The sequence below is a fragment of the Geotrypetes seraphini genome, chromosome 18 (genome assembly GCF_902459505.1).
Source record: "Geotrypetes seraphini chromosome 18, aGeoSer1.1, whole genome shotgun sequence".
NCBI classification, from domain to species: domain Eukaryota; kingdom Metazoa; phylum Chordata; class Amphibia; order Gymnophiona; family Dermophiidae; genus Geotrypetes; species Geotrypetes seraphini.
In genome coordinates, this window is record NC_047101.1 from 23,941,896 (window position 1) to 24,169,073 (window position 227,178).

The following is a 227,178-nucleotide window of genomic DNA, read 5'->3' on the forward strand; positions in this document are numbered from 1 at the left end:
TAAACTCATTTGCAATCAACTGAAGGTTAAAAATGTCACTGCATATCTTTTCTTTGTCACAGCGATCAACACCTTTATATATAAATACTGTAAGAAGAATATGTTAATGATATTACATTTTGTAGAAAGTTTAGAAGGAGTTGTTGGTTTCTCAGATTTTGTGCACTCCATTTTCAAAATTTTAATGAAGAATTAAATAGCTTAATATGTTTATCACCTGCTCATTGCAAGTTGTAACAGATGATCAAGTTGAAATAATAATAATAATAATCATTAAAAGTATCGAGCAAATGTATCATTACTAGATTATGGGCTCCTTTTACTAAGGTGTGCTAGCGTTTTTAGCGCGTGCTAACCCCGCGCTACGCGGCTAGAACTGTCACCAGCTCAATGATGGCATTGGCGTCTAGCGTGCACAGCATTGTAGCGTGCGCTATTCTGCGCGTTAAAGCCCTAACGCAGCGTAGTAAAAGGAGCCCTATGTTTAATGACAAACGCAGCCAAAATGCAATTTCTGTGCAACTGGACTTGCAAACATCAAATGATAATAACATGAGCATCCAGATCTCTTAATATTTATGGAGTTCATAAACTTGAAAAAATATATGGTGCCTAGGATTATGCTTTAAAAAAAAAAAATCACCTTTATTCAAGGGAATAGCATTCAAGGATGCATCTCTGATTCTTTTAAAGGAGAGAATCCTTATCAAATAGGATACAAATATGATAAATAGATGTGAACTTTATTATTTTTTTTTTTTAAACCAAGTCACTTTATGCTTCATTAATCGATGCGGTACAAAACGTGGTGTACTTACATTTGAAGAAAAATTTTTAAGCGTTGAGTGGACAGTAACTTCATTTTGCACAAGCTATATTTTAACTTACTGGCATAAGAGTTGCTAGCCACGTGCCAGAGCCTCTGTACATTTTTTGATGTGTGTTTTTCTCTCTGGCATATATTTTTTGTATTCTTTTTTTTACAGAATCCCATCTCCCCCCCCCCCCCCCCTCTCTCTCCTACCCAAGACTTTCAGTCTCCTCAGTATCTTTTTTGAACAAAGCACCCAGGCTCGATTCCTTGAGGCCATCCCTTTCATCCTACCGGGGCATCTCACACCTCAGCCTAAAACCCAGTTCCCCAGCTATTGTTCCTTAGAAGAACAGGAACTGAGCTTGGCCCAAACAAAGGCATCGCTGCTTCCTCCCAAATCATAAAATGCTAAACACAAACCTTTCCTCATTCCTTGTACGTTTGCATTTCTTTATGTTTTTAGAATGAATTATCATTTTCATAAAAACGTCACTTGCATTTCAAGACAAATAATTTCTTCCTTCCTTATTTGCTTCTACCGTTCGTTTCTATTTTCTTCAAATAATATTTTGCTTAGGAACACTGAAAACACATTTTTGTTCATAATTTCTTAACAAACAAACAAAATGCATATTTTCATTGGTTAAAATATAACTCATTTCTTAAAAGTAGTAAGTTGCTGTGTTACAATATTCATTTCCCTGTTGGGTTTGCATTTTATCAGCTCTAAAACTTTTCCTCAGTCAGAAAATTGACACCTGTTGAAATTTTTGTTTTTCAAATAAATTTGCTCTATAATATTTAGCAAAGTATTCATTTTCTGCATATTAATGCCCGCTAATAATTTAAATACTATTCTCAAATATTTTTGAATGAGTTCACTGAACAGAAGGATCTTTGGATAATTTCCATTCAAGAATGAAAACTACAATCTAAAAAAAAAAAAAAAAATTGAGTCCCTTTCCTTCCCCCCCCCCTCACCACGCCCCTTGAAATATAAATGAGTGATTTGCCTCATGACAGGTCTACTCTAGAGGAAAGAAGACAACTGTATATATATATTTTTTTAATGTTATATAATTATTGTTTGGGTTTTCCGTTCTAAGATTTAGCAAGTTTTAACCATAATAAAAAAAATTCAGACTTGCAGTGAAGCATAGGAGGGTCCACTGAAAAGTTCTCTACCCAACCAAGAAGAGAATGATGTGGAGCCATGAAACTTACAAGTTGCTCCACACTTCTCTTGACACTTTTCATTTCAGTGAGGCAAATGCATCTAGTAAATGGGCACAGGTATAGGGAAACCAAGCCATTGTGACATCACCGATGAGGTTGGCTCTTAGGCATTGGTGGAATGAGGCATTATGACATCACAATTCAAGGAGCCGCTGAACAGTTCTCAGCCCAACCAAGAAGAGAATGATGTGGAACCATGAAACTTACAAGTTATCCCACATTTTTCTTAACACTTTTCATAACTTTTAAATTTCATGGCTCCACATCATTCGCTTCTTGGTTGGGCTAAGAACTTTTCAGCGGCTCTTGGTAGAGAGTTAAGGGTGCAACTAATTAATCAATTAGTCAAAAGTGCTAATGTGAAAAGTCAGCAATTCCATTTACCTAAGCATTGTGGTAATTCTCTCATCCATCCATTACAAGTGTATAAGAGCAGCAAATCAACAATGATGAAAAATAAACCTAATCATAAAAAAAATGGAAGAATATGTTACGAGGGTCATTTCATAAATAATGCACATATTTTTTTATTATTTACATGTTTGTTTGTTTTTCAAGTATTTCTTTACAGTCCTTCAATATAGTCTCCCTACTTTGCAATGACCAAGTCCCAACATCTGGGAAGCTTCATTATTCCATCCAAGACACTGTTTCTGTTCAGTTGCCGAATGGCTCGGGTAACAGCGGAAGAAAGCTCTTCCAGAGATGCAAAAGGATGTCCACACATTGGCTGTTTCAACTTTGGAAAAAGGTCAAAGTCTGGTGGACTCATGTCTGGACTGTAGGGAGCATGAGGTAACACCTCCCAGCCGTATTTGCGTAGTTTTTCGATGATGACATTCCCTATGTGCGGACGAGCGTTGTCGTGAAGAATGAGTGGCCCAGCCAAGAGCAACTGAGGTTGGGTTTTGTGCATTTTTCTGCGCATTTTTTGCAAAAAAAAATCACGATAATACACTGCTGTGACATTTCTTCCACATGGAACTTTGTCTGTGATGATGATGCCTTCATGAAACTAAGCAAAAATCATCATTTGCTTGACTTTTGATTGAGCTCGTCGAAATTTTTTTGGTTGTGGGGAAGCTGGAGCTCTCCACTTGTTGGACTGTAATTTCAGCTCTGGCTCAAAGTCTCTGACCCACGTTTCATCAATAGCAACATGAGTCCACCAGACTTTGACCTTTTTCCAAAGTTGAAACAACCTGTGCATGGACATCGTTTTGCATCTCTGGAAGAGCTTTCTTCTAACGTTACTTGAGCCATTCAGCAACTGAACAAAAACAGTATCTTGGGTGGAATAATGAAGCTTCCTGGTGGTTGGGACTCAGTCATTGCAAAGCAGGGAGAATATATTGAAGGATTGTACAGAAATACTTGGAAAAAAAAATAGTGTGCATTATTTATGAAATGACCCTCATATATCCAAACTTAGGGCTTCTTTTACTAAGCTGCGATAGTGGTTTTAGCTCGTGCTTAGTGCGTGCTGAATTGCTGAATGCCCTAGACCAGGGGTGTCAAAGTCCCTCCTCGAGGGCCGCAATCCAGTCGGGTTTTCAGGATTTCCCCAATGAATATGCATGAGATCTATTTGCATGCACTGCTTTCATTGTATGCTAATAGATCTCATCCATATTCATTGGGAAATCCTGAAAACCCGACTGGATTGCGGCCCTCGAGAACCGACTTCGACACTTGTGCCCTAGACCTTAATGCCAGCATTGAGCTGGCATTAGTTTTAACTGCGAAGCGGGTTTAGCGAGCGCTAAAATCCTGCTTGTGCTAAAAATGCTATCGCAGCTTAGTAAAAAGAGCCCTTAAAGTACTGGAAAAGAAAAAATCATCTCTTAAAAGGCGATTTATAATTTCAGTGCAGCAGACGGGATAATGGCGACTTGTTTGCTGCTAGAGCGGCAAAATCTTCAAGTAACTCACCATTTTGAAAAGGTAAAAAAAAGGGTGCGGGGGTATGGATCATAACCAGAGCAGAAGGGAGGCTATAGATCAGGGGTAGGGAACTCCGGTCCTCGAGAGCCGTATTCCAGTCGGGTTTTCAGGATTTCCACAATGAATATGCATTGAAAGCAGTGCATGCAAATAGGTCTCATGCATATTCATTGGGGAAATCCTGAAAACCTGACTGGCATACGGCTCTCGAGGACCGGAGTTCCCTACCCCTGCTATAGATAAACTAAATCAGATACGTTGAAATTCTTTTTAATATTTTGTAAACCGCATAGAACTTCTGGTAACGCGGTTAATAAGTACATTGTTATGTTATGTTGTGTTTGAATAGTACCTATTAAAATTAGTCATCATAAAAAAAAATGGAATGCAGCGTTTAAAAGGTTTCAAGGTTTTTAATTATTTTCCTTTTTGAAAAATAAAATGAATCCTCCCCCACGCATTTTTAGAAGCAGCTGTATGTTCATTTTGGGAGTATTACTGGGCAATACACAGAAGTAGCAAGGAAGCCATTTATGGGCTGCTTTTAGGTGTTATGAGAAATAAACCTCTCCTTAAATCACAAGTGTCAAAGTCGGTTCTCGAGGGCCGCAATCCAGTCGGGTTTTCAGGATTTCCCAATGAATATGGATGAGATCTATTAGCAAACAATGAAAGCAGTGCATGCAAATAGATCTCATGCATATTCATTGGGGAAATCCTGAAAACCCGACTGGATTGCGGCCCTCGAGGAGGGACTTTGACACCCCTGCCCTAAATGTTGCCTTTGAGTGTGGGAAATGGTCTGTAATAGGGGAACGCTTTGAAAAGGCCTCATTTACATTAATTAACCCCTTCGACCTTTAAATGAACTCAGCCGTCCTCCCAGAATGAAATATTTAACCTGCAACTATCACGGTGTCCTCTCTCTCCTTCTGCCAAAGGAGCCTATGCCATTCATGTCGCTCCTTCCATTTTCCTAAAGATCAACCCACACGTTAGCCATAAAATGCATTTACCTTTACACAGCTTACCTGTTCTATCGTATTCTGTGCCAATTCCTGTTTACTGTACCACAACTCGTGCTATAAAATAAGTTTACCAGCTTCTCCGTATCGTGCCTTATATGACTATATGGAATCTGGGTTATTTCCCATTCCAGTTTTACCAGCCTCTCGCAGACTAAATAAGCCATATACCAAAAAACAACGAATACTAAAAAATCTGACTTATTCTCATTTTTTCCAAACTGATTTGCTCTTACATGAAAATTTTCAAAAAATTGAGAGTGATTCAGAATACTGCCGTTCGCCTCATTTTTGGTTTAAAAAAATGGGAGCATATCACTCCTTTTTATTTGAAACTCCATTGGTTGCCGATAGAGTCGAGAATTCTGTTCAAATTTTCTTGTATTTGTTAGAAATCAGTTTCGGGTTTGTTACCAGGTTATCTTGTGTCTCATTTTTCTTTGAGTCACGTCAAAAAGACCACACGTAGAGTGCACTTGTTTTCATATCCCTCCATAAAATCCTGTCATTATAAGACGTTCCTTAAGAGAACCCTCTCATTTCAAGCTGCTAAACTGAATGTATGGCTTGGAAAAAAGATGTTAGAGGTCTCTTCCTATCCTGATTTTAGAAAATTGTTACAGACTCAACTCTTTGATAGGCTGGCATCTTAATGCATTCTGCTTCATTTTTTCAATCAAGTTCCTTATTTTCAACTTGATGTATTTTATCTGTTCTATGTATTACTTCTTTCCCTGCCATGCCGATATTTTCTGCATTATAAATGCTTTCTGGCTTTATCTATTTTAAGTACATTATTCTAATTTGTATTTTATCTGTATCCAATGTATTAGCTCACCTTGTTGTGAACTGCCTAGAACTTTTTCGGTATGGCGGTATATAAGAATAAAATTATTATTTTTTTTTTCAGTTCAAAAAGTTTTTTATTGAAAATTTTTTACAAAACACAAAAATGAAATATTCAGTACAAATTTGTTGCGCAGTGATACAACAGTCAAAAGGTCAGTGGGATAAAGAAATATGGAGAAATGATCAAAAACAGATACACTTATTAAAGTTAAAGCAACATCTGTATGCTATGTAATACGACATTATAGATGTGTACAAATATGCCAGCCAATAACAGAGAGCGCAGTCTGACAGCTATAATATGCAAAGAATCATATAATACTACATGGACATTGTGTATGCAAGAAACTCATAGGGTTGTGCCAAGTGATAGGCCAGTGGAATCAATGAGAGGAGCCCACATCCGTTCAAAACGAATCAGAGATCCAGTTCTTTCAGCGTATATACGTTCAAATTTAACAGTTAAACATACAGTGTTCCACCACGTTTGATAATTCACATTCTCTAACGTTTTCCAATTGGAAAGAATATGTTTAATGGCTATGAGGATTAGTAAGTGCAGCATACAGTCTTGTTCCTTAGTTAGAGATAGATTAAAGCCATTATCACCAATAACAACCAAGTTGAACGATAGGGGAACTAGTGTAGGTAATTTTAACATTGATCTGATGTCCGCCCAAACTGTGCTCCAAAAGGTCTGTAGTAGCGGGCAATCAAATAGCATGTGGCGTAATGTGCCCTGCGGTAAACCACAGGACCAGCAGTTATCTTTCATACCCGGAGTGAATTTGGCTAATCGACTGGGTGTCCAATATGCTCTATGTAGCAAGAATATTGAGGTTTGGAGGAAGGAAGCCGCTTTACAAGCAGTAGAAGTACGAGACCATATGTATTCCCATTGTTGGTCTTCCATCTCCAACTTAAGTTCAGAAGACCACTTGTTTAATAAGTCTATTGGTTGAGTAGTCTTGTGGTGTCTAATGAACTTGTACCAGTTAGACGTCTCTTTTCTCCCAGTCAGTAACAATAATCCAATCGTCAGTATTGAGGGCTTATCTGCTACTAAGGAATGAGATTTGACGTGAGTAGCCAGGGCATGCTTCAATTGTATAAGATGAAAATGTTGAGTGTTCGGCAGGTCAAAATTTGTTTTCAATTGATCATATGATAACCAGGTTTCACCATCAAATAAATGTCGTATCTGGTGTATTCCAATGTTCTGCCATTGTTTCCATTCAATCTGCCGGTTCTGTATAAGTAGTAATTTATTTCTCCAAATCGGAGAGTGTAGGGTATCTAGCCACTTGACATCAAGATATTGCTCCACATGTTTGAAAGCAGTTATTGTCGAGAGTAAGATATGATCACGTACAGACGCTGACGCCGATGGGCACATAAATGGGAGTAGTTGTAGCTGTAGAGGATGATATTTGATTTTTTCAAAGAGTAGCCAGGAGTTGGTGGATGAACTCGGAGTATCAATGAAAAGCCATCAAGAGCTCTGACGAAGTATATAAGCGCAATGATAATCAAACAGATCAGGGAAATTGACTCCGCCCTGCTGTCTTTTCTGTTTTAGTTTATGCAAAGCAAGAGTTCTACACCACTTTTCAAGACCTTTTGTCCCCATACTTGGTCTCTCTATTTGATCTCTTCATCAGCACTGGCAACGTACGGGGCACTTTTACGGAAGCTAGCATAATAGTGCTACCGAAAACTGGCAAAGATCCGTTACTGGTCTCCAATTATCGGCCTCTGGCCCTTATTAATGTTGATGCCAAAATATACGCGAAGATAATTGCCACCAGGTTACAACAGTTGCTACCCAAATTGATAGGTCCTGAGCAGAATGGTTTCATGGTAAATAGGCTCTCAAGTGACAATACTCGCATGTTTGCAAACGTCATACATCATGCCAATACCAATCAATCTCCGCTGCTAGCAGTAGCTTTGGATGCTGAGAAAGCTTTCGACCGAGTGGAATGGGGTTATTTATTCTCTACACTAAAATGGTTTGGTTTCAACGAGTCAGCTATTTCCATGATAAAAGTACTATACTCAGCTCCTAAAACGAATGTTAGAATCAATGGATTTGCTTCCGCTAACTTCACGCCATCGAGAGGTACGAGACAGGGCTGCCCTCTTTCACCACTGGAGCCTTTTCTGCATTCAATCCGCCTCAACAAAAACATACACGGTGTTCGATGTGGTGACCTTGAAGTTAAATTATCAGCCTACGCGGATGACGTCCTCTTGTATGTTACTCCAGACTCTATCCCTGCGTTACTCACCCTCATTAAAGATTATTCGGAGACTTCGGGTTATAAACTCAATACCAGTAAAACGGAAATCATGCCACTGAACTCTTTGGTACAACATCATATGGTTACGCATCATGGCTTTCAATGGTCTGACACTAAACTAAAATATCTAGGCATCCGCTTCGGAAATACCATCGATTCAACAATAGAAAATTGCTTGTCTCATTTATTGCAACTTGCTAAGGATCAAATTGCTAAATGGTCTCCTCTTCATCTGTCATGGTGGGGATGTCTGGACTCGATCAAAATGGTTCTTGCTCCTAAAATTCTATACACCTTGAGCCTGCTTCCGGTTTTACTACTACCATCTCTTTATAAGCGATTAGAAACTATCTTGTCCACATTCTTATGGAACAACAAATCTCCTAGAATAAAATTATTATTATTATTAGAAGGCCCTTTAGGAAAAGAGGTTAATATGATTATTTGAAGAACCTATACTGTTATAAAATACATTATTATACAGTATTATTATTATACAGTAGTATTATTATACAGTATTTGAGGCCGATACTTTAGATTATACATTGGACCATATTAAAATTATTAATTTGATGGCATTTATTGTACAGTTGACTTGACTTACCCAAGTGCCCAAGTTTGCCTGAGGAAGGCCCTTAATCATAGTAAAAACCAGTTCTAAAGGATGTATTTCCAGTAGTTATATATAAACAGTTAAATATAGTACAATGCAATAAAAACTACTGTCTGGTTTCATCTATACCCTCATCACCTCTCGCCTAGACTACTGCAACCTGCTTCTCACTGACTTTCCGCTAAACCATCTCTCTCCCCTTCAAGCTGTTCAGAACTCTGTTGCAGGTCTCATATTCGGTTGATGTCACTATGCCCACATTCCCCTTTTCCTCAACTCACTTCTTTGGTTCCCTATCCGTTTCCACATATAATTCAAACTCCTTTTACTGACCTACAAGTGCCTTCGCTCCGCAGCTCATCTCTATCCACACTCTCCTCCCTCCTCTGGGGCACTCCGCTCATGGGATAAGTCTCTGTACCCTTCTCCTCTACAGCCAACTGACTTCATCTTGTCTGTCTTGCTGCATCATATGCCTGGAACAAACTGCCTGACTCAATATGTTAAGCTCTGTCTCTGGCAGTCTTCAATCCAGACTCAAAGCCCTCTTCTTTGAAGGTGCCTTCAATTCCAAACTCCAACCCACCTGTCTTATCATTCCCTCTGTAGTTCCCCCACCTGAGCACCGATGCACTTTCTTGTCCAGTTTGTCCGTCCTGACTAGATTGTAAGCTCTTTTGAGCAGGGACTCTTTCTTTTGGGTTTTGATGTTCAGCACTGCGTATGTCTAGTAACGCTATAGAAATGATTAGTATATTTGTTTTTATTTATTTATTTAACAAATATATCCCGCTTAAAGCCTAAGCAGAGAGTGGCGAAAAACTGGAACGTTCTTCCGGAGGCTGTTATAGGGGAAAACACCCTCCAGAGATTCAAGATAAAGTTAGACAAGTTCCCGCTGAACCGGAACGTACACAGGTGAGGCTAGACTCAGTTAGGGCACTGGTCTTTGACCTATGGGCCACCGCGTGAATGGACTGCTGGGCACGATGGACCACTGGTCTGAACCGGCAGCGGCAATTCTTATGTTCTTATGTACAAAAATACATACACAAGATACAACCAAATCAATAACAACAAAAAAAAACTCCCATTAGTGCAACCAGAAAACATGTAAGCTAATTCCTTCACTATTGCTCTATTTAGAAAACTGAAGTACACTTGTATGTTCCCATCTGCTTCATTTGTATGTCTTTAATATGACCGATATGTATTGATGCATATTAATGGTCAATGTTGGCCCCATGAACTCTATACAGATGAGAATAAAGTACTGTACTTTGGTCTTTATTTTAGATAAGTGGTGCGTAGAGATAAGAGCTGAGATGTCTTAAGTCAGGAAGTGATAGTCCCTTTCTCTATTTTATAAAAGGCTCTGCTGAATATGGAACCTTTTGTAAAATATGTGTAAGGACATACTAGAGTTCGGATTCTTTCTTCCACATCTTTCCAGGACATCTTGAGCCCTGCAGCAGCTCAGAGGCACTGCGCTTATATTTTACCTCCATCTTCCTCTTTGCTTTGATGGCGAGGCAGTTTTTATGCACACGCTGCTGGCGCTTCCTGATCCCAGCACCCCCCCCCAGCACACTGGGGCAAGCCCAGTCTCCTCCATGCTTATTCTATTTTATTTTTTTAATGTTCATGCTGCAGACTGGGCCACCAGAGGGGAGGGAAGAGAACGAAACGGGCTGGGCTGGAAAAGAACAGACTGGTTCCTTGCTACAATTCACTTCTGACTGTCCCAGAGGCAATGCAGGATCATGTGACTGGTTCAAGGTCACAGAGAATGTCAGCGGGAGACCGAGATTTGAACCTTGTCTTTCCTAGTTCACAGGCTACTTCTCAAATCACTTTTACGAAGCCGCGTTAGCGGATTTATTGCACGTGACCTTTTTATCGCGTGCTAACTCCCGTGCTAGCCGAAAGACTACCGCCTGCTCAAGAGGAGGCGGTAGCGGCGGGCAGTTTAGCGTGTGCTATTACGCACGCTAAACCACGGTACAGGTTCCTATTGTGGCCTGGGGTGCTAAGTGCTCCAATGCTGCTCCAATGCAGCTTAGCAAAAGAGGGGGATGGGGAGGGATGCTACCATTCTACTCAAGGGCAAGTCTTTGGGGCAAACGACTCATCATATCTGGCTTAAGGCATTATATCAAATACCAGATCAGTAAATATGAGTATTACTAGTATATTTCAATAACTAGACAACCAGAATTAACTCCCTTCTGCTCACTGACCAGAGGAGAGCCCAGTGCTACTTATATGACCTTTCTGCCGACTTCATCCTGAAGTTGGAACCATGTTGGATCTTGGGACCTCATAATAATAATAATAATAATAATTTTTATTCTTATATACCGCCAAAGCCGTAGAAGTTCGAGGCGGTTTACAACAAGAAGCGCTGGGCAATCAGCGAAGAGGTTACAATCAAAGTCAGCAATACAATCTTACTTAATGAAGGAATATGAACATTAGGGTGACTGGTTGAGTAAGCAGAGCTGAGTAGATTCTTAGTTAACAAATCGATTGAACAAGCTCGTTTTTACCAGTTTTCTAAAATTGAAGTACGACGATGAGAACGCAAAAACGTTACTAAGCCAATCGTTCCATTTGCCTGCCTGGAAGGCAAGAGTTCTGTCCAAGAATCTTTTGTAGTGGCAGGCTTTCATTGTCGGATAGGAGAACAGATGTATTCTTCGTGTGGGCCTAAGATAACTTGCCAGATTGACGTGGGAAACCAGGTGAGTGGGGGCTAGGCCAAATGATGATTTGTAACACAGACAGGAGAACTTAAACAGGATTCGGGCCTCTAGGGGCAGCCAATGGAGGGGCTTATGTGTTCCCATTTCTTCAGCCTGAAGATCAGCCGAACTGCCGAATTTTGAATGACTCTGAGTCTTAGGATGGTTTTTTTGAAGGATCCCAAGTAAATAATGTTGCAATAATCGAGCAGGCTCAGGATGGAACATTGAACCAGTAAGTGGAAGAATGGAGCATCAAAGTATTTTCTGATGGTTCTGAGTTTCCATAGTACCGAAAAGCATTTTTTAACTAATAAATCTGTGTGGGCATTTAGAGTGAGGTGGCGGTCCAGGGTGACTCCCAGGATTTTAATGGAGTGGTCAGTAGGGAAGTCCTGACCATTCAAGGAGATCAAAGAGTCTCCGATTTTGTCGTTGGGGCTTGTGAGGAAAAATTTTGTTTTGTCGGTGTTGAGCTTCAATTTGAATTCGCTTCACCTACATGCCAAGCCTTCTGATTAGGAAAGGGGTCTGCATCTTCTCCTGCTCTTCCATGCAAGAGTGGGAAACTCCTACCCAACATGGGAGACTTGGGACCAAAGTAGCAGCAGCTTTTTTTTTTTGGGGGGGGGGAGGGAAGAGAGGAGTGTCAGCAAACTAAACAGGCAGGTTGGAGCGTGTCACACCTCAGCCCTGGAGGTGGATCCAGTTACATGGCATTCCACTGCTTAGTTTTTTTCTGTCTTTGTACAGGGATCAACCTCAAACTTCAGGACCTACAGGTAAAGATGACACGGGGACAAATTTATCCCCGTACCCGCAGGAAATCAATTTCCCTGTCCCATCCCCGCAAATTTTGTTGCTGTCCCTGCCCCAATCCTGTAAGCTCTATCTTGTGGAACAGACTCCCGGCAGAGGTGGTGGAAACAGAGACTGTGTCTGAATTCAAGAGGGCCTGGGATAGACACGTGGGATCTCTGAGAGAGAGAAAGAGATAATGGTTACTGCGGATGGGCCTTTATCTGCCATCATTTTTCTATGACTGGTGCTATTTAATCACTCAAGCCTCGAACACTTATGATTTTAAAGTGTTTGAGGCTTCTGCAGATGAGGATGGAGCTTACAGGAATAGGGCAGGGACAGGAAAAGAACTCGCGGGGATGGGACAGGAAAATGAGTTGTTGCGGGGACGGTGAAACATTTGTCACCGTGTCATTCTCTACCTACATGTCCCACTGCTAGTTTTAGGAGATTAACAGGCAGGAAATGTCTGTCGTGAGATTTGAGGGTGGCTCATGGTCATGCTTCAGGCCGGGAAGAAAATAAGCAGTGGGTTACCCAAGCCAGGCTGAGCTGCTGCGATGGGAAGGTGAGAAATATAGAGGGGAAAGATAGAATGGGAGGTCAAGGTCGGGGTCTGGGGTAAAGTGGGAGCTTGCACTTAAAAATTTCTCCCCCTTGGCGTCTCTGGGGTCTTGCATGGCTCAAACTTCAGATTCACACTGGCAGAGGAGCAAATAGGATAACAGAATTACTCTCCGTCTGTTGGCAGAAGAGAGATAGAGAGAGAGTGTGATTTTATACATACCACTCTCTCCTTGGTGTCTACTCTGTTACAAGTCTTAGTATCATCCACCAAAAGGCAAACCTTTCCTTCTAACCCTTCAGCAATGTGACTGACAAACCTATTGAACAGGATCGACCCAAGCACCAAACCCAAAGGCGAGTAGTGGAGTCCCTCAGGGTTCGGTGCTGGGGTAAATACTGTTCAATAGGTTTGTGAGTGACATTGCTGAAGGGTTAGAAGAAAAGTTTTGCCTTTTTATGGATGATGCCAAGATTTGTAACAGGGTAGACACCAAGGAGAGAGTGGTAAACAAGAAAAAGGATCCGCAAAAGTTAGAGGAACGGTCTAATATCTGACAATTAAAATTCAATGCAAAGAAATGCAGAGCAATACATTTGGGGATTAGTAATCGGAAGGAGCCGTAAGTGCTGGGAGGTGAGAGACTGATATGCACAGATAGGGAGAGGGACCTTGGGGTGATAGTGTCCGAAGATCTAAAGGCAAAAAAAACAATGTGACAAGGTGGTGGCTGTTGCCAGAAGGATGCCAGGCTGTATAGAGAGAGGCATAACCAGTAGAAGAAAGAAGGTGTTGATGCTCTTATAAAGGTTGATGGTGAGGCCCACTTGGAGTATTGTGTTTAGCTTTGGAGACCATATCTGGCAAAGGACATAAGAAAATTTGAAGCGGTCCAGAGGAGGGCAACAAAAATGGTAGAAGGTTTGCGCCAAAAGACATAGGAGAGACTGGAAGCCCTGAATATGTATACCCTAGAGCACAGGTGTCAAAGTCCCTCCTTGAGGGCCACAACCAAGTCGGGTTTTCAGGATTTCCCCAATTAATATGTATTGAAAGCAGTGCATGCAAATAGATCTCATGCATATTCATTGGGGAAATCCTGAAAACCCGACTGGATTGAGGCCCTCGAGGAGGGACTTTGACACCCCTGCCCTAGAGGAAAGGAGAGACAGGGGAGATATGATTCAGACGTTCAAATACTTGAAATGTATTAACATAGAACAAAATATTTTCCAGAGAAAGGAAAATGGTAAAACTTGAGGACATAATCTGAGGTTGAGGGGTGGTAGACTCAAGAGCAATGTTAGGAAATTCTTCTGGAATACGCTCCCAAGGGAGGTGGTGGAGAGGAAAACGGTGACAGAGTTCAAAAAAGTGTGGGATGAACACGGAGGATCTCAAATTTAAAAAAAAAATAATGGTATATATTGAATAACTAAGGCCAGTACTGGCAGACTTGCATGGTCTGTGTCCATATATGGCCATTTGGATGAGGATGGGCTGGGGAGGGCTTCAATGGCTGGGATGGTTTAGATGGGCTGGAGTGAGCTTTGACAGTACCTAAGCACAGTACCGGCCAGAACTTTGGGTTCTGGCCCAGATATAGCTAAGAAAAAGGAAAATTTAAATTAGTAATTTAAAAAGGATAAAGTTGGGCAGACTGGAAGGACTTTATTTGCCATTATTTATTATATTACAATAGATAGATAGATATTATACATACATATACAGGAGGGGGTGCTGAAAAGTTCTCAGCCCAACCAAGAAGTGAATGACATGGAAACGGTTCCATCGTTTCTGCAAATTGGCACTTAACAAAATAAGATGACACTCTTTTCAGCTACAATGGCATTATAACGTTTAGAATTTAGGAGGTTGGTTGATTGCGCTCAGAACTTTTCAGCACCCCCTCGTAGTGTGAAGACTTTCAGTTTCTGATAATCAGAGCTGAGATTGTGATGTCATAATGCCTCATTCCACCAATAAGAGCCAACCTCATCAGTGAGGTCACAATGGCTTGATTGTCCTTTACTTGGCTCACTTCTATTACATACGAGGGGGTGCTGAAAAGTTCTTGGTTGGGCTGAGTATTTGCGGTTTCAACAATCGCAGTTTCGATTATTCATGGTTTTTAGCTCACTGGCTCCTCTCCCCCTCCTCCCCCCATTACATCAGCTTGCATAGAGAAATCGCTGATTCCAAGCGTTTACAGAGACAATTGCTGATTCCCAGCACTTTCTTCACCGTGTTTTGCCTCTCCTTCAGGAACAGGATAGGTCTCTCACCATGTTATTCGCGGTTTCACCATATTCACGATGGTTTTTAATAGAAAACAGCGAATACCATATGAAAGAAACAAACTTCTGATAGTCAGCCAACATGGTTTATGCAAAGGGAGATCGTGCCTAACGAACTTATTGCACTTCTTCGAAGGAATTAACAAACGGATGGACAAAGGAGACCCCATAGACATCATATATCTAGATTTCCAAAAAAGCCTTTGACAAGGTGCCCCATGAGCGCCTACTCCGGAAACTGAAGAGCCATGGGGTGGACGGAGACGTACATAGATGGATCAGAAACTGGTTGGCGGGTAGGAAACAGAGGGTAGGAGTGAAGGGCCACTACTCGGACTGGAGGAGGGTCACGAGTGGGGTCCCGCAGGGCTCGGTGCTCGGGCCGCTGCTATTTAATATATTCATAAATGATCTAGAAACAGGGACAAAATGTGAGATAATAAAATTTGTGGACGACACCAAACTATTTAGTGGAGCTCGGACTAAAGAGGACTGCGAAGAATTGCAAAGGGACTTGAACAAACTAGGGGAATGGGCGACGAGATGGCAGATGAAGTTCAAAGTTGAGAAATGTAAAGTATTACATGTGGGAAGCAGAAACCCGAGGTACAACTATACAATGGGAGGGATGTTATTGAATGAGAGTACCCAAGAAAGGGACTTGGGGATAATGGTGGACATGACAATGAAGCCGAAGGCACAGTGCGCAGTGGCCGCTAAGAGAGCGAATAGAATGCTAGATAGAATCAAGAATGGTATTACTACCAGAACGAAAAAAGTTATCCTGCCGTTGTATCGGGCGATGGTGCATCCGCATCTGGAGTACTGCATCCAATATTGGTCGCCGTACCTTAAGAAGGACATGGCGTTACTCGAGAGGGTTCAGAGGAGAGCGACATGTCTGATAAAAGGTTTGGAAAACCTTTCATACGCTGAGAGATTGGGAAAACTGGGACTTTTTTCCCTGGAGAAGAGGAGACTTAGAGAGGATATGATAGAGACTTATAAGATCATGAGGGGCATAGAGAGAGAGAGATAGAAAGAAAGAGAGAAAGGGAGAGAGACAGAAATAGAGAGAGATAGATAGAGAAAGATTGGAGAAACTGGGACTCTTTTCCCTGGAGAAGTGAAGACTTAGAGGGGACATGATAGAGACTTACAAGATCATGAAGGGCATAGAGAGAGTAGAGAGGGACAGATTCTTCAAACTTTCAAAAAATAAAAGAACAAGAGGGCATTCAAAAAAGCTGAAAGGGGACAGATTCAAAACGAATGCTAGGAAGTTCTTCTTTACCCAACGTGTGGTGGACACCTGGAATGCGCTTCCAGAGGACGTAATAGGGCAGAGTACAGTACTGGGGTTCAAGAAAGGATTGGACAATTTCCTGCTGGAAAAGGGGATAGAGGGGTATAGATAGAGGATTGCCGCACAGGTCCTGGACCTGTTGGGCCGCCGCGTGAGCGGACTGCTGGGCACGATGGACCTAAGGTCTGACCCAACGGAGGCATTCCTTATGTTCTTATGAAAAAGTTATTTGCAGTTTTTTTGTATTTGCGGTTCTGTTAATCCCCTATCACAGCGAATACGGAGGGAGAAGTGTAAAGCCTAATATCAATAAGAGTTGGTGTCAGAGCTGGAGTCGAAGGTTTGGTGTACCAACACCACAGCCCTGCGCACAGTGCTACCTGCCCTCAATGCAGAACCTCATGTGCAAGCATCCAACAGGCCTTTCCCTGAGTAGCACTCAACTTCTTTGCAATTTGAATTTGCTTTGCCACAGAATATTTTCTTGGTATGTCTGTGATAGGAGCTCTGCACTCAGCTAGAGGCAACTGGCTCTCTGCATTGGCCCCTTAGGGCCAGTACAGATAAGAGACAGTCCTATCAGCTTGGGAGGTTTTAGGGAGCTCTGCAAGATTGGGGGGGGGGAGAGTAATTGGAACCCCGGAGTCACTTTGTTGTACACAGATTTTCTAAATTTCTGAGGTCATCATTGTGGGAATACTGTAGGCGTAAGGTGTCTAGATTTCTATTTTTTTTAAGGGCAGATAGGAGGAGGAATATGGGAGAGTCCCGAATCCAACACCATTTTGTAAACAAGAAGAAAATGAAACCACATCATGTACAAAACAAATTACAAAGATCTTAAGATAGCACAAAGTTTCAAGTTTTATTACAATTTTTATTCAATCGCAATGCCATAATTCAAAGTGATTTACAAATAAAAGAGGGGGCCCTTCCTGTTTAAAATACATTGAAGGCAAAGACATTACAAACCTACACGTGAGGAGAGTGGGAGGAACTACTAGAAATAGAGAAAAGAAAAACGAAAAAGGTCAAAACCTAAGAAGGGGGAGGGGTAAAATGTCTTTGTTTAAAAAAAAGAAAGAATTGAATTGCCTCGCGCAAGTCAAGTCTCAAAAGCATCCTTACATAACCAACATTTTGGCATTCCACAATGATGTAAGGTCATAACGGGCTTTTGATATTATTGTTGTTCCTGTTACCCGGTTGTACCCTTTCTAATAAAAATGATTACAAAAAATATATATATATTTCCCTACACATTGCTATATGTAGACAGGTTTAAAGAGTCACCCCCGAATTACCTGTTCACAGAGGGATGTTTCTCGAGCTCTGCTGTGGAAAGGATCGCCAGCGATTTGTTTACTCAGAGCGAAAACTCAGACAATAGCACCATAAAGATTTAGCAGATAAACTTTTTTTGGGGGGGTTAATTTTATTGCTGCTTATATAGAGCTAAATAGTAGGAATTCAATCCTGTGTGTTTACTCACGAAAAACAACATGCTCTTTATAAACCTAAGTAAAGACGGTTCACGGAACTGATGAAACCCACAACCTGCCTTGCCTCTCTCTAGGATTAAAGAAAGAGTTGCAACCTTGACAGATCTAAAAAGAGTCTCTCCGCATTCCACCTTATCATTATCATTTTACCCAAAGCAAAGGTTTACTTTCCACCCCCCCCCCCCCCTTAGAAACTCTCTAATTTACACTGGCTGCGGTAGAGGTTTCTACCGCGGGCCGGCAAGGTACATGCTCCAATGCTCATAGAATTCCTTTGTAAAAGGAGCCCTTAGTTTGTCCAGGTTACAAGACGGAAAATTCAAATGTTTGTTGAAATCCAGGATGAATCAGCTTTCAAGTTTATTAGGGACTTTTTATCCCATGTATCAGAAAAAAAAAAAGCTTTCAGTTTAAAACGGTTTTGTAACACATATTCCAGAGCTGGAACAAATCCCTGGATAGTGTACGGAAAATACAGAATTATGACAAATCGCATATATTCTAAACAACAAAATCCAAATAGCACCAAAAGGTTCCACAAAGGAAATGAAGCGGCAAAACAACAAAAAAGTTGCAGAACAAAAGATTGGATGTACCAGGTTGCAGTTTAATAAGCGTTCAAATAACTTAAAAACAATAATCTTAAAAACAATCCACAAAGGGTGATTCACAAGATAGAAACTAACCCCCTCTTTTACAAAGGTGCGCTAAGCTTTTTAGCGCGCGCTAAACACACGCTAAACGCTAACGTGTGCATGTTATCCTTTGGACGTGTTAGCGGTCATAGAAACATAGAAATATAGAACATGATGGCAGAAAAGGGCCACGGCCCATCTAGTCTGCCCACACTAATGGCCCACCCCTAACTACCTCCATGAAGAGATCTCACATGCCAAATAGAAACATAGAACATGACGGCAGAAAAGGGCCACGGCCCATCTAGTCTGCCCACCCTAATGGCCCACCCCCTAACTACCTCCATGAAGAGATCCCACATGCCACTCCCATCTTTTCTTAAAATCTGGCACGCTGCTGGCCTCAATTACCTGTTGTGGAAGATTATTCCAGCAGTCAACCACCCTTTCGGTGAAGAAATATTTTTTGGTGTCGCCATGAAATTTCCCACCCCTGATTTTCAACGGATGCCCTCTTGTTGCCGTGGATCCTTTAAGGAAAAAGAGATCCTCTTCCACCTCGATACGGCCTGTGACATATTTGAACGTCTCGATCATGTCTCCCCTCTCTCTGCGTTCCTCGAGTGAGTACAGCTGCAACTTACCCAGTCGTTCCTCATACGGGAGATCCTTGAGTCCTGAGACCATCCTGGTGGCCATTCACTGAACCGACTCAACTCTCCGCACATCTTTTTGATAATGCGGCCTCCAGAATTGTACACAGTATTCCAGATGGGGTCTCACCATGGACCTGTACAATGGCATTATGACCTCGGGCTTACAGCTGACGAAACTTCTACAGATACAGCCCATGATTTGTCTAGCCCTGGATGAAGCTTTCTCCACTTGATTGGCAGTCTTCATGTCTTCGCTAATGATCACCCCCAAGTCACGTTCTGCTACAGTCCTTGCTAGGATCTCACCATTTAGGGTGTAAGTCCTGCATGGATTTTTGCCGCCAAGGTGCATGACCTTGCATTTTTTGGCATTGAAACTTAGTTGCCAAGTCTTTGACCAATGCTCCAGCAGGAGTAGGTCCTGCGACATACTGTCGGGCATTGAGCTTTTGTTGGGCACTGTGCTTTCATCTGTTGTGCGGTTGCCTACTATGTTGCATAGTTTGGCGTCATCGGCGAATAAGGTAATTTTATCTCGAAGCTCCTCAGCCAAGTCTCTTACAAAGATGTTAAATAGGATCGGGCCCAAGACCGAGCTCTGCGGCACTCCGCTGATCACCTCCGTCGTATCGGAGAGGGTACCGTTTACCACTACCCTCTGAAGTCTACCTCTAAGCCAGTCCCTAACCCATGCGGTTCATTTTTCACCCAGTCCCATCGAACCCATCTTGCTCAATAATCTGCGGTGTGGGACGTTATCAAATGCTTTGCTGAAGTCCAACTACACGACGTCCAGGGACTCCCCTATATCCAACTTTCTTGTTACCCAGTCAAAGAAGCTGATCAGATTTGATTGGCAGGGCCTTCCCTTCGTAAAACCATGTTGATGGGGATCTCATAGATTCTCCTCATTCAGGATCGTATCCAATTGGCATTTGATTAGTGTTTCCATAAGTTTACTCACTATCGATGTGAGACTCACCGGTCTATAATTCTCAGCCTCCGTCCTGCATCCCTTTTTGTGGAGTGGAATGACGTTAGCCATTTTCCAATCCAACGGGACTCTTCCTGTACTTAGGGAAAGATTGAAGAGCGCGGATAACGGTTCCGCCAGGACGTCACTCAACTCCCTGAGCACCCTGGGGTGTAGTTTGTCCGGTCCCATAGCTTTGTTCACCGTGTGCTAAATCTGCGCTAAAACGCTTAACGCGCCTTTGTAAAAGAGGAAAGAGCGGGAGCCTAAGGCCCTCTTTTACAAAGATGCGCTAAGCGTTTTAGCGTGGACTTAGTACGCACTAAATCAACGCATGCGCTAACTGCTAACGCGTCCATAGCATGCATTAGCGTTTAATGAATTTTTAGTGAGTGCTAATATTTATAATATACAATGCTAGGAAATATGACCATGTCTCACCGTTGTTGATAGATGCCCATTGGCTTCCAATTGGCCATCGGATCATTTTTAAAATAATGTTGCTTATATTTAAAACTCTAGCATTCAACGAACCCCAATTTATATCAAGATTGTTAATACCACACAGTACTCAACGCCCACTTCGTTCATCAAAATCTCCTCTCTGTTCCTTCTTTGAAAATTATAGGAATAAGAAGATCGGACATGTTCTCTGTGATGGGTCCTCAATGGTGAAACTCTCTGCCACAATATATTAGAAACGAAAAAGATCTCACATTGTTCAAAAAATCTTTAAAATCTTATCTTTTTAAAGATGCTTTTAATATCTAAACTTTTTAAGAAAGGTTTCAAAATGTGCTATAGTTTAACCACCTCCCTCCCTCTTGTTTTTTCCCTTTTTCTACCAAGATGAAAATTGTAACTTTTTCACTTTCCATCCCGACTCATGTTTGTATTTTATGAAAGAATATTGTCAATATGTTAGTTTCTTTGTATTATACTCTATTTTTAATTTTGTTCATCGCTTAGTAATCCTAATAAGCGTTCATCAAATATATTAATAAACTTGAAACTTGAAAAAGCTTAGCGCACCTTTGTAAATAATGTATAAAATAAAAATGGCCCAACATGGGTCGTGTTTTGGCTAAATAAAAAATGCCTTCCTCAGGGGTCTTATAGGGTCCTTGGCTGTCTTAAATATAAAAACAGAAAAGTCAGAAAAAATCCATTGTAGTCTTGTGAGCTGGGCTGCTTGTTTGTAGCCTCTTAACTACGGTACTTGATTTTTTTGTAACCATTATATTTTTATATTTAAGACAGCCAAGGACCCTATAAGACCCCTGAGGAAGGCATTTTTATTTTGCCGAAACACGGCCATTGTTGGGTCATTTGTATTGTATACATTATTTGGGCTTTATCCTGTGGGTCACTTGTGATTGTATACACTCTTTGTGGATTGTTTTTAAATCATATATACTGACAACAGTGTTGTAGTGAGGTGGGAGGCACCTAGAGTGGTGGCACCCTTCTCTCCACTTCCCGCTCTTTCCAAGTCAACCCTCACAGCCCTCCTCTCCGCCCCCTGCTCTTTCTGCATGCCCAGATCACGCTCGCACTCTCCCTTCCCACCCCTATACCTCTTGAAATCTTCACCAGCGCGAGCAGCTTCTCTAGCTTGCAGTTCACAGTGGCTTTACCTCTGACATCACTTCCTGGCCCCGCAACCCAGAAGTGATTTCAGAGGGAGCCAGTCCGGCACGAGCAGCAGGCTACAGTATTTGCTTGTGCTGGTGAAGATTTTAAAGAGGTACGGGGAGGCAGGGAAGGGAGGGCACAAGCGTAGCATGGGGGGGGGAGCTGCCCCTCCACCCCCTTACTATGCTACTGACTGACAATATCCTGAATCATGTTAATGTTATACTAATGAGGCCATTACAATAAAGCATGACAGCCATTTTAATAAAGAAACTATGGAGCAGAGGCAGGGCCTAGTGGTTAGAGCTGCTGCTCCAGCACCCTGAGGTTATGGGTTCAAGCTCAGTGCTACAGTGCTTCCCCCGCGAATTCACGGTTGGCAGTTCGCGGTCCCAGTCATTCGCGGTATTTTCCGACCACGAATGAGCAGCTGGAGAGGCAGGGGAGGGCAGCCGGAGCACCGGCGAGTGAAGGAAATCACTTGTGGTATGCTCCAACCGCCTCTTCCTGCACTAAAGTCGGGCCTCACCAATCAGGAGCTTTGTCCAGGTTATGAAAAGGTTGGAAAAAAAAAATCACTGACGGACAGGAACGCGTGCATGGATGTGCTCCTGCCCGATGAGAGCAGGCAGCCGGGGGGCAGGGCTGGGGCAGGATTGGGGGTGGGACTGGGATGTAACAGGGCGGGGATGGGTGGAACTGGGCGGACCTGGAGTTGGGTCTAGGGGCCCGGATTTTCCAAATGGAAAACTTGGTAATCCTAATTTTAGTGCAGGTTCCATTTTATGCAATGAAATCTAGTTACTAATAACTGGGGTTAACAGTAAAATATGATGTTGATAACTTCCCCCTTTAAACGTGTCAGTTTACAAAATACTACAGTAATTTATGGCTAATCATATTTTGGGATGCAGCCTGGGATTGGAAAGCTCTAGCAATTTTTTCACCCCTCCCAAATTCTAATAAATCACAATTAAGTTCAAGAAAAGGAAAATCTCTTCACTGATAAAATCCTTGTTCCTATTCCATCATTTCTCATGTTACATTGGGCTCCTTTTGCAAAGCTGCGCTAGCGGTTTTAGCACACGCTTAGCGCACGCTAAGTTGCCCCGCGCGCGAGACGCTAACGCCAGCATTGAGCTGGCATTAGTTCTAGCCGCGCAGCCTGGGTTTAGCGCGTGCTAAAATTATGCGCGCGCTAAAAACGCTATCGCAGCTTTGTAAAAGGAGCCCATTGTGATTTTGTAATCTTACTCCCCACCCCCACCCCCCTTTTAAGAAGCCACATGAGGCTTTTTTTTTATTGCTGACAGCGGCGGGTATTAAGAACATAAGAACATAAGAAGTTGCCTCCGCTGAGGCAGACCAGAGGTCCATCTCGGCCAGCGGTCCGCTCCTGCGGCGGCCCATCAGGCCTATTGCCTGAGCAGTGGTCCCTGACTATCCCTATAACCTACCTCTACTCCTATCCCTATAACCTACCTCTACTCCTATCCCTATAACCTACCTCTACTCCTATCCCTATAACCTACCTCTATTCCTATCCCTATAACCTACCTCTACTCCTATCCCTATAACCTACCTCTATTCCTATCCCTATAACCTACCTCTACTCCTATCCCTATAACCTACCTCTACTCCTATCCCTATAACCTACCTCTACTCCTATCCCTATAACCTACCTCTATTCCTATCCCTATAACCTACCTCTACTCCTATCCCTATAACCTACCTCTACTCCTATCCCTATAACCTACCTCTACTCCTATCTGTACCCCTCAATCCCTTTGTCCTCTAGGAACCTATCCAAACCTTCTTTGAAGCCCTGTAACGTGCTCCTGCCTACCATAGCCTCCGGAAGCGTGTTCCATGTATCCACCACCCTCTGGGTGAAAAAGAACTTTCTGGCATTTGTTTTAAACCTGTCCCCTTTTAATTTCTCCGAGTGCCCCCTTGTACTTGTGGTTCCCCATAATCTGAAAAATCTGTCCCTGTCTACTTTTTCTATGCCCTTCAGGATGTTGAAGGTTTCTATCATGTCTCCTCTAAGTCTCTGCTTCTCCAGGGAGAACAGCCCCAACTTTTTTAGTCTGTCAGTATATGAGAGATTTTCCATACCCTTTATCAGCTTAGTTGCTGTTCTCTGGACTCCCTCAAGTACTGCCATGTCCTTCTTGAGGTACGGCGACCAGTACTTACGAGTGTCGGAGCTACCACCACCGCATTGCATTGGTGATAAAAAAAAAAGGGTAACACAGCTTCGTAAAAGGAGAGGTTAATGCTTTAACTAAATTGCGTTAATTGTTCAATGTGTATTAAGTTGCATTTTTGTATTTTTGCTTGTTTTCTTGGGTTATGCGTTTTGTTTTTTTTTCTAGCCCATTCTGAGCATTGCTGGATGGATGGGCTATATATCCACTTAAATACATAAATAAAAATAAATAACCAATCATAATTTGCAAAGATTTATACAACTTGATAAGATTAATGTAAACTGGAATGCTCTTCCGGAATCTGTTATAGGGGAAAACACCCTCCAGGGTTTCAAGACAAAGTTGGACGGTGTCAGGTCAAAAGCGCACCGGGACAAAGGCGCGCCCAGACAATTGAGCGCAGCGTGCGCCGCTGCGCCGCTCTAAATTACTGTTTTTAGTGCTCCGACGGGGGTGGGGTGGTGTGGGGGGGAAACCCCCCCCACTTTACTTAATAGACATCGCGCCGCGTTGTGGGGGCATTGTGGGGGGTGTGGGGGGTTGTAACCCCCCACATTTTACTGAAAACTTCACTTTTTCCCTGTTTTTAGGGAAAAAGTTCAGTTTACAGTAAAATGTGGAGGGTTACAACCCCCCAAACCACCCATAACGCCGGCGCGATGTCTATTAAGTAAACTGGGGGGGGGCTCCCCAACAAAAACCCCCGTCGGAGCCCCTAAAAACTGTAATTTACAGCGGTGCGGCGGCGCACGCTGCGCTCAATTGTCGGCGCGCGCTTTTGTCTTTCGCGCCGTTGTCTATGAACCAGTTGGACAAGTTCCTGCTAAACTGAAATGTACACTGGACTCATTTAGAGCACTGGTCTTTGACCTGAGGGCCGCCACATGAGCGGGATGGACCACTAGTCTGACCCAGCAGTGGCAATTCTTATGTTCTTATGTTCAATAAAATGTATTTATTTATCTATTCAATTTTCTATACCGTTCTCCCAAGGGAGCTCAGAACGGTTTACGTGAATTTATTCAGGTACTCAAGCATTTTTCCCTAAAATGAATATAGGACTTTTGTAACAATGACCTTACATTGCTAAATTTTTGATAGGCGCATAATATGATAGAGCTATAACAGAACAGCCTCAGCCTTCAGGGAGTCACCTTCCCCAAAGATTCATCTGGTGGCCTTCATTCTTCCAGGACAGGGATGCAGTGCATCTTCCACCTGTCAGAAGGTATGTGATTAACTTGTCCCCAGTGGAGATAGAATGCCAACAGGATCCTCAGAATAAAGGTCAAAAGGTTCATGGGAAGATTTTTGTAACTCGTGATTTTGGTAAATAAAGTCCTTTGGTCAAATCAGTCCTTCATGGTTCTGGATTCAAAGAGGTAAATAACAGCCAAACATTGGGATTTCCCCAAATATCTATTGTCATAAAAGGACATATTTAACTGCTATTTGCCATGCTTTTAGATTCTCAAAAAGTTAATCACAGAGGCCTGGGAGAGAACAGCAAACAAAGTCATCCTATTACCTGAATCCTTTCTGCTTAGGGAAGTTCTGGAGGCTCTGCTGATTTGACCTTTTCAATCCTTCTCTAGAGTCAGGAGTGGTACTGGAGGACTGCAGAATGGTGGATGTGGTTCCTCTACACAAAAGTGAAAGTATGAAAAAAGTAGGGAATTACAGGCCAGTAAGTCTGATTTCTGTAGCAAGCATATTAATGGAAAGGCATTTTAAACAGAGAATGGTGAAGTTTCTAGAATCTGGTGAATTACAGGACCAGAGGCAACATGGATTCACTAGAGGTAGTTCTTGTTAGACAAATCTGATCAATTACTTTGACTGGGTGACCATAGAATTGGATAGAGGGAGTTGTGTAGATACAATGTATTTAGATTTTAGTAAAGCCTTTGACAGTGTTCCACACAGACGTTTAATAAATAAACTGAGTGCCCTTGGAATGAGCCCCAAAGAGACGGGCTGGGTCAGGAACTGGTTGAGTAGAAGATGACAGAGAGTAGCAGTCAATGGAGATCACTTACCAGTGGTGTGCCTCAAGGTTCTGTTCTTGGGCCTGTTCTTGTTAACATTTTTATAAGCAATATTGCTGAAGGGCTGTCAGGTAAGATTTGCCTCTTTGAAGATGATACCAAAATCTGCAAAAAAGTAGACATCCCGGATGGAGTGAATAGCATGAAGAAAGAGCTAGTGAAGCCTGACGAATAGTCTGAAATTTGACAGCAAAAATGTAATGTTATGAAATGCAAGGTCATGCATTTGGGCTGCAAAAACCTAAAGGAACAGTATAGTTTAGGGGATGAAGAACTTATGTGCATGACAGAAGAGCGGGACTTGGGTGTGATCGTATGTGATGATCTTAAGGTGGTCAAACAGGTTGAAAAGGTGATGGCAAAAACTAGAAGAATGCTAGGGTGTATAGGGAGAGATATGGCCAGTAGGAAAAAAGAGTTATTGATGCCCCTGTATAAGACTCTGGTGAGACCTCATTTAGAATATTGTCTGGCGGCTGCACCTTCAAAAAGATATAAAAAGGATGGAATCAGTCCAGAGGAAGGCTACTAAAATGGTGCATGGTCTTTGTCATAAGGCGTATGGGTCAGACTTAAAGATCTCAATCTGTATACTTTGGAGGGGAGATTTGAAGGGTGCAGTTCAATCATCCAAAGCAATAATATATAGTAGAAATATTGTGGTGTGGACCCAACATAGTCCGTGTTTCGTTCACAAAAAACCTTCTTCTGGGGACCTGTTTAAGTGTGTAAGTATAAGCAATATATGTGTGAGAAAAGAGCGGAAATGGATGCAAGGAGAGAGGTTACTCAAGTGTGTAAAATGCTACCACTGAGCATGCCGTGAGTCAAAGGTGCGATGATAATGGATAACACAATAGGTGAAAGGAAAAGCCCAGAATGATATACAGTATGTATATATATATGTGTTTGACCAGTATAGATCCATCGTATAGCGGGTGACACTGTGAGAACATATAGCACTAGCGTTGTGTGATAGCGAGGGTGGTGATGGGGGCCATAAGATGATTTAAAAATTGGAGAAATGATTGCTTCGGTAAAAGTAACAAATGCTATGCTGTACTTCTTTATAAGTAAAAATGACAAAATTTAAAGCTTCAGTACTGTAATGATCTAACAAAAATAGCTGAATCGGCAAAACGGGGAGACAAGACATTTTTTTTAGATATATCAGTGATAGACAAAAGACTCATAGGTGAAGGGGAGGAAAATGCAGAAACTGATAAAGAAAAGGATGAATTGCTTAACAAATATTTCTGTTCTGTGTTCGCAGCTGAAGCACCACAAGCGGAATCGCAGAAGGCAAACATGAATAGAGATGAGGTGCGGTAGACGCTGATCGATTTTCAGAGGGCTGTGCCTGTGAGGAGCAAGCTATGCTGCCGAGAAGTGCGAGCTAAATGTCAAGCCATCCATTCTATTCTTATGGGTGCAGTGGTGCAGTAAAAGGGGACGGGGCTGATCTGTCCCGGGCACCCCTCCTCCTCTCTGCCCCACCTCATCCCATTCCTCCCCTCCACGTGTGCGCCCCTCCTTCCCTTCCCCCAAACCTCTAGTTGAAGTTGTTTGCGGCGGTCAACAACGTGCTCATCACAACCCTATCAGCTGTCCCGCTGATGTCACTTCTGGGTGTTGCGCATAGGAAGTGACATCAGAAGGAGAGCTAATGGGATAGCAAGGAGCATGTTGTTGACTGCCGCGAGCAACAACTTCAACTAGAGGTACAGGAGAAGGGAAGGGGGGCACACGGTAGGGATTGGGGAAGGAGCAGGGGGTGGAGATGAGAGCGTCCCAGGCGCCTCTCACCCTTGCTATGTCACTGTATGGGTGGCTCAACATTTAGCTCACAGCTTTGGGCACCTCCCCGCAACTGTCAGTCCACCTTCTCCATGACTTCCTTGTTCCGGAGCAGAACCTGCAGCTGTGGGAAGGAGCAAGAAGGTCCCACAATAGCTGCATTGAAATGTACTGCTACTGCAGTTGGTTTGGGAAAGCAGGAGCAGCAGTGGAAAGGTAAGGGAGCAGGATACTGGATGGAAGTGGGGTGGAGGGAGAGAGGGAAGGGGCAGGATACTGGATGGAAGTGGGGTGGAGGGAGAGAGGGAAGGGGCAGGATACTGGATGGAAGTGGGGTGGAGGGAGAAAGGGAAGTTGCAGGATACTGGATGGAGGTGGGGTGGAGGGAGAGAAAGAAGGGACAGGATACTGTATGGAAGTGGGGTGGAGGGAGAAAGAGAAGGGGTATGATACTGGATGGAATTGGGGTGGAGGGAGAGAGAGAAGAGGCAGGATACTGGATGGAAGTGGGGTGAATGGAGAGAGAGAAGGGGCAGGATACTGGATGGAAGTGGGGTGGAGAGAGAGGGCAGCGGATGCCAAGAAGAAAAGTACATGAGCTTTGCAAAGCTTTTAGATTTCCTGCAAAAGGTTTAACAAATTGAAATCTACATCTTTACCGCACCCTTAATGCAGACACTTGGTTAAACAGCATCGAATGTAAGAAACTCTGGAGCCGATGCGGAAAGCTAAGGTAAGCCTAGCTGTGGGCGTTTAGAGGTATATATTTTAAAAACTGATGTGAGGTAACAGATTTTGTGCACATGGAACAGTTTCACATCTGTGCCTATCCTTTCTCACATAAATATCGGCTTCACAAAATTATTGTGCGCTAGAAATGTTTGTGAAGCAGAGGAAGCTGATGTGTGCAGAGAGTTACCATATTTTCCTTCAGGAAAATATGGACCCATGGCCACGCCCCCAACCAGCACCTGCGCATGCCCGGACACCACGCAATGACATCACTGCGTTGCGTCCGCGCATGCCCCTTCCCGACACAATTTTGTCGGGAGGCTTTTCAAAACCTGGACAAATTGCCTGGTTTTGAAAAGCCATCTGGACCCCCGGACATGTCTGGGGAAATCCGAACATCTGATAACTCTATGTGTGCAGATACTTCTGTCGTCGTTCCATCATGTGCACAAGAAATTGTGTATACCGCAAAACTTTTATGTACATGCATCTGGCAGGCTCCGCCCAATTTGCACACAAGTTCTATGCACATAAAATTTATGTAGCCTTTGCTTTCTGCATACCACAATATTATGGCCACCGTAAAAGCTGACATTCACACGTGGTCTACCTGTGGCTTTCTGTATTGGACCCTCTAAGAGCCATAAGACCAGTTAGCAGTGAAATGATTAAGTAGATTATTTTTCCAAACAGGACTGATATGAAACCAGTGATCTATGGCTCCAGATGTTGAAACTTTAAGCTAAGAAAGAACATTAATCTTGATTTTAGGCCTCAGCTAGGGCCTCCTGTTCCTGCCTGGTGCTTGAGTATGCATATGCTGTGTTCTTAAGGCTTTGTATTGGACTGGTTTTGCTTTCTTCTATTACAAAACGCAGTGCTTACTCGCATGCCCATTCCTCACTCTGCCCTCAACCCCCCCTTTCTTTTCTCAAAATGCTGTAAATTCTCAAGAGCTGTGACTTTTCTGTTTTCATAGTTAACATAGGTCCGGGCAGTGCTGCTCTCTGCCCAAGTCCAGATGCTCTGTATGTGCTGTGATACAACACCGCCACCTTGTGGTCTCGGATCAGTATCACTGCCCTTGAAAAATTAACCCAAATATAAATAGGACATAGTACTTATACTAAGGAATAAGCTGAGTCAATCCTGCTTCCCCACCCCTGCCACCCCTATTCCCTGCAGGCAAATACAGTCCTGCATTTCATGGAGAACTAAATAGGGAAATCACATCTACAACTCTCTGCATGCAAAGGGGGAAACTAGAGCTGGTTCTGCAAATTATCTGGGATAAATAGCTGTATGCTCAATCTATGTTCAAGAATACTGGATGGAACTGGGGTGGAGAGAGAGAGAGGGGGCAGATGCTGAAAAGAAAAGTACATGAGCTTTGCAAATCTCCTAGTGTGTTGTTGTGTTTTTTTAACTATGGATGTGTTTTTGGAACCTGCTTTGTATAAAGCGGAATATAAATAAAAACCTTAAACCAAGGGAGTGTGTGGCACGGTTCATAGTCATTCGCACGTGAGAAAGCAGCGCGCCAACAATTCGGCGCATGACACCAGCACACCACGTGAAAACTTACTTTTAAAGAGCTCCGAAACAGGGTGTGAGTGGGGAACTCCCCCACACTTTACTTCATACTGTTCGAGTTGCGTTGGGGGGGTTGGGGGAGTTGGAACCCTCCATTATAGAGAAAACTGAACTTTTTCTGATTTTGGGGGGAAAAGTTCTGTCTTCTCTATAATATGGGGAGTTGCACCCAGCACCCCCCCCCAAAGGCAGCGCGAACAGTATGAAGTAAAGTGTGGGGGTGTCCCCATTCACACACCCCGTCGGAGCTCTTTAAAAGTAAGTTTTCCCGCGGTGCACTGGTGTCTTGCGCCAAATTGTCTGCGCTCGATTGTCGGCATGCTGGTGTCTCGCGCGCTTTTGTCCCATCACCATGTGGCACAGGGGTTAGATTGGGCCCCCGCCGACACAGGCAGCAAGATTGGCAATGGCAACTGCAAGCGGTGCTCAGCCCAACGCTTCCCTTGGACGCGAACCGCCCAGGCGGAAACAGGAAGCTGCGTCAGAGGGGAAGCGTTGGGCTGAGCAACGCTTGCAGTTCCCGTACGTTCGGATTCCAAAGCAGCGTTCGGATTCCGGGGCAAAATTTAATTAAAAAAATAGTTCGGATTCCAAGTTGTTCGAGTTCTGGGGCGTTCGTATTCCGAGGTACCACTGTATTTTGTTTGCTTTTTTGGCCGATGCCCCACTCTGGGCAGCAGGTTTCCGTATATTGTCTACAATGACACCCATAACTTTTTCTTGGGTGCTGACCCCCCCATGGTGGACCCTAGTATCTGGTAACTATGATTTGGGTTATTTTTCCCAATGCGCTACACTTTGCATTTGTAAAAAGGGTCCTAAATCTCCTAGTTCTCAGCCGGCTGTTTATACCACCAGGCTGTGGTTCAGGACAAATGTCAGGAAGTTCTGTTTCAGACAAAGAGTGGTGGGCGCTTGAAATGTTCTCCCGGAGGAGGTGGTGGCAGAAAATACTGTGCTGGGTTTCAAACGCATGTTGGATGCACACCTTCTTGCAGATCATATTGAGGGATACGGGAAAACCGGGTCTCCAAAAAGGAGCACCTAAATGGGCCTCCGCGTGTGCGGATCGCCGGACTAGATGGACCTTGGTCTGATCCGGTGAAGGCGTTTCTTATGTTCTTATGTTCTTATGCCACATCTCTACTAAAAATACCACCTCTTCTAGTCTCCTGGCAGCTGGGGATGCTGTGGAGACTGGGGGGTCCTTTTACTAAGGTGCATTAGCCGTCTTAGTGCACGCTAAATATTAGTGCGCACTAAACTCTAACGTGTCCATTATAGTCTATGGCAGTGGTTCCCAACCCTGTCCTGGAGGACCACCAGGCCAATCGGGTTTTCAGGCTAGCTCTAATGAATATGCATGAGAGAGATTTGCATATAATGGAAGTGATAGGCATGCAAATCTGCTCCATGCATATTCATTAGGGCTAGCCTGAAAACCCGATTGGCCTGGTGGTCCTCCAGGACAGGGTTGGGAACCATTGGTCTATGGATTAGCGTTTACCACACGCTAAAATGGATAGTGCGCCTTGGTAAAAGGATCCCTGTGTTAAAGGACCCATCTTATTTAATATTTTCATAAATGACCTAGAAGAAGGAACATCCAGTGAAATCATCAAGTTTGCAGGCGACACAAAGCTATGCCGGGCAATCAGATCGCAGAAGGACAGCGAGGAACTCCAGAGCGACTTGAATCAATTGGAGAAATGGGCAGATAAATGGCAGATAAAGTTTAATGTGGAAAAATGCAAAGTGATGCATTTAGGCAGAAAAAATAACGATCGCAAGTATAGTATGTCAGGTGTAACTCTGGGAAAGACCGAACAGGAAAAGGACCTGGGTGTACTGATAGATAGGACCCTGAAACCGTCGGTGCAATATGCGGCGGCAGCGAAGAAAGCAAATAGAATGCTAGGCATGATAAAGAAGGGAATTACGAGTAGATCAGAGAAAGTTATAATACCGCTCTACAGAGCCATGGTCAGACCGCACCTGGAATACTGCATCCAGCATTGGTCTCCATACCTAAAGAAGGATATAAAACTGCTAGAGAGGGTGCAGAGATGAGCAACGAAGCTAGTGAAAGGAATGGAGAACCTGGACTACGAGGAACGACTTAGGAGACTGGGGTTGTTCTCCCTTGAGAAGAGGAGACTGCGAGGGGATCTGATCGAGACTTTCAAAATACTGAAAGGATTCGACAAAATGGAGCAGGGAAAGCAGTTATTTACAATGTCCGATGTGACACGGACAGGAGGACATAGACTGAAGCTGAGGGGGGGGGACAGGTCCAGGACGAATATCAGGAAGTTCTGTTTCACGCAGCGAGTGGTGGACACCTGGAATGCTCTCCAAGAGGAGGTAATTGCAGAATCCACCGTTCTAGGATTTAAGGGTAAACTAGATGCACATCTCCTTAAGAGTGGCATAGAGTAATACGGGTAAGGGTAAATTAGATGCACATCTCCCTTGAGAAACATGCGGTGATGTGGGGACTAAAACTAGGCCAGGGTACACCTGGTAGGGCCTCTGCGTGTGCGGATCACCGGACTTGATGGACCCAGGGTCTGATCCGGAGATGGCAATTCTTATGATTTTATGTTAATAGCACCTAGTGGAAGGGAAAAGGAATCATTGCTTGAGGGTGACCCCTGGTGGCCATATCAGGGAATATGCCAGCTGAATTGTGGAAGAAGCCCTGGCACGACTTCCGTAAACAGAACAGTTGCTGCAATGAGCTGTCATTTGTTAATGGCAGAGAAATCACAGTGATATCTGTTGTTGCATTTTGTGCTGTTTACGATCTGAAATGACATGAAAAGCAACATAATTTTATTTATTTTCTCTATTCTTTTTCGTTTAAGCTTTTACAAGTCCATGCTAGTGTACAGAATCCTGGTAATCACACAGTGTGATAGCCCCTCCCCCCCCCTTGCGATTCTCTTGGCATGATACAGGAACTGTTTGCCACGGCCTTCTCCTGTGCTCCGCATGAGGTAACTGCTGTTGAACATAGGGAAGCAAAACCCAGGCTGGCATTGCTGCCAGAAAGAATCTGCCTGGCACTAGACTCAGGGGGGCACTGATAAGTCTTTGGCTTTTTCTATTTCACCTGCTTTTAGACTAATAATGCTTTCATCGCATCAAAGTCTATCATCTCGTATGTGTCTGACTTAAATTTCATAACTGCGGCCTAATTTATTTATTTGCAGATCTGAAGTGAAAATGGCACAAAACAGCGGAGATTTCACTGCAAAAGAGTGATGGAGGATTAAAGCGACTGGCCTAAAACCACAAGGAACTGCTGTGGCATTTAAGCCCGAGTCTCTTGAGTTTCCAGACTTGCTTTAGCCATTAGGTTACTCCTCCGCTCACCTAAAGCCATTTGGTATGTAGTAGAAATGTAGAAATGAAATGGAAAAAGAAGAGAGAGACCAAATGAAACAAAATACACTTCTCCCTCCGTATTCGCAGTTTCAGCATTTGCAGTTTCAATTATTCACGGTTTTTAGCTTGCTGGCTCCTCCCCACCCCCCCCACCCCCAATTACATCAGCTTGCATAGAGAAATCGCGGATTCCAAGCGTTTACAGAGAAAATCGCTGATTCCCAGCACTTTCTTCACTGTGTTTTGCCTCTCCCTCAGGAACAGGCCAGGTCTCCCACCATGTTATTCGCGGTTTCATCATATTCACGATGGTTTTTAATAGAAAACAGCGAACAACATATGAAAAAGTTATTCGTGCTTTTTCTGTATTCGCGGGTCTGTTAATCCCCTATCACAACGAATACGGAGAGAGAAGTGTAAAACAAAACATGCATACACTTGGTGACATTATTATACCTTGGTTCCAAAAATGGAGGAAGGGGAGAAGGGCGATATTCTGAATAGCACTTTAGGGGAAATGACTGTTTCTGTATACATTTATTATGTATATAACACTTTCGTGCTTCAAAGAGCAGATTAAAAAAACAAGATTGCCTTCTAAAAATAATTCAGATATATGTAAAAGTTATGCACAGGAATTCATCTCCACAAAACAAATTTGAAATTCAGCCCAAATGTTTTGTTTTTGCAGGAAGAGATAATATGCAAATCAAAAAGCCAGGGAGATTTGGGGAATCGTTCAAGGCTGAACAGTGGACGGTGGAGAATGCATTGGAACCAATGCCCTTAGCTTCATACAGATTGACCAGAGAATTACCCGGTGCCATTTTTTTTGGGGGGGTGAACCTTTTAAAGTAGGGATCCATTGTATTTGCCAATCTAATTTGCTCTTGGAATATGGAGCTTTAACTGTCCCAAAAGATGAAAGCTAAATGTTCCCCCGTCGCAGGCTCCTGAGGTCCAGGGACTGCAAGAAGACATTCCAGGCAGCGCACACACATGGAAATAATTTATCACTGCCGCATCGGCCTTTCCTTCCCCAGCCTCATGCTGGGAAGTTTTATCAAACAATTAATGGGATGACATAGCTGGAATTTTTCAAGGTGCTGGTCTCTTCATTTGGAGAAAGGGAATCGGGGAAAGATCAATGAAAGGGCAGCATCTCTGTTTCTCACGGCAGCACACTTATTAACATTCATGAAGGTGAGGGACTTAGGATCCAGGGAGGCTGGTTTATGGCCTCCCTGGATGATCCTCTGGAGTGACTTAGTGAAGCTGTGACCTTTTAAAGGTCAGCAACAAACTCTATGTATAGCTTCCAGGGTCTCCTTTGCCCTGCTGGAATCTCCTTCATCTTCTGTATCAGTCTAACCTAGCCACTACACCTCCCCCCACCAAAAATAAATTTACTTTGTTGTACTTCAGACAATAGGGGAAAATACTTATCCCTACCCAGCATGTTGTGCACTTGCCCCATGGATTCTATATAGGTTACACAAAGTTAGGGTTACCAGATATGTCCTCTTTTTAGAGGACTGTCTGGGTGCCCGGAAGGACTTTCCAAAACCTGGCAGTTTATCTGGGTTTTGGAAAGCTCCGGTCGCATCTGGAAGGAGTCTGAGTATGCGTGTATGATGTCACACACTTCCTCGCATGCTCGGAGGCCCTCGGACGTGGCCCAGAGGTCAGGAATTAAAAAGAAGAAGCTCGCTGGGGGCAGGGCTGGGGTAGAATGGGGCGTGGCCTTGTGGCTGGGATTTTTGGACGCAAAATCTGGTAACCCTACACAAAGTTGCATGGGTTTATTGACAAGATCCCTGCCAGACCTCCAAATAATGCAGAAAATAACTTTTGCTTTGAACGATGGCTTTTCTTCAAAGGCATCTGCAACGCCATAGCGTTGCGCTATCCACCTAATTCTATGAAAGCGCTTAAAACGGCATGTGCAAATTTAGGTGTGCGCACATAAATTGAATAATGAGCCAATTAACACCATATTGGGATTTTAGCCAGCGATTATGGATGCTGCTTGGAATTAATTAAAACATATTTGCATATTTTTAGGCATGGGATCTGCATGTACATTTTGCATGGGGTTCCAAAAAGGGGATGTGGTCAAGGGAGGATAAGGGGCATTCCTGCAATTTATGTGAGTGGTTATAAAATAAGGGGGAGGATCTGTGCCTAATTTAGGGGTGAGGATTTACACTATGTTTCAGTTGGCTAGTGGCGCCTGTGTAAAAACGTAGGCCCTTGAAATGTAGGCGAGGGTTGCAGCGCCTAAGTCAGTGGCGTAGCGAGGGTCATCGGGCGGTGGTGCCCATCTCTCGCCCTCTTCCCTGCCGCGCGCCCCTTCCCTGTACCTTTTTTACTTTGGCGTGAATGGGCAACATATAGAATCAGGCCCATTCTGTGCACACCCTCCCCCTTATGTACTGGTTCGCCCAGACTTATAAAGACTGCGCAATTGGCGTGATAGAAGATGCGCTTAGTGTGAATCATCCCAGCCCATAACTTTCGGCACTCCAAACAGCAGCGCTTCTCAACCCAGTCCTCTGGGTACACCCAATCAGCTGGGTTTTATAGGAAATCCACAATGAATGTGCACAAGATAGACTTGCAATACCGAGGCGGATGTGAGCCCTTAATCCCACTATCTTATAACTCCTCGAGTCCTGACTCTACCAGACCCGCCCAAAGGTATAAACTATCATTCCCCTCTCTACACGGTATGCGCTATGCAGGCAAACTGGGAAAATCCCTTCTCTTCAGAATCACAGGTCTTTGGAACGACCTTACTACCCCGCTGCGGAACCTGGGCTCCCTCCAATTATTCCGCAAGCAACTGAAAACCTGGCTTTTCACTAAAATGTAATTCTATCCCCCCTTACTCTTCTCTTCTATATATAAGTTCATGGAAACCTTTTTTTTTCCTTCTCTTCCTATATTTTAAGTTCTTATAAACCGTGCCGAGCTCCACAACATCCGTGGAGATGATGCGGTATATAAACTTAAGGTTTAGTTTAGTTTAGTGAGGACGAGCATATGAAAGAAACCGAACTCATGAATGCAGGGCTTAAGTTCTGCGCATTGGTTTGGTTTCCTTATTTGGATTTTCAGCTCAATCAAAATCAACTTCGAGCAGGTCAGGGCTGAGCCTACCATTTAAGGGGCTGTATTTTCTCACACATGGATCCAATTGTCAGCTGCTACTGACTTATTCAAATGAGGGTCCTGTGGCTCCACATTCCTTCACATTCCCCACAGGATATATTTTGCTTCTAGTGAAACTGCAGTAGCATGACTCTCCATTCTCACCTTCCGAAGGATTTTTCCCTAGACCAAAACTTCCTCCAGAATCCATTACATGTGCACCTTAAGTTAGGGTTACAAGACGTCCGGATTTCCCCAGACATGTCGTCCTGTTGAGGACATGTCCGTGGGTCCGGGCGGCTTTTCAAAACCTGGCACTGTGTCCGGATTTTGAAAAGCCTCCTCTTAATCACGTTGAGCAGGAGGCAATCCGCGCATGCGGGGTGGAGGGGGTGGAGCTAGGGCGGGACTGGGGTGGAGATGGGCGGGGCGTGAGGGGCGGGTCTAGGGTATCCAGATTTTACAATCGTAAAGTCTAGCAACCTTACCTTAAGCTTACTGGCCACTGGCTGTGGTGTTTGAGTGATAGCTATGATTTCTTGTCCATCACGGGATCTGTAAGTGCTGCCTCCACAGAATCACCTGTTTCCAGAGAGGAAGGAGATGTATTTCAGACTGAGCCAGGGTCTTCTGCATGGCAGGATACAGACTAGGGCCTGATCATGCTTTGTGTTTTGATCGAATGTCCTTCAAAAGCTGGTGGGTTTCTATGAGAGAGCTTGTTGCTACTCTTTCAGCCTCGGGAGGCTGCTGCTTCAAGTTGCTTGAATAGGAAGCAAAGATGGGGTGAGAAAGAGGGTGAGGAAGATCAGCTCTCTGGAAACTCAGCAGGGACCTTGGGAGAAAGTCTTAGAGAAAGAATATGAATTGCAAATGCAGACAAAGATACCTAGAGTAATGATGGCACAGTTGCGTCCCGTGAGTTTGCTGCTTTGCCAGGAAATCTCACCTCTACGTAAAGAATTGCCATAATAATTACAAATGGATACTGAGGTGTGAAAATTCCTAATCACTCCACTTTCCTGGCAGGTGGGTAGCAGGTGCCTTGGAGGTTCAGAGGTCAGGAGCTTCATTGGGACCGAGAAAGATTTGCAACAAAGAAGATAAACACCATGCATGCTCCTTTCAGAATGTAACATGCTGTCAACTATTAAAAGGAAGTGTGAAAAGTGACAGATGTTAAGAATGAATAAGACAGTCGTGAAATGCAAAGGCTTTGTGAGTGTCTTCAGGGAGAAGGGATGCAGCAGTCATCTCCCACACACCTCCCCCAGTTAGCTCTTATTTAAGAAGAGCGAAAGGCTGCTCTCTCTCATTTTCTCTCTCTCTTCAGATCTCATTCTCTCTCTCTCCAGATCTCATTTTCTCTCGCTCTCTCTTTCTCTCATTTTTTCTCTCTCTCTCCAGATCTCATTCTCTCTCTCTCTCTCTCTCCAGATCTCATTCTCTCTCTCTCTCCAGATCTCATTTTCTCTCGCTCTCTCTTTCTCTCATTTTCTCTTGCTCTGTCTCATTTTCTCTCTCTCCAGATCTCATTTTCTCTAGCTCTCTCTCTCTCATTTTTTCTCTCTCTTGCGCTCTCTCCAGATCTCATTCTCTCTCTCTCTCTCTCTCCAGATCTCATTCTCTCTCTCTCTCCAGATCTCATTTTCTCTCGCTCTCTCTTTCTCTCATTTTCTCTTGCTCTGTCTCATTTTCTCTCTCTCCAGATCTCATTTTCTCTCGCTCTCTCTTTCTCTCATTTTCTCTTGCTCTGTCTCATTTTCTCTCTCTCCAGATCTCATTTTCTCTAGCTCTCTCTCTCTCATTTTTTCTCTCTCTTGCGCTCTCTCCAGATCTCATTCTCTCTCTCTCTCTCTCTCCAGATCTCATTCTCTCTCTCTCTCCAGATCTCATTTTCTCTCGCTCTCTCTTTCTCTCATTTTCTCTTGCTCTGTCTCATTTTCTCTCTCTCCAGATCTCATTTTCTCTAGCTCTCTCTCTCTCATTTTTTCTCTCTCTTGCGCTCTCTCCAGATCTCATTCTCTCTCTCTCTCTCTCCAGATCTCATTTTCTCTCGCTCTCTCCAGATCTCATTTTCTCTCGCTCTCTCTTTCTCTCATTTTTTCTCTCACTCTCCAGATCTCATTCTCTCTCTCTCACTCTCTCCAGATCTCATTCTCTCTCTCCAGATCTCATTTTCTCTCGCTCTCTCTTTCTCTCATTTTCTCTTGCTCTGTCTCATTTTCTCTCTCTCCAGATCTCATTTTCTCTCGCTCTCTCTCTCATTTTTTCTCTCTCTTGCGCTCTCTCCAGATCTCATTCTCTCTCTCTCTCTCTCCAGATCTCATTTTCTCTTGCTCTCTCCAGATCTCATTTTTTTCTTTCTCTCGCTCTCTCTCCAGATCTGTCCTGTGCCCTATAGTAAAGAGGCTCTGTCTTATTTCCATTGTACCTATCCTGATTCTCTCATTTTGCTGAATAAGAGTGTTTCTTGTAGACCAGGGGTGGGCAACCTGCGGTCCACCATTGAATTTTATGTGGACCTTAAGGCCATGGGAAGTATACACAGAAAACATCATCATCCAGAGTTCTGGTGACTTTAATTACAAGAATATTTTTAGTTTAGCATTTTATTGCTATCATTTTAGTTAAATGTCTTTTTTTTTTAATTTATCGGAGATCTGTGCAATTTTGATTCCAACATAAAGTAATATTGCAGCCCACTAGGGATAGGACTGACATTTATGTGTCCCTCTGTTACAGATTGTATGTTGACATGAAATTTTATTTATTTTTTGCTATGAATTTTATGGTGAGCACAGCCTACCCTCATAGGACTTGTTTTTTTCTCATGTGCACCAGGTCATTCTTGCTGTTATTATTGTATATTTAGATTTTTGTAACATTGTCTACTTAGGGTTACCAATGAAGGTTCTGTTTAAGTTGCAGGTTTTACAGAACATGGAAGCCAAAATCTTCCTGCATGAACACTGGGTGAAATGCTACCCTTCCCTCAGATGGCTTTCCAAAGCACACTGACCTACTCTTGGGCTGCACCATTGTGGTCACTTCTGGAGGGGAGTGCCATAGCAAAATGGTTCCGTCCATTATAGACTCACCTCTAGCTTTATTTTCATTTCATGTGTTGAATTCTTATCTACTCATTCTAGAGCAGTGGTTCCCAACCCTGTCCTAGAGGACCACCTGGCCAATCGGGTTTTCAGGTTAGCCCTAATGAATATGCATAAACAGATTTGCATGCCTGTCACATCCATTCTATGCAAATCTCTCTCATGCATATTCATTAGGGCTAGCCTGAAAACCCAATTGGCCTAGTGGTTCTCTCATGCATATTCATTAAGGCTAGCCTTAAAACCCAATTGGCCTGGTGGTCCTCCAGGACAGGATTGGGAACCACTGTTCTAGAGGGCTTATGATAATGCAATCTTTCTTAAGAACATAAGAACTGCCATACTCGGACAGACCGAAGGTACATCATGCCAAGTATCCTGTTTCCAACAGTGGCCAACCCAGGTCCCAAGTACCTGGCAGAAACCCAAATAATAGCAACATTCCAGAGCTCAGATTGTGATGTCATAAAGCCTCATTCCACCATTGCCTAAGAGCCAACCCCATCAGTGGAGGAGTGTGTGGCGCAGTGGTTGGAGCTACAGCCTCAGCACCCTGGGGTTGTGGGTTCAAATCCCGCACTGCTCCTTGTGACCCTGGGCAAGTCACTTAATCCTCCATAGCCCCAGGTACGTTAGATAGATTGTGAGCCCACCGGGACAGAGAGGGAAAATGCTTGAGAACCTGATTGTAAAAACCGCTTAGATAACCTTAGATAGGCGGTATATAAAATCCTAATAAACTTGAAACTTGAACAATGCCTTGATTGTCCTATACCTGGCTCTCATAAGAATAAGGTCCATCAAGCCCAGTATCCTGTTTTCAACAGTGGCCAACCCAGGTCACAAGTACTCATTAAGGGGGGCCATAGATCCCTTAGCATTTGGCTGTTCTGTTCACAAGTCACAGGATCTTTGATTAATATTAACGATCAGTCTGAAGGCATCAATTGCTAAGCAGTAGATGGACCCTAGATTCCAGGAAAAGAAGAAAATTTGAAGCTGGATGGACAGGGAAGGGTGAACCGAGAACACTATTTTTCCTTCCTTCTGCCTCTCTGAGTCTGTTCTTGTTCAGTATTTGGGTTGCTGTTGGTGCTGAGTTAGCAGGGGTTAACCATTCCAGAAATTAATTGAATCCAGATGTGCAGAAATGGCGATGGTGACCGGAAGACATTGTTATTCTTAAACACAGTGAGATTTACTGCAGTCTTACAAAACATTGCTTCCCATGGGTTACAAATTTCTTCTCATCAAAACATAGTCTGGAATTAAAAGCCCGATTCTGGTGAGTGGCCTTTCCTCAGACTGCAGGTAGGACCACGTTTATAGGTAAGTATTCCTTCATTCAGCAGAAATGTCAAGCTCTTGGGACATGACTGGGCTCAATAATAATAATAATAATAATATTAATAAATGTATTCTTTTATACCACCATTACCCAAGAGTTCTAGGCGGTTTACATCATAAGAAACTGAACAATCAGCGAAGTACATACATATTATAGGATAAAACCAGAATTAAAGGTTAAAAAAGTAATTACAATCTTAAAAAGACCTAATTAAGTGATAAATTTATCGAACAAAGCAGACTTTACTAATTTTCAAAAAGAACAGTACGACATGGCTTGATGAAGACATTCACCGAGCCAACGCTGTAGTTTGCCTGCCTGAAAAGCTAAGGTCCTTTCAAAAAAGGTCTTATATCTGACACCATTTGGCCTAGGATAGGTAAATAAGCTAGACTCACTCCTCTCTATCCAGGGTAGATGGGACATGTTCTTGCTCTGATGGCCACCCTCCACAAAGATGATCTAACTCAGGTGGTTGGAGTTCAGTGATGAAGAAGACTCCCTTGCGTAGAGTGGAGCCCAAGGCAGTACAGTGCCTTCCATTCTGTTTAAAGTTCACTTCAGACGAGCACATCTTAATCCTAATTTGATCCTTGATTAAAAATGCCCCCTTGTATTTATCAGAGTGCAGTATGAGGGGGGAGGGGAGGGACTCCATTTAATTCAGTCCCAGGCAAGAGACAGCTGCCAGTTTTGATCTCCATAATTCGAGTACATCATTTAACTTGGTTACTATTTCGCTTCATTTGCCGTGGTGCATATTTTGTTTTAACCTTAATGATAAGCTATTGTTTCTATGTTCTGTTAAAGTTGAAAGTATTTACAAGTCAGGGTATACGAGAGGTTTGGATGACTTTTTCCAGAATGCTTTCCAACTCCTCTTTCTCTCCATCCTTCTCGCCTTCCTTTCCTCTTCCTCTCGTCCTTCCTTCCTGTATACTTCTTCACTCTTCCTTCCATAATTCTCTCTTTCTTGCCTCCTCTTATTGCTCTTGCTTTCACTCCTACATTCATCCTTCATTCCTGTTTTCTGAGATAGTTTAGGTATTCTGCGGTATGCAAAAAGTATGCGCAACACAAGAAATTTCCATGATGGTTTAAAGTAGTGGTCTCAAACTCGTGGCCCGGGGGCCAAATGCGGCCCGCCAGAAACTATATTGAGGCCCTCGGCATGTTTATCATAATCACAAAAGTAAAATAAAACAGTTTCTTGATCTCTTTAGCTATAAATTACAATATTATTATTAAGACTTAGCCAAAAGGAAAGATTTATAAACTATAAAGAGTTTTACCTCATGCAAAATTGTCATTTCTTTAATAAGAGATTAACTGTTTTTTTTCTGAGGCCCTCCAAATACCGACAAATCCAAAATGTGGCCCTGCAAAGGGTTTGAGTTGAAGACCAGTGGCCTATAGGAAGAGGAGATGCAAATGTTAAGAGCCTTAGCCAATAGGGAGAGGAGGAGATAGTGGATGCTCTGGATGAGCCATTTGGCCTTTATCTGCCATCATGTTACTATGTTTCTATAATCGTAAAGTTCTATGACATCACAATGCAGGTGTAAAGAGCCTTAGCCAATAGGGAGAGGAGGAGATAGTGGATGCTCTGGATGAGCCATTTGGCCTTTATCTGCCATCATGTTACTATGTTTCTATAATCGTAAAGTTCTATGACATCACAATGCAGGTGTAAAGAGCCTTAGCCTATAGCAGTGGTCTCAAACTCGTGGCGCGCTAGGTACAATTTTGAGGCCCTCGGTATATTTATAATAATTACAGAAGTAAAATAAAACCGTTTCTTGATCACATGTCTCTTTAGCTATAAATTACAATATTATTATTAAGACTTAGCCAAAAGGAAAGATTTATAAACAATAAAGAGTTTTACCTCGTGCAAAATTGTCATTTCTTTAATAACACATGAACTATTTTTTCTGCGGCCCTCTACGTACCTACAAATCCAAACTGTGGCCCTGCAAAGGGTTTGAGTTTGAGAACATTGGTCCAGAAGGTTTTGCTGAGAGGATTTCTAGTCAATCTTTTACATTGAGGTGCTGGTTTTGTCTTGTTATGGAAGCAGACGGCAGATCGTGTAAGTTTTCAAGCAAGATGGTAAGTAACAAACATGCGACTTGTCCAAACAAAAGTGAAAGTGAAAATAAAAGCATATATCGGCACCTGTTCTTCTGCGCCTAAATAGTTTATAAATCTTTCCTTTTGGCTAAGGCTTACCAGACTTCCGTGAAAACCCGGACATAAGCTCTTTTAGAGGACTATCTGGGCTCCTGGATAGACTTTTCAAAACTCAACATTTATTCGGGTCTTGGAAAGCCCCAATGAGCTCCATCCACATCTGGAGGGCCTCTGAGCATGTGTGGATGATGTCACACACAGCCACGCATGTTCCAGACCCTCCAGACATGGCTGGAGCTCGTCCAGAAGAAGAGGAGGCTTTGTCGGGGTGGGGCTGGAACTTGGTGGGGCTGGAGGTAGAACAAGATGGGGTAAAAAATTTGGTAAATATGAGCTTCTCAAAAATTTCAACTGGAAACAATTTGTTCAAGACTTATATTTAGGTGCAGAAAAACAAGCGCCAATCATGCTGACACTTTTGGTTTTGGATTGAAGAGACAGACAAGAAGCCATGCTTACTGTGAAACTTTTTCTCCAGGAAACCCCCCCCCCCCAACACATGACTCCGCCCAGTTTCATCTCCCAGCCCCACTCTGTTGCGCCCCAGCCCCACTTCGTTCCGCCTCCAGTCCCGCCCCCACAAAGCCTCCTCTCTTATTCCAGACGAGCTCCAGCCACGACCGGAAGGCCTGGGGCGTGTGCGGATGTGCGTAACGTCATCCACACATGCTCAGTGGCCCTCCAGATGCGGCTGGAGCTTGTCGGGGCTTTCCATAACCCGGACAAAGGTTGGGTTTAGAAAGTCCATCCAGGAGTCCGGAAAGTCCTCTAAAAAGAGGACATGTCCGGGTTTTCCTGGACGTCTGGTAACCCTAATCCAGCATATTACCCCCCCCCCCCAACACACACACATTCGCCATGCATAAAATGTGCTTCCTGCTTGTGGTAGAAGCCACTCACATGTGGCTCTACTGTAGTTCTGTTTCACACAGGAAGTTCTATTTCACGCAGCGAGTGGTGGACACCTGGAATGCTCTCCCAGAGGAAGTAATTGCAGACTCCACCGTTCTAGGATTTAAGGGTAAATGAGATGCACATCTCCCTTGAGAAGCATACGGTGATATGGGGGACTAAAACTATGCCAGGGTACACCTGGTGGGGCCTCCGCGTGTGTGGATCACCGGACTTGATGGACCCAGGGTCTGATCCGGAGATGGAAATTCTTATGTTCTCCCTCTTAGTATGCAAAATTTAAGCATATAGGTTATAGATTAAGCATATAGGTTAACCCTTTCAGGACCAAGGGACATATTTGTCCCATAACTTTAAAATCCTATAAATTTTGATTGGGATAGTCTACAGTTCTAAATTTGATATGTACGGATTCCATATGATACTGCCTTTATGTAAACAAACTGGTTCCGACATTCATTCATTAGCGTCGTTGCCAGATTGACGAGAAGATTCACTTGCCACACTGTCCATAAGCCAGAAGTGTGATTTTTTAAATAAAAATAATGATATTTCACAAAAAAAATCAATTTTTTGGCATCTGCAAGCCCTTTTTACCATAAAAATGTCGTCAAAACCACAAAAATTGGCCTACGATCCTTATGGTCCTGAAAGGGTTAAGCATATCGAATGCATATGAGTTAAGCATATACATATAGGTTAAGCATATTCTGTAGGTCAGTGGTTCCCAATCCTGTCCTGGAGGACCCCCAGGCCAGTCGGGTTTTCAGAATAGCCCTAATGAATATGCATGGAGCAGATTTGCATGCCTGGCACCTCCATTATAAGCAGATCTCTCTCATGCATATTCATTAGGGCTAGCCTGAAAACCCGACTGGCCTGGGGGTCCTCCAGGACAGGGTTGGGAACCACAGCCCTAGGTTATCAAATTAAGCATATAAGTTATCGAATGCTGTCTGTTATGCACGTAGGTCAATTGGTAAATTAGGTGCTAATTGGTGCTAACAATCAATAATTGATCATTGCAGTTAATTAGTACTAATTTGCAGTATACATGTAGCCACACTAATAGGCTAATGCAGAGAACCTAACACCAGCACCAATTAGCCTGGACTAGCTTTAGTGTTAACCTATGCAGCATGCTCAGTGGGCTGTAGCGCAGGAAACAACAGCCACGCCAAAGATTAGCGCAAATCGTATTTACATGTAGTCAAACAGTTGGAGTATTGTGTTCAGTTTTGGAGACCGTATCTGGCGAAGGACGTAAGAAGACTTGAGGCGGTCCAGAGGAGGGCGACGAAAATAATAGGAGGCTTGCGCCAGAAGACGTATGAGGAGAGACTGGAAGCCCTGAATATGTATACCCTAGAGCAGTGGTTCCCAACCCTGTCCTGGAGGACCACCAGGCCAATCGGGTTTTCAGGCTAGCCCTAATGAATATGCATGAGAGAGATTTGCATGTCATGGAAGTGAGAGGCATGCAAATCTGCTCCATGCATATTCATTAAGGCTAGCCTGAAAACCCGATTGGCTTGGTGGTCCTCCAGGACAGGGTTGGGAACCACTGCCCTAGAGGAAAGGAGAGACAGGGGAGATAGGATTCAGAAATTCAAATACTTGAAGGGTATTAACGTAGAACAAAATCTTTTCCAGAGAAAGGAAAATGGTAAAACCAGAGGACATAATTTGAGGTTGAGGGGGTGGTAGATTCAGGGGCAATGTTAGGAAATTCTACTTTACGGAGAGGGTGGTGGATGCCTGGAATGCGCTCCCGAGAGAGGTGGTGGAGAGTAAAACTGTGACTGAGTTCAAAGAAGCGTGGGATGAACACAGAAGATTTAGAATCAGAAAATAATATTAAATATTGAACTAGGCCAGTTACTGGGCAGACTTGCACGGTCTGTGTCTGTGTATGGCCGTTTGGTGGAGGATGGGCAGGGGAGGGCTTCAATGGCTGGGAGGGTGTAGATGGGCTGGAGTAAGTCTTAACAGAGATTTCGGCAGTTGGAACCCAAGCACAGTACCGGGTAAAGCTTTGGATTCTTGTCCAGAAATAGCTAAGAAGAAAAAAAAAAAAAAATTTAAATTGAATCAGGTTGGGCAGACTGGATGGACCATTTGGGTCTTTATCTGCTGTCATCTACTATATTACTATGTAGATGCAAATGAGGTCATATGTTATTCCCTTCCAACAGCGCACAAACATACCCTGCCCATACCATTGGAAACCTAAAACTAGCTCAGAGCTGGCACTGGGGTGTTGGAAGAAAGGGTTTCTCATTTTTTCCAGTGTACAATCTACCCGCTTTAATTTATTTCAGAAGCAGAGGGAAGCCTGTGCAAGTCTCTAAGTGCTGGGAGTGGAAAACATATGCATGTGGGTCGGAGTATGCCTAGAAGTGAAAGCACATATTGGTGCCTGTTTTCATAAGAATAGCCTTATGGGTCAGACCAATGGTCCATCTAGCCCAGAAGCCCGTTCTTACGGTGGCCAATCCGGGTCACTAGTACCTGGCCAAAACCCAAGGAGTAGCAACATTCCATAGAAAATCTCAAAGAATAGCAAGATTCTGGAATCCCAAAGAGTAACAAAAGATTCTGGAACCCCAAAGAGTAACAACATTCTATGCTACCGATCCAGGGCAAGCAGTGGCTTCCCCCATGTCTTTCTCAATAACAGACTATGGACTTTCCCTCCAGGAACTTGTCCAAACCTTTCTTAAAACCAGCTACGCTATCCGCTCTTACCACATTCTTTGGCAACGCATTCCAGAGCTTAACTATTCTCTGACTGAAAAAAATATTTCCTCCTATTGGTTTTAAAAGTATTTCCCTATAACTTCATCGAGTGTCCCCTAGTCTTTGTAATTTTTGAGGGAGTGAAAAATCGATCCACTTGTACCATAGAAACATAGAAATCGACGGCAGATAAGGGCCAAGGCCCATCCAGTCTGTCCACCCTAATGACCCTCCCCTGCCTTTACTTTGCGAATAGAACCCACGTGTCGATCCCATTTGGTCTTAAAATCAGGCACGCTGTTGGCCTCAATCACCTGAAGTGGAAGACCATTCCAGCGATCCACCACCCTTTCGGTGAAAAAGAATTTCCTGGTGTCACCGTGCAGTTTCCCGCCTCTGATTTTCCACGGGTGTCCTCTTGTTGCCGTGGGACCCCTGAAAAAGAAGATATCTTCTTCTACCTCGATGCGGCCCGTGAGATACTTGAACGTCTCGATCATGTCTCCCCTCTCCCTGCGCTCCTCGAGCGAATATAGCTGTAATTTATCTAACCGTTCTTCGTACTACTCCACTCAGGATTTTGTAGACTTCAATCATATCTCCCCTCAGCCGTCTCTTTTCCAAGCTGAAGAGCCCTAACCGTTTTAGTCTTTCCTCACACGAAATGAGTTCCATCCCCCATTTAAATATAAGCCTTTCAAGTGAAAAGGAATTTTGAAAAGCTTATTCTGTATTTTAAAGGCATAGAACAGCGGCGCCGACATGTGCTTCACTTCCTGGTTTGCACTGGTATGATCGCAAGAGCTGTGTTTAACCGCAAAACTCTTCTGCGCATGTGTCAGATGTGTTCCTCCCCCTGACTTTCAATCTAAAAGCGCGCAATTAGCTTTGAGCATTGGGTGGCTAAGTTTTGCCACTGTTTTCACAGTATGGACTGGGTGCTGTTCCCTATAGTGTATGAATTCTAAACACGGCCCATTAATTGCTATCCTAGAAACTTAGGGCTCCTTTTACAAAAGCATGCTAGCGGTTTTAGAGCGCGCTTAAAGTGCGCTAAAATGCCCTGGGCGCTAGCCGCTACCGCCTCCTTTTAAGCAGGCGGTAATTTTTGCCTAGCGCATGCTAATCTTGTGTGTGCACTAAAAACGCTAGCGGACCCTAGTAAAAGGAGCCCTTAGTATGCAAAAAAACTATAGTGCGTAAAGTGCAAGAGGTGCAAATGCCCACCCTACCCTTCCTTCCCCCTCCAACGCTTATGGCTGGGTTCCTCTCTTACTTACATTGTATATTTCCTCCCGTTATTCAGCGTTTAACTCTTGTAACCTGTTCAAATGGTAATATCCTGTATCTTACTGTAAACATCCTGTACCGGTCCACTCTGTAATTTACTTTATCTTATGGTAAACCTCCCCGGTACCTGCTCACTTTGTATTAACTTGTATCGTATTGTAATCATCTCCTGTTCCTGCTCACTTTGTAATATCCTCTTCTCACTGTAAACTTCCCCCATTATCTCATGCACATTGTAATTTCCCTGTATATTATTCATTGTAATTCCGACTTATTATGCACACTCTTCCACAAAGCTTATGTATCTCAAATCCCTGGTTCCAATACCTAGCTTATTTCCTGTTCCAAACATATGTATCTTGTTGTAAACATATGTCTCCTGCTGTAAACACTGCACTCTCTCCCGGCACGACCCTCCTTGTAAACCGCTTCGAACTTATGGTATAGCGGTATATAAGAAATAAAATTATTATTATTACATGGGAAGCAGTTGGGTAGATCAGGGGCATGCCTGCTTCACTTTAATTCAAACGTGACATACCACTGATACTGATGGACAGATCACTGAAGTTTGCAACTAAAATCCACAAACATCATCTGGAAAGGAATGCCAAATAATCAGATAGGAAAGATCCATTACATAAATATACTAAGATTTGTGAACCATGCTGGATCAGAACAATCCCGAAAGAGCAATTGGAAAATCCTGAAGAACTGTTCTGCTTGCATGGATTGTGGAAGATTGTTCCAGGTTTTCGAGGTCACAAAATAAAAGGCAGAGTGGCACATTACCTCATAATGAGCTTGTCTGGGGCTTGGCAATGCGAGTGTCCAGAGACCTAAGGGGAACACATAGGAGAATAAGGAAGTGTGAATGCAGATAGGTGCAAAGAGATTCCTACATGGCAGGCCTTATGCATCAGGAATAGAATTATAAATAAAATACGACATTGTTCTGATAGCCGGTGTAATCTTTGAAATGAAGGAGACAAATGATCAAATTTGCAGGCTTGGCTTACAAGCCTTGCCCACCTAGTGCTTCCAGACTAAGATTCTAGAATGCTGTCAATTACACACACGTTCCTGAAAGTTAGCGTGTGAATGCTGACTCATGCTAGCATTATGTGTGTAATTGCTGATTCAGAATTTGTGCTTAGTCGTATCACACCCACCCAGAGTTGGACTGCTTTATTACTGAAAGCATTAACATGACTGGTAGGTCAAATCTCAGCGGTTATCTCAGCGGTTTTTTACAATCAGGTACTCAAGCATTTTCCCTCTCTGTCCCGGTGGGCTCACAATCTATCTAACGTACCTGGGGCTCTGGAGGATTAAGTGATTTGCCCAGGGTCACAAGGAGCAGCGCGGGGTTTGAACCCACAACCCCAGGGTGCTGAGGCTGTAGATCCAACCACTGCGCCACACACTCCTCATTACACTAACACATTATTACACCACTTTCAACTAGTGATACTGCCCATGGGAAGTTGGCACAGGAAACCTAAGATCAAGAAATCATACTTCAATATAAAATAAGCTTTGCTAATGAAGTATATTGAATACTATAATTACTCCTTATGTTTTTGTTGCAACCATCATGCGTTTGACTTTCAATATGGCCTGGTCTTAGGCCAGTGTTCACATCCTTAAGTCTGACTTAATCCTTGTCCATTCTTCACCAGCATAACACCAAAGAGGTCAATCAAAAGCCAAAACAGAAAGCTGGACACTGACACTAACCTGACTGTAAAAGCTGGCAACTGTTTTCCCTCTCATTCCCTGCTCCCCCCCCCACCCCAATTTGGATTCTGCTCAGACAGGTTAACTCAACTCTGGTACTGGATCATCCTTGAGGGGCTAACCTTGGGGATTCCCTCAGGACAGGCCCAAACATTAGGCAAGACTAGGCGATTGCCTAGGGCAGCAGCTTCTAGAGGGCACCAAAGAGCATCTGCAGTCAAAGCAAAACAAATTCTGACAGTCACCCAAATTCAACCATCAGCGAGTTCTTTTACCTATAAGACTAAGTTTAACATTTAAAAGCATAATGCTCAATTATGTGTTTTTACGGAATTATTATATAGTGCAATCGTGAGTGTAGGGTTTATGAAAATCTTGGAGGGGGAGCCAATGGGCTTGGAACCTGAAAAGTGAGGCAAAAGAGGGAGCATGAGACTGAAGGTTTGCCTAGGACACCTACCAGTAAAAGTTTTGCTCCGGCGCTGGATACCACACCCCAATATCCTCCCAGAATTGCTGCCACCCTGTTTGATATTTCAAACAAGGATACCTGAACAAATGGACCTAATATTTCACTCCTAATTTTGGGATCCTTCTACTAAACTGCGGTAAGAATTGGCCTTTGCGCACCCTTATGTGGGGTTTTCCTGTGCTTTTTATCACATCCATAAAAAAAAAAGTCTATTTTCTATTATTTTATTAATGGCTGTGCACAAATGTTACAGTGGGACCCCTAAAGAAGACATTTTGTCGAAACGCTGACCGTGTTGGGTCCTGCGCTACCAGCGGACTAGATTTTATGTGGATTATTTCATGTTTATGTGGATTGTTTTATTGTATATTTGGAACTTTGTTTCTTTTCATTAAAGTCCTTTTCAGGACCATCGTCACTCCACAGTGTTTTCTTGGTTTCTCTTGGATTTTCTTCTCTGTGGAATTCTTGGGGGGGGGGGGGGGTCAACTTTCGTGTTTGTCAGTCTTTTATATACTCTAGCCCTGAAAGCTTCCTATTCTGCTGGACTATTCTCCTGCCTTCCAATTTCTCAACCTCATTTACTAGAGCAACATTCTGAAACTAAGAAGTCTGAGCCCAAGGGAACAAACCTCTGAGGAAAAAACTGCTAAATATGAAGAAATCTATTTTCTTTCTTCAATAAATATATTTCAGAAAAGATAGAAGGATTTCCTGCGTGTGTGTCAATGTGCTGAGGTATAGCTTTCTGGTAGATTTAGCACACATCTGGGTCAGCTTGCTAAAAAAAGACAGAAATGTTACCATTGATAAGAAAATTTGAGACTGGCATTTATATGATGGCTGATCATGACAAAGCAAGAGTTCAGCACAAGTCACCTCTGTTAAGATGCCGCTACAGATATGCTATAGATTACATTATCAAACACAATATATAATGTATGTAATAAAAACAGAGGGGAGGTTTTTATGACTGGTCATGATTTGGCCCAGTTAAGGTAGATATTTGCTCTAAGGCAACCTACATGTAGAGCGCGTCTGAAGTCTTTTCCTTCCCCTTTAACAAGTAGTTGAGTGAAAAAGCTTAACACATCTTAGTAAAATGCGAGGTTCCGCAGAAGTTGGGGGATTGCAAAGATCTGCAACGTGACATAATCAAGCTCGAGGAATGGGCATCGACATGGCAGATGAGGTTCAACGTGGATAAGTGTAAAGTGATGCATGTCGGTAACAAAAATCTCATGCACGAATACAGGATGTCCGGGGCGGTACTTGGACAGACCTCCCAGGAAAGGGACTTGGGAGTTCTGATCGAGAAGTCGATGAAGCTGTCCACACAATGTGCGGCAGCAGCAAAAAGGGCAAACAGAATGCTAGGAATGATAAAGAAGGGGGATCACAAACAGATCAGAGAAGGTTATCATGCCGCTGTACCAGGCCATGGTACGCCCTCCTGGAGTACTGCGTCCAGCACTGGTCGCCGTACATGAAGAAGGACACGGTACTACTCGAAAGGGTCCAGAGAAGAGCGACTAAGATGGTTAAGGGGTTGGAGGAACTGCCGTACAGCAAAAGATTAGAGAAACCGGGCCTCTTCTCCCTCAAACAGAGGAGATTGAGAGGGGACATGATCGAAACATTCAAGGTACTGAAGGGGATAGACTTAGTAGATAAGGGCAGGTTGTTCACCCTCTCCAAAGTAGGGAGAACAAGAAGGCACTCTCTAAAGTTGAAAGGGGATAGATTCCGTTCGAATATAAGGAAGTTCTTCTTCACCCAGAGAGTGATAGAAAACTGGAACGTTCTTCCGGAGTCTGTCGTAGGGGAAACCACCCTTTAGGGATTCAAGACAAAGTTAGACAAGTTCCTGATTGAGAGAGGGGACATGATCGAAACATTCAAGGTACTGAAGTGGATAGATTTAGTAGATAAGGACAGGTTGTTCACCCTTTCCAAGGTAGGGAGAACAAGAGGGCACTCTCTAAAGTTGAAAGGGGATAGATTCCGTTCGAATATAAGGAAGTTCTTCTTCACCCAGAGAGTGATAGAAAACTGGAACGTTCTTCCGGAGTCTGTCGTAGGGGAAACCACCCTTTAGGGATTCAAGACAAAGTTAGACAAGTTCCTGATTGAGAGAGGGGACATGATCGAAACATTCAAGGTACTGAAGTGGATAGATTTAGTAGATAAGGACAGGTTGTTCACCCTTTCCAAGGTAGGGAGAACAAGAGGGCACTCTCTAAAGTTGAAAGGGGATAGATTCCGTTCGAATATAAGGAAGTTCTTCTTCACCCAGAGAGTGATAGAAAACTGGAACGTTCTTCCGGAGTCTGTTGTAGGGGAAACCACCCTTTAGGGATTCAAGACAAAGTTAGACAAGTTCCTGATTGAGAGAGGGGACATGATCGAAACATTCAAGGTACTGAAGTGGATAGATTTAGTAGATAAGGACAGGTTGTTCACCCTTTCCAAGGTAGGGAGAACAAGAGGGCACTCTCTAAAGTTGAAAGGGGATAGATTCCGTTCGAATATAAGGAAGTTCTTCTTCACCCAGAGAGTGATAGAAAACTGGAACGTTCTTCCGGAGTCTGTCGTAGGGGAAACCACCCTTTAGGGATTCAAGACAAAGTTAGACAAGTTCCTGATTGAGAGAGGGGACATGATCGAAACATTCAAGGTACTGAAGTGGATAGATTTAGTAGATAAGGACAGGTTGTTCACCCTTTCCAAGGTAGGGAGAACAAGAGGGCACTCTCTAAAGTTGAAAGGGGATAGATTCCGTTCGAATATAAGGAAGTTCTTCTTCACCCAGAGAGTGATAGAAAACTGGAACGTTCTTCCGGAGTCTGTCGTAGGGGAAACCACCCTTTAGGGATTCAAGACAAAGTTAGACAAGTTCCTGATTGAGAGAGGGGACATGATCGAAACATTCAAGGTACTGAAGTGGATAGATTTAGTAGATAAGGACAGGTTGTTCACCCTTTCCAAGGTAGGGAGAACAAGAGGGCACTCTCTAAAGTTGAAAGGGGATAGATTCCGTTCGAATATAAGGAAGTTCTTCTTCACCCAGAGAGTGATAGAAAACTGGAACGTTCTTCCGGAGTCTGTTGTAGGGGAAACCACCCTTTAGGGATTCAAGACAAAGTTAGACAAGTTCCTGATTGAGAGAGGGGACATGATCGAAACATTCAAGGTACTGAAGTGGATAGATTTAGTAGATAAGGACAGGTTGTTCACCCTTTCCAAGGTAGGGAGAACAAGAGGGCACTCTCTAAAGTTGAAAGGGGATAGATTCCGTTCGAATATAAGGAAGTTCTTCTTCACCCAGAGAGTGATAGAAAACTGGAACGTTCTTCCGGAGTCTGTCGTAGGGGAAACCACCCTTTAGGGATTCAAGACAAAGTTAGACAAGTTCCTGATTGAGAGAGGGGACATGATCGAAACATTCAAGGTACTGAAGTGGATAGATTTAGTAGATAAGGACAGGTTGTTCACCCTTTCCAAGGTAGGGAGAACAAGAGGGCACTCTCTAAAGTTGAAAGGGGATAGATTCCGTTCGAATATAAGGAAGTTCTTCTTCACCCAGAGAGTGATAGAAAACTGGAACGTTCTTCCGGAGTCTGTCGTAGGGGAAACCACCCTTTAGGGATTCAAGACAAAGTTAGACAAGTTCCTGATTGAGAGAGGGGACATGATCGAAACATTCAAGGTACTGAAGTGGATAGATTTAGTAGATAAGGACAGGTTGTTCACCCTTTCCAAGGTAGGGAGAACAAGAGGGCACTCTCTAAAGTTGAAAGGGGATAGATTCCGTTCGAATATAAGGAAGTTCTTCTTCACCCAGAGAGTGATAGAAAACTGGAACGTTCTTCCGGAGTCTGTCGTAGGGGAAACCACCCTTTAGGGATTCAAGACAAAGTTAGACAAGTTCCTGATTGAGAGAGGGGACATGATCGAAACATTCAAGGTACTGAAGTGGATAGATTTAGTAGATAAGGACAGGTTGTTCACCCTTTCCAAGGTAGGGAGAACAAGAGGGCACTCTCTAAAGTTGAAAGGGGATAGATTCCGTTCGAATATAAGGAAGTTCTTCTTCACCCAGAGAGTGATAGAAAACTGGAACGTTCTTCCGGAGTCTGTCGTAGGGGAAACCACCCTTTAGGGATTCAAGACAAAGTTAGACAAGTTCCTGATTGAGAGAGGGGACATGATCGAAACATTCAAGGTACTGAAGTGGATAGATTTAGTAGATAAGGACAGGTTGTTCACCCTTTCCAAGGTAGGGAGAACAAGAGGGCACTCTCTAAAGTTGAAAGGGGATAGATTCCGTTCGAATATAAGGAAGTTCTTCTTCACCCAGAGAGTGATAGAAAACTGGAACGTTCTTCCGGAGTCTGTTGTAGGGGAAACCACCCTTTAGGGATTCAAGACAAAGTTAGACAAGTTCCTGATTGAGAGAGGGGACATGATCGAAACATTCAAGGTACTGAAGTGGATAGATTTAGTAGATAAGGACAGGTTGTTCACCCTTTCCAAGGTAGGGAGAACAAGAGGGCACTCTCTAAAGTTGAAAGGGGATAGATTCCGTTCGAATATAAGGAAGTTCTTCTTCACCCAGAGAGTGATAGAAAACTGGAACGTTCTTCCGGAGTCTGTTGTAGGGGAAACCACCCTTTAGGGATTCAAGACAAAGTTAGACAAGTTCCTGATTGAGAGAGGGGACATGATCGAAACATTCAAGGTACTGAAGTGGATAGATTTAGTAGATAAGGACAGGTTGTTCACCCTTTCCAAGGTAGGGAGAACAAGAGGGCACTCTCTAAAGTTGAAAGGGGATAGATTCCGTTCGAATATAAGGAAGTTCTTCTTCACCCAGAGAGTGATAGAAAACTGGAACGTTCTTCCGGAGTCTGTTGTAGGGGAAACCACCCTTTAGGGATTCAAGACAAAGTTAGACAAGTTCCTGATTGAGAGAGGGGACATGATCGAAACATTCAAGGTACTGAAGTGGATAGATTTAGTAGATAAGGACAGGTTGTTCACCCTTTCCAAGGTAGGGAGAACAAGAGGGCACTCTCTAAAGTTGAAAGGGGATAGATTCCGTTCGAATATAAGGAAGTTCTTCTTCACCCAGAGAGTGATAGAAAACTGGAACGTTCTTCCGGAGTCTGTCGTAGGGGAAACCACCCTTTAGGGATTCAAGACAAAGTTAGACAAGTTCCTGATTGAGAGAGGGGACATGATCGAAACATTCAAGGTACTGAAGTGGATAGATTTAGTAGATAAGGACAGGTTGTTCACCCTTTCCAAGGTAGGGAGAACAAGAGGGCACTCTCTAAAGTTGAAAGGGGATAGATTCCGTTCGAATATAAGGAAGTTCTTCTTCACCCAGAGAGTGATAGAAAACTGGAACGTTCTTCCGGAGTCTGTCGTAGGGGAAACCACCCTTTAGGGATTCAAGACAAAGTTAGACAAGTTCCTGATTGAGAGAGGGGACATGATCGAAACATTCAAGGTACTGAAGTGGATAGATTTAGTAGATAAGGACAGGTTGTTCACCCTTTCCAAGGTAGGGAGAACAAGAGGGCACTCTCTAAAGTTGAAAGGGGATAGATTCCGTTCGAATATAAGGAAGTTCTTCTTCACCCAGAGAGTGATAGAAAACTGGAACGTTCTTCCGGAGTCTGTCGTAGGGGAAACCACCCTTTAGGGATTCAAGACAAAGTTAGACAAGTTCCTGATTGAGAGAGGGGACATGATTGAAACATTCAAGGTACTGAAGTGGATAGATTTAGTAGATAAGGACAGGTTGTTCACCCTTTCCAAGGTAGGGAGAACAAGAGGGCACTCTCTAAAGTTGAAAGGGGATAGATTCCGTTCGAATATAAGGAAGTTCTTCTTCACCCAGAGAGTGATAGAAAACTGGAACATTCTTCCGGAGTCTGTCGTAGGGGAAACCACCCTTTAGGGATTCAAGACAAAGTTAGACAAGTTCCTGATTGAGAGAGGGGACATGATCGAAACATTCAAGGTACTGAAGTGGATAGATTTAGTAGATAAGGACAGGTTGTTCACCCTTTCCAAGGTAGGGAGAACAAGAGGGCACTCTCTAAAGTTGAAAGGGGATAGATTCCGTTCGAATATAAGGAAGTTCTTCTTCACCCAGAGAGTGATAGAAAACTGGAACGTTCTTCCGGAGTCTGTTGTAGGGGAAACCACCCTTTAGGGATTCAAGACAAAGTTAGACAAGTTCCTGATTGAGAGAGGGGACATGATCGAAACATTCAAGGTACTGAAGTGGATAGATTTAGTAGATAAGGACAGGTTGTTCACCCTTTCCAAGGTAGGGAGAACAAGAGGGCACTCTCTAAAGTTGAAAGGGGATAGATTCCGTTCGAATATAAGGAAGTTCTTCTTCACCCAGAGAGTGATAGAAAACTGGAACGTTCTTCCGGAGTCTGTTGTAGGGGAAACCACCCTTTAGGGATTCAAGACAAAGTTAGACAAGTTCCTGATTGAGAGAGGGGACATGATCGAAACATTCAAGGTACTGAAGTGGATAGATTTAGTAGATAAGGACAGGTTGTTCACCCTTTCCAAGGTAGGGAGAACAAGAGGGCACTCTCTAAAGTTGAAAGGGGATAGATTCCGTTCGAATATAAGGAAGTTCTTCTTCACCCAGAGAGTGATAGAAAACTGGAACGTTCTTCCGGAGTCTGTTGTAGGGGGAAACCACCCTTTAGGGATTCAAGACAAAGTTAGACAAGTTCCTGATTGAGAGAGGGGACATGATCGAAACATTCAAGGTACTGAAGTGGATAGATTTAGTAGATAAGGACAGGTTGTTCACCCTTTCCAAGGTAGGGAGAACAAGAGGGCACTCTCTAAAGTTGAAAGGGGATAGATTCCGTTCGAATATAAGGAAGTTCTTCTTCACCCAGAGAGTGATAGAAAACTGGAACGTTCTTCCGGAGTCTGTTGTAGGGGAAACCACCCTTTAGGGATTCAAGACAAAGTTAGACAAGTTCCTGATTGAGAGAGGGGACATGATCGAAACATTCAAGGTACTGAAGTGGATAGATTTAGTAGATAAGGACAGGTTGTTCACCCTTTCCAAGGTAGGGAGAACAAGAGGGCACTCTCTAAAGTTGAAAGGGGATAGATTCCGTTCGAATATAAGGAAGTTCTTCTTCACCCAGAGAGTGATAGAAAACTGGAACGTTCTTCCGGAGTCTGTCGTAGGGGAAACCACCCTTTAGGGATTCAAGACAAAGTTAGACAAGTTCCTGATTGAGAGAGGGGACATGATCGAAACATTCAAGGTACTGAAGTGGATAGATTTAGTAGATAAGGACAGGTTGTTCACCCTTTCCAAGGTAGGGAGAACAAGAGGGCACTCTCTAAAGTTGAAAGGGGATAGATTCCGTTCGAATATAAGGAAGTTCTTCTTCACCCAGAGAGTGATAGAAAACTGGAACGTTCTTCCGGAGTCTGTCGTAGGGGAAACCACCCTTTAGGGATTCAAGACAAAGTTAGACAAGTTCCTGATTGAGAGAGGGGACATGATCGAAACATTCAAGGTACTGAAGTGGATAGATTTAGTAGATAAGGACAGGTTGTTCACCCTTTCCAAGGTAGGGAGAACAAGAGGGCACTCTCTAAAGTTGAAAGGGGATAGATTCCGTTCGAATATAAGGAAGTTCTTCTTCACCCAGAGAGTGATAGAAAACTGGAACGTTCTTCCGGAGTCTGTCGTAGGGGAAACCACCCTTTAGGGATTCAAGACAAAGTTAGACAAGTTCCTGATTGAGAGAGGGGACATGATCGAAACATTCAAGGTACTGAAGTGGATAGATTTAGTAGATAAGGACAGGTTGTTCACCCTTTTCAAGGTAGGGAGAACAAGAGGGCACTCTCTAAAGTTGAAAGGGGATAGATTCCGTTCGAATATAAGGAAGTTCTTCTTCACCCAGAGAGTGATAGAAAACTGGAACGTTCTTCCGGAGTCTGTCGTAGGGGAAACCACCCTTTAGGGATTCAAGACAAAGTTAGACAAGTTCCTGATTGAGAGAGGGGACATGATCGAAACATTCAAGGTACTGAAGTGGATAGATTTAGTAGATAAGGACAGGTTGTTCACCCTTTCCAAGGTAGGGAGAACAAGAGGGCACTCTCTAAAGTTGAAAGGGGATAGATTCCGTTCGAATATAAGGAAGTTCTTCTTCACCCAGAGAGTGATAGAAAACTGGAACGTTCTTCCGGAGTCTGTCGTAGGGGAAACCACCCTTTAGGGATTCAAGACAAAGTTAGACAAGTTCCTGATTGAGAGAGGGGACATGATCGAAACATTCAAGGTACTGAAGTGGATAGATTTAGTAGATAAGGACAGGTTGTTCACCCTTTCCAAGGTAGGGAGAACAAGAGGGCACTCTCTAAAGTTGAAAGGGGATAGATTCCGTTCGAATATAAGGAAGTTCTTCTTCACCCAGAGAGTGATAGAAAACTGGAACGTTCTTCCGGAGTCTGTCGTAGGGGAAACCACCCTTTAGGGATTCAAGACAAAGTTAGACAAGTTCCTGATTGAGAGAGGGGACATGATCGAAACATTCAAGGTACTGAAGTGGATAGATTTAGTAGATAAGGACAGGTTGTTCACCCTTTCCAAGGTAGGGAGAACAAGAGGGCACTCTCTAAAGTTGAAAGGGGATAGATTCCGTTCGAATATAAGGAAGTTCTTCTTCACCCAGAGAGTGATAGAAAACTGGAACGTTCTTCCGGAGTCTGTCGTAGGGGAAACCACCCTTTAGGGATTCAAGACAAAGTTAGACAAGTTCCTGATTGAGAGAGGGGACATGATCGAAACATTCAAGGTACTGAAGTGGATAGATTTAGTAGATAAGGACAGGTTGTTCACCCTTTCCAAGGTAGGGAGAACAAGAGGGCACTCTCTAAAGTTGAAAGGGGATAGATTCCGTTCGAATATAAGGAAGTTCTTCTTCACCCAGAGAGTGATAGAAAACTGGAACGTTCTTCCGGAGTCTGTCGTAGGGGAAACCACCCTTTAGGGATTCAAGACAAAGTTAGACAAGTTCCTGATTGAGAGAGGGGACATGATCGAAACATTCAAGGTACTGAAGTGGATAGATTTAGTACATAAGGACAGGTTGTTCACCCTTTCCAAGGTAGGGAGAACAAGAGGGCACTCTCTAAAGTTGAAAGGGGATAGATTCCGTTCGAATATAAGGAAGTTCTTCTTCACCCAGAGAGTGATAGAAAACTGGAACGTTCTTCCGGAGTCTGTTGTAGGGGAAACCACCCTTTAGGGATTCAAGACAAAGTTAGACAAGTTCCTGATTGAGAGAGGGGACATGATCGAAACATTCAAGGTACTGAAGTGGATAGATTTAGTAGATAAGGACAGGTTGTTCACCCTTTCCAAGGTAGGGAGAACAAGAGGGCACTCTCTAAAGTTGAAAGGGGATAGATTCCGTTCGAATATAAGGAAGTTCTTCTTCACCCAGAGAGTGATAGAAAACTGGAACGTTCTTCCGGAGTCTGTTGTAGGGGAAACCACCCTTTAGGGATTCAAGACAAAGTTAGACAAGTTCCTGATTGAGAGAGGGGACATGATCGAAACATTCAAGGTACTGAAGTGGATAGATTTAGTAGATAAGGACAGGTTGTTCACCCTTTCCAAGGTAGGGAGAACAAGAGGGCACTCTCTAAAGTTGAAAGGGGATAGATTCCGTTCGAATATAAGGAAGTTCTTCTTCACCCAGAGAGTGATAGAAAACTGGAACGTTCTTCCGGAGTCTGTCGTAGGGGAAACCACCCTTTAGGGATTCAAGACAAAGTTAGACAAGTTCCTGATTGAGAGAGGGGACATGATCGAAACATTCAAGGTACTGAAGTGGATAGATTTAGTAGATAAGGACAGGTTGTTCACCCTTTCCAAGGTAGGGAGAACAAGAGGGCACTCTCTAAAGTTGAAAGGGGATAGATTCCGTTCGAATATAAGGAAGTTCTTCTTCACCCAGAGAGTGATAGAAAACTGGAACGTTCTTCCGGAGTCTGTCGTAGGGGAAACCACCCTTTAGGGATTCAAGACAAAGTTAGACAAGTTCCTGATTGAGAGAGGGGACATGATCGAAACATTCAAGGTACTGAAGTGGATAGATTTAGTAGATAAGGACAGGTTGTTCACCCTTTCCAAGGTAGGGAGAACAAGAGGGCACTCTCTAAAGTTGAAAGGGGATAGATTCCGTTCGAATATAAGGAAGTTCTTCTTCACCCAGAGAGTGATAGAAAACTGGAACGTTCTTCCGGAGTCTGTTGTAGGGGAAACCACCCTTTAGGGATTCAAGACAAAGTTAGACAAGTTCCTGATTGAGAGAGGGGACATGATCGAAACATTCAAGGTACTGAAGTGGATAGATTTAGTAGATAAGGACAGGTTGTTCACCCTTTCCAAGGTAGGGAGAACAAGAGGGCACTCTCTAAAGTTGAAAGGGGATAGATTCCGTTCGAATATAAGGAAGTTCTTCTTCACCCAGAGAGTGATAGAAAACTGGAACGTTCTTCCGGAGTCTGTTGTAGGGGAAACCACCCTTTAGGGATTCAAGACAAAGTTAGACAAGTTCCTGATTGAGAGAGGGGACATGATCGAAACATTCAAGGTACTGAAGTGGATAGATTTAGTAGATAAGGACAGGTTGTTCACCCTTTCCAAGGTAGGGAGAACAAGAGGGCACTCTCTAAAGTTGAAAGGGGATAGATTCCGTTCGAATATAAGGAAGTTCTTCTTCACCCAGAGAGTGATAGAAAACTGGAACGTTCTTCCGGAGTCTGTCGTAGGGGAAACCACCCTTTAGGGATTCAAGACAAAGTTAGACAAGTTCCTGATTGAGAGAGGGGACATGATCGAAACATTCAAGGTACTGAAGTGGATAGATTTAGTAGATAAGGACAGGTTGTTCACCCTTTCCAAGGTAGGGAGAACAAGAGGGCACTCTCTAAAGTTGAAAGGGGATAGATTCCGTTCGAATATAAGGAAGTTCTTCTTCACCCAGAGAGTGATAGAAAACTGGAACGTTCTTCCGGAGTCTGTTGTAGGGGAAACCACCCTTTAGGGATTCAAGACAAAGTTAGACAAGTTCCTGATTGAGAGAGGGGACATGATCGAAACATTCAAGGTACTGAAGTGGATAGATTTAGTAGATAAGGACAGGTTGTTCACCCTTTCCAAGGTAGGGAGAACAAGAGGGCACTCTCTAAAGTTGAAAGGGGATAGATTCCGTTCGAATATAAGGAAGTTCTTCTTCACCCAGAGAGTGATAGAAAACTGGAACGTTCTTCCGGAGTCTGTTGTAGGGGAAACCACCCTTTAGGGATTCAAGACAAAGTTAGACAAGTTCCTGATTGAGAGAGGGGACATGATCGAAACATTCAAGGTACTGAAGTGGATAGATTTAGTAGATAAGGACAGGTTGTTCACCCTTTCCAAGGTAGGGAGAACAAGAGGGCACTCTCTAAAGTTGAAAGGGGATAGATTCCGTTCGAATATAAGGAAGTTCTTCTTCACCCAGAGAGTGATAGAAAACTGGAACGTTCTTCCGGAGTCTGTTGTAGGGGAAACCACCCTTTAGGGATTCAAGACAAAGTTAGACAAGTTCCTGATTGAGAGAGGGGACATGATCGAAACATTCAAGGTACTGAAGTGGATAGATTTAGTAGATAAGGACAGGTTGTTCACCCTTTCCAAGGTAGGGAGAACAAGAGGGCACTCTCTAAAGTTGAAAGGGGATAGATTCCGTTCGAATATAAGGAAGTTCTTCTTCACCCAGAGAGTGATAGAAAACTGGAACGTTCTTCCGGAGTCTGTTGTAGGGGAAACCACCCTTTAGGGATTCAAGACAAAGTTAGACAAGTTCCTGATTGAGAGAGGGGACATGATCGAAACATTCAAGGTACTGAAGTGGATAGATTTAGTAGATAAGGACAGGTTGTTCACCCTTTCCAAGGTAGGGAGAACAAGAGGGCACTCTCTAAAGTTGAAAGGGGATAGATTCCGTTCGAATATAAGGAAGTTCTTCTTCACCCAGAGAGTGATAGAAAACTGGAACGTTCTTCCGGAGTCTGTCGTAGGGGAAACCACCCTTTAGGGATTCAAGACAAAGTTAGACAAGTTCCTGATTGAGAGAGGGGACATGATCGAAACATTCAAGGTACTGAAGTGGATAGATTTAGTAGATAAGGACAGGTTGTTCACCCTTTCCAAGGTAGGGAGAACAAGAGGGCACTCTCTAAAGTTGAAAGGGGATAGATTCCGTTCGAATATAAGGAAGTTCTTCTTCACCCAGAGAGTGATAGAAAACTGGAACGTTCTTCCGGAGTCTGTCGTAGGGGAAACCACCCTTTAGGGATTCAAGACAAAGTTAGACAAGTTCCTGATTGAGAGAGGGGACATGATCGAAACATTCAAGGTACTGAAGTGGATAGATTTAGTAGATAAGGACAGGTTGTTCACCCTTTCCAAGGTAGGGAGAACAAGAGGGCACTCTCTAAAGTTGAAAGGGGATAGATTCCGTTCGAATATAAGGAAGTTCTTCTTCACCCAGAGAGTGATAGAAAACTGGAACGTTCTTCCGGAGTCTGTTGTAGGGGAAACCACCCTTTAGGGATTCAAGACAAAGTTAGACAAGTTCCTGATTGAGAGAGGGGACATGATCGAAACATTCAAGGTACTGAAGTGGATAGATTTAGTAGATAAGGACAGGTTGTTCACCCTTTCCAAGGTAGGGAGAACAAGAGGGCACTCTCTAAAGTTGAAAGGGGATAGATTCCGTTCGAATATAAGGAAGTTCTTCTTCACCCAGAGAGTGATAGAAAACTGGAACGTTCTTCCGGAGTCTGTTGTAGGGGAAACCACCCTTTAGGGATTCAAGACAAAGTTAGACAAGTTCCTGATTGAGAGAGGGGACATGATCGAAACATTCAAGGTACTGAAGTGGATAGATTTAGTAGATAAGGACAGGTTGTTCACCCTTTCCAAGGTAGGGAGAACAAGAGGGCACTCTCTAAAGTTGAAAGGGGATAGATTCCGTTCGAATATAAGGAAGTTCTTCTTCACCCAGAGAGTGATAGAAAACTGGAACGTTCTTCCGGAGTCTGTCGTAGGGGAAACCACCCTTTAGGGATTCAAGACAAAGTTAGACAAGTTCCTGATTGAGAGAGGGGACATGATCGAAACATTCAAGGTACTGAAGTGGATAGATTTAGTAGATAAGGACAGGTTGTTCACCCTTTCCAAGGTAGGGAGAACAAGAGGGCACTCTCTAAAGTTGAAAGGGGATAGATTCCGTTCGAATATAAGGAAGTTCTTCTTCACCCAGAGAGTGATAGAAAACTGGAACGTTCTTCCGGAGTCTGTCGTAGGGGAAACCACCCTTTAGGGATTCAAGACAAAGTTAGACAAGTTCCTGATTGAGAGAGGGGACATGATCGAAACATTCAAGGTACTGAAGTGGATAGATTTAGTAGATAAGGACAGGTTGTTCACCCTTTCCAAGGTAGGGAGAACAAGAGGGCACTCTCTAAAGTTGAAAGGGGATAGATTCCGTTCGAATATAAGGAAGTTCTTCTTCACCCAGAGAGTGATAGAAAACTGGAACGTTCTTCCGGAGTCTGTCGTAGGGGAAACCACCCTTTAGGGATTCAAGACAAAGTTAGACAAGTTCCTGATTGAGAGAGGGGACATGATCGAAACATTCAAGGTACTGAAGTGGATAGATTTAGTAGATAAGGACAGGTTGTTCACCCTTTCCAAGGTAGGGAGAACAAGAGGGCACTCTCTAAAGTTGAAAGGGGATAGATTCCGTTCGAATATAAGGAAGTTCTTCTTCACCCAGAGAGTGATAGAAAACTGGAACGTTCTTCCGGAGTCTGTCGTAGGGGAAACCACCCTTTAGGGATTCAAGACAAAGTTAGACAAGTTCCTGATTGAGAGAGGGGACATGATCGAAACATTCAAGGTACTGAAGTGGATAGATTTAGTAGATAAGGACAGGTTGTTCACCCTTTCCAAGGTAGGGAGAACAAGAGGGCACTCTCTAAAGTTGAAAGGGGATAGATTCCGTTCGAATATAAGGAAGTTCTTCTTCACCCAGAGAGTGATAGAAAACTGGAACGTTCTTCCGGAGTCTGTCGTAGGGGAAACCACCCTTTAGGGATTCAAGACAAAGTTAGACAAGTTCCTGATTGAGAGAGGGGACATGATCGAAACATTCAAGGTACTGAAGTGGATAGATTTAGTAGATAAGGACAGGTTGTTCACCCTTTCCAAGGTAGGGAGAACAAGAGGGCACTCTCTAAAGTTGAAAGGGGATAGATTCCGTTCGAATATAAGGAAGTTCTTCTTCACCCAGAGAGTGATAGAAAACTGGAACGTTCTTCCGGAGTCTGTCGTAGGGGAAACCACCCTTTAGGGATTCAAGACAAAGTTAGACAAGTTCCTGCTGAACCAAAGGGCCGCCGCGTGAGCGGACTGCTGGGCATGATGGACCACTGGTCTGGTATTTCTCAGGTTGGGCTGGCATCTTTCAGCTGCTCACTGACCCACCCGAGCAGCAGGAATGAGAAATCTTTGAAATGCCCCAGTTAAACAAACATCTCTATTTTCGAGTGGGGACGATGTTAAAGAGAGCACTAGAGAGTGACATGGGTAGAACGTTTACCCCATCCCTGCAGGCTCCATCTCTGCCCCCACCCCATCCCCATGAGCTCTGTCCCTGTCTCCACAGCCTCTGTCATCCTTTGCACAAGCCTCGAACATTTATGGGATTTTAGATTTAAATCTTTTTATTAACGTACAAAAAGGGTCAATGCTCTGTACAAACAACTGTCTCAGAGATCACAAATAGCACCTTCCATTTTTCTCTGGTTTTTGTACAACCTTCCCAAAGATTCAGTTGACTGTTTTTACATCATCAGGGAAGGTAATCAGATTGACTCTTAGACACAGGTGTAGGCGAGAATCTGAACGGTGTAGTGGATGAACAGGAAAATAAGTGTCTATTAAATATTAGAAATGTTCCCTATGGATCGTCATAAATGTCGTCTTTTTCTTGTCACGACCGGGATAGCCATGCAGATGGTAAGCTGAAATTGGAAGAGCTACGACCGCCTAAATTTTCCTTTCCGGTGGGCAAATTTGTGCTCCAGCTATAGATATGAAAAAATGAAAGCCGATAGTTTGGGGCACAGTAATTTATTTAAGCTGGTTTGGGGGCCGTTGACATCATATATTACCTCACTCTAGTAGGTCTTTGATTATGAGTCAGTTTTGGTTTATTTTTGTATACATCCAGGAAAGGTGGGGGGGGGGGGGGCTATTTCTGGCCTAATTTGACTTTTTAGTATGTCCATCTGGGGTGGGAGGATATTTTTAATCTGAATAGGGTAAGGTTATTGGGATAGTCTATGTTTCTGTGTTTTATTGAATAATCATTGTATGTGGGGGGAGAAAATGTTTGGTTATGCATATTTGTAAGTTGAATGTGCTTTTATTAACTTATTATATGATACGATATATATTTGTGTATTGCACTTTTGAAGTTTAGAAAATCAATAAAGAATTTTTTTTAAAAAGAGAAATGTTCCCTGATGCCAACAACGATGGATGAATCTGTTGCAATAACAGTAAGATGCTTAAGCCGCTGGGCACATTATGGAAGGATGCTGCATATGACAGACAAGACATACTTTGTCCCCATCCCTGTCATTCTCTAGTCTAAAAGGCACTTCACACAAGACAGCTATTTAGTTATCAAAACCCTTAAAAATTATTCCAAGACAATAGGATCATCATTGTAGCTCATTTTACTTTCCGAAACTGTCTTATAGGAAATGTAGTAAAAATGCTCCAAAACAATTCATCTAATCCAGTGGTCTCAAACTCAAACCCCTTTCAGGGCCACATTTTGGATTTGTAGGTACTTGGAGGGCCTCAGAAAAAAAATAGTTAATGTCTTATTAAAGAAATGACAATTTTGCATGAGATAAAACTCCTTATAGTTTATAAATCTTTCTTTTTGGCTGTCTTAATAATATTGTTATTTATAGCTAAAGAGACATATGATCAAGAAACTTTTATTTTACTTTTGTGACTATGATAAACATACTGAGGGCCTCAAAATAGTACCGTGCGGGCTGTGAGTTTGAGACCACTGCTATAGGCTAAGGCTCTTTACACCTGCATGGTGATGTCATAGAACTTTATGATTATAGAAACATTGTAACATGATGGCAGATAAAGGCCAAATGGCTCATCCCGTCTGCCCATCCGCAGCATCCACTATCTCCTCCTCTCCCTATTGGCTAAGGCTCTTTACACTTGCATTGTGATGTCATAGAACTTTATGGTTATAGAAACATTGTAACATGATGGCAGAAAAAGGCCAAATGGCTCATCCAGAGCATCCACTATCTCCTCCTCTCCCTATTGGCTAAGGCTCTTTACACCTGCATTGTGATGTCATAGAACTTTATGATGATAGAAACATTGTAACATGATGGCAGATAAAGGCCAAATGGCCCATCCAGAGCATCCACTATCTCCTCCTCTCCCTATTGGCTAAGGCTCTTTACACCTGCATTGTGATGTCATAGAACTTTATGATTATAGAAACATAGTAACATGATGGCAGATAAAGGCCAAATGGCTCATCCAGAGCATCCACTATCTCCTCCTCTCCCTATTGGCTAAGGCTCTTAACATTTGCATCTCCTCTTCCTATAGGCCACTGGTCTCAAACTCAAACCCTTTGCAGGGCCACATTTTGGATTTGTAGGTACTTGGAGGGCCTCAGAAAAAAATAGTTAATGTCTTATTAAAGAAATGACAATTTTGCATGAGATAAAACTCTTTATAGTTTATAAATCTTTCTTTTTGGCTGTCTTAATAATAATATTGTTATTTATAGCTAAAGAGACTTATGATCAAGAAACTTTTATTTTACTTTTATGACTATAATAAACATACTGAGGGTCTCAAAATAGTACCTGGAGGGCCACGAGTTTGAGCCCACTGATCTAATCTAATGCTTGGCTTTATATACCGAGACTTCAATCCAGGAAAGTTGGACTCGGTTTACAATCCTTAGCTTAATTAGCAGTGATTTCTTTTTCTAACCAAAGCTGCTCTCTTACAGAGAAAAAAAAGAAATGACGGGCTACTGAGGTTTGACTACAAGCCTAGTCCGTTTAGAGAGGTGCGGGGGGGGGGGGGGGGGGCTTCGGTTAATTTGTGGAGTCACTTTAAGACAGGCGGTCTTTAATAAAGCCATGACTCAGCTGCTGGCGTGAGCTCCGGATTTTCTAAACATCCCCTCATATCCTGAGAAAGAAGGAAAAAAAAAAAAAGGGAAAAGGCCAGAATTGAAACCAGATTCGCACATCCACACAGGGTAGAGGAGAGTGGCCCAGAGAAGGGGGGGGGGGGGGCGGCGGCGACTGCAAGCTTCGCCTGAAGCCCCCTTTCCTTAGGAGGCAGCCGAGCGACGAGTGACAACGCTTACTCCGCCCGCAGCAAAAGCGTCTATTCCACGGCTAGCTCGAGAGGAAGTTGGAAACTAACCGTGCAACTTCCCAACTTGCTCCAGCAGGGGCTAAAAAAAACAAAACAACAACCCAGAAAGTAAAAGGAAGAACATTTGGAACTAAAACACGGGCGGAATTTCCACTCCTGGCTTTTTTTTTTTTTTTTGGACGTTGGCTATTTCTCTGCCCTCTTTCCCCCCTCCTTCCAGAATACATCTTTTTGTTTGTTTGTTTTGTTTACTGGGAACAGAAGTAAAGAGATTCAGCGAGACCTAGCTGAAAAAAAACGGAGCGCTTTCCCTCGTCTGGATGCCCGGGTTGATGATGCAGGGAGGAAGGCTGGAGGGGGCTTTGGCAGAGGCAGCACCAGCTCTCCTTTTATAAAAGGGAAAGCGTTTCAGATTGTTAAGCTTGGCTTAAGACATCAAGAAGAACCACACAGGCAGAGGCGAGAGGGGAGGTGAACACAACGATTTCAGGTTTCAGAAGAGTCCAGGTAAGCCAAGTTGCACACGTGTAGAGCGGATCCTTTCTGGCTGCTAATAATGACAAGACTTCTCACCTTTCCCTCACCCTCCTTTAGGGGGCGCGCTGCTGGCTTTCCCCTTCTTTCCTCGCGTTTCTCGGTCAAGCTGAAAATGGTTCTGAGAAAACCAGAAGGGACAGTTTCTGGTAAAAGTTGTGGTGTGATTACCTCGTAGGTTTTGCAGCTCTTTTTCCGTTCTACCCCCCCCCCCCCCCGCTTTTTTCCCCTTCCCTTCTTAATTAATTAGTTCTGGGAGATCTGTAAGGAAAATTTCAAACCCGTGATTCTCTTTACAGGAGCCATGACTTGGTAAAATTGCAAACCCGAATTCGCAGTTGGGTCGTTTTTGAGTGAATCTGACAATTGTTTTCATGTTAATAACAATAAATTTATTCTTTTATACCGCCATAACCATAAGAACAATCGGTGAAATACATTCATACCGTGAAAATAAAATCTTACAATAAAAGCTAAAAATATGATTACAATCTTAAAAATACCCAACTAAGTAATAAATTTGACAAACAGAGAAGACTTGACTAATTTTCGATAAAAACAATAGGACATGGCTTGATGAATACATTCACCAAGCCAGAATTGCAGTTTACCTGCCTGAAACGCTAAGGTCCTATCAAAGAAGGTCTTATGTCAGACACCATTTGGCTTAGGATAGGCCAAGGGTAGGTAATTCCAGTCCTTGAGAGCCAGAGCCAGGTCAGGTTTTCAGGATATACACAATAAATATGCATGAGATAGATTTGCATCTCAAGTAGACAGTGCATGCAAATCCATCTCATACATATTCATGGTGGATATCCTGAAAACCTGACCTGGCTCCGGCTCTTGAGGACCGGAATTGCCTACCCCCTGGGATAGGCAAATAAGTGAGAACTTCTTGTATTCCTTGATGGTCTATATCAGGGGTAGGGAACTCCGGTCCTTGAGAGCCGTATGCCAGTCGGGTTTTCAGGATTTCCCCAATGAATATGCATGAGATCTATTTGCATGCACTGCTTTCAGTGCAGAGTCATTGGGGAAATCCTGAAAACCCGACTGGAATACGGCTCTCGAGGGCCGGAGTTCCCTACCCCTGGTCTATATCAGTGGTTCCCAACCCTCTCCTGGAGGACCACCAGGCCAGTCGGGTTTTCAGGATAGCCCTAATGAATATGCATGAGAGAGATCTACATATAATATGCTCCATGCATATTCATTAGGGCTAGCCTGAAAACCCGACTGGCCTGGTGGTCCTCCAGGACAGGATTGGGAACCACTGATGTATAGAACAAATTGAAATAAAGTATTAAAAAAAAAAAAACAAACCTGGAATAAAAGGAGTGGACTAGAGTTGGAGGCGAGCGATGAGAATGGATAAGCTCCAGACAATCCCAACGTTATTCTCCTTTCTGTGTTATTTCTAAAAACTTATTAGGCCGCATGAATCACATGGCTCCTTGCACGAAGATGTCACTTCAATGGCCCATATGGCAAAAGAGGCACCATAGTAAGCCCTAATTCCTCATCAATGTAGAATTTAGAACAGACAGTGTGTGGCACAGTGGTTAAAGCTACAGGCTCGGCACCCTGGGATTGTGGGTTCAAACCCACGCTGCTCCTTGTGACCCTGGGCAAGTCACTTAATCCCCCCATTGCCCCAGGTACAATAGATAGATTGTGAGCCCACCGGGACAGACAGGGAAAAATGCTTGAGTACCTGAATAAATTAATGTAAACTATCCATATATTATTATAAGAAGAGGCAGGATATCGGACTGAAATGGAGAAAAAGTGATAAAAAGACAAACAGAGAAAAGGACAAATTATCAAAGGATTCACAAAAGTAGAGAGAAGAAATAAGAGGCAGAAAGAGATAGGCGGAAGAGTGTGGTGCAGAGGTTGTGGTAGGAGCAGATAGTGTCGCTGGTTTTAAGAAAGGTCTGGACATGTTCCTGGAGGAAAAGTCCATAGTCTGTTATTGAGAAAGACACGGGGGAAGCCACTGCTTGCCCTGGATTGGAAGCATGGAACGTGGCTACGCTTTGGGATTTCGGAATCTTGCTATTCTTTGAGATTCTGTATGGAATGTTGCTACTCCTTGGGTTCTGGCCAGACTAGGGACCTGGATTGGCCACCGTGAGAACAGGTTACTGGGCTCGATGGACCATTGGTCTGACCCAGTAAGGCTATTCTTATGTTCTTATGCGGTGGTTAAAGTTACAGTCTCAGCACCCTGAGGTTGGGGGTTCAAACCCATGATGCACCTTGTGACCTTGGGCAAGTCACTTAATCCCCCCCCATTGCCCCAGGTACATTAGATAGATTATGAGCCCGCCAGGACAAACAGGGAAAAATGATTGAGTACCTGAATAAATTCATATAAACCATTCTGATTTCCCCTGGGAGAACGGTATAAAAAATTGAATAAAGAAGGAAATAAGACGGAGGCAAGATAACATCAGCTGTCATGCTAGACCCCCATCTCAGCTGTTACAGATACTGCAGCTGACAGATGTTGTCTTACAACCTATTGTAGGACAGTTAACCTTCACACCAGTTGTCGATGCTCTGATCCTGCTGCCCTTGTCTCAACCACATTTCAAGAACGTCTTTCTTTAATCCCTTGTTGCACTGTGACACCCATTCCGCTCGAAAGCTAAAGGGTGGTGTGGAGGGCAGAGGCTGCCGTGGGGTTGACTGAGCAGACAGTAGAAGGCCCAGGTCAGAGTGCGTCAGCAAACGAGGGGCAACTATAAAGGTCAGATGACACACGGAACCTGGCTTCTGCTTGTATTAAGCCACTTCACTGACACAGGCCTGCAAGAACTGGGAGGGCTCCAGGTTCCGGACAAGACATTTCTACCATATTCCCCACTTCTCTTTCATTTTCTAAAAATAGAAGTTCAATATTTTTAAACCGACCCCCTTCTATATCATATAAGAACAGCCTCCCAATGACCATCTAAACCAGGGGTGTCCAATGTTGGTCCTCGAGGGCCGCAATCCAGTCGGGTTTTCAGGATTTCCCCAATGAATATGCATGAGATCTATTAGCATACAATGAAAGCGGTGCATGCAAATAGACCTCATGTATATTCATTGGGGAAATCCTGAAAATCCGACTGGACTGCGGCCCTCGAGGACCGACATTGGACACCCCTGAGCTAAACGAAACCCTGTTATCTCAAGTTTCAAAAGAAACGAAAGACTCTCCTCTTCGACGCAATATACACTTCCCCCTCCCCATTCGCGGGTTCGGCAATCGCGATTTCACATATTTGCGATTTTTGGGGGAGGGGGAATAAAAGAACCCCCCCCCACACACACACAGTTTAGCCTTCCCCTTGGCGTCCTGGCCTTACCTGATGGTCTAGCGGGCTTTCGGGGCAGGAGCGATCTTACTACACTCCTGCCCCGTGTAGATCGCCAATAGAAAATGGCTGTGGGGAGTTCCCGTCGTAGTCTCGAGAGACTACGGGAACTCACTCTCAGATTTCCTCCCCTCCAATGTAAATTGTATTTCGAATATCTCCTCAGTACTTCTCTATAGGGGACTTCTCCCCCCCCTGCTATATCTCCTCACCCATTTCTTCCATCTTTTGCCAATTCTTGAATTGTACATCACCTTGAATTTATTTAGGCCTAGAGCGACTCGCAAATCAGACATTGTATCCTGCTTCCCCAAAGATCTTACAAGAATTCTTTGAGATCTATAAACCGAGAAGAGAGCTTAGAGACATAAATGGGATGAAATTAAGTTTGGAGGGTAGAATGTCGACTATGCATGCTAGGATCGGAGCAACAATGATGTCTGTGGCTGGCGTAGAACTATGGAATGCCTTGCCTGGGATCCTGCACTTTTGTATGGGGAGGATGAATTTTAAGAAAATGCTGAAAACTCAATGCCTTCCTATGCTAAAGTATATTTTAGTTGATAATCGCCTTTTAGAATTTTTTTGACAGTAATGTATGATTTAAAGCTTGCTTGCATTTCTGAATTGATTGAATTTGCGCTCTATCCCTGTTTATAACAGGGACGATTAATGATGTTGTTTAGACATGCCTATGTTATATGTGATAATCGGAGTGAAACAAGATTTTATGCATGTGATATGGAAACCGCATGGTTGTATGCGGTATAGAAATTTTTTAATAAATAAATCGTAGATTAGATGTCCTTCCGTAAATCTTTAAAAGCTTTTCTATTTGCTAAACATTTTGAAAATTAATCTCCTTGCAATTTTAGCATGTCTTTAATAATTATTGTTAACCGTGTCGAGCTTCCTCTGGTTGATGGCCCGGTATATATAAAGCTAAGGTTTAGTTTAGTTTAGTTTTAGTTTAAAGTTTTGGGGGGTTTTTTGGTGTTTTTTTTAAAGTCCTGTACAGAGCAGAAATAGGGTGGGTGACCAAGGCTTTTACTGTTATAAGAAAACCATTTTCACACGCTGTTCAATCCAGTGCCATAGTCACTTTGGGATTTTATGGAGCTGTGAGGACAGGAAAATTTTGGAAAAGTGTCTGTAGAAATACACTTTCCCAATCGCGTAAAAGACATTGAACATTGTGGCAGCACCAATTGATATTAGTTTAGGCATCCTAAGAATTTTTACCCCCCGAGGACAGCATGTACTAAAACATGGTCATGTCGGGTTTTCTTGGCACATGGTGGTATTGGCTTTGCATATTTGTATCACCTGCCTCCATCATTGGAGTCAGATCCACCCAGGCAAATGAAAGGAGAACTGGAGATGATGTCAGCTTTCTTGTGCCCATTGGGCTCGTTTCGGTTATCCGCAGCCTACCATCAACGGTCCCGTTTGCTTTTTTTTTTACATTAAAGTCAATGGACGTAAACTCCATATATTTGCAATTCGGATAAGCACACAATCCGCTTATGCGCACTGATGTCATAGGTCCAACCTCTGTTCTTTCACCTTACGTTCACTCCGGTTAAATGCAATCGCGTTCTGACTCGGAACGGCTAGGCTTCACACGGTAGCTTAAGCGCTGGGACAGCTGGGAAAGTGAGTGCTCCACTTCCACTCAAGCAGTAGGGCATAGCTTTCCTGTACTTTAGGCTCCAGCAGCCCACGCGCCATATTTAAACTGAGCCGGCTTAGCTACAGCCTCTCCCTACCCTACCCCCACTCCACTCTGTTTAAGCACACATGGAGACCTGGTCCGAAGGGCGTGCACTTAAGCGGAGTCAACTGTACTTGCTTATAGACCAGTGTCAAATCTAGCTTTTCTGGGAAATTAATTTAAAATTTGGGGCCAGATTAAGTAAATGGTATCCAATGTTAGGCACTGTTAAGCTAGTACAGGGTTCCTCCGCAAATTTGCGGTTCACGAATCGTGGACTCCCTCATTCATGGTCTGGCTCCGACTGTCTCTTCCTGTAGTAAAGTTGGGCTACACCAATCAGGAGCTGTGTGTCAAAGCAGGTCCTGATTGGTGTAGCCAGACTTCACTGCAGGAAGAGGCGGTCAAAGCAGGTCCTGATTGGTGTAGCCAGACTTTACTGCAGGAAGAGGCGGTCAAAGCAGGTCCTGATTGGTGTAGCCAGACTTCACTGCAGGAAGAGGCGGTCAAAGCAGGTCCTGATTGGTGTAGCCAGACTTCACTGCAGGAAGAGGCGGTCAAAGCAGGTCCTGATTGGTGTAGCCAGACTTTACTGCAGGAAGAGGCGGTCAAAGCAGACTGTGAGTGATTTTCTTCACCCGCCGGCACTCCAGCTGTCCTCTCCTGCCCTTTGACAGGCGAAAAACCGCATTTGTGGCTTTTTTTAAGGAGTGGTCAATGCTCCCAGGGTCCTTGGAATCTCCCAGCTCTCTGTCACTGTCGTCTTATCCAGTACACACACTGAGGGCTCTCCCAGCCCCTCAGTCTTCTTGCTGACACACGCACCAAGGACTCCTAGTTGTTCCGTCGCCCAGTCTTATCCAGCACACAAACACTAAGGGCTCTCCCAGCCCCTCACTCATCTTCTTGCCAATACATGCACTGAGGACTCGTCTGAATCTTTCTTCACCAGGCCCACCTCTGGTTGTCAAGCCTAAGCCCCTCAAATCCAGGCTCTACCAGGTTCCCAGCTACATTTTCAGCTCTTTTCTTCAGTGTATATGTCCCCATGGATCCTTCCACCACCAGACTTCCATTCTCCGCTACACCAGTCCCCTCTGTCAGGACTGGTCAGCCTGGCCACTCTACTCTATTGTACTGGGCCCCATATCAGCTCCAAACAGCAGTGGTCTTGAGGGTTTACTAGGAATTAGGCCAAAGATTGCCCAGTTCCCAAAGCAGTTTCTTGTTTTCTGAGCGTTCTGTGCTGGGAGCTGTTCTTTTCAGCACCACAGTGCACTTAGGGTGAGTGGACAACCCAGCAACACTAGCAGCTCTATGCAGATTAGCTCCACATTACCATGGCTCAAGCTCTCTCCATGAGCTCCACTGCTTGGACTCCCTCTGCTGGCCCTTGACCGGTACTCCACCCTGTCACAGTTGTAGATACCTACTGGTACTTAACTTGAGTTAGGTGCCATTCTACAAACAGTGCCTAATTTTGAACAGTGCCTAACTTTGATTGACATGCAGTAGGTGCCTTTTATAAAATCAGGCCCATAGTGCTGAGGTGGTCGTTACGATTATGCAGGAGCACTATCTGGATGGTGCCGCTGTATATCTGTCTTAGTTGGACTTATCCAGGTAGCAGGGTCGGCTATTTGGTTAAGTTCATTTAAGTCTTCACCTCTTATTCTCTAATGTCCTTTGATTCAATGGGTATTATTTGTGGTGTTTTATGGTAAATAAGGCCCATATTAAAATAAAAAAAATTAGAAATAAATAGTTATTCTACTGGATAAATATATATATAATAAGCAAACATTAAACAAGCAAAGACTCGGCGTGGATAACTAAAGAAGTGAAGAAAACGATAGGGGATAAGAAGAATTCATGCAAGAAATGGAAAAAAGGGCAAAATCGAGGAGAACTGGAAAGAACACAGGAAGTATCAAAAAGAATGTCACTTCGTGGTTAGAAAAGCAAAAAGAGAATATGAAGAGAGGCTAGCCAGGGAAGCCCGAAATTTCAAACCGTTCTTCAGATATGTTAAAGGGAAGCAGCCGGCTAGGGAGGAGGTGGGACCGCTGGATGACGGATATAGGAAGGGAGTGGTTAAGGAAGAGAAAGAAGTGGCGGAAAGACTAAACATGTTCTTTTCATCAGTATTTACAAAAGAAGACACATCCAACATACCGGAACCTGAACAAATCTTCAAAGGTGACCAAGCAGAAAAATTAACATCCATGGAAGTAAGCCTTGAGGACGTACACAGGGCAGATAGAAAAATTAAAAACTGACAAATCGCTGGGCCTGGACAGAATCCACCCTAGAGTATTGAAAGAACTAAAGGAGGAAATAGCGGAACTACTACAGCAGGTTTGTAATCTATCCCTGAAAACAGGTGTGATCCCGGAGGATTGGAAGATAGCCAATGTTACGCCCATCTTGTAAAAAGGGATCGAGAGGTGACCCAGGGAACTACAGACCGGTAAGTCTGACCTCGATTCCGGGGAAAATGGCGGAAGTGCTGATAAAAGATAGCATCGAGGAGCATCTAGAGAGGCATAAACTTATGAAAACAAGCCAACATGGCTTCTGCAAGGGAAGATCGTGCCTGACGAACTTGTTGCACTTCTTCGAAGGAATTAACAAATGGATGAACAAAGGGGACCCCATAGACATTGTATACGTAGACTTCCAAAAAGCCTTTGACAAGGTACCCCATGAACGCCTACTTCGGAAACTAAAGAACCATGGGGTGGAAGGAGTCATACACAGATGGATCAGGAATTGGTTGGCGGGCAGGAAGCAGAGGGTAGGAGTGAAGGGCCACTATTCAGACTGGAGGAAGGTCACGAGTGGTGTTCCGCAGGGATCGGTGCTTGGACCGCTGCTATTCAATGTATTTATAAATGATCTAGAAACGGGGACGAAGAGCGAAGTAATAAAATTCACAGATGACACCAAGCTATTTAATGGGGCTAGGACTAAAGAGGACTGCAAAGATTTACAAAGGAACCGGAACAAACTAGGGGACTGGGCGACGAGATGGCAGATGAAGTTCAATGTAGAGAAATGTAAAGTCTTACACGTAAGAAACAGAAATCCGAGGTACAGCTACACGATGGGAGGACTGTTATTGAGTGAGAGTTCCCAAGAAAGGGACTTGGAGATAATAGTGGACATGACAATGAAGCCGTCGGCACAATGCGCAGCGGCTGCTATGAAAGCAAATAGAATGCTAGGAATAATCAAGAAAGGTATTACAAGCAGAATGAAAGAAGTTATCTTGCCATTGTATCGGGCGATGGTACACCCGCATCTGGAGTACTGCATCCAATATTGGTCGCCGTACCTAAAGAAGGATATGGCGATACTCGAGAGGGTTCAGAAGAGAGCAACACGTTTGATAAAAGGTATGGAAAACCTTTCATACGCTGAAAGATTAGAGAGATTGAGGCTTTTTTTTGCTGGAGAAGCGGAGACTTAGAGGGGATATGATAGAGACTTACAAGATCAAGAAGGGCATAGAGAAAGTGGAGAGGGACAGATTCTTCAAACTTTCGACAACTACAAGAACGAGAGGGCATTCGGAAAAAGTAAAAGGGGACAGATTCAGAACCAATGCTAGGAAGTTCTTCTTCACCCAACGGTGGTGGACACCTGGAATGCACTTCCAGAGGGAGTGATAGGACAGAGTAAGGTATTGGAGTTCAAGAAGGGATTGGACAATTTTCTGAAGGAAAAGGGGATAGAAGGGTATAGATAGAGGGCTACTATACAGGTCCTGGACCTGATGGGCCATCGCGTGAGCGGATTGCTGGGCATGATGGACCTCAGGTCTGAGCCAGCAGAGGCATGGCTTTTGTTCTTATGTTAAACCGGACTGTGGATTGTAGATTAGATGAGTAATTGAATTCAAATTCTCACTGTATTTTATATGTAGGGACAAGCCTCAGATAACGGAGCAAATCTTTCCGTGTTTGGGATTTCTTCAAGAAAGAGAAACCATCTTTTCTTGCACTCCTTTTAACATCACAGGCTTGAAGCCCACCTCCCTACCAAATAAATAATTACCGTATTTTCACTCATATACCGCGCACTAGAGAATGACACGGGGAGCGATCCCCGCAGTGAGCCGCGGCGTGGCTGCGGTTTGACTGCGGGTTATGGAGACTCCATAGCCAAATCGCCGCAGACACGGGGACAAAAGTTTTCACCGCCCGCAAAAACGGTGAAAAGATTTGTCCCCGCAGGCCAATGTACCCCCTTCTAGGAACCGCTATTTACCTGTGTTTCACCGTGTTCGTGACCGGGTGTTTGATGTCTCCGCCATGTTGTCTGTCTCCTCCAACTCTCGATCCAACTTGCACGTTGCCGCATTGACTCCGCCCCCCAATATACTGGCTCCTCATTTGTCAGATCAAAGTAGGGGACCAATCGCTACTGCCGCACATGATATTTAATGGCTTGTAGTGCAGCAGTAGCGATTGTGATTTCGGAGCCGAGCAGAGGATTTGGATTTCGCAGCTTTTTGAAAACCTGAAAACTTCGTCGGTTACAAGCTGAGGTAAGGAAAGGAATGTTTGTGTAAAAAAAAAAACCAGCTCCGTGCTGAGGTCTGGCTGAGCTACTCTTTCCAATAGCATACACATTCTCATGCTGAAATTTTCATTTGCTCTGATGCAGGTGAGATTATTTGCTTTTAGGGTCTCTTTTACTAAGCCACATTAGAGGTTTCTAGTAGGACTGTTTGTGTGAAAAAAAAAAAAAAACCAGCTCCGTGCTGAAGTCTGGCTGGGCTACTCTTGCAGCACTGAGCTGGTTCTTTTTTTTTTTTTAATCAGAGTGCAAAGCCAATAAGATTATTTTATTTCCAACCCCTTTGCATGTAAGACTGTGTAGTTTTATGTCTGTGCATTGCTAGCCCCAGGGGTGGTGGAAGATTAGTGATTGAAAAATTGTATGAAAAATAACTATTTTAAATTTAGTGATCAAAATGTGTCAGTTTTGAGAATTTATATTAATTAATTTTTTCTCTGCGTGTTTTGTTTTTGTATAGTTATTAACTAATATTTAACTAAGTTTTAAAGTTTTAAAGAATGTTTCCTTTATACGTAAATAAAGAAAAGTATATAAAATCGTACCCGTTTGAGGCTTTTATGTATGCAGCGGTGACGGGGCGGTGAATGGGGTTGCAGTGGCGGTGACGGGGCGGTGAATGGGGTGGCAGTGGCGGTGACGGGGCGGTGCAGAGGATGGTGAGACGGGGACGGGGCGGTGACGGTGACCAATTTTTTCACCGTGTCATTCTCTACTGCGCACCCGTGTAAAACGCGCACATGGGTATAGCGCGCGGGAAACTGTAATTTATGTAAATAAATTTTTATATACTGCGCACACCCGTATACCGCGCATGCCGCCCCGACTCTCCCGTCGCTGCCCGACTCTCCTTTAGTTCGCCCCGACTCTCCTCTCCCCCTTGAAGTCCGGTCCCCCCTTGAAGTCCTGTCCCCATCCTGAAAGCCTGATGCCCCCCCCACGTCCAATTCACCCCCCCCCCCGCAGGACCGCTCGCACCCCCACCCCGAAGGACCGCTCGTGCTCGAACACGCACCCGCACTCCCACACTGAAGGACCGCTCGCACCCCCACTCTGACATCAGAGAAAGGGCGGGACCGCCGGAAGAGGAAGCAGCGTAGACGCAGGGCTAAGAGAAGGGGCAGGACCGCCGGCAGAGGAAGCAACAGGACGACGGTAGGCAGCTTCTACATGATGGGGGGGTGGGGAGGCTGTGGGGGTGCAAGCGGTCCTTCGGGGTGGGGGTGCGGGTGCGGGTTCGAGCGCGAGCGGTCCTTCGGGGTGGGGATGCGAGCGGTCCTGCGGGGTGAATCGGACGTCGGGGGGGGGAACTGTGTAAAAAAAAAGGGGATAACGCGCTCACACGTATAACGCGCACGGTTATGCACAGTTTGTAAAAATCGTGTATAACGCGTGCGTTATATGCGTGAAAATACAGTAATTTTGATTGCTAAATTGATTTTATTACTATTATCCTCCCTTTTATTCATTAATTTAATCCATTTTTATCCACTATTTATTTCATTCACAATTTTAAAATTCTAATGTAAAAAATCTTAATATAAAAATGCTTCTTAGTTTTCTAATTTGAAATTCTCTCTACACACATCCATCTGCCAATTTGATACTCGGAACTATCAATAAAAATAGTGCTAAATGCAATACAGTGCCTTACATGTGCTTCTATATTATAAATATTTCAATTCGATTTTAAGTACATTTGATGCTTCAATTCATTTCAATTCATCTAGTTGCAATTCATATGTTCATACGTTCATTCATTCCTTGATTGATTCATTGCAAGTGCTCCTGTGTTTTAAATGCTTCAGCTCCTTAGATACTTCAACATATTGTAATATGATTCGAAGAATTCTTCTAGGGCTCCTTTTTATCAAGGCGCTCTACGGGGATTAGCGCGTCGGACATTTCATCACGCGCTATCCCCCGCGGCAGCCTGAAATCCTAATGCCTCGTCAATGGAGGCGCTAGGTACCAGCGCGGCAGGCGGTTTAACGCACGGTATTCCGCACGTTAAACCACTACCGCGCCTTTGCAAAAGAACCCCATAGAGCACTTAGCTCAAGTTCATTCAGATTCGCTCTTTTTCAAAACCGCAGCCGTTGCTTAAATTTCGTTATAATCTTCCAACGAGGCCTGCGTTTCGCGGGACTGGCTTCAAACCCGCTGCATCGGGGATATGATTTGAGCGATGCTTCTTTTTGTAGCCTCGCATCTCTGTTAGCCATAAATCTTCATTGATGACAAACTCTAATACAGTTCCCCAAAATCTCAGATGTGAATAAAATAAAACAAGGCAGAAATAAAGGAGACTCTGTAACAATGAGCAGGTCTCTCCTGGAATTCTTGATCAAAATTGACATGAAAAAAGGGCTTTGATTTGCAATTAAGTTTTGATTTACAAGTACGGTTTGTGGTTGATTCAGATTTGTCGAATCACATTTTCTGCAAAACAATTCAAGGCGATGAACAATAAAAATTAAATCTTAGGAAGGAACTCAATTTAAATCATAGAGAAGCAAACCGTTCATACAAGAAAACATTCATGCATCTTGGCAATGAACAGCAACCTTCACATTTATGTCCAAAATAGGGTTCGTTATCTGTCACCAAAGGCATCCGTGCAAAAATGAGTTTTGGGACTTTTCTGTCAGTTACTATAATTTTGTTGGCCAACTAAAGAAGGGGAACTTCAGTTCAGTGGATGCATAAGATTCTTAGCTGCAAAACACTGGATCTGCTGAAACTTGTGCCAGCATAATGTACACTAGTTAATGCTCTTCCTTGGATTTAATCTCGGTTCGTTTCCGACTGCTTCAGCTGCATACAAGATCTCCAACCGAAACCGTGCTACTGGGACATAGCAATTGGCACCATTAAATTGCTATATTCATATAGGAATTGCTTTAACTGGCCAGACACACTGTCTTATTTATACAAAAGTATGTTTGCTTGTGGGTTTTTGTGAACTGAAGCCAGAAGAGAGAGGAATAATCTCTCTCTCTTAAGAATATTTTCCTGTGGTTTGTACGAGGCCGCTAGATTTTTCTATAAGAATTTGTTTGTGCAGAAAATAAGGTTTCTTCATTTTCAGAGTAGAAGGATCTTCTTTAGAGGAATACATCAAAACAATTTTTGGTGAATAATATTTCACAATAATGAAATAACCCAGTGTATTTCAACACCAGGCTGAGAGGCATCAAGGCAGAAAAATGTTCCTTGGACTTATTCAGTGGCCAATGCTCTTTTGCTGTAGCCTCTCAGATTTCAGGGATCCAGAATGTAACCTAATTGAATATTGTTAAATTTATTGTAGGGCAGAGAGGTTTTTTTTTTTTAGATGGCATGGTCAATTGGTTGATGTACACTGTGGAAGTCTCACTTCAATCTCTGTGTGGGATTATAATGCACAGAGCTTTGACTGGGAGAGATGTTCTTTGCCTGACAAAACTGCTAACCCCTGCATACCACTGAAATATTTGCAGGCTGGTCATGGGGGAAGGGAACGCTTGGGCAAATAGACAAGAAATAATGGTTTAATCTTTTCAGCAGCAAGCTTAAGTGCCGCAGAAAGTTATGAGTGGTTAGTAGAGGAAAGGATATGACTGCCATCTCTGAGTAAATACTGTAATATCTAGAATGGAAATAAACTCGTTAGAGGACATTGTTTTTTTTTTTAGCAAAAAGAAAAAAAAAAGCTGTTAATGTTTAAATCCTATATACTTTTGAATTAGAGTTATTTAAATATGGAAAGGTTTTTCCCTTGCTTTTCCATAGGGTTTTATAGACTCTCATGCATTTGCAATACTCATGAAATCATTACCTCATGGTAGGTTATGGTAGCTCAGGAAAACACAGCGAAGGTGACCAAGGGTGTTAAAAAACTTTATTGACTCAAAAGGACCCGACATGTACGTGTTTTGGCCAACCGGCCTAAACTTGCATAAACTTTTGGCTAAAGCACAAGTTAATATATCCAAATGAATATAATAGAGAACTACGAACAATCTCAAGCGCTCACAGCTAAAAGCCTGAGCGAAATGTATGAGTGAAATGGAGATCTTCCGTCGTGAAGCTAAGTTGTGAAGCTAAGTACTTCATAGATTCTACTTTCAAAGGGAAAATACTGTTAAATAAATTAATGAAGACCAGTATATAAGCTCAAATAAAGACTCGAAAGAAAAAATTTTAAAAAATATATAAATACTCAAAAAATTGAAAAAGAGAACACACAAGATCAATGATAGCTCACCCTGTGGCTATTAGCTTGAAACATACATCAGGCTTTTAGCTGTGAGCACTTGAGATCGTTCGTAGTTCTCTATTATATTCATTTGGATATATTAACTTGTGCTTTAGCCAAAAGTTTATGCAAGTTTAGTGTGATTCACAAAAAATTTAAAGGTTTATTGGCCAACCGGCCTACATCAGTGGGTCCTTGCTTTGCATGTGTTCCATCAAAACTAAATACTGCCCAATTATGAATGCGTTCAGTCCAAACTTAAGAGTCTGCGTTTGACTCGCCAATAAACCGCACCAAATTATTTAACACTTGTCCAGTTCCTCTGCTGTTTTCCAATAAAACCTTCACACCAGCACAATCAGGTTGGCCGAGGAACGTACGTGTTGGGTCTTTTGGAATCGATAAAGTTCTTAGCACCCCTGGTCATCTTTGCTGTGTTTTCCTGTAAGCTACATAAGAACATAAGAAGCGCCATCTCCGGATCAGACCTTCGGTCCATCTAGTCCGGCGATCCGCACACGCGGAGGCCCTACCAGGTGTACACCTGGCATAATTTTTAGTCACCTATATCCTTTTATGCCTCATAAGAACATAAGACATAAGAAGTTGCCTCCGCTGGGTCAGACCAGAGGTCCATCGCACCCAGCAGTCCGCACCTGCGGCGGCCCAACAGGTCTATGACCTGTCCGGTGTTCCTTGACATAGCCCTATGATCCCCCTTTTTCTTCTATCTATACTCTTCCTAACCTATCTCTACTTTTATCTGTACCCCTCAATCCCCCTATCGTTCAGGAATTTATCCAATCCTTCTTTGAATCCCTGTAGCGTGCTCTGCCCTATCACAACCTCCGGGAGCGCGTTCCATGTGTCCACCACTCTCTGGGTGAAGAAGAACTTCCTGGCATTGGTTCTAAACTTGTCTCCTTTCAGTTTCTCCTTTCAGAGAAGGCGTTTTCTTCTGCTTGTAGGTTATGATAGCTCTCTATCGCATGGTAGCCCAGTCTTAATCAAGTACAGGCCACTAGAAAACTGCAATCCGTAGATGTCTTTTGGCAATCTATCAAGGCAGAGTGGGAAAGCAGTGAAGCCATTTGCAGGACTCGAGAAGCTTTTTAATAGTCTATGCTGGATGATGGTAATGAAACCTGATTGTATTGCAATGGAGAGATTTTTATTAGCCATTCTTCCTTTCTTGCTGAGCAGAGAGGTTGTTTGTATGTTAGGAGGTCTTTCCTATTACAATTGGAGTTCTTTCTAGACTGAATTTTCACTGCAAACCGCTTGGCCCTGTCGTATGATCAAGCAGTAGAACAAATTTTAATAAAACATAGGGCTCCTTTTACTAAGCCGCGTTAGGGCATTAATGCACGGAATAGCGCATGCGCTAAATTGCCATGTGTGCTAGACGCTAATGCCAGCATTGAGCTGGCGTTAGTTCTAGCCGCGTAGCACGGGGTTTAGCGCGTGCGCTAAAAAACGCTAACGCGGCTTAGTAAAAGGAGCCCATAGTGTTGTGTAGCCTAGAATGACAAGAATGGTGACAGAATGACAATGTATGGCAAACATTGTATGGGGGTAGGGTTGATTTTCCTTCGGGAAAATCCGGACCCAGGGCCACACCCACAGGACAGTGCTGCCTCTGTCACGCCCTGTTCTGCCCCCAGCTCCACCCCCAGATGGCATCCACGCATGCGTGGATGCGACACAATGACATCACACGAGCGTGATGTCACCGCATTGCGTCCGCGAACGCCCCTTCCCGACACGATGTTGTTGAGAAGCTTTTCAAAACCCAGACAAAGTGCCGGGTTTTGAAAAACTGTCCGGACCCTCGGACATGTCCAGGGAAATCCGGATGTTTGGTAACCCTATATGAGGGAAAATGGCATGGTCTTTTATTTATGTACTAGTCTTTAAGCCCGTTACATTAACGGGCGCTAGAATAGATGTGTTTGTCTGACTGTGTTTCTTTATCTCTCTCTCCTTGGCCGCTGTCTGTGTCCTTCTGTCTTCCCCTCCCCCCCGAGCAAAGCTGTCTGCCCCCAGCACACACCTCCCCCCAAAGCAGCCCCCTTTCCCTCTCCCTGTCTCTCCATGGCCCTCTTCTGTTTTCCCCCCAGAGCAAAGCTGTTTGCCCCAAGCACACCCCTCCCTCTAAAGCAGCCCCCTTTCCCTCTCCCTGTCTCTCCATGGCCCTCTTCTGTCTTCCCCCCCCAGAGCAAAGCTGTTTGCCCCAAGCACACCCCTCCCCCCAAATCAGCCCCCTTTCCCTCACCCTATCTCTCCATGGCCCCTTCTGTCTTCCCCCCCCAGAGCAAAACTGTCTGTCCCCAGCACACCTCTCCCCCAAATCAGCCCCCTTTCCCTCTCCCTATCTCTCCCTATCTCTCTGTCTCCCCCTGGCCCCCGGTATTGATCCACTTCTTACCTTCCTTCCATCCCGGCATCTTCTGGCCTGCTCCTCTTCAAAGCAGCCTGCGATCGTGGTAGCCAGCTTTAGCGAACCTCGCAGGGCACTCTCCAACTCGGTAGCACGTTCCCTCTGACGCGATCCCGTGCGTCAGAGGGAACGTGCTACCGAAGTTGGAGAGCAGCTTGCGAGGTTCGCTAAAGCCGGCCACCATCGCAGGCTGCTCTTTAGAAGAGCATCAGCGGCAGCAGCGGCGGCGGCGAGTGAGGGCAGAACAGGCTGCTCTGAAGAGGAGGATCGGCAGCAGCAGCGAGTGAGGGCGGGAGGTGTGTTCCCTGCCGAGAACACGGGCAGGGACAGAGCTTGCCTGGCCAAATGGTGAGTGAGGGCGGGAGGAGGGGAGTGGTCAGAATGTTCCCTGCCGCCGGGTTCTAAAATGGAACACGGCCACGGATCACACACCACGGCGGCAGGGAACTCGTAACCCTAAGTGCGCATGTGCGCTTATGGTTTTATTATATAGGATTTATAGAAACATAGAAACATAGAAATTGACGGCAGAAAAGGGCCATAGCCCATCGAGTCTGCCCATACCAATGACCCACTCCCTGATTCTTACTCTCCTAGAGATCCCACATGAATATCCCATTTCCTCTTGAAATCTAACACGCTGCTGGCCTCAATCACCCACTGAGGCAGCTCGTTCCAATGATCGACCACCCTTTCGGTGAAGAAGTACTTCCTAGCATCACCCTGAAATTTCCCTCCCCTGATTTTCAGCGAGTGTCCTCTGGTTACCGAGGGCCCCGTAAGACTGAAGATATCATCTTTCACCACTATACGCCCAGTAATATACTTAAAGGTTTCAATCATGTCTCCTCTCTGTCTTCGCTCCTCCAATGAGTACATCCGCAGTTTTTTTAACCTTTCTTCATACGTGAGATCCCTGAGCCCCAAAACCATCCTGGTAGCCATTCGCTGAACCGACTCAATTCTCAACACATCTTTTCGGTAGTGTGGTCTCCAGAATTGAACACAATACTCGAGATGAGGTAGTTATTGGGATGAGGTAGTTATTGGGATTTATTTACAACCTCTTTGAAGAATTCATCTAAGGCAAAGTACAGGAGGTGCAGCTTGCCAGTCAGTATTTTATGAGGTCATTTATTTGTGCTATGTGGGCACATGCATGCAAAATTGACTAACAGATATTTTGGACTTTCAGTCCTTAAATGCACCATCACTGGAATTCTCAGCATTCTTTTCTTTTCGGCTGCACCATTCCACTTTGGCCCCGAGGGGCTTCGAAAGCTGTGCTGGTCACGCAAATAGAATAACCCCCGCCGGCCCGATTTCATGCCTTGTAACTAGAGAAGCATCGGAACGACCTTGTGAAGCACCAGCAGCAGATTCCCATATTTTATTTATTTAAAAAAAAAAAGTGATGTTTATATAGTATGAACTGGTATAGTGCCACCGTGGAGTTCTAATGAATGTTTTTTAGTCACAAGGCGGTCAGTGGTGTACTGTCACTTTCTTATCAAGGTCAAGCAGTACTTGGTAATGTTTCACTAAGGGGTCCTTATACTCAGCTGTGTTATTTAGCACCTAACACAGCTGAGTATAAGGACCCCTTAGTGAAACATTTTTAGCTGCATTGCTCAACACAATGAAAAATTGAGTGTTTATGTTTATTAAAATGTGATATACCACTGAAGCTTACAACATACACATAGGGGCAAATTCCTGATTGTAGGTGGCGGTAGGCATCCTATAGCTGTCTAACCAGCCAATCGGGATGCACATTTTTTTAAAAAACCCACCCCAAGGCAGGCAGTCTACATTGTAGGCATTTGCGTGAGCCTAGGGAGACGCATAGGGCCACCTAAGCGTACCCAAGGCTAGGCATGGGCGTGGTTTTGCCTAGAAGTTGCCTTAAGCATCTCACTGGGCCATGATAGGTGCCCAAAATGTAGGCCATTGAAATGCTGGTCTACATTTCACATAGATGCAGCCGCTAAGCTGATTGTGGCAAGGGAATCTCCCTGCCGCAATCAGTTTAGCAGTCACGGCAGGGAACTCGTCTCCCTGTCCCCTCCACCCACACACACACAGAAAGTTGGCCATCAGGAAGGATGCCCACTTCCTCCTGCCAGAACCCCAGAAGACCTTCCCCCCCACCCCCCCGAATGTCTGCGACAGGAGGAGTGCCCAATTCCTCCTGCCGCCACCAAGACATCCTTCGGCATGAGGGATGCCCACTCCCTCCAGCCTGAGGGATGCTCTTCCTCCTGCCACTGGCCCCATCATCCCCTGAAACCCCCCCCCCCCCATGATCCCCCTGCTACAACCCCCCAAACACCTCTGTACTTTTCTCTGATGGCCGGCAAGAGGGATGCCCACTCAACTCCTGCCAGCAGGCCCACCGCCATAGAATGGTGGGCCTTCCCAATGCATCCTGGGATGCACTGGGGATGAGTCTAAGGCCCTGATTGGCTCAAGTGCCAACCAGAGTTTTAGGCCTCTCTCCCAGTGCATTCTGGGATACACTGGAAGTGGCCTAAGATTCCAATTAGCCAGAACCCTTAGTCCACCCCCACTGGGAGTGGCCTAAGATTCCAACTGGCCAGATCCCTTAGGCCACTCCCATGTCCCGGGGGTGGCAGCAGGAGGGAGTGGGCATCCCTCCTTTATAAAGAATTTGCCCCTAAGTGTGCATTAAAAAAGTTTGTCATTTTCAGGGGACATGTCGGGGGTGGAGAGTAGACATTCCTGAGCTATCTATATTACTGTGCACTATTTGCTTAGTTCATCCATAATTTGGGAGTCCTTAGAACCTCCTAAACAGTGCACCACATTAAATTTTTTAATGGCCATGCACTAATGCTAACATTAACACAAAGTCATATAGGTCCCCTTTTATCGAGCCAAGTTAGGGTTTTTTTTATCACCAGCCGATGCAGTAAAAGCTCTAACACTCAGAATTCCTATGTGCGTCGGAGCTTTTACCACAGCGGCCAGTAATTAAAAAACCCTAACAAGGCTTGATAAAAGGGGGCCATAGTCAACAAATAAGAAAAAGCTTTTTTGATGGATGTGCTAAAAATGGGCATAGTGCATGGGAAATTCCAGAGAATGACACAGTGACGGAATTTGTCCCTGTCCCTACAGATAACCGCGGGAAACCATCCCTGTGTCATTCTTAAAGGAGAGAGGGAAGAATCAGAGTATGAATGGGCTCAGCCATTAACCCTCAAGCCTTGCATTGAAGAATGCTGGTATAGAAAGACTGAGGTTGAGATAGTCTCTAAAGAATGACAGCCTCTGGTATCCAGAGCAGATATTGTGATGTCATAATGCCTCATTCCACCAATGCCTAAGAGCCAATCACACCGATGATGTCACAATGGCTTCATTAGCCTATACTTGGCTCAAATAAAAATCATAGTATGAATGGGCTCAGCCACTGACCCTCAAGCCTTGCATTGAAGAATGCTGGTGTAGAAGGACTGAGGTTGAGATAGACACTAAAGAATGACACGGGATGGTTTCCCATGGTTATCTGCAGGGCTGCAGCTGAAATCTGTCACCGTGTCATTGAGTACATTTTAAAGCGTGGTTTAGCAAAAGAGCTCCTTAGTGAGCTGTTCATCAAGGGTCTCCTTGGAGTTTGAAAACGATCCAAAGTTCTGTTTTTCCCACAAAAAAAGTCCTTGAGGACATATTGTGAAACGGACATAATGTGAAGGGGTAGCCCCATCAGGTTGTATGATGTGTTATAGAAGCTTATTGTCATCCAATGCCGTGATTCTATGTGATAATGCAATTTTGAATGTCATCACTTTTACTGGTTTTGTGAGACATTTTCATGTGAGACATTATTAGTTTCAAATCTTAAAAGATCTAGACTCCTGAAACAGTTAGACTTTATTGATGTAATAAAGTCTTTTGAAGGAACATTACTGGTTTGGTCCCTGTTTCCGTCGTCTGTGCTATTTTTTGCTCCTGTGTTATAGAAGCTCACAGACACAATTTGTTCTTTTGAAATGTCTATTATTTAAATGTGGTTGCCCAAAATAAGTCACATGAACAATTTAAAGTTTTGAAAAGGAGGTTTCTTTGATCAATGAAAGAAAGTGTTTAAGACCCCATAGTAGACTGAAACAAAGGCCGAATTTGAAGTTTCTGAGATGTTGTCCTCCTATTTCTACTATATATATACTAAAGTTTTATTTTATTTTTCTTTCCAGCTTATGATTTATCTTTAATCTTATCTATTGTTTTGCCTTTTGTCTTTGTTTTGTTCTATTTCTATCATTTAAATTTCTCCAGAATTCTACTGTTCAATGGCTCCCCCTTCTGCTTCTATTCCTTTCTCTCCTCTCTTCTACCTTCCAAAGTATTTAGATCAATGCTGTCTTGTTAAAATGTTTATTTTATTTTTATTTTTCCTCTAACTCTACTTTTCACTTCTCTATTACCCTCCAGGTACTTTAGTTAGATTGTGAGCCTTCGGGACAGTAAGGGAATTTTTCAAGTACCTTTCTTATTTCTAATCTTAATGTATATTTTCTGTAAACCGCTTAGAACCTAACGGATGTAGCGGTATATAAGAAATAAATTACATTACATTACATTACAATTACATTACATATATTTAATTCAATTTAGAGTTGCAATTCATTGATCACATGGAGTTTTTTTAAAAAAAATTTTATTTATATGCAGCTAACGTAATTAAAATAGCCTAGATTTCCTTTAGATTTGGTGTTGTGGGCTCCTAGGAGCTCCCCTATGAGTTGCTGAATGGATTCCTCTAACCCACAATCTTTAGTTTGTACACATATTACCAAAGTAACAGATACGGAAAGGTTTTTATTTCTTTCTTTACACTCGCCATTTCTTAAAACCTGGCCACTTCTCTCCAGTAAGGCTTTCCATTAGAAAACACTTTTTCATAAAACTTGGCACTCTGAGATATGTCAAGAATCTTAGGTGGGATGAGAGCAAACCATGTTATCCACCTAGAGTGGCAAGAATATCTTTTCTCAAGCTCAGGAGGAAATGTCTCCAGCCAACCAGCCCCAGATGTTCAATCATTTTCTGCGGTAGAAACTGAGGCCTAAGTCAAGCATTTCTCAAATACAGAAGCATTTGATGTTTTCTCTTTCTGGATTTCAGAAAAATAGGCCGTTAGTTTGGCAGGGAAGAAAGCATGCACTCTGGGATTTCTAAATTCTCTCTCTTCCTTTATTGACATGCAGCTGGGGACTGTGCTTTCTTTTTCTTTCATTTTTTTTTGTATATTTCCAGAGGTTGGAGAATAAACGTAAAAGCTAAGTTTAAAGAAATGAGTTAATTAGAATAACGTTTCCTGTTGCATGATTTATTCTGCACCAGGAAATTCTATTAATGCAGCTGGAACTTGCTGTACTAAAAGGCCTTCTTCATGATCTTAATAGAAAGTGCATGACTGAAACTAATAACCATAACTCACGGCAATTACTTTTAACGGCTTTAATAGCTTGTCAAAAAACAAAGTAATTAATTATATTTCCATTTTGATTTCAGTCACTTAGGACAGGCTACATTGGAAGAATAAAACAGATGAAATTAATACAGTAGTAGATTTTTTTTGAGGGGGGAGGGGAGGGCTGTTAGAAGAACTTACACTGTCTCTCAAAAGTTTAAATTCTCTTTTTTTTAAACCACCTTTTAATTTTTTGCTACATGTAGAAAAGCTTCATCAATGAAAATTATATTTAAGCAGAAAAAGACAAACCCTCCAGGTACTGCACAGATTGGAGCCGTTTCTCCCCTCCTTTCTCTTCCTGTCCTTCAACCCCTGGGTACCTGTCATGCTTCCTGCAGGACACACAAATCACCAACACCCAAACCTCAGCTCCCTGTACTGCTTAAGACCAAGCATGTAGCTTACATAGAAACATAGAAAATGACAGCAGAAAAGGGCCACGGCCCATCTAGTCTGCCCATACTTATGGCCCCACCCCCTAACTACCTCCATGAAGAGATCCCACATGCCAATCCCATCTTTTCTTAAAATCTGGCACGCTGCTGGCCTCAATTACCTGTTGTGGAAGATTATTCCAGCGGTCAACCACCCTTTCGGTGAAAAAATATTTTCTGGTGTCGCCATGAAATTTCCCACCCCTGATTTTCAACGGATGCCCTCTTGTTGCCGTGGATCCTTTAAGGAAAAAGAGATCCTCTTCCACCTCGATACGGCCTGTGACATATTTGAACGTCTCGATCATGTCTCCCCTCTCTCTGCGTTCCTCGAGTGAGTACAGCTGCAACTTACCCAGTCGTTCCTCATGCAGGAGATCCTTGAGTCCTGAGACCATCCTGGTGGCCATTCACTGAACCGACTCAACTCTCCGCACATCTTTTTGATAACGCGGCCTCTAGAATTGTACACAGTATTTCACAGTATTTCAGATGGGGTCTCACCAAGGATCTGTACAACGGCATTATGACCTCGGCATTTGACGAAACTTCTACGGATACAGCTCATGATTTGTCTAGCCCTGGATGAAGCTTTCTCCACTTGATTGGCAGTCTTCATGTCTTCGCTAATGATCACCCCCAAGTCACGTTCTGCTACAGTCCTTGCTAGGATCTCACCATTTAGGGTGTAAGTCCTGCATGGATTTTTGCCACCAAGGTGCATGACCTTGCATTTTTTGGCATTGAAACTTAGTTGCCAAGTCTTTGACCAATGCTCCAGCAGGAGTAGGTCCTGCGTCATACTGTCGGGCATTGAGTTTTTGTTGGGCACTGTGCTTTCATCTTAGGTAGGGTTACCAGATGTCTGGATTTCTCCGGACAGCTTTTCAAAGCCTGGCATTTTGTCTGGGCTTTGAAAAGCTTCTGGCAACGAGCATCATCGAGCCGGCATTCCCGCATGTGCAGATGCAACGCAGTGATGTCGCATGTGACATCATCGCGTCACAACAGCGCATGCATGAACGCCATCTGACGTTGCTCATGCAGGTCAAGGGGGGCGGGCCTTGGGGGGTGGAATGGGGCAGGGTCAACCAGAATGGGGAGGGCCTGGGATGGGGCCATGGGTCCAGATTTCCCATTTGGAAAATCTGGTAACCCTAAGCTTAGGTGTACTTCTAGACTCAAACCTTTCACTTTCCGGTCATGTTTCCAAGTAGTCTCATCCTCATTCTACTATTTCCGGCAGCTGAAGAAAATAAGGAACTTCTACTCTAAACCTGACTTCACCCAACTTCTCTATGCCTTCGTCCTATCCTGCACTCAGCGCATTGCATCTTGGCACTTAACTTTTAGTGAGCTGTATAGAATTGCCCTTCCTGTTGATTTGAATCAATAGAAGTGACTAGTGAAGGTGCACTGATGAAGGTTCTTCTTCACTCAACGGGTGGTAGACACCTGGAATGCACTTCCCGGAGAGGTGATAAGACAGAGTACAATTCTGGGGTTTAAAAAGGGACTGGATGACTTCCTGGAAGCAAAGGGGATAACAGGGTACAGATAGAGGTTTACCTTACAGGACATTAAGCGAACAGGGAATGGACATTTTAGGTTAGGTAGGGAACACTTACAGGTCATGGACCTGGGGGGGCCGCCGCAGGAGCGGACTGCCGGGCATGATGGACCCCTTGGTCTGACCCGGCAGAGGCAATGCTTATGTTAGGGTAGTAGCCAGGGCTGAATTAAGGCCAACTGATGCCCTAACTGGACATGTCCGTGGAAATCTGAACGTCTTGTAACCCTACTTTTACCACCAATGCAATTATTTTAATATGGGTAGGAGAATGGAGGCATCCACCCATTTGGGACTAATAGGGAAGGAAACCAGGACATTATATTGTAGTTTGAAGAGTTTTGCTGCCAGGCTTAAATATATAAGTTATACAGAAAGAAGTTGACTTTCACTGTTTTCTGTACAAATTTGTTTCTTGTACCAGGCCCTAATCCTACCTCCAAGTTACTCTATAACATAACATAACATGCTGTATTTGATTGCTTACGATGTATTGTTGTTTTTTTTATGAAATTGTATCCTCTTTGCTGAATGGTTCAGTTTTATTCCTTGTTGTGAACCACCCAGAACTGTTGGTAGGGTGGTATATAAGAAAATAAATTATTATTATTATTATTATGCACATAACCAGCCTAAATTAAGGAAAAAACTATTCAGTTGGCACAGATTGCAGAACTCTTTTTAAACATCTGGCCCCAAGGAGATATTTCTTTACGGAAAAGGTATTGGCCATTTGGAGCATCCTCCCAGTAGAGGTGGTGAGACAATATTTGAAAGCAAGGGACAAGCACAGAGGATGTCTAAGGGAGAAGAAGAGATTGTAGAGACTTAGTAACTGGTATGCATGGGCAGACTGGATATGGAGAGGTCCTATGGTCTGTAGTTAACTTCATGTTTCTGTGCCTCTCAAATATTACCACAAAACAGCCTCGGGAGGTTACATAATGATGGTAGGGAAACATTCTGTTTTCATTGGCAGCAGAAAATTCCATATCGGTATCCCAGTGTAATCACAGAGTTCAGATGCAAACACTGTGAAATAACTTTTTAACAGTCAAATCATTTGATAAGTGCAGTAAGGCATTTTAGAATGTGTGTTAGTGGAATGTCAGCGTACAGGCCACACGCCTTACAATATCCCCGACATGTGCCGATATCGACCTGCCACGCCTTCCTGCTTGAAATGAATGTTTCCATGTAGAGTTAATTGACAGCTGTGTGCTGGGTTGGGTTTGAGGCTTTTTGTTTTATGGCTGATTCTTTTTTTCCGATCACTTCTCTTCCTTGTGGTTTCGTTAACTTTCAAACAATCTGGTTTGGTGAATGCTTTTGGATGTTTAGAGAAGAAAAGGATTGGATTTTTTTTTTTTTTTGTCTTTCTTCTTAATAACTTGTTTTTCCTATGTGTCTTTGTGTGTGTGCGCGCCTCTGTGTGTATTTGTGCAACTGTGATAAATTGTGTTTCTGTATCTGGTAATTGATCCTTAGCTAGGGTTACCAGATTTTACTATTGTCAAATCTGGACCCATAGCCCCACCCCCATGTCCACCCTGTTCTACCCAAGCCACACCCTGTTCTGTCCCAGCCTCATAGAAACATAGAAATAGACGGCAGATAAGGGCCACGGCCCATCCAGTCTGCCCACCCTAATGACCCTCCCCTACCTTTGCCCTGTGAATAGATCCCATGTGTCGATCCCATTTGGCCTTAAAATCAGGCACGCTGCTGGCCTCCATCACCTGCAGTGGAAGACTATTCCAGCGATCAACCACCCTTTCAGTGAAAAAGAATTTCCTGGTGTCACCTCGCAGTTTCCCGCCCCTGATTTTCCACAGATGACGGATGACAGCAGATAAAGACCTGAACGGTCCATCCAGTCTGCCCATTAGTTATACCCATTACAAATACATGATTAAATTAACTTGTCTCTTCTTTGATATTTCTGGGCTATTGTCGTAGGTTCCAGCTGCTGAAGTTGCCATCTAATCAAGCCATTATGACATCACTTAAGAGGTTGACTCTTAGGCATTGCTGGAATGAGGCCATTATGACATCACAATCTCAGCTCTGGAATGTTGCTACTCTTTGGGTTTCTTCCAGGTAACATAGTAAATAGAAACATAGAAACATAGAAACAGACGGCAGATAAGGGCCACGGCCCATCCAGTCTGCCCACCCCAATGACCCTCCCCTACCTTTCTCTGTGAATAGATCCCACGTGTCGATCCCATTTGGCCTTAAAATCAGGCACGCTGCTGGCCTCAATCACCTGCAGTGGAAGACTATTCCAGCGATCAACCACTCTTTCGGTGAAAAAGAATTTCCTGGTGTCACCTCGCAGTTTCCCACCCCTGATTTTCCACGGATGCCCTCTTGTTGCCGTGGGACCCTTGAAAAAGAAGATATCTTCCTCCGCCTCGATGCGGCCCGTAAGATACTTGAACGTCTCGATCATGTCTCCCCTTTCTCTGCGCTCCTCGAGCAAGTATAGCTGCAATTTGTCTAGTCATTCTTCATACGGGAGATCCTTGAGTCCCGAGACCATCCGGGTGGCCATTCTCTGAACCGACTCCAGTCTCAGCACATCCTTGAGATAATACGCCCTCGCCCCTGGCCCCGCCCCTAAACCTTTTCTCATGCTCAGAGCTGCGTCAGGAGGGCATCTGCACTTGCGCAGGTGTGATGCGATGACATCACATGCGACTGATGTTACCGCATTGCATCCGCACATGCGCAGATGCCCTCCCGACGCGGTCCCGAGGTGGAAGCTTTTCAAAACCCGGACAAAATGCCGGGTTTTTAAAAGCCATCCGGATGCCCTGACATGTCCTCTACAAAAAAGGACATATCTGGACGTCTGGCAACCCTATCCTTGGCAAGACTACTACTGTTAATTGACTGGCTCCATTTTGAAGCGGGAAGCCTATGGGGGACATAAGCAACTGGGGATTGCCCCTGCCCTCTCTGCTAGGCACTAGAGAGGCCCCTGGGAGGTGCCAGAAGAGGGAATGTGAAGTGAGATATGTTTGGTGAGGAGGAGGGCAGATTGGAGGGGGGAGGTGCTGATTGGGAAAATTCTAGATCAGAGGGAGGCTCAAGGGGGGTTTTTGGATTGGGGGATCAGGAGAGGGCAGAATCATTTGTAGACTACCAACCCTTTTAAAAGATAGGAGACCTGACTTAGGCCCCCACTATCTTTATGTTTTAACAGCCAGAAACACAGAATGTTCCTAGCTGAAGAAGTATAAATTTACATTTACCACAGGTTAGTGGTTTCTGCTGTAAATGTTGCACAGTAAAATGGGTTAATTTTTGGTCTAAAAAGATATGAAAGTGTTTCATTAACATATAAGAATCTTCATTGGTTATCGGTTGAGAGGCGAATTAAGTTTAAATCAGCTTGCATAGTTGGCCGTCTATTACAGACTGACTCTTCCGATAATCTGATTTAGCTTTTTTTCTCATTTGCACTATTCTTTCACCAGATTATGTGGTAATTTATTACTACATTTTCCACAGCTCAATTCCTCTTTTGCTTACGCTGCCATTACAATTTGGAGTAATCTCCCTCTTTACATTAGGATGGATATCAATTACTTAAGGTTTCGTAAAAATTTGAAAACGTTTAATATATGATTTATTGTAATATTCACAGTATAATGATATTTTAATTTTGATTGCTTTTGTATTCTCCCGTATAATTTATGGCTTCTTTGGATGTAAATCGCCTTGAACCATTTTGTATTGCATGATTAATAAATTGTGTATTAGATTAGATTAGATTGCTAGATTTATTTCAGTTTAGTAATTATCTCACTAATTGTGTAATGTCTTCAACAAAATGCAACCCAACTGAAAATGACAAAAGGATCAACCATAGTACCTAGCTGAAAATAGCAATGGTACCTATGCCCATAAGTGCCTGTTATTTTTAAACCTTATTGTATGAGCACTAGATGTGGTGTATGTAAATGTTAGCAGAGCTTTTTGATACAGTTCCACATAGGTGACATACAGGACATGAACTGCTTGACCTCAGTATGGGACCTAAAGTGACTGAGTAGGCTAGAAACATCTGTAGTAGAAGGCGGCAGAGGGTAACGGTAAATGGAGTTCTTTCCGAGGAAAGAGAAATTATCAGTGGTGTGTTACAAGGATTGTTTTTTGGTTCTGTTCTTTTTAACATTTGACATTGTGGTAGGGCTGCCTGGTAAGGTTTGTCTCTTTGCAGCTGATAAGAAAATCTTCAATAGGTATTCACCCTGATAGTGTGCCTAAAAGAAGGAGGGATGAGATGGTGCAGCATGTGGGTAGACAGGCAGGGAGGGATCCCCCCGCCTACCCCTGGCTTCAGCAGGGGGTAGGTGGGAAGGGAGGGATCCCCGGTGGCAGCCAGGCTGCGTACCCCCAACAAGTGGCCCAGGTACTGAACTGCGTGTTGAGAAACATTGGTCTAGAATTTGGTAACTAATATTTAATTCTAAAAAATGCAGGCTTTGCATTTGGGCTGGAGAAACCCAAGGGAGAGGTACTGAAAGAAGAGTAGGACTTGGGGAGGGGAGGATTGTATGTGATGAAGTTAAGGTGGTCAAACAGATAGAAAAGGTGAATGGGAAAGTCATAAGGATGCTTGGGGCATAGGGAGCGGAATGGCTAGCAGGAAAAAGGAGTGATAGTGCCTCATTACGAGTCTCTGGTGAGACCCTATTCGGAGCACTATGTGCAGTTCTGGAGGGTCATCCTTCAAAAAGACATAAACAGAATGGAGTCAGTCCTGAGGGTGGCTACGAAGATGGTCAGTGGTTTTCATCATAAAACGAATGAGGACAGATTTAAAGATCGCAATATGTATACTTTGGAGGAAAGAGGGGTGAGAGGATAAAGTTAGACAAGGTCCTACTGAACAAGGACATACGCTGGTAGGGATAGTCTCAGTTAAGGCGCTGGTCTTTGACCAAAAAGGCAGTTGCATGAGCGGACTGCTGGGCATGATGGACCACTGGTCTGAACCAGCAGCGGCAACTCGTATGTTCTAGAGACATTTAAATACCTCCATGACATGAATGCACAGGATACAAGTTTATTTCATTTGCGACAAAGTGGTGGAACATAGGGGCATAGGATTAGAGGTACCATATGACTCCAGAAAAAGGAGGACAGATTGAGACATCTGGGTTATACTTCCATTGAAAATAATGGAAGTAAAAGCCGGATGTCTCAATCCGTCTTTCCTTTTCTGGAGCCATATGGTAGCCCTACATAGGATGAAGGTGAAAGGAGATAAACCCAGGAGTAATCTACGAAAAACCATTTTTATGGTGGGATGCATGGAACAGCCTCCTGGTGAAGATAAAGACTGTACAGTGGTGCCTCACACAACGAACTTAATTCGTTCCAGGAGCAAGTTTGTTATGCGAAAAGTTCGTTATGTGAAACGCGTTTTCCCATAACAATACATGTTAAAAAAAATAATTCGTTCTGCAGCATAAAATATGCTAAGATGACATAAAAAAAGATAAATTTGTCAAAATGGTGAAAATGGTGGTCTTGCTGAGGCCAAACTCTTTGACGAGGTCACACTGTTTGACCCCACATTCACTCCTTCTAATTATTTCCCGTTTCATTTCAACAGAAATCACCTTCCTGCTTTTTTTAGAAGCCATGATATATAAAAAATATTGAGTTTATCTTAAAAGGACGACTGTATACAGTGAGAGAGGGCAGTTAAGCGCAGTGACTAACGACTGCCTGCAGTGCCTGCGCGGAAGGATGCAATACATCGGCAGCTCGGGCGACTTCGTTGTGTGAAACGAAGTTCGTTGTGTGAAACGAAGTTCGTTGTGTGAAACGAAGTTCGTTGTGTGAATCAAGACATGAAGTTCGTTGTGTGCAGCGTTCGTTGTGCGAGGTGTTCGTTATGCGAGGCACCACTGTATCTGAATTCAAGAAAGCATGAGACAAGCAAAGAGGATCTCTAAGGGAGAGGAAGGATAGCAGATGGTGAGGATGGGCAGGCTGGAAAGGCTATATATTCTTTACTTGCTGTCATTTTTTTCTCTTTCTATATTTTTATGACTATCTCTCACAAACTTCTGGAACACTTTATAAACTGATAATGCATACATTAGATTACACTAGCTAGAACTCTTCTGGAAATGTGAACTAGCAAAACTGATTCTTAGACATTAACAAGATGTCCTTATAAAGAGAGCTATGTGCAACGTGTTGGAAACTGTAGGTTTGTGTGTAACAGTACATATTGTCTGACCCATCTGGTACGACTCTGTGTGTGTGCGTGCACACATTTCTGCTGGTAGCTTTTAGCAAAGATCCCATCCAACTGGAAGCTTGTCTGTTCAAGCTCAGAAATAATTCTGCTGGAACGACTGCAATCAACTGGCGGAAGGCCGGTAAATGGAAGAGAATCCCTCCTACGCTTCAAGATGCTTAATTTTCTGTTCTCCTTTCGTAATTGCTGAAGATAGTAGATAAAAACTCTTATCATGCACACACAGGCTCCAGAAGCTCAGACAGCAACATGGTCCGTTGAGGTGAAATCCTAAGCTTCATGCCCACACATTTCCCATCACTCATGATGTTGATTTACATTGTGGGCCCAATAGGGTTTGAGTCACAGTTCCTGCCTTCAGAAAGTGCACTGTTGACACTACACTGTAATGTGTTACGGTTAATGCTTGGTTTCCAGTAGAAGGAAAGAGATCTGGATGGGATTCAGGGTCATGAGAAAGTGAAAAGGCAAGACCTGTAGAATGTAAGGCCTCCCAGGCCCAATCCCAAACCAAAAACCTTCTTCCTCCAAGTCCTTGTTTTGCCTCGCTCTTTTTATTCTACTTGTACAAATGAGATGATTTGCAAATGAGCAGAACAATGCCCGCAATACCAAATATATACACATTGGACCAATTTATCTTGAGTTGAATGAGTTCTGTAGTGTGGGAATATTTAACTAGCTGACTCCCTACACAGGAGCATTGCTGAAATGCAGCCCATGTTGGAGTAAAGGAATGGCCTTAACATAAGAACATAGATCCATCGTGCCCAGCAACCCGCTCCCGCGGTGGCCCTCCAGGTCAAAGACCTGTTAGTGATCTTTTACATACAACATTTTGCCTTGTATAGTATCCCTCTAACCATACCCCTCAATTCCCCTTTCCTTCATGAATTCGTCCAATCCCTTTTTGAACCCCAAAATCGTACTCTGCTCTACCACCTCCTCTGGAAGTGCGTTCCAGGTGTCCACCACCCTCTGAGTGAAGAAGAACTTCCTAGCATTTGTTCTGAATCTCGAGTGCCCTCTTGTTATTGTTACCCCCGCAAGTCTGAAGAATCTGTCCCTCTCTACCTTGTCTATACCCTTCATGATCTTGTAAGTTTCTATTATGTCCCCTCTAAAGTCTCCGCTTTTCCAAGGAAAAAAGCTCCAGCCTCTCCGCATATGAAAGGTTTTCCATGCCTTTTATCATGCCTTGTGGGTAGGTTGCAGATTCAAGCCCAGCACTGCTCCTTGGTGACCCTGGGCAAGTCACTTAACACTCTAGTGCCCATTAGGTATATTAGTCAGATTGTGAGCCCACCGGGACAGATAGGGAGAAATACTCAAGTGCCTGAACGTAAACCACGTGGGCTATAATGGGTGTATAGATTTTTAAAAATATTCCTTCGTACCAGAGGGCAGACCCATATTCATCATCAACGTTTTTGCGCTCTTCACAAAAGGTCAATTTCATTTGCGGGGTTTGAAAGTAATCAAACTTTCTTTAACAAGGGATAATAGGGCTTTTTCATATACTGGGCCTGCCCTTTGGAATCAGTTGTTTGATAACTTTCACAGTGATCTCTCTTATCTAGTTTTTTGGAAAATGATTACCGTATTTTCACGCATATAACGCGTGCGTTATACACGGTTTTTACAAACCGTGCATAACCTTGCGCGTTATATGTGTGAGCGCGTTTTACAAATTTTTTTTTTACATAGTTCCCTCCCCCCCCCCGATGTCCGATTCACTCCCCCCGCAGGACCGCTCGCACCCCCACCCTGAAGGACCGTTCACACCCCCACAGCTTCCCGACTCCCCCCCCCCCTCATCATGCAGAAGCTCCTACCGGTGTCCTGCTGCTTCCTCTTGGCGGTCCCGGCCCTTCTGTGAGCCCTGCGTCTGCGTTGCTTCGTCTTTCGGCGGTCCTTCGGGGTGGGGGTGCGGGTGCGTGCGAGCGGTCCTTCGGGGTGGGGGTGCGAGTGGTCCTGCGGGGGGGGTGAATTGGATGTCGGGGGGGGGCATCAGGCTTTCAGGGTGGGGACAGGACTTCAAGGGGGAGAGGAGAGTCGGGGCGGGGGAAAGGAGAGTTGGGGTGGCCAGAGGAGAGTCGGGGCGTGCAAAAGGAGAGTCGGGCGGCGACGGAAGAGTCGGGGAAGCATGCGCGGTATACGGGTGTGCGCGGTATATAAAATTTTTTTTACATATATGTCGGTTTCCCGCGCGCTATACCCGTGTGCGTGTTTTACACGGGTGCGCCTTATCTACGTGAAAATACGGTTAGTCTATTCTGTTTCAAGAGCATTTTCAGGTGAATCATTGACCATTAAGTCATTTTGTCAGTCACATTGGACTCTGTGGGCAGTGCTTGTCTAATGCACTGTAAATTATTCCACTGGTTTGCATAGACCTTATAGGTCAATTTTGATTTTTCTTATGGTATATTATGCCATTTAATATATTGTTTGATATTGACGTAGGATTTTTTAATATAATATGTTGTACTATGTAATGCAATTGTTTGTAATTGTCTAAATCAGTGGTTCCCAACCCTGTCCTGGAGGACCACCAGACCATTCAGGTTTTCAGGATCGCCCTAATGAATATGCATGGGGCAGATTTGCATGCCTCTCACTTCCATTATATGCAAATCTCTCTCATACATATTCATTAGGGCTAGCCTGAAAACCCTTTGGCCTGGTGGTCCTCCAGGACAAGGTTGGGATCCAGTGGTCTAAATTATGTGTATGTGGAGGGGCATTTTTGATAGGATGTCTAAGGGCTTCTTTTATCAAGCCGCGCTAGCGGGGTTAACACGCGTGACTTTTAATCACGCGCTAACCCCCGTGCTGTTCCAAAAACTACCGCCTGCTCAAGAGGAGGCGATAGCGGCTAGTGCGGCCGGCGGTTTAGCACGCGTTAACCCGCTAGCGCAGCTTGATAAAAGGAGCCCTACGTCTGAGTTTGGACATTTTGGGAAAGACGTCCAGAAATATAATAGAGAAAATGTCCATTCTCAAAACAGCAAGACATCTCTCTCTCTCTTTTTTTTTTTTTTTTAAAATGACCTACCGTATATACTCGAATATAAACCAAGGTGACCTTTTTCCCCCCCAAAAAAAGGAGGGAAAAAGGATGACTCGTATATAAACCGAGATTAGAAATTTGGGTGATCCTGTTGAGCCAGTCTACAAAAACTTGAGAATATTCACTGCTTTTTTTCTAGGCTAAGCAGCTTAAAATGTTATATTTTGGGGAGATCTTCCCAGATAATTGTGACCTGGATTGGCCACTGCTGGAAACAGGATATTGGGTTTGAAAGACCTTCAGTCTGTCCCAGTATGGCGACTCTTATGTTCTTAATTAAGAGACTAGGCAACAAGATCTGATGTCCCTTTCCATGTGTACTAAGAGTATGAAAAACAGACCTGAATTCTATAATTACAAACACTCCCTCTTTGTCCTTCTACTCACAAGAATTAGAAATGAGATATTCCCCTCCCCCAGTCAGCATCGTGCTTACTGTTGCTAGTTAAGAAACTTGCTGGTGAATACCAGCATGCCTATCCTCCATACAGGCCTCCCTTCCCCCTCCCCCCACCCACCCCCGTTGATGAACATCGGTGCTGCTTTCCTCCGTGCACCCGATCGCTGGCGTGGCTGTCCTCCATTCAACTCCTGATGACCACCAGGGCTGTAATCTTCAATAGGACAATGCCCCTACCCCCCCCCCCCCCGCTCTCCCTGCTGAATGCATGCCCCCGTGATGAACCTCAAAGCTGCTATCCTCCATGCACACAAACCCCCACCGCTGCCACCCTCCTCCATGCACGCCTCATTCCCCAACATTGCGCTTACCATTAGTACTGGAAACCTGCTGCCGCCGTCAATGCTATATTCTGATCCGGTGCGGGGCCTTGAGCGTCTGCGCATGCTCAAGGCCTGCCTGATCCCTCCTTCTCTGAGAATCTCGGAGGGGTCGGGTTGTGGCTCAAATATAAACCGAGACACCCCCCCCCCCCATTTTTGGGCCCCTAAAACTCGGTTTATATTTGAATATATAGATGTTTTGGTCCTTAGTATGTCTTATCTTTTTTGACTATTCTCCAATATAAAGATATCCATATGAAAACCGCACAAAAGCAAGCTTTTCAGATATTCAAGCAGCCAGCATTCTTAGCAAACTGGTCACACAGACATCTGAGCAAAGCACAGGGCCACGCTAGGGGGTATTGCAGTGAATGTCACATTTAAAAGTCCCGGATACACATCGCTATAACCTGCTTGTATTCTATGGTGAGCCCTCCAAAACCCACCCAAAACTTAATGTACCTACTTGTACACAACAACAGTCATCTTTATGTAGGTTCAGTAAGTTCTGGGTGGGTTTTGGAGGACTCAATATACAATATAAGCAGGTTAGAGTGACATGTGTACCTAGGACTTTTAAATGTGACATTCACTGCAGTACCTCCTAGTACCCCTCTGCTCTTCTCTGCTGGACCCCTCTAAGAGGGGGTGCTAAAAAGTTCTCAGCCTAACCAAAAAGAGAATGACGTGGATATGGTTCAATCAATGATATGAAACAATGTCAAAACATAGAATTTCATTTCTGCAAATTGACAACAAAATAAGATAACACTCTTTTCAGCTATAGTGGCAAAGTAACGCTCAGAATTTAGGAAGTTGGTTGGTTGGGCTGAGAACTTTTCAGTACCCCCTCATATGTAATAAAAGTGAGCCAAGTGTAGGACAATCGAGCCATTGTGACATCACTGATGAGGTTGGCTCTCATTGGTGGAATGAGGCATTATGACATCACAATCTCAGCTCTGGTTACCAGAGACTGATTCACACTACGAGGGGGTGCTGGAAAGTTCTCAGCCGAACCAAGAAGAGAAACGATGTGGAACCATGAAACTTACAAGTTATTCCACCGTATTCATTTCATTTCATGTCACTGAATCGAAAAGTGTGGAATGACTTGTAAGTTTCATGGTTACATATCAAAAACAAAGGTCTTCCTTTTTCCTTCAAAACAGGGAATACAATTATCTTCTCCTTTCTTGATAGATGATATAACAATTGAATCTGTGACTTCACTTAAAATTTTAGGTGTAATCATTGATGATAAGTTTACTTATCAAGAACATATTAATAACATTGTCAAATGCTGCTTCTATCGTCTTCGTTTAATCCGTTCAATGACAAAATACTTAGAATCACAATCCTTAAATATTCTAATGCACTCTCTTGTCATAACAAAACTAGATTACTGCAACTCTCTTCTACAAAATATCACTCAAAAAGAAAAAAAACGTTTACAAATTGTTCAGAACATAGCAATTAAAATAATTCACAATGGTAAAAAATATGACCACGTAACACCTCTGCTAATCAAATCACACTGGCTGCCCATAAATAACCGAATAACTTATAAAATAGCTCTACTGACTTTTAAAACATTAAATACTAATGAACCACAATTTATAGATCGTTTATTAATCCCCCATTCTTCAAATCGTTCTTTAAGATCTGAAACCCAAGAACTATTAATGGTTCCCTCTTTAAAAATAGTAGGGACAAAGCGCCACGATATTTTCTCTGTGGTGGCTCCTCTTACTTGGAATTCTCTTCCTTTGTATATCAGGAAAAATAAAAATTTAAATCAATTTAAAACTAATTTAAAATCTTTTCTTTTTAAAATCTCTTTTGACCTTTAATTCCTCTTCATTGTTAATTTCTATTTTAGAACTTTTAATCCCTTCCTTAATGTTTTCTCCCTCCCCTCTTAGACCACTTTCTATCCCTTTCGGGATAAATATTTTTGTAACTTTTAGCCCTCATGTTCATTCCATTTGTGTCACTGTATGTTTATATTGTTTGTATGTCCAATTCCTTTTTTTTTGTTAAAGCAGTACTAAGATATTGTTATTTTACCCTTTTAATGTTCAATAATATAAAACTTAACAATGTTTGTTATATTTTGTTAATCGCTTAGTTTGTAATAGGCGATACATCAAATAAATAAAAACTTGGAAACTTGATTTTCTTCTTGATTGGTCTGCGAACTTTTCAGTGGCCCCCTCGTAGCTAAGTGCATCATGTTATCCGCAATGCAATTATCACACATTGGAAGTGTTTTTTTTCTGTGCTAACTGAATGGAAAAAGGGCTGCCCCTGCCCCCAAACAGTTTTGCAGTTGCTATGTCTTAACTGAGGCAGTTACCCTGTGGTAATGGTAAAACCTTAGCATAGTTTGCTAACTAGGCCCCTAAGACTTTAGGAAACCAATTCCAGTTTGCATGCGGCATACATGTATTTGCTACCAGTGAGCAACCCATGAATGAGGTTCTTGGTCTAACAGACTCTTAGGTATGGCTTCATGCTGGGGAAGTACAGTAGATAATATCCAAAGTGCTGTAAGGAAACTGTGCTGATGATACCTTTCAATTCATGGCATTGATTTCCCATTAAACCCTGATTTCCCATTAAACCCTACCACATTTTGCAAAACTGCACCCTTTCATAGTTGACATTAAAACCACTTTTGGATTGTTCCCACGGCTGATTTCAAGTCTTCTTGGAAACAACAGTCACTTAGTGGAGTCCAAAATGTGTTCCTTATTTTACTTTTAAGTCCAGAGCAAGGAACGGAACATACACAGAGGACAAAGAGGGGAGAGTGTTGTTTATCCTCTGAGACTGGAGATTATTTATATGACAGGCATCTTTCCAAACAGATGTTTTATTTTATTCTGAACTTACGCAAAATGAGATGTTGCCTTCCTCCTCTTCCTCCTCCCTTGGGGATGTGTGTGAGGGGGGGGGGGAGGGGTCAAGAAGGAGAGGTGACCAGATTCCATAGGCCCCATTAACGGGAGTAATAATGTTCTTTTGCTTCTCTGGGGAGCTCTGGGAAAGGAAGAACATGCATGAACTGTCCAAAAATATACTGTACATACATTCAAACACAGCCACCGAAACACATAACCAGAAAACTGCATATACATAGGCCTGATTTCCAAGTTTCAGGAGTTTTGGTCCTCTGTTCGGTAGGCCCAAATTATAAGGCGTGGCCTACTGGTTAGAACTACTAACTCAGCACCCTGAGGTTGTAGGTTCAATTCCAGCCTGCTCCTTGTGACTCTGGCAAGTTACTTAAGAATACCTGATTAGGTACTGTTCAATGTACAGTGCTCCCCCAGTCATTCGCGGGTCAGCGAGTCGCGGTCACGGTCATTCGCAGTATTTTCCAACTGGGCAGGAGAGGGCAGCCAGAGAGCAGCCGGAGCGCCGGGGAGTGAAGGAAATCACTCACGGTATGCTCCGACCACCTCTTCCTCCACTAAAGTTGGGCCTCACCAATCAGGAGCTGCTTTGACACGCAGCTCCTGATTGGTGAGGCCCGACTTTAGTGCAGAAGAGGTGGTCGGAGCATGCCGCGAGTGATTTCCTTCACTCGCCGGCGCTCTGGCTGCTCTCTCCTGTCTCCCCTGCTACAAACCGTATTCGCGGTTTTTCAACATTCGCGGGGGTTCCTAGAATGGAACCCCCGCAAATATTGGGAGAGTACTGTATTGTAAACCACTTTGTATGAATCTCTTCATGGAAAAAGTGGTTAATAAATCCCCAAAAATAAAAGCAGTCAGGAAATTGCTTATCTATAATCTCTTCAAGTACACAAGTGCATATGACCCATATAAAAAATGTAAACAGAACTTCACAGAAAAAGACTACTAAATTATTGGAGGAAAAAGCTGGAGAAGACCCAGGCTAAGTCTATTTTTGTTTATACAACATAATTATTAAGAAGTCACTAGATTTGAAATAAAAACAAGTGCGTACTTGATGGTGGGTCCAGCTATAGTGACTTAGGTCCTTGGCTAGATTACACACTTCTGAGTGTATGTTATTCCTACACGAGTTTACTTACTCATTGTCATTTGAAGTAAAGATTTCTTCAGATTGCCTATTTAGAGATCTTATTTTTTTGTATTCAAGTTCCTTTGATCTCTTCACTCATTACTTTGAATTGTTTTGGTATTCTCCCTTACATAAATCTTTGGCAAAGCACTCACAAACAAAAAACTCCATAAACTCCCTAATTAGTGTCCACGAACTTTATGGCAAGATACGGTAAGTTTATCTTAACATAAATCAGCGACTCCAGTCTTCAAGGTTCTCTTGCGTCAAGTTCATGGTGGCTCTTCTGAGGCTTTTCCTCCAATAATTCAGTAGTTTTACGCCATGAAGTTAGCTCCATATTTGCCTGGTTTGTCTAGAGCAGGGGTGTCAAAGTCCCTCCTCGAGGGCTGCAATCCAGTCGGGTTTTTAGGATTTCCCCAATGAATATGCATGAGATCTATTAGCATACAATGAAAGCAGTGCATGCAAATAGATCTCATGCATATTTATTGGGGAAATCGTGGATTGTGGCCCTTGAAGAGGGACTTTGACACTTCTGGTCTAGAGTGAAATTTTTAATGTGCAGAACAATAAGATTTTCTAGACTGGTAGGTCAGATCAAATTTCTGTCTATTTAGTCTTGCTTCTTTTTGCTAACAGTACCTAGCAGGATCCCCCGAAGAAGGAAGATTCCATGCTACTTATCCTCAGGGATAAACAGTGGCTTTGCCTAGGTTTAAGATAAAGCCCCCTGGATGTTTTCAAGATTTATTGGAGTTGCATTGTCCAAGAAGGGGATTAAGATCTGAACATGGTATGAGATAGTATCAACGGGTCAAATGGATATATAAATAATAAGATTTATGCTGTAGAAGAGGAACATAATTAACCTAAATATTTTTCTTAGATATTTTTGAAACATAAAGGTTTATTTCCAAGTTTCTTGAGGACTTAATATACCTCTATGGAGAGGACTGTCAAAGCAGTTTACAATATAATAAAGGTCTGGCAGAAAAGAATTACAATATTATAGGAAAGGCAAGTTAACATTCAAAAGCTAAGAAAAGAAGCGAACAAAAACAAAAGGGCAATACTGCTTGGATGGGGTCCGAGACCACCCGGGCCCCAAACTGTCACATATCCCAGAATCCCATGCTAGTTTTACTCGTGGGGGAGGAGCATGGGGGACATCAACCACTGGTAACCTCCCATGATCCCTCCAGTGGAGCATGCTCGATAGGAGTACTTTTCTGAAACCTAGACATCCTGAGCAGCAGATGTGAATCCCCCTGTCGATCAGTTAAGACGTAGACATTCAGTCACCCTTCTGAAATGGAAAACAAATGCTAATTTATTAGGCTTGCCCTAGACCCACCCAAAACACGCCCAGACCATGCCCCCTTGCCATCTACACACACTTCAGTTTTAATAATGTTTATCCTAATTTGGTGAAATTGAAACTTACCCCCTCTTTTACAAAGGTGCGCTATGCTTTTTAGCGCAATTCTTAAGTTCTTATATGGGTTTTCGAAGTGTTCAAATCTGCCCCATGAATTATTGGGAAGGGGTAAAACGTGGACCTTATGGACCTCGTGAATCTGAGGTCCGTGCCGCTTTTAGTCTCAGCATAGGTTATAGCTCTGACTGACCTCTATGACAATTTAGCTCTGATGGATCCTAATGCTTTTCCCTCTCTATGCTGAGACTAAAACCGCACCTTTGTAAAAGAGGGCCTTAGACTCTTATGTGTTTAGACTTTTAAAACATGAAAGGCACTTCTAAAATAAGCACCTAAGCCTTGTATGGGAACTGGCCTCTCATTTTATTAGTAAGTCTCAGGGGACGACCGTGGACTCCTCCACTCTTTGGCCCCTTGAGTAAGAAGCCAAGGACCAAATGGGCCCCAGAGTGGAGAATCCACCGTTTTCAATTTTACATGGCCTCTTCTCTGGACCCATTTTAAAAGGAAAAAGTGAATCCAGATTTTCTACTTCCCTCCTAAAAATAAGGCACTAATGCTATTGGGTTAATTCCCCAAAATAGACCACCCCTTCATTAATTCTGCCTGGCATTACTCTGGAGCATGGGTCAAAATATTCCTCTGTTCTGCTACATAAACCATAAGGTTATTTAAATAAAATCCCACCCCCCCACCCCAAATCGGCACAAATCCTATATACTGTAGCACACTAAACCCATAATGTGCATTAATGCACAGATTGATTCTTAAGAGCATAAGATGCGCCATCAAGAAGCTCAGTGCCCTTTTCTGACTTCAACTGATCTAGGTCACTAGTATCTGTCAAGATACCAAAGAGCAACAAAACACTCCTAGGTATGTAATCTATGTACCACGGTCATTATTTCTGCTTTTCCACCACAACCACCATCAGTGCACAACCAGTACATATCTTTTTTTTCAACTTATATATCTTTTTTTCATCCCAGGTTGTAATATTTACAGATCCCTTCACACCCATTTCTTCTGGCTTCTCAACACCATCACGGGTTCACAGCTTGAATTTTCTACCATTTGTACTTAAATTTTTTTAAGGTATTTGTGACATTAAATTTTTGTTCACATTCAGTTTTTCTGGCTTCTCACCACCATCATGGTGTCACATCTTATTAACATAGTAGATGACGGCAGATAACGACCCGAATGGTCCATCCAGTCTGCCCAACCTGATTTGATTTAAATTATTATTATTATTATTATAAAAATAAATTATTATTATTATTATTAATAAATGTTTTTAATTTTTTCTTCTTAGCTATTTCTGGGCAAGAATCCAGAGCTCTACCCGGTACTGTACTTGTGTTCCAACTGCCGAAGTCTCTGTCAAAACCTACTCCAGCCCATCTACACCCTAGACTCCATTTGCACCTTAATTTAATTTTTAATATCACAAATGCCGGTGTCAGGTCAAAACCGCGGAAGACAAAGGCGCGCGCCGACAACTGAGCGCAGCGCGGAGGCGCGCACCAAAGAAAATAACTGTTTTTAGGGGCTCCGGGGGTGTGTGGTGGGGGTATATACAGATCGCGCTGCGTTGTGGGGGCATTGTGGGGGTTTGGGGGGTTGTAACCTCCCACATTGTACTGAAAACTTCACTTTTTCCCTAAAAACAGGGAAAAAGTTAAGTTTACAGTATAATGAGGGGGGTTACAACCCCCCAAACCACCCACAACGCCGCCGCGATCTTTATTAAGTAAAGTGGGGGGGCTCACCAATAAAAAACCCCGTCGGAGCCTCCGCTGGGTCAGACCAGAGGTCCATCGTGCCCAGCAGTCCGCACCCGTGGCGGCCCATCAGGTCCATGACCTGTCATGTTATCTTGATTTAGCCCTATAGCCCTCTTGTTTTTATCTATACTCTTTCCATACTTTTATCTACCCTTATCTGTATCCCTCAATCCCCCTATCCTTCAGGAATCCATCCAATCCCTCTTTGAATCCCCGTAGCGTACTCTGCCCGACCATTTCCTCCGGGAGCGCGTTCCATGTGTCCACAACCCTCTGTTTGAAGAAGAATCTCCTGGCATTTGTTCTAAACTTCTCCCCTTCCAGTTTCTCTGAGTGCCCTCTTGTGCCTGTGGTTCCCCATAGTTTGAAGAATCTATCCTTGTCTACCTTCTCCATGCCCTTCATGATCTTGAAATTAGATTCTGAGCTGTCAGTAGAGGTTTTTAATGTAGTGCTTCCCAAATCGGTGCTTCCTCACATGAACAGCACTGGTCGCCATACATGAAGAAGGACACGGTACTACTCGAAAGGGTCCAGAGAAGAGTAACTAAGATGGTTAAGAGGTTGGAGGAGCTGCCATACAGGAAAGATTAGAGAAACTGGGCCTCTTCTCCCTCGAACAGAGGAGATTGAGAGGGGACATGATTGAAACATTCAAGGTACTGAAGGGAATAGGTAGAGACAGGTTGTTCACTCTCTCCAAGGTAGGGAGAACGAGAGGGCACTCTCTAAAGTTAAAAGGGGATAGATTCCGTACGAACGTAAGGAAGTTCTTCTTCACCCAGAGAGTGGTAGAAAACTGGAACGCTCTTCCGGAGGCTGTTATAGGGGAAAACGCTCTTCCGGAGTCTGTTATAGGGGAAAACACCCTCCAGGGATTCAAGACAAAGTTAGTCAAGTTCCTGCTGAACAAGAACGTGTGCTGGTAGGGCTAGTCTCAGTTAGTGCGCTGGTCTTTGACCAGAGGGCCGCCGCATGAGTGGACTGCTGGGTCTGACCCAGCAGCGGCAATTCTTATGTTCTTATATGGGTTTTCAAAGTGTTCAAATCTGCCCCGTGAATTATTGGAAAGGGGTAAAACGTGGACCTTATGGACCTTGTGGATCTAAACCCGCATGTCTTTAAAAATCTGAGGGCCGTGCCGCTTGTAGTCTCAGCATAGGTTATGGCTCTGACTGACCTCTATGACTATTTAGCTCTGACGGATCCTAATGCTTTTTCCCTCCTTATGCTGAGACTAAAAGTGGCACGGACCTCAGGGCAAAAGTTTTGCCACTTTTAGTCTCAGCATAGGGAGGGAAAAGCATTAGGATCCGTCAGAGCTAAATTGTCATAGAGGTCAGTCAGACTCGTAACCTATGCTGAGACTAATAGTGGTGGGGTGCTGGGTTAATCTATTTTGTATTCTGGTTCTACTTTGTTGTTGTTCCACGGTTGCCTGTACTTTGTAGGTTGCTTTTCTGTTTGAAAATAAAAAATGATTACATATAAAAAGTGGCCCGGACCTCAGATTTTTAAGGATGTGTGGGTTTAGATCCACGAGGTCCGTAAGGTCTACGTTTTACCCCTACCCTGCATTATTCAAGGTGGAGGTTCTGAAAGCCAAGGGCCTGTTTTACAAAACCACGCAGCAACAGCCCCGAAGCCCTTTAAATCTCTATGGGCGTTGGGGCCGTTACCGTGCTGCAGCCGCTAGCGTGGCTTTGTAAAACAGGCCCCAAATTGGCTGTGGGTCCACCAGGACAAGTTTAGGAAGCCTAACTTTGTAAATCAGACCCTTTTTTTTTTCTTTTTTTTTTTCAATGTGCAAATATTATGGAAATAATTTTAGCAGAGGATCAGCTGCTTCAGGATTACTGTTTTCTTAGTTATAAACCAGGCTGCTGCAAATGAAAAACATTCATAATTCCACCATTCTTTATTGAGAAATTTGTACCTATTCCAATCCAACTAAGCAAAATAAGTAAACGAAAGAGTCAAAGTCAAAAATGGGACTTGAGTACCAGAGCCACCAGACACTGCCATACCTTCATTGAAAGTTTATTCGTGCATGCACCATGTAGGACTAATGAATGTATTACACAATACCTCATACAAGCTTTATTTTCCATGCCAAGGTTCCTTTGGGGAGATGGCTCCATGTGGTCCGCCACATGCATTTCTCATAGAAGGAGTCTGCAGACAGTCTGAATCCCCTCACCACATCCTCTTCCATTCTCACTACATAGATATGCTTAATGCCTGAGCTCATCCTTCCTGACCAGAGCTCAAGGTCTTCAGTAGTTTCTCATTCTGTTGCCTTCAAAGCTGCTTGATGGTCTCCCACTCCCTCCAGAACCCCTTTTTCTGATGATAACACCAGTCACCAACAATGCACAAGTATTTTGGGTCCTATACTTAGACTTCTAAGCAAACAATTTATATTTCTAACAGATCCCAGAAGTGAATAAGATAAATGGCATTGCATAATCCTATGAATTTCCTTTTCCTTGCATCTGGAGTTTTTATCTTCGACAGTTACCCTGGCTGCCCATTGCATGAAGAATTCAACATAAAGCAGCGATGATTTGCCATCAATTCTTATACGATATGATCCCTGAATGCTTTAAGAACAAGATAACTAGTTACCAACCGAAAAGATCATTGCGTTCTGAAAATTTTGCGCTGCTGAAAGCAAATGTTAATCCAAAATACGTGGAAACCAATGCATTGATCTTTAGTTGTGCAGGGGATAAGACTGTGGAACTCCCTCGTTGGGCAAATACGGAAATGTAGCGATAGGCGCACATTTAGAAAACTATTTAAAACACAATTGTTTGTAAATGCGTCTACAATTAAAACAAATCGCTGCCATAAAAATTATCATGAACAAGAAGAAAACGGTGACGGAGTTCAAAAAAGTGTGGGATGAACACAGAGGATCTAGAATCGAAAATAATAGTAAATATTGAAGAACTAAGGCCAGTACTCAGCAGACTTGCATGGTCTGTATCTGTATATGGCCGTTTGGGGGAGGATGGGCTGGGGAGGGCTTCAATGGCTGGGAGGGTCTAGATGGGCTGGAGTAAGTCTTAACAGAGATTTCGGCAGTTGGAACCCAAGCACAGTACCGGGTAAAGCTAAGAAGAAAAAATTACAAAAATTTAAATTGAATTAGGTTGGGTAGACTGGATGGACCATTCGGGTCTTTATCTGCTGTCATCCACTATGCTACTATGAAAGAGAGAGAGAGAGAGAGAAAGACAAAGAGAGAGAGAAAGACAAAGAGAGAGAGAAAGAATGAAAGAGAGAGAGAGAGAGAGACAAAGAGAGAAAGAAAGAGAGAGAGAGAGACAAAGAGAGAAAGAAAGAAAGAGAGAGAGAGACAAAGAGAGAAAGAAAAAGAAAGAGAGAGAGAGACAAAGAGAGAAAGAAAGAAAGAGAGAGAGAGAGACAAAGAGAGAGAAAGAAAGAAAGAAAGAGAGAGAGAGAGACAAAGAGAGAGAGAGAGAGACAAAGAGAGAGAGAAAGAAAGACAAAGAGAGAGAGAGAGAGAGAGAGGTGGTGGAGTGGAAAACGGTGGGATGAACACAGAGGATCTAGAATCGAAAATAATAGTAAATATTGAAGAACTAAGGCCAGTACTCAGCAGACTTGCATGGTCTGTATCTGTATATGGCCGTTTGGGGGAGGATGGGCCGGGGAGGGCTTCAATGGCTGGGAGGGTTTAGACGGGCTGGAGTAGGTTTTAACGTAGAATTCGGCAGTTGGAACCCAAGCACAGTACCGGGTAGAGCTTTAGATTCTTGCCCAGAAATAGCTAAGAAGAAAAGAAAAAAATCCTCAACAAATTTTTAGATTGAATCAGGTTGGGCAGACTAGATGGACCATTCAGGACTTTATTTGTCGTCATCTGCTATGTTACTATGTAAGAAATTTGTTCATGTTACCCACTGCTAAAGAGTGCACACTGGTTACCAAGTCCTCATCGAATTATATATAAAATTGCTTTAATTTCCTTTTTAACCCTATACACCAAAGAACCTGCCCATTCATAAGCTTCTCATTCCTTATAATCCTTCAAGAACCTTAAGATAATAATAATAATAATAACAGTTTATAAACCGCAATACCGTTAAGTTCTATGCGTTCTATACCGCAATACCGTTAAGATCAGTATCTCGGCACCTTCTTCACGTTCCATCTTTAAAAATCATTAGCACTTGTAGGGCTTCTTCATTCATAACCACAGCCCCTACAATCTGGAACTCGTTACCTTTACATATAAGGGCTGAACAAAATGTAGATAAATTTAAGGGAAACCTTAACTGTTTCCTCTTTAAAGATGCATATGAATGCTAAATGATCTCTGGGTCTAACCTAGCTGATAACTGTTTTGATCCCATTCAACTTTTAATATGATTTCCCTCACTGCCCTTTTGTCTTTAAGCTTAATTGTACTCTTTTCTTTTTAAATTGTATTTCTCCCACTCTCCTCTTGATTTTATGTATGTTGCGTCTTGTCGTTAACGAGTCTGTTAATGGTTCCCATTTTTAATTGTTAAAATGCTTCGAATTTATGATTAACGTTTCATCAAATGTTTAAAAACTTGAACTTGGTGATTTTCCCTGTTCACTGATCTTCCGAAGGATTTGATTACTTGTGTTCATCTGTTTTTTTTTCTGTTGCAAAATGTTATGAATGTAACACTTTTGTAAACCGTTTTATTTAACGACGTTTTTAATAACTAAACGACTAAACTAATGTGCTTGTCTTTTTAAAATTACTTCCCCCCTCCTTATGTTTTTATCCTTTTTATGTTTTTTCTTGCTTAAAATATTGTAACTTTTCCCTTTTATATCATGTTTGTCACTAAGTCACATATAAAAAGAAACTCTCTAGCACTTTGACTTTTTACTTGTCTCTTAATAACATTTGTTGTCTAACATATTGTCTTAAAATTGTTTTAAAATTGTTTTAAAATTTGTTTGTTTCCCTATATTTTGTTTTAATATTGTTCATCGCTTAGAATGTTTTTAATAGGCGATTTATCAAATAAATTTGAACTTGAACTTTTGGCTTAAAACGGTATAGAAATTTTTTAAATAAATAAATAATCACGTTGGCCTTGTACAAAGGGCTCCTTTTACAAAGGTGCGTTAGAGCCTTAACGCGCTAGCCGCCACTGCTTCCTTTTAAGCAGGCGGTAATTTTTCGGCTAGCGTGCGCTAAAAACGCTAGCGCACCTTAGTAAAAGGAGCCCAAAGTGTTATAAATGGCAATAAAAATTTTACCCAGGTATCCCTGCTGCTCTCTTCATCAACCAATCAACACGTTCGAGTTTCTGCGTTACATCTTCTTGGTCCAGATCCTGTCACTGTCTCTCTGGTATTTTCTCTTACTTTTTTTTCTTTTGCTTGTTCCCCATTCATGTTGTCTCGTCAGTAAGTTCAGCTGTCGTCTCTGAGCCTGGCAGTTCTCGCCATCGCGGTTATCGTCATCTGAATGCTCACCAGTTCCTTAATCCCACTGTCTTTCACTGACTCCAGTGCAGAAGTTCCTTCACTGAGTTTATGGCCATCCCCGAAGTCTAACTCTCAAGGGCTGCTCGTTCTTTCTTCTTTTCCAATCTAGTTTGTTTTATCTCAGGGACATAATTTTGCTCCGTCTCAGCTTTTATTAATGAACTTTGACAAAGTTTTACTATCAACAATTTTTTTCCTCTCAGATTCTATACTTAACTTTTATTTTTATTTTTTTGCTGTTTAACTTTTTTTTTTTTTTTTTACTTCTTCTAATGTATTTAAAAATAGTTCTAAGCTTTTTTTTTATTTTTGTACATTTTTCTGTTGTACCAGTCTATTCAATAAAGTGGTCACATGGACTGTTTGGCTCTTATTAAAAGCAGCACAACTGCAGCAGACTTCTCTGGAATGTTTGCTACCAGTGTTGATATTCATACCAGAAATACTTTTGTGGCTGATTGCAGCTGACAAGAATATTTAAGTGTGATAATGCTGTACAATTCTATCTGTATCGACTGCAAACTAACTCCCTGGATCTTTAATATCTCCCCGGCTCTTACTATGGCCACAGCATTTCTGTCTTCTGTCTTTTGACTAACCTCCACATCTGGTTTCAGGTTTCAGTGTTCTGTTTTTTGTCATCAGCTGTTTATGGCTTCAGAAGAAAATCTCTCCATATGTGCGGGGGTGTGGGTACGGGCGTGCCGATATGTACGTGAATGTGTAAATCAGCTCCTCCGAGGACGATGGGAATAAGCCCTCTTATGGTAATACATATTGTGAATAAACGCAGTGTCATGGGAGCCTTGAGACCCCTTGGAATGGAAGCTGCAATTCTGGGAAGTTTCAGCAGATGAAAGGATCTGACTCAAATACAGGACAGACTATCTTGGGGGGTGGGGGGAAGAGGGTAAAAACAAAAGGATAAGATGGGGAAAAGTTTAATTTTAGGAAAAAAAATAAAAGAATAAAATAAATTAAAAGGCATAGGATAAATCAATCGTAGGCATCTTTAAAAAGAAAGCATTTTAAACTACTCTTAAATCTATCCAAACTCTGTTCTGCTCTTTGGGCTCCTACTACTAAGTTGCACTAGCGGGCTTGGCGCGGGCTATATTGCCGTGCACGCTACACGCTAATGCCTCCATAGAGCTGGCATTAGTATTTTTTTGTGTAGCGTGCTACAAACACTAATATAGAAACATAGAAGATGACGGCAGATAAGGGCCATAGCCCATCAGGTCTGCCCACTCTACTGACCCACCCCCAAGTCTACTATCCTAGGGATCCCACTTCTGGTGACAGGTTCCCTTGGCTTAAACCTCTAAGGGATCCCACATGGGCATCCCATGTGCTCTTAAGTTCTTGCACGCTGTTTGCCTCGATCACCTGTACCGGGAGCTCGTTCCAAGGATCAACCACTCTCTCGGTGAAGAAATATTTCCTGATGTCGCCATGAAATTTCCCGCCCCTGAGTTTGAGCGGATGCCCTCTTGGGGCTGAGGGTCCTTTGAGAAAGAGAATCTCTTCTTCCATCTCGATACGGCCGGTAATATACTTAAAACGTCTCGATCATATCTCCTCTCTCCCTACGTTCCTCGAGCGAGTACAGCCGCAAATTTTTCAGCCTTTCCTCGTACGATAGATCCTTGAGCCCCGAGACCATCCTGGTGGCCATCCGTTGCACCGACTCTACTCTCAGCACATCTTTTCGGTAGTGTGGCCTCCAGAATTGCACACAGTATTCCAAATGAGGCCTCACCATGGTTCTGTATAATGGCATTATGACTTCAGGCTTCCGGCTGACGAAACTCCTGCGGATGCAACCTAACAACTGTCTTGCCTTAGACGAAGCCTTCTCCACATGATCAGCAGTTTTCATGTTTGCGCTGATGATCACTCCCAAGTCTCGTTCTGGGAGTGATCATCAGCGCAAACATGAAAACTGCTGATCATGTGGAGAAGGCTTCATCGAAGGCAAGACAGTTGTTAGGTTGCATCCGCAGGAGTTTCGTCAGCCGGAAGCCTGAAGTCATAATGCCATTATACAGAACCATGGCGAGACCTCATTTGGAATACTGTGTGCAGCTTAGTAAAAGGAGCCCTTTATGTATAAAGGAAGTGAGTTCCAAATTGAAGGCGCCGTTACCCAAAAGATGTATGCGCGACAAGTGCTAATTATTTTTAGTGAGGGGACATTAACAGTATTTTGGAATGTACGCAGGTAGGGCTGGTCTCAGTTAGGACGCTGGTCTTTGACCTAGGGATCGCGGCGGGAGCGGACTGCTGGGCACAAGGGACCACTGGTCTGACCCAGCAGCGGCCATTCTTATGTTCTTATGCAGACCTTAGGATTCTAGGGGGATCGTATGGAATATGGATTCTATCAATAAATGCTGGAGCGTTAGTCTGTTGAGTTTTGAAAGTAAGAAGGGCGATTTTATAAATGATCCGATGATGGATGGGCAACCAATGAGCATTCTTCAACAAGAGAGTGACATGATCACATTTTTTTGAGTTTGTGATCATTTTTATAGCAATATTTTGAAATGAATTACAGTAGTCAATTGTGGATATTATAAGAGAGTGAATTAAGATATTGAGAGAATTGGAGTCTAGAAGAGAGACTAAAGATCTTAACATCCTTAGCTTATAAAAACAGTTTTTAACCAGAGCACTAAGTTGAGGACGTTTGAGGACGATAAGTGAGATTGTTGTCAATGAGTACACCTAAGGTTTTTACTGTTAAGGTAATTGTTGTGGGAAGCACTTGATCAATCTGGTTTTAAAGGTAAGGAAGCATTTTTTTTAACTTCAAACTTTGGCTGGTGTTGCATGCTGGGAGTTAATTTGTGTCTATCCCTTCGTCCTTGTTAGACCAGTTCATTCAAGTGGGGTTTTTCTCTCCTTCAGCAGATAGAGACAGTATGAAACTATTTGCCGTCCATGTATTACCTGGTGTAATAGGAAAGGCAATATTTTCTGTCTCCAACAGGCAGAAGAAAGCTGTATTGTTGTGGCAAAGAAATTCTCCTGTGGGATTGCCCTGAGGGTCTCTTTCATTACTGAACAGGGTCAAGGAGACCTCTAGGATAGAGAATGACACGGGGACAAATTTTTCCCCATCCCCACGGGAACTCATTTTTCATCCTGTCCCCGTGAGTTCTTTTCCTGTCCCTGCCCCATTCCTGCAAGCTCCATCCTCATCTGCACAAGCCTCAAACACTTTAAAATCATCAGTAGCAACATTCTAGAGCTCAGATTGTGATGTCATAACACCTCATTCCACCAATGGCTAAGCTCCGTCCTCATCTGCACAAGCCTCAAACACTTTAAATTCATAAGTAGCAACATTCTAGAGCTCAGACTGTGATGTCATAACACCTCATTCCACCAATGGCTAAGCTCCGTCCTCATCTGCACGAGCCTCAAACACTTTAAAATCATAAGTGTTTGAGGCTTGTACGGTTAAGGCAGAGCTTACAGGAATGGGGCAGTTAGGTTGAATAAATTAGATAATTCTAGATCTAATAGATGCTGGCATTGTCACCTAGACATAGGAACATTAGACCATCTATTGTTTTACTGCCCTAGAATTCTGATTTTTTGGAAATCAGTTTGGGGAAAAATTAATAACATTTTAAATTCTGAGATTCCTTTAACCTGTGAAATAATAATTTGTGGTACTATTTTGCATATTAAAGATCCCCTAGATAAACATAAAAGAAGTCTCTTTTTAATTATGACAAGTACAGCTATACAATTGATTGCACGAAACTGGAAAAACTGGGATCGTCTCAACTTTACATTTTGGTGGGCAAGTTTATGTCTAATATATAAATATGAGAAAATGAATGCTGCTATATTAGGGAATAATGAAAACTTTAAATTAATTTGGGGCCCATTGACGTTCTTTTGTAGAATCTCTATAGTTATGGTTTAGTTATTAGATAATATGCACATCCAGGGTGGGGGGGTAGGTAAATATGATTTAAAAATTGTTGGAAAAGTTTTGATGGGGGAGGGTATTAATAAGCATGAATATTTGAAAAATGTTAAGTGATGTCTATATTGTAAAATGATTAATTTACTCTGTATTTCACTAATTGTATATGTTTTAAAAATGAATAAAGAATTAAAAAAAATAAGTAATGGGGCAGGGACAGTGACAAAACTCACGGGACAGGGAAATTGAGTTCCTGAGGAGATGGGGACAAATTTGTCCCCATGTTATTCTCTACTCTAGGGTTCTTTCCACTTTGATGGCAGAAACCTCTAGTGGACCTACTAAAGCACTGGACTTTGATTTGTAAATACACTTCTCCCTCCGTATTCACGGGGGATGCGGGCAGAACATAGCCATGAAAACTGAAAAACCGCGAATAACGTTTTGCATGTTATTTACGTTTTTTTTGGTAAAATAGACCTGAAAAAGATAATAAACCGTGAATAACCCGACCTGCGATTTGCTCCGTACAACGCTGGGAGTAGTGATTTCCTCCATGAACCACTGGGAGCAGTGATTTCCAATGTGAAACGCCAGGTTCAGTGACGAAAATTAGGAGACTTTGTCAGCAGCCGAAAAATCGTGAATAAGCGAATCCGCAGATACGGAAACTGTGGATACAGAGGGAGAAGTGTATACCCACAGCTATGGGAGCAAGGGGAGGGCTCTAGTGATCAGTGACTGACATGGTGGAAAGAGACCCTTATGAAGTGAAGTTGAGGCTGTTATAAAACCCCAGCCACCTTTGAATTTCTTTGGGTTTGTCCCCTGCATTCCTGGGCATTGCACTTTTTCGTAAGAGAAGAGGATCTCATGCTAGCCCAGCCAGTGTAAAGAACAGAAAGAAGTACCACAGCTGTTTAGGCTTCCACCCTAGCATTAACTACTAACTGGAAAGGGGAATCAGCCCTCCACAAACCAGGATATGAAGTTGCAGGTCAAAGTGTGACAGCTGATAACCATCAAGGTCCTGAAGGCTTAAAACGCGTTGCAGGTTCTGGGATCCATGACAGTAGCCCTGGATATAGTACCCTCAACTAAAAATAGACATGTGATTGCTGCAGAACTCATTGATGATCTGGTGGAAATTGAGGGATACGGACTATGAAAAAGAGTCCCTTTAGGGGGGCACCACAAAGAAGCCCAACCTGGTGATTTGAAAGGAGCAGTCTAGAGAAGAGGATAGACCTAGAACCACCTTTTTGGGTAATTGTGATTACGAATGCAACCCTGAAAGCCTACGGGATGGGGAGAAATACGCACTGCCCGGGTCAAAGGATACAGAGACAGATTTCAGACATAAGAACCAATGGTCCATCAAGCCCAGTAGCCCATTCTCACGGTGGCCAATCCAGGTCCCTAGTACCTGGCCAAAACCCAAGGAGTAGCAATATTCCATACAGAATCTCAAAGAATAGCAAGATTCCGGAATCCCAAAGAGTTGCAACATTCCATACTACCGATCCAGGGCAAACAGTGGCTTCCCCCATGTCTTTCTCAATAACAGACTATGGACTTTTCATCCAGGAAATTGTCCAAACCTTTCTAGAACATCTCCAGGAAAAACTGGTAAGGGCACACCCAGGAAACATAGCAGTAGTGGCATAAACAAGGGGCACCAGGAGCCCATACTTGGCATGAGAGGCAAGCTTCATTACTTCATGAGGACAGACAATGTACTGGTACTCTCAGAAGCATATATTTCAGGGAGTGAAGGCTGTCCAACGAATCACTTGCCATAATTACATCAAGATGATTTCAGGAGAGAACACAAAGGCACTGTAGTTCTTCAGTTGCAGGAAAGAGGCAGGAACAAGGGACACAGATGAATTAGTCCAGACCTGCCTGTACAGGAGGCTGTTATATGTATTTCCATCATGGCTAGAGCCAAAGCAGGGATCCATTCTAATGGAAGAACCTGCTTCATATCTACGTATGGCTTGGCTCTTGAAAGGTCCAGACTAGAATAGAAGGGATATTCACTGGCAGTGATTTATTACACTGCTTAAAGTAAGAAAGATATATATATATATATATATATATATATAGGGGGCTATTCTATAACTTAACCATGCTTAAGTGTCCAATCCAGTAATTGGGAAATAAAGCTAGTGCCAGGCAGACTGCTATAGTCTGTGTCCTGATTGTGGCTAGATAGGTCTTGTTGGGCCAGAGAGGGCTTCTATGGCAACTCCAGCAGTTGAAAATGAAGCCAGTGCTGGGCAGTTTCTGCCCTGAAAATGGCAAGGACAGTCCAAAGACTAAAGTGGGGAATTCATCAAGGGGTGCTAACTGATTTTGCATGCTCTAACAGTGTTAGCGCATGCTAACGATTAGTGCACGCTAGACATGAATCCACCCAAAGGAATACAATGGGCATCTTAGAAGGTAGTGCATGCTAATCGTTGGCACCTTGACGAATTCCCCCCTTAGTCTTTGAACTGTCTTTCCCAGTTTCAGTATGCTTATATTGGGCAGACTGGACGGACCAGGCAAAAGGGATGACCTAAATTAACCGGGTAACTATCTGGGTACCACCCTGTGGCATGGTACGGGGGGTTGGTGCACCGGCACCTCTGCGTGCCCCCACACCATGCTCGTGCCTTCTCTCCCCCGGCGCCTCTTTAAATCTTCGCCAGCGTGAGCAACTTCTCTGGCCTGCTGCTTGCGCTGGCCTGGCTCCTCTTTGAAATCTCATCCGGGTCTCGGGGTCAGGAAGTTATATCGGAGAGAAAGCCAATGCTGGCACAACCAGCAGGCTGGAGAAACTGCTTACAATGGCGTAGGGAGCAGGGAAGGAGCGGGGGCAGGGCACCAGAAGGCGCAACGAGGGGTGCCACCGCTCCAGGTGCCTCCAACCCTCGCTACGCCACTGGTACAACCTCTCAATATTGGTGATACTCGTGTATGGGTGCTCTGATAGGAGCAGGCACTGAATATTCAAGTCTATATAAGAACATAAGAATTGCCACTGCTGGGTCAGACCAGTGGTCCATCGTGCCCAGCAGTCCGCTCCCGTGGCGGCCCTTAGGTCAAAGACCAGTGCCCTAACTGAGTCTAGCCCTACCTGTGTACGTTCTGATTCAGCAGGAACTTGTCTAACTTTGTCTTGAATCCCTGGAGGGTGTTTTTCCCTATAACAGACTCCGGAAGAGCGTTCCAGTTTTCTACCACTCTCTGGGTGAAGAAGAACTTCCTTACGTTTGTACGGAATCTATCCCCTTTCAACTTTAGAGAGTGTCCTCTCGTTCTCCCTACCTTGGAGATGGTGAACAACCTGTCTTTATCTACTAAGTCTATCCCCTTCAGTACCTTGAATGTTTCGATCATGTCCCCTCTCAATCTCCTCTGTTCGAGGGAGAAGAGGCCCAGTTTTTCTAATCTTTTGCTGTACGGCAATTCCTCCAACATATAATGAAAGAAAGACCATTGCCAGGTGAATATTGTCCCCATAGATTTCTGCAAGAAAACTGTTCTTAGTGAGTTACCCTGTATATAGCTCTAGAACTTAAAGATGTTTATATGCAATGCTTATATCTGCAAAACAAGAAGTGTCACAACCTCCAACAAATTAATCGCCTCCTTATTTTGGCCCCTCGGCAGCGCAGTCAAAAAACGCCCCAGAAAAAGCTCCGTTGATGACCTGCCTCTGCTGCTGACAATGTGCCTTTCAGCCTGAGCTCAGCCACTGTAGCTGTTTTCACCCTGCACTGCATCAGCAAGCCAAGTGACCTCCCTGTCTCCTCATGAAGCCAGATGCTCCCTTTAGAATAACAAACAGATCTGCTCAAAAAGTGCACTGACGGGCATCTATTTCCTCCAGCACACTCCTGCCCAGCGTCCTTCCTTTCAGAGTCACTGGGAGCTTGGTGGTTCCTCACTGTCTCTTGTAAAGGTATTGTACAGTGTGTCTCTGTCTGTACTTCGATGGGGGAGCGGACACAGCAATCTTGGCTGGCAGCTGTGAATGTGGTTAGGAGTTAAATGAATAAACAAGGGAAAGAAGCCACTTACCGTCCTTTCCTCAAAGGTATTTTAAAGTCTTGAAGGAAAGCTTATTGTGTGGCTTGGAAGTATCTAAGGTTGTCTCTTTATTTCTCTAATTTGTCATCTGGACCAAGGGGTTCATAGACAACCCCGCGAAAGACAAAGGCGCGCGCCAACAACTGAGCGCAAGACGGAGGTGCGCGCCGCACAAAATTACAGTTTTTAGGGGATCCGACGGGGGTTTTTGTTGGGGAGCCCCCCCAGTTTACTTAATAGAGATCGCGCCGGCGTTATGGGGGGGTTTGGGGGGTTGTAACCCCCCCACATTTTACTGTAAACTTAACTTTTTCCCTAAAAACAGGGAAAAAGTGAAGTTTTCAGTAAAATGTGGGGGGTTACAACCCCCCAAACCCCCCATAACGCCGGGTGGGAGGGGGGGATAGCTTTTTGGATTATTTCTTGATTAAATTGATGGAGGGGAGGGATATTTATCTTCTGTATTGTTATTAATGGAATTTAAGTGCTTATTTTGTTATTAATGTCTGTATAATTTATGCCCTTTGTATTAGCTTTGAAAATTAATAAAGATTTAAAATAAAAAAAAAAATCAAAAATCATAGCTGGCCTAGTGGTTCATTGGCAGCATTACATTTTAGCTTAGGAGATGGACTTCTACTGCCTGGATCAATCAGCTATGGCTGGGGGGTGACATGATGGTAGTGTTCACAGCTCCCCCCCCATACACACACACACTGCCTAATGGTAGCTAGGTCATCTGTAGCTAGGGACAGGGCAGGATTAACCAATAGGCCAAGTAGGCACGTGCCTAGGGCCTGAAAAGGTCAGGGGGGCCTGATGAAGGAGGACGTCAACATTGTTTTTTCCAAACGGCGATGGGCCCTTTATCCCAGGACAAGCAGGCAGCATATTCTTAACACATGGGTGACGTCACCGACGGAGCCCTCGGTACGGACCTTTTTAACTAGAAGTTTCTAGTTGGCCGCACCGCGCGTGCGCGAGTGCCTTCCCGCCCGACGGAGGAGTGCGTGGTCCCCAGTTTCTTCGTTTCCGCGGAGCGAAGAAGACGCGTGTATTTTTTCAACGACCGTTGAATCACTTTTCTGCCTTCCCGCTCACGCTTTTTTCCTGAATTTTTCCTTCCTTACCTTCGGGTTTAATTTTCTTTAATTTGCAAAAAAAAAAAAAAAAAAAATACTTTGATTTTTCCCTTTCTTTCGTTTTTGCCCCGGCGGGGCCTGTTGCCATTATACAGGCCTCGGACTTCGATTTTGCGGAGGCTATCTTCCCCTTCATGCCCCCGCAGGTCGGTTTTAAGAAGTGCCAGCGGTGTGCACGCCCGATCTCCATAACTGACCCACACAATTGGTGTTTGCAGTGTCTGGGTCCGGAGCATCGGGCGGACTCCTGCACCCGCTGTGCCACTCTGCAAAAGGCAACTTGCCCCCCCCCCCTGGATTGGCAACGCGGCCCCCCCCCTCGATGGAAAGTATGACAAGCAAGCAACACGCGTAAGAAAGGCAACGGGAACTGTAATTGTGCAAACGGTGCTGCTTCCCAAAACTTCCCTCTGACACAGCTTCCTGTTTCCGCCTGGGCGCATGATGGGGTGGGGCGGGGCAGGGGGCCCAGTGTACTTGTGTGCCTAAGGGCCCTCGATGAATTAATCCTGCCCTGGCTAGGGATGAAAGGATGGCGATGCTCACAGCCTTTGGATGGAGAGAGAGTTATTGTACATGTCAGCTGTAGCTGGGGGTGACATAGAGACAGAATTCACAGCTTCACCCCCAGTGGGAAGGGAATTATCATACAGTTCAGCTGTGACTGGGAATGAAACAATGCAGGTCAGATGTTTGATTGCTACTGTCTGGATTTAGAGTCCATGGTTTTAGGGTGTGCTGTTGCATGGCCTGCAATTGAAGACTATTGCTGAGATGTCTGGACAAAAGTGAGAAGGGAGAAAGTATAAAATGGGGAAAAATCTCCAAATTCCTGAATCTGGTTGAGTTGGAAGCTCAGAGGAACAAGAGAAAAGTTCTCCATCACCATTGCATGATAAATAACACCCTTCTCCCAGCGTCTGAGTCACTGAGGTTAGAGAGGTCTCGGAAGGTGCAAGGCCATAACCAGGAATTGAACCCAGATTCCTCCACTATGCACTGTGGTTAGTGCATAGGTTTGCCACTACGTCACCAGACCAAACCTTCCAGTAAAATGCAAAGTTGACAGCAATTCCAGTGGCGTACCTAGCATACCGGGACAGCCGGGGCCCATTATTTTTGACATCCCCCTCATTTATATGAAAAACTTGATTTTTCGTATCAATCCACACGTGGCACAACAAGAATGTACCTAGGAAAAGGCAACATCTTACATACTGCAGTGAGCAGTAGAACAGCAATACACGCGTTGTGAAACTAAACAAGCCAGACTAGTACAGATTGATCCTGCACAGTCAATGCTAACAGAGAACCTTGTCTTTCGTACACATGGAAAACACCTTCGCCCAGTATGGAATATGTAATCGCAAACTAACCCCTCCCCCTTTTACAAAACCGTAGCATGGTTTTTAGCACCGGCCACAGCTCAGACGCTCACAGAATTCCTATAAGCATCAGAGCTGTTACTGCTGCAGCCAGTGCTAAAAAAAGCACTCTACGGTTTTGTAAAAGGAGGGATAAAATATATATATATATATATATATATATATATATATATATATATATAGACAAAAGTTAAACTGAACCATCAAGAATTTTGACTCTGCATACAATGCAACACCACAGAAACAGTGATGCATGTCTCCTAATATTATGCAAATTATAAAAAGACAGCAGACGTAAATTTGAAAAGACAGAGAAACAGCGATCATCTCTTTACAAATTAACAAATACCCCCCCCCCCCTTTTATGAAGCTGAGTTAGGGTTTTTTATTGCAGGCCACTGCGGTAAAAGCTCCAGCACCCAAAGAATTCCTATGTATGTCGGAGCTAATATTGCTACGGCTGGCGATAAAAAAGCCTAATGCAACTTCATAAAAAGGGAGGGGGGGAGAAATAAAACATAAATGGAAAATAAGATACCATTTTATTGGACTAATACATTTTTCAATTAGCTTTCAAAGGCCAGAACCTTTTTTCTCAGGTCAGTAAAGTATACTGCTGTTACGGTATCCTGTCCTGACCTGAGGAAGGGGGTTTTGGCCTCTGAATTAGTCAAATATGTATTACAATTAGTCCAATAAAAGGATCACCTTATTTCCATTTTCTGTTTATAAATAATTATCAACACAGCTACAATACTACTTTATCCTAAATCAAAAAAATAAATAGAATTTTTTTTCTACCTTTGTCTTCTCTAGTTTCTGTTTTCCTCATCTTCTTGTTTTTTTTTTTGTTTTTTTTTCTAATTTAATATCTCTGTATAAAAAACTACTGTTCAGATGTGGCACGAACAACTTAATGGCTTCTGGTTAGATGTAAGGCTTCCTGTCATTGGTTACAAGGAGAAACATTTTCATCTCAAACTCTTGAATTTGTGGCTTGTGGGTAGAGTCATTAACTTACTGATTCAGTGCTGAGTTTTCACCTTTTGCTTGCATGAACCTGTGCTTCTGCTTTTCTCAAAGCAATCGAGACTTATATTCCATGCATGCCCTGGATTAAAACCCGCACTACATAAAAACATAAGAATAGCTTTACTGGTCAGACCTGGTGAGGTCTGATACATGGTCCATCTAGCCAGTATCTCGTCTTCACAGTGGACAATCCAGGTCACAAGTACCTGGCAAAAACCCAAATGGTAGCAACATTCCACGACATCACCTCGTCCTGAAAACTCATAACTGGAGGGCAACCCTGTGTCATAGGCAGCTTCCATTCTGCATATATGACCTTCACTGTAGTACAGTAGATGCCGCTTAAGTGCACGGCCTTCAGACCGGATCGCCATGTGCGCTTAAACGGTGTACGACTTGTCAGTCATGAAATTACAGTACACAGTAGTCGAATGCAATAAAACTTTTATTCAACCAAAAACGCGCTACATTACAGAAGTTGTCAACCGTGCCAACGTTCTACGTTTTACTAAAATAATCGGTCATTGTTTTCTGCACGTATCTGACTACTGATGCTGTAAAACTGTCCATAGTCCATAGTGACAGCTATTTATCTCCAGGTAACAACGAAAGAATGCCTGGTTAGGTCTAGGCTGTCGTTCCGAAACAGGTGGCTCATCCCATATGTACGAATGTGTGTGCGAAGGTGGGTCTGATTGGCTTGTCTAACCGGAAGTGAATGTGACGTGAGAGAATGGCGGTTGAACCTATAACGTATGTACGCGTAAGCGGATTGTGTGCTTATCGGAAGGGCAATTATCCGGGGCTTATGTCCATTTATTTTAATGTTTAAAAAAAAAAAAAAAAAAAGGGTCCGCGCAGGTCACATGCGGATAACCGAAGCGCGCGCTTAACCGACGTGCACTTAGGTGGAGTCGGCTGTAATCTATAAGAAAACTAATGTTGCTCCCTGTTGTCTGCACCACATCAATGGAAGAAAGACGTGTCATTGAGGCTACGAACAGGCAAGGTTTAGAATAGGTAAATGGAGCGAGGTGTCCAAGAACTGTCAGCAAAAAGGCTGCTCTTGCTGTGAATTTTTCCATTATGGAACCACCACGGCCATAGCATTTGCGTTCCTCCGGGATGACAGTCTGATGTAGTAAGCAATAGGACTGAGGAATCTGGAAGGAGCATTCTGCATGTACACTGTTTGCTGAAAGACGGCAGAATTTCAAGGGTGAAAAGCTCTGTGGCTTGCTTTGTTTTCCCAGGGCTCAGACGCTCATTTCCTGTTGTCTTGTTGGGTTTATGTTGCTTACATTGCGGGATCTGAATGAATGTGCGTCCCTAGCTCTGCCGCTCACTGGCTTGGGCCTTTTTACTCTTTTACTCTCTCAAATATTTGTGATCTCTTGGTAAAAAGGGGTCATTAGGTGCTGAGAAAAACTTTACTGTAGGAAAGACATACACGGCGTGGGAAAGCAAATTTCACATGATCCATTGTGTTCCATCGGACGTGCCCTGCAGGACTGTGGTGCTGGTTAAACTAGGAGGGAGAGAAGAGACAGGGCCAGAGAGGGAGAAGGTGAGGATAGAAAAGGGAGGAAGGATGAATGAAACAAGGGGTATGAAGGAAAAGAAAAGGGTAGAGTGAGAGAGAAGAGAATGAGGGAAATTCTCTAAAGGACCCCTAAAGTTAGGTGCTGGGATAGAACGCACCAAGGCCCTGATTCTATAAAAGATGCCTAAATTTAGGTGCCTAGATCGGTGCGCGTAGTCTAATTTATTTAGCACTGATAGCACGCAATTAGTACTTTATAATTAGCTTAAATTAAAATTTAATTGGGTGGTTGGCACCTGACTCAGTAGGCATAGGGTTACCAGATTTTCCATTTGGAAAATCTGGACCCCTAGACCCACCCCCCAGGCCCGCCCCTTTACACCCCAGCCGCCCCCCCTCCCCCCGCTGCCTGCAGGAGGGCATCCATTCCACGCATGGATGGATGCGATGCAATGACATCACGCGCACGTGCTTATTTGACGTAATCATGTGGCATCCGCGCATGCGTGGATGCACTCCTGCCCGACAGTAATTTGCTCCAAGCTTTTCAAAACCTGGACAAAATGCCGGGTTTTGGAAAAGCCGTCCGAATCCCCGGTCATGTCTTTAAAAGGAGGACATGACCGGTGAAATCCAGATATCTGGCAACCCTAGGTAGGCACCAACAGTTAGGCAGTCTGTGGACAGTCAGGGAGGAGCCAGAAGTTTTACAGGCACTGGCCATATTCAGTACTGGTGTCCACAGAGCTAAGTGGCAGATAGGATCACACAAAAGGCAGTCAGTCATATTGTTGCTCATTTAGCTATGTCTTGCTGGCACTGAATATTGGCTCCCACCTGCATTACTTCTTCACCAGAGAGTGGTGGAAAGCTGGAACGCTCTTCTGGAGTCTGTTATAGGGGAAAACACCCTCCAGGGTTTCAAGACAAAGTTGGACAAGTTCCTGCTAAACTGGAACGTACGCAGATGAGGCTGGATTCATTTAGAGCACTGGTCTTTGACCTGGGGGCCTCCGCGTGAGCGGACTGCTGGGCACGATGGACCACTGGTCTGACCCAGCAGCGGCATTTCATATGTTCTTATACAGCTAAACTGGACCCAGACATGGACTCAGCATTGAATATCCAGTTATAAATCTTGCGACTATCAGTGATTTAAAACGTTCAATCGCCATCGCCATCGACCGATAACTTTGTGAGACATCCTAAAGATCGAAGAGCATGATTCTGTAAATGGCGCCTAATCATGTTTGACTGTAGACACGGTTGTCAATCAACCACTAGGCACCTCTTAATCATGCGTAGGTGTCGTTAGGAGGTCCTAGACGGAAGCACCGGTATATTAGGCCAGGCTTTACCTAATGCTGATGCCTAGCAATGCCTAAGTCTACCACGCCTATTCTCCACCCCTAACCAAGCCTACTTTTCAGGTAGACATCATTAAGTGTCGGAAGGCCCCTCGACTTAGGCGTTGCTGGGCACCGCGCTGATGTCAGCGAGCAACCTAAATTGATCATTAAAATGATATATTTTTAATTGTTTTTTTAATGGCGTGGTCAATTATCATGCCATTTAAACCAATTAAAAACATGTTGCACACGGAAATGAGTTGGGCATCGCTAGGTGTCCGTGATTAGGGCCCCTGTCAGCACCTAACTTAGGCATAATTTATAGAATCAGGCCATATAAAGAAATAAAACAAAGGAAATAAGTTGATACCTTTCGAAGATAATGCACCCTTTGGGGTGGCTCAGGGTCCAAAGACAGTCTCCGTCACTTGTTTGGTGCTGGGTGCCTCCACCTGGGGGAAAGAAGTGTTAGCGGGTGGATTCATCCTCTTCTCCCCCCAAGAAAATTTTAAAAATGTATCTATGAACAAAGTTGGCTAATAAATTATAGACATATTTTATTTACACTACGTACATAGGCCTAGTCGTGCGTGGAAGTCTTCCGATAGAGGTGGTGGAGAGACTGTGTCTGAATTCAAGAGGGCCTGGGATAGGCACGTGGGATCTCTTAGAGAGAGTAAAAGATAATGGTTACTGCAGATGGACAGACTGGATGGGCCATTTGGCCTTTATCTGCCATCATGTTTCTATGTCTATATTTCTGTGTCATGAACAACTCTCTGTGGTTCAGGCCCAAAATGTGCACTAACAAACTCACATAGCCCTAATGAGTTAGCTCACTAAAATAACCAAGAAATAGACTTTGAGGAAGAATCATACACATTGCTCTGTTTAAAACCTTTTCAGTACTGCTGTGAAAATGAATGCAATTATCCATCTCTGCTGAATCAGATGGTATTAACGTCACTGATTGTGCAAGTTTTGTTAGTATTCAGCGAAACCACAAAGATAGACTGACTGCTTCAGCCAAACCCAAACAGTCTGAAATTGTGACACGAGAGGCTACCGTATTTTCACGTAGATAATGCGCACCCGTGTAAAACGCACACACGGGTATAGCGCGCGGAAAACACAAATTTATGTACAGAAATTTTTGTATACCTGGCCCTGGCGACCCCCCCCCCTAGTTGTTCGGGCCAGGAGGGAGCCCAAACCCTCCTGGCCACAGCGACCCCCTACCCCCACCCCGCACTACATTACGGGCAGGAGGGATCCCAGGCCCTCCTGCACTCGACGCAAACCCCCCTCCCCCCAACGACCGCCCCCCCCAAGAACCTCCGACCGCCCCCCAGCCAACCCGCGACCCCCCTGGCCGACCCCCACGACCCCCCAACCCCCCTTCCCCGTACCTTTCTGTAGTTGGCCGGACAGACGGGAGCCAAACCCGCCTGTCCGGCAGGCAGCCAACGACGGAATGAGGCCGGATTGGCCCATCCGTCCCAAAGCTCCACCTACTGGTGGGGCCTAAGGCGCCTGGGCCAATCAGAATAGGCCCGGGAGCCTTAGGTCCTTCCTGGGGGCGGGGCCTTGGGCACATGGTCGGGTTGGGCCCATGTGCCTCAGGCCCCGCCCCCAGGTGGGACCTAAGGCTCCCGGGCCTATTCTGATTGGCCCAGGCACCTTAGGCCCCACCAGTAGGCGGAGCTTTGGGACAGATGGGCCAATCCGGCCTCATTCCGTCGTTGGCTGCCTGCCGGACAGGCGGGTTTGGCTCCCGTCTGTCCGGCCAACTACAGAAAGGTACGAAGAAGGAGGGTGGGGGTGTCGTGGGGGTCGGCCAGGGGGGTCGCGGGTCGGCTGGGGGGGGGCGGTCGGAGGTTCTTGGGGGGGCGGTCGTTGGGGGGAGGGGGGTTTGCGTCGAGGGCAGGAGGGCCTGGGATCCCTCCTGCCCGTAATGTAGTGCGGGGTGGGGTTAGGGGGTCGCCGTGGCCAGGAGGGTTTGGGCTCCCTCCTGGCCCGAAAAACTAGCGGGGGGGGGGTCGCCAGGGCCAAGAGGACTTGGGCTCCCTTCTGGCCCGATATTGTCGGGGAGTTGGGGAATCGGCGGGGCAAGAGGGCTTGGGCTCCTTTTTGCCCCTATCGTGTCGGGGAGTCGGGGGGGCAAGAGGGCTTGAGCTCCCTCTTGCCCCGATCGTGTCGGGGAGTCGGCGGTCCTTCGGGGTGGGGGTGCGGGTGCGTGCGAGCGGTCCTGCGGGGGGTGAATTGGACGTCGTGGGGGGGGGAACTATGTAAAAAAAAATTTGTATACCGCGCAAGGGTATGCACGGTTTGTAAAAACACGTATAACGCGCGCGTTATATGCGTGAAAATACGGTGATTTAATGTCTCGGGATAAAAAAACACTGGCTTCTGGTTAGACATAACATGTAGATGTCATAGGTAGCAAGGAGATAATTTTTAATCCCAGGCTAACTCTTGAATTTGTGGCTTGTGGGTAGAGTCACTAACTTACTGATTCAGTCCTGGGTTTTCACCTTTTGCTTGCATGAACCTGTGCTTCTGCTTCCCCAAAGCAATCAGGATTTATATTCCATGTGTACCCTGGATTAAAACCATCACTAGATCACCGCATTCTGAAAACTCAGAACTGGAGGGCAACCCTGTGTCACAAGCAGCTTCCATTCTGCATACAAGACCGTCACTGTCTGTCACAGACTCTCTGCCACTTCACTTTCAGGTTCAGAAAACTGTAGGGTTGGCTCCGTGTCTTGGTACAGAAATGCTTTTAAAAGTTTTCTGAACCTGAGATAGTGGTCACAAGATCATAGAGTAAGTGGTAGTTGGTTCCAGCATTTTGCTAATTGATATTGGATGGATAATATAATTTGCCAGGGAGACTTTATAGTGTTGTATGCTGAGAATTTTAAGTGGAAAATATTTCTGGTGGAATATTTGTTGGAGGCACCTTGGAGTAGGATGGCCAACTTGGGTAGTTAGGTTAGGTAGTCGTGGGCATTCCCTGTCAAGATCTTAAAGGTGGTGATGCCTAATTTAAACTTGATCCTTGCCGTTATGGGCAGCCAATGTAGTTTCATATAATAGGGCTGTAGGTGTTCCGATTTCCATAGTCCATATTTTGAGTCTTAATGCTGCATTTTGAACTACATGTAGATGCGATAGCAACATTTTAGAGCAAAGAACTAATGTTACATTACAGTAGTCTAGTCAAGATAGGATTAGGGATTGCAGAAAAATTCAGAAAACCTCCGTTTCAAAGTATTTTCTGATGGATCTTAGCTTTCTCGTCACAAGGAAAGATTGTTTTATTATTGATTGTGCGTGGCTCTTCATGGATAGGTGGTTGTTGATTTCTACTCCTAAGATTCGGGATTCTAGTTCTAATGGAAAGTCTGTGTCGTCTACTGTAGTCCTCAGAGTGTAGCATGGATGAGTTGAGGGTCCTAGCCTAAGGGATTTGGTTTTGTTCTTATTGTGTCTGAGATTACAGAGACTTCTGAATCTGAATCTGTAACTCTTGCTACTCTGGTGTAACATTAGTTTTGCCTTCTGACCGTGACTAGTTACTTCAAGTTGTGTTTTTGGAGGGGGGTTTCAAGAAATGGGAAGTTTTCTGTCTGAGTTTTCAGGTCAAGATTTTTCCTGACCTGACCTTACTAAAGATCCCCAGAAAAGGAGAAAAGTGTTGTGCTACTTAGACCAGTGGTCTCAAACTCGAGGCCCAGGGGCTGCATGCGGCCCGCCAGGTCCTATTTTGAGGCCCTCGGTATGTTTATCATAATCACAGAAGTAAAATAAAAAATGGTTATTGATCACGTGTCTCTTTAGCTATATATGACAATATTATTATTAAGACTTAGCCAAAAGGAAAGATTTATAAACTATAAAGTTTTACCTCATGCAAAATTGTCATATCTTTAATAAGACATTAACTATTTTTTCTGAGGCCCTCCAAGTACCTACAAATCCAGAATGTGGCCCTGCAAAGGGTTTGAGTTGGAGACCACTGACTTAGACCATGTGTTCTGCAATTAGGAGCACTTTTCTTTCTAAAGTATCCCTGCAAGTGTAATATAAAGTTGCAGTCAGTGAAATATGCCTTTTTGACCCGTCACAGTTTTCAACTTTTGTTAACAGCAGGAGAGTCTTGTCTAGCTTGCCGGAGACAGAGGCAGTTTGGAGTTGTATAATTTAGTTTATGGAGAATGGCTTTTTTTTCCTTTTGTCGACTTCAATGAAAACTTTTTTTTCCCTTTGATTTTTCTGCTTCTTTCCTCCCCTACAGTGGACTGGATATAGGTTAATAATTTCCCTTTGACAATGTTTATTTTATTTGCATGTCTCTAGGATGTGCTTTCCTATGTTTATACCAGAGGTATCTTAGCTGTGTTGTTAGAAATTTCAGTAAATAAAAAAAAATAAAAGATAGCAAGGACTGAAACATAGCTACTTTGATATAAAACAAACTCTGAAAATGATTTGTCTCATACATTTGCATAGAGGTTATACAGTACACATGCATTTTATTATTTATTTTATTTATTTAAAAGATTTCTTTTTTTATTTTTTTTTTTAGTTCAAAAAGTTTTATTTATTTACCCCCTCTTCTATGAAACTGCGCTAGCAGTTTCTAGCGTGGGGAGCCGCGCTGAATGGCCTGCGCTGCTCCTGACGCTCATGGAGTTCCTACAGTAGGTGCACAGCAACCAAGCATCTGCAGGGCTTTTGCACACTGTGCAGCTAATGGTTAGTGCAGTGAGCTGAGATCCTGGAGAACTGGGCTCAATTCTCACTGCAGCTGGGCGAGTCGCTTTGGCACAGACTCAACTGGCGCCTAACTTAAGTTGAAAACATTCTTTAAAAAAAAAAAAAAAAAAAAACATTTAAAAGCAAAAATGTAGTCGCCTATTGGTGCCTAAAAACCCCCAGCACTTAGATCACGCCTACATAAGCGCTTTAAGATGCCTAGCACCGCTGTAGGCATGGCTAATGCCGGAAGTGGCGTTAGGCGTCCTAAAGCGCCGATGGAGCAGCGGTTCACATGAAAGGTAGGCACCGGAAATGTTGGCCTGGAAAATCCTGGCAAGGGGCACGGTTCTGTACTCGGCGCTGTCGTGTGATTGGCACGCATTTGGCGGCCACTTTTAAGGCAGCTGCCAATAGCGATGCCGGTTACAGAATCTGGGATCAAATTCTATAGGGGACAATTATACGCACCTAACTTTAGGCATGAGCATTTAGCTTGTTCAATGCCTGGCGTAAATGCTCACTCCTAACTTTCTAGAATTAGAGGGACAACGTACATACCTATGCAAACCTGTGTCAAATTGTATAAGAGGATCAGTGTAGGGTGCACAGGATTATCTGCTGGTGCCTATCTTATCAGTTAAAATTAAATAAGTTACATGATCAGGGTTTGGAGCAGATATACTTCCGCAAAGAAATCAAGACCATACTATTCAAGAAATACACCCAAATGTCCTAACCCCTTCCTTTTCCCCTCTCCTTACTTCAAAATTGTTTTAGACCTTACGCCTTTAATTGTATTCCTCTTCCTGGAAAAGTCCATCTATCTTTTTGATGTACTAGGTCCAACGTCTTTAATTGTATTTCTCTTCCTGGAAATGTCCAGCTATCTTTTTGATGTAATCTGCTTAGAACTGCAAGGTACAGGCGGAATATAAGCCATTAATGTAATGTAATGTAATATACGAAGATAATAATAATAATAATAACAGCTTATATACCGCAGTACCGTGAAGTTCTATGCGGTTTACAAAAGATTAAGCAAAGGTACAAATTGATTGACTTCAAGAGGGGTAGAAGAAAGTGAATTAATAGGACAGGAAATTCATTGTTGAGGAAAAAGTGATCAAAAGGACAAGTTAATCGCTATTGGGGGAGAGAGACGAGTGGATCAGTTGTCTAGATGCTTTAGGAACAGGTGTGTTTTTAGACGTTTCCTAAATTCCTCATAAGTAGTGGGCGAAAATAATTGTTTTAGGTCTTTACCCCATGATGCTGCTTGGTGTGAGAGAAGGTGTTCATGGTGTTTTTTTCAGTTTGCAACCTCTCACTGGGGGGGGGAAACGAAGTTGGAATGTGAGCTTCTGTCTTTTGGCTGAGAAGGAGAAAAGGTCAGTTATGTATTTAGGGGCAAGTCCGTATAATGCTTTAAAGCAAAAACAGGCGAATTTGAACTTTACGCGTGCCTCCATCGGCAGCCAATGCAGCTGCCGGTAGTAAGGTGTCCCGTGGTCAAATTTCTTTAGTCCAAAGATCAGTCTAACTGCTGCAGAGAGACTGTTTAGATTCAGCTCTATTTCTTGCAATGCATTTATTTATTTATATTTGTCTATGTTCATAGAGTGCCCTGTGTTGCATTATGGAACAGGACATCTGCCCATCCAGGAAGAAGTTCCTTATTCTACTCCCAGGTCAGCTATGCTTTATTTATTACTTACTATTTACTAATTTTTATTTTATTTTTTTTTACTTTGTGCAATCCTGAATCCAGTCATGTTACTATCTACAAAGGTGAATTCTCTCAGATCATGTTGGCCCTCACATAGGGCTCCTTTTACAAAGGTGCGTTAGGGCCTTAACGCGTGGAATAGTGCACGCTAAAATGTCACGCGCACTAGCCACTACCGCCTCCTCTTGAGCAGGTGGTAGTTTTTCGGCTAGCGTGCGCTATAGTGCGCACGTTAAAAACGCTAGCGCACCTTTGTAAAAGGAGGCCATAATTTCATTAAAATTTGATTAAACACTTAACATAAAATTCAGTGCAATGTACAGTAAGGGCCTGTTTTACAAAGCCGCGCTAGTGGCTACAGCGCAGTAACAGCCCCGAAGTCCATAGAGATTTAAAGGGCTTCGGGGCTGTTGCCGCGCGGCTTTGTAAAACAGGCCTTAACCCTTTCAGGACCATAAGGATCGTAGGCCAATTTTTGTGGTTTTGACGACATTTTTATGGTAAAAAGGGCTTGCAGATGCCAAAAAATTGATTTGTTTTGTGAAATATCATTATTTTTATTTAAAAAAATCACACTTCTGGCTTATGGACAGTGTGGCAAGTGAATCTTCTCGTCAATCTGGCAACGACGCTAATGAATGAATGTCGGAACCCGTTTGTTTACATAAAGGCAGTATCATATGGAATCCGTACATATCAAATTTAGAACTGTAGACGATCCCAATCAAAATTGATAGGATTTTAAAGTTATGGGACAAATATGTCCCTTGGTCCTGAAAGGGTTAAAAGTTGTTTAAAATATTAATTAGGGAACAGACTACAAATAATAAACATAATCGTACGAGACAGACAAATTTTGGAGGGGAAGAAGACAAGAAAAGAGAACATAAATGAATAAAACAGTAGGATATGACAAGGTCGAGGTTGCAAGAAAGGAAAAAAATAAAGATTATTTTAAAATGAGAATTGTAAACCTTAACGGGCTCAGCTGCAAATGATCCTTCCTTCCATTTATTCACGCATAGATCTCACTTATTTCCCTTTCCTACGCTGAAACGCTGCCTCGATAAGAGACTCTTGGATAGTTCGCTCACATTTAACATAAAAACATAAGAATTGCCGCTGCTGGGTCAGACCAGTGGTCATCGTGCCCAGCAGTCCGCTCACGCGGCAGCCCCTTAGGTCAAAGACCAGTGTGCTAACCGAGACTAGCCTTAGGGCTCCTAGCGGGTTTAACACACGCGACTTTTCATCACGCGTTGGCCAAAAAACTACCACCTGCTCAAGAGGAGACGGTAGCGGCTAGTGCAGTCGGCAGTTTAGTGCACGCTATTACACGCGTTAAACCGCTGGCGCGGTTTTGTAAAAGGAGCCCTAAGTGTATGATACTTGTTTTACCACGTGTTTCTTTAGATTTTGTGGTTTGCCACTTTAACTGTTAACACATCCATAGGTGATAATTCCCACGTTAAACAGCTAACACAGATTAGTAAATAGAGTCCTTTGATGCAGAACATACAGTATTTGCCTCCTTTTAAGGCTGCCTTTCCAGGCTCCCTTGCATTAGTGCTTGCATTTCCTGTGTATGAGGGGTGGGGCTTTAGTGAAGACAGACAAATAGAAAAGAAAGGAAAATTGGAAAAGTGGTATCAGGCACAAAACCTCAACAGGAAATGGGACAGGAAGTAACACAGGAAGCTGTAGGTTTTCAATTGCTTGTAAATGAGTTCTTAAAATTCCTCCCTTCCTCCCCCTGTCCCAGTCCGTTAAGGTATTTCAGTCCCACATAAACTTGTTGCTGTAAACTGAAGCTGTTGGGAGATTCTGCGAAAAACCTTCATAGAGCTTTCATCGTTAGATATGGTCGATGCACCATTAGATGTCGGTGCTAGTAAGATCTCATCTATTTACCAGGTCAATTCCTGCTGTACACAGTTGGCAAACAGTTACAATGGTTAGACATTTAGATGCTATTTATTAAATTCTCTTGAAAGATCTACCACAGGTCATAAAAAGGCAGAATTCATACAACTAAGATCAACACAAAACTTAGGTTGCTTAAGTTCAACTGAAAATTCACCTAACTTTAGATGACGCAAACCAAGGCACCCGCTCAGATACTCTGATTTCTTTCAATGTGAGCCTTTTTGTTCTGTTTTTTTACATTCTTACTAACTCAAAGAACGCTTTCTTTTGAAGGTGTGTTGATGTTGGTCTCTCAGAGCCAGAGTCTTCATATTTTGCCAGACGGTCCTGAATTAATCCTCAATCTCTCCAGTACTTTTTCCCTGGCTTGCTTTGGCGAGGCAGAGGTGATCTGGGAACATGACGTGCATACCTTGACCACGCAACAGGAGTTTAAAGACGGTGTTTACACCAGCACGCTCACGTTGCAGAAGGTTGCCGGCAATGACACAGGGGAATATACCTGTGCCTATAATCACTCTCAAGACGCAGAAGATGGAGAAAAAGCAAAGGTTTATATTTTTGTACCAGGTGGGTTTATATGTCTACTTATATATATATATGGTCAGTTTTCAATGGCATAGTAACTATAGGGCTCATTTTCAAAAAAGATAGATATCCAAAAGACAGCATAAACTGGCACTTGGACATCTTACATAGTCAAAGCGTCTAAGTGGGCATTTTCAAAACTGACTTTCTGGACGTTTAGAGGGACTCTTACCCGTTGTGCAGCCAGAGTAGAAATGGACATGTTGGTAGATGTGTCATGGGCAGGGAATAGGTGGGCTTTGGGTAGGCTTAGACTGGGACGTCCTGCAGCTATAATCAAACCTTTTCTAGGACATCCTAGACGGAACTTAGACGTTGAAGAAGCATCTAAGTGTCAAAAGGGTACCCAAACTGACCAGATGATCACTGGTCAGGGATTAAGTAATGAGCCCCCACACACTCTCCCAGTGGTCACTGATCCCCTCCCACTCACCCCCACCCCCAAAATTTTAATGAAACCGTACCCACCTGTCTGTAGAACAGCAACACTTGGTATAGGAAAGCCTAGTAGTGCACCACACAAGTGTCTTAAGTTGTCAGGTGGGTGGGCTAGTGAACTATAGAGAGGAGGAGCCAGGCCCATAAGCCACTCTAACCAGTACATTTATGGTAGCAAATGTGAGCCCACTAAAACCCACCAAATCTCTATTACATTGCTGTATAGGTGCTACCTGCAGCCAAAAGGGCTATTGGGGTGATGGACAAGTGGATATAGTAGGTTTTGGGGGTGTTTTGGAGGTTTTGGTGAGGTGTACTTTTGGCACTGTTTATGCGAAGTTCACCGCAGTGCCTTCTAATGTTCCCCAATGTTCTGTTGGCATGTCTGTGAGGCCAGTCCATTAGAAGGCTGGCCCCTCCTATGTCCAAATGAGCTTCATTTGGACGTTTTCAACTTGAATGGTATTGTGGTTGAAAATGGGGAATAAAGTTAGACGTCCTGAGGTTGGAAATCTAGTTTGATGTCCTGGTAGCCAAGACATCCAATTAGCTGATTTTCAAACACAAATTTGGATGTCCAGCATTTTCGAAAATGGACCCTTCTGGCAGTCCAATTTTGGACGTTTTGCAGGAAACTGTATAATGTTCATCATCAGGATGTTTTTCCACATTTTCTGACCTCTCTGACCATCCAGGTCGGTAAACACGCAATACTACTACAGCAAAATACCAAGGTGAACCCCAGTTGTTAGTAACTAAGAACATAAGAACATAAGCATCGCCTCTGCTGAGTCAGACCATGGGTCCATCATGCCCAGCAGTCTGCTCCCGCGGCGGTCCCCTCAGGTCCCTGACCTGTAAGTGATCTCTTTACCTAAAACATTTCATTCCCTAATCATTTGATATCCTGTATATCAACTAGGCCTTCTTGCATAAAATAGCACGAGTTAGTAGGAAAATAACATTTTAACAGTAGCCTAACATTGATAACTTCCCTCATTAGTGCGAAGCATTTCAATCTCTAGTAACCAGAGCTGATATTGTGATGTCATAATACCTCATTCCACAAATCAGAGCCCAACCTCATCAGTGATGTCACAATGGCTTGATTGTTCTACACTTGATTCACTTTTATTACATATAACAGTGATTTTGATCATTTCTTATATTTTTCTTTAATTAAGGAAGTGGAGTTGTCAATGTGGGCTCATGTTAAAATGTGTTCAATCCCAGTTTTTATTCACTAGAACTTTCTGCTTAAAACGGAACCTGTGATAAAATAACACGAGTTACTGGGAAAAATATAGCACCTTAATTCCACCCCTAAAATAACCCCCTTTTTTGTGCTATTCTTTTGGTTTGGGAAGGGGGTTTCTTTCAAACTTGATTTTCATTATTTGTAAATTCCAACTCTCTTTTCTAGATCCTTCCTTGTGGTTCCTCCCAAATGAGCTTAATTCAGAATATGTTTTCCAAATGAGCAACATAGAGGCTACCATTCCATGCCGAGTGACAAATCCCCTGGCGTCTGTGACGTTATATGAGAAGACATCAAAGTTACAGATTCCGGCGATATATAATAAGCAGAGAGGGTTCACGGGACATTTTGAGGACAAAACGTACAAGTGCAAAGCAACATTTGATGGGAAAAAAGTTTACTCTGATATTTTTTATGTGTACACCATCCAAGGTGAGTTTACTGGTCATTTCTCATTACATCCTCCAAATTCAATATATCGTGCCGAATTTCTATGAGTGTTGGAGCTGTTACCGCCACAGCCAGAGCTAAAAACCAAGGGGGGAAGGTTAATTAGCAATAATTAGGCGCTAACAACAAATAGTTGCAGTTAATTAGCCCTCATTGGCAGTTGCACGTGCATTTTGCTGCGTATTCTATAAAGATCCATGCACAACTTTTATAGTGCGTATCTGAAAAGAGGGCATAGCTAGGGGTGTGTTGGAGGCGTTACTAAAGGTTGTGCATGGAATTATAACATTGGGTTGATCCACACCTAAGTTGGGCACTGGCATTTACACCTGAATTTAGCAGGTGTTAAGTCTCACGCTCTACAGTTAGGCATGGATCCAGCAGCTTAGCAAGGGAAGGAGGTGCCCATAGTGGTGGCTCCCAGCATCACCAAGTTGTGTGCCCCTCATGCACCCTTCCCTGCCATGCCCGCTCCTCACACACCTCTTCTAATCTTTGCCAGCAGCATCTCCTACCTGCTGCTCGGCCAGCCTCAGCTTTCCCTCTGATGTCACTTCCTGTCCCTGCAACCAGGAAGTGACATCAGAAGGAGAGCTGAGGCCAGTGCAAGCAGCAAGTAGGAGATGCTGCTGGCTGCCGGCAAAGATTTGAAGAGGTGGGTAGGTGGATGGGTGGGCAAAGAGGAAGAAAGGTGCCGGCATCCCCGCCAAGATGATGCCTGGATGATCCAAGTTTCCAACTTTATAAAATTTTCTATCCCACACCAAGGGTCAAAGCCTTATGGGCAGCTTACAATCTAAAAAGCCAGATATTAGCTTTACATAGAGCAATATAAAATAAAAGTAAGCAGAACAATCTAAATTAAAATTAGTTTAAAACTTACATAAATCAAAATCAATATCTAAAATTCTAATGTCTCCAGGGTTCTCTCCTTATCAAACTGCTTTTTAACCATTCTCATAATCATCAGAGAAAAGAAATGCTTTTAGTTCTGATTTGAATTTATCAAGATTCCCTAAAAATCTGATTTATAGTGTTAGACCAGTGGTTCCCAAACCTGTCCTGGGGGACCCCCAGCCAGGCAGGTTTTCAAGATATCCCTAATGAATATGCATGAGAGAGATTTGCATGTAATGGAAGTGACAGGTATGCAAATTGCTTTCATGCATATTCATTAGGGATATCTTGAAAACCTGACTGGCTGGGGGTCCCCCCAGGACAGATTTGAGAACCACTGTGTTAGACCATTCCAAAGTTGGGGGCCCTTAACGGGAAAAGTTATGGCTCTTATGTGTTTGTGAACTATTTCACGATACAATGGTACTATAAGGAGTCTGATTTTCCAATCTAAGTGATCTAGATCAGTGGTTCCCAACCCTGTCCTGGAGGACCACCAGGCCAATCGGGTTTTCAGGCTAGCGCTAATGAATATGCATGAGAGAGATTTGCATATAATGGAAGTGACAGGCATGCAAATGTGCTTCATGCATATTCATTAGGGCTATCCCGAAAACCCGATTGGCCTGGTGGTCCTCCAGGACAGGGTTGGGAACCACTGATCTAGATGGCACATAAAATTCAAAGAACGTGCCAGATAGACAGGTTCATCTGTCTGTATAACTTTAAAAGTATTTTATAAACAATACAATGGTTAATTGGTAGCCAGTGAGATGCTTGTGCCCTTTATAGAATCACGATTAGCACTGAATTTTTTGTGTGCAGAATTTTGAGCACTTTTTACTGAATTCCCTCTTTTTTAAGTGGATCATAATCAAACTAATACACCAAGGTCAGTCTCGCGCTCCTATACTACCCACGTTGCCCCCAACTATACATCTAAACTTTGTCTCTTAGCTACATGGTAAGCTGAATTGTAGGAAAAGATGAAGCGTCATATCTATGTTATTTGAGTGTTCTAATATGTGCTTATTATGTGTTACATCTATGTGATCTGAATGTTTTTCCATGCTGTCTGTTATGGTATTGTTTATTACATTAGTGTCTTAATTCTGCCAATACCTTGTGGTTCTAGGCCAGTAGTCTCAAACTCAAACCCTTTGCAGGGCCACATTTTGGATTTGAAGGTACTTGGAGAGCCGCAGAAAAAATAGTTAATGTCTTATTAAATAAATGACAATTTTGCATGAGGTAAAACTCTTTATAGTTTATAAATCTCCCCCTCCCCCCCCCCCGAAAAGGCCTGCATGTTCCCCCCCTTCTTAGCTGCATCCTCCAGCTTCCCCCCTGGCCTCCCGGTCTTAGTTTCAGCTAATTACCGCAGCCTGCAGAGAGGATCGCCGATGCTGTAGCGTTTCTTGCAGGCTGCCATCGGCCTCCACAGCACATTTCCTCTACCATGGTCCTGCCCCCTCCTCTGGCGTCAGGGACAGGATCACGGCAGAGGGAACATGCTGCTGAGGACGACGACAACCTGCAAGGATCGCTACAGCATTGGCAATCCTCTCTGCAGGCTACGGTAATTATCTGAAGTTAAGAGGGGGAGGCCAGGGGGAAGCCGAAGGACATTGCAAAGAGCAGACAGCACTAGTACAGGCCAGGGGCCGCAAAATAGTACCTGGCAGGCCGCGAGTTTGAGACCACTGTTCTAGGCGGATTACAAAAGAGGTGATCTGGGAATACCCAGTGAAATTACAAGATAGATAATTAGATGATGCGTTAGGATCCTGGGATAGGTTGAGAGGTCAGCTAGATCATTTGAATGATTTGACAAATTTCCTGAATAACATGCCACCTCTTTTACTAATGCGTCCATTATATTCTATGGACGCGTTAGCATTTAGCACGCGCTAAATCAGTGCGCTTTAGTAAAAGGACCCTATGGTTTTTTTTTAATTCTATTGTACTGATGTTTATCATATTTCTTTATATGATTGATCTTCATTGGGACAAAATAGCCAATAGCTGCATCGGTTTTAATATGCCGTGCACCGGTGCAAAGTTTTGCTCGGGGCTGGCTTCTGCATTGTGTGCCCAGAAAAGTATGGGCAGACATCGGACTAACTGCAAGTTTCCGCCTGTGTAAGCTATCTTCTGGAATTCCTAGTCAACTTATCAAGCCAGTGGTTCCCAAAACAATTGGGAATGTTTTGGTATCTTTCTGCTATATTTTCATACTGGCTGATATTCAGCTGGCAGCGGGTCAGCATTTTTATGTGTGCTGTCGGCTCTATTCTTGGATATTCAGTGCCAGGCCATGTCCAGGCACCGACATTGAATTCAGTTAGAAATTATCAAGAAAAGAATGGAAAACAAAAATGAAAATGTTATAATGCCCTTGTATCTCTCTATGGTATGGTCACACCTCGAATACTCTGTGCAATTCTAGTCGCCCTATTTCAAAAACGATGTAGCGGAATTAGAAAGATGATAAAGAGGATGTGAAGATTTCCCTATGAGGAAAGGCTAAAGTGGCTAGGGCTCTTCAGGTTGGAGAAAAGACGGCTCTTGGGGGATATGATAGAGGTCTATAAAATAATGAGTGGAGTGGAAAGGGGAGATGCGAATCTCTTGTTTACTCTTTCTAAAAATACTAGGACTAGGGAGCATACAATGAAGCTACTGAATAGCAGATTTAAAACAAACTGGAAAAAATATTTCTTCACACAATGTGTAATTAAACTCAGGATTACGTTGCTGGGGAATATGGTGAAATCTGCTTAAACTGGGGGGTTTTCCTAGGTATAGAGAGGTTCTCTTTATGACATACAAAGTGGGGATATACCCAGATGTATCTAGGCCTACACAGAAAAGGAGAAAACAGTTCTTGCTTCTGAGACCGCAAGTTTTGCAGTCTGGAGCAATTTTCACTCTGTGTTACCCCTGTAAATGTGTACTGGTATATTAACAGAATAGATTTTTGTATGAGCTGCTTAAACAATGGCAATGTGGTTTAAGTAAATGTTTTATCCAGTCCAAAAGCACTATCAATAAATGTTCAAAAAGTATGTCTGGATCAATATAAGATTTTAATAACTTGTGATAAGTTCAAAAAGGACACCTCAGCCCCACCACTTCACCGCATGTAATATTTTCTATAGCGGGAAGCAAATTGTGGTGCTTCATCATTGGCCGTCACTTTTTGTTTTTGCACTGTTGTTTTTTGTTATTTTTTATATATATATATATATGTGTATTTTCTTTTTAATCTCAATAATTTAAAGAAATAAATATTTCCTTAACACTAAACATTCTCAGTGTCATAGTGTATAGTTTAAAAGTAAGTAGTACTTATCTCAGCCAACACCTAGGGAGTCTGACCCGACATGTTTCACACAACCAAGTGTTTTATCAAGGGTCTCCCTGTGAAATATAAAGCAAAGGGTGTCATATATACTTAAATCTTGTTCAACCTGTGGCTGCAAAGTATTGGTTGGTATAATCCAGACTGATAGTGATCTTAATATATTTCAAAAAGTATATGTCCAGATTATATTAAGTACTTTTAGAATCATGGCGTTCATAAATTGAAGAGTCTTGGAATATTTATTTCTTAAAACTTCTTAAAGTTTAAAGTTTAAAGGTTAAAAAATAATAAAAAATATTTAAATTTAAAATAAATAAATACAGCGATTTGAATTACGTTATAAACCCGGCAGCCAATGATGAGGCACCCATAGTAAATCTCCCGCTCTTTAAATTTAATATTGCGGTGGAGTGGTGGGGCTGTGGCGTCAGGTTTGCTGAATTAATATAATCTGGACATATACTTTTTGAAATATATACTTAAATGTCACCCCTCCCCTATCTAAAACTTATTAGAAAATTACATATTCGCATTTATTTAACCTTACACTCACCAAAGCTGCCACTGTCGTCCGACTCCATATCTAAGTGAGAAAAGATGGCGGCGGCGTCCCTGATCCAGAGTTTAAATCCTCCCTCTCAAACAACTATAGTATGAGCTGCAGCAGCTTTCTAAGGGCTCCTTTTACGAAGGCGCGTAAGGGCCTTAACGGGCGGAATAGCGTGCACTAAAACGCCGCACGCGCTAGCCACTACTGCCTCCTCTTGAGCAGGCGGTAGTTTTTGGACTAGCACGCGCTAATCCGCTGCGTGCATTAAAAACGCTAGCGCACCTTCGTAAAAGGAGTCCTAAGTGTATTCCTACCAAAGGTCAACTAACCTCCTTACCATGAGGATTGAATTCGAATAATTCTGCTCAACGATAAATAGCTCTGGGGTTGTCAAGCCGTGTCTTTATTTTCTTTTTTGAGCTTTCCCGATGATGTTACTCAGTCCATTCTTTAGCTCCGTCTTCGGTAATTGTGGACTAACTATACTTTGATAGGTTCTCTGTGACCCTAAAATTATGGATCAAGAGTATTTGATCCTTGTTGATGACAATTATTTCAGTTCATTGTATTTTTGCTTTTTGACTGATATTATTGTCAAATGTTTGAAAATTCTAAATAAAGAATTTTTTTAAAAAAAGAATGTGGTGAAATCAATTAGCTTAGTGGGGTTTAATAAAGGTTTGGATAAATTTCTAAAAGAGAAATCTTTGGGGAAATCCACTGTTTATTCGTAGGATAAACATCATAAAATCTGTTTTAATACTTGGGATCTAGCTAAGTACTTGGGACCTGGGTTGACCACTGTTGGAAACAAGATGATGGACCTTCAGTCTGTCCCAGTATGGCAATTCTTATGAGCCAAGTATAAGACAATTAAGCCATTGTGATATCACTGATGAGGTTGGCTCTTAGGCATTGGTAGAATGAAGCTTTATGACATCACAATTTCAGCTCTGGAATGTTGCTACACATTGGGGTTCCGAAATCTTGCTACTCTTTGAGATGCTGGAATGTTGCTACTATTTGGGTTTCTGCCAGGTACTTGTGACCTGGGTTGGTCACTGTTGGAAACAGGACACTGAGCTTGATGGACCTTCGGTCTGTCCCGGTATGGCAATTTTTGTGTTTAGTTGTATATTGACCACTAAAACCTATGTGGTTAAGTGCGACATTTAGCCCTTAACTATATACACTTCCCCCTCCCCATTTGCGGTTTCATATAATCGTGATTTTTTTCTGGAGAGGGGGGAAAATTAAAAAAACAGTCTAAACTTTTAAAAACCCCATATTTTTTCCTTCCCTGCTGCCTTCCCGGCCTTACCTGGTGGTCTAGAGGGCTTTTGGGGGCAGGAGCGATCTTCCTACGCTCCTGCCCCATGCAGATCGCCATGAGGAAATGGCTGCTGGGAGTTCCCGTAGTCTCTTGACACTACGTCGGGAACTCCCTACAGCCATTTCCTCATGGCGATCTGCACGGGGCAGAAGCGTAGGAAGATCGCTCCTGCCCCGAAAGCCCTCTAGACCACCAGGTAAGGCTGGGAAGGCGGCAAGGAGGTGGGGGTGGGTCAGAGCCAGATAATCACGATTTTTTTGCCATTCGCGGTCCGGCTCTGCCCGTATCCCCCGCGAATGACGAGGGAGAAGTGTAAGCTGAACCACATAAAGACAGGATTATTTATGTGGCCTAATTTAATCTGTGTTATTATGTGGTTAAGGGCTGAATATTGGTACTTAACCGCAGGGTGTAGGCAATTCCGATCCTCGAGAGCCACAGGCAGGTCAGGTTTTCAGGATATCCATAATAAATATGCATGAGATAGATTTGCATCTCAAGGAGGCAGTGCCTGCAGATCCAACTCATACATATTCATTGTGGATATCCTGAAAACCTGACCTACCTGTGGCTCTCGAGGACCGGAATTGCCTACTCCTGTCCTAGAATATGTTATATATTTAATTCTAAAATTCTTCATATTTTAAGCTCAGAAATGGATTCCTCTTCAGTAGCCTATGCCGGTATTCCCAGCAATTATGCTGGTATTACATTACATTACATTAGAGATTTCTATTCCGCCATTACCTTGTGGTTCAAGGCGGATTACAAAAGAGTTATAAATGGTGGGTTACAGTAGAAGATCATTGGTGAATTCAAGAGAAGTTGAGAAGAACTGGTAGTATCTGTGGGGCAGGGTGAAGGCAGGAGGATGGAAGATAATTGATATGTTGAGTGTTTCAGTGATTTCTTGAAGAGTATCGTTTTTATTTCTTTTCTGAAGATCTTGTATTTGGGGGTGGTTATCGGTAGGTTGGAGATTTGGTTATCCAGTTTTGCTGCTTGTGTTGCTATGAGGCCATCATACAGTTTTTTTCTGTTTGACTTATTTGATTGGAGGGTGTGTGAAAGGGGTGTGTGTTTTTCTATGTCTGGGTGACATAGCGTGGTAGAGGCGGTTGTATTCCCAACAAGTGTGAAAGGCACCCTTTTTGACCATTGCACTATGCACATAAATTAGTTGAAACTACTTCAAGCAATATAATGTATCAAAAAATAATAGTAATGCATTCCTGGCACTTATCTTGAAATCTCAAGACAAGCAAAACATTTTGTTAAATTTTAACTTGATAAACAAGCAAGGTCTTGCAATACGAGTACGTACAGTATTTTGTATTAACGTTTTGGGGTTGTGGAGTTTCCATTATTTCTTATGGGGAAATCTGCTTTGCTAGACGAGTGTTTTGGATTACAAGCATGTTTTTGGAACTAATTATGCTCGTAAACCGAGGTTTTACTGTGTAAAAAGAAACAATATTCTGTACCATTGTCATTATATAAACACGGGGAGAGTGTGGCACAGTGGTTAAAGCTACAGCCTCAGCACCCTAAGGCTCCTGCTCCTTATGACCCTGGGAAAGTCACTTAATCCTCCATTGCTCCAAAACATACCCGGACCATGTTCCCTTGTCATATGAACATATTGCAGTGTTAAGACGTCTGTATCCTGCCTTTCTAAAATTGCGATTTGGATGTTCATGCAACATGGACGTCTAAATACCAGTTTCAGACATCCAACAACAAGAAAAAAGAACAGAGCTTCTAAAATAACCACCTTAAAAGTATTAAAAACCAAAGAAAAAGAAAGCCCAATTATTCATATGAAGTCTTGTGGATACTGCATTCCAGGAATGTCTGTTGTCCAAAACATTCACAAAATATCAGTGGTCCTGAAATGTGTATCACTTCAGCTACTGCTTCAGGGGCTTTAACATATAATAAACCCTGCGATACTCATATATTCACACACAGCATTAAATATATTTCACCATGTTTAAGTTAAACATGTCACGTGTAACTTACACATGTAAATTAAGTGTGTAACTTACACGTGTAACTTACATGTGTATCTTACACACTTAACTTACATGTGTAAGTTACACATAAGTTACACATTTAACTTACATGTGTAACTAACACGTGTCACGTGTAACTTACACATGTAAATTAAGTGTGTAACTTACACGTGTAACTTACACGTGTAACTTACATGTGTATCTTACACATTTAACTTACATTTGTCTCAGGACAGAAGTTTGGCCTTTCTGTTGTACTGAGCTTATTGTTTGCCTCCTTGATTTTCATAAGTCTAAACATATAAGAACATAAGAATAGCCTAATTGGGTCAGACCAGTGGTCCATTCTCACAGTGCCAATCCAGGTCACTAGTACCTGGCCAAAACCCAAGGAGTAACAACATTCCATGCTACCGATCCAAGGCAAGCAGTGGCTTCCCCCTTGTCTTTCTCAATAACAGACTATGGACTTTTCCTCCAGGAACTTGTCCAAACCTTTCTTAAAACCAGCTACGCTATCCGCTCTTACCACAACCTCTGGCAACGCGTTCCAGAGCTTAACTATTCTCTGAGTGGAAAAAAAAAAAATTTCCTCCTATTGGTTTTAAAAGTATTTCCCTGTAATTTCGACTGTCCCCTAGTCTTTGTAATTTTTTGACAAGAGTGAAAAATCGATCCACTTGTACCCGTTCTACTCCACTCAGGATTTTGTATGACATCAAGAATGAATCGCTGTGTCCTATTTAGGAGAATAAGTTTCTTATGTGGCGCCAGATTCAGCCCCTTCTCTTGCTGGTTATTTTCTCTTGCCTAGTCTCGTCCATCAACGTGTCCATCAGTGCCGTGCAGACTTTGGTGAAACAAGGCGAGAACCTTACTGTCATGTGCTCGAGCTTTGGCAACGAAGTGGTGAAATTCAGCTGGGATTACCCCAATAAGGTGGTAAGTAAAGATTGGCCGGAGTCTGATTAATAAGCAAATGGTTTCCTGCAGAGCTTGATCGTTTGTGTGAGATCATTATGCTTTCCTTGACATTTGGCTACACCCAGTAGCATCTCGTATCTCAAAGTGGTAGGCACCTGCCAAGTTAGGTGTCTACCCAATAGTTAATTTTTTTTAAATTGTTTTGTAATTACCGTATTTTCACGCATATAATGCGCACACGTGTACAACGCGCACACGGGTATAGCGCGCGGGAACATGGAATTTATGTAAGAAAATTTTGGTATAGCGCGCCCACGCGTATACCGCGCATGCTCCTCGTTTTGTTTCCCAGGTGTTCTATTGTAATGCCTATTCTATTGTGATGCGGTGTTTTCTGTCTTGCTGGCGCCCTCCTCCATCTTCCTGCATCGTTTGCTGAAAGCCGCGGGCAGCAGATCCTATGTGCCTCTTGCGGCTGACCCAGAAGTGTTCCTCTGACGTCAGCCGTTGCTGCGTCTTTCAGCGAACGCTGCAGGAAGATGGAGGAGGGCGCCAGCAAGACAGAAAACAATTGTATAACGCGCTCATGCATATAATGCGCATGGTTATGCTCGGTTTGTAAAATCTTGTATAACGCGCGCGTTATATGCATGAAAATACAGTACTTTCTAATGTCACATTTCAATGATCAGTTCCAATTAAGCCTAATTGAAAAATTAAGTTAGGTACCTGGCTCAGCTAGGCTCACTGATCTTAGGCGCCTTTTATAGAATCAGGACTTCTTTGCAAAAGTTTTCTAAGTGAAATTACACGTGTCCCTTCTGCTTGTAGATTTTTACTTGGATTTACTCGAGGATAAAAATAGGAATGCTCTAGAGCAGGGGTCTCAAAGTCCCTCCTTGAGGGCCGCAATCCAGTCGGTTTTTCAGGATTTCCCCAATGACTATGCATGAGATCTATTTGCATGCACTGCTTTCAATGCATAGTCATTGGGGAAATCCTGAAAACCCGACTGGATTGCGGCCCTCAAGGAGGGACTTTGAAATCCCTGCTCTAGAGCAGGGGTAGGCAATTCCGGTCCTTGAGAGTCGCAGGCAGGTCAGGTTTTTGGGATATCCACAATGAATGTGCATGAGATAGATAGCATACCAAGGAGGTATATTCTGAAAGCCTCCCCTGCCTGCGGCTCTTGAGGACCGGAATTGCCTATCTTTGCTCTAGAGTAATTCACATTCTTGTTCCTTCATGGCAGAAGACAAATCTCAGCTGATTAATGTAGATAAAATGTTTCTTTTACAAACATAGGGGTCCTTTCATTAAGGTGCGCTACCAATTTAACGCACATTAAAAATTAGCATGCGCAAAATCCTGAGACATCCGTTATATTCCAATGGGCATCTTAGCATATAGCGCGCGCTAAATTGGTTAGCACACCTTAGTAAAAGGACCATATAAATTCCTTTGAAATACAGTGGTACCTTGGATTACGAGCATAATCCATTCCAGGAGCATGCTCGTAATCCAAAATGCTCGTTTATCAAAGCGAGTTTCCCCATAGGAAATAATGGAAACTCGCTTTGATACGTTCCCACCCCCCGAGGCCAGCGGCGCTGCTCTATCCCCCCCCCCCACGAGAACCGGCATTGCTCCCCCCGAAGGCCCCCCCCTGCGACCCGGCACCCTCCCCCCCCGCAATTCAGCACCCCCCTGCGATTCGGCACCCCCTGCTGCGATCGGGCATCCCCCGCCGCTTCTTACTGTCATCTGGGCACCGGCACCGGCATGTCCTGTGTGTTGGTGCCGGTGCCCGAAGATCGGCCTCCTCTTCTTGCTGGGCCTTGAGCATCTGTGCATACTCAAGGCCTGCAAATTCACGTTCTCTCAGAGATGTCCGAGAATCTCGGAGAGAGCGTGACCTCGCATGCGCAGATATCTGCTCAAGGCCCAGCAAGAAGAGGAGGCCGATCTTCGGGCACCGGCACCGGCATGTCCTGTGCGTTGGTGCCGGTGCCCAGATGACAGTAAGAAGCGGTGGGGGTGTCCGATCGTGGGGGGAGGGTGCCGGATTGCGGGGGGCGCCGATTTGGCTTATGTTTTGCTCGTCTTGCAAAACACTCGCAAACCGGTGCACTCATAAACCAAAGTACCACTGTATATGTATGCCTTGAGATAGTAGGTGGCCCTATTTTAGGATTAAATATTTACTATTTTTGCATCATCCCATTCGAAAATGTGTTGCTGTTGATTAATGTATTTCAACATGAGTTGTGCCGTGTCCTTGTTCTTCCACCATGGAGAACTTAATTTAATGCGATTTTTCTTTTTCCTCCTTGTGTTGGCAGAAGGACAAGACGGCAGATGTTTTATTAGGGAGTTTGGGGGATATCCGCTCTATCCTGACCATCCGCAATGCGGAGATTGACGATTCGGGAATGTACAATTGCACGGCTTCTGAAATGATTAATGATAACGCAGATATGAAATCCATCACGGTCACCGTGATTGGTAGGTATCCGCTTCTGCGTTTTTCTCTAGAGCGTATCAAAACAAAGGGACTAATATTCAAAGGCACTTAACCAGTTAGCAGGTGCTTTTGACCAAATAAGTGCCAGCAAGAGGGATATTTATCAACACTAAGGGCTAAATTCAGTAAATGGTATTCTATTATGGGCAACAACAACAAAAAAGAGTTAGGGGGGGGAAATTTATCAAAGGGTGCTAATGGATTTAGAGCATCCTAATGATTAACATGCACTGAGGCCCAAATTCTGTAACCAGCGCCTAAAGTTAGGCACCTATTTCGGAGGCTCCCAACTAGATAGGCGCCTATCTAAATTGAAGAACAAGCTCAATTAAGCTTTTTAATCAGCACTGATTGAAACATGGGCGCCTATCAAGAAAGCGCGATTCTGTAACAAGGCGCCTCTAAAAAATTTAGGTGGCCTTCAAAAAAATAGGTGCTATGAATGTTAGGCGTGGGCGTGGCTACGTGTTAGGCTCCTTCTTACAGAATCCCTGCTCTTAAGCGTGCTTAAGCGCTTGCATGGGCGCCTAACTTTTAGTTGTGCCTAGAGCTGGCTTATTTATTGGACACCTCCAAAATAGGTGCCGCTCAGCGCGATTCACTAAACAGCACCCAATTTTACTTGAATCACGCTGAACAGTGCCTATGTAAGTGCCTAACTTTTTGGCGCTTCTTGTAGAATTTGCCCTTGAATACTAAGATGTCCATAGGAATACAATGGTCATCTTAACTTTTAGCGTATGCAAACTTTGTTAGCACCTCTTGATGAATGTCCCCTAAGAACTACTCTAGAAATGTTTCAAATCCATTAATAAAGGTTAACAAATAAAGTGGTAGGAAATGCAAAGTCCTCTTTCAGAATTAGTATATCAAAATTACAGAGTCCAGCAAAAATATGCATTAAAGATCAGCCTTGAGGATTTTGAGTCTTTTCACTCTCAAGACTTTCTAAAAATCAAAATGGCCTCCTGTTTTACTCTTAAAAATTGCCCATGAACCTATGAATGTTGCGTCCTCTCTGCTATCCTTGAAATGGGCACCTTTTGAAATGAGAAAAAGATCAGAAGACTAGGTTGACTGCTAATCCCCACAGAAGAATGCAGATTACAAGTTTATTGAACCACAATCCAAAGGGCAGCAGAAGTCTTCAAACCAAATAATCTTGATTCTAAGGTCAAACTGTGCACGACTTAAAACCAGGATTACTTCAGCCAAGTGTTCGGTTTGTGCTACACTGCCAACTTATCTGTGGTGGGGTTCGCCTTCTTTTAGTTCACCTTCTAAAAGTGCCATCATAAATTTCTCTTTCACAAATTATAGATTATAATTACACAGCTGTGAATTTCTAGTATACTACTAGAGATCCTTAGTCGCCACAAAGATATGCAAAGGGCTGAGCTTCCATTCCTTTGTGTTAAAATAGGGACACTCTACCACTTGCAAAAATATTATAAAAGCACATGGAATAGACCCTCTGGGCCTTAGTGGAAAGACAAGCGGCCTTCGCACTGGAAAAAGTAAGATGTTGGAGAAGTTAGAAACATAGAAACATGATGGCAGATAAAGGACAAATGGCCCATCCAGTCTGCCTATCCACAGCATCAACGTCTCCTTCTCTCCCTATTGGCTAAGGTTCTTTACACCTGTATTGTGAGGTCATAGAACTTTATGGTTATAGAAACATTGTAACATGATGACAGATAAAGGCCAAATGGCCCATCCAGTCTTCTCATCCGCAGAAACCATTATTTCTTCCTCTCTCTGAGATCTCACATACCTATCCCAGGCTTTCTTGAATTCAGACACAGTCTCTGTCTCCACCACTTTCTCTGGGAGACTGTTCCACGCATCTCCAGAGAGCAGACCAGCAGACTCATACATGCTGCTTCCTCTAAAATTTTCTACAGTCTTTCATAATAACTGCTTCCAAGAAAACTGCTTCACAGAACCCCTTGTCTTATGGACTCAAGAAGGCTCGATGGGCTATGTTAATGTGTTTTACATACTTGATCCCAGTGGCGTACCTGGCGGGACAGGAACCCAGGGCACAGTACCCCCCCTCCTCTGGCTAGAACACTCCCCTCTAGCATTGTGAGGGGATCGGTCACGGGGTTGCATTCCAGCTGTGTGTAGCCTTCGGCTCTGCTGGTCCCCGCCCAGGAACAGGAAGTTGACATCAGAGGGGGCGGAGGCTGGCGGAGCTGATGGCCATGCGCAGGCGGAGCGCAGGACCGCTCCAACACCTGGTGTGGACCGCCCCTTCCCCCTCCTTGATATGCCACTACCTGATCATCACTTTTAGAAGGGACCAAGTGTTCTTTACACTTTAGCATATAATCTGAAAACAAAAACCACTTATCAGACCTATTCATGGTCATTCTGGAAAAGTATTTATTACACATATTTCTTATGTGACTGGTTTTTTAACAGCCAAATGATTAATGATATCACCGCTCTATTTTCCATTTTCTCTCTCCACTTATTTTTTTTAATTAGACAAAACTATAAATGAGAATAAAAAAAGTTAAACATTTCTGTGAAACTTGTCCAAATGAAAACAGAAGTTCTCCAGCATTGCAGTCACTTCTATAGTGAGAAACGAGCACATGAAGCAATTCTAAAAGATGCCACCTTAGTTTTAGGAACCAGGAAGAAGCATAAATTGTAGATTTCTACTCATTGGTCTGTCATACAAATTGGAACCCTCCCTGAAAATTCTGGGCATAGTCCTGTGGAGGAGCATGTTAGCTGCCTTCTAAGAAATTATTTTGATGCACAAACTTTGATACATCTATAAATACCAAACTCAAGATAAGTTTAGGTTGGTAGTGCAGGCAATGGTTCTGTCTAAATTGGACTGTACTCCCCCGATATTCGTGGGGATTCCGTTCCAGGAACCCACGCAAATACAGTTTTTCGCCTGTCAATAAAATAAAATTTAAAAAATTAAGGGCTATTGGGGTGGTAAACAGGTGAGTTTTAGGGGAGTTTTGGAGGACTCACTATATAATGTACAGGGGTTATGGCACCCTTAATTTAAATGCTGGCCCCTCCTACATTTTTAATATGGATGGTTTTTTCGATAATGGCAAAAAAAACTAGATGTCTAGCTGGGTCATTTTTGAAAAAAAAAAAATGTTAGGCGTCTTGTAGGTTTGAAAATGGCCATTTCTTCCGTACAATTTTTGAACATCTTGCGGGAAACGTCCAAAGTCAGACTTAGATGTCTTATCCAAAATGGACCTCCACATCACTAATCTGTGAGCATACAGAATAGCGCTTTGGGCAAACACACATAAGCGGTGCCTATTTTGCATTTATGTATGTCAGATGAACCTAAATGCGTTGTTCTCTTAATTTGTATTTCAGAATCTCATTACATGTAGAGAAATCTAACCGTAGAGAAAATTCCAAATGGCTTTGAATGTTTAAAGAAAGATGTGTATGCAATCCTGATCTGTTATTGGTCTCTTTTTCTTTCAGAACGTGGCTTTGTGAAACTCCAGACAGATCTAAACGGTACCAGATTTGCCGATCTACATAAGAGCAGATTCTTTGAAGTACAGATAGAGGCTTATCCAAAGCCAACTATTCTGTGGTTGAAAGACAATGAGACTCTTTTCCCAGACAACAGCGATGAGATTTCGATCACAAATAAAGTCATGTCGGAAAATAGGTGAGCGAGATTTACACTGATCTGAGTTTGGCAGGAGAGCTAACGACAGAGTGCAGCAAGGTAGAGTTGAACCCAACTGAGGTGTTGGAAGCAATTGACCCTAAAAATAATTCCTGGCGTTCTCTATTATCTTAGTTTCTTCCAAGGTTGTGTGTTCATTTCATTTGGCTAACAAGATGAAAGAAGACTTAAGATGTTCTTTTCGTTGTCATTTTATTTCCACTTGCATCAGCCACCAGTCCCTGTCCAGCTCTAGCTCAGCCTTGTCCTACCAAATTTTAAAAACGTCAATCTGTTGGTGTAAGTGAGGTATTGTGTTACTGGACTCTTTTTAGAAAGCTGCGGTAGCAAATGCACTGAAGCCCATTTAATTCTTGTGGGCTTCGGCTCATTTGTGGGCTTCGGCGCATTTGTTTACGAAAGAATCGGTATCATGACTTTGTAAAAGGGGCCCATTATTATTTCTTAGATTTGATTTCCAATCTTGGCTTCATTTCCTTTCCTCTGTTTTTCTTCGTGTTCTAGTATGTGGACGATATAGGAGAAAGACTTCCTTTCACATGATATTTTTCCTCTTTTGGATTTATTGCAAGTAGTGTTTGTTTCAGTATTATTGTCGTGACTATTAATTATGGAAAGTTCAATAAAAAAATTTTTAAATATTCTTTATTCATTTTTTAAAACTTACAATAAGTGCAACAGCATAGAACTTCATGTTATACTTAAATACATCACTTAATAGCCTATTAAAATCTAATTCAGGTCCCATATCCCTCCCTCCCCCATGTTCAATAACATTCTTCAAACATAAGAAAACATATAATAGCCCAACATTATTTGCACTCATAAGAAAGCCAAAATACTCTCCCACCCCCCTCCCCCCACCTTGGGCGTGCATATTTAAGAGGAAAAATTATATTCATTCATTATAGTATTTTGTTAATGGCTCCCAAATATCCTGAAATTTCTTAAAATTCCCCTGCTGTATGGCAATTACCCGTTCCATTTTAAATATGTGACATAGAGAGTTCCACCAAAAGCTATAATTCAGACGATCACAATTTTTCATAATATGCTATATGGTAACCCTTGTCATAATAAGTAACATTTTTTTTTTTTTTTAAATTCTTTATTCATTTTATAATTCACAACAAGTGTACAGGGAATGGGCGACGAGATGGCAGATGAAGTTCAACGTTGAGAAATGTAAAGTACTGCATGTGGGAAGCAGAAACCTGAGGTACAACTATACGATGGGAGGGATGTTATTGAATGAGAGTACCCAGGAAAGGGACTTAGGGGTAATGGTGGACATGACAATGAAGCCGACGGCACAGTGCGCAGCGGCCGCTAAGAGAGCGAATAGAATGCTAGGTATAATCAAGAAGGGTATTACAACCAGGACGAAAGAAGTTATCCTGCCGTTGTATCGGGCGATGGTGCGCCCGCATCTGGAATACTGCGTCCAATATTGGTCGCCGTACCTTAAGAAGGATATGGTGTTACTCGAGAGGGTTCAGAGGAGAGCGACACGTCTGATAAAAGGGATGGAAAACCTTCCATATGCTGAGAGATTGGAGAAACTGGGTCTCTTTTCCCTGGAGAAGAGGAGACTTAGAGGGGATATGATAGAGACTTATAAGATCATGAAGGGCATAGAGAGAGTAGAGAGGGACAGATTCTTCACACTTTCAAAAAATAAAAGAACAAGAGGGCATCTGGAAAAGTTGAAAGGGGACAGATTCAAAACAAATGCTAGGAAGTTCTTCTTTACCCAACGTGTGGTGGACACCTGGAATGCGCTTCCAGAGAATGTAATAGGGCAGAGTACGGTACTGGGATTTAAGAAAGGATTGGACGGTTTCCTGCTGGAAAAGAGGATAGAGGGGTATAAATAGAGGATTTCTGCACAGGTCCTGGACCTGTTGGGCCGCCGCGTGAGCGGACTGCTGGGCATGATGGACCTCAGGTCTGACCCAGCAGAGGCATTGCTTATGTTCTTATGTACAGTAAATATCAAACAATTAGAATACAATATCACTTGAAAATCTACCATATCATACAACAAAAAGATATAACCCTCCCACTTCCATATACAACAAAAAATATACCACATGAATATAATCTTATCATTCATATATATTATTAATAGAAATCCAACCCTCATTGATATACCAAATAACACTGTATCATACGATAATGCCACCAGATTTTTTTTTTTTTTTAAACTTCAACTCCTACGAGTCTGCCTGCATCTCTCCTACTTCTCAGATGTACCTAACCACATCCATTTGGATTGCCCATTGCTCCTGACCCGCTGGGTCCCTATTTCGGACAAGATTTGAATCAATCTGATATTACTCATATCTTCTAAATGTTTTGGATCTTCAGTCAGCAGTCCTGTAAAATCTTAAATCTTAATATTATTATTTTATTTAGGAGTGAATGTTTTCTTCTGTGTTGGCTGCTTGTATGGGTTAGGTCTATCCTATTTAACAATGGAGTTCTTTATTAAGGGGTTTTTTGGTTTGTTTGTTTTTGCTAAGGTGCGCTAGCCAATTTCGTGCACGCTAAATGCTAACGCATCCATATAATGGGCACGTTAACATTTAGCGCATGCCTTAGTAAAAGACTCCCGATATTTTTTTTTTAATTTTGTTTCTTTATATTTGATTGTATTTTGTAAACCGCTTGGACCAAACCATAAACCATGATATTTCAAAATGGCCTCAGCCAGCCCTGTGGCTGGTACCATTATGCTTTACGGAGGTATGTCATCTTGTTCATCGCCATATAATAAAGTGGTGCTTGTCTCAAGACCAGTGGGTGCTTTTCAAATATGGACCCAGCAGGGCAGGAGTGACTGGGGACAACCTCTGCCCCGTTTAGATATCAGTGACCCCCCCTCCCCCCATGGATAGGCATTTAGAGCAGGATGGGATGTGATTAGGCTTGTGAAGATTTGAATTTTAAACATTTTGACAGTACTTCAGAGGGTGATGGTTAATGGTACCCTCTCTAAAACATCGGAGGTGACCAGTGGAGTGCCGCAGGGCTCAATCCTGGGTCCACTCCTTTTCAACATATTCATAGGGGATCTGACTCAAGGGCTTCAAGGTAAAATAACACTATTCGCCGATGACGCCAAACTATGTAATATAGTAAGTGAATGCAGTTTACAGAATTATATGGCGCAGGACCTGCTTACATTGGAAAGTTGGTCCTCTACCTGGCAGCTAGGCTTCAATGCTAAGAAATGTAAGGTCATGCACCTCGGAAGCGGAAATCCATGCAGGACATACTTCTTGAACGGAGAAACTTTAACTAGGACTTCAGCAGAACAAGATTTAGGAGTAATCATCAGTGCAGACATGAAAACTGCCAATCAAGTGGAGAAGGCTTCATCTAAGGCAAGGCAGATATTGGGTTGTATCAATAGAAGTTTCGTCAGCCGAAAGCCTGAAGTCATAATGCCATTGTACAGGGCCATGGTGAGACCTCATCTGGAGTACTGTGTGCAATTCTGGAGGCCACATTACAGTAAAGATGTGCGCAGAATTGAATCGGTTCAATGGACGGCCACCAGGATGATCTCGGGGCTCAAGGGTCTCTCGTACAAAGAGAGACTGAACAAATTGCAGCTCTACACTCTTGAGGAACGTAGGAAGAGGGGAGACATGATCGAAACATTTAAGTACCTCACGGGACGTGTCGAAGTGGAAGATGATATTTTCTTTCTCAAGGGACCCTCGGCCACAAGAGGGCACCCGCTCAAACTCAGGGGCGGAAAATTTCATGGCGACACCAGAAAGTATTTCTTCACAGAGAGAGTGGTTGATCATTGGAACAAGCTTCCAGTGCAGGTGATCGAGGCAGACAGCGTGCCAGACTTTAAGAATAAATGGGATATCCATGTGGGATCCCTACGAGGGTCAAGATAAGGAAATTGGGTCATTAGGGCATAGACAGGGGGTGGGTAAGCAGAGTGGGCAGACTTGATGGGCTGTAGCCCTTTTCTGCCGTCATCTTCTATGTTTCTATGTTTACTAAGGTTTTTATTCCCTGGGGAGGGGTGGGGGATGGTGATGCAGCATTTAGTTTAGTCTTTTTTTTTTTTTTTTTTTTGTCTTTTGGTTCTGTTTTGTGATTTATCTTGTACTGAATACACAAAACAAAGCAAATCATGTAAGTGCATCTTCCTAGTTTATTAAGTCAAGATACTGCACTGAAGTGTAATTTTGTTTAGAGAAAATTTTCTCTGTATCTAATATTGGGTAAAAACTTCTAAAATGTAGAATGTGGAGGAGTGTGTGGCGCAGTGGTTGGCTCTACAGCCTCAGCACCCTGGGGTTGTGGGTTCAAACCCCGCGCTGCTCCTTGTGACCCTGGGCAAGTCACTTAATCCTCCGTAGCCCCAGGTACGTTAGATAGATTGTGAGCCCACCGGGACAGAGAGGGAAAAATGCTTGAGTACCTGATTGTAAAAAACCGCTTAGATAACCTTGATAGGCGGTATATAAAATCCTAATAAACTTGAAACTGAGCAGAAAGGTTTTGGGTTTTTTTGGTAAATCTTTATTAATTTTCAAATATTAACAGTGCAATACAATGAATTGAAACATAAACAAATCACGAAATGCACTTTAAATATACAAATAATTTGAAAAACAATCATTTTCTCCCCCCCCCCTCCTCCCCTTAACTAATAAAAGTAGGAATATATATATATAATTTCAGTAAAATAGATCTTTAACAGAAAGGTTGTTGGTAAATGAAGTGTGGCTGCTCTCTTCAGATCCTCTAAACCAGGGGTGTCCAACCTGCGTCCCCGTGAAGTATTTTGTGCAGCCCCGGTCGAGGGCAATGCAGTGTTTTTCTCTGCTGCCTCCAGGCGTTTACCGTCTTACCGGCTCCCTCCTCCATCTTGCTGCAGTGTTTGCGCGGCCCCAGAAACATTTTTTTCAGCCAATGCGGCCCAGGGAAACCAAAAGGTTGGACACGCCTGCTCTAAACGGTGTAATTTATTATTCTCAGTATCTGTTCTGGATGCAAATGGCTGTCTTTTCTGCCTGCACTCATGAAAGCTTGCATATCTTTGTTGCTGTCTTTTCCAGATATCACAGTAATCTATCCCTAGTGAGAGTGAAGGAGAATGAGGGAGGACTATATACACTTCGCGTATTTAATGAGGATGAAATGCAGGAAGTTTCTTTCAACCTGCAGATCAATGGTGAGGAGGCCAAACAATGTGCCTTAGCCACGTAGCCTTAGTAATTAGCTTCATTGTAAGACGTCTTATTGACATACACCTTAATCAATCTTTCCCACCTCTTCCAAAATATATGTAGTTTAAATTTAGGCCCTCTTGTACTAAGCTGCGGTAGAGGAATTCTATGAGTGTTGGAGCAGCGTCGGAGTATTTAGCACTCTGGGCCATGGTAGAAACCTCTATTGTGGCTTAGTAAAATTGGGGGGGGGGGGGTTGGTGACGGTTCTTCTCTTAGAAGCTCCATCAATTATTTATTTCAAGTGAATATGAAAACTTAGATCACATTCCTCTGCCAACAGTAGATGTACATAGCTAATTGCACCCACGTTATCTGCTATGATGTTAATGCATCTTGCAGGTTTGTCCTGCATGTTAACATAACAGTTAATTTTCCTCAAATATCAACTACCCCCCCACCCCCAATATTTTGCCCATTCAGTAAATGGCACCAATTTTGGACACAGGAAAAATGAGCACAAAGTGTTGTTCTATGCCAAGATAGGTGCCTGGGCCAACTGGAGTCTTAGGCCTCCTTCCCATTGCATTCTGGGATGCACTGAGAGTGGCCTAAGACTCAGATTGGCCAGATCCCTAAAGCCTCTCCTATGGGAGGGGTCTTAGGCACCTTGGCCAATCAGGGCCTTAGGCCCTAACTGGTGCATCCCAAGATGCACCAGGAAGAGGAAGGCCCACCATTCTGAAGAGGTGGACCTGCTGACCAGAGGGAGTAAGCATCCCTCTGGCCGGTCTTGCTGAAAAAACTATGGGGAATTTCTAGGTGGGCTTTGGGGGGGGGGCGAGGTTTAGTAGGTGTCGGAGTGGAGATTTGGAGGTTCATGTGTTTCAGGGGGTGCCAGCAGGAGGGGTGGACATCCCTCCTGCCGGGGATGTTGGGGGGGTGTTGGCAGGATGAAGTGGGCATCCCTCCCGCTCGGGATTGTTTCAGGGGTGGCTGCAGAAGGGATTGGGCATCTCCACTGATGGGGATGTTGGAAGGGTGCTAGCAAGAGGGATTGGGCATCCCTCCTGCCATGGACCAACCAATGCCGCGGGGGATCATGAGTGGCGGCGGGAGGGAGTGGCCAACCCTCCTGCTGGCCAACTTTCAGTGGGGTTCGAGAGTTCCTAGCCGCAGCTGCTCAGCTGATCGTGGCAGAGAGATTTCCTTGTAACGATCATAGTAACATATTAGATGACGGCAGATAAAGACCCGAATGGTCCAGTCTTTCCAACCTGATTCAATTTAATTATTTTTTCTTTTTCTTCTTAGCTATTTCTGGGCAAGAATCCAAATCTCTGCCTGGTACTGTGCTTAGGTTCCAACTACTGAAGCCTTTGTCAAAGCTCACTCCAGCCCTTCTACACCATCCCAGCCATCAAAGTCTTCCCCAGCCCATCCTCAACCAAACGGCCATATACAGACACAGACCGTGCAAGTCTGCCCAGTACTGGCCTTAGTTCTTCAATATTTACTATTATTTTCTGATTCTAGATCCTCTGTGTTCATCCCACGCTTTTGGAACTCTGTCACCGTTTTCCTCTCTACCATGATCAGTTGAGCAGCCGCGTCTATTTGAAATGTAGGCTAGTACTTCAATGGCCTACATTTCAGGCGCATATTGTGGCCCTGCGGAGATGCATAGGGGGTGAAAGCTTGGGCAAGCTTAAGCATCCCTAGGCGCTTCCCTGCACCCGTGACAGATGCCTACAGTGTAGGCAGCCTGCCTCGGGGTTTTTTTGTTTTTTTATTTTAGAAAACGTGCATCTCGTTTGGCTGGTTAGACAGCAGTAGGACACCTACTGCTGCCTACAATCGGGACGCCGTTTATAGAATTTCCCCCTTAGGGCCCCTTTTACAAAGCCGTGCTGGCGTGACAAATGCAACTCAGCGTATAGGAATTGAATGGGCTGCGTTGCATCTGCCACGTGGGTGTCGCTACCACAGCTTTGTAAAAGGAGCCCTTAATGAATATTTATCATTCATTTGATATCTTTAATCTATCTTCATTGTAAACCGCTTTGAACCTCACGGTATAGCGGTATATAAGAAATCAAATCAAAAAATCAAATCAAATGACGGTAGTCATGTGAAGTTATATCATCCACCCTGGGCTTATCAGAATCCTACATATGTACATATAATTTTCATAGTGCTATAAAATGATTAATAATAAAACACTCATCAGATATACCGTTCTTATCCATAGCAGATGTTTGATTATCGTCTTTTGCTTTGAGATAAAGTACTTTAAAATCACTTACTTTATTGATCATAATCATTAAAAAACTTGTGGTTATATTTTTCTGGGTCTTCCTCCTTTGGACAGTACCAGCCCAGGTGCTGCTTCTAAGTGATAACCACCTAGAAAGTGGTGGACATGTCGTGACTTGTATCAGTGAAGGCATGCCGATGCCTGGAATCTCCTGGCACACCTGCACCAACCTCAAAAGGTGAACTAACATTGAATAATTCATCTTTTTTTTTCTCTTTTATAAGCCTGCCATGTTGTGCTTTTAGTAATTATGATTGCTATACAACGCATTAGCCAGAATAGAAATGTGGATTGCAAGGATACTAAAGTGAGTACGCATGGCCTTCTGTAATGTTGGTACTTTTAGAGCTGTTCCTGTGGGCAGGTTTAAGTCAGAGGAGCACAGTATTCCCCTAATTCGGTAAACTTGGCTGCACAATTTTGAGACTCGCGAGCAAAGTGTGTGGACAGGTTACGTGCCTATGTAATGCCATTACATGCCTAACTTAAAATGTCATAGGTGCTATTTGGCTTTAAGTACCGATAGGGGCTCTTAATTGTTGTTAATTGTCACGGGCTTGCAGTTGCAGGTTATTCCCCAAATTTTGTATATGGTGCCTTAAGTTGGGTGTGCAAATCGGCGCACGCAACTTAATTTATCAATTGGCCTAATTGGCGCTGATAATTGCCAATTTATAATTGACGATAATTGGCGCTAATTAGACAGTACGCATACAACTCAGAATGGGCAGTTCTACAAAAAGTGTGTGCCAGTTGCAGTGCAGGAATATGAAAAGGGGGCTTGACTAGAGGCGGAGTGTGGTGGTTTTTAAAAGTTATCCGCATTGTTTTAGAATACGTCCAATCCTTGCGCAACTTAGGCGCGGTCATTTAGGCCTGGTTTTAGCTGGCCTAAATGGTTGTGCCTAAGTTATACAAGGAAAAAACAAAAGAAATTGACCCCAAAATATCCACAAAGAAGAAAATCCAGAGAAAACCAAAAAAACTCTGTGGAGTGACGATGTTCCCAAATGGACTTTATTTGAAAGTATCAAAGTTCCAAAGGTACTCTAAAATCATCCACATAAAATAATTCCATCCACATAAAAGTAAATCATCCACATAAGAGCCTTAAAGGACCTAGTCCGCTAGGGATACAGGACCCAACACGGTCCGCGTTTCGACAAAAAGTCTTCTTCAGGGGTCCCTGGGGGTCTTATAAAGGTGAGTACGTGGGAAACAATTGTGTGGTGAACCGGAAGTGAGACACTGCTTGCATTTGCAATAGAAAGGGCTTTTAATAAAAAGTAACAAGCAAAAAACAAAAGGAATTGACCCCAAAATATCCACAAAGAAGAAAATCCAAAGAAAACCAAAACATCTCTGTGGAGTGACGATGTTTCCAAATGGACTTTATTTGAAAGTATCAAAGTTCCAAAAGTACACTGAAATCATCCACATAAAATAATTCCATCCACATAAAAGTAAATCATCCACATAAGAGCCTTAAAAGACCTAGTCCGCTAGGGATACAGGACCCAACACGGTCCGCGTTTCGACAAAAAGTCTTCTTCAGGGGTCCTATAAATAATGAGGGGTACATTTTTTTTTGGTTTTTTTGGTTTTCTAAGTTATACAAGGCACATAGGCGCTAAGTATGATTCTCTAAAAGGTATGCACACCTTATAGAATCGTACTAAGGCTACTGCCTGCATTCTTTAATGCGTGGAGTAATTGTATAACAACTCTCTAAGTTTTCTTTTTGCATTTCACATACCGCCCATCTGCCAAGACCAACTGTGCAGTTCACAATCTAATCAGGTACTCTAAGAAGTTCCCTTATCTGTCCCAACAGACTCACAATCTAGCTATGCTACCTGGGGCATTGGAGGGTTAAGTGACTTGACCAGGGTCACAAGGAGTGGCCCTGGACTCAAACCTGTAACCTCAGGGTACGGAGGCAGCAGCTCTAACCACAAGGCCACTTTTACAACCTTTGTAAAATGAATCCCACCCCCAACGATAAGCATAAATTGAAAATGCTTGTCTGAATTTAATAACTTTACATACAGCTTACCGTTTTTAAGAGCTAAGCAGTTTACAATTAAAATCTACATAATTAAAACAAAAATTGAAAGGAACGCCATAAAATAAACTAGTAGGTAGATTAGCTTCTGGAGGAAGAGGAGATAGAGGCAGGAAGGGCCAATGAGTTATTTCTTGTTAATTTCTGGGTCTCCGTTTAATGTTTTACATTCATTTTTGTCTATGTTTTTGCATTGATATTTCAAACTTGAAGGTGTAATCATCATGGATGGGAGTCCTGGAAGGCACTGGAAAACAATACCCAAGAAATGGAGATCAACTCTACCTCCATGCAGCTGCAAGATCGAAAGGTCTATCTGGTGGAGAGTGTGCTGTCATTTCGGAATACGGATGAAACGTTGGCCGTGCGCTGCTCTACCAGGAATATCTTGGGTGTAGACAATCAGGAAGTCACCTTGGTGCCACACTGTGAGTGTTGCCAGATTATGTCCACAGCATTCTAAATTTGACCATAATCGGCTTCCAAATACCCACTGTTCTCTTTCTTCTCTAGCTGCTAACTATACGAGTCAAATGCATTCCACCAAATCAGTCATTTCACTGAGAAAGCTTGCCTCAGATAAGCTCTCTGTTGGATGTAGCCACTACTGTAACAGAGATCCAAAGTGAAAGATTTCATGGAAATATCATTGGGCACCTTTGCAGCATTGGTTTGGCTCTTTTTAGGGGTTGTTGTTGGTTTTTTTTGAAGGGGGTTGTCATTTCAGACAAGGAACCATAGAAATTTACGGTACTTCAAAAAAAATCTAATAAAACAATTAGCCTGAAATGATGCTTTTACAAATCCAGTAAGAGGGTAATTCTAGAAAGTAGTTTCATACAGGCAGGTATGTATATTTCATTCACATCTGGTGAGACCTCATTTAGAATATTGTGTACAATTCTGGAGGCCGCATCTTCAAACTGATATAAAAAGGATGGAGTTGGTCAGAGGAAGGCTACTAAAATGGTGGGTGGTCTTCATGATAAGGTGTATGGAGACAGACTTAAAGATCTCAATCTGTATGCATAGTAACATAGTAGATGACGGCAGATAAAGACCTGAATGGTCCATCCAGTCTGCCCAACCTGATTCAATTTAAATTTAAAAATTTTTTTTCTTATTAGCTATTTCTGGGCAAGAATCCAAAGCTCTACCCGGTACTGTGCTTGGGTTCCAACTGCCAAAATCTCTGTTAAAACCTACTCCATACCATCTAAACCCAGCCATTGAAGCCCTCTCCAGCCCATCCTCCCCCAAACAGCCATATACAGAAACAGACCGTGCAAGTCTGCCCAGTACTGGCCTTAGTTCAATATTTAATATTATTTTCTGATTCTAGACCCTCTGTGTTCATCCCACACTTCTTTGAACTCAGTCACTGTTTTCTTCTCTACCACCTCTCTTGGGAGCGCATTCCAGGCATCCACCACCCTCTCTGTAAAGTAGAATTTCCTAACATTGCTCTTGAATCTACCACCCCTCAACCTCAAATTATGTCCTCTGGTTTTACCATTTTCCTTTTCTCTGGAAAATATTTTGTTCTACGTTAATACCCTTCAAATATTTGAACATCTGAATCATATCTCCCCTGTCCCTCTTTTTCTCTAGGGCAGGGGTCCCCAAAGTCCCTCCTTGAGGGCCGAATCCAGTTGGGTTTTCAGGATTTCCCCAATGAATATGCATGAGATCTATGTGCATGCACTGCTTTCAATGCATATTCAGTAGGGAAATCCTGAAAACCCGACTGGATTCGGCCTTCAAGGAGGGACTTTGGGGACCCCTTCTTTAGGGTATACATATTCAGGGCTTCCAGTCTCTTCTCATACGTCTTCTGGCGCAAGCCTCCTATCATTTTCGTCACCCTCCTCTGGACCGCTTCAAGTCTTCTTATGTCCTTCGCCAGATACTGTCTCCAAAACTTAACACAATACTCCAAGTTGGGTCTTACCAATGACCTGTACAGGGGCATCAACACCTTCTTCCTTCTATTGGCTACGCCTCTCTTTATACAGCCCAGCATCCTTCTGGCAGCAGCCACTGCCTTGTCGCACTGTTTTTTTGCCTTTAGATCTTCGGACACTATCACCCCAAGGTCCCTCTCCCCGTCCGTGCATATCAGCTTCTCACCTCCCAGCATATACTGTTCCTTCTGATTATTAATCCCCAAATGCATTGCTCTGCATTTCTTTGCATTGAATTTTAGTTGCCAGGCATTAGACCATTCCTCTAACTTTTGCAGATCTTTTTTCATATTTTCCACTCCCTCTTCGGTGACTACAATGTTACAAATCCTGGTATCATCTGCAAAAAGGCACACTTTTCCTTCTAACCCTTCAGCAATGTCACTCACAAACATATTGAACAGGATCGGCCCTAGCACTGAACCCTGAGGGACTCCACTACTCACCTTTCCTTCCTCCGAGCGACTTCCATTAACCACCACCCTCTGGCGTCTGTCCAACAGCCAGTTTCTAACCTAGTTCACCACTTTGAGTCCTAACTTCAGCCCTTCAAGTTTGTTCAACAACCTCCTATGAGGAACCGTACAAAGGTTTTGCTGAAATCTAGGTAAATTACATCTGGCATGTGTCCTCGATCCAGCTCTCTGGTCACCCAATCAAAAAATTCAATCAAGTTCATTTGGCACGATTTAGCTTTTGTAAAGCCATGTTGCCTCGGATCCTGTAACCCATTAGATTCAAGGAAGTACACTATCTTTTCTTTCAGCAACACTTCCAACAACTGAAGTGAGGCTCACCGGCCTGTAGTTTCCTGCTTTATCCCTGTGACCACTTTTGTGAATAGGGACCACATCCGCTCTCCTCCAATCCCCAGGAACCAGTCCTGTCTACAGAGATTTGTTGAACAAGTCTTTAATAGGACTCGCCAGAACCTCTCTGAGCTGCCTTAGTATCCTGGGATGGATCCTGTCTGGTCCCATCGCTTTGGCCACCTTCAGTTTTCCAAGTTGCTCATAAACACTCTCCTCCGTGAACGGTGCAGAATCTACTCCATTTTCTCATGTAACTTTGCCAGACAATCTCGGTCCTTCTCCAGGATTTTCTTCTGTGAACACAGAACAGAAGTATTTGTTTAGCACATTTGCTTTTTCCTTGGAGGAAAGGCGGGAGAGGGGAGATATGAAAGAGATGTTTAAATACCTACATAATATAAATGTGCATGAGTCTAGTCTCTTTCATTTGAAAGGAAATTCTGCAATGAGAGGGCATAGGATGAAGTTAAGGGGTGATAGGCTCCGGAGTAATCTAAGGAAATACTTTTTTACAGAAAAGGTGGTAGATGCATGGAACAGTCTCCCAGAAGAGGTGGTGGAGACAGAGACTGTGTCTGAATTCAAAAGAGCCTGGGATAGGCACGTGGGATCTCTTAGAGAGAGAAAGAGATAATGGTTACTGTGGATGGGCAGACTAGATGGGCCATTTCGCCTTTATCTGCCCGTCATGTTTCTATGTTCTATGTTTCGATCTTTGGAGGAGGGGAGTTTAGTGACCACTGGGGTATGTGGGGAGGCCTTGATCACACCAGTGGTCAGCTGGTCAGTTTGGGCACCCTATTGGCACTTATTCATTGTTAAAACAGTTCTAGCCCCAAACATTCAACTTGCGCCTTGGATGTTTTCTAAAATGTTTGATTATTGCAGAAAAATGTCCAAATCATAAGCCCGTCTTAGTCCCGCCCAAATCTCACTTCTACCAAGCCTCTGAGATTTAGATGCACCATAGAAATCCATCTGCAAAATACAGTATGTTTTGTAAATTGCAAATTGGAAAGGTTTGGTAAGAAAAACATCCATCTTCCCCTTTATGCTACATTTTGAACATTTTTCTTTTTTGAAAATGAGCCTCATAGTGTTAATGAATATTAGCACAAACTGTCATGGTATATCTTGTTAGTATCAGGGTGGTCTTGTTGGTAGAGTCAGAGTGATCCTGTAAGATGTGACCTGGGAGGGCAATGGTCCTATATCTAGCCCAGGGGTGGACAATTCTGGTCCTCGAGTGCCGGAATCCAGTCGGGTTTTCAGGATTTCCCCAATGAATATGCATGAGATCTATTTGCATGCACTGCTTTCAATGCATATTCATTGGGGCAATCCTGAAAACCCAACTGGATTCCAGCCCTTGAGGACCGGAGTTGCCCACCCCTGATCTAGCCAATCAAGTCTACATTTAGGAATATTGTCAACCAAAAATCTTAACAGTTAGGTTCTACGGAAGATTTGCCGAAAGATCGGTGACTAAAATGTATCAAGTACCTTATCCAGTCAGTAGATCTTTGTTCTGGTATTTTACGTACTGTCTCTTATCTGTTATTGACCCTATGGTTTGCTGATAAGTCTTTTTTTTAATGGACTAGCTTAATGTAATTGTAGTAGGTTTCCGGGTCTTGCCGCGTCTGTGTAGAAAGAAACGACGTTTCAGCCATTGTGCTGTGGCTTTCTTCAGGGCATGCTTTGAGGTCTGCAGCTTGTCTTCATATATATTGGGTTCATGGATCTGATTGAGAACAGGGTAGACTGTGGGTCAAGAAATTTGAATTTATGGTGGGAAAGTTTGTTGGGCTGAACTGATTGAGAACAGGGAAGGCTGCTTGTCATGAATTTGAATTTGGCAGGGAATTTCTCGACCTACAGTCTGCCCTGTTCTCAGTCAGGTCCGTGAACCCACTATATATAAAGACACACTGCAGACCTCACAGTATACTCTGAAGAAAGCCACAGCATGATGGCTGAAACGTCGGTTCTTCCTACACAGATGTGGCATGACTCAGAAACCTGCTACAATCATGATGCCAGTAATAGAAGCCTAAGAGAACATATAGCTTAATGTAGTTTGATTAGTTTTCGAAGGTAAATCCTTCTTCCTCAGATCAGAAATTTCTGATCTGAGAAAGAAGGGGTTACCTCTTAAAGCTAATCATAAACTACATTAAGTTAGTCCAATTAAAAAATGTGGTATTTTTTTTTCCTTTATGTTTTTGTTTTATTTCTACGTATTACCTTGAAGAGTGTTGGTCACCACACCATTTCACTGATAAACCTTGAAATTAAGATTGTAGAAAGTAAGTCATTATTCCTTTCTCTCCTCTCTTCTACCTTCCAAAGTATTTAGATCAATGCTGTCTTGTTAAAATGTTTATTTTATTTTTATTTTTCCTCTAACTCTACTTTTCACTTCTCTATTACCCTCCAGGTACTTTAGTTAGATTGTGAGCCTTCGGGACAGTAAGGGAATTTTTCAAGTACCTTTCTTATTTCTAATCTTAATGTATATTTTCTGTAAACCGCTTAGAACCTAACGGATGTAGCGGTATATAAGAAATAAATTACATTACATTACAATGTGCTGCCATGTCCCTCAATTTGTTGCAAGAAGAAAGACATGGGGGAAGCCACTGCTTGCCCTGGATCGGTAGCATGGAATGTTGCTACTCCTTGGGTTTTGGCCAGGTACTAGTGACCTGGATTGGCCACCGTGAGAACGGGTTACAGGGCTTGATGTGTAGGGTCATGAAATGGTTAACTGTTGTTTGAAATACTGCTCTGGCCTACATAGCTGGAAAAAGTGTAAAATCTATTTGACATCATCTGCTTGAAATGTATGTCCCTGCCTTACCACATTGTAAGCTAAATAGATAAGAGTTTGAGCCATGATGTACCCTGCTTTCCTGAACATGTAACATTTAGAACTGCAAGGCTTAAATAAGCAGAGAAATGAGCTAGCTTCCTATAGGACTATAAGTTGTACCCCTGAACCTATCATAAGTGCTGGCTTAGGACCAATAAGAATTGTAGAAAGTTATAGAAGTAACAAATGAAAATTGTAGTTTTTGCATATGCTTAGTGAAAAGGGCTTAAAAGTCCATGCATTTCCTGTTTCTAACACTCTTGTAAGCAGGCTGTTCACTGCACAAGGGTCCGGCATGCTGTAAATAAACCTCTTGTACCTTCTTCACGCCTCTGTCTTTGTGTGTCCAAGTGACTTTTCAGATGGACCACTGATCTGACCCAGAAAAGCTATTCTTATGTTCTTATGATGAAGTAGGATGTATTGTAAGACATTGTTCAAGATATCATTGCAGCTGCATTCACTGCTACATTTCATGTCTGGGTTCTTCTTTTAGCTTCATCTTTCAAGGTCATCATTATCTCAAGTATCCTTGCCTTGATGGTTCTGGTAGTGATTTTTCTGGTGATCCTCATTATCCTGTGGCAAAAGGTACAGTTTTGGTAATGTTGTTTCTTAGCGCATTGTTGATTTAGCGCACGCTAAACACTAACGCATGCATGTTAGTCTATGGACTCATTAGCGTTTAGCGCATGCTAATCGATTAGCGCATCTTAGTAAAAGAGGAGGTAAATCTCCAATGCAGACATTGACTGACCAGGATCCATTTCTTTTTGTCCCTGCAGAAGCCTCGTTATGAAATTCGCTGGAAAGTGATAGAGTCCGTGAGTTCCGATGGCCACGAATATATTTACGTGGATCCCATGCAGCTACCCTACGATTCCACTTGGGAGCTTCCGAGAGAAAAACTTCTTCTAGGTAAAAGGGATCAAGAAAGAGAGTCAGATTTCCCGGAAAAGTCAGCTACGCTCTGATGGCAAGGCAGCAAGACCAGTTACGCTTCTGATCATCTTGCCTCCACCATTTCTGTAAAGCTTCCCTAAAACACGTTATCCAGAATCGCTGCAGACCATGAGAGGTAGCCTGGCTACCTCCCGTAGTCTGAATATAGGGGCCATTATGTATAAAATTTCCTGGCAAATATTTTGCAGGGGAAGAGTAGTTTAGTGGTTGCGCTGCGAAGCCTGAGGAACAAAATGGGCGAACTAGAAATCATGGCCAAAGATGAGAACCTAGACATCATAGCGATCACGGAAACATGGTGGAACAAAGAAAACAAATGGGACATAGTACTGCCAGGGTACAAGCTCTACCGAAGAGACAGGACACATCAGAAAGGAGGAGGAGTAGTACTTTACATAAAGGATACCATTCACTTGACCGGAGTGGACGCAGCAGTGACAAATGACCAACTGGAATCGATATGGGTTAAAATACCAGGAAGAAAGGGAACCGAGATAAAGATGAGACTGTACTACCGTCCACCTGGACAAACAGAAGCAAAGGATGAAGAACTGAGAGCCGAATTGAGGCGAGAATGTAAAAACGCAAACACCATAGTTATGGGAGATTTCAATTACCCCGGGATAGACTGGAGCCATGGAGCTTCAAAATGTTCAAAGGAAACGGAGTTCCTGGAGGCTGTACGGGACTGCTTCTTGGAACAGCTTGTCAAGGAACCAACGAGAGGGACAGCTATACTGGATTTAATCCTCAGCAGGCTGAAAGGACCTGCCCAAGAGGTGGAAGTAGTAGGACCATTAGGAAACAGTGATCACAATATGATTCAATTCAAAATGGAAATAGGAATGCCAAAGGGGAAGAGAACCATTGCAACAACGTTTAACTTCAAGAAAGGGAATTATGATGCCATGAGACTAATGGTAAAGAGAAAACTCAGGAACAGCTCCAGGAAATAACAGACGGTGGAGCAAGCCTGGACCTTATTCGAGGACACAGTAAACGAGGCGCAAAACCTGTATATACCCAGATTTAGAAAAGGGTGCAAAAAGAATCAAGCAAAACACCCGGCATAGATAACCAATAAAGTTAAGAAGGTGATAGGAGACAAGAAAAAATCATTCAGGAAGTGGAAAAAGAATAAAACCGAGGAAAATTGGAAAGAGCACAGGAAACATCAGAACAGCGAGAAAAGAGTATGAAGAGAGACTTGCCAAGGAGGCACGGAATTTAAAACCATTCTTTCGATATGTGAAAGGAAAACAACCGGCAAGGGAGGAGGTGGGACCCCTGGATGAGGGAGACAGGAAAGGAGTGGTAAAGGAGGTAAAAGGAGGTGGCAGACAGATTAAACATGTTCTTCTTGTCGGTCTTCACAAAAGAGGACATATCCAACATGCCAAAACCAGAAAAAATCTTCAAGAGGAAAAATTATTGTCAATGGAGGTGAGCCTTGAAGACGTACTCAAATAGATAGATAGATTAAAAACTGACAAATCTCCGGGACCAGACGGAATCCACCCGAGAATACTTAAAGAGCTCAGAGACGAAATAGCGGAGTTACTACAGCAGATTTGCAACCTATCCTTGAAAACAGGTGTAATCCCGGAGGACTGGAGGATAGCGAATGTTACACCTATCTTCGAAAAGTGATCCAGAGGCGACCCGGGGAACTACAGACCGGTGAGCTTAACCTCAGTTCCGGGGAAGATGGCCGAATCATTAATCAAGGACAGCATCAGTGAGCATATAGAAAGAAATAATCTGTTGAGAACCAGCCAGCACAGTTTCTGTAAAGGAAGATCTTGCCAAACGAACCTACTGCACTTCTTTGAGGGGATAAACAAACAATTGGACAAAGGTGACCCCATAGACATCATATATCTGGACTTCCAAAAAGCCTTCAACAAGGTACCCCACAAGCGCCTACTAAGGAAACTGTGGAACCACGGGGTAGAAGGGGACGTGCACAGATGGATCAGAAATTGGCTGGCGGACAGGAAACAGAGGGTGGAAGTAAAGGGACACTACTCTGACTGGAAAGGAGTCACGAGTGGTGTCCCGCAGGGGTCAGTGCTGGGACCACTGCTGTTCAATATATTCATAAATGATCTGGAAGTAGGGACGAAGTGCGAAGTTATAAAATTTGCGGATGACACAAAATTCTTCAGTAGGGTTAGAACTGTTGAGGAATGTAAAGAACTACAAAGGGACCTGAACAAACTGAGTGAATGGACAAATAAATGGCAAATGAGCTTCAATGTAGAGAAATGCAAAGTCTTTGCACATAGGGAAAGGAAACCAGATGTACAACTGCACGATGCGAGGGATGGTATTGGGGGTAAGCAACCTAGAAAAGGACTTGGGGTTTTGGTGGGCAAAACAATGAAGCTGGAGGCACAATGTACAGCGGCCTCAAAGAAGGTGAACAGAATGTTGGGCATTATCAAAAAGCGAATCACTACCAGAACCAAAGAAGTTATCCTGCCGCAATATCGGGCGATGGTACGCCCGCATCTGGAATACTGCCTTCAGTACTGGTCGCCGTACCTTAAGAAGGATATGGCGATACTCAAGAGGGTCCAGAGAAGAGCAACAAGAATGATAAAGGTCACGGAAAACCTTTCATATGCTGAAAGGCTGAAGAAGCTGGGGTTCTTTACTCTGGAAAAGCGGAGACTTAGAGGGGACATGATAGAAACTTACAAGATCATGAAGGGTATAGAGAAGGTAGTGAGGGACAGATTCTTCAGACTGGAGGGGGCAACAAGAACAAGAGGGCACTCAAAAAAAATTGAAGGGAGACAGATTCAGAATAAATGCTAGGAAGTTCTTCTTCACTCAGAGGGTGGTGGATACCTGGAATGCGCTTCCAGAGGAGGTGGTAGAGCAGAGTACGATTTTGGGTTTCAAAAAGGGATTGGATGAGTTCTTGAAGGAAAAGGAGATTGAAGGGTATAATTAGAGGGGTACTATACAGGATAAAATGTCTTAGTAAAGGATCACTTATAGGTCATTGACCTGGGGGGCTGCCGCGGGAGCGGACTGCTGGGCACGATGGACCTATGGTCTGACTCGGCAGAGGTGATGCTTATGTTCTTATGTTCTTATCTGGTAACACTATAGAAATGATTAGTAGTAGTGGTCAAAGGAATTGGTTTTGAGCCAGGGAAGCCAGGCTCTAAATTACACTGTTCTCACTGACACCTCTTAGAATCTTGGGCAAATCACTTCACCCTCGTTTGCCTCAGGTACAGTTTAGACTGTGAGCCCTTTTGGGAAGGGAAATGACACATATATGTACATAGGATTTGGGAAAAGCAACTGCTAAATCTAAAATCCAAATCCAGTATTTAAAATGATTTCTACTACTACTTATCTCTGTGTATACCTTATATACTCGAATATAAGTCGATCCGAGTATAAGATGAGGTACCCCTTTTCCTCCAAAAAAGGAGGAAAAAAGGTTGACTCAAATATACGACAGGGAGGGAGTTAATATTCATGTGCCCGCCCATCCCCCCTCACTACCTTCCCTTCCAGACTCTGCACTCAGCCCAACTTCCTCCCTGCCCTGAGAGGCACTCCACCCTTTCCCCCTCCCTCTCTGCCAGGCTCTGCACCCAGCCCCCCACCCTGCCCTGTCCCCACTCTCTCCCGATGTCCTGCAGGCCTCCATCAATCCTGCCTTATGACATGATGGGCCGGAACAGGAGGTATCCCTCCTGTCCCAGCCAACTCTTTACAATTTTTTTTACCTCCCTCCCACATCCCCCTGTGTACCTTTTTGAATCTCTGGTGGTCCAATGGTGTACTGGGCAGGAGCTAGCTTTCCGCGCTCCTGCCTGGTGCTGAGCCACTCACTGAATGGCTGCCATGAGTTCTCACAAGTCCCATGATTGTTTTGGACCTTACTTTCCTTTTGCTGCCATTTACAATGTTTCCTGAAGTATAACATTGAATGGAGATAGAATAGTATTCTGTGAGGAGTAAACGTTTTTCATTAATGCATAGTAAACCCTTCCTTTTACAAAGCTGCACTAGCACTTGCCATGCAACAAAAGCCCCAAAGCCCTTTAAATCCCTATGGGCTTCGGGGCAGTTACCGCAACGGCTTGCGCTATCGGGCTTTGTAAAAGAGGGGGAAAAATCTTTGCAAGAGAAAATTAATATATATATATATATATATATTTTAAAATATAAATGTACGTTGAAATGGCATTTGTTATTTTCATTAATCCAGGTAGAATCCTTGGCTCTGGAGCCTTTGGTAGAGTCGTGGAAGCCACCGCCCACGGTTTAAGCCATTCTCAGTCGACTATGAAAGTGGCTGTTAAAATGTTAAAATGTAAGTTTTCAAGTTCTTTTCTTTTTTATTATTCCCATTTTTGACTGCCTTTCATTTTAACATAAATAAGAATATTACCACATGAAAAAAGCGCAAGTATGAAAAAAATAACACAACTAAGGAAAAAAAACCCCCACTGCAATATACCGTATTTTCACGCAAATAACGCGCACCCGTATAAAACGCGCACACGGGTATAGCGCGCAGAAATCACGATGATATGTACAAAAACTTTGGTATACCGCGCTCACGGGTATACCGCGCATGCTGCCCGACGCTCCTTTCGCCCGCCCTGACTTTCCGTGCGCTGTCCCGACTCTCCGTTCACCCCCCCTGACTTCCGTGCACTGTCCCCCCTTGAAGGTCTGTCCCCATCCTGAAAGCCTGATGCCCCCCCCGACGTCCAATACATCCCTCCCCCCCGAAGGACCGCCGACTCCCCAACAATATCGGGCCAGGAGGGAGCCCAAATCCTCCTGGCCACGGCGACCCCCTAACCCCACCCCGCACTACATTACGGGCAGGAGGGATCCCAGGCCCTCCTGCCCTCGACGCAAACCCCCCTCCCCCCAACGACCGCCCCCCCCAAGAACCTCCGACCGCCCCCCAGCCGACCCGCGACCCCCCTGGCGACCCCCACGACCCCCCCACCCCCCTTCCCCGTACCTTTGGTAGTTGGGCCAGAAGGGAGCCCAAACCCTCCTGGCCACGGCGACCCCCTAACCCCACCCCGCACTACATTACGGGCAGGAGGGATCCCAGGCCCTCCTGCCCTCGACGCAAACCCCCCTCCCCCCCAACGACCGCCCCCCCCAAGAACCTCCGACCGCCCCCCCAGCCGACCCGCGACCCCCCTGGCGACCCCCACGACCCCCCCACCCCCCTTCCCCGTACCTTTGGTAGTTGGCCGGACAGACGGGAGCCAAACCCGCCTGTCCGGCAGGCAGCCAACGAAGGAATGAGGCCGGATTGGCCCATCCATCCTAAAGCTCCGCCTACTGGTGGGGCCTAAGGCGCGTGGGCCAATCAGAATAGGCCCTGGAGCCTTAGGTCCCACCTGGGGGCGCGGCCTGAGGCACATGGTCGGGTTGGGCCCATGTGCCTCAGGCCGCGCCCCCAGGTGGGACCTAAAGCTCCAGGGCCTATTCTGATTGGCCCACGCGCCTTAGGCCCCACCAGTAGGCGGAGCTTTAGGATGGATGGGCCAATCCGGCCTCATTCCTTCGTAGGCTGCCTGCCGGACAGGCGGGTTTGGCTCCCGTCTGTCCGGCCAACTACCAAAGGTACGGGGAAGGGGGGGGGGGGGGTCGTGGGGGTCGCCAGGGGGATCGCGGGTCGGCTGGGGGGCGGTCGGAGGTTCTTGGGGGGGGCGGTCGTTGGGGGGGGGGGGGGTTTGCGTCGAGGGCAGGAGGGCCTGGGATCCCTCCTGCCCGTAATGTAGTGCGGGGGGGGGTTAGGGGGTCACCGTGGCCAGGAGGGTTTGGGCTCCCTTCTGGCCCAACTACCAAAGGTACGGGGAAGGGGGGTGGGGGGGTCGTGGGGGTCGCCAGGGGGGTCGCGGGTCGGCTGGGGGGGCGGTCGGAGGGTCTTGGGGGGGGCGGTCGTTGGAGGGAGGGGGGTTTGCGTCGAGGGCAGGAGGGCCTGGGATCCCTCCTGCCCGTAATGTAGTGCGGGGTGGGGTTAGGGGGTCGCCGTGGCCAGGAGGGTTTGGGCTCCCTTCTGGCCCGATATTGTCGGGAAGTCGGCGGTCCTTCGGGGTGGGGGTGCGAGTGGTCCTGCCGGGGGGGGGGATGTATCGGACGTCGGGGAGTCGGCCGGGCAAGAGGGCTTGGGCTCCCTCTTGCTCCGATCGTGGATGCGGGTGCGGGTGGGAGCGCGTGCGAGCGGTCGTTCGGGGTGGGGGTGCGAGCGGTCTGGCCAGGAGGGTTTGGGCTTCCTTCTGGCCCGATATTGTCGGGAAGTCGGCGGTCCTTCGGGGTGGGGGTGCGAGTGGTCCTGCCGGGGGGGGGGGATGTATCGGACGTCGGGGAGTCGGCCGGGCAAGAGGGCTTGGGCTCCCTCTTGCTCCGATCGTGGATGCGGGTGCGGGTGGGAGCGCGTGCGAGCGGTCGTTCGGGGTGGGGGTGCGAGCGGTCTGGCCAGGAGGGTTTGGGCTCCCTTCTGGCCCGATATTGTCGGGAAGTCGGCGGTCCTTCGGGGTGGGGGTGCGAGTGGTCCTGCCGGGGGGGGGGATGTATCGGACGTCGGGGAGTCGGCCGGGCAAGAGGGCTTGGGCTCCCTCTTGCTCCGATCGTGGATGCGGGTGCGGGTGGGAGCGCGTGCGAGCGGTCGTTCGGGGTGGGGGTGCGAGCGGTCCTGCTGGGGGGGTGAATCGGGCGTCGGGCGGGGTGGGAACTATGTTTTAAAACTTTTGTATACCGCGCTCACGCATATAACGTGCGAGGGGTATGCGCGGTAGGTAAAAACGCGTATAACGCGCGCGTTATATGCGTGAAAATACGGTATTTACAAGGGACCACTGAAAAGTTCAGCCCAACCAAGAAGAAAATGATGGGGAGCCACGAAACGTACAAGTTATTCCACACTTTTTCTTGATACTTTTCATTTCAATGAGGCAAATGCTTCTAGTGTATGGGCACAGGTATAGGGAAACCAAGCCATTGTGACATCAACGATGAGGTTGGCTCTTAGGCATTGGTGGAATGAGGCATTATGACATCACAATACGAGGGGCCGCTGAACAGTTCTCAGCCCAACCAAGAAGAGAATGATGTGGAGCCACGAAACGTACAAGTTATTCCACACTTTTCTCGACACTCTTTGTTTCATTTCATATCATTGAAACAAAAAAGTCAAGAAAAGTGTTATAAGGCCTTCCCTTGGGTTCATTTTCAGAGGATAACTATAATGAGAGCATAACTGATAGGGCAATAGATTTTATACCAGTTGGGAAGTGGAGGCAGGTTTTACATCTCTGGGAATTCTGCAGCTGCCCGCACAACAGGAAGACTCTCAGATTCAAAGTAAGATCGCTGGACAGTTGCATAAGCCAAAATCTGTAGTGTCCTCAGGCAGGCAGAATAATTAAGCACAGATTTTCAAAGCTAGTTTTATTTATTTATTTTATCCCTCGACTACAAGACTTTTAGAAAAGAAATAAAGACCATACTCTTCAAGAAAACTGTGAAAAAAGAAATAATACCGCAAGTCTCAAACTCCACCTCTCACTAAAGCCAACTACCCCAAACAAATAACCTTACCCATCTCTTACTCTCTTTGAAAATGACCAATTTTTTTTTTTTTTTGTAAGTTCTTGTTGTAATACATCTTGGATATTTTTTTTGTAACCCGCCTTGAACTGCAAGGTAATGGCGGAATAGAAATCCCTAATGTAATGTAATGTAATTTCCAATTAGGCCATTAGGTGGCTGGATCATCCTTTTTGAAAATGTATCGTAAAGCTCAAATTCTGGGCGGTTCTTGGGATAGGATTAGGTAAAGGCAGACAGTTACACAACTAGATATTGTAACGGGAGGCCTAATTCTAGCCCCTCCCCCCCCAAAAAAAAAAAAAAAATTTGGTTGACTAGATTTAATTTCATTTTCCATCACAAACCTAGATGATCAGTTTTGGCTGAAAAGGTGCCTAATTTAGTCAGTCATAATTTAGGGCTCCTTTTACGAAGGTGCGCGAGCGTTTTTAGCGCACGCACTGGATTAGCGCGCGCTAGCTGAAAAACTACTGCCTGCTCAAGAGGAGGCAGTAGCGGCTAGCACGCGCGGTATTTTAGCGCGCGCTATTCCGCACATTAAGGCCCTAGCGCACCTTCGTAAAAGGAGCCCTTAAAGTTGACAATGTCACTTGCCTACAAGCTCTATGAAAATGCAACCCTCGGCCTTTCTTCATTTTGTTTTCACTTCTGACCTATAAATAAGGTATTGAGGGACAATCCTCAAAGCGGTTAAAGGGTGAACAGAATGCTAGGAATGATTAAAGGGATCATGAACAGATTGGAGAGGGTTATCATGCTGCTGTACGGGGCCACGGTACACCCTCACCTGGAATACTGCGTCCAGCACTGGTTGCCGTATATGAAGAAGGACACGATACTATTCGAAAGGGTCCAGAGAAGAGCGACTAAAATGGTTAAGGGGTTGGAGGAGTTGCCGTACAGCGAGAGGCTAGAGAAACTGGGCCTCTTCTCCCTCGAACAGAGGAGATTGAGAGGGGACATGATCGAAACATTCTAGTAGACAAGGACAGGTTATTCACCCTCTCCAGAGTAGAGAGAACGAGAGGACACTCTCTAAAGTTAAAAGGGGATAGATTCCGTACAAACGTAAGGAAGTTCTTCTTCACCCAAAGAGTGGAGGAAAACTGGAACGCCCTTTCGGAGTCTGTTATAGGGGAAACACCCTCCAGGGATTCAAGACAAAGTTAGACAAGTTCCTGCTGAACCAGAACATACGCAGGTAGGGCTGGTCTCAGTTAGGGCACTGGTCTTTGACCAGAAGGCCGCTGTTTGAGCAGAATGCTGGGCATGATGGACCACTGGTCTGACCCAGCAGCGGCATTTCTTATGTTCTTATGATACACGTTAAGGCTTTCTCAGGTTGAGTTTATGTTCAAGGAGAAAAAGTGTACACATATATGGCGTTTACTAAGGTTGCCAAATTTTCCAATTGAAAAATCCGGACTCCTAGACCTCCCCCCAAGGCCCGCCCATCCCCACCCTGCAATGCCCTAATCCTGCCCCCAGTACCACCCAAGTCCTGCCCCCCCCCTCCCCCGCTGCCTGCTCTTGGCAGGCAGGGAGAAAATCCACGCGTGTGCGGACTTCCTCCATGCCCGACGTGATTTGAGGGGGCTTTTCAAAACCTGGACAAAAGTGCCAGGTTTTGAAAAGGCGTCCGGACTCCCGAACAAGTCCTCAAAAGGAGGACAAGTCCAGGGGAAATCTGGACGTCTGGTAACCCTAGCGTTTACAGATCTTCATATTTAGCTTTTACCAGCACAAATCTATTCATAGTAAAAGAAAGTGAAGTAATTGTGTTTTCAATACTCACAGCTGGAGAGGGCGCAAAGACGAGCCACGAAGCTAGTTAAAGGTATCAAGAACTTGAGCTACAAAGAACGCCTCGGAAAACTGGGATTGTTCACCCTCGAGAAGAGAAGACTGCGAGGGGACATGATAGAGACTTTTAAAATACTAAAAGGATTCGACAAAATAGAGTAAGAAACATCGTTATTCACATTGTCCAATGTGACTCGGACAAGAGGTCATGGATTGAAGCTGAGGGGCACCAGGCCCAGGACAAATATCAGGAAATTCTGCTTCGCACAACGAGTGGTGGATGCTTGGAACGCACTCCCGGAGGAGGTCGTGATGGAGACCACCATTCCGGGATTCAAGGGCAAGTTGGATGCACACCATCTCGCAAATCACATTGAGGGATACGAGTAAACAAGGTTTCTCAACAGGGAACACCTGGCTTGGCCTCCGCGGGTGCGGGTTGCCGGACTGGATGGACCTAGGGTCTGATCCGGCGAAGCCATTTCTTATGTTCTTATGTACCTTAGGCTTTGAAACTTGGTGGGAAGTCTGCAGGCATGTGCTGTCTTTGGGCAGGATTCACTAAAGTCCTGAAATCTATCCTATTCGTATTCTATCCGTTTCCGAGTCATTGTAGCCGATCGATTCAGTACAGCTTGTCCGTGCAAATGATCCAATCAAAAACACGCTGCTATTAGTGTTGAAACATCGATCGACGCACGTGCGCACCATATTCTGGTTGGTTTTGAAGCTCATAACACATGCGCTAGCTATTTGGGAATTCATTGTGTAGAAATGGGGTGTGGTTTAATCGCGGACGTCATTAGCAGGCTCCGAATGCGCCTGCCGTCACATGCACGCGACAATCCAGCTGGAAGGAAGGGGGGAGGGAAAGCTGGCCCATAAAATAGTTTTATTTGATTTTTGGTTTTTTTTTTGGTTATTTGGAATTGATATTTGAAATGTACAATGTGCAAGGAGAGCACAGGGTTAATCCGCGATTTTCTCGCAATGCGCATTACAAATACAAGATTCACTCCTACGCTCGCTATGCTCATTCCAAAAAAGAAAAAATATATATTTCTAACGCTTATGTAGATGACGGTTAACATATATTTAAAAGTTTTGATATATTTATGATTTTTGGAGGGGTAGATATATATTTTTGATGGGGTCCTTAACATGCACACATTAGTTGCTAGGCAGAAATAGCTGGCGAGGATGTAAATGACTGGTCCTCAGCATAGAAACATAGAAATAGACGGCAGATAAGGGCCATGGCCCATCTAGTCTGCCCACCCTAATGACCCTCCCCTACCTTTCTCTGTGAATAGATCCCACGTGTCTATCCCATTTGGCCTTAAAATCAGGCACGCTGCTGGCCTCAATCACCTGTAGTGGAAGACTGTTCCAGCGATCAACCACTCTTTCAGTGAAAAAGAATTTCCTGGTGTCACCTCGCAGTTTCCCGCCCCTGATTTTCCACGGATGCCCTCTTGTTGTCGTGGGACCCTTGAAAAAGAAGATATCTTCCTCCGCCTCTTCTTTTTCAAGGGTCCCACGACAACAAGAGGGCATCCGTTGTAACTTTTTGGAACGGAAAGGCCAGTCGGTTTGGAGGAAATGGTTTCATGAAATTTACATGCCTTTTTACTCATTTGCATGCGCTGATCGCATACGGTGCGGATGAGGTCTGGAGGGTGGTTAGTGAATTGAGCCGGGGTCAGAAATTGCGCGCAAACCAAGCGGTACAATGCAGAATGTATGAAAATTGTCCCATCCCCACTCCATAATCAACTGGCTCTCCTCATGACAACTGGACTGCAAGGGGAAATGCATCAAATAGAAAATAGTTTTAAATATATCCCACTAAGCTGTCACTTAAATTATAAATAGGAACCTTATATCTGTGTGACCTGCAGGGGTCAGACTTGGCTCAATATTGGTTCATCTTCCGCAGCAGCTCCTGCTAAATACTTTGAAAAATACACTTTATTGTTTGCTCTTCTCAAGCACATAAATACCTGCTGGATTTAACCAGTCGGAAATAGCTGACAACTAGTCAAATCGCTTGTCCAAGGCTATCCAGCCATTTTCAGGGGCAGTTAACTGGTTACCTCTGCTGCAAATGACAGCTTAGTGCCGAATTCAAGATCGGCTAACACATGGGCATTCTAGGAGTGGAGTCAGGTTGACTGCCAATATTCAGCCCCTCATTGCATAAGTAAACTGTTTAACTCAAGCCACATAAATAGCAGTCCTATCGTTAAGCGGTTTGGCTTATTGCGGTCAAGGCCTGAATAATGACTTAACTGGCTATGCATTAGCCAGCTCAAAAAATGGTTATTCACTGCCAAAGCCTAGATAGGGCCTGGCATTAAATATTTGGGAATAACGCTAGCTGGGACCGCTGCTTTTTTACATATTTATCAATGATCTAGAAATGGGAATAACTAGTGAGATAATTAAATTTGCTGATGACACAAAGTTGTTAAATCGCAAGAGGATTCTGAAAAATTGCAAGAGGACCTTGGGAGACTGGAAGACTGGGCATCAAAATGGCAGATGATGTTTAATGTGAGCAAGTGCAAAGTGATGCATGTGGGAAAGAGGAACCCAAACGATAGCTACGTGATGCAGGGTTCCACATTAGGAGTCGCTGCCCAGGAAAAGGATCTAGGTGTCATCACTGAATATGTCTACCCTAGAGGAAAGGAGAGACAGGGGAGATCTGATTCAGACGTTCAAATACTTGAAGGGTATTAACGTAGAACAAAATCTTTTCCAGAGAAAGGAAAATGGTAAAACCAGAGGACATAATTTGAGGTTGAGGGGTGGTAGATTCAGGGGCAATGTTAGGAAATTCTACTTTGCGGAGAGGGTGGTGGATGCCTGGAATGCGCTCCCGAGAGAGGTGGTGGAAAGTAAAACTGTGACTGAGTTCAAAGAAGCGTGGGATGAACACAGAAGATTTAGAATCAGAAAATAATATTAAATATTGAACTAGGCCAGTACTGGGCAGACTTGCACGGTCTGTGGTCTGTATATGGCCGTTTGGTGGAGGATGGGCAGGGGAGGGCTTCAATGGCTGGGAGGGTGTAGATGGGCTGGAGTAAGTCTTAACAGAGATTTCGGCAGTTGGAACCCAAGCACAGTACCGGGTAAAGCTTTAGATTCTTGCCCAGAAATAGCTAAGAAGAAAAAATTAAAAAAAAAAAAAAATTAAATTGAATCAGGTTGGGCAGACTGGATGGACCATTCGGGTCTTTATCTGCCGTCATCTACTATGTTATGTTACTGAGGATACCTTGAAACCCTCAACTCAATGTGCAGTAGTGGCTAAAAAAGCAAATAGAATATTTGCAATTATCAGGAAAGGAATTAAAAACAAAGATGCCTTTAACTGAAAATACAATGTCTAACTACAATGTAATACTTATCAATTTCAGCAGTTTCCAAAATTGATAATTTTAGCAGTTTTCTAATTTGACCTTTATCTTCGCCAGCAATCCTTTTCTTTTTACCCCCCCCCCTTATGTACTTCCCTTCTATGTACTTTTTCTTTAAAATTGTAGCTCTCCCCCTCTTTCCTATTGTTTCCTGTGGCTTTAAAAAGCAGTTACCCAAGTATGTCCTGTAATGAATTATGTACATTTAATTTCTTAAAATGTTAACGTCCTTTTATTTTTACTATTTGTACAACGCTTTGTACTTCTGGTTAAGCGTTTAATCAAACCATATGAATAAACTTGAAACTTAATGTCCTTGTATCGCTCTATGGTGCAGCCACATCTTGAATACTGGGTGCAGTTCTGGTCGCTGTATCTCAAAAAAGATATACCAGGCACCGGGAAGGACGACAAAAATGATAAACGGGACAGGAGACCTTCTCTATGAGGAAATGCTAAAGCAGCTAGGGTTCTTCTGCTTGGAGAACGGATGATAGAAGTTTGTAAAATACTGAGTAGAGTGAAAAGGGTAGATATGAATCGTTTGTTCACTCTTTCCAAAAATACAAGGATTAGGGGGCATGCGATGAAGCTACTAAGTAGTAGATTTAAAACAAACCAGAGAAAATAGTTCTTTTCTCAATGTGCAAGTAAACTCTGGAATTCATTGCTGGAGAATGTGGTGAAATCAGTTAGTTCAGCAGGGTTTAAAAAAGGTTTGGATCATTTCCCCCAAAAGAAGTCCATAGGGCAGTGTCCCGCAAACTTTTCCGGCCGGCGGCGCGCTAAATGCAGTGCCCTGGCCGGAAGGCACCCGGAAGTCGACGCGATGACATCACGCGCGTGCGTGACATCATCGTGTCAACTTCTGCGCATGCGCGGAGGCCCGTCTTGCCGTAACCCCGCTGTTGCAGGGATCCAGGAGGTGCAGGGAGAAGAGGAGAAACGCCGGCCCAGGAGGAGAGTCATCCACGCCGGCTGACTTCCTACAGGACATGCCTCTTGCTGTGAGAGGCACATCCTGTAGGCAGCCGGCATGGACGACGCTCCTCCTCGCCAGTGTGTCGTGGCACACCAGAAATCTCAGGAGGCACACACTTTGCGATACACTGCCATAGGTCATTCTTGAGATGGCTTGGGGAAACCACTTCTTATTCCTAGGATAAGCAGCATAAAATCTGTTTTACTACTTGAGATTTAACTAGGTATTTGAGACATGGGTTGGCCACTGTTGGAAACAGGATACTTGATGGACCTTCAGCCTGTCCCAGTATGACAATTATGTCCTTATCTTCTTATATGAGTTTGGGGGGGGGCCTTATTGATAAGCTCTCCTGTGATAACTTGGCTGTTGCAGATTAGTATTATTTTAATTCATTAACTAGACCTCCCTTAGAAAGGGAGGAAATATACTCCATTATGAACATTAAGATCATTACAACATAATAGGATGGTTTTACCATCAGTCAAAAGGACTAAATGGGAATTTACCTGTTGAAAAGGTGTTCTTTTGTTTAGCACCTAGTCTTTGGAATCAGCTTCCTAGTGAGATTTGGTTAAAGATGATCTTTAAAACTTTTAAAACCCTTCTGAAAGCATATTTTTTGAATCTAGCATTTGGACAAGCTATTTCTCAGAATGACCATATTCATTGATTGCTTGTATTGATCCTCTTCAGGTTGGATCCAGGGAATTAATCTGCAAAAACAGGAATGTAAAATGCTATTTCTATTTTCTCTCTTCTTTAAATATATTATATTGTAAACCGCCATGAGCAGTTGTATGCTATAACGGTATATCAAATTTGAATAAGCATAAAGAAACAGGATAAGCAACATAAAATCTGTTACTACTTGAGACATGGGTTGGCCACTGTTGAAAACAGGATATTGGGCTTGATGGACCTTCAGCCTGTCCCAGTATGACAATTATGTCCTTATCTTCTTATGAGTATGGAGGGGGGAGGGGCTTATTGATAAGCTCTCCTGTGATAATACTAATCGGAGCTTTTCAGGACCATATTGGCTGCTCACCACCTTCTGAACTGACTTTTCCATGTTTTTGAAAATGTTGCAGCTACTGCCAGGACCAGTGAAAAACAAGCCTTGATGTCTGAGTTGAAAATCATGAGCCACTTGGGTCCTCACCTAAATATTGTCAACTTGCTAGCGGCATGCACCAATGGAGGTAGAGTATGTGCTCCGTAGCCATCAGTTTCGTTCTCATCTTCTGACCTATCTAGTTGAACCACAACCTTGTGTCCTCCCTGGAACAACTGACCAATTTACTTACGCAATGAATCCTCTTTAGAAAAATGCAAACGTTCTTTAAAAAGTTTCTTGTATAAGGATGCATTTGAGATATAGATAATATAACTTACCAATCATCAAGTCTCATGATCTAAAACTTAGATTTTAATTAGACCTACGCATAGGTTGCAAACTTCTCTTCCTTCTTTTCTATGCTTATTTTTGCTTTTATATCTTTTTTGTGTGTGTGTTACCCACCAGATGTGTTTTTCCCTAAATGTTTCTTCTCTTTCTTTAAAGATTGTAGTTCATCCCCCTCACCTAATGTACCAGTTATTTATTTGTACATATATACTTTGTATTTAATTGTATAAAACTGTTTTGTTTTTGTCCCCTATTTTTAAAATGTTTTACGCATTGAAGTATTTGATATTGCGTGTACAACAAACCTTAATAAAACTTGAAAACTTGAAACTCCCTCATGCCAGAGGTTGTGGCATCAAATTGCATAGAAACCTTTGTGGATGTATCTGTTTCTCTTCAGAATTCTGTAAGCCAGTAAAGCAATACAAATGTCTGTTCTCTATGAACTATTTAATACGTCCAAAATGATCCCATTTAAACTATTTCTGTATATTGTAAAAATTAAAATGCTTTGGTTTGAGACAAAAGGGTGCTGACGTTCCCAGATGTGTCACATCCTGCCCAGCTGTAGAGGGAGATTTCTTGTTTTGTCTCTAGGGACTACTTGTTTGGAAAGTTCCTCCTGTAAATGTTTATCACATTCTCCTTTCTGGATGCTGCCCATAAAAATTTCTTTGGGAAATGAAGAAATTAACATTTACTATTTTCTTTCTGATTTCTGGGGATAGTGGGGGCTGGCGATTGGAGTTTTGAAATAATAGTGGGTTGGATGATATTGGTTTGAATATAGGCCTATATAATTGTTCAGTGATTCGACGGATGGTTTTCATTTGTATCCTTCCATTTGCATGGTGTGGTCTTATGGATTGCACTGTTTTGTTTCTGTTTAATTTCTGAACAGCAGCTTCAATTTCCTTTTTTATATTCTTTCTAGAAAATATGGTTTTAAAATATTAACCAACAATAAACTCTTTCTTTCTTTTTATTTTTTCACAAAGGTCCTATTTACATTATAACTGAATACTGTCGTTATGGGGACCTTGTAGATTTTTTGCACAGGAACAAACACACCTTCCTGCAATATTACAGCGACAAGGGGAGAAAAGATAATGAAATATACTGCAATTCCTCCAGTGAGAAAAGAATACAGAGGTGTGGTATTTTATCTGCTTTACTCATGTATTATGATTATCTATGGAATCGCGCCATCCTTATTTGAGGTCCAGGAATGTAGTTCTTACTTCTTGCTACTTAAGAAATTGTAATTTATTAACTGGCATACCTGAGAGGAATCCTCCTGTAAACGGGACATGATTAATTCAATCTGCAAGCTCAAGTAGCCCAGGAATACTTTGAAATAAATATCATTAGAACCATGTATTTAATTCCAGGAGAGTTAAAAGACTAAGCTTCTTTCTTACTGTATCCATAATCCTGTGATCAGCATTTATTTTCAATAATTCTTTCTTATCTTTGCAGTCATACCTCTTTGTCAATTGAGAGTGATGGGGGCTACATGGACATGACCAAGGATGACGTTGACTATGTCCCCATGTTGGATATGAAGGGAGAAGTCAAGTATACCGACATTGACCCCTCCAATTATGGAACACCCTATGAATTGGAGAGCTATTCCCCTTCAGGTAATGGGATGCAGAAGGCATTCATTACATTTTGATCAGCACCCACCCATGCAATATGCCTTGAAGAATGGCCTGAAATTTGGCAGCTAAAATTTAATGCTGAGAAATGCAAGGTCATGCATTTTGGGCTGTAAAAACCCAAAGGAAAGGTACAATTTAGGGGGTGAAGAATGTCTGTGCACGATGGAAGAACGGGACTTGGGTGTGATTGTACGTGATGATCTTAAGGTGGCCGAACAGGTTGAAAAGGTGACGGTAAAAGCTAGAAGGATGCTAAGGTGCATAGGCCACATTTTCATAAAGATATAAAAAGGATGGAGTCGGTCCAGAGGAAGGCTACTAAACTGGGGTGTGGTCTTCGTGATAAGGCGTATGGGGACAGACTTAAAGATCTCAATCTTTATACTTTGGAGGAAAGGCGGGAGAGGGGAGATATTCATCTTAAAAGATGATAGGCTCAGGAGTAATCTAAGGAAATACTTTTTTACAGAAAGGGTGATAGATGTGTGGAACAGTCTCCTAGTAGATATGGTGGAGACGGAGACTGTCTGAATTCAAGAAAGCCTGGGATAGGCCTGTGGGATCTCTTAGAGAGAGAGGAAGAGATAATAGTTACTGTGGATGGGCAGACTGGATGGGCCATTTGGCCTTTATCTGCCATCATGTTACAATGTTTCTATAACCATAAAGTTCTATGACATCACAATGCAGATGTAAAGAGCCTTAGCCATAGGGAGAGGAGGAGATAGTGGATGCTGTGGATGGGCAGACTGGATGGGCCATTTGGCCTTTATCTGTCATCATGTTTCTGTGTTTCTATAATACACAAACAATGGAAAAAGTCCTCCCCTTCTCTCAACCAACAAAATATAGGACTTCTAAACACAATTGTCTTCAATATGTGTGTGACTCCCCAGGTAAACAAGCTCTCAGACACCAGCGTTGATCGCTCACAGAAGTTTAAATCAGCTTTTGGCAGGTAAATAGTATCTTTCATTGAGCTTAATGCATTCTGTTTTTTAAATAATTATTTTTAGTGTGATTCTTATAAGTGATTTTCAAAAAACAACATCGTATTAACAACGACAGAGACCGGCACTTAGCTTAAATGCCGATGTTGTTTTTTGAAAATCACTTATAAGAATTATTTAACAAACCGAACGCATTAAGCTCAATGAAAGATACTATTTACCTGCCAAAAGCTGATTAAAACTTCTGTGAGCGATCAGCGCAGGTGGCTGAGAGCTTGTTTGCGTGGTGAACCACACACATATTGGAGACAATTGTGTTTGCAAATCTGCGTTTCTCTGACATCTTAATTGGCCTCCCTCTAGTTGTAATGTAGGGATCACTGCACAGCGTTACTACCCCAATCTTTGTCTACTACTATTATTAATTTCTAGAACAAAAAGAGATACAGTAAGATCCCCCAGTAAGATCATAAGATCCCCCAGTAAGATCATAAGATCCCCCAGTAAGATCATAAGATCCCCCAGTAAGATCATAGGATTTCTATGAGCGTCGGAGCAGTTACCGCCACTGCCAGGGCTAAAAACCGCGCTATGCATTCATAAAAGAGGGGGTAAGTTAAAAACAAAATGAAATAAGAAAGAAATAAATAAGGTCCAGACAGTTAACGTGGATGAGCAGGGAGGACAGAACTCAATATAGGCCATCAGGGCCCCTTTTTAATTTAGCAAATGTTTGTTCTTGGTTTGCTGATCTGATTTTTTTTTAAAAAAAGATTTTTTCCTCAGCATCTTTCCATATGGACTGTGACGTGCTCAGTCCCAGCATTCAGCACTGATTTGTGACAAAACTGCACACTCAAATGCACCTGTATAGCAGCTCGTAAATAATTCTTCCTATAAATAAAGTCAGCCCAGTTTCGGAGAAAGAGATTCTCATTTGCAGCATGTTACTCCGTTTCTCATCATTGGTTTTTATGGTGGCTTGGATTAGGTTTAAAATACTCTGCTTAATGAGTCAGAATATCATTTACCAACAACACTAAAACTTTATGAACCAAATAGATTGCTCTGATCAGAGAATGCACTTTTTTTTCCTACTCCTCCGTTGCATAAAATAAGTTTTGAAGATATGAGGAGCAGTCCAACGAGCATAAGAACAGCCTTACTGGGTCAGACCAATGGTCCATCAAGCCCAGTAGCCCATTCTCACGATGGCCAATCCAGGTCCCTAGTACCTGGCCAAAACCCAAAGGGTAGCAACATTCCATACAGAATCTCAAAGAATAGCAAGATTCCGGAATCCCAAAGAGCAACGAGATTCTAGAATCCCAAAGCGTAGCAACATTCCATGCTACCGACCCAGGGCAAGCAGCGGCTTCCCCCATGTCTGTCTCAATAGGAGACTATGGACTTTTCCTCCAGGAACTTGTCCAACCCTTTTTTAAAACCAGCTATGCTATCCGCTCTGGCAGTGCGTTCCAGAGCTTAACTATTCTCTGAGTGAAAATAAATTTCCTCCTATTGGTTTTAAAAGTATTTCCCTGTAACTTCATTGAGTGTCCCCTAGTCCATGTAATTTTTGATGGAGTGAAAAGTCGATCCTTTTTCAACTGCAGGATCACATGAATGGAATCAGTTGCCATTTTATTTCAGAACATAGGCTTGTATACTCACCTTTAAGAGGCAGCTAAAGAGCTGGATATTCATTTGTAGCTTATGGTGCAAGCTAAATAAACAAGCAAATACAATAATTTGAACAGGATAGCGGGGACAGAGTCAGAATATTTTGGTTGGACAGTGTTACATTTGTGTCTTTAACAGGATAGCGGGGGCAGAGTTTTCCACTTTGGTTTTATATTTGCGGTATATGAAATGAATTGAACTTGAACTTATCCTGCAGGGGCTTAGCTACAGGCGGACCTGGGCAGGCCCTGCTCGCCCAATCTAGGCTCAGGCCTGCCCAGTCTCTCTCATGGCGTGAAGATGGGGTGGCACCAGGGGCAGGCTGCGGCACATTGACAGCAACACCGGTCACCATCACCGATGACGACTGAGTTGCCACCCACCGCGGTCCCAGCTCTGGAAGTGAGGGGCAGAAAGGGCTCGATGGCCTGCTCGCGCAGGCGCAGCTTCACGTCTCATGGATTTTTTGGCACCATATATTTTGGGGCAGGCTCAGGCCTGCCCCAAATCGGCTGGCTGTGCTATTGCTGTACAGTATCTTGTCCAGAGTTTTACATTTTTGAGATGCATGTCATATTTTTTTAATCATTTATTTGTTGATTTATGTATGTTGCGATTGTAATTTGCCTTGGATTAGACGGGCTTCCCTACCCAACCCCCTGCCCCAACCCTTTCTATACCCTTAATACTCTCTAATGTGCTTCTAACTACCCAACAAAGTCTAAAATGCTTCTAATTTACCAAATACTTATCACCTTAAGATCTCAACAACTCTTTGGTACTTCTTAAGTAAATATTATGACATCGCTTATGCTGTTCCTGCAAACTTTTAGTGTAATTCTTGATAACTTTGATGTAATCCGCCTTGAACCGCAAGGCATTGGTGGAATAGAAATCACTAATGTAATGTAATGTAAATAAGCCATAAACCATTCAGAATGGGCCACTGTTATTTCAGGTTCCGTCTGTAGTTACCGTTGTTGCCACAGGGAGGCCTGGTCACATTTACCTTTCAGTGGTTTTATCTGTATTCCAGTTATCACACCGTTTTCTACCTTCTATTTCTTATGTTGTTTTTAGGCCACAAGTGAAAATCTATTTATTTGAAAAATGTGTTTTTTGTGCTGTATACTGATAGAAACATAAAAACATAGAAAATGACGGCAGAAAAGGGCCACGGCCCATCTAGTCTGCCCATACTTATGGCCCACCCCCTAACTACCTCCATGAAGAGATCCCACATGCCAATCCCATCTTTTCTTAAAATCTGGCACGCTGCTGGCCTCAATTACCTGTTGTGGAAGATTATTCCAGCGGTCAACCACCCTTTCGGTGAAGAAATATTTTCTGGTGTCGCCATGAAATTTCCCACCCCTGATTTTCAACGGATGCCCTCTTGTTGCCGTGGATCCTTTAAGGAAAAAGAGATACTCTTCCACCTCGATACGGCCTGTGACATATTTGAACATCTCGATCATGTCTCCCCTCTCTCTGCGTTCCTCGAGTGAGTACAGCTGCAACTTACCCAGTCGTTCCTCATACGGGAGATCCTTGAGTCCTGAGACCATCCTGGTGGCCATTCACTGAACCGACTCAACTCTCCGCACATCTTTTTGATAATGCGGCCTCCAGAATTGTACACAGAATTCCAGATGGGGTCTCACCATGGATCTGTACAACGGCATTATGACCTCGGGCTTATGGCTGACAAAACTTCTACAGATACAGCCCATGATTTGTCTAGCCCTGGATGAAGCTTTCTCCACTTGATTGGCAGTCTTCATGTCTTCTCTAATAATCACCCCCAAGTCACGTTCTGCTACAGTCCTTGCTAGGATCTCACCATTTAAGGTGTAAGTCCTGCATGGATTTTTGCCGCCAAGGTGCATGACCTTGCATTTTTTGGCATTGAAACTTAGTTGCCAAGTCTTTGACCAATGCTCCAGCAGGAGTAGGTCCTGCGTCATACTGTCAGGCATTGAGCTTTTGTCGGGCACTGTGCTTTCATCTGTTGTGCGGTTGCCTACTATGTTGCATAGTTTGGCATCATCTGATTGTTTTGTTGTTTATTGTATTATTTGTAGGTACCTGGTGATTACGAGGTTTTTATTGTAAACTGAAAAGTTGCTGCGGTATATAAATAAATAAATAATAATACCAGATGACTTTTTAGAACCCCCATATTTAATGAGGTTGGCTAATTGCCCTGTTTTGATGCAGCTGTTGATATTTACCATGTTACCATAAGCCAGAAGGATATGAGTCTCCTTCATAGCAGGCGTGTTGCCAGAAGTCTGGTTTATATTTTTTTTTTTGGGGGGGGCATACATTTCCTCTCTCCCCTTCCCCCACTTTGCTGGCAGAGATGCCAAAGCCCTGGCAGCTGAAGAAATGTACTGCCTAACCCGTTCCTTCTCATGCTGCCTCAGGAATGAGGATGTCGGCAGTGTGCTTCCAGCTGCTAATGCCATCACTCCCCGAGCATGCTCCGTTTGCCCCTACGCAGGAGTGCTGATGTTGGCGGCTAGAAGCACACCGCCGGCTTCTTCGTTTGTGAAGCAGCTTGAGGGGGAGGGGGAAGCTTGGACGGTGGAGTTCTTCAGCTGACAAGACTTCAACAACCCCATGAGCCATTGAATGGGTGCTGCAGATTCTGAGGGGACCTGAGCTTAAAGTTGGAGGGGGCAGGTCCCCAAGGCTTGCCTGTGGCTACCCCACTGCTTCACAGAGACTTGAAAACTGCAGCTCAGGCAGACTATTGCAAACAGCACAGATAAGCCTGAGCTTGGAGTATAGCAATTCCCGAGCTCATTAAGGATACATTCTAGAAGTCTGGTGTAGCAATTCACCATGACTTATCTTCAGCCCATGCCCAGTTAAATCACTTTAAACATTGATCCCTCAGGGAATGGTAAACATCCTTACAGAGGCATTCTATTTCTTATCTAGTAGACATCTTATGAAAAAATAAGGCTTTGCATGTATATAACTTACCTTGGTTCTCTTTTCCTATCCAGCTCCAGAAAGGACCATCAATACCACCCTAATAAATGAATCTCCTCTCCTTAGCTTTATGGATCTTGTTGGGTTCAGCTACCAAGTGGCTAATGGAATGGAGTTTCTGGCTTCCAAAAATGTGAGTTCACATCATCTCGCCATTCTTGCATTAGTGAATTAGGAACTATCTGCATGATAGGAGTATTATGGAAAGCAGTTTCTTTTATTTTAGTTGGTATCTCTTACAGATGCATTAGTGATAAAAGTGAATGAATTGTCGCTCATTGTGCATGCCTCTCAATGAAAACAAGAAGGTCTCCAACTCATGAATTGCTCTGACGTGTGTTTATTCAAAATTCTTTTCAAGGAACATCAGGATTAATTTGGAGTTGAGAAAGTAGTTGGCTTTCCCTCCTCTGTGTACTGGATCTATGGCCATTATTTCAGAACTTTGGAAATGGCATAGATAAAATTAGTATTTTATAAATGGGGAGTCCATGCAATATAGTAATCTTGTGTATAATATATACTGCCTCACTAAAACACACAATGCAAATACTGAACAATAACAACAACAAAAAAAATATATATATATATTTAATTCTATGAAATAATTATGAGGTGAAGTGCTCAGACCACCAACCAATATGCCCAAGTGTTTGAGAAAGGGTTGCCAAGGGGACTATCATAGTACTCCGATAGTCCCAAACCACCTGATGCTGTGTATACAATCGGAAAAACTTTTAACGTTTGTCTTAATAACTAATCTCACATATCTTAATGAACTTCTCTTCAGACGGTTTTTCAATGATTTGGCTTCCCATTGCAGAAACAACTGCTGTGTTTAATCCTGAAGCTCGTCCCTTCCAACCAGCCCCTCGACTCAAGTTTGAATAAATCGCTTTATCAGGAGGGGGGGACATTGGATGCAGGCACAAAAAGAAGAGCCTCTTGTCTTTAAGTACACAAACAGGAGAAAGACAAGGTGGATGTCTCAATCAATCAAAATGGGTCTTTATTGAATTGTACAAAAGTTAAGAGTCCCAACAAGGATCCCTGTTTCGGCGCAGCTAAATAGCGCCTTCTTCAGGGGACACTTACTTGTAGAGTACCGTTCAAACCTGCGCTGTAGAACCAAAGCTTTTGAAGCGTTCAGCACAGACCGCTCAGCTGTGGTTCTACAGTGCATGTTTGAACGGTACTCTACAAGTAAGTGTCCCCTGAAGAAGGCACTATTTAGCTTTGCCGAAACAGGGATCCTCGTTGGGACTTTTAAGTTTTGTACAATTCCATAAAGACCCATTTTGGTTGGTTGAGACATCCACCTTGTCTTTCTCCTGTTTGTGTACTTTGTACATTCGATGGCCATAACATAACTTGCAGCAGCTAATAATGCTGTGATATCAATAATGCCTCTACATCACAATTTCAACATATGCCTCTACATCACATGTAGAGGCATATGTTGGATAAACAGGCAACAGAAAGATGTTTTGCAGTTTTAATCTTAGTTCAGTATTTTTAATATGTTACATCTAACATATTATGTTCTGGATTTATAAAGGTTGGCCAAATTTGGATACCCCAAAGTAGGCCATTGGTCCCAGGCGAGTCTCTCTAAGAAAATGATATCATGATAAGGATACCCTTGTGTTCTCTTACCAGTGTGTTCACCGTGATCTGGCTGCAAGAAATGTCCTGATCTGTGAAGGAAAACTGGTGAAGATTTGTGACTTTGGCCTTGCGAGAGACATCATGCGGGATTCCAACTACATTTCAAAAGGCAACGTAGGTATCCGATCTTGCCATAGAAGCACAGAGTATGATGGCAGCTAACGACCAAAAAGCCAGTCTTCTCTAGCCATTCACCCTTCTAGCTGCGGTACAGTATTGTATGTAGGTCTTCCATGATATACAGCTTTACATCTGTTTCCCCAAATTTTGTCCCTAGCCTAAGTTTGGCACTGCTTTTTCTTCCTCCTCATCTACTGCGAGGCTTCTCCATGTATCTGCCACTCTTTCTGTGGAGAAATGTTTCCTTAAGTTTCTCCCAAATCTCCAAGGAGGATTTCCTTTCCACTGAGAAGTGTCTGCCTCTTGTACATCATTTCTCTGTCATATCTTTAGATAGATAAGATAGATAGATATCAGAGATACTCGACATGCAGAATGTGTATCCCAGGGGGTTCTCAAGACTCAGCAAGGGGTATGCAGCAGACCTTCTTTCCCTCTCTTCAGTTGCCACCCCCTCCACTCGTCCAGACCAGCAGTAGCAAAGGCCATAGTCTCCATTTGTGCACCATTGACTCTTCCAGTCTCCCACCCCCTCTGGCGTCAATTTTATGTTTTGAGCCAGTGGACTAGCAGAGGCAACAGGTTATATACATGGAGACTGTAGCCGAGTTTGCTTCAGGTTATTAGGCTGTTGCTTCTGCTAGTCTGGAGAAGCAGCAGTGGCAGGAGGAACCAAGATGCAAGATGCAAGGGTAGGGAGGGGCTGAGAAGGGGGTAGATGCTGAAGGGAAGCTGGGGAGAGAAAAAAGGGAGATGCTGGATGGAAAGCTAAACAAGGATAAAGACTGGTGAGTAAGAGAGCTAGGGTGAGGGAAAGAGATGGAAAGCCGTAGTTAGATGCAGTAAAAAGAGGGAAATTGAAGATAGTAACAAGGAATTAAATCTGGACAGAGAAGCAGCAAAATAAATTCAAGAAAGCTGAAAGGAAAAGGAAGAGAAAAAAATGGAGGAAAGCAGAAACCAAAGCTCAGACCAATAGAATTAGAAAAATAAAATGGTAGAAAAAAACAAAGGCAGAAAAATTAATTTTTTTTTTCCTATTTCAAGATTAAAATGTGTCGGTCTCACCAGCTTTTCAAAACCCAGACAAAGTGCCGGGTTTTGGAAAGCCGTCTGGGGAAATCCAGACGTCTGGTAACCCTATTCAATGCGCAGATGCACTCCAGCCCTGGCCCTCATCTCACCAGCCTTTCAAAATCCCGGACAAAGAGCCGGGTTTCGAAAAGCCGTCTGGGCGCCTGGACATGCCCTCTAAAGGGGACACGTCCGGGAAAATCCGGACGTCTGTTAACCCTGTTCAATGCCAAAGGCCAGACATGCCCTGGCGTGTTAATTCTGCCCACAGCACTGAGCAGATTACGAACTGCTTATCGCTGCAGGGTAAATACTAGACCCTTACTTTCTCTAAATCTAATCTAAATCTAAATCTTAGGTTTGTATACCGCATCATCTCTACATTCGTAAAGCTCGACACGGTTAACAAGAGTTAGGGTAGAAAGGAACTCCAGTGGAGTGAAGAGGCAAAATGAAGAGAAAATTTAGAGGACTAGAATAACCAGAGAGGGAGGAGGGAAATGGATCAGCTTTAGTCCTGTTCAAACAGATGATCCAGACGGTAGGTTGATTAGTATATCATTGTCTTCTGCTTTGACCCTAACAGACGTTCCTGCCCCTGAAATGGATGGCACCTGAAAGTATCTTTAACAACTTGTACACAACTCTGAGTGATGTGTGGTCTTATGGGATCCTTCTCTGGGAGATATTTACTTTAGGTAAGGGCTGCCATCCGGACAATGTTTTTTGTTTGCTTTATGAACGAACTTTGTAGTCATTGACCTCTCATTACTTCAAATATTTACACAATGGGAAAGTGCTACTTCTGTGGTTTCAAAGCTATTGAAGAATATTTTATTTGGCCCTTAGAATTTCTTCTCTCTCGCCTCCTTCGACTTCAAACACTACAGAAATTATTCTTTTCAAATTTCCTTCTTTGTTTACGAAATGTATTAAAATATACGATTGATGAGCTTAAGAATGTAAGTTTGTTCTCTTAGGCTTCCGTGACGGGAATCATGATTGTTGCAGTGGTCCAGGTCTCGCCACATCTTGGTAGGTAGAATCGACGTCTCAGCCAGAGTATACTCTGAAGAAAGCCACAGCACGATGGCTGAAATGTAGGTTCTACCTATCCACAACTGCAACAGTCAAAACAATGTACGCCTTGCCATACTGGGACAGACCAAAGGTCCATCAAGCCCGGTATCCTGTTTCCAACAGTGGCCAACCCAGGTCCAAAGAACCTGGCAGAAACCCAAATAATAGAAACATTCCAGAGCTCAGACTGTGATATCATAAAGCCTCATTCCACCAATGCCTAAGAGCCAACCTCATCAGTGATGTCACAATGCCTTGATTGTCCTATACTTGGCTCACATAAGAACATAAGAATTGCCATACTGGGACAGACCGAAGGCCCATCAAGCCTGGTATCCTGTTCCAACAGTGGACAAGCCATGCCTAGGCAAATCCTTTTTGGACAGGTCCTTCATGTTCCAAGCAAGCAAACAGCAGTCCTGGCTGGGTAATTATATTAATGGAACCAGGCTGACCTACGGCGCATTCCGGAAAGCAATTAAAACCGTACTGTTTGACAAATTCATCTGCTAAACAGAAGCCTCACCACTTACTAAGTTATATTTTCCCCCTGTCAATCTCGGTGTAATATGCTGTCCTTTTATCTATTTCTTATGTGATAAGTTGTACCCTCACTTCTTGCATTCTGTAATTTGCCGATTGTCCAGCCTTCTTCGATGTGAACCGCCTAGAAGTCATTCGACTGTGGTGGTACAGAAGAATAAAGTTATTATTATTATTATACTATTATAATATTCGGCAAAAATCTCAATAGAATTTCGGAGAGAGCGGGAGCCAGAAGGCCTTGAGTATGCGCAGATGCTCAAGGCCCAGAAAGAATCAGCGGCAGGCTCTTTGGGCACTGGCACATCCTATGGGTTGGTGCTGCGGGCCAGTGCCCAATCTTGGTAAGGGTTTGGGCGGGCAGGCAGGGGGCGATGCCGTTTCATGGAGGGGGCGATGCCGGTTCTCGGGGGTGGGGTGGGCAAAACCGGTTCCCCGGGGGTGGGGTGGAAGCGTGTCAGTGGCCTCAGGGGTGGGGGGGGGGTCTTTTTGGGATATGGTGGGGTGGGGTGGAAGCACGTCAGTGGGTTCGGGGGGGTCTTTTTAGGGATGTGGAATGAATCGCCCATGTTTCCATTGTCTTCTATGGGGAAATAGAAACATAGAAATAGACGGCAGATAAGGGCCCACGGCCCATCTAGTCTGCCCACCTTAATGTCCCTCCCCTACCTTTGCCCTGTGAATAGATCCCATGTGCCGATCCCATTTGGCCTTAAAATCAGGCACGCTGCTGGCCTCAATCACCTGTAGTGGAAGACTATTCCAGCGATCAACCACTCTTTCAGTGAAAAAGAATTTCCTGGTGTCACCTCGTAGTTTCCCGCCCCTGATTTTCCACGGATGCCCTCTTGTTGTCGTGGGACCCTTGAAAAAGAAGATATCTTCCTCCGCCTCGATGCGGCCCGTAAGATACTTGAACGTCTCGATCATGTGCTTTGATATACGAGCACTTTGGTTTACGAGCATGCTTCTGGAACGAATTATGCTCGCAAACCAAGGTTCCACTGTACATCACTTTTCCACCTAATCACCCTGTTTTGTGCCACATTTTTCGCATGATATTCTCCGACACACCTTCTTACCACTTCTCCCGCCCCAAACGATTTCTTGTGAAATTATGAAAGTGCGGAAACTTTTTGAAGAACCCTCATTTACTGTTTACCGCATAGAATGGTCTTGATTTGCAGATGATAAAAGTGTACTAAATGAGCAAATATGTGAAATATTTATGAAAATGGAAGATAAATAACACAGGGATAACAAAGGGAATGCCATGTTTGATCACTAGAATGGAAATTATTAAAGGAAAGAGAATATACTGCCTTTCCACACTTACAATCAGAGTGGTTTGCATTTTATATGCAGGCACTTATTTTGTACCTGGGGCAAGGAAAGATTAAGAGACTTGCCTAGAGTCACAAGTTGCTGCAATGAGAATCAAACCTGGCTTCCCTGGTTCTCTGACCATTGCCCCCAACCATTAAGCTACTCCTCTACCTAGGGTTACCAGATTTTCCTTCTGGAAAATCCGGACCCCTAGACCTGCCCCCAGGCCTGCCCAGTTCCACCCATCCCATCCCCGCCCCAGTCCCACCCCCAATCCCTCGCCAGCTCCACCCCTCACTGCATGCCCTCGTTGGGCAGGTCATCCGCGCATGTGCGGATGCCCTCCTGCCCGAAGGAAAGCTTTTCAAAACCCACACAAAATGCCGGGTTTTGAAAAGCTGTCCAGACCCCCAGGCATGTCCTCAAAAGGAGGACATGTCCAGCAAAATTTGGACATCTGGTAACCCTACCTCTACCCATCAGTTTCAAATAATGTTGAAGAGAGACGTGTAGGTGCTGGTGATGATAATGAGATTTGCAATGGATTGAAATGACTTTATTTTTCACATGTTCAAAATGTTCTTTCTGTTCCTAGGTGGGACACCCTATCCCGAGCTTCCCATGAATGAGCAATTTTACAATGCAATCAAACGAGGTTATCGAATGTCCAAACCCACACATGCTTCAGATGAGATGTAAGATCTCTTTACCTATTGAAATATTCAGGGAATGCTGGGACATTTGATCAGCCAGTTTAACACTTTCTCTTCTTCCTAGCTATGAAATCATGCAGAAATGTTGGAACGAAAAATTTGAGATAAGACCTCCCTTTTTTCAGTTGGTTGGACTCATGGAGAGTCTTCTGGCAGAGGGTTACAAAGAGGTATGCTTCTGCCTTTCCTTATTGCTAACAAAACCACTTGATGTGATATGTCTAGGGGGTTTTCTCTTTGGGAAAGGAGAACTCTTTATTTTTGGCAAAATTTGGAATTAAGAAAAAATTCATGTGCAAAAGTGTATCCAGATGGGGTAGGACCACGTAGTCCTCCACCTTTCCCAAGCATCTTTTTTTTTTTTTTTTTTTGCAACCTGCAAAAAAATGTCTGAATGAAACATAAGCATAAACAAAAACTTGAAAAGACAAGTTCCATTTATAAAGGCTGATTTTGCGTAGGTTATTTAAGTAGGAAGATAAACGTTCAAGCCAAGGGTGAACAATTGCTCAAGTATTTTACAAAAGGCTCACCGAATGTGAAGCTTTTTGTAAAATACCTATAAGGACACAGAGAATATAAGTGTTGTCTTCCATGCTGATAGGATTCTGTAACCAAGTTTCCAAGTTTTATTAAGATTTGATATCCCACCTATCTCAAAAAAAAGTCTAGGCAGATTACAATAAAATAATTAACTTAAATATAAAATTAAAACTAAAGTGTAAATAAGACTTGAGGAAAAGTCCATAGTCTGTTATTAAGACATGGGGAAGCCACTTCTTGCCCTGGATCAGTAGCATGGAATATAGCAACTCCTTAGGTTTTGGCAAGGTACTAGTGACCTGGATTGGCCACCATGAGAATAGGCTACTGGGCTTGATGGACCATTGGTCTGACCCAGTAAGGCTATTCTTATGTTTTTAAGATAATTAGGAAGTGTATTCCAAAGTTCTGGCCCCGGTACAGAGAAAATAGAACCATGAATAGTATCTCAAAAATTTCTCTAAATGTGTAGGGACTTTTAAGCAATTTTGATTGATGGATCTTAAAATTCATGCAGGCGTATAAGAGGTCAAATATCTACTGAGATATAAAGGAAGAGCAACAGAATGAATTTTAAAAACCAATAATAATATTTTAAAGGTTATATGATATGAAATGGGTTGCCAATGTGCTGACTGTAAGAGAAGAGTATCGGACAAAGAACAAATCCAACAGATCTGCAGTGAGAATGCAGTGGAACAAAGACAAAAAAGATGAATGTACAAGATGCAGGCAAAGTTTATTAAAGCCAACAAATAATTTGTTGCATACAAATAGACCACTGGGTACAAAATATGGAGGCAAAGTTTATTAAAACCAACAAATAATTTGTTGCATACAAATAGACCACTGGGTACAAAATATGGGACCGTGCGCGTCATCGGCCTGGAGGAGCCGGTAGGGGCGGTGCTCCCATGCGCAGTGAGTGACCGTCCGTTTTTCGAGCGTGGGTTCTGGGGAAGGAAGGTAGTGGCGGCGGCAAACTGCAACACACTTGGCTTTATCCTTCAGGCGGCAAGAGCCGCCACGGCCGACAGGCTCCGTGCTGCCGTGCGCATGCGCTTTCCTACCTGCGGGTCCCTACAGCTCACGGAAAACGGGAGCACGCAGGTGGGAGTGCGCATGCGCGCTTAGGGCTTTATTATATTAGATTGAGAGGTTTTGGTGAAGCCAATGAGGAAGCTTGCTGCTGTTGAGATACCTAGTGGGTAATTTTGCCCGACAAAATAAGCCTTCTGAGGCTGGATGGTGTTTAAAAGAAAAACAGGTTGATATGAAATGATGGACTGGTATTTTTGATATATTGTTATTTTTGCCAGTCCTATTAATTCCTTACAATACCCCTTTGAAAAGGTGGGAGGGGGGGGGGTAGGTCATAAAATCGCAGCGCTTTTGAACTTTCCCGCAACTCGCACATAAACCTAGCCTAACTGGGTGAGAAAGAGACGAAAATGGCAACTCGGGAGGAGCCCACCTCCTCCTCATCGTAACATTCTGGGATTGAAAGAAAGCAACACTAACCCTTGATGGGAGCGCCGCTGAGATGCCTACGTGGATTTCAGCCGTGGTGTCGCGTGACAGTAACGCTCGGCTGTTGCGCAGGCGCCGCTGCCTTTTTTTTTTAGTTCCTCCGTAATGATCTCTCTTAGACCGAAGGCTTGCAGCTCTATGAGACAAATCGCCTCCTCTCCGCGTCCCCTTTCCTCCTTCCTTCCTTGAGACAGCAAAGCCGCCGTGGCCGACAGGCTCCACGCCGCTGCGCGCAAGTGCACTCCTACCTGCGGGTCCCTACAGCTCACGGAAAACGGGAGCATGCAAGTGGGAGTGCGCATGCGCGCTTAGGGCTTTATTATATTAGATACCGCCAAAGCCATAGTAGTTCAAGGCGGTTTACAACGAAGAAGGACTGGACAATCAGCTAATAAGGTACAAACAGCGAGAAGGGGTACAACAAAGAAGGGCAAGACAGTCTGCGTAAGGTTCAATCCAAGAATGTTGGTAAACAAAGGGGTACAGTCAGTGAATATAGGCATATAGGTAAAACAGAGGGGGTACCATACGCAGATGAAGATACAGTTTAAAAGGGTAAGCAGGACACAGTGTGGAAAAAAGGAGCCATAGGTTGGGCATAGAGGTCTTAGGATATAAATCGTGTAAATAGACTAGTTTTTAGTAATTTCCTGAAGTTTAGGTAGGATGAAGCGTGTGAGATAATGTCGGGCAGCCAATTATTAAGCTGACCTGCTTGGAAGGCGAGAGTTCTATTTAGATATCTTTTGTAGCTGCAGGCCTTTATAGTTGGATGGCTAAACAGGTGGGTTCTGCGAGTGTGTTTGGATGAGCGGTCTAGGATAAAATGGGGTACCAAGTATAGGGGGGCCGAACCAAAGATGGATTTGAAACAGAAACAGACGAACTTGAATTGCACTCTTGCTTCCTTGGGTAGCCAGTGGAGTTTTTGGTAGTAGGGAGTTAGGTGTTCCCATTTTTTTAGTCCAAAGATCAGTCGGATTGCCGAATTTTGGATGATTCGCAATCTTTGAGTGGTTTTTTTGAACAATCCCAGGTAGATGATATTGCAGTAATCAAGTAGACTTAAGATGGAGGATTGCACAAGTAAGCGGAATGAGGAAGCGTCGAAGTACTTTCTGATGGATCTTAGCTTCCATAAGGTAGAGAAGCTTTTTCTGACCAGAAGGTCGGTTTGAGTTTCGAAGGTAAGGTTGCGGTCAAGAGTCACTCCTAGAATTTTTAAGGTGTTTCTTATGGGAAAGACCTGACCATTCAAGGAAATTGAAGGGTCTTTGATTTTGTCGTTTGGACTCGCCAGGAAGAATTTGGGTTTTTTTAATTGAGTTTCAGTTTGAAATCGGCCATCCATAGTTCGATTTGCGTTAAGATAGATGCTAGATGATTATTTATCTCCGGGGTTATGTTGGTTAGGGGAAAGATTAAGGTGATGTCGTCGGTGTAGATGTAGAATTTGATCTTCAAGCTTTGCAGTAGGTTTCCTAGAGCGACCAGGTAGATGTTGAACAGTGTGGGGGACAGGGGGGAGCCCTGCGGGACTCCGCAAGTGTTGACCCAGTTGGCGGAATGAGAATTGTCACTGTAGACTTGGTAAGAACGTTTACCTAGGAAACCCTGGAACCATTTTAACACGTTGCCTGAGAGACCGATAGACTCCAAACAGTCCAAAAGAATAGTATGATCAACCAAGTCGAAGGCACTACTAAGATCAAATTGCAGGATTAGTGCACTTGTGCCTTGACTGAACAGGTTGTGAAGGTGGTCTAGTAGAGAAGCGACAACAGTTTCAGTGCTGTGATCGGAGCGAAAACCTGACTGGTAGTCATTTAGAATGTTGAATTTGTCAAGATAGGTTGTGAAACCCTTTCAGATTTTGTAGCCAAAAAGATTAGCAGCTGTATTTTGAAACAAGTGTAATCTAGTAAGAACCTTATCTGGTGCTTTTCATCCACTTTCTGTCTTGTCACATAAATCAGGATTGAGCCTTAGCTACCATAATAGCACTAGATGAGGGGTAGGCAATTCCGGTCCTCGAGAGCCGGAGCCAGGTCAGGTTTTCAGGATGTCCGCAATAAATATGCACGAGATAGATTTGCATCTCAAGGAGGCAGTGCATGCAAATCCATCTCATACATATTCATTGTGGACATCCTGAAAACCTGACCTGGCTCTCGAGGACCGGAATTGCCTACCCCTGCACTAGATGAATGCACTTTTGAATGAGCTGCTGAGGTCCTGGTTTTCCTCCCTTTTCCTGGATAAACATTTTCTATTAATTGGCTTCATTTTGGTGAAAGTCATGCAGTTCTAAGATACCTAGTCAGAAATCTACTGTGAGTGTTAAAGACTCAATTCTTTGATAGGCTGCTATCTTAATGCATTCTGCTTCATTTTTTCAATCAAGTTCCTTAGATTCAACTTGATGTATTTTATCTGTTCTATGTATTACTTCTTTCCCTGCCATTATATTGGAAATGCTTTCTGTCTTTATCTGCTTTTAAGTCCATTATTCTAATTTGTATTGTATCTGTATTAGCTCACCTTTTTGTGAACCGCTTAGAACTTTTTTGATATGACGGTATATAAGAATAAAATTATTATTATTCTTTGAGATTCTGTATGGAATGTTGCTACTCATTGGGATTCTAGAATCTTGTTACTCTCTGGGATTCCGGAATCTTGATAGGCTGCTATCTTAATGCATTCTGCTTCATTTTTTCAATCAAGTTCCTTATATTCAACTTGATGTATTTTATCTGTTCTATGTATTACTTCTTTCCCTGCCATGCCGATATTTTCTGCATTATAAATGCTTTCTGGCTTTATCTGTTTTAAGTCCATTATTCTAATTTGTATTTTATCTGTATCCCATGTATTAGCTCACCTTGTTGTGAACCGCCTAGAACTTTTTCGGTATGGTGATATATAAGAATGAAATTATTATTATTATTATCTCTAATTCTGCTAACTTTTTGTGCACAGTAGAATTTTCCCTGTCTCCTGCCACGAGCTATGAACAGACCTGATAGTCTTAGCTCTTGAACTGTCATCAAAATGTATTGATAGTTGAATGAAAGGGATCACCTACAATTTATTTGCTTGACTTGTACTTCAACTTACCCAAGTACTGTAGCTATTTTTTCATAGCTAAATGATTATGAAATGAAGATCTGGTAAATTATTAAGGGAAGAGTCAAGCTATCAACATTTTAAACTAAAAAAAAACTGTGGTGTTAATTGTTTTACGGCACTAAGGCTTATACCAGGAGTTTGTTGTTTTTTGTTAATATTGTGTTATCATCTATAGTTGGCTTATACGATTCAACAGTATACCTTGAGCATTCTGTTCATCTTTTTCCTAATGGGCACTGCAGAAATACAAGCAAGTGGATGAGGAATTTTTAAAAAGCGATCATCCTGCAGTTGTCCGTGCAAGACCCAGGCTCCAGAAGATTGAAAACACGCCTGGAACTGTCTCTGGTAATGATGCCACGTCAGTCAACTACACCGCTGTGCAACAACAGCAACAGTATAGCAACAATGATTACATTATCCCTTTACCGGACCCCAGGCCAGACGGGTCCGAGGACACTCCTAGTGAGACTTCAGAGAGCCGGCCCAGGTAGGACAACAGCTTTGCCATATTCTTCATTAAGTACTGTGGCAAGATGTTCCAAAGTGTTCCAACTCTATTTTCTCCTGGTTTACAGCATAGGATCGTTAACCAACTATGAATTATGCATGGAAAAGGAATTGAGCTTAAAGCTAGAACATCACTGTATAAATATGAGAGTTATGCCAACATTATTTTTCCACAGTTCTATATGTTGTTTTTTTTATATGGTGTTTATTTGTATGGACCTTCTGATTGCAACCGGGCACCAAAACCGCCTCAGTTGCTACACTCTTCGTCAGTCCAATCTTTATTAATTTTTATTCATTATTTATAGTCCTTTTTCTTTATATGTATAAAATCATCATATTTGTATTAATGCTATTAGAAAGAGGAACTTCACTTAGCTTAATAGTGATTAATTCATCCTTACACCTCTCCCGACATACATGTTTCAATATAGAAACTTTTCTTCATGGTCGAGGCAAAACGTTTGAGGGAGCAATTCAAAGTATAACCAACAATGATGGTTCTATTATACGAGGCAAATCTAGTTGGTCTCCCCCGGGCCCCTTTCATCCAAACATAACTACCTTTAGAGACCTGGTCTTAAAAGATCTAGATATAATAGAAGCACAATTTGAGATCTCCAATAAAAACTATAATATTTCTCTCGATGAATACACGATGATTCGGTGATTAGGAGAAGATCCAAATATCGTAATATCTAGGGCAGACAAAGGTGGGACCACGGTGATTCAATCCAAAGTGAAATACAATGAGGAAACTTACAAACAATTGAACAATATAAATCACTATAAACGCTTGCCTAACAATCCTACGGAGAATATCAAATCAGAGATTGACCATATCTTAACTCCAAGATATAAAAGTAATATGCTTACGAGGACTTAGTATTGAACATTATTTTTCAGCATTATAGAAAATGCTTCTAAAAGTGGAGAAATTTTGTAGAATTGCAAGTCACTTAACTCTCCATTGTCTCAGGTACAAACTTAGTATCTGTCTAAAATTTGTAAACCACTTTGATTGTAATCACAGAAAAGCGATATATGAAATCCCGTGCCCTATATATATGTGTATGGGGTAATTTTATATATGCTGTTTAACAAATACAGCAGACCCTCAATATTCGTGGGGGTTAGGTGCAGAGCCAGCCCACGAATAGGGAAAAATCACGAATAAGTTTTTGGGCCGGCTTTGACCCACCCCCCACCTCCCTCCCTCCTGTGTCCCCGACCTTACCTGGTGGTCTAGCGGTGATGCGGGGCAGAAGCGATCTTCTTATGCTCTTGCCCCGTGCAGAGCTGTCATCAAAATGGCTGCCGCTAGTTCCTGTCGTAGTCTTGAGAACTAAATTGAGAATGACTTCAATGGAATTTAGGCTCCTAGTTTCCTGGGACAACAGTTACCCCAGACACAGATGCTAGCTATAGCCATGCTTTTCACTGTGTGGCTATAATCTGCTACTGTAGGCGCTCCCAGGAGTTTCTTTGGATTATGAGAGAAGAGTTCATGAATGATTGAATTTTCAATTATTGCTTCACTCCCTGAGCCACACTAATGGCAAAGACAAAGTATGTGAACACTTTTATGACTGTTCATCTTTCGTTAATTTTCAGTGAGCCTTTGAAAACTTCCTAACCATGGTTTAAGTTGTACAGAAATTTGTCTCTTGCACATCATTGGGAGGGGTTCAAAGACCAGTTTGAACACTACTGCTCTAGACCACGATTTTCTCAACTCGGGTCCTTGTGGTCCACAGAAATCTGGTTTCCAGGACATCCACAACAAATATTCATCAAATATATTTGCACCTACTCACTTGTAAGAGCTGATACGGTTTGCTTATTTTGGTTACTCTGAAATCAAATCTCTTTCTGGCCCCTAAGGACTAGAGTTAAAAATCTGAGGTCTAGCTCTTTGGAGATGCTGCTTGTTAAGAACAAGAACACAGATACAAAGCAGCAAAGAAGGCAGTGGTCTGCAGTTGGCATTTTTCAGGCAATGAGAAAACATTTCTATGAACTTTAAGCAGAAAAGGGAAAATTCCGCAGACATTGAGAAATGACCCTATATTTTTTTTATTATTTAGCTCTGCATTGCACGAGGGTAACACATCGTCAACAATTTCCTGTGACAGCCCCCTGGGCCTTGCAGAGGAAGAGGCGGTGAAGGAGCCCTGTCAAGAGCAAGAACATCAAGATGTGGAAGAGAGTTTTCTGTAGCATTGACTGTGAATCAAAAGACCTTGCAGGGCATGCAGAAACCTTTGCTTGATGCTTAGTATTACAGAGATGCTCAACACCCCTAAAGAAAGACACGTCTCCAAACTCTGCTGTTATCATGCCTTCGGTAAAGCGAGTTCATTCTCAAGGAAAACACCTTTAAGTATAAACTCAACGTCTTCACGGGAACAGACCTGAGAGACTCCGTGGCTGGAAGCCGGTGCACTCGGAAGAAGCTTCTGCACAGGACTTGAAGCTCTTGCCTTAGCAATGGAACACACAACGCAGTGTGAAGGGAGCAAGTTACTTTAGGTTGTCTTCAGTAATTTTACGCTTTCTGTTGTTGTTGTTATTGTTGTTTCAGCAGATGCTTTTCTATTTTGTTTTATTTTAAGTTGATGTTATTCTTTTATAGAGCCACTCTTGAACTCCAGCCTTGCCAGTTTCATATCAGCTCTGCAGTCGATTGGTTGCCTCTTTGTTAACTTCTACATAGTCCATGTAGCTAGCAGGCTAGCAAAGTGGTTGATTATGTTTAGAAGCACGCAGTAAGATATTTAAGTCGTAAAGAGAACAGCTGGATGTCCCTTGTTGCATTCAACTGTTCTGCATTTCTTATTTTGTTCAAGTCCTTGTGTTTTTTCTTTAGAGAAAAGAAAACGTTGTCATTGACTGGGAAGTGTTGGCGGTTGGGTGGACCAACTTATTATTCCTATAGATAGGAAGTATACATTGCCAGATTTACTGCCATCATCTACATGTGGCGCAAACTTAAATGAGTCCTTTGGATCATGGCCATGGCCAACACCCTACGGACCCATCGGCCATATGGTATCTACATTACAGCACAAAGGGAGGGAGCAACCAGTACAGCTCCTGTCATTCTTGCCAGTGGACCGCACAGGCCCATATTAAAGGCTAAAGGGATGATCCATGGTAGTTTGTGCCAGTAACAGGCTGAACAAAACGTGAAGTTTAGTTACTTAACTTCTCTTGAGTCACGCATGCAGTATATGGGCTCATTATGAACCTTTTGCTGATAATGGTAAAGACAATGGCTTTATCTTCATAAAGCTGTGGAATTTAGCATCATAGCAGACGTGAAATCTGAAGACTTAGATGATATGTAAATTGAACTGCCAAAGACGTACCTTCAAGTGCTTCTGATTCATTTTGTTTATGGAGTTGCATAGTTGAGTTCCTCTGCTGTGTCTAGCCATCTGAGTCACCTTTTGCCGATTAACTTCCTCAGAGTGTTCAGCAAGATAGATACATACATATATAATTTATACATACGGTACATGAATGTGATATATAAATAGCATGCTGGAAAGTCCCCTGTCCAGTGTTTAAAGGCACAGTGTTCATCTTTCATCTTCTCCAGGATAGTAATTATTATTATTATTATTTTTTTTCTAAAACTGATGCAAAATGCTACAAAAATAGAATTTAAAATGTTAATTGCTCTGAGAGTGCATATTTCTTAAAATGCACGCATCTGCATTTGTACTTGCACAGGAGAACGAGTTAAATTTCACACTCATTTCATGTACAAACGTATGCAATGAATTCAGATGAGAATATTTTTTAAGCACAATGCTTTTAAAAGATGCCAAAGATTGGGGGGGAAAGCGATGTCCAAGACAGGGCTTGATGTGAAAGGATGGAAGGGAGAACCAGTAAAGGAGCAGCACCTTCCAGAACCATATAGATTCAATACAAAGCGATAGAAAATAAAAACATATGTTCCAAAAAGACCTGCTAAGTTCTTTGCAGATTACAAAAGATTGATTAGTTAAAATACTAGGATATCACAATCAAAATATGGTGTCACCATCAAAACATAATGGCCACTAAATATAAAGCTTAAAGACCATCAGACAACTTCCAGTCTTCAGAATTTTCCAAAAAGATGCACTTTTAGTTTTCAGAAAAAAGACGAAGGGTAGATATGGTACGCAAGATCAAATTTCTTTAGGTAGACCATACTAATCTATTTAAAATGGTGGAAGTGGGCAAATATAGTGCTCTTAAAATTAACAAGTGGAGTATCTATATTTATTATTATTAGGTAGGTAGACCATGCCATTCAAAAGCAGCCTGATATGGAAATGTGCTCAGATGGATTACTGCAGCAGACAGTAGGGTTCGCTCTCTTTTTCTCATTCCTTGCCACAAATCGGTGGCAAGTGTGCACAGAATTCACTGAGTTATAGTGCCATAATCTGGGTATTTCTCCTGTAGCGCCGGGAGCTTAACTGATGCCACCATCTCGTTTCACAAGGTCACTCAAACTGATTAGAAGTTATGACCTCAAAGTAAAAGACTGTGTGAAGCTGTGACCATTTCCTTGAGTCATTCAGTCTCCGTGATGTCAGTTGACGAAGGAGAATACAGGACAGCGAAGCCATTTCAGCAATGCAATCCCTCGACATGCACGGTACTCTGTGGATACCATAATATCACAGTAATAGAGTAAACCAATAATGCTAATCCCGCAGCTCATGAATTGGAGGATTGCTGTGCTTTGCTCAGCTCCACAAAAATGTTGAACCACACTGTTTATCAGTAAAATACCTCATTTATTAAAAACACCTAGTGTCCCAGCCCATGCCTTTTAAGGTGGTGCATTCAGGAAATTAACATGCCAGAATACACCAAGCCAACCAACACAGTTGGTTAATTTCATCTTTTCCAAAATATAGATCTCTTTGTTGGGGATGTACTGTGGTTCAAAAGCTTTGACTAGAGCCCAGTGAGGTGTTATTTTTTCATTTGGTACAACTTAGGTAAGGGTGGCCAAGTAGAAAGGTTTATTGTGAAATCCGATGAATTAGTCTGTTGAGCAAATAATGAATGCAGGGATGATTTGCTCGACAGTCACTTTTTAAACAAATTTATTTTTCGGATCCCGTTTCCCTGATTCGTTATCATCAGGCTTAGTGAATGGATATCTTGGATAGGGTAGAGGTTTGAAGTCTGGGGGTAGGTGGAATGCAGGGGATATGAAAAGGCTCCCCATTCCCAGCACCTCGGGTCTCGAGCTCTTTTCTGTTCAGAGTTCAATGGGTAAAACAAATGAAACAGGTTTCACATCCTCAAACGCTGCAGTGAAATGTTGTATCTCCTTTGAGGCAGTATGTCACTGTTTAAAATTCAGGGGCTTGACGACCAGAGCTGAACAGCCTAATCCCGCCTGCTTCCGGCATTGATCACTTTCCAGGTAAGATTGCAAGCTACCTCCTCCATGCAGACACTCATTTGAAAACCTAAATTTATAAGCAAGCCCCCCCCCTACAAATAAATTTACATAGAACAGCGGTGCAAGGCTGAAAATGTTACTTCTCACTTCCTCTTAAGGAGATGCAATTTGAAGCAATATATTCCTTTTGCAATTGCACTATTTAATACATATCTAGATTTTATAGGTACAGGTCTATTAGTTGGTCTTTCAGTCTATTTGTCTAACCCATTATTTTAAATTGTATGTCTAAATATATGTTTATATTTTTATCGATTTTGTACCTCACTTAGTAAAACTAAATAAGCGATTCATCAAACTCAAATAAAACTTGAAACTTGATTAAAACTTAGAAAGTGTTCTTGGAAGCAGTGTTGAGCACATGCAGGTGAAATGGCCACTAAGGCGTACCATATTCTTTCAAGCACTTTTATATTTGGAGGGAGAGGAAGTTTCCAGCATCATAAAATACTGAAGCTTGAAAAGACAACCTGCCTCTTGTTGAATGAAGTCGAGAACCCCAGTCTACAAACAAGGCAGAGCAGACCAAATAGTTGACGAGGTGGATTTATTAGCAAAGACCGCCTGATGTGGCCGTTTCGCCTGCCAATGGCTGCGTCAGGGGCTTATACTACTAGAGTATTTCAGGGTTCCCTCTCTAGCTAAAGAGGAGCTGTCGTTGTTCTTGTTTGCTGCTAGCTTCATTCTTTCGAGTTACAATCGTGAAGATTCCTCGACCACCAGGGGGCATCCGTTAAAAATCAGGGGAGGGAAGTTCCATAGCGACTACAGAAAATACTTCTTCACTGAAAGAGTAGTGGATCATTGGAACAAACTCCCACTGCAGGTGATTGAGGCCAAGAGCGTGTCAGATTTTAAGAGACAATGGGATGTTCACATGGGATCTCTAAGGGAGTAAAATCAGAGGGGCGGGAATTTGGAATGGGCAGACTTGGTGGGCTATAGCCCTTTTCTGCCGTCTTTTCTATGTTTCTATGTTTCTATGTTTCTATTCGTAAGATATTTTCTATTTGCATAATGATAATTAACAGTAGACAAAACCCTGAGCGAAAAGCACCTCTGAAATAAAGCTTTACAAAATTAAAGAAATAAAACCATCCCCACAAAAACACGTGTTGCACAGTCCTCAAGTCTAGGAAGAAACCAAAAAAATAAATACCCGTGAAGCTCAGGGAATATAATTACAATGAAATCCAATAAGAATGCATAGGGAGAAGAAAGGAACCACAGTCCAAAACTTCAAAACATTCATCCCCAACTGAGTTATAGCTTGACTCTCCAAATTGGGTTTGCTTCTAAGAGAAACTGCAACTGGTCCTGATCAAGAAAGACATTTTTTTCCAAAAGAAATAACCACTGAACATTTGAAGGGTACTGCAGCTGAAATGTATCACCCAATGACTGAGCTCACGTTCTTTGTTAAAAATTTCTTCCTTCTCTCTCTTGAGTTATTTTGCCCCCTCCTTTACAAAGCTGCGCTAGAATTTAGAGCGCTGGTCGCCGTGGTAACAGCTCCGACGCTAATAGAATTCCTATGAGCGTCGGAGCTGGTACCACCATGGCCAGCGCTAAAAACACTAGTGTGGTTTTGTAAAGGAGGGGGCCACCGTGGTAACAGCCCCGACGCTCATAGAATTCCTATAGGTGTCTGAGCTGGTACCGCCATGCCCAGCGCTAAAAATGCTAGCACGGCTTTGTAAAGGAGGGTGGTAAGATCTGGAAAAACCCATATCTTATATCCCATATACAGTGTTCCCCCGCGAATTCGCGGTTCACGAATCACAGACTTGCTCATTCGCGGTCTCTTCCTGTAGTAAAGTCGGGCTACACCAATCAGGAGCTGCATGTCAAAGCAACTCCTGATTGGTATAGCCCGACTTTACTACAGGAAGAGGCAGTCAGAGCAGACCGCAAGTGATTTTCTTCACCCACCGGCACTCCAGCTGCCCTCTCCTGCCTCTCTAGCTGCCCTCTCCTGCCTCTCCAGCTGCCCTCTCCTGCCTCCCCTGCCTTTTGATAGTGCGGTTTTTCGAAATCCGCAGGGGTAATATCAGGGGGAGTACTGTACTCATTATCTTTACATCTGAAGAATAATCTCAAGATATGATCTCGATCCCAAGGAAATATGAACGTTGCAATAAAAGTTGCACAGCTGATCACATCCATCTTTGATCTTTTCAGCAGTACTGTTAAATCCAAGCTATCTTGTGATAAATCCCCTTTTTCTAAAGAGGATTTCTTTTTAAAGTGAAAAATATAGTAAGTCTAGTGTTGCCTTTTTAGGTGAACACAATTATTTCTTCCATGTATTTCTTTAAAACTTCCCCGGATGCTTGGGAACGTTTAAGAAACGCAAGTTTAAATAATGAAAATAATTCTCTAAAATCTCAAGTCTTCTAGCTGTCTGCATTTTATCCTTAATCAAAGCGTTTTGTACCTTTTAGGTGATCAGTAGAACTGTTCTCCAGTACATCCAGTTTGGTTGCCCCTGCTAACAGTTTACCTGAGGTTACCCTAGAGACTTCTTGATTTGATAAGATCGTTTCAGTAAGCTTAGTATTAGAGGAATGGAGTAGAACTATAGAGAGTCCCAAAGCGAATCCAAGGTTACGTTTCCAGGCTTGGTCAAAGGTGGAACTACCAAGTAAGACTTCCATTTCTGCCCCTGGGTTCAAGGTGGCAATGTTGTTCCAACCTTATGAGATATGAGTATCTCAGGCTTTGAAGTCTGCTCTTCCTTTGCTAAGAAATTCCCCACGATCAGCCAATGCCATCATAGGAGGAGGTCGGGCAAAACACTTGACCGGGCTGAGCATTATTTCAATCTCTGCCAGGTGTGTTGCTTCTCGTGCTCCTGTAGAGAAAACCCGTGACGACGTGGTCCTGGCAGCGAAGAGTTCCAGAACAGTTGGCTGATGAAAAGGTAGGACTTGCTGGACTTCAAGGGAAAGCCCCGAGTCTTTCCTTTTCTTTTTTCCCTATAACAGGAAAAAGTCAAGGAGTAACTCCTGTGATATCCTCTCCCTTAGACACCATCTTGGTTTTCCTTGATGTTATTTTTCAGTTTTAAATGTTTTTTTTTTTTTTTCAACTAAGCAAGAACTGACCTCCAGCACATAGGAGATAAACTGAGTTGCCTGTTCCTATGTTGATTTGTGCTGCTGGCTAAGGAAGAGAAGCTGTTATTGTATTTGCGTGCAATTGATGCCCTTATCAGGGAAGAGAATCTTGACATACTACAATAGTATAAGTCCCTGATGTAGCCTTTGGAAGGTGGAACATGGCCACATTGAGCAGTTTTTACTAATAAATCCATCTCTTTAACTATTCAGCCTACTCTGCTTTGTTTGTAGACTTCTTCAGGTGCAGATTATTGCCTCTCTTTGAGAACCACAGTCTTCCACAGGGAAAAGCAAAACCCTTGGGCACAGGGTCAAAGTGTCAATCGTGTGCACCCATGTTAATCGCAGTTACCCCAATTTTATAAATATTGTTATTAAAAATTTTGCATTACAGTTATGGTAAACATAGTATCAATGCACATTTCTCTTTGAAGTCACTGTTTATATATTGTTATATTGTACAATATACAAAGTATGATTTTACATTTAATTCCTGTGATGTTTTTTTTTGTATGTCACACTGAGTGTATGCTTTTTGCTGTTATATGTTAAAGATTTTGCTTTGTGTTTGGAAATCTGTAGCATGAAAGAGTTGAGGATCTCGTTCATTGTCTTTTGGAATCATGTGCCAAAGAAAGGTTCTGCGATCTATAAACAATGAGAGAAAGTGCAATGAAATTGAGGGGGTGGGGTGGAGGAATGCTGATATCGTTCCTCGCAGAAGGAAGGTCACCATCTTGTCCATAAGTCATTCAGAAGATGTGTTTGCTTTGGGCACATGATTTTCCAAATCCTTCTGCAAAACGTTTTTGGAATGAAACCTGTTAGTCCTGAAAATATTTCCCCAGCGTTTTTCAAGGAGATTGCTGAAGGGGAAAGCTATTGCCTTCTGTCTTCCTGGTTTTTAAAAGGGCTGGTGAGAATGAGTTCAGTACACCAGTAACTAGAGGGGCCACAGGCGAATAGTTCAGAAGACAGTCAGATCTCCAAAAGCCTTTATGAAAAAATGGATATTTGGAATCGGGCAGTATTACTCCGGAAGCATTACGGTTATTTCACTTGCTTTCCTTTTAAAAACAACTGGTAGAATTTGAGATCATTCATAGCAACGAGAAAGGTTATAAGTGGCAGAGAATACGTAAAGCCAGGTATACCAATGGCTGCAAACTAGAGTAACTGCAAATATGGCGGCTCCAGATTTAAAGGGTGCTCTACAATGCCACCTTATGGAACTCTTTACCATCTAGTTCAGTGGTTCTTAACCTTGTTGGAGGTACTGAACCCCACCAGTTTCATATGCGTGTTCACCGAACCCTTCTTTATTGGAAAAATAAAATATGATTTTTACAAATTCAAAACATAGGTATACAGTGAGGGAAAAAATAATATCAATTTTGAAAACAAAAAAGTTCTCCTATATTTCGAATAATAATAACATAATAATGAAATTTACTGCAAATCAGTGTGACTTCTGCTGTTGCCTCTCAGAGACCAATTCAGAAATGCGCGGCTTTACCTTGGCAAGTGCCACTCTCGTGTCATTTTCGCAACAAAGTCTGTTCCTTTTCTTCGTTTTTATGTCCAGCATCCTCGAAAAGGATTGCTCGCAAAGATATGTTGTAACAAATGGTATGAAAATTTTCAGAGCTTTCTTAGCAATAACAGGGTATGTTACCAATTGTTGACACCAAAACGTTGAGAGCGTTGTTGTTCTGAAGAGTTTGCTTCAGCTCCGCGGGTACAGAAATGTCTCCGATTCCAGATACATCTTCGATCTTACTTACACAGTTGTCTAGCAGGGGAAAGTTTGCGAAGTTATCGTTTTCTGTTTGTCGTTTCCATAATGGTAGCTTTTTTTGAAAAGCTTTCAGGTTTTCTTCCGCTTCGATGATGTTGACTCCACCACCCTGCATCTGCTTATTGAGATGATTGAGAGCTGCAAAGATATCAGCCATGTACGCTAAAATGAGAATGAACTCGGAATTTTTGAAGCAATCTGCATGACAATGTTGCTGCTCACTGAATAACTGATAGATGATTGAACGTGACCGAAGCGCTATATGAGTCGGAGGTGTGTTTTGACCTCCGCCGAACCCGTGAGACTGACTCGCCGAACCCCTGGGGTTCGGTCGAACCCAGGTTAAGAACCACTGATCTAGTTTATGTCTGGAAGCATCGAATTCTCGCTTTCGAACTCTTTTAAAACCTTATCTCTTTTGTTAACTTTATAACTATTAGAGGACACATCTTTGCAGTGAGAGACCATGAATGGCTTTATGTTTTTTTTGGTATGAAAGTAGCGTACTATCCTATTTTAATGGCGTTCCTTTCTTATTTTGTTTTTATTTTATGTATTTTATTGTAAACCGCCTTGAATTGTGCTGCAACTAAGGCGGTCTATCAAGTTCAATAAACGATAAACGCCACCCAGAGAGTCGCGCACCATGCCTTAGTAGATAGATAATGTTGGGACACTTTTCAAACCCTCAGCATTTGGGACAAAGAATAAGTGCACTTTTAAGCAATGCACTTTCCACTTTCAAAACTTGGCACGGTACTAAGGATGCGTGATCACCCCCTTCTGCATTTTTGCTACAAAAGTAAATATGGCTGTGTGTAAATGCAGGCTCCTCTTCCTCCAACTTAAGCATTCCCCTGGAAGCGCATCGTCTCACTAAGGGAAAACAGTTCTCAGACAGCTGATTCATGCAAATAACTATGAAAATTATCCACCCCATATTTAATATCACTAAGCAACCCATATCATGAATATTATATTGAGAAAAGCTATTATATTATGGGGACAGTTTAATAATAGCTCCCAAGCCTATTTACCTTGCAACCATTTAGGTTTTCAGGATATCCAGAATCAATAGGCAGCGGGTAAGTTTGCATGCAATGGATCTCTGATCTATGCAAATATGTGGATATCTTGGACACTAGACTGGCATGGAGGCAGTAAGATAGGTGTGATGCCCTGGCTTCTTAAGAATTCTGTTAACATTTTTCTCTCCACCGCTTCTTGGAGGGCATTCCAGGCATCTACCAAACTTTCTGTCAAAGATCTTTCATGATGTTGTTCCTGAGTCGACCCCACTTTGGAGCTTTGCATCATGACCCCTTTTCCACTGAAAAAAGGTTTGCTTCTAGTGTGTTATTACTACCTTTCAGATACTTAAATATCTCCATCATATCACCTCACCTCTCCTTTTCTCTAGGTAAGTGGTTCTCAACCCAGTCCTCGGGACACACTCAGTCAATCAGGTATTCGAGATATCTACAATGAATATGCATGAGATGAACTTCCATTGTATGCAAATCTTTCTTGCATGTTCAGGGTTTTAAAAAGGTTTGGATAATTTCCTATAAGAGAAGTCTATAGGCCATTATTGAGATAGCTTGGTAAAATCCACTGCTTATTCTTAGGATAAGCAGCATAAAATCTGTTTTACAGTTGGAATCTAGCTAGGTACTTGGGACATGGGTTGGCTACTGTTGGAAACAGGATACTAGGCTTGATGGATCTTCAGTCTGTCCTAGTCTGGCAGTTCTTATGTGAGCCAAGTATAGGACAATCAAGGCATTGTGACATCACTGTTGAGTTTGACTCTTAGGCATTGGTGGAATGAGGCATTATGACATCACAATCTGAGCTCTGGAATGTTGCTACTCTTTGGGTTTCTGCCAGGTACTTGGGACCTGGGTTGACCACTGTTGGAAACAGGTTACTGGTCTTGATGGACTTTTGGTCCGTCTCAGTATGGCAATTCTTACGAAATCATGAGTGGCAAGGTATGTCCCATCGACTGGGTTTGCAACCCCTGCTCTAAGCCTATAGATCCTTAAGACTTGGGAACAGAATGTGTGGGTCAGTAGACGAGGGCCTGCCGAAAAATTCTCAACTCAACCAACAAAGTTGAGGTAGTCTCCATCAAGAGCTATACACTTGATCCAGTGATGTTCTATTTTTTTTTTTTTGTTGTTCCATCGGAAAAAGACAGAATGAAAAAAGTGGAAAATCGCTGGAATAAGCATAGAGCCCTCCATGGAGACTGCCCCAACTTTGTTGGTTGGGCTGAGAACTTTCCAGCAGTCCCTCGTAACTTCTTCCAATTACTGGACGTGATATGGTGTTGGCAGTTAACAGGATGGTGCAGAGTTGCACATTGATATTAGCTTAGGATGTGTGTTTGGTTGCAACAAGGTCTGAGAGTAGCTGGAAGACTGCACTTCTTTAACAGTTTTCCCAGAGACCCATGACCTCAACAACAAATTCCTATCCTATGAATATGAAGGATACATGCACAGAACTTGGCAGGGACAGGACTGCTCTTACTATTTCCTATAGCACTTTGGCCACAGGAAGAGATTCTAGTGATTTTTCTCTGTATTTTAACCATTGTGTCATCTAAATACCCCTCACTGTAGCCGTGTATGAATGTTCCTTTCCCCTCCCTCCTCCCCTTCACATGTCTTCATTCAGGCTTGATTGGAGGCTTCAGATTCAGTAAATGGCACCCAAGTTTTGGAGGTGACCCCCCAAAAAAAATCACGCAGAGCACTAATCTATAAATGGCTGTCTGAGTTGCTTGCTGTTTATAGAATAGCGCTTAGAGGTGATTTCTGGTTCAAACTGTGGGCAAGAGGGTTTACGCCAGGGGTGTCTAACCTTTTTGGCTTCCCTGGGCCGCAATGGCCCCAAAAAATGTTTCTGGGGGTTGCACAAATGCGCAAACGCTGCAGCAAGACAGAGGAGGGAGCCGGCAAGACGGTTAACACCCGGGGGCAGCAGAGGAAAACACTGCATCACCCTCGACCGGAGCCACACAAAATACTTCACGGGGGTCGCATGCGGCCCTCGGGCTGCAGGTTGGACACCCCTGGTTTACGCCATCTGATACCTGGTATAAATCCTGGCTTGTAGATTAGGCACAAGTCTCCCAAATTCTATAATTCTGCACCCATCTTTAGTGAACACCCCTGAACCATCCATGCTCCTCCCACGGCCGAGCCTTCCTTTGAATTGCACACTAAAAGATTTGTGCATGGATCTTTACAGAATAGCATCCAGCAAGATGCATGCGCAGATTCCAACTGGAGCCAATTAACTGCAATAATTGGTTTGGTTTTAGTGCTCAATTATTGCTAGTTAACAATTTCTTATTCAATTAAATTAAGCGTGCAACTTGGGTTTGTCATTTATAGAATCTGGGAATAATGTTTTATATTTTTCCTGACTTGATGTGATTGTAAAGTTTCAAGTTTATTTAGTCTTACTATACCGCTTTTGAATACAAAGCAGTTTACATTTGTACAAAGATTTAAAAAAATGTTTTAAAATCTAAAAATGAGAGAAAACAGACTACATGAACATTACAGCCAAAACATGCTACATAAGGGAAGTGGAATCTATTGCATAAAACTAAAAAGAAAGAGGAATGGGAAAAACAAGAGGGAGAAAGGTGATGGGTCTTAAGCGCATGAGACAGACGCGCACTGACAATTTGGCGCAAGACTTCAACACGCCACAGAAAAACCTTCTTTTAAAGTGCTCCGACAGGGAGTGTGGGGGGAATCCCCCCACTCTACTTAATAGGGATTGTGCTGCTGTGTTTGGGGGCGTGGGGAGTGTAACCCCCCCACACATTATACTGAAAATTTAACTTTTTCCCTAAAAAATAGAGTGAAAGTTAAGTTTCCAGTAAAATGTGGGGTTACAACCCCCAAACCCCACCCCAACGCGATCACTATTAAGTAAAGTGGGGAGGGGGGTTCCCCACCAACACCCCTGTCAGAGCCCTTTAAAAAAAGGTTTTTCTGCGGCGTGCTGAAGTCTTGCGCTGAATTGTCGGCGCTCATTTGTCAGCGCGCATCTGTCTCGCGCGCTTAAAACTATGAACTGGGAGAAAGGAGAATGGGATCTAAATACAAGTTATCACTGAGGGTTAGGGGCTGGAGCAGTTACTGTACCTTTTAGGTTCTGGTGGTGCACATACACTTGATTTGATCCCTTTATAACAGATACAATTGGCTTTCCACCCAAGAGAAATTAGTGAACAGTGCAAAAATAGTATTTGTGGTCCCACTAGGGGGCAGTGTTTTTTCTCTGAAGAGCGAAAATAGGTTTATTTTACCACAAACAAATTCAAGAGCGTGTTTTTGAAGCTTAGAAAGTGTTACTATGGTACCAAAGAAGTTATGTAATCCTATGTCTATGTCTGTAATTTTAGGAATTAAACTATATTTCATTTAAATCACAGATGCAATGTTCATGCTGTAAACTTTTCATATAAATGACATTTTTTTGTTATAAGATTTTTTTATATTAAAAATAATTGCTTATTAAAACCATTAATGATTGAGTATTATTTCACTTTCCGTATTACTTCACACGCCCCTCCCTTGTTTATTATCATTATTATTTAGATTCAAACAGTTTTTATTGATGCAAAATCATCAAATACAATAAATACAACATCAAAGGACATCAATAATGCATCAATTATTAATATACATAATAAAAGACAAATTCCAATATCAATAAACCCCCACTTATCTATATGAGTTTGAACCTTTACCGTCCCTCTCCACACCCACCCCTTCCCACCCAATAGTACTCTCTACCCAATGATACTCTCTTCATTTAACTAAATAAAAAGCCCAATTAAGAGATCCAACTTAAAATCGCATTACAGCCCTTGCAAATATGAATCCCAAATTTGTATAAATAACATCTTTTGCTTTCTTATAATTCCAGCATATTTGCAGTTAAACAATAAATGAAATCGGGGGGGGGGCTCCATTTAGCTAGGATTGCCAGATTTCCTCTTAGGATGCCTAGCCTTGCCCCATTCTGCCCCAGTCCCGCCCATATCGGGTCTCAACTGAGTCTATCATTGTTTGACTTAACAGAGACCAGTGGGGCCTTAACTGCTTCCAGTTAAAATTTATGATCAGTGGAGCTTTTAATACTTTTGAACTCCAGTTGTCAGGTTCTCTGAAGCAGTTCGCGAAACATGGTCCATGCCGGGACCCTATTATATTCTTTGAGATAAGTGTACATTCAAGAACCAGTTACAAGTTTGATTGATAAGAACAATGCAATATTAATGGATTAAGAGTTTTATGCAGTGATTGGATGATGAGACAGTATATGTAGGTGACCAAACAAACAAAAAAACAATACCAAAAAATAGCAGTAAATTACTAACTGCTACAATGGATTGAATTCATTGTAGCAGTTTGCCTCAGTATCATTGTCTTAAATATAAATACTCACCTTTGCCGAATGACAATCTCTTTCAATGATAACGAGCTTTAGTCGAACAGCCCAAATTTTCTTTTACCAAGCAAATATTTCCTAGGACTGATATGAAAAAAGGAAGTATGGGTATGAGATAGTGTAATAAACTGTATACACAGAAAGTCATAAAAAGATTAAACAGGACATTTAAATGTCTTTATCATTTAGAAAGCATACAGTAGATAAACCTGGCAGCCAAAAGAAAACGAAAAATATATATAAACACAAAACCAAACAAACCATATGATAATCAAGGTTAGGTAAATGTATTCAGCAAGCTATGTTATTCTATTGCAGTTTTTGGAAATTAATTAAGAGTACTTTGTTTGATAAGTTTATTACTTAATGAGAGTTTTATTCTTGAAATTCTATTTTACAAATATTTGTATTTTTTTTACTGTATTATTGTCCAGCTCTTTTTAGTGCAAACCGCCTAGAACTTTTGGTTATGGCGGTATAAAAGAATAAAGTTATTATTACTATTATTTCCTACTACTATTATTTCCTACATGGGCTCTGAGCATTAACTTTTATAAGAAGTATACGTAATTCTTCCTAGCCACACCCAATGACAAAATCAAAGATTCCACAATCCAAGTGAAAGGACTGGTTTTCCCCCTCGAACAAACATTAAAAATACTGGGAGTCACACTAGACAAACATCTTTCTCTAGAAAATCACACTGATCTTACTGTCAAGAAATGCTTCTCGGTGCTCTGAAAACTGCGCACCATAAAAAAATACTTTGACGACTCCTCATTCCGCCTACTGGTACAGTCCTCCGTTCTCAGCGTACTGGACTATTGCAATATCATTTACTTGAACTCCACGAAGAAAACCACTAGGAGACTAAAATTGATCCAGAACACTGCCGTCCGCCTCGTATTCGGCCTGAACAAATGGGACCACATCACTCCTTTCTACCATCAACTGCATTGGCTGCTTTTCGAATCCAGAGTCTTATTCAAATTTGCCTGCTTCTGCTACAAAACAGCTTTTGGCCTTTTACCTAGTTACCTCAATCAGCATTTCACTTTGAATCTCACCAACAAGAAATCCCGCAGAATCCAGTTGTTCGTCTTCCCCTCCCTAAAATTATGTCATCTCAAAAGATTCCTTGACAAAACCTTTGCTTACCAGGCGGCTAAACTGAACCCCCTGACTAGCCCAAATAGTACTCGAGGCCCCCACCTACCTTAGCTTCAGAAAACTACTCAAAACGCACCTTTTCCGAGAACAGGTCCTTTAACCCCCTTCCACCCGCAACTACCCCTTTCCCACTCTCTCCCCGCTCCTATTGCTCCCCCCTCCCCCTACTTGGTCTCCCCCTACTTATTTTCTCTTACCTCCATCCCTACCTTTGTTGCTGTAACTTTGTCAAAATTTTGTAAATCCGTGTGTCTGCACGGATCTTAATTAATGGATGTGAACCGCCTAGAACTTCTTGGGTGTGGTGGTATACAAGAATAAATTATTATTATTATTAAATTATTATTATATTGCAATTTTTGAGAGAACTGTTTAATCTAGCTTCGTCTGGGTTCTTTATAATTACTGAATTGGCCTCTGCCAGAGGCAGGATACTGGCTCCTAAACTGCTCCTTCTAGATGCCATTTTATGGAATTGCCCCCCAAAGTGCAACTGGAGGAGCCCAGTGTCCTCACAGGTAAAAATTGAGATGATCTCCAACCTACCATGGCATAGGAGTAAGGGTCATTTTGGTCATACTATGCAAAATTTTGCCCATTTGGAAGCAAGAAAAACAGATAGTTTCCTAATTATCAACTCTTTCCTGTAAGAGACAAGAAGTCTTGGGAAACCTATTTTTAAGGAAGTCCCAAGGTGTTATTACTGCTACTCCAAGTTCTGGGATGGAAAGTGGAATTATCTTTCCTCTCTGAAGTGGAAGTTTGGGGGGAAAAATAGAAAAAGAAACTCGTCAGCCCTTTAGGCCCATGGCTTTTCTCAAAGACACCAAGAAATGCAAAACTCTTGGTGCTGCTCCTGTAAATCTATGCAGGGGAGTGAGAAAAACCTGCTTTCTTTGAGGTTCAATTCTTACATCTCGGGAAAGCAGTTCATTCTTAAAACTAGTGTCAAGACGTATCTTTCATTAAAAGATATGGCTCATTTTAAGCATGTAATGGGCCCTTGTAGAAGAAGAATCTAAAGCATGTATTTCTGAGGTCATTGCCTTTACTTGACCCCCCCCCCCTTTTGATGACCTCTAGTGTGGGACTTCTCACCTCAGCACAAGTTTCCATATATGAAGATACCTACTCAACCTCACAAACTCATGTTGTACAGCCGTGTTTCTCAACCTTTTCAAGCCAAGTACCCCCCTAAGCCTAACAAATAACAACCAAGTACCCCCAACTAAACTCTGCCTCTGACTCCACCTCCCTTCATAATACTACTAATTGTAATGCAATTTCTTCCATCCATTTTTCATATACACACAATATAATCTTATTAATACATAATGGTAACCACAAAATATTTTAAAAAAAACCACAAAGCACGCTGTACGCAGAGACAATGTTAATTATCATTTATATTCAGAGGGTTTTCAAAGATGTCAAGGCAGAGGCGATGTCACATCAGTAACAACTATAGAAAAATAGACAAATATAGTGTAAAATATAGACAGCAGATATAAATTCTCAAAACAGACACATTTCTATCACTAAATTGAAAATAAAATAATTTTTCCTACCTTTGTTGTCTGGTGATTTCATGAGTCTCTGGTTGCACTTCCTTCTGACTGTGAATCCAATATTTCTTTTTACCTCCTTCACGCTTTCTCTCCTCTGGACTTCATTCCATTCCCCATCCAACATCTTTCTCTGTCCCTCCAGGAGTCCAACTTTTCTTCCTCTCTCATCCCCCAGATCATGTGCTGCATTTTTCATCACTGCCCACCAGCCTATCACCCCTTTCCAACACCATACCTCCATCACTATGCCCAACATTCCTCCCCCTTGCATTCCCTTCAATCTATCCCTCTGATCCCTCACCACCACCATATCCAACATTTCTCCCTCTCACCCTATTCCCCATGTATCTCTACCTCACCCCTCTCTATGGGAGTTCAAGAAGAGATTGGACAACTTTCTGAAGGAAAAGGGGATAGAAGGGTATAGATAGAGGGTTACGTACAGGTCTGGATCTGATGGGCCGCTGCGTGATCGGACTGCTGGGCATGATGGAACTCTGGTCTGACCCAGCAGAGGCACTACTTATGTTCTTATGCCCAATTTTCCTCTTCCTTTCCCCATGTACACCATCTCTTTCCCTCTCACTCACACACTCAGGTCCAACAATTGTTCCTTTCTAATCCCTCCCTCTATTCCCTCCCTTCCTCCTTCCCTATTCACCCTTCCTCCCTCCCTTGTGTAAAATGGCCGCATTTACTGTTTTTCTTATTAATGCCCCCTCTCTTTCTTCAGTGTCCCGAGTTCATGCCCCTATTAATCCCCCTCCCTTTCTTCTGTGCTATTAATGCTCCCTCCCTTCCTTCTGTGTCCCGAGTTTGTGCCCCTCCCCCTCACTGCTTTCCAGCCTTTGTCCTACCCCCTTCCTCCCTCCCTCCCCCAAAGCCGACCCACGCTGAAGCCTGCCTGCCCCAAGCCTACCAGCCAATTCCTCCTTCCTCCCCCCAGTCCGCCGCCCCTGCTGCCACCCACCACAACTCCAGGCAAGTAAGGGCCAGGCGCGTGCAGTGATTGCACGATGCCGGCCCACAAACCTTCCCCCCGACGTCAATTCTGACATCGGAGAGAAGGTCCGGGGCAGCCAAGCAGCAATTGAG

At 43.3% G+C, this 227,178-nt stretch overlaps 1 protein-coding gene across 3 annotated transcripts; it reads left to right on the plus strand.

Moving 5' to 3' along the window:
* Positions 1 to 68,064: 68,064 nt before the first annotated feature.
* On the plus strand, positions 68,065 to 213,773 carry PDGFRB (platelet derived growth factor receptor beta). 3 transcript variants are annotated; one of them, XM_033927260.1, is made up of 23 exons: positions 68,065 to 68,722; positions 136,405 to 136,474; positions 138,712 to 139,008; positions 140,888 to 141,154; positions 150,149 to 150,276; positions 152,601 to 152,763; positions 156,266 to 156,458; positions 161,573 to 161,688; positions 164,055 to 164,178; positions 166,279 to 166,493; positions 172,213 to 172,307; positions 172,502 to 172,634; positions 176,920 to 177,024; positions 187,604 to 187,714; positions 188,919 to 189,072; positions 189,400 to 189,563; positions 195,235 to 195,353; positions 196,880 to 197,002; positions 198,669 to 198,780; positions 201,627 to 201,726; positions 201,809 to 201,914; positions 207,192 to 207,439; positions 209,547 to 213,773. In XM_033927260.1, the coding sequence occupies exons 2-23, from the start codon at positions 136,423 to 136,425 to the stop codon at positions 209,677 to 209,679; spliced, it is 3,258 nt and encodes a 1,085-aa protein (XP_033783151.1). In that variant the 5' UTR covers positions 68,065 to 68,722; positions 136,405 to 136,422; the 3' UTR covers positions 209,680 to 213,773. The 3 variants fall into 3 exon arrangements, with proteins under 3 accessions (XP_033783151.1, XP_033783152.1, XP_033783153.1); XM_033927261.1 differs by lacking the exon at positions 68,065 to 68,722 and adding an exon at positions 68,901 to 68,923; XM_033927262.1 differs by lacking the exon at positions 68,065 to 68,722 and adding an exon at positions 95,857 to 95,870.
* The last annotated feature ends 13,405 nt before the right edge of the window (positions 213,774 to 227,178 follow it).

Excerpts from the sequence above, each read along its gene's own strand:
- PDGFRB (XM_033927260.1), top strand. The coding sequence starts at position 136,423 with ATGGAACAGGACATCTGCCCATCCAGGAAGAAGTTCCTTATTCTACTC. Across the intron at positions 172,308-172,501 it reads TCATTATCCTGTGGCAAAAG|AAGCCTCGTTATGAAATTCG; the intron begins GTACAGTTTTGG and ends TTGTCCCTGCAG. Across the intron at positions 207,440-209,546 it reads ACTTCAGAGAGCCGGCCCAG|CTCTGCATTGCACGAGGGTA; the intron begins GTAGGACAACAG and ends TTTATTATTTAG.